The 288,358-nt window shown below is 36.0% G+C and overlaps 10 protein-coding genes and 4 long non-coding RNA genes across 29 annotated transcripts in view; 5 read left to right on the top strand and 9 right to left on the bottom strand.

The window, feature by feature from the left end:
* The window catches only part of cadm4 (cell adhesion molecule 4), a 330,099-nt gene extending 328,524 nt beyond the window's left edge, over nucleotides 1–1,575 (top strand). For all 4 annotated transcript variants that reach the window (XM_087285659.1, NM_001007428.3, XM_087285660.1 and 1 more), the window contains 1 exon segment: nucleotides 60–1,575. In XM_087285659.1, coding sequence (XP_087141785.1) covers nucleotides 60–169 — 110 coding nt within the window. In that variant the 3' untranslated portion in view covers nucleotides 170–1,575.
* Nucleotides 1,576–6,191: 4,616 nt separating this feature from the next.
* On the bottom strand, nucleotides 6,192–16,203 carry LOC141378058 (uncharacterized). The gene is made up of 3 exons (XM_087287050.1): nucleotides 16,030–16,203; nucleotides 12,651–12,997; nucleotides 6,192–10,233 (listed from the first exon to the last, which is right to left on the bottom strand). Exons 2-3 carry the CDS (start codon nucleotides 12,992–12,994, stop codon nucleotides 9,369–9,371), a joined length of 1,209 nt encoding a protein of 402 aa, XP_087143176.1. The 5' UTR covers nucleotides 12,995–12,997; nucleotides 16,030–16,203; the 3' UTR covers nucleotides 6,192–9,368.
* Nucleotides 16,204–19,413: 3,210 nt separating this feature from the next.
* rps19 (ribosomal protein S19) lies at nucleotides 19,414–24,604 on the top strand. Its single transcript, NM_200750.1, is given in 6 exon segments — nucleotides 19,414–19,423; nucleotides 20,065–20,138; nucleotides 20,388–20,488; nucleotides 23,033–23,216; nucleotides 23,687–23,741; nucleotides 24,556–24,604. Coding segments are annotated over 5 exon segments (441 nt in total). The 5' UTR covers nucleotides 19,414–19,423; the 3' UTR covers nucleotides 24,583–24,604.
* Nucleotides 24,605–32,879: 8,275 nt separating this feature from the next.
* LOC141378067 (uncharacterized) lies at nucleotides 32,880–43,720 on the bottom strand. Its single transcript, XR_015511393.1, has 3 exons — nucleotides 43,551–43,720; nucleotides 34,311–34,386; nucleotides 32,880–34,195 (listed from the first exon to the last, which is right to left on the bottom strand). It is a non-coding gene; the product is annotated as an uncharacterized LOC141378067 (long non-coding RNA).
* A 35,262-nt stretch (nucleotides 43,721–78,982) lies between these two features.
* On the top strand, nucleotides 78,983–194,378 carry bcam (basal cell adhesion molecule (Lutheran blood group)). 9 transcript variants are annotated; one of them, XR_015510620.1, is made up of 18 exons: nucleotides 79,049–79,261; nucleotides 155,849–155,973; nucleotides 158,154–158,361; nucleotides 164,514–164,590; nucleotides 164,768–164,864; nucleotides 166,935–167,117; nucleotides 167,218–167,339; nucleotides 167,425–167,569; nucleotides 169,914–170,026; nucleotides 171,108–171,249; nucleotides 178,038–178,162; nucleotides 178,256–178,391; nucleotides 181,342–181,377; nucleotides 183,846–183,866; nucleotides 184,159–184,300; nucleotides 184,394–184,487; nucleotides 186,147–188,771; nucleotides 188,927–192,742. XR_015510620.1 is itself a non-coding variant. In NM_001365888.1 (17 exons), exons 1-17 carry the CDS (start codon nucleotides 79,198–79,200, stop codon nucleotides 186,150–186,152), a joined length of 1,836 nt encoding a protein of 611 aa, NP_001352817.1. In that variant the 5' UTR covers nucleotides 78,983–79,197; the 3' UTR covers nucleotides 186,153–194,378. The 9 variants fall into 9 exon arrangements, 3 of the variants coding, with proteins under 3 accessions (NP_001352817.1, NP_001352818.1, NP_001070095.1); XR_015510621.1 differs by having other exon boundaries at nucleotides 186,147–187,681; nucleotides 188,911–189,730; NM_001365888.1 differs by having other exon boundaries at nucleotides 78,983–79,261; nucleotides 186,147–194,378.
* LOC147833345 (uncharacterized) lies at nucleotides 115,780–119,295 on the top strand. The gene is made up of 3 exons (XR_015511394.1): nucleotides 115,780–116,895; nucleotides 117,588–118,003; nucleotides 118,288–119,295. It is a non-coding gene; the product is annotated as an uncharacterized LOC147833345 (long non-coding RNA).
* A 3,882-nt stretch (nucleotides 194,379–198,260) lies between the features above and the next one.
* On the bottom strand, nucleotides 198,261–212,267 carry LOC147840280 (uncharacterized). 2 transcript variants are annotated; one of them, XR_015511392.1, is made up of 4 exons: nucleotides 212,202–212,267; nucleotides 206,276–206,455; nucleotides 205,113–205,194; nucleotides 198,261–201,417 (listed from the first exon to the last, which is right to left on the bottom strand). It is a non-coding gene; the product is annotated as an uncharacterized LOC147840280 (long non-coding RNA). The 2 variants fall into 2 exon arrangements; XR_015511391.1 differs by lacking the exon at nucleotides 206,276–206,455.
* Nucleotides 212,268–223,589: 11,322 nt separating this feature from the next.
* apoc2 (apolipoprotein C2) lies at nucleotides 223,590–229,872 on the bottom strand. 2 transcript variants are annotated; one of them, NM_001326448.1, is given in 4 exon segments: nucleotides 223,590–224,124; nucleotides 226,273–226,429; nucleotides 229,448–229,508; nucleotides 229,828–229,872. In NM_001326448.1, coding segments are annotated over 3 exon segments (303 nt in total). In that variant the 5' UTR covers nucleotides 229,497–229,508; nucleotides 229,828–229,872; the 3' UTR covers nucleotides 223,590–224,027.
* Nucleotides 229,873–234,375: 4,503 nt separating this feature from the next.
* On the bottom strand, nucleotides 234,376–235,666 carry apoa2 (apolipoprotein A-II). The gene is made up of 4 exons (NM_001130586.1): nucleotides 235,601–235,666; nucleotides 235,343–235,379; nucleotides 234,804–235,032; nucleotides 234,376–234,707 (listed from the first exon to the last, which is right to left on the bottom strand). The coding sequence occupies exons 2-4, from the start codon at nucleotides 235,377–235,379 to the stop codon at nucleotides 234,548–234,550; spliced, it is 426 nt and encodes a 141-aa protein (NP_001124058.1). The 5' UTR covers nucleotides 235,601–235,666; the 3' UTR covers nucleotides 234,376–234,547.
* Nucleotides 235,667–237,587: 1,921 nt separating this feature from the next.
* apoc4 (apolipoprotein C4) lies at nucleotides 237,588–238,602 on the bottom strand. Its single transcript, NM_001135978.1, is given in 4 exon segments — nucleotides 237,588–237,856; nucleotides 238,203–238,284; nucleotides 238,369–238,411; nucleotides 238,503–238,602. Coding segments are annotated over 3 exon segments (309 nt in total). The 5' UTR covers nucleotides 238,503–238,602; the 3' UTR covers nucleotides 237,588–237,672.
* Nucleotides 238,603–240,926: 2,324 nt separating this feature from the next.
* apoc1 (apolipoprotein C1) lies at nucleotides 240,927–242,526 on the bottom strand. 2 transcript variants are annotated; one of them, NM_001291886.1, is given in 4 exon segments: nucleotides 240,927–241,241; nucleotides 241,389–241,530; nucleotides 241,642–241,712; nucleotides 242,271–242,526. In NM_001291886.1, coding segments are annotated over 3 exon segments (258 nt in total). In that variant the 5' UTR covers nucleotides 241,697–241,712; nucleotides 242,271–242,526; the 3' UTR covers nucleotides 240,927–241,180.
* LOC147840279 (uncharacterized) lies at nucleotides 242,413–247,893 on the top strand. The gene is made up of 2 exons (XR_015511390.1): nucleotides 242,413–242,480; nucleotides 247,489–247,893. It is a non-coding gene; the product is annotated as an uncharacterized LOC147840279 (long non-coding RNA).
* A 2,756-nt stretch (nucleotides 247,894–250,649) lies between these two features.
* apoeb (apolipoprotein Eb) lies at nucleotides 250,650–253,489 on the bottom strand. The gene is given in 5 exon segments (NM_131098.2): nucleotides 250,650–251,620; nucleotides 252,133–252,420; nucleotides 252,544–252,697; nucleotides 252,902–252,966; nucleotides 253,313–253,489. Coding segments are annotated over 4 exon segments (846 nt in total). The 5' UTR covers nucleotides 252,945–252,966; nucleotides 253,313–253,489; the 3' UTR covers nucleotides 250,650–251,259.
* A 12,923-nt stretch (nucleotides 253,490–266,412) lies between these two features.
* On the bottom strand, nucleotides 266,413–267,757 carry apoa4b.2 (apolipoprotein A4 b, tandem duplicate 2). Of its 2 annotated transcripts, none has more exons than XM_087286140.1 (4): nucleotides 267,710–267,757; nucleotides 267,570–267,645; nucleotides 267,311–267,461; nucleotides 266,413–267,227 (listed from the first exon to the last, which is right to left on the bottom strand). In XM_087286140.1, the coding sequence occupies exons 2-4, from the start codon at nucleotides 267,607–267,609 to the stop codon at nucleotides 266,651–266,653; spliced, it is 768 nt and encodes a 255-aa protein (XP_087142266.1). In that variant the 5' UTR covers nucleotides 267,610–267,645; nucleotides 267,710–267,757; the 3' UTR covers nucleotides 266,413–266,650.
* Between the last annotated feature and the right edge of the window lie 20,601 nt (nucleotides 267,758–288,358).

Raw genomic sequence — 288,358 nt, 5'->3', positions numbered from 1 at the left:
TTTTAAATTCTAAAGTATGAACCTAATTCTCATTCATTTGTGCATGTCCCTCTCTATAGGTTCTTATTTGACTCATGAGGCCAGTGGTTTGGACGAACATGGCGAGGTTCAGGAGGCCTTCCTCAACGGAAATGATGCCAGCCAGGGCAAGAAGGAGTACCTACTGTAGCGCTGCCGTGGTGGAATTCTTGAGAAACACTGGACCGCTGCAGACTGCACACCGCAACACACACTGTTCCCAAACAGACCTACACACCACTACTACAACAACCAGAGGGAATCACAATCGTGCCATATGAAGGAAGATGGAGTGGGAAGGAGAGGACGGAGATATTAATGGAGGAGCGAGAGAGATGAAAGGAGAGAACAATTATTCTGACTGAAAAACACCATCATGGTCACTCTCTTTTTTTAGTTGTGACAACTAAACTGTAATTGCAGGACCAAGAGAGAAAAGTGTCCATTTCTAAACAGTGCCTCTATGGCTTATGAGGTATTGAATGTCTCAAAGTGAGCAAATTGAAATCTTCTGCATTTTTATGCAGCACTGGGCCTCAGAGACTGAGCCGGTAGAGAATAAATCCACCAACAACAGCGCTGAGAGCTCAGAGCCGTCCTCATAAAGTATTTATCTGCGCTTTTCATCCAGCAACTCCATTATCTGCTCACGCTGGCCAAAACCTGTTGACTTGTGAAGAAAAGTTCCTCTCGTTTTTGATCCTCTCTCGGTGACTCTCTCCAGCGCTCCTTCCTCTCCCTCCTCTATCTCTCCACTATTGTTTGTTAATAATTAAGGGATTAGACATGTTCTCTTTTATGAGCCGAATGAATTGAAGCAGACCGCTTGCTTCAACGCTGTAAAAAAGGGGGCTTAATTATCGCAAAGTCATTGGAAACGTGGAACCGCGACTTGGGTGAGAAAAAAAGACAGTTTGTCGAGAACATGTCGGAAATTACATTTTTTTGTTTTGTTTTTTGATTGCTCCACACAGAAACACACAATGAAACATATCTCTAAAGTCATTATTTGTATGAAAAAGTCTACAAAGTAAGTTAAATGACTCTTTTAAGAAAAAAAAAAAAACTTTTGCGCGCATTACCGAGCGATGCTACCGTACTAACACAGAATATTAGCTTAGAGGTGCAAAACTGAACAAACTACTGTTACGTCATCTTTAAAAAAAAACTTGCAAAATTAAAAAAAAAAAAATATCTATTTTGTTTGTCTTTAAAAGATATCAGAGGTCTTAATTGTTTTGATTAATTATTATTTGGACTATTATGATCGTTGTTATTGTTATTATTATTCTTACTGTTATTATAATTGTAAATGTTATAAATTGTATACTTCCCATGCTTTAGTTCTACCAGTAGAAACAGCCGTGTATACCCACTTTTCTCTCTCCTCCACTTTTCTCTGATCCTCTTTGTGTCTTTCTCCCTCTTCGTCCGTCTCCTCTTTGTCTTTCACTTCCTGTTTATTTTATAGTCTTTGCGTCGCTGTTGATATAGCTAACTGTACATCTTTATAGGGGAAAGATACCAAGCACGACAAAATAAAAAATACTTAAAAGATTCCCGACTGATTTTCTGACTTCAAGAAGCCGACACAATCAACTCTCACCAGTGGCAATAAAGGAAAGCGGCGAAGAAAAAAAAAGGGAGGATATTTTAATTAGCAGAAGCAGCCAGTGGAGATGAAAGCCTTGTGACTGAGATGATGAATCATAAGACTCTTATGACAAAAGAGCAGAGACACAAAGAGAGAGAGAGAGAGCAGGTGCATTAAAATAGGACTCCTCCATTATTCCACTGTAATCAATATACGATTGTGTCAGAAGTCACTTGCTGAGCACTCTAGGAGGGGTGGCTTTGGATTTAAAAGCTGAGGGGAGGATGACTGATCGATGTGTTTGTCCTTTATTGATGGAGAAGCTCTGCAGAAGCCTGTCATAAACAGTAACTGTCACATGGCAATCAAAGCGCACCCTGCGTTACCTGCTGTTCTCCTCGCTTTGAGCTGCTCCTCAGATAAAGAAGGACATATGCTAGCAATTTCCTTCAAGTTTGAGAATGAATGCTTCACAAAGCATGATCAGATGCGATGAGTTGCTAATTCTGGGGCTTCTGAGAAGCGAGTTATGCTTCAGCAAGCTGACAAACTGCAAATGCAGAGTTTAAATGGAAAATGACAGCTGCAGTCTTTTTATGAACTTTATCAATCTCTTGTAATTTCCTTTATAGATCTTAAGCTGACAGATTAATGGTATAGCAAGCTGTTTCAATGTTTCATATAAACCACAGTTTAGAAACCAAATACTTATTATTAGATACCTGTTCTTGTTCATTAGAAACAATGGATAGTCTACACAAAAATGAAACTTCTGTTATCGTTTACTCACCTTTACTTGTTTTTGTTATTATTCTATTGAACAATAAAGAAAATATTTTGAAGAAAGCTGAAAACCTTACAACATTCTTTAAAATATCTTAATTGTTCAACAGAATGAAAAAAAAAAAACTTGAGGTTGGGTAAACAGAATGAAAACAGTTGCATTGAAAATGTGCACGCCAGGCACTAAAACCAGCATACAGCATGCTACAGCAGTGGTTCTCACATTGTCTTTATTTTACACTCTTTGATTGTCATAAAATGCTCTGCAAGTGACATAATTTTTATGGATGCAAAAAAACTGAATAAATATCCAATTCCAACATCCCAATCCAAAAAAACAATCTATGACAAAGTCGAATGACGAATGTTTCAGAGGACCCGTGTGTAAATGCCAATGACACAACATGAGGTCAAATTTATTTTTTACGTGCACAAATTTTTGATTCAGTTTGCAATGACCTTTTGTTATGTCTAGGTGTGATGTGTAAGGTAATAAATGATGGCGAGCAGGATCCAAATGCAGAATTGTGATTTAAAATAAAACAACAAAACAAGGAGAACAGGGAAACACTCAGAATCCATAGAAGTAAAGCTAAAAACACTAGACAACGAATGGCTTAAAGGAATATTGGTTGAAACAGTTAGGTTAAACAAGATGATGAGGGGTTGGAGACTAAATAACTAACGTAGTTGACAAGGGGAGATTCAAATGACTGGGCATGATGAATGAAAATATGGAACTGAACAAAACTAAACATACAAAAAAAAAAACAAGGACCTTTACAGCTTAGTACATCTAAGTACAAGCAGGATTGGATTTGAACCACAAATTAAGTGGTTTGCACACACCTGGCAATCCAGGTGGGCCTCGGTGTTGTTTGCGTCACTTGGTTGCTTGGGCTGGTGTGACTAAACCATTTTTTTCCACTGGTGTTAAAAGGCTGTCGAAGCGGAGGCTGCTACAACTGCTGCCATACAAATTAACCATGGACATTACCCAATGAAATATCACTTTAGATATGCTGAAAGTCATACAATTCGAGTTAAGACATTTGGACATCCTATTTTAGTTGCATGGAAAAAATAACATACATTTTTTAAGTTAAATTTGTGGAAATTAGTTCCAGGAGAGAAGCCAATCATTAGTTTATAGCTAAATATTTTGTAGTGTTTGCATGTGCTTTACTCCATAGAATTCATTCATTCATTTTCAAACACTTTTTCGGGGCCAGGTCGCAGAGGCAGCAGTCTCAGAAGAGAACCCTATTTTTCTCTGCCCAGACACTTTCTCCAGCTCATCTGGTGGGATCCCGAAGCATTCCTAGTCCAGCCAAGAGATGTAAGGCCTCAACCATGTCCTGGGTCTCCTCTGAGGCCTCCTCCCAGCGGGACATGGCTGGAACACCTCCCTAGGTAGGCATCCAGAAGGCATCGGAAACAGATGCATGAGCCACCTCAGCTGACTTCTCTCAGCGTGGAGGAGCAGCGGCTCTATTCCGAGCTCCTCCCGAGTGACAGAGCTCCTCTAAAAGGGTGCCCTGCCACCCTGCAAAAGAAACTCATTTCGGCTGCTTGTATCCAAGATCTTGTCCTTTCTGTCGTGACCCAAAGCTCATAACCATAGGTGAGAGTAGGAACGTAGATTGACCGGTAAATCGGGAGCTTTGCCTTTTGGCTCACCTCCTTCTTTACTACAAAGGACATTGACCAATGCTGCTGCCACTGCACCGATCCACCTGTTAATCTCACGTTTCATCCTTCCCTCGCTCAAAACCCCACGATACTTGAACTCCTCCACCTGGGGTAAGGACTTTCCTCTAACCTGGACATGGCAAACCAATTTTTTTTCTGGTGGAGCACCATGGCCTTGGACTTAGAGGTGCTGATTCTCATCCCAGCCGCATCACATGCGGCATATGATTCATTAAAATAAAATAACATTCACTTCAAGTTGATTTAAATAAATCACCTAAATAGTTTTGCATTTTGTGAGTTTTTTTCTAGTTATTAAAAGACATTTATTTAATTTTTGAGAATTTCGTTAAAGTAGTGTGAAAATCTCATCTCGTGAACCTAATCATGTGTCTCGTCTTGTGGAGTAAGCGTTCATCACACCCCTATAAATAATAAGCATTTGTGTCTAATAATAACTAGCATCAAATAAATGAGTAGGCTACAAGTATGTTCTATTTATGTTCTTGTTAGCTATTTATGAAAATATAAATAGGTACTAACTGCTAGAACATGGCTACTAGTGCTGTTTATAGACTAGATGTTAAAACAGCTTGCCATTGGCATATACCATATGCTAGTCAAGGAGTGCATCCAACTTTCCTATGGCTTTACCCAAGGACATTGCATTCACATTATGCTTTATGGTTTTGATGCTTCTGTACTCCTTGTAACGACCCCATTCAAGAGGATGTGGACTAGAGCAGGTGCGCTGAATTGACTGAAGCTGCTTTAGTGATGAAAGATTGTAATTTCGGCAGGAAGCTAAAGGCTCTCGAGCGAAGAACAATCGAATGAGCTCTCGGTTAGCAAAAGCTTTTACTTGTTTTTCCTTTTTGACAGGCCACGTTCACTCAATAATTCACCTCGGCATTGGAGGTTTGCGCTCGCTGTAATGAGAGAGAAAAGCATTTGCAAGAAAAAATAAGTGGAAGACAATGATCAAGTGCTAGACGAATCAAAGTTGGAGCTGTACAAAGACAAAATGAGTGACTTTAGATGGAGGATTTCATGCTTGAAACTTAGATGGATAATAGCTGGATTGGGGGAGTGAGACGGCAAGGAGGGAGAAAAGGAATATGCGGAGATCACAACACAAATATTCCGATACAAAAGGATTCATTTCTTACACCAGCACTGACACAAGTGAGCAAAAAGAATAATCCAATTAGACTGAAACAGAGCTTTTATTCGAGCCGCACATATGAAGTGCGCATTTAATCAAAACAGCTATGGAATCCTGTTTTCCCTGGGAGTTATTGAGTGCTTAATTATCTCGATACATTCAGACGGCCTCTCCCACTTGATATGCTATTATAGTTGGGATAATTAAACATGCAGATCAAACCGAAGGGTTCGCACGTTGATGGGACACATTTTGATGTACCATATTTAATTATGCATAAGTGTGCACACTTATTGATGTATTCATATAAAAGCCTTCTGAGACTGTTGGTTAAATCATTTCACCAGTAATCCTCTAGTATCGCTGGGATTAAACATGGCAGCGGTGGAATATTTATTGGGCCATTTTTGCAACATAACAGGAATTTACAAAGTGCTTTCTAATGACTCATTACATCTTCAGTCAGAAAAGGCTTTTCTGCACCAGTTTAGTTCATAGCTTATTTGTTGTCGGGAACATAAAAGTAAGGTCAGAATAATATTTCTTGCATATTGTAGCAGTTTTATATTTTCCTGCTCCCTGAAGTATTCATTATTTCCAAGACAACAAAGAATTCGGTCTTGTCTGGAAAGCCATTTTAATGCTATGATAATTCAGGAATTACGATTACTTGTCTCGTGGGAATTGGTAATTTCATAGACAGACTTGTTTCCCTCAGATTCAAATGCATCAGAATCCCTGCTGAGTTCAGATATTTTCATAATTGGACTCTAAAGTTAAAAAGAGGCTCTTTAGATGTGGGTGGTATTGCGGCCTTAATCATAAAAAACTGCAAGAATACAAATATATGTTTGATTTTAAAACCAAAGTCTTGATTGGCTTTGTCAAATTTGCAAGTCCACGAGCATAATGAGAGTTTTTTTTTTTTTTTTTATAAGTTGGGTAAAGTATAATATCCTGGTCATTTTTATTTAGTCTACTCCAAATTAATGTTTCATACAACCGTGCCAATTAGAGTAAACTAACTAAATCTATTAATTCAGACTGAAACAGATAGTGTGAATGTTTGTTAATATTAGGTAGTGATGGCAGCTTTTGGAGCACTGCTTTAAGCTTCGAAACCTTTGTTAAACATTTGTTTCCAATCAGTGGTCTTGGAACATGCATCAAAATGATAAATAAGGCTTTAATACATCATTACTGCTTTGAAATGTTTTGAAATTTCAATAGTTCTCCACTGGGGCGATTTGTGTAATACCATAGAATCCCAACATAGGCTCATTCTGAAAACCTCTTTGTACATTTCTGGAGACTGCCAAATAGACCTACATCCCAGGAGCTAGATTTATTTTTTTTTATTTTTTTTTATTTTTTTTGCAGTCGCTGTGTATTGTTTTTGAGATCTCAAATCCTATTCACGCCTGCTGTTCTCGTGTAATACCACCAGAGGCCGCTGTTGGCTGACTCACTGACAACTGACCCACCCTCCTTCTTCCCTAAACCCAACAAATTGTATTGATTGGGCCACCCACCCACTTCCCTAAACCCAACCAACAATTTTCAAAAGCAATCCAGAAAAAGGCCACATTCTTACCCTGTTAGTTAGGCCTACTTTTTTATTTTATATTTTGAATTCTATTTATGTCTTACCTGCTTTCTGGAACCGTTCTTCACTTGACTTGAACACCGTCATCGTGGTCAACTCCTCTCTGCATATTAAGTCCGTCGACGTACATGGTGAGCTAATGAGACAAACTGGTAACAGCAGGAAAGCCATCCATATGGACCTAAGTGTTCAGCTGGTAAGCGAAAAGTATTGGCGTCATACCGCACCATAGCTTTCGTTTTAAAATGAAATGGAGCCATAGCTCTGGCTACATAATTTGCGATCTCCAGAAACGTACATTATATAGGGCTAAGTTTTCAAAATGAGCCTATGTTGTGAAATCCACATGAATAAAGCTAGTTCACTTAGATCCCCCCAATGGCAAATCACTGAACAGGTTTTATAGTTTTAACCTGATTTTGGATCCTGTTTTAAAGAATTTGCAGAAGTTTTAATGTTTCATTTTTAAAATGAAAGGGAATAATAGTTATTAATAGTTTCTAGTTTGCCTGTTGGGCAGAACCAACATGGAACAATCAATAAATAAGCCATGGCTATATATAATGTGTGATAATGGGCTGCAGGTGTAATGCAATCAAAGTTCATAAACATCAGATGTGATGTGCATAGGATTATGGGAGGTGTAATCCGGTTGAGTGGCAGATATGAGGTGTAGAGTCTAATGTGTCTGGTGGGAACTCTAGCTGGTGACCAAGAAAAGTAGACTTGAAAATGACTTAACAGAAAATTGTATTTTGAATGTAACTTCTAAACTTTTCAGTTTTTTTCTTAGATCACTACATTTGAGGTTTTAATTCTAAGCAGGTATTTTGCATAAGTTGTGATTAATTTTCAACCTGACAGTTGTGAGAATCAACTTCTAACTTAAAAGGCAAGTTCGCATGAAGAAAATTAAAAGGTAAGGTTCATTTTAGACAGTGTTGAGTAGATTACTTATGAATAAAAGTATGTTATTGATAGTAAATGACATAATATTAACTGTAATTAGCATCCTGGTCTATTAATGAAAACCTCTGATCTGATCTGACTTAACGTACCCATCAGTTCAACTAATGGTTTCATTTATAAAACTGTGTGGATTAATCTACTACAGACTGATTTCACGCGGCCATCATTTTAAACTACGAAATCCAGGCTGCAGTGGAAAGAAGTATTGCTTGAGTCACACAGAAATGTTGTTTATCTGGCTGTACACCTGGCTTCTGAGTGACCTGAAAGTCCGATCTTAATGAATAGTGAAAATAAAAAGGAATATTGGATCTCATTTTAAGGGAAGTTAAGGGAAATGGCACTACACACGTTTTAGATGCCATTTAACAAACTTAAGTTAATGAACTGATTCTTTCATTATATTAGACTAGTCATGATACAAAATGTCGGTACTAAAATAATAAAAAAAACGTCCATTGTAAGGCACCGTTGATGGCGTTCTTAAACACTGCTGATTTGCCATTGTGTGCACATGCTCAACAGAAATGACTGTGATTGGCCGTGAAGTTCATCAGTTTACCACACTTCAATGATGTTTACCCAGACAAGCAATCCACTTGACAAATTGACTGATCTTCACAGCTTTAAAACGATTCCAGTGTCTGTGTATCTGTGTTTGCAATCTGTAAAGAATGGTGAATTGTTAACCTTCATGGCCAATCACAGTCATTTCTGTTGAGCACTGATGAATACTATGGCAAATCCGCTTTTTAAATGTTAGCGGGAATTGGACATTTTTAAAACTTCAGTACCAGTACAAGGACTGCATTGTTTTATCGCTAACCATATAGGCTGAAGCAGGGAAGTGTCCCCACGTTGTTTACCTGGTGCCATGAATTGAAGTCTATGAGGACACTTACACGTATTACTCCTAAAGAGATTGCGATTTTGTTTGACGCCTAGTGTGCTTTTAATTGTTTAAATTAAACTCAACTGAAGGATATTAAAGGGATGTTTACACCATATCTGCATTTTTAAATCATGGCAACAGCAGGTTATTGTAGTCAACAGCATCTTGTTGCAATATTTACAGTGCTGGTCCTAGACTTCCAGGTTTCTTCCCACTGCAGCCTCACTTTCGTTCTTTAAAATGGTGGCCGCATGAAATAAGCGTATACACACTATCTATGCTGGTTAAACAGCACACAGAGTGATGAATAACAAACAGTGCTTGGAATCATTAACCATGAAGAATTCATTGAAATTAAAAAAAAAAAGTGCCCACATAATTGACTACCTATAAAAGTAATGCAGGTCCATTACAATTTAAGGCAGTTGAATAAAAAATGATATTTCATGCAGACTCCAGGTTTGGTTTCACATAACAGAGTAAGTGTGAACAAAATCAATGTGCAGTAACTCTCTTCATTCATTGCCTGAAACGACATGAACGACCCTAATGCAAATGCAGCAGATAGCCATGAGCTAATATTGAATGAGTTTAACCTAACTGCTGAATATAATTAGATATGACCCATGCAATGACTCTACAGATAGCTTTAGCTGTAAGTGCCCTCTTCACATGACAACCCTGGAGATGCTTTGCCTTTGAGTGTCAGCCCACTGTGATGGAAATCTTCCACAGAACAGAAAGCGCTCCGCACAGATTTGACTCGAGAGGTGATAACCCTGGAGGTCAGGTTGGGTGCGGATAACAAGGCGCACTCGAAGCCTACCTGCTGAGAGGTGCTGGTGAAGAGGAGTGGGGGCACTATGCTATAGATCTGGAAGAGAACAGAGGCCGTCAGAGAGGTCCAGTCGGGTCTAGTGGCGCTCGGGGCGAAGAGTAACAAAGCGTGGGTGATGTGCTGGGGCAGGCAAAGCATTATCAGCAGAGAAATAGAGAGAGCCAAAGAGCGAGACCAAACAGAGCTTCGTTTCTGAGAAAATGTGGAGCACGCAGAAACCCGCTGTGGCATGAAGCACGTCAAGTCCAGATACACGGCCAGTAAAACCAACAAAGGAATAACAAACACAGTGACAGCATAAACATACACTAGGAAGACTGGACTGAGTGTGGTGTCAGTGGCACAGACGCCCCAGTGGCTGCCATGGATCTCGGCGTATGTGAAGTTTTCATTGTCCTCCACCAGGAACTTGGACAGAAAACCTCCATAAGGCAAGAACTCACCGATAACAGAGCGGTCCTGGGGGTAGGGGCGTTTGGGAGGGAGGGCGGGGGTGGTGTCATTTCCTTCAGGCCATTCATCCATCCCGAGTCCGGTTGTATCGTCGTCCACAGCAGCTCCCCAGGTATCAGAAGAGTTAGAAACAATGAACTGGCCGAAGGCGGTGATCACTGAAATGACCCAGCAGAGCAGCAACAAGCACAAAACCCGCCTGCGAGTCACTAAGCCTGCATATCTGAAAGAAACATAAGCGCCGTCCTGAATTTTAACTATTAAACATATTCGGCACCACTTAATACTCTGATTTTATAGTCAGCACAAAACCGAGTCTTATGTTATTTCACATATGCTGTATGCAAGAATTAAAATAGCTCAGAATTTGCTGAAAACTTTTCAAACATACAGTGTATCTGGAAAGTATTCATAGCACTTCACTTTTTCCGCATTTTTTGTTACAGCCTTATCCCAAAATGCATTAAATTCATTTTTTCCTCAAAATTCTACACGATACCCCATTATAACATTCCGAAAAAAAAAGATGTTTTGAAATTGTTGCAAATTTTATGTTAGTACTCTTTATTGCAATCTTTATCGCAGTGGACAGTGAATTTACTTAACTAATAACACAAAACATTTAAAAGTAGCAAACAATTTGCATACTTCCATAAATCGCTATACATGGCATGTGTAGCTCTTGGGTTAGGAAGTTCACAAATAATTTTATCCTACATTTTTTTAAAGGAAAACTAAGGTGTAGGTTATATAGGTGGTTGTAAAATGCAGAGCTTCTCGATAAAAAAGGGGAAATAAACACCTGCAAATTCTGAAAGAGATAAAACCTTAGCCAGGTAAGGAAAAGTAATGCAAATGTAACTCAAAAGTAATATAACGCATTATTTTCCATAACAAGTTACTAAGCAAAGCACTTAGTTACTTTTTTAGGGAGTAACACAATATTGTAATACTCAAAAGTAACCTTTACCAACACTGGTGACAATAACATTATATACTGAAGTGTTGTTATTTTTTTTATTTAACAATAATGTGTATATGTTGTCATAGGTAAATGGTTTCCCCTTTGTATTGTATAACTTGCATGTCCATATTCTATCATGTTGGGGGGGAGGGAGACAATGTTTAGGAACCAGTCTGGTAACATTAGTTGTGGTCACTTTTTTTAGCACGTTTTAATTTAAGAAAAAATAAATTAAAAAAATCAACAGGGTTTGTTAGCTAGTATCATTTATATTTTGTGTATTTAATATTTTATCAAATAGTTATGAAGCCACTTTAAGATGTAGAAGATACAAAATTATTAATAGTTATATCACAAAACATTTCGTTTTTTAAAGAATTATAAATAAAAACCCAACAATGTCACCCCAAGAAATCCTGTTAATTTATCCACCCTCAGACCATTAAAGATGTAGGTGAATTTTTCCTTCAGGAAAAACTGTAAAATCCTGCAACTGTTGTCTTTTGGTATCACTATAATTCAGTTCAGTGAGTGGCATTACTTTGAGATTTAAAAAAATCCTATTGAAATGAAATGATAACCACTGGCAGCTACTGACGATTCACTGAGAAGCTAAACGATCACTTTAGTGGTGGTGTGGAGAGATCCCCATCGTGAAGTGTGAAATGGTTTGGGTGTATGGCCATACACAATAAATGTGCTATATAAATACACATTACATCACGCTACATTACAACAAATTAAATGTTATTTACAACTTACATTATTACCTGTAATTAACAACCTGGGCAAATGACTCTGAGCACACTAAAGTAAGCACTACAAGAGTCTCATATAGTTCCAGCTAAACATATTCTTTTCTGTTCCACTGAAGAAAAATATGTCACCTACATCTTGGATGACCTGAGGGAACCAAAAATTACATTTTTGGGTGAACTATCCCTTTAATATTATTTATATTCTCCCCCAGTATGCAGTTTTGACTTGTCACTGAGTTGATGATGCATTTACCAATTCAAAATAGAAAATCATCCCACTCATAATAACAACTTTGTAGTGGCATCCGGGGGACGCAGTGGCGCAGTAGGTAGTGCTGTCGCCTTACAGCAAGCAGGTCGCTGAATCGCTGCTACGAGCCTCGGCTCAGTTGGCGTTTCTGTGTGGAGTTTGCATGTTCTCCCTGCGTTCGCGTGGGTTTCCTCCGGGTGCTCCGGTTTCCCCCACAGTCCAAAGACATGTGGTACAGGTGAATTGGGTAGGCTAAATTTTCCATAGTGTTTGAGTGTGTGTGCATGTTATCTATTTTTATCCGCTGCGTAAAAACATGCTGCATAAGTTGGCGGTTCATTCCGCTGTGGTGACCCTGGATTAATAAAGGGACTAAGCCGACAAGAAAATGAATGAATGTAGTGGCATTCATGTGTGTTCAACTCTTAAATACGAATACTTGAATGCACCAAAACTTCCTCTCCAAAACCTTCACCTCTGTTGCTCTTTTGTAAATCTCACTGGATAAAATACACCTGCTAAGCCAAGCACATAAATGTGAAGGACCTTTTGTGTAATGGAAAGGTTCTATGAATGTTAAAGATTCCTCGTGGAACCATCAATTCCAATTAACCTTTATTTTTAAGAGTGTAAGCCCTGGAAAGCAAAGTTGGGTTGTGTGCACTCACCTATTCCCCAGGCGGAGCTGCAGATGATTATTAAGGGTGAGTAGAAGCAGAATGCACACAGTGAACTGCCTGACCAGTATGGGGCAGGACACCATTGCAATGCAGGTGTACAGGCACTGGGAACTTCTCAGGTTCAACAGCACAAACACTGGAGTTTCTGCAATACTGCCCACTGACCCAACCAAGCCGAGGCAAAGCTTCAGGCATGCAGATGTGCTCCATCTTCTACTTCCTGCCACAGCTGCAAACGAACCAGCAGCCAAGCTCAACCTCACACTCACACCAACCACCAGCACAGCGATTACACACTGAAGTAGGGAATACAGCCACATAACATGCATCATTTCCTGTAAAAGAAAAAAGAAATAAAACACATGAATATTAGACATGGGGAGGTAAGCTAAATTGTTCGTAGTGTATTTGTGTGAATGAGTGTGTGTGTGTGTGTGTTTTCCAGTGGTGGGTTGTGGCTGGAGGGGCATCTGCTGCGTAAAACATATGCTGGATAAGTTGGCAGTTCATTACACTGTGGCAACCCCTGATTAATAAAGGGACTAAGCTGGAAAGAAAATGAATATTACACATTTTACACATGAGTACACTATAATGTATTGATCTCTTTGCAGAAATTGTATGTTCATTCAGTCATTTTGATGGTGCTTTTATTCACGTTATTTTGCATTATGGTGGTAAAAGCTATTTTCCGGTCTTTGTGAATGTAATATATTTGCTGCTATGGGTAAATTGCTAGTAATTACAATAACCAACGTCTTGCACTACAAACTAATTTGTTTATGGCGATACAAATTAAAGCTGAAAGAATAAGAAAATAGCAGTTTGAAACATCAAGCGGCCTAACAAGCTATTTGTACACCTAAAAATCTATGCAAGTGAATGAGACTGGAAGTCTTGACACGGGTTACAATGGCTGCACTCACTCTTATGTGAAACATAAGTTGGACACAGTTAAAATTGTGTGTAGAGAGTTAAAAATAACAGATTAATACTTCAATACACTAAAACCCATAACAAATGATGATTGTAGGCAGGGATGGGCAAAAATACATTGGAATTTATTTTAAAATAAAATACAAAATACCTCAGTTTTACGTGTACCAAAATACAGCAGCCCCAAAAGTATCAAAACAAAATACTGTGTTTTATATTTTAAAAATACAACACAATACTTTTACAAGTGAGCATGACATTTCTTTGCAAACCTTCATTCAACAGGCCTATTTGATCAGTCCCTTCACCATTAAACTAACTTTCTCATTCGTTTTTGCTTAAATTTTGTACAAATGTCATACAGAAAGTCTTGTCTTAAAGATGTTTCATCACGGTAAAAAACATGTAATGTAGTAATGAGTTTTCTGCACTGTATCTCTTCATTTTGTTTTCATCCATTACGTGGCCAGTGACACTGCAACAATCTCTTAACAGTCAAAAAGAAAGATATATGAAGAGGTTGTTTTATTTATTTTTGTTTTTGTTTAATAAATGTAGATTTATTTATGTATTATTATTTTTGCATTTGAAATCTTCAATAACTAATGCAAAAACATGATTTCTGAACATAACTTTTAAATTAATTATTCTGAAAAAAATGTCCAGTTTTAATAATTTCCATAAATACTTTTTTTGTGTGTGTGTACTCTTCAATGCATATAATATCTCTAAAAAATAGTTATCTGTTTTGCAAATAAATTTTTCATATACTGTACATCCTGCTGCTGTTGAGTAACAGAATTCTGAAGGTTTTGACCAGTCTGTATACACTAGAGTATTATCAAATATTTGTGTCTCATATACTGTATTGTGCCACTTTGACATCTCTTGATTAACTGTACACTGCATCTGCAGATCATCTCTGTCATTGGAAACAGACAATGAAGTATTGTAGCAATCACCACCGTAGGGGTTAATTGTATGTTGTTTGTTTTATTTTCTTGGCATCACATTAGCAATCCATTCAAAACTATTATTATTTGTGTAGCACACTTATTCTCCCAATATTTTTTAGCTCTTCTTTAACTGAAAGAGTCCCAGTTTACGCCCTTAGTGAAGACCAGTACACAATCATTAGGTGTTTTATATTTCCCAAAGTTTCAGCACTGAGAATGATTATGTGCTGAAGGCTCTACATCCTATTCTTAAAGACTGATATTTTATTCCATTTAATTTCGTAAACAAAGATGCTGAATTGTACACTGTGCCATTACTGGTCTTAGCATTGTGCAGTATATTAATTTTAATGATTGTTGTCTTTTGTTATCATTTGTCTGTTATTTTCTTTATCTGTGTATCTGCATAATTTCCATCCATACTTCAATAATTGACCGTACCTTCTTAATCAGTTTTCTATTCTGATCTCAAAGCAAATAACTGAGAACATCAATCGGACGCATTTTTATGAAGTCATCATAGACTTAAAGTATTTTACAGTATTTTAAAAATGCTAAAATACAGAAGTATTTTGATAGAAAATATAAACTTGTTTACATAAACCCCATCAAATACAAATCACAAAATACTTTTTTTGTAATTTAAATATTTGAAATACATGTATCATACTGCCAATCCCGTGTGGGCCTATTCATAGAATTATTTGCGGTTTTCTTGCTACAAATTGTTTTACAAATAATTAACCCGCGTTTTACACAGGGACATTTGATACAAAAAAGTAACAAGATTATGGCATTTGTGTTGGTTTACACTTAGTTGAAAAGGTTAGCGGAGATTGCTGTGACAGTGAATCCACACACAGTGTGTAATCACAGTCTAAACAGAGTGGGGAATGGCTGAAAAGTCACGCACACCGTTACAGACGATATGACAACCACATCACGTACTTGCCTTCCTGCTCTGACAGACAGGTTATTTCATTCTGTGCCCAGACAATGGAAAACATATTTGCGTTAAAAATAGCTGTTAAAATATCCCCCGAAACGCTTCAATATGCCACCTGTCTCTTTATCATAATGAATATGACCTTTCAAAAGCCACTGACAGTAATCAGTCGGAAATGCCCGTGAGTGCTTATAGTAATGAACAATGATTGCGCAATCCCGTAATTCTGCTCGAGCTGGGCCGCCGGGTCTGCAGTTCTTTTATTGTTTTCCTCACTCAAACAAATTGATTAGCCGAAGTAATTAATGGTGTAAAAGTTAGAAGTCGTCTCATTGTGTCACTCCTATTGTAATGCGTCTGCACTTCACTCTCCGCACAATTAATTTTTCCGGATAATCAACTAGCGATACAACAAACGCTCGTGCATTCACGGCCCTCTAGTGAGGAAAAGAACAGGATATGTGTTAATTAAAACACCAACATGTTTACAACTGAGTAAAATTGAGAGAAAGAGGTTTGTTGAAATTACCGTAATTAGACGCAAAGAGACCCGTCAGCTCTGTTTTCCCGCCACCAAATTCCCCTCACGGCTCCGTGAGTCTCAAATGTGCCGGTGGAGAGAGCAAACACATAATAAAACTATTTTAACCACAACTCTTCTTTTCAATACAGTGTATGGAGGCTTATCAGTCTATTGAAGTGTGAGCAAAACCATTCCATTTGGCCAGTACAAAGGGCAGCGTGGCTACCATAAATAAACATCAATTTCATTCAGGAACACATGAAGACTTCACACACACACACACACACACACACACACACACACTTTCAGATATGCACAGTCTGAGGGAGACACACACCATCACCGATTTGCACACACCAGGACCCTATCTCTAAAGTAAACAGATATGACAGGAATGATTTTGAGGAAAGAAGAATGAAGGGAAGATGAAGCGCTTATCTGTTTGGGAGTTAGGTGTCGATGCACATGAACTAATTCAGTTCTCAGCAGGGTATGAAATGATAGATTTCTACCATGGTTCAATAAAGCTGCTTCAATTGTCTTCTTTAAAGGAACAAAATGTCAATTGAACTTCACATGAGAGTTTTAAATGGATGGTTCATGCAAAAAATTTAATTCACTGTTAATACATAACTCCAGGCCATTGGAGATGTAGGCTATTTTTCAAAAAAGAAACGTTTCTACATGATTCTTGAAATGCAAGTCAACAGCACACTAGTTCCTTACAAAAGAGGGAAAAAGCATATACAATACAAAATTAAAAAACATACTGATAATAGTCTAAATGGTAGTCTTTTAAAATAAAATAATTGTGGGTAGGCGAGAAAGGGTTCGCAGTAGGTAGTGCTGTCGCCTCACAGAAAAAAGGTCGCTGGGTTGCTGGTTCAAATCTCAGCTCAGTTGGCGTTTCTGTGTGGAGTTTGCATGTTCTCCCTGCCTTCGCGTGGGTTTCCTCCGGGTGCTCCGGTTTCCCCCACAGTCCAAAGACATGTGGTACAGGTGAATTGGGTAGACTAAATTGTCCGTAGTATATGAGTGTGTGTGTGAATGTGTGTGTGGATGTTTGCCAGAGATGGGTTGCGGCTGGAAGGGCATCCGCTGTGTAAAAACTTGCTGGATAAGTTGGCGATTCATTCCGCTGGGGCGACCCCGGATTAAAAAAGGGACTAAGCTGACAAGAAAATGAATTAATGAATGAATAATTGTGGTTAAAAACTCAAATGTGAGCTGACATCAGGGGTGTTGCTAGACATAAAGCTCTACTGGGACACAGCACCCCATTCAAAAAACATAAATAAATAATTAATTAATTAATTACTTAAAAAAAAAAATATATATATATATATATATTTTTTTTTTTAATTATCTATGATTTTCTTATTTTAAACTGTCTTGCCATTTTAATTTTTTTTAGTCTGCTTCAGTTAGGTTCTGATTATTTTTTATTTTAGTTAGTTTTAATTTGTTTTGCTTTTTTGCATTAAAATATTTCTAATATTTCTAATAGTAAGTATTCAATTAATTCTAATGATTATACAATTTTTATGTGACTAAATTAATAAACAAAATGCAAATAAATAAATACCAAAGTAAATATATACATTGCTTTTATCAGCGTTGGTTTGGTTGCACATAAAGAATTTTCTGGCATTACCACTCTTAATACACCTGCATATAAAATTTTAAAGCATTTACTGGGCCACTGTCAATTTTTACTCGGGCACATGCCCCAGTTAATGGGGTCTAGCGACGCCCCTGGCTGACATTGTAAGATTTTTTACATAAAGGCCTTGCAGCATTGAGGAAAAACATTTTGATTAAACAACAATGCATCCTCATTGTCAATTGTCATTCATTCATTCTTTTTTTTTCGGCTTAGTCCCTTCTTTAATCTGGGGTCGCCACAGTGGAATGAACCGCCAACTTATCCAGCATATATTTTACGCAGCGGATGCCCTTCCAGCTGCAACCCATAACAGGGAAACATCCATAGGCACTCATTCACACACATACAGTACACTATGAACAATTTTAGCATACCCAAGTCACCTATATACCATATATCTTTGGCCTTGTGGGGTAAACCGGAGCACCCGAAGGAGACCCACGCCAACATAGGGAGCACATGCAAACTCCACACAGAAACACCAACTGACACAGCCGAAGATCAAACCAGCGACCTTCTTGCTGTTAGGCGACAGCGCTACTCACTGCGTCACCTCATCTCAATTGTAAATCAATAAATAAAATTTAAAAAAGAGCAGCAGCTCAAATGCTATATTACAGTGCCCAGGCATGTCATTATGTCAATGGTTGCTCACATTGTGACAATTTGTTGCTGGGGATTAAATGTTTCTAAAAATGCTCAGACTGACTAACTTTTGCTTTTTAAATAATGTGTGATGGTCTTTGATTTAAAGTTTAGTGTTGTGATGGGCTATATACAGAGAGAGAGAGAGAGAGAGAAAAAAAAAACATTTCACAGGCAGAATTGGTGTTAATAAAATTTTTTGACATTTCTTTAATAGTTCATTATTTACCAAAAAATATAATTGAACAGACAAAAAGTAATGTTATCAGTTGTTATTAATAATCAAGATTACTCCCCAAATAATTTCTCTTTTCTCATTCTTTTTTCTTTGCCTACACAGATTTACAGACATTAGAAAACAATAATAAATAGACAATGATTTTCCTATAAACACAAATCAAGATGGAAGCATTGGCTAATTTTTTTTTATGTCAACATGGTTTAATATTATAGTCAAAAATACAATTTGAAAGCTTAGCCTATGTTCTATCTATCTTTTTTGGCAAGGTTTATATGGACAAAGTTAAGCTCGTCGGACTGTATGCCTAAGGATGTTTAGCAAAAAGGCCTCACATTTTAAATAGGCTACCACTGAAGTATTAACGTTACCATAATGTCTGTAATTTTATTTCTTGCAATTCAATTAATTACTTTTATTGCCTGTTGTAGAGTAAGTTGATTAACTAAGATTAACTAAGACAAAAACAAGTTTAAAATGCTATTATTTTATTTATATGTATGGATTGAGCACATACAGAATTTTAATAATAAGCATCATTAAATTTAGATGTAATGTAATGTATTAATATTTATTTATTTATTTATTTATTTATTATTATTATTATTATTAATATTATAATTATTATTATTATTATTATTATTATTATTATTATTATTATTATTATTGTTGTTATTATTTTAAACATTCTTGTTAGACATCCACAGTTTGTTTATTTTGCACGTGAAGGAAGTTGTATAGCAGAGTAAACCTCCAGTGTTCAAGTCTCGCGATAAGAACCGTGACTCGCCCCTGTTAACACGCTTAGGAAACCCTGCGCGTGCCTCTTCCTTTTGCTGTCCACAAGCAAGGTAAATCATACTCCGCGTCTTTCTAGACTATTCAGCGACTTTTAAACAGTATTTCATAGTATTTCGTGCATAAATTCATCTTAGTATATAGTGGCACTCATGTGAACTCCCGACTATTCATAAAATGACACGCAAAATGACAGTTTATTTGAAAAACGAGATCGCATGCTAAGAATCCCCGGTCTTCCAATGGCTGCGCCCATGGAGGTGCACTGAGGCCTGCTCCGCTTTACATCTTTTGCTTTGTTAAGATGTAACGATAGGCCCTGAGTTAATAAAAGTTACTAGTATTCGTTACGTGGTTTAAGAAAACAACCATATAAGTTGTTTTTTTGTTAGTCCTTAGCGTTACGATGTGTGCTCAATACATAAGGCAGACATAAGCGTGGTTGTTAGCTTTTAGCACACACGTTGTCTCAGAACATTCAACTAACGTTACACGTATCAACAACCACAAATGCGTATTATATTGTAAATAAAGTATTGCTGATAACAGCAAGGTTTGTTCTGCCCCTAACCACATTGTGCATGAACACTGATTAAAAAGTAACACATCGATGTTAGCTTTCTATACGTATTATGCGATTTGTTTTCTTTACTGTTAAATATTAATATAGGTTTTGATGTTAATTCGTTTTCAGATGCCAGGTGGTGTAACAGTGAAAGACGTCAACCAGCAGGAGTTTGTCCGGGCGCTGGCAGCCTTCCTCAAAAAGTCAGTACATTTTATATTTATGTTCAGTGATGATTGAACGTGCTGTAATTCAGTAGTTAACATTTGAACCGAGTTAAAACTTTTCATCAAATTTGTCCTAAAACCATTAAACAAGTCCTGGTCTTGGGACAATTTTGAAACGTTTTTTTGGTCCACTTCTAAAGTTGACTGCTGTGTAATCATGCTTGAGACTTTGTGATAAAAGCATGTGTGTGTTTTAGCTAATTATGAACCCTTGTCTTTTGAAAGGTCGGGGAAGCTGAAGGTGCCAGATTGGGTTGACATTGTCAAACTTGCTAAGCATAAGGAGTTGGCTCCCTGTGATGAGAACTGGTTCTACATCAGAGCTGGTGAGTTTTTCATGTTTTATCATAGCTTATGGACATGCATAGAATCAGTGTAACTTTCGTCCATTCCATATCCCATATATATAGATAGATAGATGTGTGTAATATGTGTATGTATGTGTGTATATATATATATATATATATATATATATATATATATATATATATATATATATATATATATATATATATATATGTGTGTGTGTGTGTGTGTGTGTGTATGTATGTATGTATGTATGTGTGTGTGTGTGTGTGTGTGTGTGTGTGTGTGTGTGTGTGTGTGTGTATGTGTATATATATATATATATATATATATATATATATATATATATATATATATATATATATATATATATAACACATACACACCACCTACATGTGTATAATGAATTTAAGTGTTATCCGTTTTTCTGTTCTAAAATAAAAACTGAGCCAAGATTTTTTTTTTTTGAAAAAGGCTGATAAATAGCCTCAATTTTCAATATTTTGGCTTGAAAATGGTTACAGAATAGACAAAAGATACCCTGATTGCATGGAAGGCTGGCTTTTGTGTGTTGCTCTTAGTGCACAAAGTTCATGCAACATTTGCACGTTAAAATACACATGCTGGCTGTGTATTCATTAATTTGAGCTGTTTTTAAGCCTCCTGCTAGGTATATTGCATTGATTCATTAGTAAATGTCATGTCATTATTTGTCAGAAGCAAGGAAGATGCATTGTGAATGGCTTTTGTTAACTTGTACAAGGTCTACTCTGTGGCATATCACATGTTCGTTTTTTTTATTTTTTTTAATAAAATATTAAATTACCTTATTGTAAATACTTACTTGGCGTTTACAGTAGTCAAGATTAAAAGTGTTTTAAATGAACTATATGATTGTAGTGATGCTTTTAAATGTTACTAGTACTCATATAGCAGAAAGTATTTCTCAAGTGTATATACTTAAATTTAAACAGTGATTTACATGGTTCAGAACTAGGGCTGGGCGATAAACTTGGTATCAATATTTATTGACTGAACACCATTGTCAATATCGATTTAAAAAAAAAAAAATTTAAATGTAGCTTTATGAAGGCTGTGGTTTTATAAAAATGTATCTGTTAAACGTGGCCCTTGGAAGCAATCCTATTCCAATGGAGGCGTGTAACTTGCAGGATGCACCTATGGGAGTGACGTGCATTTTCAGCAGCACCTAGTTGAAAACGTCTAAACTTTTCCAAATGCTACAAGTGCATCGTGATTCATGTCAAGTAGAACTATCCAATCTGCTTCACACTTTGTATGGAATATACACATTTCAGTAATAACGACCAACTAATTACCCGAGACAAACGGTGCATTCAAACACTACAATTGTTTGTCCATTTATCATCCTCTGAAAAAATGGTTTATGGTCACCTAGTTACGAGAGACTCGGGGAGCGCGAGTGCAAAATCTATTGTAAATGGTCAAGGAATCCACACGCCCGAGATTGTCACTTAAGGTCAGAATAACAATGCATGCAAAATTAAGTGCTGAATAGCAGCAGCGAAAAGATTATAAATACAAAAGGATATCTCCGTAGTGGCTTTTTGGTTTCTTTTCTTGTGCATCCCAGCCAACCCATCTGAGTTTTTTTTTTTAAGCATAAGCAGTAATATAGTCATTCAACTTCACATTTTGTAATGTTGCGATATGTATTTGAATAATGGTTGGTCAGTCGCTCAGATTTGGTTATAATTTGTGTTGTTCACAGTTTGAGGTTTACTATATCATTATTATTAACTCCTTAAAGGTTGCCTTGATTGTTTATTATTTGCACTTTACATTTGCACACACTTTGTAACATTTTATTTATGTAGTTTATCTAAGTCTCTTTAACACTTTTATTTTTTAAAAAAAAGATCTTATATATTTGTTTAAATTTTTGTTTTTGACTATTAAATCCATTTGCTGTAGTAATGTTGGTAAATAAAAAAAAAAGTGGTTAATCCTAATATTTCTAAATGGATTTTTAAAAACATTCAATAATAATCTATATTGAATGATATGAAAAATTGTGAATTTATTTATTTTTTTTTTGCAATGTCACTCTGCCCTATTTAGAACAGTTGTGTAAAATGATAAATGCGAAGTACTGAAGTTTATGTAACAGCCCTAAGAAGAGGTCAGGTAAATTATAGAATGCAATTTTCTGTTTGGCAGAATTATTATTTTTATTTATTTATTTTTTTTTAACAATTTTTGCCTGTTTACATTTGACACTTTATAAAGTTTTAGAGTTTTTATAAAATTGTAGTTTTGTTAAATTAGTTTCTAGGTGCATGTTTTTGAAGGCAGCTGTTAGTTTAACTACAAAGTTACAAGAGTTGATTAATGTGTCATCAGTTTCTGGTTTATGGTGAGTTTTAGTAGTTAGGAACTGATATTACAAGTTAATTATTTTTTAATAGACTAGCATTGGTCCTTTTAAAGATTCGTTTTTTTTTTGGCATATTGGTTGTCCTCCACTACTCACTGAAGAAGTCTTTTCTCTCTCTCTCTCTCTCTCTCTCTCTCTCTTGCAGCCTCCACAGTGCGTCACCTGTACCTGCGTGGAGGTGTTGGCGTGGGCTCTATGACCAAGATCTATGGCGGGCGTAAGAGGAACGGTGTGTGCCCCTCTCACTTCAGCGTGGGCTCCAAAAATGTTGCCCGTAAAGTACTCCAAGCCCTTGAGGGCCTCAAGATGGTGGAGAAAGACCCCAATGGGTGAGTAGGCTGAATTTGTGTAATGTGTAGATGTAGTGGAAATTTCTTTTATCTACAAAATAAATTTAAACTCTGAGATCTGAAATTAAATAAGACCAGGCAGATTGTTTTATCATAGTTTAATTTTGTAGATTGAGCCATTCATACACAAGCATATTTGTGAGCGGAAAGAGCAGTGCATTGCTCTCAATAGCTTGCAAAATTATTAGTTGAGAGAACTGATTCACTCAACCGACTTTAGGAGTTTCACCACTCGCACCACAATCGTATCACAGAGAAATCGTATACTTGCATGAACTTTCACACTATTGATCATTCATTTTGTAATTAATACTCTATTGATCTATGAATATTGGGAAAAACAGATCCATTTGTAGTAAATTTCCATTACACAATCTTCTACACTACTGTGCTCTATTGATTCCTCAAGACTTTAGACCTTATGACTAATTTCTGATCTACTTCATCAGCGGGCGTAGACTGACCCCCCAGGGGACCAGAGACCTGGACAGAATTGCTGGGCAGGTGGGTGCCGTTGCATTACTGTATTTGAGAACTTGAGCTCTTACAACGTTGATTTTCTAAAGTCATATTTAAGAAGCTATTGATTTTGTTGGTTAGGGTTCTTAACTTAAACAGATACTGTATGAGCGATTGTGGGATCTCATAATTTACAAAATAGTGTTTCCTTTAGTTTTATAATTAAATTTTAATAAAATTCAAATGAGGCTGTATAATGCAGCTTTGAAGAGCAGATGCAGGTACTAAGTGTGAGGAATCGACTGACTTAAAAGGCCTTGCGGTTCAGTTTTGACTGCAGTAGCTTTGATTTAGTGTGTGGACACAGTACAGTCTTTAAAAAGGAAATGCATGCACATCATCTCCAAAGCCTTCGCTTGCATTTCACCCCCTCTGTTGGTCCTCTGCTTTCCCTGTGAGCTACCGCTGTGCGCCAATCCGATGCTGGAGGAAGTAAACAAGCCGATTGAATTTCATGCTCGCTGGGCTGCCGTATGGCGGCGTTTTATTCTGCCTGATCCTCCTTAATGAGCTGAATTCAGATGAGTTAACGTGATTTTCTTGTGTTGTGCTTGCCTTGGCTGTGTGTTCTGCACTCTTGACTCTTTCCAGAACACTGTTGATATGCTTGGCTTGGTGGCATCAGCAAAAACAATGTCAGGGTTGCTCCTAATCTCCTGGCTAAGATCACGTCCAGAACCTTAAAACCTTCTAAAACGTTTGCCCACTGTTAATTAAATTTTCTGCAATGGGATGCAGGGATAACTAGACTGATTTTGTGTCTTTTCTAATATTGAACTCTCTTTATTATCTGTTACAGGTTGCTGCTGCAAGCAAGAAAGTGTAAAATAAACTTTTGTTGGAAACCAGTTTCTGTGTCTTAGTCTTCTGTCTTTGATTTTTTTTCCCCCTCAGCATTAAAAATAAAATGCTGTAACCTTCCACTTTTTTTAAAATTGTGTAATCCATCCATCCCATGATTTTTCAATTCTGGGTCGCTTTGTGCATTCCTGGATGCTTCTGGCAATTAGCTTGCATCATCTTTCAAAACAGATGAAGTAAGGCTGGATTTGTATCATTTCTTGGCAATGATGCCGATTGATTTACTCATTAAGACAAGTGTCTTTATTTCCCTTCTGCTAGTTTTGGCAGAGGAATTTGGAGCAGTTAATGGATAAATGCATGGGAGTCAAACAGCTGTTTATTGAACTTGCTGCATAGTAACAGTGCCATCATGTGGGCATTCATGATATGACCAGTTTATGACCGCCGAAAGGCAGTAAGTGTGAATTTAGAAGTTTAAACCTAAAACGTTAAAGTTGACTGAGGATGCGTTTGCACCTTGCACATCAAGAAAATCGCAGTCTAAAGGCCAGATCACTTTTTTTTATTTTTACCACTGAAACGCAAACTGGCCTTAATTTTTGCCCAGCGCCAACAAAAATCTGATTTTATATATTTTTTTTTGCTGTGAAGTATTAATTTAAGTCACAAAGAAAATTCTGCAAATCAGGTGATAAAGAATATTGAGAATATTTGTCTAAATAAAAATTGCCAATAAACTTTTTAGTTTGTCATGAGAAAAGTAACTATCACACACGGAACTTTTATTTGTTGTAAAAAACATATATATATATATATATATATATATATATATATATATATATATATATATATATATATATATATATATAACCACGCTGGTTTGAGATTTAAAGTTCTTGTGGCGTCATCAGATTCGCTTCTGATGCTCGTTGCAGCTGAAGTCTCGCTACACGGAAAGAAAAGTGTGAAAACTTTTGACATTGTCAGATTCTATTCGGTTGGAAAGTCTGACCAAAACGGATTTCGGACATGTCATGTCAAAACAACGGTCAAAGATCAGATTTTAGCCTACGATTTATTGGTTCTTTGGAATTTGTCACATTTTTTCTCAGAGAACTTAACATACTTGAGCATGAAGGTACAGTGAAATATTGTGGCTGTTTTTTTCTTTGTGCAGTATCACTTTCAATGACTGATGAGTCACTCATTTACACCATGAAATTGTTTTCCCTTGCTTATCGGTTCTTTCATTCAAATACATTATTTCAAGTTTCTCATCCAGTAATAATTACTGTACTTTATACCCTATGTAAGTCGTTGATCACTAAGTTATAATGTCGATATAAAAAAGCTGCTTCAAACAAGGGCCAAAATAGTTACTTTCCATGATTTTATATACATACAGGTAAGATTTGTGTGCCTTGCGACATATAAATAAATGAACGTGGTGATATGGCAAGAAAAAGCACGACCCAAAACACAGAAAACACCATTAAAATGTGTCTTATGGGTAAAGGTATAACATTTGAATGGCGTTTGCTGTCGTTTCTGTGATTTGACTTATAGTTTGTTTGAATGTTTTTCCTGTATTCACCGTGGTGAAAGACGACTGCACGCAAAAGCCCTGGAGTTACAGGCGCTGTTGAACAGTGCCCGCTGGATGGGACTTTTTTATCCAGCCATCACTGTAAGCTGATGAAAACCGATTCAGCGCGGTTTTGATTATGACTCCAAGAATCTTCAAAACAGACAGGGAAACGTTATTTTTTTCTATTCGAAACTGCCCTACCATTGATTTCTTTTCATTGCATCCCTGCTGTTAAAAAAGTATTCCTGGTCTTCACTCTTTTACAATTAAACATTACAAGCGGTAGACTTTTGATCATAAACAAGTAGCCTACATAAGGTTTTTCGTGGAAGCATAAATGCCAATAAGAATCTTTATCCCTAATAAGCCTATCTTACTGACGTCACATTGTAAAAATAGCATACTGTTTTAACGCTAACAACGTGATGGGAAAACATTTGTCAAGTAAACTCCATTTTGAACTGGCTGTTAATGTGCACCAGAGGGCAGCAAAGTTTAAGATATATCACCAAAATTAAGTTGTAGCCTTAAAGTTAACTTATGCCTTTTGGGCCACATTTAGCTATTCTAAAAAATTTCCAGATTTCCACAAGTTACTGTAATTTCTTTTCACAGTAAATTACATTAGTATTGTTTTACCGTATTTAACTGTAAAAAGTTCACAGTAATATGTTGTATTCATAATTTTTTGGTTATATGTTAACATGTTTACAGCTAATTACAGTAAAAAGGGCTTTATCTTTTGAACGTTAGTTATAGAAATTCAAACTTTTTTTATTTCATTCCCACAAACCACAGATTTGAATTTTTAAGAACTATATTCTCGCATGAAAAACTGTTAAAACTGCATTTCATGACATATCAAAAGCAATATTTAAATTAAAATATTATGCAGGTTTTCTCATCCGCCAATACCATTTGCTGCAGCTTGGTGCAAAATGAATCCTGGGAGAAAAAATATTAATTCTCAAAACACTCCAAACTAACCTTTTTTTCTTATTATTAAAGTCAGATATATGTAATATTTTAAATGGCAAAGAAAAAAAATACTTACTATATTGTAATCACTTTTGCACTGCTTAAGTTCAGCACTCGTGTGACATCGATTCAGATATTTTATCAGACGTGTTCATAAGCTCATGCTCATCAACATGCAGTTAGTGTACAACTAGTTATGTTATGTTATGTTGAGTCTTATTCTACTCTTATATTCATCTTTTTTTTTGCAGCCACAGCGATTGTTGTTGAAAACCTGATGCTACCAAGCACCCCTTGCTTGATTATTCAAGGAAATGTTGATGCCTTCATCGTTTTGATTAGATTTTTAAATGTCCAGTTGATCACAGATTTGTTGTGAGCACTTTTATGTACAAACTCTTTTTTTTTTTTTTTCTTTTTCCAGAAGTTCTTCCAGTACTCAGACAAAAAAAAAATTTAAGCTAGTCTTTGTTTTTATTAACAATTTCACTGGGCATGTGTGTTTGTTTGCTTGGTTTTCAATAGGCGGTCTATGAAATGACAACTTTATTTGTACAAACAAATTAAATTATTCACAAACATCTCTAATTTAGTCTTTCATTCCCCAGCAATACAACATCAAACAGTCTTATTCCTTGGAGCAGTGGTTCCCAACCTTTTTCTTTGGGGCCCCCCCCATGAACATATACAAACATTGGAGCCCCCCCCACCATATAAATACACACGCACGCACACATATATGTACTGTATATATATATATATATATATATATATATATATATATATATATATATATATATATATATATATATATATATACTGTATGTGTTTGTTTGTGTAATATTAATATATAATATGTATAGAAAATATAAATTAATCACTTTTAACTTGTCTTGGCCTTCAATAAAACTAATCTTTGTCTAATCTTTTTCTTCGCCTCTGAAGAACCACTGCATTTACGTTTCTCTGCCATTTTTGTTTTGATTTTGCCTTTACGACGCGTTGGACAAGCACATTGCGTGAGCAAAATTTAAATAATTATTTAAAGTTATTTATTTAAATTATTTTTACTATTATGTTGGAATTTTAAGCATGTTTTGATTTTGATTTTTTTTAGTACTTGAAAATACATATATAATAGTAGGGCTGCTTGATTTTGGGAAAATCATAATAACGATTATTTTGGTCATAATTTTAATCATGATTATTCAAAACGATTATCAGTTAAAGTCAAAATTATTAGCGCTCCTGAGAATTTTTTTTTTTAGAAATATTTCCCAAAATTATGTTTAACAGAGCAAGGAATTTTAACAGTATTTCCTATAATATTTTTCTTCTAGGCTTATTTGTTTTATTTTAGCTAGAATAATAACAGGTTTAAATATTTTGAAACCAATTTAACTTCAATATTATTAGCCCCCTTATGCAATATATATTTTTGATTGTCTGCAGAATACACTACTGTTATACAATGACTTGCCTTATTACCCTAATTAAGCCTTTGATCTGCACTTTAATCTTAATGTTTGTATTTTGAAAAATATCTAGTAAAACATTATTTACTGTCATCATAGCAGAGATAAAAGAAATAAGTAATTAGAAACGAGATATCAAAACTAATATGTTCAGAAATAAGTAAAAAAAAATCTTCTTTCCATTAAACAGAAATTGGGCTGGAAAATGGTTGCTAATATTCAGGAGGGCTAATAATTCTGACTTCAAGTGTTTACATACAGTTATTTCCACCTTGCAAAGGAAAGAGAAATAAATACAATAGAATAAAAATATTAAACAAACTGTGATTTAAGCATCTTCACTGTAAGAAAAACACTTTAGCTACAGCAGTCCTTCAGTCAAGACTAGTGAGGGATTTTGTCATTGTTTGATTAATGATAAAAACAGGCGGCAGCAGAAATATTTCTCGCTGTCTCTTTAATGCAGGGGTCTCAAACTCGCGGCCCGCGGGCCATTTGCGGCCCTCAGTGCAATATTTTGTGGCCCGCGCCGACCGAATCAGAATCACTGACAGAATCAGCGGAGCGGGGAGAGAGAGCGCTCCCTGCTCCGCTGATTCTATCCGTACACAGCGGTCACTGGCATTCCCCGCCCGCTGTGTTGTCGCGCGCGTTCTCATCAGCTGTGTTGTCGCGCGCGTACTCAAGAGCGGTGTTATCGCGCGCCTACTGAAGGGCGGGACCGAGGGTGTGTTGCGTCCCGGGGGCACTTTTGATCATTTTGGAAGGGCACTTTCTATGCAAGACTAAAAAGGGCATGTGCTCTGCACAGGTTGAGCCCTATGTGTGCACGTGCCTGCCCTGCATCTTATATATATCATAGGTAGATACAGACTGGTACAGACTGATGTGACTGGAGTGGGGTAGGGGTGTTTTATTTATACATATATACACCTTTTTTAGGTGAGGGAATGGAAGTTTTGAGTGAGTTCCCCCACTTTTTTCCCAGGACTTCAATAAGTCAAAGTACAGGTCTAGATTTAATGATGATCATCTTCAAGCCATACTGAGGGTCTCAACTGCTTCCGCTCTAAAGCCAAATGTGGTTCAGATTTGTGAGAAGAGGCGCTGTCAAGTCTCTGGCAGCAAGAAATAGGCAAAAGATGCCATGTTCAGAAGAACTGTTCATAATCTTCACTCAATGTTCTATTATTATAATGTTCAGGACACTTCATGTTCAGAAGAAATAATTAAAACTGTTAATAATGACATTTGAGGACTTTTTTTTTTTTGTGAAATCCCTTATGCGGCCCAGCCTCACCCAGACTTTGCCTCCTGCGGCCCCCAGGTAAATTGAGTTTGAGACCCCTGCTTTAATGGTTTCTCTTTCACGTCTTTTGATCCTCAACTCGTTTGTTTATTACACAAATGAGGGTTAATATAAATAATCAATAAACACCGCGTTTTGACACCTATTTGACCATTAAAGCGTTCACGTTAAGATGACTTTAGATGTCTGCGCTCCGCTGCTCGTCTCAGTGTGCGAATGAGACCGAATGCTGACCGGCCGAATGCTTCTGATTGCGGGTGCTTGCTGCACACACAAATAAGCACGCGGTCTTTCGCGCTTTTAGAAGCAACAAACGTGAACAACTGGAAAGGGGGCGGTTTATGATGCAATAAACTTTATCTCAATTAATGCTTTTTTAATAATCGTTTGAAATCGAAACCGGATTTTCGATTAATTGTACAGCCCTATAAAATAGTGGAGCATTTTTATGCCTTTTTCTACCTCAACACTTATCCTCTCCCGCGCCCCCCTTGTGAACTCTGGCGCCCCCCTTAGGGGGGCGCGGACCCCAGGTTGGGAACCACTGCCTTGGAGGGTCAAGCAGTCATGGGACCTTACCTGGATTTCACAACTGGCTTCGGATCTGGTCTGAAATTGAAGTATGCAGAAAATGCCTTTTGCACTTTGGAATTTAAGGTAATGCCTGTCTACATTTAATATTGTACCTGAGGGCATGTTTTAGTGGATTAAACATGTAATGAGTAGAGGAATTACCAGCCTACGTCACACAGGTTCCCAGTTGCAAAAAAAAAAAAAAGACTTTCAAAAGCAAATATGTCGTAGAATGCCAAAATAGAAAACTTAACTTTTACCGTACACCACAATGCTTTTTATGCCAACCGCATGTCTTAGCAACATATTTGAGTAGAGGCGTGGCGCGCACGATGTACCTGAAGAGCGATGGGGGTGAGTTGCGCGTAACGTACCTGAAGAACTAGGAGAGATGCGGTTGAGATGGGTGTGCAACGTATTTAAGGACCGGGCGGGAGACGCGCAATTTCCAGGAGATTATCATTCATTTGCGGGCATCCAAGAGTCTCTATGCATTTGCGGGACACTCCCGCAACTTTCAGGAAACTTGGGATGTCTGGTTGATGATTACCCAGGCCTTGTATAGCTCTGTCATGGTTTTAAGCACTACAAAGTTTTGAATCTGGTAATCATGGAACATTGTTTCTTGCACATGACCACACAGAACAAAATTGTAAGCACCCAAAGACTTGTAAGCCTTTAACTTCTCTCTTGTAAAATGACTTGGAGTTTCAGTGAGATTGTATATTTTGAGCTGGATGCTTTGCCATTTTATCTTATCCGATATCCATTGGGAAGGTGCTATTGCAAATGGACCTTTCAGACGAATGCCGTTCACTTTAATGGTAATTTTTGCTGAATAACTGTGCTTATCACTGGATGACAAGCTGTAATAATACACTGAAAGCATTATGTAAATAATATATATAATATGTAATCAATATAACTTATTTCCAATACTACAACAAACTCTGTACTGCATTGATTGTCATTCTCTAACTGTAAATACTATATCACTCCCGTTTTTTTCTGCAACCTTGCTGCACGTGCATCCTAAATGTTTACAAACCGGTAATTTTTCTATAGGAGCACAAGTCATGACTCCCCTTGTCCCGTTGTGATGAAAGGGTGTGTTGCAGACTCAGTTTGTGTCTCTCTGCTGGAGACCAGAGAGGAAGCTGTCTTTAAAAAGATGGAGCTCTTATGCTGGATTGATACCAAATGTGAAGTTACATTTTCAGGTGGGTGGATTAAATACAAGTCATTGCAAATGCATAAATTGTGGGGAATTTTTAGCAGCAGCACAAATTAAGTGAAACGCAAAACGAGGAAAAATCTTTGTAATATTTGCAAAAACTTAATTGAAGTGAAAACAGCAAATTCACAAGTTTTGTATTCACTTCAAGTTTTTTGCATATATTCTTCCAAATATTCAACTCATGAAAAATTTGCTTGATGCAAGAAACATCCTGCTAGTATTCAAGAGCAAGTGCCGTGGTGCATGTGTTCACTTTGCAATAAGTGTAAACCCAGCATTAGATTACTCTGCAAATGGAAGATGTAAATCATATCAACTGTTTTGAAATGCTCTGCCTGGGTTTATTAAAACCACTATTTGTTGTTGGACAGTTCTTCATTGTGTATTTGTGATGGAAATGTCTTTCAGACGTTTTTGTTCAAATGGTTGCAGTTTGACTGAGCTAGAGTTTTGTCATCATGTTCAAACTGAGCTAACAGTAATTTTGCTCTGTAGTGCCGCAGTAGTGTCCCACTGAAGCTGGTGATTTGGAACAGACAACGCCATTTGTTGAATGAAACCAGCAGTTTATCTGCCCTTTTGCTTCTATGCTTGATGTTTGATACAGTGTTTTCAAGGTTAGGAAAGTGCTTGGATTTTGGACAAAGTGATTGAACCTGCTTGAATTTGAAATTGTAGGGCTCGAAATTGCAACCGTTTTGGTTGCATATGTGACAATTTATTTATAAAAGCTCAAAATAAATTTGGGAGCATTTGTGTGAGTGGATAAAATTGTGGCTGTGTTAGCAGTTTCCAATGCAAAATGTGCACAGCATGTGCGTATTCAGGAGACATTCACGCAGAATGCCTATTTGCACAAAAAATCGCTAACGCAATGCTCATTAATAGTTTAAAGCAGTTGACATGTCAACTTGCTGCAGTAATCAAAGCCTGCAATGCCTGCCCCGCTTTAAAGTTCTGGCCCACTGCTCTTGGACGCGAATGGATTGGTCAATATCAGCTGTCAATAACTTAGTCAATGCTTTCCTTCAAATGACAGGGAGCTACAGCTGTGAAAATGTTAAGGTCTGGGTACGAGAGAATAAAAACAACACTGACAGATTTTGTTTTAGAAACCACCTAAAGTTACAAATAATGGCACATTTTTTTTTTTTTTTTTACCATTTTTGGGTGAGCTATCCCAAAATATTAATGTTCCAAAGTATTCAACAATTTAAATTAAAATGTCATATTGTGTTTTTTTTTAAATAGCACAATGGATTTAAATGTAAAAAAAGTACATACAGCATATATAAACGGAATTTATTGTGGTTGTTAGGTGCTGGAAAAGCATAAAAAAGCACATTGAAAATGCTTGAAAAGTGCGGAATTTGAAGTTGGAAAAGGTGTAAGAACCCTGAGAAATAAAAAGACGGCCTCTGTAAATGTGCTGTTAAATGTGTAGATGAGTGTTAGAGAGTGGATTAGAGAACAAAATCATCCCTGCGTCCCAGTCCAGCTTCAGCCGGATCACCTTCAGTCTCTGTTGAACATTTAAAGTTGTGCGGTGACTGAAAGCTGACTGTGTTGTGTACTGATCAGACAAAACCGCACACGGCACACTCTGCCATGGAGGAAATCATCTTCTTTTCTCTGGTTAGTTGCTTCGACAGACCCGTATGTGTTGTTTTGGTACAGCCCTCAGAGCCAGCACACAGTGGAAATAGTCAAACCTCTCTGGGTTTTCTGGATAGGGTTGACCTACTGTACTGGACTTTAAGTTGGTCAGATCATCAGTTATGGTCAGCAGAAGAGGAGCAGTGTTTGGATCCAGTGATTTGAACAATCTCGACTTTAAACTTCAGGCTTCCCATGAGTTCTGCCACATTTATCAGCACTCCAGTGTGCATCTGTGGATCCTGCAGTGTTATCTGGACTCTTTCTCTAGACAACATGAAGTTTTGCAGAAAGGGCTTGTTGGCAGTAGATAAATCATTAGTGTTGGCGTTGATGTTGTTTGAAAGAGCTTCTATATCTTTGTCTATTTGTTCAATCTGGAGTGTCATTTTGTGACTCTTCCTGCATCAGTGCAGATATTCTGCTCGTATCTTCCTTCTGCAGAAACTGATGAAGCTGTTCAAAGTCCTCCTGCAAGAGTCTCCTGCTCTGCTGACTCTGCCTTGATGTGTTGGGCTGCATCATCAAATGATTGTTTGATCTCTTAAAAAGTTCTTAGTTTTTCTTGCAACTGTTTCAGTTGGATCTTCAGCTCCTCCTTGAGAAGCAGTACGGTTTCTTCAGCTGTGATTGAGGTGTTTTTCTGAGTCTCTGCACACCAAACACAGCAGATGCTGGTCATCCAGACAGAAGAGTTTGAGCTTCTTTTCATGCAGATCACACAGCTCCTCTGAAGCTGAACTCTTGCTCTTAATGACGGATTGACAGATGTTGTGGAGCGCCAGAATAACCGTGGCCAAAGCAGTTCTGTAAAGATGTCTAAGCACACGGGACACAACAGGTTCTCCTCAGAGACTCCACAACTCATGTTCTGTCAAACCTTCTCTCTGACGGTCAGAATATGTGTATTTCCTTGTTTTGCTTGTTTACTTACTCAGTTCATTATGCGATTTGATCACGTGCTCTTCACACATTTGAGGATAATGATGACCTCAGATCTGGAATTTCACCTGTCATTACACAAGAAAACTCATTTAAATTCAAAGCAAAAACCAGGAAAAACTCCAGGTGGCACTCTTGTGCAGATTTCACTCTCAGATGCAAATCTTGTTTTTCTCTCAATCATCTCTTGCATTCCCTTGCGAACACGGGGAGAGCGAAAGAGAGAGAGAGAGCACTCTGAATTATTAGCCCCCCTTTGATTTTTTTTCTATTTTTTAAAATATTTCCCAAATGATGAATACAAGCAGTTTTTAATTTTTTAAACACCATTTTAAGGATGAAATTATAAGCCCCTTTGAGCTAATTTGTTTATCAATAGTTTACAGAACAAACCATTGTTATACAATAACTTGCCTAATTACCCTAACCTGCCTAGTTAACCTATTAAAGCCTTTAAATGTCACTTTAAGCTGTATAGAAGTGTCTTGAAAAATATGTAGTCAAATAGTATTTATTTTCATCATGGCAAAGATAAAATAAATCAGTTATTAGAAATAAGTTTTTAAAACTATTATGTTCAGAAATGTGTTGAAAAAAATCATCTCTTCATTAAACAGAAATTGGGGAGAAAAATAAACAGGGGGGCTAATAATTCAGGGGGCTTATAATTCTGACTTCAACTGTATATGTGTACGTTATGTATGATGTCAGAAGATGTTTTAATATGTTCTTATAGTATTTATCAGTTCAATGGAGAGAGGCTTCACCTTTTGAAATTTTTTTGAAATGTTTACACAGATGTCATTAAACTGTTAAATAGATTTGTAAAAAGTGTGTTCGTTTGTTTTTATTTTGATTTAAGTGTCTTCTCAGATCATCCAAAAATGAAGATTCCGTCATCATTTACGCATTCTCAGGTTGTTTCAATCCTTTTTTTGTTTTGTTTTGTTTTGTTATGTTTTGATGGTGTTTAAAAAAAAAAAAAAACATATTTGCAAAATTGGAAAAATCTTATGGTGAGTAAATCATGACAGATTTTTCATTTTTAGGTGACCTAAATTTGCTTTCAAATTTTACAGCACCAATTTTAAATTGCAGTAATCCGGGCTATAATTGTAACTTTACAGTTAAATCAAATATTTTAACTGCAGCCAACTGCTAAATCACAGAAATCATATTGTAACTTCACAGTAAAATATAGGTAATTCTACAAGATAATACTGTGAAATACATAAAAAAACAAACAAAATAAAACGTCAACATGTAAATTAAAATGTGCTTTTAAAAGTTCATTAAAATGGTAGGCTACTGTTCTTAAAAAAAAAAAAAAAAAAAAAAACTCCTGTACTTAAATGTAAAGTGTTAACCTATGGTAACCTATTCATCAAAACCTGGACATGTTGCTTGGACCTCATAAATATAGGGTATATGTCATCATATTCATATATGAACCATTTTTGATAAATTTTGAAATATATGTTGCATGTACATATGACATATTGGATTCCTCTGCATACCACTTGAAGGAAGCCCACATACAACTAGTGGTACACTTACCACAGTTTGAGAACCACTGAGTTAGAGCAAAATCAATAAAAAATAACTTGCTCTTATCATTTATTGAATTATTATTATTATTTATTAGGGACATGCAAGACTACAGGCTAAAGTGAAATACAAAATATCATCATCTAAGTTACCGGTGCCACGGCTAATTTGTGTTTGAGTGCTGATTTGTGTTGTTTACTGTAGTGTGTTTGCTTGACACAGTGTGTACTCAGATGTGCCGAGGAAAACAAAGCGCTGTAGGCTAACAATGCTGTTCCGTGCCAGCTTATCTGCGACCGTGAGTACACAGAATCTCCTTTTTACAGGATCACTCATCAGCACATACAGCGTTTCTGAGTTTACCCTTCATCTCTCAAGAGATATTCATTTGTAATATTTTCCTATCCACCTCTCTCCCTTGATCTCGCCAGCTGTTCTGGAGCACCTGAAGCTTCCCTCTCTTTCTCTCTACCCTGTAATTTGGAAGCAACAGAGAAAGATAAACATGTCTTTGAGTGATAGTGGAGAATGTCAGGAATGCTTACAGAGAAGGTGTTGCTGTTTGTTCACTTGCTACTGTCTGTACATGGCCAGTCTGACCTCCAACGACGCCGTCGGTGACTACGAAGGCCGTTTTAATATTTAATCTTAAAGAATAACATATTAGTAGCGATCTGTTTTCCTGCTACTATATTTCAGGATCTTCTCTGTTATGAGCACTTTTTCACAGGCTAGTGCTAGTGTTTAAGTAGAGGCTTACTTAACTTTTAGTTTATAAAACGCTGCAAGTAAATATCTAACCTAATTAATCAGATACCTACTAATAGTTGGCTATACCTCACACCTCATCATCTATTTGTTGGTACTATCAAAAGTTTGCTAATGACTTTTATGAGGACCTGTCATTGAAACATCAAACATTTTTATATTCTATAAGTTATTTATTGGGTAATATTTTTTGGACACTGAAATTCATTTACTTTATTAAGCTACTAGTAGCCTATTTATTTATAATACTAGCCTACACTGTAAAAAATAAATAAAATAATCCAGGGTTCAACATATTTTATCTAGGTTGTCCTAACACAAATCCATTAAGTTAACGTAACTAATTTAAATTGCACCTATTTCACCCCTTTTTCAGGATGTAATATAAACATTTGGTGTCTCCAGAATGTGTCTTAAAAGTTTTAGTTCAATATACCTATCAAATCATTTATGATAGCCTACAGAATCTGCCCATTTTGGTGTCTGAATACATAACTGTTTTTGTAGCCTGTGTCTTTAAATGCAAATGAGCTGCTTCTCCCCGCCCACCATTCCCAGTTATGTGTCTGCTTCTCATCATGCGTTACGTCAGATAAACAGCTGTCAGTGACAGAGACAGAAATGGATGAAGCTGAAATACAGCTCATTATTCAGAAGTACCAAGTCATTTATTTGATGTATTTGTGGTGGAGTTTATACAAGCCTTTCTGAAATAATGAGTCTCAGACAAATGTCGTTTGCAGCACTGACACATATTAGCATTTACTGACACCATGCAGCTTTGGTGATTATAGTGGTTAAGAATTACATAGCATTTCCCTGTCTTTATTACGAACATGCTCTGTTTTAAAAATGTTTTAAACTTATAAAACATAGACAAATCACAGAGAGTTGTAACAATTATTTTAATTCTAGTTTATAAAAAAAAAAACAAAGTTCTGTGGACGTGTGTATACATGTTATTATAGAAATATGGTGCCTGTCAATTAATTTGGTGGATGGGGAAAACCGCACTCCTACATCATGTTGCGCTGGGCCTCAAAATCACTGGGATTTGGGTCTTAAATTAATGTCAAGAAATTTTTGTTGTGTTTATATCACTCCAAAATGGCAGTGGAAACACTATAACGGCACACAGATCCGTCCAAACAGCTTAAAGTTGCTTTTCATCATAGGTGCCCTTTAAGTAAATTGAAAAAAACTATTAAGTTTCCCAAAAAATCTTTGGAATTGTGTCATTTCCGCTCATTTTAAACAAGTAATTTGGAACAAGCAGCAAAAAAATAAAAATAAAAAATAAATAATAATAATAAATAAATAAATAAATTGAGTATTAAATAATTATTCATATCATAGCTTATTTATTTTACTACATATTGATTAGACATTAGAACAAGCAGTAATTGGTAGAATTTAATTCATAATATTACTTGTAACATTGTGGGAAAAGTACTAATATATTCTTAATAGACAAGTTCCAAAATAATTCACTGTATTTAAATACAGTTGTCTTATTTTTAGGTTGAATTGAATTAATCCCATGAGTAATTTTAACTTAAATGACACAGCTTGTATAACTTGTCTTGTATAAATTGCCTTTAAAATAATACATGGTGTCATGATATATTGATCATATACTGTAGGTACATATTTGGTATATAGGTACTGTTGAAAGAGTAAGTATAATATCTAATAAATCGTTATTTTGTTAATACATTACACACTAGTATCTACCATATAAGTTCTCTAATAATAATAATAAAAATACTAGTTAATGTTAATGTAATAGTTAATGAAATTACTACTAGGCTTTTTATTAACTGAAATATTAATAGAATGGAAATAGGTACTATTAATAATATTTTGTAAGGTTAAATGTTAACACTGCTTGCCATACTCAGAGCTTCTGCAGCCTTCACGTTACGTTTATTCAGTTTTCCAGGGCATTGTTTTCATAATGAAGCCGGTGGGTGTAAATAGAGGAAATTAAAAATGGTAATTACTGCAATTAGAATTACGCTGTTAAATAATTAGATTATTGTGGTCTCAGGTAATATGTCATGCCAGTTTAATAGTGGCAAAATGTAAACATAAACAGTTTTATTGCTTAAATGCTAACTGTGTATAAGCTGACACAGACACTCTGCTGCTGTTTGTAATTTTTCCAGGGCAGATGTGTTGATTTCTGGACCACACGCAGCTACCTCAAAAATAACTGTATTATCAGTGAAGTCTCAAAGCCACTCAACACCCTTCTTCTGCATTTTTTCCACCCCTTGAGGATAGAGAGGTCTGTGAGAGTGGGTCGGGATGACGGGTAAATACAAGGACAGAATGCATAACAAGATTAAGATATAATCAAATGTTCCTGTTAAACACAACTTTTGTTTAGTTGTGTGTTTGAGCCTCTGCATTTCACACGCTGTTAAAGTATGGGTAAAGATTTTTATTTTCTTTCTTTCTTGGCCATGGCTAATCTAATCTTACAGCCAGTTAGCTGAACTGAATGTCTTATTGTAAAGAGAAAAGCAAACGGTTTGAGTTGAAACATTCACAAAACTCTCTGTTGAATAATTAGAGTGGCTACTTTCCTCTGGGTTCTGTAGCCTATCATGAAGCTATAGCTGAACAAACTCAGGCTTAAAGGACTGGTTTCAAGTTGTCAAAACCAAACCAGTACAACTGGATGTTGTTTATACCTTGATGAGCCGATTATACCTTGTTCATTAGCTTCATTAAGTCAGGCTTACTTAGTTCAGGCAATTGTGAGTTCATTAACTATGGTGTGTACATGAAATGGGACATTGGTAATAAACAGTAATTCACATTGTGATACATTATAAATTCATAATTCGCTCCTTGCAAGTAATTACACAGTAATAATTTAACAACATAAACTAAAATAAAGTGAGCTGTTTCAGTGCAAGTTAAACAAGTTAAACCTTATACTATCTCTCTATCTTTTTTTTTTTTTAGAAAAACTGAAAACCTAATAAAATTTAACTTATCACCTTTTCATATATATAAGTTATAAGTTATTGTATAATGATAATGATAATGGTTTGTTCTGTGAAAGGGGCTAGTTTCCATAGTTTTGTCCTTAAAATGGTGTTCAAAAAATAAAAAACTGCTTTTATTCAAGTCGAAATGAAACAAATAAGACTTTTTCCAAAAAAAAAATTATCAGACATACTGTTAAAATTTCTTTGCTCTGTTCAAAATAATTTGTAAAAATATAAAAAATGAAAAAATTCAAAGAGGAGCTAATTCTGACTTCAACTGTGTGTGTGTATGCGTGCGTGCGTGCATGCGTGCGTGCATGAGTTTATATTTGTGGATTTGGACATTTCATTAGGCAGTTTTGATATATGTGCCAAAGCATATAAATAAATTCCACTGGCTATAATTGTCAGCATTGTAGGAATGTAGTACACCTCACAGTATTATGACATTTGCATGAACCACAGCTCATACTGAAAGTACACTATAAAAGAAATTGTAAATTAACAGTTTTTCATATTTTATGATTCATGTCTTGAACTCTGATATATGCCTATCTAAATCTTTCATCCAATTTCACTTGATGTTGAAAAGTTTGGGAAAAAAAATATTTTCTTGACATTTTTATTTGTTTAAAGTGATAAATTGACTGGGTTGTTGTAAATTAGGGTACAAAGTAGAACTGTTGGTTCTTTTCTGTTAATATATGCACTTATTTCTATGACCAGTATATTATTCATTCATTAATTCATTTTCTTGTCGGCTTAGTCCCTTTATTAAACTGGGGTGGCCAGAGCGGAATGAACCGCAAACTTATCCAACACGTTTTTATGCAGCGGATGCCCTTCTAGCCGCAACCCATCACTGTGAAAAAGTATATTATTTCTTATGCAATACTATATTGTTTCAAACTACAAAATGGTCAATAAAAGACACACTGTTAAATGCGGAGTTTAATTTTCACCATAAAAGTTAAAACGGCAGAGATCAAGGTCCCATAACACAATTCATAACCATAAATAAACAGAAAACAACAGAAATAAACAATACAAAGTAGGGAAACTGTTAAATTATATTTTTAACACTCAAAAACAATAATGAAACTGACTCCAATGGGCTCTTTTCGCCATATTGAGTGGCTGTTCTAAGATGCTGTGTAGTTCTTATAGCGCTCTTAGCATGGCACTTTTTTTTATATTCTTTTTTTTTTCATTTAACTCAAGAAGTAGGTTTATGTGAATTATCTCACACAGTCTTTCTATGCCTCTTAGACTGGCATTGGCAGCTTCTGCGTGGCGTCTTTGTTAATCTACCCATCATTCTCTGTTTGTGATGGGGCAGGTGGTGTAGTAAGTCGTGGTGCTTTTGTGCATTAATCTTCTGTGTGTGTGCGTAAATGTGTCTGGTGTGTGTGTGTGTGGCACAGCCTCAGGGCAGACAGGCCTGTGTTGTCTTTACTCAACAGTCGCATGGCACGGCCTGCTCCCTTGGACATAACACCTGTTTTGAGGGCAAAAGGCGAGCAGTGAACAGATGCAGGTTAGAAACACTGTGTTTGAGTGTGTCTGTTTGGCACTTGATCTGGCTTCAACCGTTTGCCAGACATAGTCAAACACCTGTCAATTGATGGACGAGAACAGAGGCAAGTTTAAAGGAAGAGAAACTATTAGGATGATACAGAGCAGGGCTGGTAATTAAAATAGGAATTTGGTATTATTTGTCCAAAAACTATAGTGATTAACCCATATATATATATGGTCAAAATTATTAGCCCCCCTGTTTATTTCTTTCCCCAATTTCTGTTTAATGGAGATATTTTTCAACACATTTCTAAACATAATAATTTGAATAACTCATTTCTAATAACCGATTTCTTTTATCTTTGCCATGATGACATATACTATTTTACTAGCTGTTTTTCAAGACACTTCGATACAGCTTAAATTACATTTAAAGGCCTAATTAGGTTAATTAGGTTAACTAGGCAGGTTAGGGTAATTTGGTAAGTTATTATATAATGATGGTTTGTTCTGTAAACTATTGAAAAAAATGGCTTTAAGGGGGTTATAATTTTGACTTAAAAATGGTTATAAAAAAATTAAAACTGCTTTCATTTCCAGAAGAAAAAAATATCAGACATACTGTGAAAATTTCCTTGATATGTTAAACATCATTTAGAAAAAAAATAAATAAATGAAAGGGGGGTTAATAAATATGACTTCAACTGTATATATAAATAAATAAAAGTTATAACTAGTTATTACCCATATAATGAATTAGTTATTACCCATATGTTTATTTCAGGAATTTTCTCAGAGTAAGAGCAATTCTGGTTATACTTATATTGAAAACTTATTTAGAAATAATTATATATTTAGCATAAATATTGCCTTTCAGAGATCATATGGTTTGTCTTCCACACAAGTAATTCTTTCATATTTTACCATTAAAAATAGCTCACAGTACCACACAAATACTATGTTGTAACTCTCTGAAACTGCCCCTGTTAGATTTTGATCTAAATTGTGTCATGTTGGGTCTGTATGTGTAAACAGCCCCTTTTTGAAAATACTGGGAAATTCGTTCCAGCATTTTTCCGGAAAGAGAAGTTGTAACATTAGCAGTAATTTGCTGGAATGCTGCACTGTGTGAATGCAGGAACATTGCTGGAATGAGCATGTTCACATCCACACTGTTTATGAAAACAAAAGCATTTGGATTCTTTTCCAGACACTTAGCTGCTATAGTGTTTGCTTGATAAAGTTTCTAGGTTCCTTCTTAATACCAACTGTGGAAAAAAATATTGATAAAATACTTATGATAAACCGCCGTTGGTTTATGTGCAGGTGAGCGCCAACACACTCACACATTATGTACATCTCGACATGTGAAAGTGGTTCTCCATATGTTTTCGTCGAAGTTGTTCACAATACTTATCCACCCACAGAATTTGTAATGTCAAATGTGTAAACAGTGCATTTACTCACGAAATGGTAAGGTTTATAATCTAATTAATACAATGATTTTGAGTCACAGTTCTAAAGTTCAATTTCAAACTGTTTATTTTATAAGATCTGAGGTGTACTATCTGCTGCTGCTTTAAGTATATTGCAATAAATGTAATGAAAAATGCCATTCAAACTTACATTATTAGCATTTAACACAGAAAACAGTACATGAGATGTACCTAAGGTGATCATTGTCAGTTTTCTGTTGTTCACCTGTCAGATATAGAAGCCATTTCTAAAATATCTATTCAAGGTGTCAAGGTGTTGGTCAGAACAAAAACTCCTTTAAATATGGAAAATGTTCCTTCTATAGTGCTTTTATTTAGAACAAGACTTAAATCTTAAATCTCTAAGTCTTTAGCCTCAATCGCCAGACTCGCTCCTTAATCTGGCAACCTGCGCTTGCATTAGTTTTGATTCTGGAATGTAATACCTAGTTCAGCCACTGGGTGTCAAACTTACATACTGCACCTTTAATGTAATAAGGTCAATCAAACATAAATAACATAGCAAACTGTTTGCTAACAATAGTCTATTATAGTAACCGCTGCAAAATATACCCCAAAACACTGATAATGGTGCTCGATGATTTGACAGAAAAAGCCTTTCTGTCAGAAAAGTCTCATGACAGGTGAGAAGGTGAGCCTGACTTGAATAAGAATCGATGTGTAACAAATATATAGCAAGGTGTCTGACAACACCCAGTCAGTGTTCCTGCAAAATGCTGTTATCAGAAGCATCCACATCCTGAGGGTTAATCTCTTCCCGCCCACAAAATACCCAACAGTCACACACACACACACACAAGCTTGTTTGGGGTCTGTCTTTGCTCTTAAACAAGTCCTCCCGATCTAATCACATAAACTGATAACCATACAGTTCTCCTATTTCCGTCGTATTTCTCTCACCTGCGCCATCGCTTCACCTCTCTTTCAACTCAAACCTCTGTTCGCCATAAGCTCTCAGCTGCTCTGATCCCCCTGGAGTATGTGTGGTCTTATCTTAACAGCGTCTGACCCAGAGTCCCGCTCTCGTTTACTCCTATCAGCCCATTCCTCTCCCATTCACTTGTGTAGACAATGCCCATCCACCATCCCACTCCTCCATGCAGGAATATGAATTTTGCAACATCCCGCTATTAAATATTTACTCGAACAGTGTCCGGAGGAATGTGAACATAAGCCATGCACATACCTGCAGTTATTTATTAAGTCTCATATGACAGTCCAGATCCCTCCAGTTGGAACAGACACGCATGAGTTAGGATTATTAGAGCGGGTTAACTCTCTAGAAAGACATCTATGGATTATTTATGACTGCTGTAATGGTCAGCACTGATGGCGTGATAGTTGCTCTCCAGCTTTAGCAATGTGTTGAATGGAGTAATACATTTTTTTGACTTGGAGCTAAGGTCTTCAACTTTCCTCTCCCCTCACATCACTTCAGAGGTCAGACATGCTGTTTGTAAAGTAGGAGAGCTTGGTAACTTGGAGGAGAACTGTGGTGAGGGATTGCATATGAAGTATGTGCTGGATAAAGTGTATTTGACTGCAAGATTTTCACATTCTCTCAATGACTCTTAACTCTCCCCCAAGTTTAAGAGAGCTACTTTGTTACAGCGGTTGACCAATGCTGTTTTGTGTTGGCAGGTTGGTTTGATTAAAACAAACCTTACATTACAGAACCATAACAAGTATAGAATGCTGAATCATTGTCAAGGTCATGTTCCACATTAGAGTTCAGTACTGGGGATGGATGTACTTTCTTGCAGCAGATCTTTATGTATAGAGCTAGATTAGTCTCAACAATAATTAATGCAAAAACCTGATGTTCACATGCAATCAGAGTTCATTTCAAATGAAAATCAAGCATTGTATGCATGCTCTGAAAGAATTGATTTCTGCATAATTGTGGCAAACAATTTATATGGGATGAATTTAATCAAATAAAATTTAGTAATGTTGAACTTAATTTGTTTATTTAATGTCAGCCCAAATATTTTTTTACAACCACTTGACTTAAAACCATTTAGTAAATCCAAGGAATCATTTTTGAATATTATTTTTTTTCAGTGTGTCTGAAAAAAGCCAGCATGTTGCACTAGGGGTGTTACGCCCCATTCACACGAGGCATCAGTGTCAATGCTTTCCATTTACTTTGAATGAGTGACATTAGGCGTTGCTGAACTGCATTGTGCATCTTTCAGCGCTGCTTCAGCGGCATTGCTTGCTGCAGAAGTTGGGATTTTCTCAACTTTTCAAGTGCCAATAAAAGTGTCTGCCAATCAGATCGCTGTATGCAGATACACCAGCTCAGACAGCTGATTGCTAACTAATTTTATTGGCTGACACTGCTATGACAATTGCGTCAACCCCAACTTCATCCATGCCCTCTTTCAAGTGTTGATGCTGAAGCCCGGTGTGAATCGGGTGTAAAGGATCACTAATCACAACCCACAGTTCAGAACACACGTGACCTGCGGATTAATAACTTTTTTGAATTTGTAGGTTAATTCAACATTTATAACCACTGCAGATAGATTGACTCCCGCGTCATTCAAATCACATGTATGAAAGCATTTTGGTTTCCCTGTAAAATATAATAACAACAAAAAGGGGACTTACCTAAATCCTTTCTTAGGCTATTAATTAAACAGTTTGTTTAGCCTGCATTAATGCATTCAGTATAAATCTGTACAATTAAACATTAAAAGATTGTGATTATTGTAAATGCAATGTGAATGATAATAATTTTTCAGTTAATTACAAACAGTCAAATAACACAGAAGTACTGGGTGAACAGTTTATAGTTTAGAAATAAACACTGATGTTTATGGTAAAGATTAAAATCACTGTTTAATGAAACGTGACGCTGCTGAATTTTGTAGCAATTACATTGTGTTACCAATCGCTGGCGACAAACAACCATCAAAAATGTCACTGAATAGGTTTTCAAAAATGATACACCTATAATGAAACAAAAAGTTTTATGTGTAAATTGTAGAATCATTAATTAAGAATAAATATAATATTTTGTACAAGATGTTAGATTTCTATATTCAGCATTTTCAGCAACAGTAGCAAAGATCATTTTTCATATTGAATATTTTTCTTTTTTCGGCTGGTCCTTTCTTGATTTAAATTTTTATTAAAATTACAGATTCTAAGTTCTGTTTGATAAAACCAATGTTTTGTATAACTGAAAAGCATGACATTGTCCCCCCTTTTTTTTCCTTATTCAAAAATGTAACAAAAAACGTAGTGTGATCCGAACCGTGAGATTTGTGATCCATTACACCACTATTTTGCACTATGCGTGAGTTGCACTGCATGCACTTACCCCCTATTTACGCACATGCAGCCTACTCAACATGCAAAAGACATGATATGTGAACATGTTCTGTTCTCTGTTTCCCATGCTGGATTTTTGCACATAAGGCGTGTAAAGTGGAGCACCTTGAATACAATGCTTTTAGTGGGTTATGATTGATTGAACAGAAAGCTCACATCTGATTGGCTAAAGGGTACAAATGACCTGGTAAAAATAGATACATTTATGCACTTTGAAGTCTGATGTTTGAGAAAATATAAGGGCTCACAAATGTTATGAATTCTTTCGGAAAAATGTAATTGTTAAAATGATGTGATATAGCAAAAAATATTAAAAACAACTTTTAATAATTAACATAGTTGTACACTTATCTTATTATAAGGCTATTTATTCATTCATCATCTTCGGCTTAGTCCCTTTTTTCATCGGGGGTCACCACAGGGAAATGAACCGCAAACTTATCCAGCATATGTTTTACACAGCAGATGCTCTTCCATGCTGCAACCCAGGACTGGGAAACATTAATACACACTCATTCACACACATACACTATGGCCAATTTAGTTTATTCAATTCATCTAAAGCACATGTCTTTGGACTGTGGGGGAAACTGGACCACCCAGAGGAAACCCACGCGAACACGGGGAGAACATGCAAACACCACACAGAAATGCCAACTGACCCAGCTGATCAAACCAGCAATCTTCTTACTGTGATAGGATCATGCTACTCACTGCTACACCGTGCTGCCCATGATGCTATTTATTTGATATGAAATTATGAATATTAATGAATAATTATTTATCTCCATGACTTCAAGCAATTTGGACTTGTTGGATATTAAATCAATAGGGTTGCCACACCAAAGGAAAACAAAAGTGAACAATTTTATCGTAGTTCCACAAAAGTTAAATGTCAAAAATTGTCAGGTGGATGTCATGGGCTTCATAGAGCATACCTTTCAACCCTCCAGTTTTTTTTTTTACCCATCACTGAAAAAAAACAATCATACACACATTTATTCACACGTATACATTACGAACAATTTAGTTTACCCGATTCACTTATACCAAATGTCTTTGGACTGTGGGGGAAACCGGAGCACCCGGAGTGAAAAGTATAGTGAAAAAATAACACTGAGGCAGATAATTAAGCAATTGAGCATTAATGATGAACACTAGCTGTTAACTAGCTGTGTTAGCAGAAGCAGTGAGGAGAAACACAACTATGGACAGTCCCCATATTAGATGAAATCAAGTCATTAGATGATAAAAAGTGACTTATTGCTTGCTGCAGTGATAAAATAGTTCAAAAAGTTGAATTTTATTCTCTGTGTGAATTGTCCTTAATTAAGGTATTGGATAAGTAGATGATGTCAATACATTTTTGTTTTAATTTTGACCACTTTGTTTATACCTTTTTGGGAGTGACTAATATTGATATTTTGATGTAATATTGTAAAAAAAAAGGCTATCTTTTGATTTGAATGCAAAATGAGACAACTGAAATGATAATTCTGTTTCACTTCTGCCCTGAATGCTTCAAAATAAACTGAACATCATATGCAATGTTCTAATTAGCGAGTAAAGTAATGCATTACTTTAAGTAATAATATTTGCATTACTTTTTAAAAATATGAGTAATGGATCCATGAAAAGTAACTAAGTAACACAGTTACTTTTTTGGGAAGTAGCTCAATATTGTAATGCATTACTTTCAAAAGTAACTTTCCCCGTTAGAATAAGTACCAGCCTGATCTCACGAGGAAACGTAAGTATTTTACGTTTTGTAAGTTTAGTGGCTAAAAAGTGAGCTAGAGAGTTCAGTTCTACGAAAATGTACAAATTTAAAGGAGGCATGGCACCCAACCCCACCCCTAACTCCAACCGTCATTGGGTGATGAGCAGATCGTACTAATTTGTACGAATTAGATCATACGAATTAACCACTAAATCAAAAAATTATGAATTGGCATGAGATTGAGGTGTAAGTACTAGTAAGAAAATTGTGCATTTCACATATTTTCATGTACAAATTAAAGAATTTTATCTTTTCAGATAGCTAAGATTAAATGACTTCAGGTTAGCGTGCTTAAACAACACTTTCTGTAATGTTTGAGAAATAGGTCAGCAGGCAGAGAGTAGATGTGTTTTTTGTGTGGCTGTTGAAAAGGATTGGACCACTTAGGAATTTACACTACGAAATCTATCTAGTTGTATATGTTTTCCTCGACCTCTGGAAGGGCTTGGAAGTGGACATTCTCTAAAATGTTTGACCTTGTTTACGTTATTATTGACAATCTACATCTGAGAGACTTTGCAGTTATAGTGGCATCCACAAAAACTGGTGTCCGCAAGCGATTTGTTTTTATAAAGTTCCCTCTCATCTATTTTCTTCTACTATTTTCTTTTATTTCTGATTGTCTGCAGGTTTCATGTTCATGTATTTGAGTTGTATCTGCAGTGTGAGAAGAGAGAGCGACCACGTCCGAGATCTCTTATTGTGTATATTCTCAAAGCTTGCCTGTCAGGTAATGCAGAGCCACAGTGGGACATTGAGACTGCTGTCTGGATAAAGAACACAGACTGTCCCCTTCTTTTGAAAGAGAAAGCTCAGGAGAGAGCTCACATGGAATGCTAATGCTACAGTCAAAGTCAGGACAGTGAAATTTCGGGACGGCGCTCCAGAAAGGAGACATTGTGTCATTTGCTCTGAGATCCATTAGCGGGAAGTCATACGTGCCTTTCTGTAAGGAGGGTCTGTAAAACATGAAATGAAAGTAAGGTGTCTACTGTCGTTCTGTGAACATAGCTTAAAAAAAGTTCATACTGTATTTTTGAGTAATGTACATGATCAAGCACTTCCTTTAGACAACTTTAAATGTGATTCTCTTAATATTTGGATTTTTTTTTTGACCACTCAGATTCCAGATTTTTAAACAGTTGTATCTCCGCTATATACTCCATCCCACCAAATAGGCAAAAATACATTGTATAAATCAAAATAATTAATTTTATGCCAGAATTATTACAATATTAAGTAAAAGGATGTTTTATGAACATAATTTAGTACATTTCATACTGTAAACATATATAAACCTGATTTTTGAGTAGTGTGCATAATCAAGTACTTCCTTTGGACAACTTTAAATGTGATTCTCTCAATATTTGTTTTTTTTGACTGCTCAGATTCCAGATTTCCAAATAGTTGTATGTCAGCCATATATTATATAGCAGCAAACATCCATAAATGTAAAGCTTATTTTTTCAGCTTTCAGGTGATGTAAGAATCCTACATTTTAAATTGACACTTATAACTGGCTTTGTCACATTTGATGAAAAAGTGAGTGTAAAGTTGCTGCCACAAAAAAGTGAAGCGCTTAATTAGGAAACGGGACGGAAATGAATGTATGAGGGTTAAAAACATTTAATTTCTGGGCTCTCCAGAGCAAACTGTGGGAAGAGATTAAAACTTTGCTTCTCACTTTGTCCCGATCATAAAGTCATCTGCATACTCTGAAGCAGATGAAAGGCCTGAACCTGCTTTAGGGCTGCGCAAATGTAACAGACAGACATTTAGTGTTACATTATGCGTTTGCCGGAGGCTCTTCTCCTCTACAGTAATGGGGAGTCGTGCTTCCCTGTCTTTTGATATATGAATGACCCTCTTTTTCATTTTTCATCACAACCGCGGTGCTTCTGCTACAGCTGTGCCTCATGTCTAGCCGTGTTTTAAATCTGTAGCACAGCACACACACACAGCATTTCATGAATAACAATGCAATGGTACTATTCGTCGCCCTTTGGGAGTAATGGTTGGGTGGGTACAAAGACTCTGCCCATTAAAGCGGCCTGCAACCTGCAAGCATAACTGCCACTCAGCTCTCACAAACTGATTTTTTTAACATACGATTGCATGTTTTATTCTGTTTGTTGACCCGTTGTGTCGTTTCCAGGTTTGACTTTGTTTGGGCGTTAGGTATATGCGTGACCTGAAAAATCTGTCCCAATCAGATATGATTATCAAGTTCAAACAGTTTAATCTATTTATTAGGCATGTCACTTAATTAAATATGTTAAGTAAATGTTAATTAGACCAGTTAATCGTGTGCATGAATAATTTATTTTGAGAAAAGCCCTTAAGTGAAGATCATTTTAGGTTTTGCAGTGGTTTACAGTTTGTTGCAGTAATTTCTTTTTTTTTTATTCTTTTTAAAAAATTTTATTTATACCTAAACTGATATGTGTATTAGGGCTGCACAATATTGGAAAAATTGGACATTGCAATATTTTGTTTTGCTGTAATTATATATTGTGATATGAATAAAGTTTCACATAGATAACTTAGCTCTATTTGGAAATTATTAGTTTATTTAGGCTGATTGGAATTATTCTGGAAGATTATGGGGGTTATTCTAGTTGGAAGATAGAAGTGAAATGTTTTCATGTCACAGTATTCACATACAGAAATTAAATAATCATATGTAAAATAGCAGTGAATACTTCAAAACTCCCCTGCCTGAATGCTTAAATAGCTCTATTTGGAAAGAATTAATTTATTTAGGCTGATTGGGATTATTTTGGAAGATTATGGGGTTATTCTGGATTATTATTGGGAAGGTAGAAGTGAAATGTTTCACATCACAGTATGTTGGTACAGAAATAAATAATCAAATGTAAGATAATACTGTATTGTATAAACATACATAATCATTAGAGTTACAAATAGTACAATTTTATGTGCCTGAATACTTTAAACTCTCCTGTCTGAATGCTTGCACAGTCACAGGCCTTAAAAACACACAAATGATCAACTCTTGCTCCTTTATGGTTAAATTCATCAGTGACCCCAAAGATTTTCTGTTTTCTGAATTATGGCTCCTGGTAAATTATAGTCCCAACATTTAAATCCTACACTGCACTTTCTGCGATGTGACTATTGCAGATGTGCACATTGCGATATCGATGCAGGAACAATATATTTTGCAGCCCTAACGTGTATAAATAAAGGAATTGTTTTTTTACAATCATAAATGTTTTTTTATTATTATTTTGTTAAAACAGGTCGGTACTAAAAGTTTGAGTTGTTCATAATTTATGTATTTATATATTCTTCTTTTATGTATTTTCCAGTGGACTTGTACATTAATATTTCAATATTTTGTAAAGAATTTTGAAATATTTATAATTGCTTTATGATTTTTAAAAAATAATAATTGTTAAATTATTATCCGTAGTGTGTGAGCATGTGCATGTGTGAATGTAAGAGTTTATGGGTTTATGTTTTCCAGTACTGGGTTACAGCTGGAAGGGCATCCGCTGCTTAAAACATGGTGGTTCATTCCTCTGTGGCGACTCCTGATAAATAGGGGACTAAGCTGAAGGAAAATGAATAAATTAACTTTTTGTTTTGTTTTTAGTTTAATGTTTTTTAAGTATATATTTCTTTATTATTTATATTCATATTATTCATATATTTTATATAATTTTACTGAACACATCAACAACAATCTTGTTTATTTTTTTTTTTAATTCCATTGATATATTGAAATTCATTTATAAACTTATCTTGTCCATTAGTTTATAACATTTATTTCACTATTGATATACTATGGTCAAGAATCTTGGTGTGATTCTGGAGTCAGATCTGAGTTTCAGCAGTCATGTCAAAGCTTAAGTAAATCATCAAATCACGTTATCTCAAAAACATTGCAAGAATTAAATGCTTTGTTTCCAGTGAAGACTTAGAGAAACTTGTTCATGCTTTTATCAGCAGCAGGGTGGATTACTGTAATACACTCCTCACTGGCCTTCCCAAAAAGACAGTCAGACAGTTGCAGCTCACACAGAATGCTGCATCCAGGATTCTCACCAGAACCAGAAAATCAGAGCACAACCCACCTGTCCTCAGGTCTTTACACTGACTCCCAGTAACATTCAGAATAGATTTTAAAGCATTATTACTTGTCTATAAATCACTAAATGGCATAGGACCTCAATAGTACATTACAGACATGCTCACTGAATACAAACCGATTTTACTGATAACAGATCACCTAGATCTTTAGAATCATATAAACTAGAAATTACAAGGGTTCAAACTTTTACTGAATGAGCACTGGGCTACGTCCCACAGATCACATTAAATATTTCTTTTCTTTTTCATTTTTTATAACCTGTTTTAACACATTTTAATCTGTTTTAATTATTTTTTTATACCTTTTTTATATTTTTCCCTGTTTATGTAAAGCACATTAAATTGCCACTGTTAATGAACTGTGCTATATAAATAAACTTGACTTGCCAGTGTTGAACTCTACTCAGTTAATTTTTGTTTTTATTCTTTCTGTTTTCAATTTAATGAGGTGGTTTTAGCATATTTTAATGACCACATGAATTGCTTATTTCATTCAATGTAATCACAATTGTTGTCGATTTATTCTGACAGGCACTGAGCGATATGCTTTCCTAAGGCCACAAAATAATAATTGCATTTGTTCCTTGCCTCCATTAACTTTCAAGACCTTTCAATTACTTTCAATCAACCATCACGAACATTCTTTTACCGCCATTCAATCTTCAATGCTCACCCTGTGCTCTGAACAGCTTAAGTACACACACAGTGCCCTTGTTATGGCCCTTTTAAGTGTGTTGCTCTCTGCATTGTACCAGCCTAAGTAGTCCAGTTCTAACCTGAATTAAATGCCCTTTCTTTGCTCCACCTTCTTTTATCTGTCCTTTCTCCCCAATTTCTCCAACCAAGAGGCAGAACGTGTGCTGGAAGAGTGTAATCTGCTCTTTTGCTCTCCTTTATTTCCATTTCAATCCCTTGTTCACAGCTGGAACTCAACCGCTTTGCATGCTGATGAAGAATGGGTCAGACTGATGTGGGGGGAAAAAAGCGCAAACAGACTGGAGGAAGGAACGAGGGATTATTGGGAGGAGTAAAAGTGAGGAAAGGCTGAAAGAACTGAGGAAGGAAAGAAAGAAAGAGCGTATTTGTTTGTATGCTTTTAAAAGGCACTCAGAAAATCTATTATTTCCACTTATAAACAGATCGATTGTTCTCGCATTTTCCACTTTCTGTTGTATTGGTGCCAGTGTTCAGGAGCGCTCATCCTGTGGACTGCAGTGTGAAGTCATCTCTGTTGGGAAAAGTGAGAGATGCTGAGTCAGATTCTTCATAACCCTCAAGAGTCAAGCAGCATTATTCTAGCAGGAAGCGGTGAAGAGTTCACAATGACAGGATAACTTTTTCCATTGTTGATCATGTCAAAGAGATTCTGAAGCTGAGGATGTTAGACAGGGAGTCTGACTGTTTGGTGCTTGAAGTGTGTGTGGGTCATACAGCATGTGCTTTGCATAGCGTTGAATTAATGCATCAAAAGCTTTCGAGACACCCTCAAAATATGCAGTAGAGCCACATTGTTTAGATTTTTAACACTGGTCATATTTCACCATGGCCTTTTTTTCAATAGAACATAATTGATTTTCTAAAATCCCCAGAAGTTTTTCAGTAATTTGTTTATTTGTTTTGAGTTTTTGTCATTAAGCTTTGAAAAACATGTGTTATACAATACCAAGCATTTTCTATAGTATTTTTTAAAAATCCAGCGAAAGGTTAGTATTTCTTTAGAACAAACTAAATAATAATAATAATAAATAATAATAATAATAATAATAATAATAATAATAATAATAATAATAATAATAATAATAATAATAATGAACAGTTTTTTTGCTTACCCAACTGACATTTTTGTCTTGTTTTATGAAAAAAAAAAAAAAAAAACGCTTAATTTTGACTCTAGTTTATTTAAAACCTTGATACACTAAGTTGGAGACATTAGACCACCACTGAACAGCTTAGATTTGGAGTGTGTTAATAGTCAGTGATTGATAACTTCAGGCCAACTGAGAGTGTGAAATTGGCATCTGTTCAGACTATTGATAAGAGAGAAAAAAATGTATTTGCTTTTTAATTTAGAGAGTGAATTAGAGTAAAACAATAATAGATAAAGGCAAGTTTATTTATATAGCACATTTTATACACAGTGGCAATTCAAAGTGCTCTACATAAACAGGAATAAGAGACAAGTATAAGACAATAAAAGCAAACAATAAAAACGATTAAGATTAAAATGTGTTGAAAACAGGTTATATAAAAATTAAGAAGAAGAAAAAAGACATAACAGTGCGATCTGTTGAATGTCTTTTTAGTTTTGTGCCTAATGTTGGAGCACATCTGATTATTTCTGGAAGCTGATTCCAACAGTAGGGTGTGTAGAAGCTAAAGGCCAATTCACCCTGCTTTGACTGAACTCTTGGAATTTCTAGTTTATATGATCCTAAAGATCTGAGTGATCTTTTTGGTTTGTATTCAGTGAGCATATCTGTATTATATTGAGGTCCTAGGCCATTTAGTGATGTATAGACAAGTAATAATACTTGAAAATCTATCCTGAATGTAACTGGGAGCCAGTATAAAGATCTGAGGACAGGTGTGATGTGCTCTGATTTCCTGGTACTGGTCAGAATCCTGGCCGCAGCATTATGGATGAGCTGCAACAAAAGAAAGTGAAAAAAGTTATTAAAGATGTCAAGACGAGACGGACAAGAGACTTACTAACAGATGAAATTACTAATCTATGTTAAACAAAGTTATTAGGTACATCTGTCTAATTTGCTTGTTAACGCAATGTGCCAACCGCATGGCACATGTCAAGATAATCTGCTGCAGTTCAAACCAATCATCAGAATGGGGAGGAAATGTGATTTAAGTGACTTTGAATGTGGCATGGTTGTTGGTTCCAGACGGGCTGGTCTGAGTATTTCAGAAACTGCTGATCTACTGGGATTTTCATGCACAACCATCTCAAGGGTTTACAGAAAATGATATAAAAAAGGACATATCCAGTGAGCGGCAGTTCTGTGGACGCAAATGCCTTGTTGATGCCAGGGGTCAGAGGAGATGGCTAGATTAGTTCGAGGCAACAGTAACTCAAATAACCACTTGATACAACTGAGTTATCCAGAAGAGCATCTCTAAACGCACAACACCTCCATTCTTAAGGCGGAGGGGCTACAGGAGCAGAAGACTTATGTAAGATAAAAAAAGTAACTGAGGCTACAATTCGCACAGGCTCACCAAAGTTGAACAATAGAAGATTGGAAAAACGTTGCTTGGTCTGGTGAGTCTCAATTCCTGCTGCGACATTCGGATGGTAGGGTCAGAATTTGGTGTCAACAACATGAAAGCATAGATCCTGCCTTGCATCAATGCTTCAGGCTCATTGTGGTGGTGATATTTTCTTGGCACACTTTGGGCCCATTAGTACAAATTGAGCATTGTGTTTATACCACAGCCTACCTGAGTATTGCTGCTGACCATGTCCATCTCTTTAGGATCACAGTGTACCCATCTTCTGATGGTTACTTCCAGCAGGATCACGTGCCATGTCATAAAGCATGAATCATGTTTGACTGGTATCTTGAACATGACAATGAGTTCACTGTACTCAAATGGCCTCCACAGTCACCAGATCTCAATCCAATAGAACACCTTTGGGATGTGGAATGGGAGATGCACATCTTGGATGTGCTGCCGACAAATCTGCAGCAACTGTGTAAAGCTATCATGTTGATATGGACCAAAATCTCTGAGAAATATGTCACATACTTTTGTTGAATCTATGCCATGGAATATGAAGGCAGTTCTGAAGGCAAAAGGGGTACAACCCGGTACTAGAAAGGAGAATCTTGGCCAGTGAGTGTTAAAGTGGCCAGTGAGTGGTCTATAATATAGATTTACTTTCTTTCACACTGGTGAGGTCTGCTGTGTACTCTTTGTTTTTTGTTTAAATTTTTTTTTTAAGTCCTGACATAAGCTCATTTTCATTGCCGTTGGTCCTTGTCTATTGTCAGTTTGATGAAGTTTTATTATGTAAATTGGCCAGTTACTTTTGAGGTTACTCTGTAGTCATCCTTTTAAAAATATTAAATGTTTTTGACATGAAAATCTACTTTCTAAATGCAAGTTGTTTAACTGAAATCAGAAGTGATTAAAAACTGTAATGCAGTCAACACCTGTCTGGAAATACTTGAGCTGCGTGTTTCCTGAAAACAACTGCTTGACCAATCATAGTGTAGCATTTAACAGCACTGCTGTGCAAACAACGATTAGCAATTGAATGTGCAACTCCTTTTTTTTTTTTCTCATGACAACATTTGTGACTGCTTCAAATCGATGGGGTAATAAAGTTACGTACAAGACGTGTGTGGCCTTACTGGAGTGTACGTGGAATAATTGACTGGTGAATTATTGATCATTAATGCACACCAAGCTGTGACTTTACTTCAAAATGAGTCGCTGCATTATCACCATGTGCATTAACTTTTAATAATTCATCATCCAGTGTCATCCTTCAATGCTTACTTGACTGTAAATCCAAATCAAGCTTGTGAAATGTGTGTGTGAGAGAGAGTGAGCGAGAGAGAGAAAGCCTTAGTGAGCCTAAGCTCTTTTAGGGGGGCTGACAGAGACCCGCTTGCTTGATCAAAGGGACAGAAGCAGCTCAAGCCAGCCAAGCCTGATGAACACACTCATAATCACGCACACGCACACACATACACGCAGACACTCCCATGGGGCGCTGCGCCTCACCATATGCTGAGTATTGATTATGATTCCTATTGATTTATGCTCCCATGCCTAAGCACTAAATGAAGTCTCAACCCTTTTCAAGAAATTACTGCAGTGAGTGTACGTTACGTTGTCCTTGGCTCGTGAAAACTGCACACTTTTCTTTTAACCTGAATAATGTCATGCCTTTTTGCAGATCTCTGCACTATTTCCACTGGCAGATGTGAGTGAATCAGCTGGTAAGTTGATTAAAGCAGCACGTGGGCATTCCGCTGCTCTGCCACTCTTGTCCTTATGAACGGGCATGCTGAGAGCTTGGCAGCCAAGATCACAGCACTAAATCAAGGCGCTAAGGGTAGCTTACTCGCACCGACTGCTGTAGGCTGGGATTTCCAGCATACTCTCTTCAGTCTCAGGCTTAAACTGAAATATTTGCGCCAGGGCTCCCCATCATTGTGCTTCAGCATGTGTCATAGGTTCTTTTCCCTGAATGCACCATCAGTGGTGGCTAATAAGATAATGACCGTCATCATGAGTAATCGGTGAGGGCAAAATGGAATGATAGAGAAAGGGCTGGCAGAGGATTTGGAAATGAACAAAAGGATAGCCAGTCACACACTGAGTCTAATACAGACTACAACAACTCTATTTGTTTTTTTTATTTTATAAATTGTATTGTGGAAAAGAAAGTTAAAGACACATGAACATGAGCAAGCAGATATTGTGATATTCAGTGCTTGCTTTATAACAAACGTTCACCCTTTTTCTATGTAGATTGGCAATTAAGGACAATTAGCTGAGTTCAATTAGCACAGCTAGATGTCTATTGTCAGATATAGGCTGCATTCCAGTCCTATTTGTTTATGTCCACCACTCGAGAACCCCACTTTGTCAAGATATACGTCATTGATTGTGTTGCACAAATGGCCATAGAGGTGGGGCAAAATATTGACATGGCGATATATTATTGATACTCTAGCATCAAGTATCTGTTTATTTAAAGAGCCCATATTATGTATTAAAAGGGTTATATTTTAGTTTTGGGAGTCTCCAACAACAGTCTAATATGCATGCAAGTTCAAAAAACATGTTCATTGTCTTATTATATGCATTTATTTTTACCTAGTTATCGCAACGACTCCCAAATGATTTGCTCAGCAATTCATTTGTTCCAAAAGCCCTCATTAGCCCTATGCTAATATGTGCTGATAGGTCCGATGACCCAGTCTGTTGTGATTGGTCGACTGCGTTCAACACGAGTTAGAGAGAATCGCCCACCATGGCTTATCAACAATTTTGAAGTAGTCAGAATTCAGAGTATATGTGTGAGCCCAATGCAGGAGTGCATTAAAGCAATGCAGTTTGACACCAGCATATTACTCTATTCTTAACCATAAGTTAAAACAGTGACATACATTCAGGATTATTCCACACAGTGGCAAAAGCTATTTTAAAACTTGACCACCGTTTGCGTGTAGGAACAGCTGATGGTGGCCAAAGCAACAACAAACAGCAAAGGATCTTGAGCTCACAAACGCATTTAAACCCGTAAACAATGCGGCACGCCTCGTGTTCTTAACATGATTTTAGGTGCGATATAAGAATCTAAAAAGGTAACCATATACAGTACAAGCCACGTGGAGCAATTACAAGTACCAAAACACAATTAAATACATAATTTGAAAAAAAAAACTAGAGAAAACAAGGAGGCAACCATTTAAATCACACTTACTTAAACTTGTGAAATGGAGGAAGAAACTGATCCATGAACTGTGAACTGTAAAGTTCCCGTCAAGCTCTGACAAAGTCCCATCACATCAGTAGTCTTTTCTGATCCTTCCCTACACAAATGGCCGATGAGTCACCCGTTGTAAGTGTATAGATTACAGAAGCACTCGTCAGAAATTTTCAACTGTGTTTGTGGGTGGACTTGAGCTCTGTATCAACGTCACGCCGACATGGCTAAAAATTTGTTACTACAACGATTAATTTGTACCACTATGAGTCGACTCTTTTATAGATGAATCAATAGTTTTAAACAAAGTGCACTTTCAGATTTAAGCCTTAACTGGATATTTCCCTTCACTTAGAGCTGTGTTGGTCATTCCATGGAAGGTCATTTTCAAAAAACCATAATAGTGGCTCTTCAAATGTGCAAAAGATATAAATTAATTAATCAGTCTTGCTTTTCACTACTTTGGCTGCAGTACACGCAGGACTAGCCCCAATCCCAATTCTACCTTTCAGCCCTTCCCCTTACCCCTACCCTTCGTTTTGCATGTTCACATAACGGGGTAGGGCTGTGCAAATCTTCTTTAGCTTGAAGGCGTAGGGTGAAAGCCGAAGAGATAGAGCTAGATAGAGATTTTTCAGGACTACACTCGAAATCAAGGGTTACAAAAATTTCCCAGAATACACGATTTGTTTTTATTTTTACATTCATAACGGTGTTTGTGTTTTACTGTAAAAAAAAATCCACTAAAATAAAAAACCTTTAAATTTAGCTATATACAGTATAATCTATCATTTTAATCTGACACTCGATGACACACAAATCCTCTCTCAGAAGTTTAAAACTTTTTACAGTGTCTGGTATGACATTAATGCTGTTTTTGTGTGTTTACATAGTTGAATATGGCCACAGTGTAAGTGCACAGTATAGTTACGATCGTATTGCCACATTATATCATTATGATAACATGATATATGCCCTCAGTGAGTTCCTGAAGATAAATACCAAAAAATAACTCAACTGGAATAACCTAGGCCCAATTCCAATTCTAACAGCAGTTGAGGTCGTTGATCTCATATGAAGTAAGAGATTGAGATTGTTCAGGTGTTGTAGTGCTGTCCCATTTCTTAGGGGTAAATTTTGAACCCCTTATCATTCACACTCCGTATCAAGAGCCAAGGGGTAGGGGTACAAAAATAAAATTGGGATTGCGCCCAAGGGTTTTAAGTTTACAGAAAACTAGAAAGGAATAAATTGCTAATATGGCAGGTTTTTTTTTTTTTTTTTTGCTAAATGTAATTTGTACAAAATTATTTATTTATTTACAAATATTGGGATACATTGTGGATGGTTTTCTTGTAATTTTTTGAAGAATTGCTGATATGTGATATATTCATTCTTTCATTCATTAATTTTCTTGTCTGCTTAGTTCCTTTATTAATCCGGGGTTACCACAGTGGAATGAACTTATCCAGCAAGTTTTTACGCAGCGGATGCCCTTCCAGCCGCAACCCATCTCTGGGAAACATCCACACACACATTCACACACACTCTCATACACTACGAACAATTTAGCCTACCCAATTCACCTGTACCGCATGTCTTTGGACTGTGGGGGAAACCGGAGCACCCTGAGGAAACCCACGCGAAGGCAGGGAGAACATGCAAACTCCACACAGAAACGCCAACTGAGCCGAGGTTCGAACCAGAGACCCAGCAACCTTCTTGCTGTGAGGTGACAACACTACCTACTGTGCCACTTCCTCGCCTATGTGATATATTTTTATGTGGCAAAATATTGTGATAATATCATATTGTGAATTAACCTGAGATTCCCACCCCTACTACAAGCAGAACATTAAATGTATTTAAATTAAACATTTAAGTCTTCGGAAACTATTATGCACTATGTAGTTGTTGTTGTTGATGTCACAATCTCTCAAATCTTGTTGGATTAATATGAAATCAGGTGTAAATGCAAGCAGAGACTTTTTAATGTGTACACTTAACCCTAGCCCCCACACTAGTTCTCTTAGGAATATAGCAGCTGGAGTCTACATATAAAGCAGACTTGCTCCCTATGCTCAGAATCAAGGGGTCAAAGTTCTGTCCATGTATATTTGATAAAGTAGAACACACTTGAGGTCCATTAGGAAAGTTTGCAAGTGCATGTATATATAGAGTGAAACACAGAACTCAGAGTTTAGTCATATAAAACATATAAAACATGTAAACCATCTCAATGCCCAAGAATTTTATTTTAGACAAAGAATGATTATTAGGCTGAAAATGACACTAAACTGGAAATGTAACATTCAATCTTCTAATGACACTTATATGATCAATTCTCACATTGTTTTACCACTATATCCTTTAACCATGAAGAGAGACAGTAAGCTCTTAAAAGTTATCACTGTGTGTTGGTGTATGAGGAAAATGTAAATGAGCATAACATATTTAGCATCAGATGTACAAATTTAACATGGGCATCCTGGGCATCGACAAGACTAGTCAGAATCAGAAACGAAATAATGCGGTTAGGTAAAGGAATAGTAGAAGTGTGTACCCTTTTCAGAAGGAAACTAGGCTAACGAGAGCGATGGGCAAGGATTAACACGCTAGTTTGGTCAATAAAGAACAGGAGTTTGTGTGTGTGTGTTGGTTTGGGGGTCTTCTCAAAGGAGGAGGCCACTCAGGGGAGGTGACATCAGCGGGGTTTGGCACCGAAACAGGCCTCACTGAACACAGATGGGGCCCCCAATGTGCACCAGCTAACATGCACAGACAGGAGCACAGTCTAATGGATGCACAGGTGGACAAACATTGCCATGATCTGACTCTAGAGACAGGAAATCTGAGCTCAGTCATAAAAATGCACTCGTTTCAGCTGCATCCTGCACTGCTTTAAGGAGTAACTCCCAATTTTCAAACCACTTTGTATTGTTACAGTGTTGGCAGTTTATGTAGATCAACAATATCTTTCCTTTCACGTGGTTTTATGAGAATTTTGTGATACTGAATAAAACACTGGATGGAAAGATCAAGATGAACAGAAAATCTTACAATGCTCTTATTAGAACAACACTGTTAAAAATGTCAGGTTTCACACAATTTTTTCACGATGTCCCAAAACACATCAATTAAGTTAACTTAATAGTTTTTACAAATTTAAGTGGATTGAACATAAAACAATTAAGTTTTCCCCCCAAAAAACCTTCAAAATGTTGTTGTTTCAACTCACTTTAAAGAAGTAGTTGAACAGGCGTCAAAAGTCATTTTTTGAGTGAATTGATAGGGTTTAGTGTTGTACAAAAGAAACTGTACTAAATTAATTTTTCAATGTACAAAAAAAAAAAAAAAAAAAAAAACTTGAACAGATGATATTATTGGATAGCCAAGATAGGAAGTGATTTTGTTCATGGTTATGCTTTATTTGCAAGTGTTTTTTTTTTTTTTTTTTTTCAATATTCTATTCTTTTGGCATAGGATAAATTTGCAACATTGTATTGAAGCATATCTTATATTCACTCTATCTACATGGCCTTGTTGGTCAGAAAAAAATCCACAGGATGACAACATGCACTATTCAGGAGAATTTGACAACTCTGCTTTCTGAAAACTACAGTTTTACTTTTACATCCTTCTGCCTACACACAGTTTTGGTAGTGTTTGTTGACAGGGTTGCGTTCAATGGACGAACAAGAAGTAGTTGATGTTGCTAAGGGTCTAAAATGTCAGTGTTCTTGTAAGAGCAGAATTATGAATGTATTTTACCTTGTCTGTTAAACAATTTTATGATAAAACATTTCTTACTTTGTAACCTTTATGTGACTAGTACATTCGGCAGATTTCCTTTCATGTTTTCTGTATTCATAGTCAGATTGAAGTGGAAACTGCAGTACAAACATTTTTATGCTCATATTGTACTGTATACTGTGCTGGAAAGTGGAAAAAAAATCTTCTTTTCCACTAAATGTTATAAGTTTGAATTGTTGACCTACTGAATTGAGTCAATACCATTGTCACTAAAGCAACAAGGTCCTAGTAATCCATATTGATACAGAGCAGGGGTGTCAATCTCCAGTGCTGGAGGGCCACAGTCCTGCATAATTTAGATTCAACTTTAAAGGTGCCATAGAATGGAAAACAGTGTAAACCTTTTAGAGGCATGGTTGAATATATCTATCATATGTCTATCAACAGTGTATCTGTTCAGTACATGGAAATGACATACTTCAAACAACATTTGTTCCTCCTCCTTATATAAATCTAATTTAAACAAAAGACTGCAGAAAGAATATGCAAATCAAAGCATGTCATGGTTTTTAAAATGCACACCCCAGCAGCAATTAACTGACCACAACATTTCTTGTGACACAATACAAAATATTTCCAAATGTTCTGGTTAAATCAGCTTATTATATTATCTATGTATTTGGGACTCTTACCTTTAAAATGGGACAGTGTCTTATGAACTTATGGAGCATCTCATCACAGCTTGTCAGAACACTAAATGCAGAAAAGATCGATTACCCATCTTTTCATAAATATAAATATAAAGTCTGTTCAACTGTGTCTTTTGTAAGTTTAACATGAATATTGTGAAACTTGCTGTGTTCGACTGTAATGAGGCAACAGACACATGTAATGACTTGTGTTTATTACACGTTTTATGTATCGTCTTATCATTCAGCACTTATTGTTTTTTTTTTTATTATTTGGAGTGAAAGCATGGCAGTAACCTTCATAAAATCAAGCTTTGCTCATAATTCATTTGAGATAATAAAGTACAACGATGTGTTTATGCTGAGGTTAATATTAGTTCCTGCTCTTGTTTTTATATATGTTAAACCCATAAAATACATCTCTAAATAAACCAGTTCCTAAAAATTCCACACACTAAAAAGCCTATATATTTCATCCACTAGACAAAATTCAGCAGCAAACTATGGTTTACAGTGACTTTCTCCAACACTTTAGTTGAAACAATTGTCATTTGGCATAGCGTCTACTCAATTTGTTCAAATATTTTTTTTGACAACTGATATGTTTGTTTTACGCTTGTATTTCAGAGTACCTCAAGCTGTATGGGCATCAGTGACTGACATGAGCTGCTGGAGCACCAGAGCAGAGCTCAATAAAATTAACATAAATATTCAAAAACATAAGGTAAAAACATACCATTTCTTTCTTAGGACAATTTTAAGGATTGTAAATAGACTTGTATAAACGATTCTGGAAAGTTTTTGTGCTTACGTCAGCCACATACTGTACATTCAATGAAGATGTCTGAGAATAATTTAAAACATTTCTTCTCACACATCTGATGAAACTAATTAAGTGCTTCAGGCTTGTTTGAAACACACAGGTAACTGTGTTGGATCAGGGTTATTAACTCCACAAATGCCAAAGCAAATTATTAAGATAGAGTATGATTTACATGTATCTATGCATTCCTTCTTCAGCTTAAACTCCTCTTCAGATTTATATCTTAATAAAACATGGCTGACACGTCTCTACAATATTGCATGGAGCTCAGGGCCAGTTCCTTTGGACTGGGCAACAGGGGTGGTTGGTTTTCAGTTTTAAGAAGGGGGACTGGAGGGTGTGTTCCTGCTGTAGGGGATCACACGCTTCAGCCTCCCTGGAAAAGTCTATGCCAGGGTACTGGAGATGAGGATCCAGCTGATGGTTGAATCTAGGATCCAGGAGGAACATTGTAGTTTTTGTCCAGGCTGTGGTAAACTGGACCAGCTCTATACCCTCACCAGGGTCCTCGAGGGTTCATGGGAGTATGCTCAACCAGTCCACATGTGTTTTGTGGACTTGGAGAAGGCATTTGACCATGTCCCTCATGGCATTCTGTGGAAGGTGCTCTAGGAGTATGGGGTCAGAGGCACTCTGTTTCTGTTGTGGGCCCGTATGAACAAAGCAGGAGTTTGGTTTGCATTGCCAGCAATTAATCAGACTTGTTTCCAGTGCATGTTAGACTCCAGCAGGGCTGCCCTTTGTCACCAATTCTGTTCAGAATTTTTATGGCCAAAATTTCTGTGCAGCTGTGAGTTGGAGGGGCTCCAGTTCAGGGACCACAGGATTTCATCTCTGTTTTTCGCAGATGATGTTGTTCTATTCGCTTTATTGAACATGGACCCTTCAGCATGCGCTGGGGCAGTTTGTTGTTGAGTGCAGCTTGAATGAGAATAAGAACCTCCAAGTCCGAGGTCTTGGCGCTTCATTGGAAAAAGATGGTTTGCCATCTCCAGGTTGGAGGAAAGCCCTTATCCCAGGTGGAGGAGTTTGAGTTTTTGGGTTTTGTTCACGAGTGAGGGAAGCATGAATTATGAGATTGACAGGTGGATCGGTGCAGCTGCATCATGAATGCAGTCAATGTACCGGTCTGTTGTGGGGAAAGAAGGAGCTGAGGCGAAAAACAAAGCTCTCGATTTACCAGTCAATCTACGTTCCTACTCTTACCTATGGTCATGAGCTTTGGGTCATGACGGAAAGGACAAGATAAAAGGGGCCGAAATGAGTTTCCTTCGCAGGGTGGCAGGGCGCACCCTTATAGAAAAGGTGAGGAGCTTTGTCATCCAGGAGGAGCTTAGAATAGAGCCGCTGCTCCTCCACATTGAGAGAAGTCAGCTGAGGTGGCTGTGGCATCTATTACAGATGCCTCTTGGACTCCTACCTAAGGAGGTGTTCCAGACATGTCTAACTGAGAGGAGGCGTTGGGGAAGACCTAGGACATGCTGTAGGGACTATTTCTCTCGGCTGGCCTGAGAACACCTCGGGATCTCCCCGTAGGAGATAGAGGAAGTGTCTTTGGAGAGGGAAGTCTGGGATTCTCACCTGAAACATGGCCCCGGAAAAGAGGACAAAAAAAAAATGAATGAATGAACGTTAATTGAATGTGTTCAGATGAAAATTATGTACACTTTTCACAAATTTTGGTCTTTTTGAATATGAAAATGTTTACTGCTGAAAATGTTTTAATCCATTTTCAAAATCCTATCCTAAGCACATTTTTAAAGTCTTAACAGCTACTTTGTTGCCAAAAACCCTTTAAAATACATTGTGAGACAACAACAACAGCAGTATTTATCTAGCTTTACTAAGCTTAGTCTTTGCCATGAAATTGCATCGATGAAAAGACCTCTCAGGCAAACAGACTGAAGAACCAGAAAAAAAGCATTGTGTAAAGTGCAATAGTGCCTACTTTTTAAGCAGTGCTTGTTCTCAAAGTTTTTTCTCAATCATTTCAGGCCCTTGATAAAATTGTATAAGCTGTGAACCAAACTAACAAGATATGTTGTAATTACATCATCACACACTTTATTTTGAATCAAAGAAGCAAATGAAAAATCAGTGCAAGTTATTGTCCTCTGTTTTTTGTCCTACTTGTGTAGCACCAATGCCTTTTGCTGCTGTTGTTGTTTTGGCTTTCTAGCCAGCTAAGTTTTACTAAAAACTCTACTGATCTACAAAATCTACTGATTTTGCCAGTAGTGAAGTAGCTCTTTATTCTTTGTGTGCAGTTGTGTGAAGTTGAGCTAAACTGTAGGTGTAAATATGTTTTGATGTGCCCACAGATCAGACAGCAGTTTTTGTATTGGGTTTATGCAGTGTTTTGTGGATGGCACAGATACACTGACAAACTCTGTCTACCTCATTAACATGCTTCACATATAAACAGTCATGCTTTAGTTCATCCATAATTACCACTTCATAATTCATTCCATGGAACTTTTATTATTTCGTTTTAAAGGGAGTCAAGGAATTTTTCACAGAATTCGCCGTAAGCTCCAACACCCCCATCGCTCTACTCCAGCTCTCACACACACACTTCTCGCGACTCTGTGCTGAAATGGACCTCAGGCGTGTTGCAGGCGTATGTGTGTGGAAACAAAGTGCTAAATATGGATAAAGGTTTCAAATCTCCAGGCATATTGTTTCAGCATATGAATATTACACCATTTTTCTGTAGTTTCATTGAGTTAATCATATAGTTTAGTTTTTAAGTTTGATATATTCGATACAAGTTTTAAACAAGAGGGTAAGTTTATTGCTCTGTTTCAAGTATGATTGTAGTTGATGTTTGATAAGTTTCTTGCGCAGAACAAATGTTCCAAGTATTTTTTTTGATGATGGCAAGTTTTTGGTGTCATCACTGCACTTAAAATTTACTCAGTTTTGTCCACTCTGGCAACCAACCATCTTCCTTTCAACCTCCTTCTCTTCAACTGACCATCCTCCTTCCTTCCTTCCTTCCTTCCTTCCTTCCTTCCTTCCTTCCTTTCGTCCTTCCTTACTTCCTTCCTTCCTTCCATCCTTCCTTCCTTCTTTTCAACTGATTAAACTTCTTTCTTTCGTTTTTCCTTTAAAGCAACCAACCTCCTTCCTTCTTCCTTTCTTCCAAACCAACCACCATTCTTCTTTCTTTGGTTCTTTCCTTTTTCTTCCTTTTTGCTTCTTTCTTTCTTTTTTTCTTATTTTCTTTCTTTCTTTCTTTCTTTCTTTCTTTCTTTCTTTCTTTCTTTCTTTCTTTCTTTCTTTCTTTCTTTCAAACGACTGACCTCCTTCCTTCCTTGCTTTCTTCCTTTTCCTTCTATTCTTCCTTGTTTCCTTCATTGCTTCATTCCTGTCCTACTTTCTTCCTTACTTTCAAGCGCTTTCCTTACTTCTTTCGTGCTTACCCACCCAATAGGCTTGGATGTGTGTATGTGAGCTCAAAAATAATAAAGTTATGCCTTTGTTTGTTGTGAATATGTGTCTTCTAATGATAAAATGTACACATTATGCATTAAAAAATAATGAGAAAAAAAAAACTAAAGATATTGGATAAGCAACTGCTCTGGCAAAATGTACTGTAAACATAATTTGGCAGGTTCATTATTTTGTAATATCTACATTTATGTTCAAGTTTGATCAAAAAGTAATAGCCCCTTAAGGTATAGGAGTCATTTTGAAATATGATCAAAAGATGCAAAAAAAAAAAAAAAACTCAAGTGACGTAATATCTTTGTGTAAGTGAGTATCGGCTAAAGGCTTTTATTAGGTGCATTGTTTCACAGGCAGTGAATCTGAAACCCACAGTTTCTCTGAGTGAGTCATCTGAAGTTAAGTTTACAGTAAACGTAGTTGTCACTGAACACAGAGCCATATAAGTCTTGTTCTGTGCACTGACTGCATTTTATGAGGCAGATCTTGAGTTTCCAGTGTGAAGTCTTAATCTGCAGTGTTATAGAGAGTCTCATCAGCTTCCACATCTTCCTCTGTTGCCCTTTGACCTCTGGCTTAAGCTGAGGTCAGTTTGCACACATGCGGCGCTGATCTGTGTGGTCTATAGTTTATGATAATCAGATCTCTGCGGAGAGAAAGATGTTCAGTCAGACTGTGGGCTGAAGGAATGATAGGCTCTATTGTTCTTCTGAAAGCCCCCATAAGGATGAACCCTGCAGCCGAAATGTCAGCACGTCCGCCCACGTGCCATGTCGAAATGACTGGCAAAAATATGCAAACTTTTTGGGTTGTATCCCGACACTGTGCCGCCATGATGACAGAATGTTATGACTAGATCTAGAGACTGCATACAGGGATTTGGGTTGTGGGTTTTGTGTGTTAATGGTCTTTCCTGGAGAGCAAAATAAAAGGATCTGTCCTGGACTAAACCATCAGCTGTAGCTTTCTCTGGTATCTCCTGAATCAGTGTGGAGGGTAAATACAGTAGAGGAAGTTTAACATTTAATGGTTGCTATTTGACCAACCGTTTTATCAGAGTAAGACAAGCTGGCAAAGACATTGCTGTAACTCTGATACAAGTTTTATTTCTGAGAAAAAAATAGAAAGTACTGCAGTGTTTGGGTGTTCTGTGTTTGTATAAGATAATTAGTCTACTGAATAGTGTATGTTCCATACAAACTGAAGCTGATCAGTCAATTCTTGTCACATAACTTGTGGTGCTCCTGCAGGATTCATTTAACTGGGTGCACCTGGTTAGAAAAACGTGAACCCGTCACGCCACTTGGCACCACGCCTCCACTGGAAACAACCAACTTGTGCACACTCTAATCAAGATGCGATATGCAAACGGCCCCTAAAAGGCCGCCGTCATTTGGGATCCCCATCAGTTGGTCTTCCTGTACAGCCATGCTGGATTCATCTGATTTGTTGACAAATGGGTTGCAGATCCATTCCTTGGCAGATTATGGGTCCTTCATTGAGCCTTTTCCCCTTAGCAAATAATCTTTCCCTTGATGTCTGGCTCTTACTCATTTTGCTATCTTGTAGGTTAAATTTCGATGCTCAATTTAGTCAATTTTTAAAATAAAAGATTTTTCAAATTAAAAGATCTTTCAGACTCAGATAATGATTAAAACATAAATAATTAATCATTTCTTGTGCGGCCCGGTGCTTGAGGACTACTGGTTACGATCCAAACATAGTATAACTAATAAACATGACAATGTATGTTTCTGTAGTTTTGTTATATTACCTTCAGCAGTGTTATTGGTCATTTTGAAAAAACAATCTATATGACTGCGTGGTTTAATTTTTTTTCCTAAAAGTCTGTTTATACAAAAATAGATTACTATAGGCTGCACAGTGGCTTAGTAGTTAGCACTGTCGCCTCACAGCAAGAAGGTTTCTGGTTTGAGTCCCAGCTGGGCCAGTTGGCATTTCTGTTCGGAGTTTTCATGTTCTCCCTGCGTTGGTGTGGGTTTCCTCCAGGTGCTTCGGTTTCTCCCAGAGTCTAAAGACATGTCCTGTAAGTAAATTGGATGAACTAAAGTGTTGATCGTATTGTATGAGTGTATGTGTAAATCAGTCTGTGTGTATTTCCAAGTACTGGGTTGCGGCTGGCAGGGATCCACTGTGTAAAAATGTACTGGAATAGTTGACGATTCATTCCGCTGAAGGAAAGTGAATGTATGATAACTATATTGTTAAAAAAGCTACAAGTAACTCCTTTGAAACCCTTTTTAAGTGTGTTATATACCGCAAAGCAATATGTTGAACCAACATAATTCTTACATTTGCAGGCAGCCCATAAATATTGTATCTCAAAGAGAACTGGCTACAACCACAGCTGCCGCCATCTTTTTATCTGCTTTAAAATCAATGTAATTATTGTATTTAAAACAACCTCAGAAGTCTTCAGCAGGCACATTCCTGCTGTTGCTGTGAACATCCTGTTGGGAGTCTTGTTTACTGTATTGAACTTCACTGTGTTCATACAGGTGCTTAAATAACTTTGAATTCAATCAATATATAATGATCACATCTTCATTTGATTTGTGGACATGTACCAAGGCAAAGCAAGTTTATTCATATAGCACATTTCATACAGAATGGTAATTCAAAGTGCTTTACATAAACAAGAATAAAAGTAACAAGAATGATATTTAAAATAATAATGATAATAAGGATTAAAATAATTACAAATTATTAAAACATATTAAAATGTGTTAAAACAAGTTATAAAAGAATGAAAAAGAAAGTAAAGACATTATATCATAATGCTCATTCAGTAAACAGATGTGATTTTAGTCTAGATTCAAATGTGCCTAATATTGGAGCACATCTGATTCCATTCTTTGGAAGCTGATTCTAACAGCGGGGGGCGTAGTAGCTGAAGGCCAGATCACCCTGCTTTGACTGTACTTTTGGAATATCTAATTTACTTGATCCCAATGATCTAAGTGATCTGTTGGGTTTGTATTAAGTGAGCATGTCTGTAATGTATTGAGTACCTAGGCTATTTGATGATTAATAGACAAGTAATAATACTTTAAAATCTATTCTGAATGTAACTGGGAGTCAGTGTAAAGACCTGAGGACAGATGTTATGTGTTCTGATTTTCTGGTTCTGGTGAAAATCCTGGCTGTAGCCATCTGGATGAGCTGCAACTGTCTCACCATCTTTTTGGGAAGGCCAGTGAGGAGTCCATTAAAGTAATCCACGCTGCTGCTGATAAAAGCATAAACAAGTTTCTCTAAGTCTTCACTGGAAACAAATGTTTTTGAGATTGCAATGTTTTTGAGATTTATGCTGATTTACTTACTGCTTTGACATGACTACTGAACCTCAACAAGGCTTCTGCAGGTTTCACCAAGTTAAATTTAACATAATTTTGAACAACATTTTAGACTTATACAGGGCTTAACAAATTTTTCTAGCTTTCGATTATCCCAGTTGGAAAAGATTTTCACACTTGCCCCATCAAAAATATTATTTGTAATTTAACACATTTAATAATACAACAACAATAATTATCATTTAATAATAAAAATATAGGTCAGATCAGTATCCTCAGCAGTAAATACATGGAGAACATTTTAACAAATGTTATTGTAAGGAAAATAATTAAACCATTATGGTAAATGGAGTTAAAAATTCCATTTTATGCAATAAAAGTTATATTGAGATGAATTGTTGGTAATTGTATGGGTGTTGGCCAGATTGGATAGTAATGCATTAACAAAGGACAGTTAAAACCCTGTTAAAAAGATTCAAGACCTATTGCGCAATATTTCAGTAGATTTAAGTTGTTAAATTTAGTAGTTGAGATTTAGGCCCCGTTTACACTAGTGCGTTTTAGTTTTAAAACGGCGTTTTAGAATGAAAACGATCCGCGTCCACACTCGCGTTTTACCCAGCGTTTCTGAACTGCTCTCCGTCCACACCAAAACGCTGAAAACGCACATCACGTGACCACACAGACACTCTCTGGCAAGCGCTCCAGCATTTCTACCCAGATGAGAGCTCTGCTTGTCGGACTGCTCATCAAGCATCTCCCGCTGGATCTAATCTCACTATATTTGCTAAACGTGATATTTCATTCATGTTGTTGTCTTTATCTAACGACATATGCCAATTCCCTGACTTTGGTCATTGGAATCTATTAAGTTACTTGTTCACGGGTAACATGTTTTGGTTAAGCGCAAAGATAAGTTAATGATTAATCCAGGTACATTGACTGATCGCTTGCCTTTATTTCCTAGAATGTATAAACTTATTGTATGTTATACTTTTATAATTATCGATTATTAAAACTGATATTCAGCAATAGAGAGGGTGTGTTTCGTATTTTCACTGAAATTGAAAGGAGGCAGTTGTTATCGGCTCCGTTTTGTTATAAATATCCACACAGTGAAGATGACGCTCATATATGCAGCACGACGCCTCAACATTTCTGCTGTCTGTTTAGTTGTTAATATTAAAAAGAAAATAGGCAGTTCCTTAAATCATGTTTACATTTTATTGTTGAGAAAGTGAAACAACGTAGCCAAGGTGATGTGAATGAAGTTATAAAGTACACTGTTCCCTTTGAAGATTTACCCGTGTCCTCGGTATGTTTTCCATATCAAACTGAGAAGGGGGAGACTGCAGCCTTGATCAAACTTGCAAAGTCTGAACTTACAAGGAGAGGATGCGAGACTGAACTGTGTGTGGGCTACTTAATATTGAGGAAAAGCCCCAATCAGATAGGCGAACGTTTGCAGCCCCGCCTCCGTTTTCAGATGTCTCCGTCTTTCCCCATCCACACTGAGACGGAGCAGCAGCGTTTTAGAATGAAAACGGCCTCTCCAGCGCTTTCAAAAAGCTCCGTTTTTGGCGCTCGAGAACTCCGGCGTAGTGTGGACGGATGGCGTAACCGTAGCAAAACTTATGCGTTTTCAAACTAAAACGCACTAGTGTAAACGGGGCCTTAGGCCGTACTCACACTAGGTACAGTTGCCTCGAACCGGGCCAAAGCACGCTTGTCCCCCCTCCCGTCTCCCCCGACGGCCCGCACTCACACCATATCGGGCCTCGGCACGCTTACGTCATCGCTGCTGCTCTGTTCAGTGAGAAGCGCTCTCTATGGCAAGCCTTTTTAGCATTTAAATCTTTGTTCTGACTCCATAAATATATTTAGAGATATCTCTAATTATATTTTGACTTGTCATAATTATAATTCCACTACTCAGAATGACAATTAGAGATATCTGCAATTACAATTGTACTAGTATGAAATCAGATTGGAGATATCTGCAAATATATTATGACTAGTCATATTCCTCCATTGACTTCCATTGAAAAATATTTGCAGATATCTCTAAATGAGTTTTGATTAGTCAAAATTGTAATTAGAGATATCTTCAAATGAATTTTGACTAGTAACAATTGTAATTAGAGATATCTCTAACTGAGTTCTTACTAGTCATAATACATTTGGAGATATCTTTAATTCGTCATTCGTCAAATATATTTGAAAATATCTCTAATTAATTTACTAATAGTCGAATTACAGTTGTAGATATCTTGAATTGGATTTTTGACTAGTCAAAATTCATTTGGAGATATCTCTAATTACAATTGTGACTAGTCAAAACTCATTTAGAGATATCTGCAAATATTTTTCAATGGAAGTCAATGGAGGAATGACTAGTCAGTCATAATATATTTGCAGATATCTCCAATCTGACTAGCCGAATCATAATTATGACTAGTCAAAATATAATTAGAGATATCTCTAAATATATTTATGGATAGTCAGAACAAGGTTTAAATGCTAAAACGGCTTGCCATACGCTCTCACCCAGTAGCACAGTGGAGATTTCTCTAGTTATATCCTTTCAGTCATTTGATATGCAGTGACATGCAGTCAAATATTTCGCCAAACAGTCCTTAGGGATGCGGTGACACGCAGTCAGATATTTTACTGGACAGATCCGCATCTTTTTGCGCTCATAAACAATCATAAAGCTCTCGTGCTGCAGGAATGAGGAGGTCTGCTGAATGCGCGCAGCTGTCATGCGGTGAGGAGTTCTCGTCTTTAATAAACTACGGTAGTTTGCGATCACTGAACAATAAGAATGATTAATAAATCCATATGAAACAACCTCTTAAAAGTCACGTCTCGCTTTCAGTTTCGGGCTTTGGCGTGTTTTGCACTCACACACAAGCGTACTGCGCCCAAGTGAACCGCGCTCAGGCACACCTCTTCCAACCGGGCCAGGGCCGGCCAAGTGAACCATGCTTGAGCCCGATTCAGCGCACTCACACTTCTCAAACGATCCGGGAAACGGGCCTGGGCACGGTACGGATGGCATAGTGTGAGTAGGCCCTTAAGACATTTTAAGACATTTATGACCACGCGGGCACCCTGCTCAAGCTAAAAAAAAGTCATTTTTGCAAAATGAATGAATATGACATGAATAATCACGATCAAGACCGGAACATGTATATTTCTTTCTAACTTGAAAATTTTTTTTTCTGTGACCATTTTTTAAGCACTGGTACATTTTAATCCAAAGTATGATTGTCTAAAGATTGTCTATAAAAAGACATGCTAGAAAGGGATTTTTTCATCCTAGCATGTCCTCTGTATTCAACAGCTCTACCAAAAAAAAAAATAAAATTGCAGGACTACATTTTATGATGAAATTGATTTGGAGGCTTGACAAAAGCTTGTCTAAAAAGAGGTAGGCAAATACAAAATGGAAAGAGAGTGCGCGAGAGCAGTTTATGTAACAACCTATAATTGTGAAAATAATGAAAAAAGCGCATCAAATTCAATAGAGCTCTCCTGTCCACGCTCCCTTTGGTGTGTCTATGCTCATTCTCTGCTGATTTACTTTAGTGTGCAGACCTCTTTCCTCTCCCTTAAGCCCCAATTTATCATTCTGTTTCTCTCTTCTGCGCTCCTCTGTTCTGTATCCCTGTTGTTCCCTGAGGCCTCGGGCTAGTCACACCCTGACATAAGAATCAAAGAGGTCCTCCAACCTCTTCTCTCCCTTTTCATCATTTTATCATTACATCCCTTCAACATCCCCGACATCTCAGTGTACTTCTGATGGCAGTGTTCCAGAAGAAAATTATGCTTTTGGGGAAAATCACACACACTGTAGATCGCTACAACATTTTGGGTCAAATAAGACTCTGATGTTTTCAAAGAGCAAAGTCTGGACCGGGTAAAGGTCACAGAGTGGGTTTCAGTTATAAGTATGTTCTGTCCTGCCTGAGAGAGGATGTGTTGCAGCTCTGTTCCATACTAAAGATTTTACATGCGCACTGCATCTGAAAAAGTGTTCATAACGCTTAAGTTTTTCCACATTTTTTTGTTACAGCCTTATTCTAAAATACATTTAATGACTCAAAATTCAACACGCAATACTCTATAATGATTTTTTGAAATTGTTGCAAATTTATTAAAAATAAAAAACCCTGAAAAATCACATGTACATAACTATTGATGGCATTTGCTCAATACTTTGTTGATTCTCCTTTGGCAGCAATTACAGCCACAAGTCTTTTTGAATATGATGCCACTAGCTTGGCACATTTGTCTTTGGGAATTTTTGCCCATTCCTCTTTGCAGTACCTCTCAAGCTCTATCAGCTTGGATGGGAAGCAACGGTGTACAGCCGTTTTCAGATCTCTCCAGAAATGTTCAATAAGATTTAGGTCTGGGCTCTGTCTGAGCAACTCAAGGATATTTACCAATTTGTTGTGAAGTCCCTCCATGGATATTTTGGCGGTGTGCTTTAGGTCATTGTCCTGCTGGAAGATGAACCACGGCCCCAGTCTGAGGTCAAGAGTACTCTGAAGCAGTATTTCCTTTTGGATGTCTCTGTACATTGCTGCATTAATCTGTTCCTCTTCCCCTTCTCCTAGTCTTCCAGTTCCTGCTGCTGAAAAACATTCCCACCGCATGATGCTACCACCACCATGCTTCACTGTTGGTATTAGCCTGGTGATGAGCAGTGCCTGGTTTTCTCCAAACATAACGCCTGGCATTCACTCTTAAGAGTTCAATTTTAGTCATATCAGATCAGAGAATTTAGTTTCATATGGTCTGAGAGTCCTTCGGATGCCTTTTTAGTTGGCAAATTCCAGGTGGGAAGTGGCTTCAGCCTGGCCACTCTACCATACAGACCTGATTGGTGGATTGCACAGATGGTTGTCCTTCTGTAAGGTTCTCCTCTCTTCACAGAAGCACTCTGGAGCTCAAACAGAGTAACCATCGGGTTATTGATCACCTTCCTAACTAAGGCCCTTCAATTCTGTCTTGGAGGTCTACAGACAATTCCCTTGTCTTTATGCTTGGTTTGTGCTTTGACATGCACTGTCAACCATGGGACCTTATATAGACAGGTGTAAGCCTTTTTAAATCATGTCCAATCAACTGAATTTACTCCAATCAAGGTGAACTCCAATTAAGCTGCTGAAACATCTCAAGAATAATCAGTGGAAACAGAATGTTCCTGAGATCAATTTAGAGCTTCACAGCATAGGCTGTGAATACTTATGTACATGGGATTTTCAGGTTTTTTATTTTTAATAAATTTGCAACAATTAAAAAATTGTCTTTATAGGGTATTGTGTGGAGAAGTTTGAGGAAATAAATGAATTTAATTCATTTTGGAATAAGGCTGTAGCATAAAAAATATGGAAAAAGTGAAGCGCTATGAATACTTTCGGGATGGACTGTACATATGCATAAAAAAGAGTGAGAGAACGACAATAAATAAGGGCGAGACAACTGCATAATTTAGGAATTTGATGAACATCATCTGAAAAGAAGTTATCAAAAACAACTACTATAAATGTAAATGTTTAAAAACATCACAAATGCATATAGTACATTAATATGGACTGTAAAAGAGAGACTAAAATGTATTAGGATGGTTAGAGTAGAGGAAGTGAGTATTTGCTTGGTTTCAACATCCACCACATGACACTGATATTATCAGTGTTGAGCTTCATAAAAAGCTTAATTTTTAATTTGTGATAGATGTTTGACATAAAATAAGGGAGAGTTGATTACAGAACTGTCTTTTCTGGGTGAACTGTCCCTTTAACAGTCATGCTGTTCATATCTCTGCCTCATCTTTGACGTTGTTGTTGTTGGCATTTTTTGGGATGAATTTTCCCTAAGCAAGCCCTTATCAGATGCTGTTTCTGGAAAACAGACTTTAACTGATAATATTTGACCCATTTTTCCAAGAGGATCCTAAGATTATTTCCTAAAATCCCCGCATTGCGCTGGGTTTTAGGCATTAGGGTAAATATTCATAGCCGGTGTCTTTGAACTTTGAAGTGCAAAGAGCCACTTCAGGCGTTATGAGATGAGCAGTTTAATACGTTGCTACGCTGTCATGACCCAAGAATAGCACAAAGTAACAGTAATGACACAGCTGAATATATCAGTATCCTCTCCCTCCAACACAAAAAGCTTCACCCTCCTGTCTTCTCTCTCTTCTTCTTTCATCACTTTGCCCTACTCCATATCCCAAGCTTCTCTCCTCTTATCAGGTTCGATAGCTCACTCACTCTTGTTCTCTTTCTGCACACCACTCCCGCACTGAGAAAAGTGATGCAGCTGTTTTCTTCCAGCTATCCCTGGAATGCCTGTTTGAATCGTGTGAACTGAGAGGCTATTATTACCAAAGGGACAAACAAACGCACAATCTCTAGGATGTTGGAAGAAATTGAATTACTAGCGCATCCTACAAACTCTGTTTTTTAAACTTTTACAATATTTATGAATAATGAACTCTCATTGGCACACTTCTACTGTCATGCCCGTAGAAAAAAGCACGCTGCTGTAAAGGTTTTTAACTCTCTACAACTCTACTCACCCATCCTTCCAGCTATTTTGAAATGTTGTTGGAATCCCTAGGTCATCGTTATCACCACAGAATGGCAAAGCAACATATAAATAATATCTCAAGATCTGTGTCTTGTGTTATGTTGCGTTTGGGCTTGTTTCACTTAAAAAAAAAATGTGCCAACACATTTTGGTAAACTAAAAATGTTGGTTGTTTTAACCAACACTGACTCAAACATGGATAACCCCAACATTAGAATGACTTTTTTATATTATTATTAACTTTAAATGACACGTCTAACCCATTGGTTGTATTTGATCCAACATTGGGTTAAAGCAATTCAGATTTTTTAATTCAATTCATTTCAGAGTGTATTTCATTCAATCATTCATTTTCCTTCAGCTTAGTAACTTTATTCATCAGCGGAATGAACCGCCAACTTATCCAGCATTTGTTTTACACAGCGGATGCCCTTCCAGCTGCAACCCAATACTTGGAAACATCCATACACTAATTCAAACACATACACTATGGCCAATTTAGTTTATTCAATTCACCTATAGTGCATGTCTTTGGAATGTGAGGGAAACTGAAGCCAATTCAGAATGTACACAGTAAAACATGGACTAAACCAATTGGGCTACAATTTAGATACAAAACTTAACCCAAGCATCGATTTTTTACACACATTTGGGTTAAAACATCTCTACATTTTAGATTGTTGAACCAAGAACACCTACTATGTGTTTTACTATGGTTAACTAAAGTATTATGGGGCTACAAATCAAAACATGGCCAACAACCTTTTACCAACAACTTAATTTGTTTGGTCTCTAACTAAAACTAATTTTGGATGTAGGATATTTAATAACCTATACGACACAAGTCCATCTATTACACAAAAAGTCATTTTTCATTTGAACATCTAAAAGCTCTATCATATATATTTTCATTGACTATTTTAGGAAAAACCAACAATGATTTTTTTTTTTTTTTACCTGGTCAAATTTAATTCCTTTATATTCTTAAAAATGAATATACTTATACTGAAAAATGTTGGGTTGTTTTAACCAATGCTGGGTCAAACATGGACAACCCCAACATCAAGATGAGTTTTTTTTTTTAAATAAATTTTAATTTAGTCTTTTAACCCAATCCCAACATTGTGTTAAAATAATTCATTCATTCATTTTCCTTCAGCTTGGTCCCTTTATTCATTAGGGGACGCCACAGAGGAATGAACAGCCAACTTTTCCAGCATAGGTTTTACACAGTGGATGCCCTTCCATCTGCAACCCAGCACTGGGGCACCTCCATACTCACTCATTCCAACACATATACTACAGGAAATTTTTTTTCAATTCACGTATAGCGCATGTCTTTCGACTGTGGGGGAACCCGGAGCCAATTCAGTGTTTACAGTAAAATATGGACCAATCCAATGATTGGGCTAAAATTTGAATACAAAATTTAACCCAAGCATTGATTTGTTCTATATTTTACACACATTTGGGTTAAAACATCCCCACATTTTAAAATGTTGAATCAAGAACACCTGTTACCGTATGTGTTCTGCTATGGTTTACTAAAGTATTTTGAGGCTACAAATCAAAACATGGCCCAATTACCTGCAACCGTTTTCTATTTACAGCACTTATATTGTTTGGTCTCTAACTGAAACAAATTTTGGATGTATTCCGGTATTTGATAGTATACGACTCAAGTCCATCTATTACACTAAAACAGAACTTTCTACATGACCATAAAAGCTCAATCATATATTTTTCATCTACTATTTTAGGCAAAATCAACGAGTTTTTTTTACCTGGTCATATTTGAATCCATTTAATTATGCGTTATAAACTGTCGGGAAGGCACTGAGGTCCACTCACGAAACTTATACCAAAACATTAGATACATTTAGTGCTTTCGAATCCTTGTTCAAACATCCCTTCAATAATCGTGATACCGTGTAAAATTCGGCGGTTGGCAGTTCACTTCAGCAGCACTTTACTCGTTTGGGAAGGGAGAGGAGAGCAGAGTAAGGGGAGGGGCGCACACGGTCACCTTTTGTGCAAATATATCAGCCAAGAGACTGCCATCCGCATCAGATTTCGTACGCCAAGAAGGACGGGATCAACTGCACTGCTGTGTGTGTGAGTGTAAGAGCAGAGGGTGAAGGAGCTGTACGGAGACGAGACTGAAGAAATATAACGACACAACGCGACACAAAGCCGCCAAGTTACGACGCAACTATGAAGAGAGCGATATCGGGACCGTTCTGGATTTGCTGCACCTTGCTTGCTGTAGTGCTGCAAGGTAAGAACTAATAATAGTAATGCTTCAAAATTGCCATTTTAAAAATTAATAAATGTAAGCATAAGTTGTTGTTCTGTAGCTTCACTGCGTAATTTATGGGAATAAACGTAGCCAGATGTTTTGAACGCGGAGTGAATGAAGAAAATGTTACTTTTCTGCTGTTTTTTTGAGCAACCTGTTACTGCGAAGCTCGTTTGGAGGATAACAGAGCGCAAGTTGAGTCGAAATGAGGCGTTGGACATATTAAAACATGTTCTTCTGTGGCTGTTGGCGTCTTTGAGGGTCTGTGGCTCATGTATTAGTAAAGGAATGGTTCAGGGGTCAAGAACTCGAACTGGTCTTGGTTTTTGAGGAGGGGGGGACGCTCCTGCTCCGCCGCACTTCAGAGAGCGGCAGTATCACAGAGCCGCTCCGCGCGCGCACTGTCGCCGGAGACGCGCCTGCTTTCATCTGAGTTCAAGTGTGCGGCTGCTGCCAGACTTACATTTATATCACGTCAGAATGATTCTTAGGTACAGTTTATTTGTGATCTCTTATTTACTGCTATTCAAAAAAAAAAAAAAAAAAAAACTGTTGAATGTTGAAATGTGAGCTAATTACGAAAAGCAATTTTCTTGAAAGTTATTTAAATGAATACAAACAGACTAATAAAAATAGCATGAGCAGATGTAAAACTATTATATAGAAACGGGCACCGTGATCTTGTATTATGTACAATACAAATAGCCTGGTAACGTGGCTATTTGCAAAAAGTAATTTTTCATAGTGATAAATACATTGTAAAATTAAGGTCTTCATCAACTTCTATAATGAACTCAGTTTTTTCATATTAGACTAAATGTTTTTTTTTTTTTTTTTCAAGCCAGTGTGTTTTAATCATGAGGGTTTCTGTTAATATTCTGTCAGGATCTGAACCCGGTCTCTTATAAAGCAGCGGGCTGTAGCTATCTGCACCCTGCGGTTCAGCTGGTAGCTTAGTTTTGTTCTGCTTTGAAGTGTTTGCCTTCCTATGACCAATAGTTTTTCAGCACAGGGGGATCATGGCCCCTCCTCTAGCTCCACCCATCTTCTGTCTGACCGTCTTTAACACTTCTCTCTCACGTATGTGTTGATGTATTAGCACTTTTAAATGGAGCTCAAATGCAAAGTACTGCACTGTTGACCTGTGGATAAGTTTCATTTAGACACCAATTTCCATACATGACTGATAATTTGAGTTTTGCATGGCGTGACTTCCACTTTAATATGGCTCTATGAGTGCAAACGCTCATTTTTTTTTAAAAGAAGCTTATTCAGGGAAAAAAAAAAAAACATCCTCCAGGCACACATTCTTCTCCATCCCAGAGGTGCTTGCGTTTTATCTCACTATCTGCTCTTAAGGCTCTCTTACTCCCCTCCCCTTCTGTATTTCTGGCTCTTCCAGTGTTCTCACCTTCTTTCAATACTGCGGCTATCTGCAGTCTTTTTTTGCCTACCTATCTTATCCCTCTGCGCCCTGTTTTTGTCTGTTGTTTGAGGCTCTTCTCATGTCCAGAGTCTGAAAATACGTTTGGTGCAACAGACAGATGAAGTGTTTCTTGTGATGAACTCACTCGAGGCTCCAGGGTGCTGCGTTGAAGTTTGATACACTGATCAGTGAAGCCTCTGTTGCCGCTGAAAGCAGGTCCTCCGAGATTTTCTCTTCTGTAGCTGTTTTTCCTCTCTCTTTAACTAGAACGTCATTAAGAATTTACTTACTTTCACATGTCCTTTAATTGGATTGATCATAGGATCCACAGTTACTCTCTGCTGACCTTATTTACACCAGATTATAAGGTGCATTTTGATTGATCTGATCACAGGAAGATGAGAGAGACAGATTCCTGTTTACATCCAATGTTTAAGTCTGTGTCTTTTGTCCAGGTTTTACTACATTCTGAGGGCAGGTTGTTTGGGCTATAGACATTTTAGCCATTGAATAAAAAATTAGCAACTTTTTTTTTTCTCAGAAATGCAGGACACAACATGTGAAAAATGACGACATAAAATTATGAGGCAGAGAAAAAAAAAAGTTCCATTTCAGCAGGCACCTTGATGTAAAATGTCATCAAAAACATGTATAAATTCTTAATTGACTACCGTGATTTCAAAATTAAATTAATTTGACGTTGGAAATATTAACATATGCATAAAACGTATGCTGGATAAGTTGGTGGTTCATTCCTCTGTGGCAGTGAAAATGAATGAATGAACATTAAATTGAAATTGACAACATTATCTAAAAAAGATCAAAAATTGATTACAGGACTGTCTAGATAGCTATGTGTTTTTTGACGCCAATGTCGGATGTCAGTTTGATGTAGTTTCAAAAAGGGTATCAATATATGGATGTACAATTTCAATGTTTTGACATCACATCAATTAGCACAAGGTATCCATGGGGTCTTAAAAAGTATTAAAAGTTGATAAAATAATTTAGAAAAATTTGAGGCTCTTAAAAAGTATTAAATGCTATTTAGGTTTTAAGTTCTGTATAATTTTGTAGTTGTACACTTAAATATATATATATATATATATATATATATATATATATATATATATATATATATATATATATATATATATATATATATATATATATATTTGCTTGTTTAAACTACTTATTTAAAATAAGCTGAATCAACACAATTCTTGAGATTTGATTGAGACAACTTATTTTTTTATGTTCAATTCACATAAATTTGTTAAAAGTGGTAATTAAATTAACCTAATTAATTTGTGTTGGGACAACATGTATGAATTGTGTGAAATCTTGTATTTTTTACCGTGTATGATAAAGTTTACCTTTATTTTATCTGTGAAAATTGGAATGTGAGTTTTTGAAGTTGATAAAATCCTGTTAGATTTGAAGTCACCCTGTTTCGTTTACTGCAGTAACCAAGACAACATCGTTATATATTCACGCTGTTGTACAGGCGCAACCTGCTGGAAGAGAGTGAATTAGCAGTTTTATTAAGTTGATATGTATGTTTTAGTTTAGCTGCAAGCAGTGTTGGGGGTAATGTATTGCAAGTAACGCGAGTTGCGTAATATTATTACTTTTCTAAGTAACAAAGAAATGTAACACATTACTTTTACAAAGAAGTAATAACATCTTAGTTACTTTTTAATAAATGTAGTCTGAGTTACTTTTTAGTTTAATTAATTCGCTTAATAAAAATAAATAGCTGAATTGAAATTAACGTAGTCACGTTGAATCCCACACTCAATGAGAGAATGCAAGAACAGACAGAAACATTGCAGAGTCTTACATTTCTGTGATGGAAGTATTCTCATTATTCTGAATGGATAAAAGAAAGGGAAAAGGGAATCATAGCCTCAATGGTATGTGATTTCACTTCACTACTAAGACAAAAAGTACAAAATAGCAAACACATTGCTTTATTCTTTCATTAATCTGTATAAATGGCATGTATAGCTCTGGGGTCAGGAAGTTCTCAAAAGATAAGATTATCCTACATTACATTGATGTGTGTGTGTGTGTGTGTGTGTGTTTTAAGGTAAATGAAGGTGTAGGCTATACAGTGCATTGTTAATTGCAGAGTTCCTTTATTTAACAAAAATAAAAGAAAAAATATCCTGCAACTTATCAAACGAATAAATCAAGCCTCAGCCAACTCAGAAAAAGTAACGCAAGAGTAACTCAGTCAATGATTCATTCATTCATTCATTCATTCATTCATTCATTCATTCATTCATTTATTCATATTCTTTTCAACTTAGTCCCTTTATTAATTTGGGGTCGCCACAGCGGAATGAATCGCCAACTTATCACGTTTTACGCAGCGAATGCCCTTCTGGCCGCAACCTATCTCTGGGAAACATCCTCACACTTATACACTACAGACAAATATAGCCTACCTAATTCACTGTACCGCATGTCTTTGGACTGTGGGGGAAACCGGAGCACCTGGAGGAAACCTACGCGAATGCAGGGAGAACATGCAAACTCAGTAAACTCAGTAACTCATGTAACTCAGTCAATTCAGTCAAATGCATTTTGAAAATGGTTGAAGCTGGATGAGCTCAAAACATTTGAATTTCACAATTTGCACCTGCATTAAGTGTTACCAGGTCATGGAAAACACGTCCTAATGGCAGGTCTTGACAGGTCTGTCCATCAGCTTGTAGTTTCTGTCAATCACACCACATGATCTGTGTGACTTCTTAAGCTCAGCGGATTGAAAAATCACAGCACTTCCATAAGCTCTGCAGCATGTCAACAGGAAAAACTCTTTTAACAACTTTATCCTCTTTCCGGGCATAAATTTCAATTGATCTGTAGCGTTTAACTGCCAATTGACAGCTGCTGGAACTCTGCCCGTTCATTTCAATTTGTTGCCTAGCTCTCCCAGAGGTACGCCATGCCTCTGCTAGCGCTTTCATATAATTTGCCTTATAATGGAAGTCTCAGTGATTAGCATTTAAAATGGTTCCCGTCCAGCCTCATATTGGAGCCACATGACCTTGTTACTGTAACCACCAGCACTGACACCAAAGCAATACCCACCCTGATGACATTTAAACAATATTATTTGCGCTTTCAAAACCTGGTTGGCCATCCTTAGGTGGTGTCGGTGCAGCACCTCAGCGACTGTGAGCGTTTGATCAAGGCGGGATGTCAGAAGGTGCCGTAAAGAATTGTTCAGACAGCTTGTCAACTGAGTTTAAGGAGCCTTGCTGAAACAACGCACTTCACTTCTTTGTCTATTTCCCCCCGCTCATTTCCTTGCTTAAATTTTCTTCTCAGCAAAACCTCCCCAACCGCAGCGGCATCAAACGTGAGCACGCGCACACACACATCACCCCCTGCAGCCGGCAGTAATTATTATGGCATTAGGAGGCTTCAAATTAAAACCCGCTCTTTGTGCTGGGCCAGCAGATAAAAGCCAATCTTGTGTCTGAGGTGGCTTCTGCAAGCTCAAAGCTCCCTAGATATCCATCACTCACGCACCCACCTGCGCATAAATCTAGTCACCCACACCTGAGCGCTCAGAGTAAGCCCACATGTTGTGTAACTGTACAAAGCCAAGGTGCTAATTTGTCCGGTGAATGATGATAGTCTGGAAAGAGTTGGTAAAGTGTGAGGTTTGGGTTTGTTGCTGTGGGCCCCAGTCTCTCATATCAGCTTTGTGATTCATGCCCGTGAGGAGGGAGGGGGGGGAGTCGCTGCCTGGAATGAGAGGCATTCGGCAGGGGACAGGTTACATCTCGCCCCCTCGGTCTACAACCCCCAAGATTCTCTCTCTTTCTATCCTAACTGTGATTCTCTCTCTCTTACACCAATTCTGCACAGATGGACAAGCTGTCTGCCAGTGAACACAAGTCATGCTTCCACAACCCTCTGGTTTTAGTCCAAGATCGCAATATGCCACTTTGCTGTTAGATCATAAATCTTTTTTTTTTTTTTTTGCATGTCAGTCATAATTTAGTGGTTTAACAGGCTCTTGACCCTTTAGCGTAAGCCAGTTAATCAGACATAAATTTATAAAAAAAAAATACAGCATTTATAGATTGATTTAATTGACTTAATTAAAAGATTGACCTAATTAAGAATTAATATGCGTAAAAAACTTAAGAGTTGTTTTTATATTCAAATTAATTGTTATATTTTAGATTTTTTAAAACATGTAACAGTTCATAGTTATATGCTTTTATGTCATACTAATAAAAGATCAGAACATTTTTGACCAAATTTTACCTGTAAACAGTCTTAGCAAACCTGGATTAAAAAAAGTGTCTTAAATACAGTACAATGCTACCTGACTCCAATTTGTAATTTTTTTATTCATTGGCTAATTTGTTTAAATTTGTATGACTATATTTGTAAGTTTTAGAACAATTTGCTCATCTTCCAATGATGGTTGGGTTTAGGTTTTTGTTTTTTACGACTGAACTTGTATAAACGTATGAATACGTATGAAATTGTATAAATTACCCACTAAACTGTCAAAATGTAAAATAGTTACGCTTTCTCAAGAAATCAGGCTGCTCAAATCTCGGCTTTCATCAGAAAGAAAGAAAGAGAAAGAAAGAAAGAAAGAAACCCGCCATATTGTGTGTAGGATGCATGAAATCTTCACTACAGTTGTTTCTTTATTGCTACTCACAACTTCTTTCTTGTGGCCTCATGGGACAGTAACGTGTCCACTGTATCTGCACTTCAAAATGTCAGCGAAGTAATAGGTCATCTGGGCCTTTTTTGTCTACTCTTTTATGAGTATTAATTGTGAAATCAGACATACTATTATTTTTACATAATGCTTTTTTAAATACAGGGTATGAATAAACGTCTGGTTAACGTCTGGTAAATGATTCCTTAAACACCTTGAGTAATAATCAAGAGCATTTGGGCTTGTTTTAATTGTTTTGAGACCCATCATGAAAGCTTGTTTTGGACTGGCGCTGGCTCTTTGGCAGCCGCTCTGAGGAAATCTCACTGCTTGCTGGCACAAAGCATCAGCAACCACATGCTCTCCCAGAAACAGAGATACTATAAACATCCCATCTTTTCATCTTAATATCATCTAAGCCAGCATTTCCTGATCTTTTTTTGTCTCATGTATTCTCATAGCCCCATTTGTAAAACAAAATAAGTCCTTTCATCTACATCAAAACATAAATGTGTTACATGCAAGTTGACTACCATTTACAGTAGCAATATTTTTAATGCTATTACAATAATTCAACTTTAAATGAAAAGTATAGCTTCCTCTGTTGTCTGTAGGTATATGGTACAACTTTAGATCAAGGAATACATATTGACTTTTAGCTAGTTGCTAGCTTATTAGTATGCATAATACAGCCATACAGGTTGTTTTTTAAGCATATATTATTGCCTTATTAAAGATGACTGCGTTCCCAGTCCCTTAAACCCATTCTATCTACACTTATCTTAATGTATAAACAGTAATTAAGACTTTATTGAGCAAAAACATTTTATTGATAAAATTTTTTTCCCCAATTTAAAATGTGTCCAGACTTGCTTGTGATTGAAAAGTTTTACCAGTTATGTTGTTGATAATAGAGAAACTATAGCATTTAAAGGGTTCTATTGTAAGTTCTCTGTGGTTATTAATTGAAAAGTGGCATATTTAACTGATAAAATTGGGTCAGTAAGTTTTAAATTATAGAGAACACTATTCTACAAATTAAAATTCCATTATCATTTATTTAACAAATCCATTTTTTAATCACTTACGTACGGTATGGTTCGGCACAGCTTGGCTTACTTCAGTTCGGGTTTGCTTAGCTGTTTTTCCATTGCAGTTTAGTACTGCTTAAAGTGGGTGGAATTATTGTTATAATTGCTCTGCCTCTACTGTTATGGCATCATCATAAATGTGACATAAACAAATGCATGACACCAACTAACTGGTTAAGTTGTGAGAACCAACAATATAGATGTAGCTTCTGCTTACAATTTACTGTAAATATAATGGATATGTTGTCTCATGTCTCAAATCATACTGGTATAATGATTCTTTTGGACCAATTGGCTGTGTGTATAAATCATGTTTTGGTAGCGGTACGGCCAGGTGGTACCAAAGCCCCTTTAAGGGAAGTCATTTCCCTCTATGGCCATCTTTGAAACGCCTCTCAGGCAGTATGCTTAGGCATTCTGTCTGAATGGGGAAACATCAAATTCTTCAAAACTGTTTGTCAAGCTTATGATTACGTAAATAGTTGGAATCACCAATAAAATTAAACAACAATCATTTCATAAGTTTTGTTTCTAGATGTCCGAATCAAACAAATTTGCTTATTTTGAGGTTGCCCAAGCTAACGCGCATGCGCGCTTAAAAAAAAACGAGATCACGAACACCAACCTCATTTAAGGCCGCGTTACACCTCATCATCCACTAAATAATGATCATCTGATCGCACTGGTCTTCTAAAGTAACCCAAAGCTTGGTCTTTATAGTAAATCTACTCCAGAAATGACAGTGACTCTTTATTTACAAGTTTGTGGGTGTAGTTGCTGCTATTATGTGATGTGTATTTGAAAGGACGCACTGTACCTCGTACCTGTACCTCGTGTTTATTTCATACTGATTACAAAACTATAAAACCTTTGTTTTCAAGTGCACTTGGTTAATTTAATGGCACAGATTTCAAGTTTTATGTGGATATATTTCTTATGTCTGTGAAGCAAATATTTGCTGAGATTCAAGCGTCTAGTCCGAGCGAGCTTCTTCTTGGAGAAACGTCAGTCTATAGCGATCACTGATTCGCTGTTCTAGTAGGCAAAGCTTCATTCGCTATATCAACCGTTACACTTTTACCCATTCAAAACTATATGAGTGACACCTAAAATAAAAAGGTGGTAAAGCACCTAAGTTGTTCTAAGTCTGCATTACTTTATTGATTGATTGATTGAATGATTGCATTAATAGTCAGTTGTTTTGAGCCCCACTGACTTGAATTAAATGTCAAAATATATGTCCAAAGCACATTTATAAGCAACAGTGTTGCATCAAAGTGTTTTACAAGAAAACACAATAACAAAAGAAACACACATCATATGAGAAAAGGAAAGAGAAAGACATGTATCAAATGTAAATTGATATAAATCAAAAGCCAGTGAGATAAGATTCGAGAGCAGTTTTCAAAATGTCCAGTAAAGGAGACATTTTTGAAAAATAACAACTAGTCCAAAAGGCAAAACTAGTTCATTTAATTCATACAAGTTTAGACTGACATGAGAATGAGTAAATCATGACAAGCTATCTGTGGGAGATCTTTGTCTTTTAAGCAACATTTAAGTTAGGCTAATATTTTCAGAAAGACAAATTACTGTTTTGGTTGAACTGAAAATGAACCCTCGAAGTCCATATTTACTGCCTTGAGCCACAGGTGCCTCAGATGCTGCTCCAGATGTCAGACACAGGAACAAAAGCTGTGGATTAGCTCTGTCTGGGTTGCTTCTGTGTTTGCAAGTCTCTCTCTTTGTTTTCAGTAATGGCGGTGCTGTTTAAAATCAGTGGGCAACCATTGATGTTTTCAGTGATTTACGGTTGGTTTTTGTGCGTGTTTGAGCATAGATAATGGTCTCTCGAACAAACACAGAGGTTAACCAGGAAGATAGACTGTGTGTCTCAGTAGATCCTGTGCTGGCAGTCAAGAATTTATTTATACAGACCCACTGAGCAAATTCACAGAATTTGTAACCAGCACATTGCCTACAGAGTTATTCCTTCAAAAAAACAAAAGCAGCAGTTCTCTCCTCAAAACCTCCAACCAATCCTCCCGTCTTATATGAAAACTGTGTCCTGACCAGTCCTTCAGCATTCAAACACTCTGCCAACACTACAAAGCAACCGGGCATGGCAGAAACAGTGATAGAGGAAGCCTGGTAGCCCGATGCCCTTTGATTTCTCCAAGGCTGCAGCTTCAAGGCTGTTATTAGCAGCATACAGGAAACAGAGTATGTGGAAGATACAGTGCATGATGGCTATTTTCTGTAAAGGATGTTGAAGTGGTCTGATACTGGAGTGGGGAGCACAAGGATACGAGGCACAGTGAAAAGCTGCATCTGTATAGTACTTTGAAGAATAGGCTCTTTGGGGAGACAGGGTTAAGAGCGGCTGATCCATTTAGCTGTGGAGATCGACAGGGTGATTGGCCAACGCAAATCCTGAGGCCTCTCTCAGGCATTCCTAATGGATTCAGGCCTGATGGGTTTCCTTTTGAGGGAAATATCGCTTTTTAGTTAGCAGGAACTTAGGTCGTGCTATACACCATCGTCCATCTTGTAGAACATTGCCGCATTTCCCTTAGCTCTATTATAGCTGTATCGATCTGGAGATGGACATTAGTTGTTCTGAATTGATTTGTTTATCCTAGCAGCGTTTGGGGATTCAGCTTACAAGAAATGCTTCATCTTGACGCAGTTCTGCAGCTTGTTTTCTGTCATAGGTGATCGCTTTTGTGGCTTGATTATATATATAGGCCACTTGGAAATTCTCTGTTTTTCTGGTTATGTTTTTGAGTGGAAAGGGAACACTTTAGTTTAGTAACCTATTCTCACTGTTAAAGAGATAGTACATCCAAAATGGAACATTCACCAAAAATCCCAATTCTGTCATCATTTAACTCACCCTTGACTTGTTCCAGAAAGTAACCTGGAAACCTGTAACCATTGACTTCCATGTTGTTTGTTTTTTTCTATTGTGGAAATCAATGGTTACAGATTTTCTGCATTCTACAAAATATCTACTTTAGTGTTTAATTTTAATTTTTTGGTTAAATCTCTTTAACGAGTGTCTTAGTTTTACAGCAATCCGTGTTTTAGGTGAATTATGGTAGGGGAAGCCTTTACACATGTCCTGAGTGAAGAAGGCCTGCATGTCAGATTCTTCAGAGAGTGAAAACTGAGAGAAAGTTTGATTGTGGATCAATTGCATAAAGAGTTGTGCAATCTTCCTTTGGCTTAATCCCTACCGTTTTAGATCAGTTTTAGATCTTGTCTTGACAGGAGATAAAAATAAAGAAGCTTTATTTTTATGATTTGTGTCAAAGTCATTTTGTCAGATTACACACCTAACATAGTAGGCTACCCAATAAACCTAATTACTACTTTAATAACTATTAATAAGAATCAAATTAGTAGCTTAAGACAAAAGTCATAAATAGTTAATTGTTTAATAATGTCATCATTAATAGGTTAAATTATAGTAAAATAATGAAAGCTGCCAAATTTTCAGACAAGTTTAGACAACACAATAAATTTTGCACTGATCAATATAAGCTAAGTTGAGTTAAAATTTACAAAATGTCTTTAAGTGTTAAGTGTTTGCAGACTTTGACACAAGGACATAACCACAAATACACAATGTCTTTCTCAAACTATTCTTCTGTGATGCCCTCAATCCTTTTCCTCATCTGCTCATTAGACCTCCATTGCACCTGGTCTAAACTTTTGCAACTCTACCTGGCGTGACTGAAAACACAGTCGTGTTGAAACAGTCCCTGTTTAAGAGCTCTTCAAACATCCCTTTCCTCACATAGACTGTGGCCATTGTCTTCATACTATCATCTGGCAAACATTCCCTGGAGAAAAGACTACTGACGCAAGGGAGAGAAAAGCCTTTATAGCCCTCAGCTTACGGCTGTTTGGTTAGCGGAGCTCACCCCCCGGGCCCAGCTATTCACTGGCCCGCGCTCCCGAGACCCTTCAAGATGAGCTCTCGCTGGAGATTACACTCACACATAAACACTATTTGTAATCCTGACCTCTTGTTTGCACTTGCACCACCTGAAAAGTATACACACTAAGAGTTCAGCTGAGAGAAATGTTTGGGGGGAAAAAGGTTCTCATTTGATTTTCAATTCCTTGTTAGATTTGTGTGCAATCTAGTTTCATGTTCACAGACTTTTTCAATGTGGTCATGTCATTGGCCCATGAACATTTCCTGCTTGTTGTCAAACTATTTAATAACTGTAACAATAGGCAATTCAATAATAACTTATTGTTAAAACAGCTATCATAACATTATTTATCAATATGTGGCTCTTTTTGGATTCTCAGAAGCTATAGAAATTAAAAAGGAAAAACCGGAAATACGTTAGGACCGTTGTTATTGTTTATATCCCTCAAAATGGTCTATTGTGACATATTTGAAAAACAAAACAAGAGAAGTGTAAAATGTATAGGTGTACAAATTAAGTACTATGGTATAACAGAGTGATCCAATTTCTAGAATAGCATGGGCTATTAAAGAGATATATTATGAACATTAAAAGTAAGGTCATTTTTACTTTCTACTTGTCAAAGTGTTTTGTTTCTCTATCATGTTTTCTGTAATTCTATATTTCTCTACCATGTTTTTGCACATTTTTATTGTCTATATTTTATGGCATTTTGTTCCATACAGCATTAGTCAGCATCAATCAGCATTACTCAATCAGTTTTGTATGCCTAAAATGAATGGAAGTGTATGAGATAATGGCCATGCTGCTTTAATATGAAAAATAAAGTGGGTAGGCCATGGGAATTCAGATGTTTAGTCAGTGAAAGTTAATAAGGAAGGAATTTTACATTTGGATTTACATTTGTGCCGTTTAAAGTAACTCTGGTACAAGTTTTGTGATGTAATGATTAGATATTGTGAAGGGAACTGTGAGGAAGTCAGGAGTCTTTTTTGATAATCTACCCTTGGCAATTATAGTCAAGAATATATTCAGTTTTACTTTTGGTTTTGTCTTCTAATTAATTAACATTGTTTTTGGTTAAAATAATAGTTATTTGGTTGTGTTCTTTTTTTAAACTTTAAAATATTTTCGTATTTTTGTGGTTTCTTAAGAATATGTGAATGTGCACTATAAAAAAATTCCTGTCACAAAGGTACCGCCAGTCATTTTGTTACCGTTTATTTCATTTCATCAAGACAAAACAAAAACAATAACCAACCTTAGACTGTGATAATATAGAAAAAAACAAAAAATTGCATGACAATGTAGAGAATGTGTTTATTTCAGCTTATTACTGCTTCCAATATTATGTACTGGTGTAGGATTTTGTAGTGCTGTGAAAATGTAAGAAGCATGTTTTCCCAAAGTCTTTCCAATCACTGTTTAAATATCCTTCAGGTGAATCATAGTTTAGTGGGTGAAACTATATGTCCAGGTTTCGTCTGAGTGTGTATTTCCGGCCGTGATTTATCATTGGCAATCTGCTTTACAATCCATTTGCACAGCGTGTGCCTTTAACATGAAGGACACTTTTTTTCCTTGAGACAGTTTGGCCGTTTTTTTAATCTGGTTAATGGTTAGCCAACCATTGTTAACCTCTTCAACAAAAATGGTCACTGTTTGACAAGCCACATTGTTGTTTTAACAGCGCTTGACCCATGAAGAACAACAAACTCCTCTGATGAATCTAAGATGTTTTCACAGGGATAGATTAAATGTATGCACTTGTGATTATGAATTTGTCTGAAGTGTTTCAGTAAAGGCATAGTTCACCTGAAACTGAAAATCTGGTATTTACTTATCATCTACTTGTTGATTTGAGTTTCTTTCTTCCGTTGAACACAAAATAATATATTTAAAAAAATGCTGGAAACCTGTGACCATTGACTTCAATAGTAGGAAAAACAAATACAGTAGAAGACCATGGCTACAAATTTCCAGCTTTCTTCAAAATATGTTCTTTTATATTCAACAGAAAAAAACAAGCTCATGAAGGTTTGAAACCACTTGATTTTTATTTATTTTTGAAGGTGAGTTTTTTTTTTAAAGACTGCAGTCAAAAACAGTTTTTACAAGGACCCAGGGGCATTGCTAGACATAAAACTCTACTGGAGCAAAGCTGCCCTTTAAAAAAATAAAAATATATATTATTTTTTATTTAACTAATTTCTTACATTTTATTATGAAACAAAAAGATTATATATAATTGTAAATGAATAACTGGATTATTGTTATTATTCAATTATTATTCTAAATAAATAACAGAAATTAATCCTAAATGTAACTGGAAAACAATCTAAAGACACAACTGGAGTCATGCTAAAATAATATAAGAAATCTTTTGTATGAACATTAATTGTATTAGAATGAAATTCTATAGACAATTCTATTATATCATATTACAATTCTGTTCGATATATTATTTTATATTTATTAAGATTATTATATTATAAGATTACAGAATTGTCTGTTGAGCGTGATCTTAGACCAGACTCATGGCCGAAAATTACATTTATTAAGTCTTACCTCTCTGACTCATCAGCCCTCTTTTTTGCTTCATATAAAAAATCTATCAGGAGCCATGCTTATTCTAAGTAAGATTACCATCATATTATTTAAACTTTGTTTTGTCGACTTGCAAAACTCACTGTGTGCCAACACCTCCGTTTAAGGAAGACTGCAATTATCACATATTTAAAGGACTTTAAATATGAGTATCCTAAAAAAGTATCCTGCCTTGAGCCAAAAATGTCCACTTCAGCAGCACTTACACACAACAACCTTTACAGTTTTATTCATAGTTCAAACGTGTGTTCTGAATGATTTTTTAACTGAGGTATGTTCATAAATAGTATGCCTGATTATGTTGTTTTATTCTACAATTTCCTGGCAGTATGCAGTATTTTCTGAATTATAAAACGAGATTTCCAACTCCAAACCCCCCTCTGTAAAAATGTGTAATAAAGAAATAAATACTTAAATTAATAAATCAATCACATAAAAATAAAACAAATATCCTGACTTTTCATTTAGTGTCCAGATTTTTGTGATTTGATTAAATATCAATATCAATCTCATTTAAATATTTAACAAATTTTGTTTACCATTTTCACCTGCGCTCACTTGCCTTGAAAAGATAATAGTTGATGAAGAAGAGCAAAGTGGTTTCATTTGCATGGCAAGAGGGATATATATTGCGTTTGTGTGTGTGAGTCTGTGTGTGTCTTTATGTATGTGTGTGTGTGTGTGTGTGTGTGTGTGTGTGTGTGTGTGTGTGTGTGTGTGAGACTCAGACAGACATTTAGAAGTTTTGATTGTCTGAGATTGGGGCTTCCCCGTTCACACGCTCAGACTGGGAGTCAGATCACATTTCATTCCGGAGACACATGTTCAGGTGATTACCTGCGGGACAAGAGCGTCTCTTACTTTACTCAACCCCCACAACCTGTAAAATACCCTTTGCTGTCCTTAAACCCTGAGACTTTAAACCAGTGTCAACATGACTTTGAATATGACCAGCACTGGAATGCCTAGAAGCTGATGACTTATCTGACCAACTTCTTGCTCCTATGAAAAAAATGACCCGCTTAATATTTTGTGTGTAATAATCTAGTGACAGTATCAAAACATGATCATTCACTTACAGAAAAACCACATCAAGTCACATTTGAAATCACACATGTAACAAATATTATGTGATCTGATGTGATTTCACATTTGATTTTAATACTAGATTGCTTGTTTGATGATCTTGTTTTATTTGCAATAAAAGCATATGTTTAAAGAAATATGATTTGGAAATGTTAATGGTTTTATTAATATTGTTAAATTGCATAAGAACAAAATCCTGGATAGAAAGTTTTTTTTTTGAGGTGGAAAACTTTTATTACATTAATGGTTACTTTCATGCAATCTTTCTGAATATAAGTATTAGGCTCTACATTTCAAGTATTCATACCAATAATGTTTATGCTTAAAGCAAGGAAAAATCTTCGCTAATAGAAAATCCCAAATAAACATAATTCAGCAATGTCTTATGCAACCAACCCTTATGCAATCTAAAGCAATTTTCCTTCTTTATTTTTATTTATCCATTTTTAAAGATGCTTATATATGTTTTTTTCACTGGAAGCGTGACAGAGCTCACTTTTTGGGGGTCGCTCTTTCTCTCCCTCCTCTATCGAAAGCCTTCATCCTAGTAGATTAGCGAGTGCTCTGCTTTAGTTTGCAGTTAATGAGTGTCCCTGGCTGATAGCTAATCAGAAAGGTGGTCTGATGTACCCCGAGGACCTCAGTGCCAACTCTAATTCTAGTGCCTCCCTGATTGACACTCAGCTTGATAATCATATTCAGGCCTGCGGGGCTCCAGCATTGGTTCCCCCCCTGCATAATCTCAACCAATCAGTGAATTCCCTGTACAGTATAGTATGACTGACAGACAGCAAGGCTACGTTTTCTATTGAGTTTCAAGTTTCGAACCTTGTCATCTGTTAAAGGTTCCATCCATTTGACTTGAAATCGTATTAATGTCCTGTAATCAGTTTTGGATGTAATTTTCCTTTCTCGGAGAGCACCAATGAAGTTTGTAAGATTTACATTATGCTTCAGCTCTTTTGGGAAGGATATTTTACCAGCGCTAAGATCTCCGAAGACCGTAATGTACTCGATTATCGAGTTTGGAGACCTAAAATGTAGCACAAATGAAAATCTTGTTATGTATTATCAAAGGAAATGGGCTTTGTGCGATCGAATTAGGCTTTCTTGAGGGGCAGTAATTCTTTGTTTGCCGCCAATTGCTCGCAGAGTCCAGAATCTTTTAAAAGACAATTAAATAGACAGCGGTGGCATTTGGCTTACGATGGATTAGTTCAGTTCGTTAAAACACAGAAGCTCATGAAATGGTTCTGCGCTAAGACACACGGTGCTTTAACTTCTTAAGACGGACTTAATTAGACTGTTATTTAGGGAAGTAGTTGACCCGCATGGCAAGATACAGTGTTTCGCTGGTGTCCAGTATGGGGTGTGGACACCCGCTGACAGTGGCGGCTGTCACTCTATACCTCGGATGAACATTTTTGGGACGGCAGCGGTCAGTCTAACCCCTCCGTTTGCTGCCAAGTAACCATGACGACGGGCACGTGGAATTCCCTAGCCAATTAACGGTGGGAGTGGGAGTAGGAGAGGCCGTGTGGGCGCGTATTGACTGCTGCGGTGGGGAGGGCTGACGGGGCGAGAACAGAGGACACATGTTCATTAAAATCATCCATCCAGCATCAGATGGGAGATCTGGAGATTTATGCCCTCCTCCCTCCCTCCCATTCTCTTTGAAACGCCCGTGTTGTTGGTTTGTGAGTGTGATACTGTATCTCATTGGGCTGAAGGCAACTTTCTCACACTGCTCTGCCCTTTTCTTTGTCCTTCATTCATTCACACTGGCTTTGTTAATGTCTGGCTTTTTTCTTTTTGGGGAAGCCCCCTTCCTTCCCTCTCTTTTCTCATCTCTTTACTTGTTTAGTCACTTTAATCACTATATTCTACAAACAGGGACATAAATAAAACGGGAGTGAGAATGTATGTACAGATGTATGTACAGTGAAAATCAGAATTAGATGACAAATGACCATTTACCTAATTTAGTAGTAAAGAAGTAAAGACATCCCGGAAAATTTTTAAGCATTTTTCATGAGTCGCAAGATGGTGAGCTGAAATCCTCCAATGGCAGGATGTCCAGATGAAGGCTAGAGGAAGAGCGTTTCAGCCATAGCAAGAGAAGCTGGTTGTCTATAATGTAACTAACTCATTCAAGTCACCCCAAAAGGTTGGAGTCTAAACCTATCTCTGGAAGTTAAACCACTTAAAGTTTGCATAGGCCAGTCAGATTAAGATTTCTTTTTTAATTAATACTTTTATTTAGCAGGGAGACATGAAATTGATCAAAAGTGGCAGAAATTACATTTCTAATGTTAAACATGATTACAAATAAATCTGTTGAAATATTAAAGAAGCATAATATCATGGTCTCTGTTTTTATACTTTTCTGATTTAAACAACATAACTGAACATTAACATTTTAATTTAATTTAATTTAATTTAATTTAATTTAATTTAATTTAATTTAATTTAATTTTTTATTATTTTATCTTATTTTATCTGTAAGTCATGGTGCATTGAATTCCATTTTTATCTTCTCACTTTCTGTGTAGCTTGTCTGCATGTAGCCACACGTGCGCGCACACACACACACACACTTGTACCTGTGCAGCAGTTAAAGGACAAGGCTACATTGTTAAGACATTCCTGGGGCTGCTGGAATGCAGGTATTAATGCAGAGTGATTAGACACAGCGAGAGAACGAGTGCAGAAAGAAGGAGGAGGAGGAGTGATAGGAAAAAAGAAAGAGGCTGGATTGGGGCAAAGCGAGGAAAAGAGAATGATGGAGTGGGACAGGTTGAGGTACAGTAAGGGAACATATTGTTGAAGGAGATATTGTTTTGAACATAAGGCAGGATTCAGAGTCAGTCAAGGTCAAAGGTCCGATTGATTTTTCGAGTTTAATTGTATGGTTTACTTAAAATCTGTATGTGCTGTGTATGTGTTACTCTGTATGTGTTACTCACCCTCAGACCATCCAAAATGTAGGTGGCAGTTTTTTCCCTCCTAGAGAAACATTAAAGAACATTTCTAGCTTAAAACAAGGTCCCTGATGATTCATATAATCCTGATTAAAGGGAAACAAGTACTTTATGAAACTAAACTAGTGTAGACAAACAAAAAACACCCGTGAATCCTTTTGACGATCTTGTAAGGTGAAATATTGGTCAGTAAAATAACTTGAACATTATTTACTACATTATCACCTTTAATCTACAGCCTTGGTTAACATCTTCATGTAATATAATGACACTTAAAGTGCTGGTGAATGACTGGCTTGTTACGAATTGAAATTGGATAATGAATCAGACCACAGTTTAAGCTCTAAATCTTCTTTAAAGCTATACTGATGAAACAAAAGTCTGCTACACGACATCTTAGATGGCCAAAAATAAACATTCCGTCATCCCTCATGGCTGAAAATCCATATTTTCCATATTAAATTGTGAATTTTTTTTACTGCAAGAAAAGTTATATGCTATGAATATGTGGAAGATAAAATTCACCATATTTTTTTATTGTCATCTGGCCTCCAACATCAGTTGACTGTCACAATTTACACCTGTGGCCTCATGGGGTAATAGGGTCTAATTGATGCACACTTCAAAAGTGCACACAAATTAGTAGGTCATCTGGGTTATTTTCACCTGCTGTTTCATGCCTTGTCTAAGTACTGTTTTTGACATGGTTGAATATGGTTACTCTTGTTATTCCAGATGTGAACAACTGGCTTTGTAAGGCAAGACAGTCATCTGTGCTTTTTGACAACGCAATCACAGTATAATGAATGAGAACTGCCGTTTTCAAGCTTCAAAAAGAACACAAAAGCAGTAAATAGACCCTTGTCACATTTGCAGTTTTGTCGGCAGTGGAAGTCAAAGTTTGGTAAACATAGAGAGCTTGATTCATTCGCAGAGAGATTTTTATTTGCATTCCAATTTGCTCAAATAACAAAGAATTCTACAATAGTCTTTTCACGACTTAAAAAAGAATTAATAAATTGTGAGACTGATAATGGCCACCGGAAGAGGGAATAATGACAAATTTACAGTACTGCCAAATGCTGTAAACACCTTGCATAATAACATAATACAAAGTATAGTTTTAAAAACGTGTCTTTTTTTAACTAACGTAAATTCGAGGTTGACGGCAATTGAAATGTGTCTATAGATTAGAAGTATTCCCATGTGTCTTTAGCATTTTTATTTCACAAATCTGTACAAATCAATAGCTTTGTGTGAAAAAGCACTATAATCTGGATTATCATACTTAAAATACTGTCATCTACTATATTATCATCTGTGTGTATGGGAATAACTGTGTATAATTTATTTAAAGAGCTCCTTTTATGCATTAAAAAGGTCATACTTTGATTTTGGGGATCTCCAACAACAGGCTGATATGCATGCAAGGTCAAAAACACTTTCATTGTCTAATAATATGTATTTATTTTTACATAATTATCCCAACGACTCCCATATGATTTGTTCAGCGATTCATTTGTTCCCAAACTCCTACTTTGCATGAGGCTAATCTGCGCTATATGGTCCGATGACCCAGTCTGTTGTGATTGGTCGACAACATTCATCGCGAGATGGAGAGATACACCCAGCATGGTTAAGAAGTATTCAGAGCGCAGAGTATATGTGTGAGCCCAATGCAGGAATGCATTTAAAGCAATGCAGTTAAACACCAGCATATTCCTCTTTTCTTAATGACAACCCCAAGTAAAAATAAAGACACACATTCAGTATTTATCCACACAGTGGCAAAAGATAAACTATTTGGAAAATTGATTGTGTCACGCGTGTGAGAAACAGCTGATAGTGGTCATAGCAACAACCAGCAGGAGATTGTGAGCGTCACATTTACAAAGTGGTTTTGGACACAATATTTAAAATGGCCAATACAGATTTAACCTGAGAGATAACCTGGCCTGACCTATAACAAATATGTGATTATAAACCGTCGGAGCAATTACAAGTTACAACACAATATTAAATACTTATTATGCAAGCTACAGAAAAGAGGCAACCATGTTAATCATACTTCATGTTATGTAGGAAGGAGAAACACTTACATGATCTGGAGAAAGAAGAAACTGGTCCGTACAATCTGTGTAACAGTTACTGACAAAATCCCATATTTTTGTAGTCTTTGCTGATCTATCTTCTATTAACGAATACCCGGCAAATCCCAAGCTGCATGGTAGGCTATTGTATCAATCATCAGAAAAAACAACAGTAACAAACACAGCACACGGTTGGCTATACTGAGGTTTTGATGTAAAAACGAAGTGGTAGTACTCTTCACTGATGATTACGTGCTCAATTCCATGATCCCTCGCACTACGCTAGTGTCTGAAGGGAAAGGAGTGTTCGCGTGTCATTGTTTCGTGTCGAAGTTAGTACAAGTAGGCAAAAATGCGGATGAACGATGAATCATTTAAATCACTCTGAGTCGAATCTTTCATTAAACAATCAATATTTTTAAACAAGATGCATCTTCAGATTTAACTCTCAGCTGGATATTTTCATTCACTTAGAGCGGTGTTATACACTGCATGGAAGCTCATTTTCAGAAACCCATAATAAGGGCTCTTTAAGTAAAATCAATTGATCTGCTTTAATGCGCTATTGATTTGTTCATGCAACTGACTGGTCGAGTTTAAATTATAGACTCAGTTGAGTCTAGAACTGGTTACATACTAAAAACCCGCTTTGGTCTATTTCACAGACAATGCTATGACTATGATATGATATCCCTATTCATTCATTCATTTTCTTTTCGGCTTAGTCTCTTTATTAATCTGGGGATGCCACAGCGGAATGAACCGCCAACTGATCCAGCATATGTTTTACTCTGCGGATGTCCTTCCAGCTGCAACCCATCTCTGGGAAACATCCATACACAGTCATTCACACTCATACACTACGGACAATTTAGCCTACCCAATTCACTTGTACCGCATGTCTTTGGACTGTAAGGGAAACCGGAGCACCCGGAGAAAACCCATGTGAACGTAGGGAGAACATGCAAACTTCACACAGAAATGCCAACTGACCCAGCCGAGGCTAGAACCAGCTAGCTTCTTGCTGTGAGGTGACAGCACTACCTACTGCACCACTGTGTCGACCTGCTATCTCTATAGTATGACTAGAAATTGTACACAATACTTAAAATTGTAACATTTGTATGGTACTTTCTTGTTTTTGATTTCTACATTCTCTAGTAGTCACCTTACAGTGTAGATAAATGGAGATATTGCTTCTTTTATGTTCCTTAGAGAAAAAAGGTCACAGGTTTGGAATGATACGTGGGTGAGTAAATGATGACAGAGTGAACTATCCCTTGGTTGATGTGTTGTTGACTATGCGTATCAGGAATGTGTTTATTACTGACAGAACTGATACTACAGTATATGCGTGTTTGTGTGTGTGTTGACATTGAAGTTTGACAAGTGTGTGGGGGTGCAATACTATCAAACAGGAGCTCGTGGATATGGCTTTTTCATTCCAGAAAGAAATTTGGATTGAACCGCATTTAAAAATAGGAAGTGGAATGTCTGGGAGGTCCCAGCATAATGATAGCAGTACCAGCTGGTGATCGGATCCGCCATGGATCTGTGTGTGAGAAAAGAGGACGAAAGCAGATGGGGGGAGGCGAGGGTTGCCTGTTGGTGCTTCCATGGCGAGGGCCACATTGCCAACCAATGTCAGTGGTGCCATCGCTGCTATATGGCCAGGTGGCATCAACCAGCAACATGTTCTGGCATTAACTACTGTAAACCCCTTCCAACACACAAGGTGGTGTAATCATTGTCAAAGTCAACCTCCTCAACCCCATGATCTGCTCCTTCTCATCTCTCCATCTGCTTCCTGTATGTGCTGGGCAAATGGGTTGAGGTGGGTGTCCCATATCTAACACTTTCTTTCTAAGATGACACTTAGTTTGGGATTTCAACAATATACAATATTCAAAATATGTACAGTTTTACTGGTTTATTTGAAGTTAAGGTATGGAGTTTCTGTGCAATTTACAAATGGAATTGTATTTGCCTTTTCATGTCTGTCTTTGGTTGAAAAATCAATATATATTCACCAATATATATATATATTTGTCCAAATCTCACATCACTATTTAATTTAATTTAATTTAATTTAATTTAATTTAATTTAATTTAATTTAATTTAATTTAATTTAATTTTTATTTTTATTTTTATTTTTATTTTATTATTTGATTTATTTCATTAGCTTTATTTTTAATTTAATACAATTTATTTATTTATTTAATATTTTTCATTTTATTTTATTTTTATTTATTTATTTGACTTATTTATTTTATTTTATTATTTCCTGTATTTTCTTGATTTTTCCTTATTTTTTTTCATTAGTTTTTAATTTAATTTAATTTATTTAACTTTTATTTAATAAATTTTTTTATTTAATAAAATTTAATTTTTTTCCCTATTTTATTATTTTTTATATACATTTTAAAATTTATTTTAACTGTTATTTTATTTTATTTTTAAGACCCAGTGCATCGAATTCCATTTTTAGCTTTTCACTTTTAGTGTAGCTTGTGTGCATGTAGCCACATGTGCACACACATGCAGACATACTTTTGTACTTGTGCACCAGTTAAATTGTTAACTGCAGCAATTGTTCACTTAGGGTTAACCAAAAAAATGCACAAAAACATTCTCATCAATCTTAAGTTGGTGCACAACCGAAGAAAAAAAAAATACTAAAAGCAAATATAACAGTGGTGACCCCAAAGCTCAAAAAATGTAGAATTTGTTTACTAAAAGGCTATCACATCGAAATAAAGCAAAACAGCACATGCTTTTTTGTCACTTTTTTGTCACAGGATTAACTGAAGAATCAGTTTGACGTTTTTTTATTCAACTATTGTTTAGTGGGTTGGCGGTTAGTAAGCAAGTTGGAGTGTTAAAGTGCTACTCTTGCTGATTAAACAAAAATCCCTCTTTAAGTAATTTTAATTGTAATTTTGCTTCAAATGCACAAATATCTGCATATATAAAAACCCAATAACAAAATGAAATATGTTGAGGTTTTATGGTGAGTTTTTTTGCTTGTGTCAGATTATACATGGCTTCTCAATAGCTCTACAGTAGTAACACTAGTAAATAATGAGAGATTGTGTGCTCCTCTTACTCTCTCTTGATCTTTCCATCCCTCTCGCTCTGGGAATGATAGTTGAAATGTTGTGTTGAGCTCTGGATGGAGTGACAGAGAGGGAGAGAGACAGCTGGACACTCCTGGCTCCACAGATCAGCTTACACAAACTCACTGGCATGTCTGGCTGTGGTCTCTCTGTCTTTCTATCCCTACGTCTCTTTCGTTCCACTTCTCTTACTTGCTCGGACCATTGCTCTGTTTCAGTCAAACAAATTCCCTACACACACACACACACACACACACACACACACACACACACACACACACACACACACACACACACACACACACACACACACACACACACACACACACACACACACAGACAACCTCACACACAGAGTGCTATGTGTTACGGTAGACTTGGCATCTTGTGTTGGTTTGTCCGGCACGGAGCTCAAGCCTGACATCAAACACGCAACTAAACAATGAAGTCATGAACACAGGATGAAACTGCTCTGGGGCAGTAACCATGAGCCCCTCACAAAACACACACACACACACACACACACACAAACACATTCAAATGGAAACACATTTTAAAGGCATGACTCCTCAAGCCCCTGCCGTGTCATTCATTGATAAAGAATGGAGCACATTGCACATGGAAAAATCTAAAGGGTGTAGATTGAGTGACAGACACACAGAAACTACCCCGACACCCTGCCCCCTTCTCTCCATCTGCACCCCCTCTTTAAGGTGACAGATGGCTGTTGTCTACACTCTTATGTTTTAGTCTCTCCGTTCTCTCTTCTTCATACCTGCCTGGACATGGACCCTGATTTTCACCCTTCTTCAACCTTGTAAAACCCCCACCTTCAGCAAACATGCTAAAATCCACACTTAGCCTGAGAGTTAGGACACAGCCTGGGGCCATGCAATCTTCTCCAGGTGTGCTCCCTCCCGTAAAAGCTATAGATGGCAGCTTTGTTTTGCAACATGAAACATGATAGCTGGATTATAGATGGTCACTATAGATGGAAGGTGATTCAAACTAGCTATTTGCTGGTTCATCGCCTAGTAAGTTCTAGTTGTCCAGCTTAAATTGATATGATTCGTTTCTGATTTAAAATGGTCTACTAGATTGCATTTGAAGAATTCAGATGCAAAAACCTCTAAAGGCTTTCTGAAATATTCTCCTAAAATGAGGATTTTTCTCAGTCTCCTATGATTATGTTCATTTATTTCACTTGAAAGGCAATGAAAAGAACTATGAATCCTAATTTTAAAAGAAAATATCAAATGACTTTTAGAGGGTTTTTTTTTTTTTGCATTTAAAGTCTTCATTTGTTATTTGTTGTTAAAGTTAATGAACTGAAAATTAATTTGGTTATCATTAAATTTCTAAAGAGTTTTGTTGCAAAACGAGATAAATTCTTTTTGAAAAATGTTGGTTATTTTACATTATTATTTAAGACATCAACAGTCAAGTTCATTTACAATTTTTGTACAATAAACTATTACTTGAGCTCAGTGAAGTCCAGGACCACAATATTTTCAAATCCAGGATAATTTTTATTTACTTTTATGTCCATAAATTCAAACTGCAAGTCAAAAAATTAAGCCAGAATGCAACATATTTATCTTAACATTGTCAAACATCTTAAATTGGTAAAAAAAAAAAAAAAAAAAATTAATATATAGAATAATATATACAAAGATTGATTTATAATAAGATTCTCAATTAGATTTGGCCAGAATGTACACAACATAACATAACATAACTTTTTATTATTATTATTATTTTAGCAAAACGCGAATTATTTCACTGGAATAATAATAATAATAATAATAATAATAATAATAATAATAATAATAAAAAATAATAATAGTAATAACAGCTTATTTATTGGTTGTTGTAAAAAAGCAAAATCGTTTATTTTCCTTCATAACAACCTGTGCCCTTTATGTTCCCTTATAATAAATCACCAACAACAAGAATTATCATGAGGTTTTAGGCTATAAATAATCGGTTCAACCGCATAAATAAATCTTAAGATAGGCTACTCAGCTACATGTAAGACATTATTTAAAAAATAAACTTACAAAGGTCACCTTACAGACAGGTATTTTGTGATGGGGAGGAACGCAGGAAAAAAGGCGCTCCCTGGCCTTCCTCTTAATTGACATCAACGGAGACTCGTTCCCTGCTGCATTTGCGTATTGTTGACAAACGAAGAATTATTTTATTTTGGTCCACTTTTGTAGGGTTTTTATACATTTTTGTGAAGTTGAAGGCTTCATCCTCTATCGCTAAGTCAATGAGAAAACTCGGAGCACTTCAACAGCGGCGACTCTCTTCCCAGTGGATGTTGAGCTCGCACAGCATCCTGAACGTTCTATAACTGTTATAACACACTTTGTAAAGAAACTGGTTTGGCGGACATCGCGTTTTGTGAAAAAATACATTTTGTAGTAAGCCTAGGTACCGACAACTCCTTTGCTTTTAAACAAACCCTTGAGCGGTTTATTTGTGGTGAGAACATGATCCAAACTAAAATAGACCCAATCACAAAAAGTACTGCGCCTTTTTGGACTAATCCAGCTGCCGTAGTCAGATGCGCTGTCCCATCTTATGGGGTGTGGAGGAAAAATATTTGTTGACAGCGCTTTACCTACAATTATAAACAGAGAGAAAGAGGGGGAAAAACATTACCTGATGGATAATTGGTAATACTTCCGGAAGATGACCATGTCGCAGTTTGGCTAAATTAATTCAAGCCTCCTCCTGAAGTGACTTGCGATGCACCTCTGCCTTTTGCAATGCAATAAAACATTGTTTTCCAGCCACAGCCGCGATTCTTCTGGAAATGTATAGTTTGTCCAAAGTGATGTATACAATCAATATAGTATACTATTTCCAGCGCAGTTGTCCCTCCATAGTAAAAAGCGACATTTTGTGTCTGCCAGTGTGTTTACTTGCAAGAGTTCCATTGGCAGTTTCCTGCCTGTTAATTCTGACCAATCGAAAAACCATTTTAAGAGTTCCCACTTAGATATTCTTGGCATTAATAGCAGGTTTGGCATGCTGTTAAAGTTATAAATATATGCAAATATACATACATCAATAAATTAGGTGCAGCCTGTGCAATGTATTCATTGTTCAAGTGTGCTTTTTGGTGTTAACTAGCAGACAAAAGGTAATGAAGATGATGAAGTGATAAAAGCACACCTCATTGATTGTCTCCTCATCCTGTTAAGATGACTCAGAAGTACATTCCAAAAAATAGCTTTTCTGACCCCTAAACGCTTCATCCCTTCGAAGTGATGGGATTAGGACATAGAGATGAGTTGTTCTGAATGGAATGCAGTGAATGTGTCATCTTTCACAGTAAAATCAAATTTATTTTCCAAGATACAGCATAAACATCTCAATATTACAGCTTTTGAAAATATGGTATCTTTAAAGTGTCTAGTTAGCAAATGCTAGTTTGGATAGAGAGCAAAATTATCTGCTGAAGTCTATTGTGGATATACACTAACCGGTCATTTTATTAGGTACATCTTAATGGTACCGGGTTAGACCACCTTTTGCCTTCAGAACTGCTTTAATCCTTCAAGGCATAGATTCAACAAGGTATTGGAAATATTCTTCAGAGACTTTGGTCCATATTGACATGATTGCATCACGCAGTTGCTGCAGATTTGTCAGCTGCAAATTCATGATGCAAATCTCCCGTTTCATCACATTCAAAATGTGCTCTATTGGATTGAGATCTGGTGACTGTGGAGGTCATTTGAGTACAGTGAACTCACTGTCATGTTCAAGAAACCAGTCTGAGATAATTTGTGCTTTATGACATGACGTGTCATCCTGCTGGAAGTAACCATCCGAAGATGACATGATGTTCAATTGGTACAAATGGGCCCAAAGTGTGTCAAGAAAATATTCCCCACACCAATTCACCACCACTGCCAGCCTGATCCATTGATACAAGGCAGAATAGATCCATGCTTGCATGTTGTTGACACCAAATTCTGATCCTACTATCCGAATGTCGCAGCAAAAATTGAGACCAGGCAACATTTTTCCAATCTTCTATTATCTGATTTTGGTGAGCCTGTGCGAATTGTAGCTTCAGTGTCCTGTTCTTAGCTAACAGGAGTGGAAACCAGTGAGGTCTTCTGCTGCTGAGGAGATTGATAGACAATGGTCTACAGCCAATCAGGATGCAGAACACAATGCGCTAATCAGGATGCAGACCACAATGCACTAATCAGGACACAGAACACAATGCGCTGTAAAAAACCCCCGAAACAAAGCATGTCAAATTGCACAAAAAAATTGACGAAAGTGAGAGGCCGCGAAAGGTGAACCGCGTTATAGTGAGGAACCACTGTATACATATAGTGTAATTACAATTGAAGAGATGGATAAGCCTCCAACTGCCATCTGATTTTTACTCTAGAGCTTTTTCTCAAACTCTAGTGTGTAGGTTTAATAATTTCATGTTTATGGTAATGAAAGTTTTTTTTTTATTGCTTTTAAAGTAAAATAACTAAACATAAACACTCATTTAAGAAGAAACTTTTGATACGGCTTTTGCAACCGAACTCTTCAATTGAAGATGCACTGTCAACTTGCTCAAGTTTTTAACAGACTTTGACTGTTCCGGTACTGTGGGTGGCTTACATAAAGGGGCCCATATAGAGCTTAGTGTGTTTACAAATAGTTTTTGTTCAGGCATTACAAACATTCACCCCCTGGGGTCCTAAGCGGATAGTTCATGACACAGTACCCCTTTAGAGATTTAGTGACAGATTTAATAGAGCAAAGAAACACTAGTTTCCATGACTGACACTTTCCTCTCATTCTGCCATGTACTACAGTCACCTCGGCAGTCTGTGTGTGTGCTTGTGTGTGTGTGTATATGTGTTTGATTTTTAGTGGATAAACTGACATGCCTTTTCATGTCAAATGTGTGCGTATTTGCCTACCTAAGAAAGACAAAGATTACATCACACTTCATTAAATGTTTGCTTTTATCATGTTTTTCCAAATGCTTCTCATATTTGAGCTCAGCGGTACACTTTGTGAGTTTTTGAAACGTTATCTTATTTGCACTTATGGAAGGTTTTCCATCCTTCGTAATTTCTCTGGATATTAATTCCAGCAGGAAGGACTTGTGCTTACTGATAATGTGATTCATTTGCATGCACTCTCTGCATTATAGTGGGAATTATTCAAAACAGATTACATGGCATAAGAATTAGTTTCTGAGCCGCTGCATGTGAAAATGGTGCAACTCTTTAGCTACTTCATCCATCTGATTTTTTTGTTTGTGTTTCTGAACTACAAAAGAAACAATGGGAGAACGGGGAGGCAACAGAAGCTTCTGTTCTTATCGCTCTCTTTCACTCAAGGTTCCGGTTCACCGCCCTCCTCTATACGACTCTCTCGGACTATCCCTCCTCTTATCTCCACATGCCCAAGGTTCTGTCCATCCTGCAAGAGTTGAAGCACAGCTGCCTGTCTTGAATTTCATCCATTTTTTTAATTGCTTTGCTGCTCAATGGATTTGTTTTACAATCAGATCTTTTTCTCAGTGTTTTACCGTAAATTAGCAGTTTTCTATTTTTTGTGAATCATGTTTTCAGTTTTTATTTTATTTTTCCTGTTTATTTATGCATTTGAATTGCATTATGGGACCTTAATCCTTCTTCCAACAACCTTTAACCTGGATAAGTCATGAAAAGTGGCCTTTATTAACATTTTTAATAGTTTAAAGGGATCTATTGTCTGGGTTGGTTTTGTAAATGATGGTTGCAATAAACAGCCAGTACATTTTTTGTTACCTTACAGATTTATTTGTCTATATATTATTTAGTAATTATGTTATTATAATTATGAATTATATAATTTAACTATATAAAATGCCAATAAAAGTCACTTTGTTAAACTGTAGAGCTGATTTTTTAATACTTAGTTTTTATTGTTTTTTTAGAAACATAATGGGAACAAAACAAACATACAAACCAATAATAATGCATACATACATACATATACATACATAGATATACACGTATATATACAAACACATCCATTCTGCACATGTATATCTGTATACAGTACATGCATACATAAAAATATTCAATTAACCTTGAAAAAAAATAGAATAAGTATAAAATTAAATCTAACAAAATATTGCCAAATATATTCTCACAGTGATGCATAACCTCTAGAATTATGTAATTATTAAATTTTGAATAATTATAATGTCGTTGTGGAGAAAGCCTGCCATTTACTCCATTTCTTTTCAAAGATCTCAAATTGTAATGTAAGTGCATGTGTCATTTTTTTCTATTTCCTCAATTTATGCTATTATTTTAAACCATTCCTCTTGAGTTGGTGGGTCTTCTTTATACGATTTCCGGGTTATAGTGTAGAGTTTTCACCATCAAAAGTCAACAGAGCGGTGGTCCCATCAAGGTCCCATCATACAATTCACATCTGTAAATAAATGTAAAACATTCCCAGTACTGGGTTGTGGCTGGAAGGGCATCCACTGCATAAAACATATGCTGAATAAGTTGCTGGTTCATTCCACTGTGGCGACCTCTGATAAATAAGGGACTAAGCCGAAGGGAAATGATTGAAGTAAATGGAAAACACTTGTGTCTTCTGAAATACGAAACTATTAATTAACATATTTTTTTACAGTGTTGAGGTCATAGTTTTAACAGGGCTGCATTACACAATGACTTTCCTGTGAGTTTTGCATTGGAGGTTGGAAAGCTGATGTTTTTCTATGGCATCTTTGGTAGATGCCTGCTTAACTCTGTAAAACTCTGTAAAAATTGCAGGGTTCCATACAATCCATTCATGTTGTCCCAATACAAATTGATTAAGTTAACTTAACACTTTAAACAAATTTATGTGGATTGAACATAACAAATTAAGTTGTCCCAATGAAATGTCAAGAATTGTGTTGTTTCAGCTCATTTTAAATAATTAGTTTGAAAGATTTTTCTTTTTGTGAGTGCATTTAAAAAAGATTCCAGCATATTTTTTTTTAAACTTTCATATGGTTTTTACACATCTTCTAAAAAAGTATATCCTGGGATTTGCAAAACAGCAGCATGAACAATCAACAGAAATGGAGCCAAAGGAAATATTACTCCACTAAGAGATTTATGACTGCAAAGATTGGGAGAGTTGATGGGCTTGATTTAATCAATGTGTGTTTTCATTCACATGTTAGAGCCAAAATAGAAGTAGTTAGACAAAGTTAGATTTTTGCACACTTACCTACACTCACACATTGATTAAACAATGAACTGCAGAAGTTGGAACTTAAAATACATTCACATCTGGTTAGTTCTTTTATTTCCTGCATAGTTTTCGCCTTTAGCTCAGTTTACTCATGTGTGCAACATGGCAATTGTGCTTTTATCTGCATTAAAACACCAAAAAAAGGTCTTAAAGTGCATGCTGACTAAGGTGTATTCAGCCTGCTTGAAAAAATAAAACAGTGTGAAATCAATATGACTCAAAAAAATCAACCAACACGAATTTATCAAACTATGGATAGTGATGTACACTATGAGAAAAGCAGCACTGCTTGTTTTTCTGATGCCTTTTTAGAATGAATTATCAGATATGAAATGCCAAATTGAAATTAGAAGAACATTCTTCAGAATGTCTGCCAAACACCTATTGAAGGCTTGATACTTGCTCAACAGCTAAGAAAGCCACAATAAGCACACAGAGCTATTGTTCTGGGCAATGAAATGAGAGTTTACTTGCACAAGACAATTTTTTTTTTTCCATCTAGAAAGAAAATGAAAGAAACACAACATTTTGAATAAAGTAAACAGGTGTGGAAATTGCTTAAATTCCTTTTCTAGTTGCTTTTTGTTTGAAAAAAATGCTGACATGAAATAGGTAATATCTGCTAACACTTGATGGCAAAATAAATTCTGCTAAAAGGGAATTTAGAGTTATGTCAACTTATTCTATTAACACTAATTCTGCAAACACTCTGACTGTAAAAAAAAATAAATAAATAAATATATTCTATAACTTAGCAGTTTTCCTTATTTTGTTATTCATGTTTTTCATTTATTAATACTTTTGAATTATGGGACCTTGATCTTTCCTCCAACAACTTTTGATGTTATATGTATATCGTCTGCAAAATATGATGCAACATATTGCTTTTGATGCAATAAATTGTCTGGGTTAGTTTTACAGTACAAAACCTGGCAATAAACTTTCAGGTTTTTTTTTTTTTTTGGTATTTAAAAAACTTAATTCTCTGTTTTTTTTTTCTAATATATTATATTAAAGCACCAAACTGTCAATAAAAGTCACTTTGTTACACTGCACAGTTGAATGTTTAAAAACAAAAATCAGCAGAGCAGAGAAAAAGGGCCCATAATTTAATTCATAACCATAATAAACGGAAATAAATACAGCAAATCACAAAATAAATAATTTTACAGATATTTTTTTATAGTGCACTAATGCCCCACAGATAGCCAGTTGACCAATAGTTGCAAACTTTTTTTAGTCAACAGTGTGTTTTAAAGGAAACATCCATTAGTGGGATTTAAGCTTTGATCTCTAGATTCAGTTTTACTTCCTTCCTCTCCCTGTCTGGATTTCTGAATGATAATTTGTCACCTGCCACCCTAATGATAAACATCAGTTTTTTTTTTTTTGTGATCATGCGATGCTGGTTCTTCCCCGTGTCTTTGTTCGCTCTTCACTCTTTGTTCTAATTATCAGATCCCCATCAGACCATGCTTGTCTCCTCTCCTTCGTCCTCTGTGTTCTTAAGTCTGTTTTGTAGGCGTGCATATACAGTATATCATTATTCGATCAGTGTGAAAAGCAGCATTGTATCTGTTTGTATGTTTGTGTTTTCATTGAGGCAGTGATAAATTAGTACTCCAGCTGACCTTGATCGTCTGATGGCTGATTATTGTTCTGTCCTTGTATCTTATTGTCTTTGGAATGCAGACAAGCAAGCACATTTCATTATTGCATTTTGCTCTTGACTGTCACTGCTCCTTTTATTTTGATGTTCCAACTTTGCATGTGACAACCATTTTGTACATATACAAAACAATAGTTCACCCTGAATGAAGTGAAAGTTGTCACCATTCACTGTTAAAAATACAAACCAAGAATAATAATAGTTACTTTTTAGATAAATCAATTGAACTTTTTTGGTCATCTCAAATATCATCGATCAAACTTAAAAAAAAAAAAAAGGTTAAGCTTTGTTAACTTGTATAGAGATGATGACGACCCTATGAGGACAGCACAAATGTCTTAAGCAAACACATATTGTTCTTTATTATTTTGATCTGATCCCTTCATTGAAAATGTGTTATACATACACTACCTGACAAAAGTCTTGTTGACTATCCAAGTTTTAGGAACAACAAATAATATCTTGACTTCTAGTTGATCATTTGTTATTAGAAGTGGCTTATATAAAAGGCAAAGGCCTCTAGATTATGCTTATTTTACCAAAATAAAATATAATCATGCCTTGATTATTAATTATTTAATTAGGACAGTAAGGTCTGACTTTGCTTAGACAAATGTTCTGTCCTGGAGCACCTTGTTCTCGAGTCCTGAAGCACCTTGACCTTCTTTGCTTTCTGGTACTTTGATGTGCCCTCTCCTGTGGTTTGTAATGGGCAGCACAAATGTCTTGACACCTCAGGCTGTTGATGTTGCCATCCACTACTCTCGCACACCCCATACTGAACATAACCCCAAACCATGATTTTTCCTGCTCCAAACTTGACTGATTTATATCTGAATCTTGGGTCCATGCGGGTTCTAATAGGTCTTCTGCAGTGTTTGTGAGTTTCGTATGAAGTTCAACAAATGATTTATCGAAATAATACCTTCTGACACTTTTCTAAATGATCAACTAGAAGTCAAATTATTATTTGTTGCTCCTACAACTGGGATCAATGATAAGTCTTTTGTCAGGTAGAGTAGATATTACTTTTTTTTAAGTGCACTATACTGTATATTGTATAACTGCAGCTGAATTAGGCCTAACTCTTTCTGATATTGATTGTAATTTAATGATGTGGCATTTGATAAAGCTGCTTTGGAAAGATGCATATTGTGAAATAAGCGATTTGCATATAAGCTTAAATTGGAATTTGATTACAAACTAGTTGAAACTTAGTTGACTCATTAAAATAAGTTTAAGTGACAAGAACAGTTGCTGTCATGACTTTTTATTATATTATTTGTTTTTCTTTTTCTTTTCCTTTGAACACAAAGGAATATTGTTGCAAACTGCTGTGTGTTACTCATATTTTCCTACTGTAAATGTCAATAGCTACTGGTTTTCAATCTTCTTTTGTCTTCAACAGACAAAATAAAATCCCAAAGGTTTTGCGAGACGAAACCATGAGTCAACTTTGATTTCGGGTGACCTATCCCTTTAAAATCCTTCAGGGTCCTTTGTGATTCATGTTGTTTTTAAAGTACAGATCATAAATCCTGGCATTTACCATGTTTTCTGAAGGTAGTGGAGTGTCTGAGTCAGATCTGATGAAGGGTCAGATGAAGATGTGTTTACTGACAACAGCATTACTGAAAGGCGACGTGAGCACCTTCACACTGAGAAACCCTTTTTGTACAATCATAAAAAGAGAGGAAGATGTAATAATACATACATCCGATCCTCATATCCTATCCACAGCCTTAAGGAACACTTGTCTCCACATCCGACGTTGAGTGATGGATTTTAAGCAGCTATGAGAGTGTGTGTGTGTGTGTGATTATCTCAGTTTGCGATTGTGTCATGGATTTCATGTGTGGTCCACAGCAGGATGTGTTTCTCAATCTCCCTTATTTATATATGCGAGTTTGTGTGTGTGTCTGTATACTGACGCCCCATTTTCATCTCAACTTTTGTGTTTACAGATTTTTCTGGCTCTGTTCATTAATTATAGCGCTGTGTCCCTGACACTCTCCACCTCCCCCTCGTGCTATCTCTCATCTCTGTAGTTTCTGGCTCCTGCAGGTTAAGACGTGTTGTGTCTGTGATGCAGATAAGGGTGATTCTTCAGTTCGCACTGTAGATTTGGATCTGTACTGACGCTCATCCAGGCTCTGCTTCGCTCTGTTGTTAAACTTTTACGGTGCTTTTACTCTGTGACTCGGTGGTCGCTCTCTCTCTATATCTTTCTTTTTTCAATTTTCAAAAACTCAATCATTTTGTCTTTTTTTAGAAGTACTGTTTGTTTTTATGTTGTCGTGTTTTCTCTGTTGGAAAGTCATGGAATGTTAAAGGGATGGTTCACCCAAACATGAAAATTACTTCATCCATACTACATAATCCTTCATGTTGTTTTAAACCTTTGAGTTTCGCCTGTTGAACACAAAAATATATATTTTGAAGAATGATGGTTGATGGTACCCATTGACGTCCATAGTAGAAAATTACTACGAAGGTCAATGAGTACCAGCAACCATCATTTTTATTCCAAAATGTCTTCTTTTGTGAAGAAAGAAGAAAGAAACTCTAATAAGACTGGAATAAGTTAAGGGAGAATAAATGATTACAGTTTTTTTTTTTTTTTTCGAGTTAACTGTCTCTTTAAGTAAAGTTTTGTTTTATTTAAAATCTTCAATTCATAATGAAGCATTGTAAAATTTAAGAGGCTGAAATAACATCTTTTTTATAGAATTAATAATATTTACAGGTTGTAATATAATATTTTAACTAAACCAGAAGCTTGCCTAGGCTCAACTCAGTTGTTAAACTTTTAAAATCTATTTTATATCCTCTAGAAGAATAGTCTCAAACTCCTGAAGGGTTGCAGCTCTGCATAGTTTAGGAAAATTGTGCAGAGCTGCGGCCCTCCAGGAATCGAGTTTGAGACCTATTACTGTAAAATGTATGTCTTGTACTGCTGTTTTTGGAGGTATTTTGAAAGTAATTTTGTAGAATAGGTTTAAACCCTGTTCTTGAGACTATTGCAGTTGTACTGATCAAATATTGAATGTAAATATAAAATAAATAAGCATACAAGTGGAGGGCTATGACAGTTTTCTCACCATTTATTCAAGCGGTTCCAAACGGATGAATGTCCTTTTTCTCTTGAACACAAAACAAGATATTCTGAAGAATGTTGGGGAAAAAAGCAGCTATAGACATCCATAGTAGAAACACAAAATACTATGGAGATTATTAGCTGTTTTTTTGTTGTTGTTTTTTTACATTTTTAAACTTATCTTCTTTGTGTTCAACAGAAAAAAGAAACACATGGGTTTAGAATAAGTGGAGTAAATCATGGTCAAATTTTGATTTCTGAATAAAGTATCACTTTAAGATTGGTTACTAAGTGATGTGGAGTCACAGCATTCATGGGTATCTGGTCAACAGTTTCTTAGTATTCATTAACTGTTTCAAAGTTAAGAGTTCATTGCTCTCAGATTCTATAGATCACTCATTAATTTGTCCCATGATAATACACATTGTGATTCCCATGTTACTAAACTGAATTCGTTTTATGAGACAATTTTTCTTTTATTGCACATATTATTAAATGTTTATCATTGCTTAGCCCCCATTGCATTTGTATAAGATTATGATTTACACTTGTAAAAATATCTATTTTTATATTTATTTGAAAAAGAACATCTTGTCACTATAGTTTTACTACTTTATGTATATGATTTAAATATTTAATGTATTATTATATAAACATACAGTATATGTGAGATATATATATATATATATATATATATATATATATATATATATATATATATATATATATATATATATATATATATATATATATATATATAAACGGAAATAGCCACAATTAAAAACATGGGTAACCCTTTCATTTGATAGTCCATTAGTGTTTGAAGGTCTGTTGAAATTTTTCATTCTGAATAATTAAATTTGTTATCACTTTATTTTGATGGTGTCTTTAATGCATTTTGTTGAATTTAAGTTACATTGCATCTTCATGCCAGCTAATTCTCATTAGATTATAAGTAGACTGTTAGGTTGGAGTTGGGGTTAGGGTTAGTGTAAGTGGACGTACTTGTAAAGTTTCTTAAAGTCAGTTAAATGTTAAAGGAGCAGTATCAACAGATATTAAGCAAAAAGTCTACTAATACTCAATTGAAAAGTAATTGGCATGTAGTTGCAATGCAACTTTTAGTCAACAAAATGTGCAATAGGGACCAATAAAATAAAGTGTTCCCTTTATGTAACCTGTTAATAGTGCTCAACATAAACGAGTAAACGAGTTTCTTTCGTTTTGGCTTTGTTATTGACTAAACTAATGTATATGCACAAATATATTATTATAAAGCATCTTATAGAAATTATTCATTTAAAAGAGATCTGTGAAGGGTGTACTCATTAATGTCATTTACATAAAGAAAGACCATAATCTTATGCTATTTTTAATGAAGTTTTTTTTTTAATCTGATCTTTGATTTATAACCTCCAGCAGTGTCAGAATGAAACTAATGCAAGCCAATCAATAAGGGCAGGCCTGTTCATGACCTGACCCCAACCGCCCTATAAAGAGACACACCCTCCCCCATCCATCTCCATCCCGTTAGTGACCGTCCCGCAAAGACAATTACCCCCTGCATGTAACCTCGTTGACATTCCATTGTTGTCCTCTCCGCCCTTCAGATATAAGGCATTTCCCAGCGGATAAAAGCAGGAAGCGTTTATTTCTTTCTGATGTCTTAGGAGTTTATAGATAGAGCCGACCTCTTTTGAGCAGGGATGGAAAGGGCAAGTGGAAGTGTTGGTTAAATGTGTGTGTGTTAACAGACCGATACACGCCAGGTGTCTCATAATTAGACAGATTAGTGTTGAATGTCCCACACAGGGGAAATGCTTTGGTGGGCAACTCAAAAGTCTTCATTCAGCTCTCTGTTTATCTGTGTCTCAATGCTACCATCCTATCTGTTAACATCACTTTGCAAGCAATTCAATCATCTATTCATTTGTGATCCTGGACAAAACCAGTCATAAAGGTACATTTTTTTAAAATTTGTATTTATACATCATCTAAAAACTGATAAAATATACAGTTGAAGATTTTTAGCCCCCCTTTGAATTATTTTTTTTCTTTTTTAAATATTTCCCAAATAATGTTTAACAGAGGAAGGAAATTTTTACAGTAGGTCTGATAATATTTTTTTTTTTCTTTTGGAGAAAGTCTTGTTTGTTTTATTTTGGCTACAATGAAAGCAGTTTTATTATTTTTTAAAAAACATTTTAAGGTCAAAATTATTACCCCCTTTATATTTTTTTAATAGTCTACAGAACAAACCATCATTATACAATAACTTGCCTAAATATCCTAAACTGTTAACCTAATTAACCTAGTTAAGCCTTTACATGTCACTTCATAAACTGTATAGAAGTGTCTTAAAAATATGTAGTCAAATATAATTTACTGTCATCATGGCAAAGATATAATAAATCAGTTATTAGAGATTAGTTAATAAAACTATTATGTTTAGAAATGTGTTGAAAAAAAATTCTCTCTCTGTTAAAAAGAAATTGGGGAGAAAAAAACAGGTGGGCTAATAATTCAGGGGGGTAATAATTCTGATTTAATCTGTATCGATTTTAATTAATGTATGGTAATATATGGTTAAGGTGTGGGAGTATAGAACAATGTTTAGTTGAGAAGCAATTATTTGAAAATCTGGAATCTGAGAGTTTAAAAAATTTAAATACTAAAAAAAATCCTTTATATTTGTGCAAATTAGGTTGCATAAACACTGCGAATAAATAATAAAAGATTGGGTTTTGATATATCTATAGTATATAACTATATCTATTGAAATTTACAAAATACCTTATGGAATATATGTAACTTGATCTTTTATACCCATGGAGCTAAAACCTTTCACACATTTAACATTTAATGGGGTAAAGTTTGTAATAGGTACCATTTTGTTATGTTTTAAAAGAAGTTTATTTGATCTAATGTAAAATTTAAAATGTAAAATTGTGAAATAGCATTACAATTTTCATAAACTCTTTTTATATTGATCTTGATTTAAAGTTTAACGTATTTCTGTCATTAAAAGCTGAATTTTCAGCATCGTTATTCCAGTCAGGTCACATGATCCCTCAGGAATCTTTATGTGGTGATTAATATATATATTTATTAATTATTATATTTATTAATATATATATTTTTTTTGTTTATTTATTTATTTATTTTTTTATATATATATATTAGTTTCGTCAGTGAACATAAGGGTGAAGACTATTCATTGGCTATTGCTTTGGCTAAACAAACAGAAACTTGAGAGATGTGCTAGTAATGTGGCTTAATACTAAAAATACTAAAAATGACTCTGATCTGGTCATCTAATAAATGAACAATGATTTATTGTTGACATAAAAGATGACAATAAAATGTAGTTAAAGAGATATAAACCGGGGGTTTCCGAACTCAGTCCTGGAGGGCCAGTGTCCAGCAGAATTTAGCTCCAACCCTAATCAAACACACCTGACCTAGCTAATCAAGAGATGCGTCCCAAATCGTATACCTATGTACTATTCTATGCCATTTTATAGTTTAAATAGTGTGTTCACACTGAAAACTCTAAAAACAATAAGAGCACTTTAAATACCCGGATGATGCATTTATTCAATCGGTAAAATGAAATGTGTAATGACGGACACTTTACGCACTCAACGACCGCAACTTTGCTCACATTGTGGAAGGGACAAAGCTTTCTGGTGCTCAAGTTGGATTACTATATTTATTTTGGATTGTGAAAGCAGAATTCTCCTACGAGAGATATTATAGCACCTCCCTGTGGTAAATGCGGTTCTACTCATGGCAGGTATTATTTGGTACTTTGGTCATTTATTTCCCTAATATGGCCAATGGCCACCATCAAACATCATCAGGGAAAAATTTAGAATTTCTGCTTAGTAAAAAAACATTAGTGTTCCATTTGGGATGACATTACATCCATATACTATGCTGTTGAGTGTGTGGTGCATAAGTGCATAGTGTGCTATTTGGGACGCAGATAAGGTCTTACTAGATTTACTAGAAACTTCCTGGCAGGTGCATTGAAGCAAGTTGGAGCTAAACTCAGCAAGTCAACGGCCCTCCAGAACCAAGTTTGGACACCCCTGATATAAACTAACACAAATTTTTGGTTAAGCTGCTGCATTGTTCATTCATTAAACCAATAGATCAGAGCATGGATTGAGTCATGTTACTGATGCAGCAGACCTGTCAAGATTCAATGTCAAGCCATTTTTGTTGACAGAATTAACTCTGCTTTTTATTAGAAAATATTCTAATTTCTTATCTCAAACATTTGGTCAACAGTGCATGTATGTAGTGTGTGATGCAGTACTGACGCAGGAGGAAGTATGTACAGCAATGTACAGGAACAGTGTACAGTAACGTGATTGCATGCTTTTATGTGACATGTGAGTATGTTATCTCATTTATCTGCATTACTGAAGAGATGAAGTAAGATGTTAAATGAAAGGCTTTTCCGGCACTCAACATGTACGCAAACATCAAGCAGTTTTAGTGTTGTCATTCATCAGAACACATCAGGAGTGAATCAACAATTTCTCTTGCTCACTAAAAGCATTTTGCAATCAGTTCGCATCAATTATTCTGCAGGTTCTCCATTTCCTTTTTCTTGTTTGTTCCTGGTATTTGAAGTCCTTGTATTACACGAGCATTAAAAAGTTCAGTATTCATAATTAATGTCACCATATGCAAGTAGAACATTTCACACATGGTATCATTAACTGAGAGATGCTTTTGTCCGCAAATTAGAGAGAATTAACTAATAATGAGTATTGTACTGGTTGTACTGTGGTTCAGTGGTTAGCACTGTCACCTCACAGCAAAAAGGTTGCTGTTTGAGTCCTGGCTGGACCAGGCCTTTCTGTATATACATTGAGTCATTTATTCATTCATTCATTTTCTTTTCAGCTTAGTCCCTATATTAATCTGGGGTTGCCACAGTGGAATGAACCGCCAACTCATCCAGCACACGTTCTACGCAGGGGATGTCCTTCCAGCTGCAACCCATTTCTGGGAAACATCCATACACACTCATTCACACTCATAAACTACAAACAATTTAGCTTGCCCAATTCACCTGTACTGCATGTCTTTGGACTGTGGGGGAAACCGGAGAAGCCAGAGGAAATCTACACGAATGTAGGGAGAACATGCAAACTTCACACAGAAACGCCAACTGACCCAGCCGAGGCTCGAACCAGCGCGCTTCTTGCTGTGAGGCAACAGCGCTACCCACTGCATCACTGCATCGCCCATTTAGCAGAAGCTTTTTTCCAAAGTGATTCACAATTGGGGAGGCACTGAGTAGTACAGCATTGCTAGAGTAAGCGGGGGGATTCATTTTCTGTAGAGAGAGAGTTTCTACAGGTGGTTTGTCAAGCCCATTCACCAGTGTAAGGCACACTTTATGAATGCACATTGCATTTTTAGAGATATGGAGTGGTTGTAAGAAAGTGTCTTATGCAAATGTACAAAACTAGTGCAAGTGTTGGTTAAAGTGTCAGCAAGATGAACGATTGTTTTTTCTACAAGTGGTTTGTCTAATCCACTCACCAGTGTGAGGCACACACAGAATTGCATAATGTTTTGAGATCATCATGTGGTGGGGTGGGGGAGAGAAGAGGGGATCCTGGCTTTGTATATACTGTAGGGGTTCAGGTGATTGCAGAAGCAATGGATTTGTACTTGTTTGAATGATAGTGAATTAGCAGTCCGTGTGTTTGCACATTTTCCCCATGTTCATGATGGTTTCCTCTGGATGTTCCTGTTTCACCCACAGTCCAAAATTGATTAAACCTAATCTGTAGTGTGTGAATGAAAGAGTGTGTGGGTGTTTCCCAACACTGAGGATTGTACTCTTTATACTGGATTGAAGGATGAAGGATGTTCACTGTGTAAAACAATTGCCGGAGTAATTGGTGGTTCATTCCACTGTGGCAGCACCTGGTAAAGCAGGAAATAAGTCAATGGAGAGTGATGGAGATAATAATTGACTGCCATTGTATGAATGATATGTAATCATGTAGTCCATACAAAGTAGTTGCCATATCATTATAATCTTTTTTTAAAATGTGATCTAGTTACAAATTCTTAATTTTCATATTTAGATCACCAAATCTTGACCACATGACATGTAAACACATAACTACCCAGCACTGTATAATACATACACAGACAACCATTTTAGTGGTCTCACTCGTCAGTCTTTTTCTTCTCCCATAATCATTTTTAAAACTCATGTCGGTTTGCATAGCTATTTCGTAAGTTGTCTTTTAATATAGACCTACAGTACATCATTATGATACAACTGTCAGACAGTCATCATTGCTGTCCAGATACCCTCCAGACAAACCCTTGTTTCCACTAAAGACCATTCACATGCTCTGCCGCTAATATTTAGCATAATTAAGTTCGCAACAAAGTGGATTTCCTACCGCCACCAATGAAGGTCTGCTAGTGCCTGTCTGTGTGTGTGTGTCTGTGTGTTTTAGCGTCCTCTATGCTAGGTGACCCTCTGTTTTAATCAATCAAAGTGGCTCACGAGACCTTGACAGCTTGGCACAGCAAGGATGGAAAGAAAGACAGAAGGTACAGTAAAATATGAGGAACGATGAGAATCTGTGGGGTAATTGCACAGGAGAGAAGGGGAATCATTAAAGGCAGAGTGCGCTACGCTACGCTAACGGGGATAAGATGGATTAGCCGACCATGAGCTACATCGATCCCTCTGTCAGACTCTGTGACTTTGTTTACCCGCTCTCTGCCCTGAGTTACAGACACAAACCCCGAGCGTCTGGAGGACTGTGACTCGTTACCCTCCACTTACTCATGGCCGTTCAAGCATTATGAAGCTAATCCGTCCTAATAGGGAGAGGAGAGAGAGTGAAACGGAGGTAAAGGAGAGCCAGTGAAATGGAGGGATGAAATGGAAGAGTGGTTTCATACTAGAGGCTTAGCGCTGTGTTTTTGCTTCGAGACACTGATAACCTGTACAGACAGTCCCGGCTGATGATGGCATGTCATGTTTTGTCCCGTCAGTCTAAGCCCAGCCATAATCATACATAAATCCTCTCCAAACAGTGCAATATACTGATAAAAATGGCTTGAGAAAGAGCAACGACAAGGACAGTTGGAATTTCTTTTTCATACCGCGGTGATACCATAGTGTTCTTTAAATGGCTTGGTAAGTGTTACTAGTGGTAACTGGTAACTTATGTAGTTTTTATTAATAGTGAGAATAATTTTATAGAACTTTGTATAATTTTTGTTTTACAATTTTTTTTAATTTTCTGTCCCATTCTGAATTGTTATAGTATTAGTGTTGCTTTGTCGTTTTAGTTGTTTAAAAATAAAATTATATATATATTATGTGTGCACACAACAGTTCGATCTGGTTCTTGAATCTGATTGGCTGATAGCCGTGTAATATTCTGCAAATAACAGCACTAGTACAGCCCCTTCACCCTTGTGCATTACTCCAACCACATACAGCAACAAGCAGAGGACAGTACCGTTTGACAAATAGTCCTGCTCTTGGACAACATAATGTACTTTTTAGGCTTTTTAGTTGAGAATGTAGATGCTTAGATTGCAACTATGTAGTTTCACGAGTTCACACTTGCATTCGTTTAAGTATAAAGCGTATTTGGCGTGCTGTCCGGGGGGAGGGCTCTGAGCTCGAGGAGACACCCCAACTCGAGTTATTCCCCTTATAAGGAAACAAAGAGGAGTTGGGATTCGAGCGAAGTATCTAGCCCGGCCCCGGAGCGCTCCCCCCATGAATGCAATGCAAGAGGTGAGGTGACGGGGTGGTGGAGGGATGCTGAAGTCGTGAGATGCTGCAGGTAAGACAGCTTTGGTATATATAGGCGTTGCTCAGAAACTGATTTGATGATGGGATAATTGTCAATGACGTATTCGATACTGAAACTTCTGCGCATGCTCCTCCCGAAATTTGTTTACAAACATCACTTCACGAGTTCACACTTGCATTCGTTTAAGTATAAACAGTATTTGGCGTGCTGTCCGGGGGGAGGGCTCTGAGCTCGAGGAGACACCCCAACTCGAGTTATTCCCCTTATAAGGAAACAAAGAGGAGTTGGGATTCGAGCGAAGTATCTAGCCCGGCCCCAGAGCGCTCCCCAAAAAACGCTATTTGTTACAGGACAGCAGCCAGACAATGTGCAAGCCCCCCAAAATTTGCTGATCTTAAAAATTTGGAGGGGTGCTGTTGAGTTATAGGGTAAGTGATTTGGGGAGGAAGCAGTTGCTGTGTTGATAGTGGTGCATGATGAATGTCTCTAGCAAGAGTGTCTGCTCCCACAGGAGACGGGCGTCTTCCGTGGGAGTGGTCACTGCATTAGCAATGTTGTGTGTTAAAGTATGCATCCCCGTAATAACTGTCACTGTGCTGACAGTGGTGTATGATGAGGTATGAGTCTCTCATAGGAGTGGTCACTGTGCTTGCAGTGGTGCATAAGGTGTACGTCTCCCGTAGGAGCAGTCACTGCGCTTGCAGTGGTGCATAATTATAAAGTGTACGTCTCCCGTAGGAGCGGTCACTGCACTTGCAGTGGTGCATAATTATAAGGTGTACGTCTCCCGTAGGAGCAGTCACTGCACTTGCAGTGGTGCATAGTTATGAGGTGTACGTCTCCCGTAGGAGCGGTCACTGCGCTTGCAGTGGTGCATAATTATAAGGTGTACGTCTCCCGTAGGAGCAGACACTGCACTTGCAGTGGTGTATAGTTATGAGGTGTACATCTCCCGTAGGAGCGGTCACTGCGCTTGCAGTGGTGCATAATTATAAGGTGTACGTCTCCCGTAGGAGCAGACACTGCACTTGCAGTGGTGTATAGTTATGAGGTGTACGTCTCCCGTAGGAGCGGTCACTGCGCTTGCAGTGGTGCATAATTATAAGGTGTACGTCTCCCGTAGGAGCGGTCACTGTACTAACAGTGGTGCATAATAGTAAGGTGTGTGTCTCCTGTATGAGGTATGAGTGGTTACTGCCCTAGAGGCAGTGTGTAATAAGGTGTATGTCTCCCGTAGGAGCAGTCACTGCGCTTGCAGTGGTGCATAATTATAAGGTGTACGTCTCCCGTAGGAGCAGACACTGCACTTGCAGTGGTGTATAGTTATGAGGTGTACGTCTCCCGTAGGAGCGGTCACTGCGCTTGCAGTGGTGCATAATTATAAGGTGTACGTCTCCCGTAGGAGCGGTCACTGTACTAACAGTGGTGCATAATAGTAAGGTGTGTGTCTCCTGTATGAGGTATGAGTGGTTACTGCCCTAGAGGCAGTGTGTAATAAGGTGTATGTCTCCCGTAGGAGCAGTCACTGCGCTTGCAGTGGTGCATAATTATAAGATGTGCGTCTCCCGTAGGAGCAGTCACTGCATTTGCAGTGGTGCATAATTATGAGGTGTACGTCTCCCGTAGGAGCGGTCACTGTACTAACAGTGGTGCATGATAATAAGGTGTGTGTCTCCTGTATGGGGTATGAGTGGTCACTGCCCTAGAGGCAGTGTGTAATAAGGTGTACATCTCCCGTAGGAGCAGTCACTGCGCTTGCAGTGGTGCATAATTATAAGGTGTACGTCTCCCGTAGGAGCAGTCACTGCACTTGCAGTGGTGCATAGTTATGAGGTGTACGTCTCCCGTAGGAGCGGTCACTGCGCTTGCAGTGGTGCATAATTATAAGGTGTACGTCTCCCGTAGGAGCGGTTACTGTACTAACAGTGGTGCATAATAGTAAGGTGTGTGTCTCCTGAATGAGGTATGAGTGGTCACTGCCCTAGAGGCAGTTTGTAATAAGGTGTACGTCTCCCGTAGGAGCAGTCACTGCGCTTGCAGTGGTGCATAATTATAAGATGTGCGTCTCCCGTAAGAGCGGTCACTGCACTTGCAGTGGTGCATAATTATGAGGTGTACGTCTCCCGTAGGAGCGGTCACTGTACTAACAGTGGTGCATGATAATAAGGTGTGTGTCTCCTGTATGGGGTATGAGTGGTCGCTGCCCTAGCGGCAGTGTGTAATAAGGTGTACATCTCCCATAGGAGCAGTCACTGCGCTTGCAGTGGTGCATAATTATAAGGTGTGCGTCTCCCGTAGGAGCAGTCACTGCACTTGCACGTCTCCCATAGGAGCAGTCACTGCACTTGCGGTGATGCATAATTATAAGGTGTACGTCTCCCATAGGAGCGGTCACTGCATTAGCGGTGGTGCATAATAAGATATGCGTCTCCCGTAGGAGTGGTCACTGCACTAGCAGTAGTGTGTAATCAAGTGTGTGTCTCCCGTAGGAGCGGTCACTGCACTTGCAGTGGTGCATAATAAAGTGTACGTCTCCAGTAGGAGCGGTTACTACACTTGTAGTGGTGCATAATAATAAGGTGGGCTTCCCCGGTGGGAGCGGTCGCTGGACTAGCAGTGATGCTTGATGAGGTGTACGTCTCTAGTGGGAGCTGTCACTGCACTTGCGGTGGCACATGATAAATAAGGTGTGCGTCTCCAGTGAGAGCGGTCACTGCGTTAGCAGTGGTGCATAATAATGATGTGTACGTCTACCATAGGAGCAGTCACTGCGCTTGCAGTGGAGCATAATAAGGCGTGTGTCTAGAGTGGAAGCAGCCACTGTGCTTGCAGTAGTACGTAATAGGGTGTGCATCCCCAATGAGAGCGGTCGCTGTGCAGCAGCAACCTTATAATAGAACTCCTTAAAGGGGTTAATGACCAGGGTTAGGAAAGGTTTAGAGGTTGAAATGGTAAAAAAGGGGGCAACTATAGCGCATTTCCACTGACTTTTAGGTTTAATTTCTGTGGAAAACTTAATTGATAGGATTAAAGGAACTTAAGGTAGTGCAAGGAGCATTGAGCAGTACCTGAAGTTTTGAATGGAGTTCCATGGTTTATACTGAGTGCAATTGCGACTTGAAATCGCAGTGAAAATAGATGGGGTAAGCTAGTAATGGGATTCTGGATGATTTCTGAGCTGAAGTTGCTTATCAGCTTGGTGTTATTATTACTCCAGAATTACTTATCAAATTTATTTAATTAAGCAATTTATTTTATAGACGCGTGTTGTCTATGTAAACGTTAATAACGTACTTAAGTTTATACATGTTAAGTACCTAGACGATGAATCTAAGGAATATAGTCTATACGTGGCCCAGGATCACAGGTGGGAGGAAAAGAGAAGAGGGGCTGCCGGCGTTAGTGACGTCAGCGGAGGCAGCCTCATGCTGGCACTTACGTCGGGGCCTGACAGAAAATCAGGGACTAGAGCCGTTTGCGGAGGCATGCTCACGCTACTGATGAACCTAGAATCACAGGTGGGAGGAAAAGAGAAGAGGGGCTGCCGGCGTAAGTGACGTCAGCGGAGGCAGCCTCACGCTGGCACTTACGTCGGGGTCTGACAGAAAATTAGGGACTAGAGCCATTTGCGGAGGCATGCTCACGCTACTGATGACCCTAGAATCACAGGTGGGAGGGAAAGAGAAGAGGGATTACCGGCGTAAGTGACGTCAGCGGAGGCAGCCTCACGCTGGCACTTACGTCGGGGCCCGACAGAAGGTTGGGGATTAGAGCTGTTTGCGGAGGCGTGCTCACGCTACTGATGACCCTAGAATCACAGGTGGAAGGAAAAGAGAAGAGGGGCTGCCGGCGTAAGTGACGTCAGCGGAGGCGGCCTCACGCTGGCACTTACGTCGGGGTCTGACAGAAATTTAGGGACTAGAGCCATTCGCGGAGGCGTGCTCACGCTACTGATGACACTAGAATCACAGGTGGGAGGGAAAGAGAAGAGGGACTGCCGGCGTAAGTGACGTCAGCGGAGGCAGCCTCACGCTGGCACTTACGTTGGGGCCCGACAGAAAGTTGGGGATTAGAGCCGTTTGCGGAGGAGTGCTCACGCTACTGATGACCCTAGAATCACAGGTGGAAGGAAAAGAGAAGAGGGGCTGCCAGCGTAAGTGACGTCAGCGGAGGCGGCCTCGCGCTGGCACTTACGTCGGGGCCTGACAGAAAGTTGGGGACTAGGGCCGTTTGCGGAGGCATGCTCGCGCTACTGATGACCCTAGGATCACGGGTGGAAGGAAAGAGAAGAGAGGAGAGCTACCAGCGCTAGTGACATCAGCGGAGGCGGCCTCACGCTGGAACTTGCGTCGGGGCCTGAAGAAAGTTGGGGGCTAGAGCCGATTGCGGAGGCGTGCTCGCGCTACTGATGGCCCTAGGATCACAGGTGGAAGGAAAAGAGAAGAGAGAAGGGGCTGCCGGCGTTGGTGACATCAGCGGAGGCAGCCTCACGCTGGAACTTGCATCAGGGCCTGAACAAACCTGCTTAATCTGCAAGCGGCATGAAGGAAGACTCCGCTTGTTAAGTGGTGACCTATTGGTGACGCAAGTAATACTGTTTCCGGGTCCAAGCCGCCACTCATTTGAGTTGAGAAATTTCTTCGTTTATGATCACTTTAAATTCTCATCACACAATAAAGTTAATTTTATACAATAAAGTTAATTTTATACAAAATCAGTGTACACAAGCATTGCTTGCTGCATAACAATTACCAAAAAACAATAAGCAATTTATAAAAATTAATCACTTTCTGCCCGTCAGATATAAGGTGTGGACGTATGTATAGGGTATATGCTGAACTACTGCTTTTCCCATGCTGATACACTTCCAGTGACCTGTTATTGTGAACTTTTTCCGTTTTGTACAGTTCCTTATACAGCATCGATGTTGTAATATCATTAAAATACATTCAGTTAAATTAACTTTAGCATTTATTTGGTTGCTCAAGCGTAAAATTAGACAGAAGCTGTTTACTCGCACGCGGTCGTCAGAATCGGCAGGCTAACGCATAAGCTCCATTAAACATACTGGGGTCAAATAAATGCTCATATTATAAAGATATGGCGATATCACTCAGCTAGTGGAGATCGCTCATTTTTAAAGAAAACAGACCTTAAACGCACTGGCTTTGCATTGGCATTCAATTCGCCCGAAGTGCTTAGCCCAGGTTACTGGGAAATTAAAGAGTCCTATTAGCATGCTTTGGCATATACCCCGTAGTGATGATGATTTCGAAAGTAATAAATTGCTTTGTAAACATTATAATTAACATTTCATGAGTCTCCCCATGCAGTAAGTTAAGAAATTATTTGTTTATGATCAATTTTAAACATATTACACGATAAGTTACTTTTATACAGATTCATGTTGTACACAACCATTTTTGGGCTTGCTGCATAACAAATACCAAACATTTTTAACAATTTATAAAATTAATCACTTGCATCATGTATGAGGCATAGACATATATATTGTGATCATGATTTTCGAAAGTAATAAATCGCTTTGTAAACGTTATAATTACCATTTCATGGGTCTCCCCATGTAGTTAAATAGAGCGCTTGGACCCGGAAGCCGCTTCGCGTGACGTCACACTCACGAGCGGACTGGCTTGTTTTTCCTAAATTTGGGGCGCCGAGAGCAGTGATTGCGGGCGCTACTAAGTGGAAATGTTCCGTGCGTGGGGGGTGGATGAGCCCGTAGCGGAGACGTGCTCACGCTGTCATGGCGAATTGGCCGATGGTGGCGCTTCGCCTGTAGAGCGGTGGCCTGGCACTCGCTTGATCTGGGCCGGTGGTTTCCAACTGGGGAGCGGCTCAGGTTTGTTGCCGGTGTCTGAAAGAGCGGCGGCGTGGCGGGCCTAAGTTAAGACCGCGGACTCTGGTGATATGCTCTGCCGAGTGTTGATGCGCTGGACGTCGGCTTGGAGTTTGCAAGAGGAGCCGTGTCATCCTTATGGAAATTTGCTGTTTGGACGAGGCTACCGCGATTGGATGTGCCAATGCTGAAGTCGTGAGATGCTGCAGGTAAGACAGCTTTGGTATATATAGGCGTTGCTCAGAAACTGATTTGATGATGGGATAATTGTCAATGACGTATTCGATACTGAAACTTCTGCGCATGCTCCTCCCGAAATTTGTTTACAAACATCACTTATTCATAAGGATAGTGCCTGTTTTTAAATAGTTATCATTTTGGAGCCATCGGCCGCCATCAGCCTGTCTGAGCAAACCAAAGAACGTGACAGTTGACAGAGGCCGCATATTAAGTGCTTAGGGGAGAAAAACAGTATTTTCTAAGCGTAAATTTCAAGCTAGAGCTGAACAAATCATTTTAAATCAGTTAAGTGACAATCTGAGTGGATCTCTCTCTTTTGTATTTTGTAGTGCTGTATTTATATCACAGAAACTGATAGTGCTTGCTTTGCTTTGGCTTTTTCTGGGTTAATTATTGTAAATTCCTGATTGCAACAGAGAAATACTGGGAAATCTCTTTAGACTGGTGGCATTTCATGTTGTTCAGCCTTATAATCTTAAAATGTGACCAAAAGTTACTTGTTTGGTCATCACTTCTTTAGACCATATGCAGGAGGATCATTCAAATGCTAGCTCTTAAGTGACATTGGTGAATTATTAACGGTTTCTGCTGTTCTGATGTATAGCTGCAGATGTGAATGAATGGCAGAAGAAAGTAGTTTGATTTTCTTTTTTATACAAACGATTATGCCGTCGAACTGTTGTATAAACACAATATCTGGCAGGGGGCAGTAAGGCACTCGCCCTGCGACCTCGAACCAATGCACACCTCTCACCAGTGCCGATTTACAGCCACATCACACTGCTACTCGTGTGATTTTGCTCATATATATAAAATATTTTATTGTTTAATTTTTTTGATTACCGAGTAACTATTGTATTTTTTGTTGATACATTTGAAATTCTCTCTTTTGATTATAATATTTTAGTCAGTTTCTGATCTTTTTAGAGTGGAAATGTTTTTATTTTAGTTTTAGTTTAAGATACTTTTAAAATGATAAATGTTAATTATCAAACCAATAACCTGCAATTTATCTAATTTTATTTACACTAAGCTATGCTAAATGCACGAATGTATCATTATTTGTTCAGCATTGTCTTTTAGACCATAAATCATGCATCAAAACAGTATGCGTTGATGCTCTTTGTATACATATTACAATATGAATCAGAAGATTGGCATCAAATATTGAGCATTTCAGATCTAATTCTAATATTATGACTCCTACATGGCCTCCAAAATATTCTGCATTCCCACAGAAGTTCCTTAGTGTTCCCATCAGATACTCTCAACGCACCACAGTATGGCCACAGTACTTTTTTGCAAAGGGGAAAAAAAAAATCCTCAGATCTCCAACAGAAGAGTGAGTGAAATGTTGGAGAGGAAAGATGAAAGCTTTGTGTGTGTGTGTGTGTGTGTGTGTGTGTGTGTGTGTGTGTGTGTGTGTGTGTGTCTCCTCTTCTGTGTGTATGTGTGAATCTGACCTTTAGCCCTCAGTCTGCTGTTAGCACTGTCAACACTGTAAACAAACTCACTTTATACCGGAGACAGGGAAAAAATAAGAGAGAAGCAGAAGCAGCAGGAAGAAAAGAAATCTGGAGGGAGAGACGTGAGGTGGAGAAAAAGTGGAGAGAGAGAGATTGAAGCGGAGAGGAGGCAGGCAGGTGCAGGACTGACTCTAATAGCATTGTGCTGGAAACAGCGGGACGCAAGCTAACCCTGACCTGTGCCTCTCCTCCCCTCGCTCTGTCCTTCACCCTATCATCACGCTTTATCAGCATCTGTCCTCCCTTCTTCAACTCCCGCTCCCACTGTAAAAGCTCATCAATTCAGGTTACTCCAAATATTTGTGAAAACTCCCTGCCTCAAATATTTCATGTTCATACAGATTCATTTTTTATTTTTATTTTTTAGGTTTAAGTTAGTAAAACTTTATTTTATTTTGTACTACAGGGAATCCATTTGTGATGATTGGACTGGCCAGGCTGATCTCACAAGGAAAATTTAAAATTATAAATGTTAGTTATTAAATCAATAATCTGCAATTTATCTAATTTCATTTACACTATGCTATGCTAAATGCATGAATTTATAATTAATTGTTCATCATTGTCCTTTAGACCTGAAATCAGGCATCAAAACATAATTTGCTTTGATGCTATTTTGTATACATATTACAATATGTATCAGAGGATTGTCATGAAATATTGAGAATTTCAGATCCAATTCTAATATTATGACTCCGACATGGCCTCCAAAATATTCTGCATTCCCACAGAAGTCCCTTAGTGTTCCCATCTGATACTCTCACTGTACCACATTATAGGCACAGTAATTTTTTGCAAAGGAAATAAAAAAAATGGAATATTGCCGAAAAGTGGCTAAATTGTACAAATGTCATATGATTTAATTTTTAAGGAGACATGCCCTTAAACCACAGCCCTTTATCCTACCCCTCTGGAGAATGGGCAAATCATACTAAAATACATGTATAAGTCATAAAATACAAATTAGCTGCTAAATATTGTATATTAAAAAAATATGAATTGCAAAGGTATTTCTTATTAACATTCAGCCTACTCATCAAAATAATGATCAGTTTATTGAAATCGCTTGACCCAGGTTACTGACAAATTAAAAGTCCTACCACATACTTCCTCATATACCATATTAAAATATTGAAAAGTAGGGCTGGATGATGTTGTTACCACAGATCAAATTGACAACCATAATAGATCAATTTATTGTTATCCCTGTAAATGCCTCACCAAGAAAAAAAATATATGGATTGCATATCTTAACTCTTAATGTCGCTAGTTAACACACTCAATGCTTTTTTTTTTACACATTCCATAATTTCTAAAATATCAACCTTTACCAAATGGTTAATATGTCAAGTTATGGTAAAAGTACCATAATTAATACAGATACTATGAAAATCAGAAAAAAATGTTGTGTACAACCAATTTGTTTTAAAAAAATGATCAAAATAAAACCTTTTTGAATACTAAATAATATTTATTAAAAAAAAAAAATCAGATTCTCATTTAACATGTCTTTTTTTTTTTTTTTTTTTTTACAATAAAACCAATCAGTTGTAGTAGTCTGTGGTGAAATAATCATACTCAATCAAAAGTTCCATTACTTGCCCAAAAATGTAGAAATATCTTGGTAATATTGTCCAAAATATGAGTAAAAAGTAGCTCTTTTAAAAGTACTCATGAGTAGTGAGTAGTAAGTATTACACTGTGAAATGCTAATGCATTTACATGCAATTGCTGCAGGGATGTACACTGTAACATTCTGTTGTGCATTTAGTGATCTTCCTATATTCGTTCATTCTTTCGAACCTTCCTTCCTTACATTGTTTGTTTGTTTTGTCCTTTTTTCATTCATTGATCCTTCTTTTGTTTCCCCCTTCATTCATTCGCTCATTCATTTGTTCATATTTTTGTTCCTTTATTAGGTCCTTTGTTCGTTCATTCGTTTGTTCTTTCATTCCTTCTTTGAATCCTTTCCTCATTTATTTTGTCCTTTTTTTCGTTCATTACCTTCATCCTTCGTTCTTTTGTTCATTCTTTTTTTTCATTTCTTGTTTGGTCCTTAGATGTAATGAAGCTCTTCCTTCCATTCTTCATTCGTTCCATTTACTGATTGTTTAAGGCTGTTTGGTGATTTCAGTCTTCGTACAGTCGACATCCTTCATTTTCTCATCAGTGACATGCGGTCTATAAAAAGTCTCTGCATGTAAAGATTTTCTTGGATATGCTTCCAAAAGGTTTGCTGCATTTATAAAGTGCCCATATCTTAAGGTTGTTCAGTATGATGCGATTTACCTTCTAGGTGTGATTTGATTGGACAAGAATCACAGGACTGATTTTTCTACTTTAGACAATCACCATATACAAGAAAGTAGTGATTGCAGGTTGAAGGAAAATAGAGGAGTAAAAGTACCGATACAGGACTAAAAAATGTACTTCAGGGAAAGTAAAAATACACATTTTCAAAACAACTTAGCAAATTACAATTCCCGAGAAAAACCAGTAGACTAGAAAAACTACAGTTATTAAAGTATTTGTAATTTGTTACTTTACACCACTGGTAGTAGTGCAACAGTATTGTGTTTGTTTGATTTTTTGTAAACCAACAATACTGTGTAGTGTAAACCATTATTTTAAACAGTCAAAATATGGTCCACCATTTGGTAGAGCAGGCAGTTAAAAGGGTATCATTAAAATATCATTTTGAGTTCACATAACTTATTTTTATTAAGTCCAATGATCTTTTTAAAAATTTTGAGTGAAATTCCTATTTTACTGTTTAGAGTTACAGTGTACGTCTCTCTCTCTCTTAGGCTGTGCTTTACTCCGTCAAAGCTGAGATTTGCACGGCTCAGTGCGTCTCACTATCTTTCCTCCACACACAGGCTGCGGTCAGTGTGGCGGCGGGGTGTCCCGTAAGTGGACCTCATGAGACCGGCCGGGTGTTTGCTTCCCCCTGTTTTCACGGGACCAGTTCGACAAGACTCCTCTTATTGTATTTCACCATGGAGACGTGCAGTGTTATGATAACAGTCTGCTTTAATCCTGCAGGATTAACAGCATATCATTTGATTAAATTTTCGCTCATGGGTGAAACTGGTAATATACGCATTGCAGATGTAATTATGCATAGTCATTCCACGTTTATCGCAGAGCCCACAACAGATGCACATTTTCTTATATCCTACCCTCATTTCCTTCCTTTTTCCAACCTGGAAATGGGAAAGGAATAGTACAGCAGCTTAACTATGTGCGGGGTTGACAGGAAGGCAGACCCGGGGATGTACAGTCAAACATCAGCCGCCTCAGGGACTGGAGTCACTTGCCCTCCTCCCTCTGCTCCTCCACACTCACTCCTCTGCCAAACTGAAGCTCATTAGACCAACAGGGATTCTTGACTAAATAGAATGGGGCTCCTGCCAGACTGGGTGAAATATGAGAGAAAAAGGGCACAAGTGTGCTGAAGAAAAGAAAATATTTAATTAAACTTATTATCACACTTCAGCTTTTTTGTTGTTGCTCTCTTAATAAAATAAAATAAAATAAAAATACAATAAAATAAAAAGAAATTAAATTAAATTCTATATACATGTATATTACATTAAAAACTTTTAAACGTATCATCACACTTCAGCTTTTTTGTGGCTGTCAATAAAACTAAATAGAATAGAATAAATTTTCATTTGTTTTTTTTAATTAAATTAAATATTTTTATATACAAGCAAATTAATAAATTACATTAAAGAAATATTAAAGAAATTTAATAAAATACAATAAAATAAAATTGAACTTTTCATCACACTTCAGCTTTTTGTATCTGTTTTAACAATAAAATAAAATAACTTAAATTAAATTTTAAAAAATTATAAAATTTTATATACAAGTAAATTAATAAATTACATTACAGTAAAAACCTTTGAACTAGTCATCACACTTTAGCTTTCCTTGTAGCAGTCTTAACAATAAAATAAAATAAAACAAAATAAAATAGAACAGAATAGAATAATTAATTTTAAGAATTTAATTAAATAAAACTTAACTTAATTAATAAAATAAAATTTTATATACAAGTAAATTAATAAATTACATTAAATAAATATTAAATAAATACAATAAAATAACATTAGACTTATCATCACAAGCTGTCTTAACAATAAAATAAAATAAAATAAAATATAATTTCATATACAAGTAAATTAATAAAAAGACATTAAGTATAAATTGAATATATCGTTGGGACATATTAAAAGTTCATCATTAAATTAGTAATAAAGCACTACAGATATAGCATGCAACAAGCTCAAAACCTGTTTCTGCTTCTCTATTCCTAGAAATGTCACCACTTCTCCAGTTAATATGTTTGACACTTTTACAGGTTTCCTCAGACGCTGAAATGCAGCGCGTGAACGTTTCTGTGCAGAGCTCATGAATATTTAATAAGACAGGCATTGTATCGTTTATGATTGGCTGTCTAACATTCTAGCGCCACATTGTTTCACACTGTACAGTTTTGGCACAGCAGTTCAGGAGGACTTCATATCCCGGGGTTTAAAAAATGGTGCCAGTCTTTCTTTCAGAAAGGCAGAATTGAAACCCCACTCATTGTTTGGCCTTTGCAAAGTGTGTTGTGAAGGTTAAGCAAAAGGTCAAACAGTCATTTAAATATTGCTCATTTTACAGAAAAACATCAGGACTTTAGGAGTCATATAGTTTTGTTACAAACTTAAATAATTAAAAAAAATCGTTTGCTGTTTGTTATTTAAAAAATAGTTAAAACTGCCCATCTTAAGTTATTGTGGGGGAAAACTGATTTGTTTTATGTTCAATCCACTTAAATTAGTAAAAAACTAATAAATTAACTATTCCTTCATGATGTCCCTGTACAAATTTATTGTGTGGAACCCAACATTTTTGCAGTGCAAAGAAATGGTTTCTTTTGCCAGAAGTTTAATAAATCTATTTATTTGTAAAACCCGGTTATTTCCTCAGTTTACAGTAAAGCTGCAGTGATGTTTATTTGGAGTGTTGTGTGTGTATATATGGAGATTGAGTGCCAGCCTTCCCGCTGGTCCCCTCTGTACCCCCTCCAAAAGTCAACCGCACTTATTGTCCAGCTAATAAAGCACCTGAGTGTGAGAAATGTGGGGCTTAAGGAGGGAAGGAGGGTGAAAGAAAGAACAGACAAAAGGAAAAGTGTTAACTGAAGTCAGGAGACTAGCATTAACATGGACATGAGCAGCAGAGGCCTGGAGGAGGGGAACCTGTGTTTGTGTGTGGCCTGCATGAAAGCAGACCTTGATAAGTTCATAGTGACCTGTAAGAAATCAGGCAGAGAGGAATGAGCAGAAATGAAATGGCATTAATATACCAAATGTTTATTGTGAATGATGTAATTGAGTTAGTGTATGATGTAACTGTGGCAACTATTCAAAATTTTATTGTCAGTGAGTTAAATTTTTTATGTATTAGTACTAATTGGTCAAATATTTCATTATAGTCTGAATCATTCTTTTTTTTTCTTTTCTTTTTTTGGTGAGCATAGGAGACTACAGAGGCGCCAAGACACTGCATGACTTTTCATATACAACTAAATAATAATTGTTGTTTTAATTGTTTAATTATAATTGTTGTGCAAGCTGGCATTAATGAGCGAGCGCATGTTATTTACTTTCCAAATACATTAAGTAAAATGTGAAAGTCCAATAAGTTCATTGAAGCTTATTTGAATGCAATTTAAATGACTTCTTCATTCAATTATGAATGTAACATGTACATAAACTGTGTAGGATATATATATATATATATATATATATATATATATATATATATATATATATATATATATATATATATATATATATATATATATATATATATACAGTTGAAGACAAAATTATTACCTCCCCTGAATTATTAGCCCCTCTGTCTTTTTTCCCCTAAATTTTGTTTGACATAGAGCAGATTTTTTTTTTTTTTTAATTTATTTAATCTTTGCTATGATGACAGTAAATAATATTCACTAGATATTTTTCAAGAAACTTAAAGTGACATTTAAAGGCTTAGATTATTCAGGTTAACTAGGCAGGTTAGGGTAATTAGGCAAGTTATTGTATAACGATGGTTTGTTATGTACACGATCGAAAAAAAAAATAGCTTAAAGGGGCTGATAATTTTGACCTTAAAATTAAAAACCGCTTTTATTCTAGCCGAAATAAAAGAAATAAGACCTTATCCAGAAGAAAAAACATTATAAGACATACTGTGAAAATGTCCTTGTTCTGTTAAACTTCATTTGGGAAATATTTTAAAAAGAAAAAAAAAATCAAAGGGGCACTGACTTCAATTATATTGACACAGTGGACACAGTGGAACTTGGCATATGTAATCTACTGCCAGCTAGCATTTCAGAAATTGTATCGCAGAGCAACACATACAGCACGCAGAAGTATAAATGCATGGCTACGGTCAAGGCAGTCGCAGTGGGTCATGCTGATATAAATCAACCTTTAGGTTAATTTTAGGGTCAACAATTTACTGCATTTTTTGTATTGGCAATAAAGCAAACCACTGTTGTCCAATGACTTGCCTAATTAACCTCTGTAAAAAAAAAATCTGTAATTTTACGGTTTATAAAAAAAAAAAAAGTAAATAATGGCTGTTAAATTTAAAGAAATTTACTGTAAAATAACAGAGGTTGAATTACATAAATTTACCAGAAATTCAAATTTAAAGAAATGTCTTTAATTTAATGTCCGTTATTCTACGCTAAATTTCTGTAATTTAACAGCCATAATTTACGGGGGGCTTTCGGTACCCCAGTTGCTGGAAATAATACTGTAGTTCAGTAAAATTATATCATAATTATATCATATCAAAATATTCATTCATTTTCCTTTGGTTTAGTCCCTTTATTCATCAGGGGTCACCACAGCAGATTGAACCGCCAACTTATCCAGCATACCTTTAAGACAGCAGCTGCCCATCCAGCTACAACTCAGTACTGGGAAACATCCATAACACTCATATCCACACATCCACTTATTCCATTCACCTTATAACACTTGTCTTTGGACTGTGGTGGAAACCGGAGCACCTGGAGGAAACCCACGACAACACGAGGAGAACATGTTAAATTCCACACAAAAATGCCAACTGGCACAGTTGGGACTCGAACCAGCAACTTTCTTGCTGTGAGGCGACAGTGCTAACCACTATGCCATCGTGTTGCCCCATATCAAGATTATTTCCCCAAAAATCAGCTTTGGCTTTTAATTTCATACAAATTGTAAATTCATAAAAATTTATATCCAGTGAGGTAGACACAATATTGCCACCATTTACTTGTGGTTTTAGGCATATTTACCCCATTGTTTCTATTCGTGTTATAAAGAGATATCAGTAGAAACAGTCAAAAACTGATAAGATAACTTCTAATATTTTATACAGACAGATATTAGAAATCCCAGTAGACAAAGCAGTATTTGGAATGTTATGGGCTCATATTTATTTTCATTCCTCAGAAACATATTTCCTGCTGGAACAAAGCTTTGTTGATGTGGTCTCATTTGAGCCAGGATAACTCTCTTTCCTTCTGGTTATCTACACCCTAAACACGCGGCTCTGACTGCTCAGTATTTATAAATGCAACATGCTATCGTGCCTCAGAGAAAACCATGTGGCACAAAGGCAATGTCGGGACATCGAGAGAGAGAGAGAGAGAGAGAGAGAGAGAGAGAGACAGGAGTGAAGTGGCTCTGGATGGGGAGTGAGAGAAGGGGCAGTGCTTGCCGTCCTAACCCTTTTAGCGAGATTAACTCGAGCCGTAATGTCTCTCTCTCACATGGCCCTGCTATTTATCTTCTGACTCAGCTCTCTCTCTTCCTTTTTTCCTTATCCTTCTATCTCAATAATGAGTTTCGCCGGGTGCGCCAGAGCCTGCATTGTGGATGCGGCAGCTGTAGCATTAAAACACAGCAGCAGCTCTCGTACAGTAACTGTCAGCGCTAATACAAGCTCTTCATCCACTCCTACCTCACTGCTGTCAATCAACATGTTTGTTTTATTGCTCCTGCCTCCATTTTGCACGCTTTATTCCATCTTTTTCTCTCTCCGAGCTCTCCTGTTTAATTCACTTCATTTTAGATGTCCATTACTGGCTGTTCCACCATTAACTGCCATCCAGCCCGACTGATTGCGCTGCCAAACAATGCATATATCTGCCTCTGCTAAAATAAATGGGGGTTTGGGGGGGTGCAAACACACTTTCAATTGCAGCATTTATACTCCTTCCATTTAGATGTCTCTGTTTCTTTATATATTCCCCCTTATGCATCCATCCATTTTTTTTTTGCACTCTCCGCTCTCAAATTTAACTGCCCAACCCCCAACATTCCCCCATTTCCATCCCGAGATTTCATTTTCACATTCGGATCTGTTCTGGGAGCTGAAGTTTGAAATACGGGGCTGTAATTGCACCGCCTGGGGGCCGGTGAGGTGATCGGGAGAGCGAGAGTTGTCCCTCTGCATTAAATATTAACTCTTTTTTTCATCCCTGCCTCTTTGCTGACATGCCCTAATAAGAATCCCATCTCTTCATTTTTGTCAGTGTCATGTGAGTTTCATTGCAGTCCCTTAGAGGCGATTTCAAAATCGAGTTTCCCGAAACGGGTAATTTAAAACTTTAGAGACGGGCCCTCAGATTGCACTCTGTCGCTTCTTGTTGACCACAAAACAAACTATGATCAAATTTAGCGACATACGTCATCAATATTGATTTGTATCATTTCAGCAAACAGATACGCTTCTATATATAATTTTGCATGCACAAGCTCACGTATCCGAGGACTGGACTTTTTCTATGGTAGGAACTTGAAGTAAGTAAAAAAAGAATTAAACATTAACGGATGACGTATTTTGTGAGGATTTATTTGAATAATTAATTTAAGATTTGCGGCATAACCTTCTTAAACAAAATGCACCCGCCTAACTAACCAGACTATAAATTATACATGCGGAACAGCGTGTTGGATGGCTTTTAATATGTCTTGTACATAAATTCAGCATAGGATGATGAAGTGCATACTTAATAACTCTCATCTTTTATTAATTCAACATACAGGTTGTTGTAATGTGAGCTTTACATTGCTGCGTATTATGCTTGAAAGCATGTTTTCCTCCTTCTCTCGTGGTCATGTGTACTGGTTAGTGCTGGCCTCAGACTGAATGTGTTGGACTCGTGATGTCGTTGTCAGGACCACCGCAGTAGCGCAGTGGAATGTCGGCAACACAAAAGACTGAGCGTGAACTGACCTTGTAGCCCACTTCACACTGTTTGTCTTCAGAGATCAAGAGATGGAGATGATTTACCTATTTATAGGAAAACTACAGCATCCTGTGGTTACATGTCAAAATATAGCTTATCATCGAGAGAGAGAGAGAGAAACAGAGAGAGATGGACATAGTTATTTTGCTTCAGTCACACTTGCTTTAATTGTTCACATTCTGTCAGTTTTTCCAACAGTTTGTCTCTGTAATTTCTTAAATCAAACTGGGTGCTAAGAGACACATAACAAATGAAAACAATACATGTTTCAGCTCAACATATCAGCTAGATATCCACTGAATGGATTTATAGTCTAACGCAGTGGTCTCCAACCTTTGTTAAACTGAGAGCTACTTCTTGCGTATGGAATAATATGCAGGGGCTACCAGTTTGATACACACCTGTCAAATAACAAATATGCTCAATTTACTTTTAACTAAATGTTATTGTTAATAGTTAATGATATGCAAGTGAAGACACTGATCATGTTAATGACTTCTCACATTAGTTATCATCAATCATTTAACAAAGTAGAAAACAAAGAAATATCAAAAACACTTCATTTTTCCGAAAAAGTTTTCAAGTTTTTTTAGAACAGGCCTACGGGCAACTCATGTGATCTTTGAGGGCTACCTGGTGCCTGCAGCCACCATATTGGTAACCCCTGGTCTAAAATTTCTTTCTATATGTTTGTTTGTTTTTTATTTTTTCTTTCTTTCTTTCTTTCTTTCTTTCTTTCTTTCTTTCTTTCTTTCTTTCTTTCTTTCTTTCTTTCTTTCTTTCTTTCTTTCTTTCCCTTTTCTTATTTGTTTCTTTATATCCTTTATTCTTTGCTTATTTGTTTGTTTGTTTGTTTCTTTCTTTCCTTCTTTCTTTTCTTATTTGTTTCTTTATATCCTTTATTCTTTGCTTATTTGTTTGTTTGTTTGTTTCTTTCTTTCTTTCTTTCCTTCTTTCTTTTCTTATTTGTTTCTTTATATCCTTTATTCTTTGCTTATTTGTTTGTTTGTTTGTTTGTTTGTTTGTTTGTTTCTTTCTTTCTTTCTTTCTTTCTTTCTTTCTTTCCTTCTTTTCTTCTTTCTTTTCTTATTTGTTTCTTTATATCCTTTATTCTTTGCTTATTTGTTTCTTTCTTTCCTTATTTCTTTTTTGTTTGTTTGTTTGTTTCTTTCTTTCTTTCTTTCTTTCTTAGCAAATTTGTCAAATGATTGAAAATCTGCTCAGCAATGCTTTCTCAGCTATTGTTGACTGCTCCACCCTGCAAAATAAAACTTTTTATTATTATTTTATTTTATTTTATTTTTTTACCAAAAGTCTGTTAAAATCTTGACTTAAATAAATATTAATAGATTTCTTTGTAACAGGCTACATGGCTACTGAATAATGTAAACTTTTAAAAAGTCAAATGTGTCAAAAAACTGAGTCAGAAACTCCATTGTAGTTTTCCGCGAGCATTTTTTGTTTAAAAGACATCTAATAGATCTCCAAACATAGATATATTGGCATAAGCAAGGCTACATTTGCCAGTGAAAATCTAATAGATGTCTAGCAATAGTTCAAAAACAGAATAGTCATCAAATAAGCAGGAAAGAATGACTACACATCCAAAGTCTGCTTAATGTGCCTAAATGTATAGTTTTGTTTTAGCCAACACATCTATATTTGGATGTCTATTAGATGGCCTTTAAACACAAATTGCTTGGTGGGATGAAATATTCTGTATAATAAATAACTTTGTGCAATCCACACAGTTTCCAAAGGTGAAAGTCAAGTTTACAGTTCATAACCGGAGTTAACAAAAAGGTTATATTTGTGCTTTAAGTTTTACTTTCTTTGAGATTTTTTGTTTGAGTGTTTTAAAAAGAAGCTGCTTGGAAACCTTTTGCTGTTTAAAATCAGATCTTTTCTGCTTCTTTAGCTTTATGCACAGATTTTCTCATTGATTAGTGTACTAAAGCTCAATAACAAGTGTAATGTATGTACAGTACATGGCAGGATTTGTTATTTAGTGAAGCAATAATGCTGTGAAATACAACAAGGTAGGTGACCCTCTCTTTTGAAATTAGCACTAAACCACTGAACACTCCTTTAATCCAGAAATAGCTCACTTAACAGAAGTGAAATTGGATGCAAAAAATAACTTTAACTAAGCAAATAAAGAAATGAAAGAGTCAAAATGGGAAGAAAGAGTCTATGAGCTACAGAGGAGCATGTAAAGCTGTTGAATGATGTTAGGCATGACTGAATGGTTTACAGCCAATAGCATACCAAATTCATAACAGCATGACTGGAAATATATACTCCAGTGTCGTTTGCCACAGGTCTGCAGTCCCCAAATGAAAACAGAACGGCAAGGGAAAATGCATGACATGGAGGAATGTAGTGCTCGGCAGGAGCAGAAAGATAAATTCCCACACTCTTTTGATGTCCTGTTTTAACAGAAGACTCTGACCACACACATACAGAGTAAAATCTGTAAACCGCAGTCAGTTAAGCCTGAACGCTTAAGTGTAACAGTCAGTGCTCTGTATCAAGCGCAAAGTGTGTGTACTGTTTATATGTGTAGTGTGTGCCACACATTTCCTCATCAATGTATGCACTCAGCTTAATTTTTCTAACAATGCATATAACACACGGAATAAATGGTTTAAGCACTACTATTTTGTCCACAAGCTGTCAACAGTGAACTGGACCATTTTTTCACCATCACAAAAGAAGATGAAACAAGAACAACAAGCTACTGCAGAAGGCAAAAACAAGAGAGAAAAAAAAACTTTACAAATGTATTACCTGTCAAAACTGAAATCGAATCACAATTCCTTTTTTTCTTTTCTTTTCTTTTTTTTTTTACATTTCCGACTTCTATGGAAACTTGTCAAACAGGACAGGAGTGGTACTATTTTACGGAGTGTATTTGTAATAAGAAGTGGCTCTCAGTCAATTTGCAGATGCTTTTTACTTTTTTTTTTTTTTAATGGTGCTGAAATGGGACTGTCCTGAGGAAAACTGAATGTCTGAACACCCTATCATTGGTGAATCTGGTGAACCCTACACTATTAGAAATAAAGGTATGAGAGCTGCCAGTGGGGTGGTATGTTTGCATAAAGGACACATTTGTACTTAAAGGGCCCATATTGGTACCTCATAAATTTGTATTAGTACCTTAAAATTTCAACAGGTACACTTTTGTACTTCCTAGGTACTAATGTGTATCCTTGAGGAATTAATAAGGACCCTTTAGTTACAAATGTGTACCTTTTGAAAATGTATCACCCCAGTGACAGCTCTTGCACCACTATTTCTGAGAGTGTAGTGTACTTTACTGTGTGTGATGCTATCAAATGCAAAACTTCATGAAAGCTGTGTGTGTATGCTATTTTGCATATACAGTACTTTGAGTTTTATGGTAGTGAATGTCTAGTGTAACCAAGTCAGAAATGTTTCAGATGGCACTTTTTGGTTGATGGCAGTCATGCATTTCACACAAACAGGAAATACGAATTAAGAAAAGTGTAATGATTCTTAGACTTCTTAGAAAGTTTGCGAATGAGGATGAGGAATGTCTGCATTTGATGCTTGTGACAGGCTCAAAGTTGACAATAATTGGGATGAGATGAGAAAAGAGAAAAGGCAAACAGCTGACTAGAGTGACTCAAGTTCACATGATTTAATATCATTTTGTTTTGTAAAAGGTGACTCTGGGAATCTGGCTTTATTGTTTTTCTAAATGTTGCTAAGTTGTATTCAACCTTTTGATGAACTAGACAAAGTTTTGATACATTTTCTGTTGTGTCATTTTATTTTTTGCCAATTTTCAGCTTTTGTCTGTTTCCCAACCGCAGTTTCACTTCTTATTTCCCTCTGTTCTGCTCTTGTGTGTGCCTATCTGTCTGTCTGCCTGTCTGTTTGTCTGTCTTTTCGTATGTCTTTTTCTGTTCACCCCTGAACTGTTTGCAGTGTGTGTGCGGGTGTGTGTGTGAGAGAGAGAGAGAGAAAGAGAGAGAGAGAGAGAGAGAGAGAGAGAGCAGCTGCTATTGGTGCTCTTGCACCTGTTCTTGTCTCATCACAGCAGTGATGACTGATGTCAGGCCTTACATGGACCCATCATGCCCCTCTCCACCTTCTACATCTATTAAACACACACACACGCACACACACACACAAACACAGCAGGCTTTCTATATCTACAGTTTTTGCTCATTTTGTATTTAGCATTTTATTTGAAGATGTCAGGAAGTTTAAAATGTGTCACCCACTTCCTGCTATAAAGTCGCTATTGTCTTGTTTTTTTAAGCTTAGATTTTTACGCTTAAAATTATTTTATCTATTTGTATATTTATAAATGTTTTGTTTTTAGTGTACACTTTTTTGAAGAAAAAAAATGTGTATTTTACCACTACTGTACTGTACTGCATGCTTTTCTTGAAATGTTGCTCTACATAAACACAATATACTCAATAAACTCTATAAAATAATACATTTATTGATTCATATGCATTATATTTATATGTGTGTACTTTTATAGTACATAATTGTAGTATTATATTAATACTATTAATATATTATTTTATTCTTATTATAATACATTTATTATATTTACTTAAATGTATACATTTCATGTAAAATGAGTTAAAATGCCAGTGATTGTAATGTGAAGCAGATGCTGACAAGGAAGTGAGGATCCAAATGCAGGGTTTATTATACAGAGATGGTCAGGCAAGCAACGGCCAACACAGGGGCAAACAGTTGTATGTAGGAAAATTTAGAGTCATCGTCAAATAAACAGGCAATAGTTAGTACAGGCAGCCAGCAGGCAACATAAACAAACAAACAAGGTGAGGTTTAAAAACATGGCAAGGAAAGTGCGCTGTAATGTTCACAAAACCTTTCAACAGGATTCAACAACTTCTGTGTGTTTGTGTGCTGCATAAATAGTTCAGTAATCAGTCCATGAGCAGCTTCAGCTGTTGGAGTGTAATCAATGGAGACTTGGAACGGGTGTGTGTGTGTGTTGCATGACTGGAACTTGTAGTCCATATACCACCAGATTGGATCGCTGGTGATCGTGACAGTGATTTATGCTATGTATTAGTGTCATATTTGTAAAAACCATTTAGCTTTGACTTATTTTTAATGTGGTGTAATAATTTTGTCATTTTCATATTTCAACCTATTTCAGCTATTGTTTTTTTATTGTTTTTGTTGGGAAAGCTCAATCAAAAATTCAGTGCTCACCCTTTACTTATTTCATATTTTCATTTGTTTCTTTTTTGAAAAGTAAGTATTTTGAAAAATCTTGAAAAGTGGTTACCATTGACTTCAATAGTATTTTTTATTATTATTATGGAAGTCAATGGTTACACGTTTTCAGCTTTCTTCAAAATATCTCCCTTTTTTGTTCAGAAGAAAGAAACTCATAAAGGTTTATAACCTTTAAATGAGTAAACGATTTTCAAATTTTCCTTTTTGGCAAACTATACTCTTTAAACAAAGATGCTCATTTAATATTTCAGCTTTATTTTTAATTAACAAACAAATAAATGTAGTTTTAAAAAAACTGCACAAAGGTGGTCTACATGACTTCTGCTCTGTATCTTAAATATTGTAGAAACATACAAAAACTTTGTGTGAGGAAAGGACTGAAGTTTGAGTCCTGACGTGTGCTGTCAGCATCAGCAGTAGTGAATGTCATCCAGCTGTAACACTGCTGACATTGAGGCTGCCCTGAAACTCTCACTTCCCACTCACTGCTGTTCCCCATGGCAGTCCTGCCTGATACCCTGTTTCCATAGCAATAACATTCAGAACAACATCAACACTGAAAATTACAGCCCTCCGTAAAAATCAGCAAGGTTAACACTTTTTCTGTTTGTGTACATGCATGTGGGTGGATGTTTTTGTCATGAATATTCATGCATTATATGCGTCTGCATGTATTTCTGTTTATTTCATTTCAATATAAGCATCTGTGCACTTGGGTTAGTTTCCAGAAGCCATACTTAAGGCTTATTTAAAAAGGAAAAAAAAAAGAAACTGAAATTCTAGATGCGTATAGAAGTATAGATTTTATAAGCAATTATTAATGCAGTTTTAAGTTAGATCAGAGCTTGCTTGAGGATTTTAAAGTTTAAAGATCCATACTTGTTCACTGCCTATGTTTTTTCTTGGAGTGATAAAAATGTGCTGCTTTCATCAGCACGGGTGTCTGTTGTTTTTGCTGTATTTAGTAGTTTGTTGTTGATCTTTTTCCATTTTATTTTACTTTTTCTGAATGTGAAACTGCTCAGTTCAGTGTTAATTGTGGACAAATTATACAGTGCAAAAACTATTCAAGCCCTAAAGTTGTGCTTTATGTTTGTGCATGTTCTCTTTATTTTGCTTCTGCTGCATTGTTATCTTCTGCTTTAAATACATGAGCTTTTTAATGTAGATTGAACTCTTTTTTTGTAACATTCATCAGCTTAAATTATAAATAATTATGAAAATTATGTCAATGATATTATTATTAGAGTTTTAGATAAGTTCAAACTAGATAAATAGGTTTGCATTTCAAACAATAAAAAGTAAAGCTTTTTTTATTATTGAAACTTATAATTGCCTTTTCTCATTAGATTATAAGTAGACTGTTAGGTTGGAGTTGGGGTTGGGGTTAGTGTATGTTGACATGTACCTGCAAAGTTTCTTATACAGTAGTCAGTTAAATGTCTGTTAATCAGCAGTATCAACAGATATTAAGCAGACAGTCTTCTAAAACTTAAATGGACCATTAAAATAAAGTTTTACCAGAAAAGAAAATCACAGCCCTGGGGTTTGATTTCAGCCTGTGTTTGGTGTCTTTTGCATTCACTGGTTGTGCATTTGACAGATACATAGGTCGTTTTTATACAGAACATTTGAATTGAATGCAGCTGCTGAGCTGTGCTGACCCACTGTCACATGCGGTTAGAAAGACATGTTCATCCATTCAGTTTCTTCTGGATATTCGCCAGAAGGTTATTTTGAGGACTATACAGCTTTTCAGAAGATATTGAATAACGTATAAGGTCATGTTTTATTTTGAAAGTAAAAGTGAACTGCATGTGGCCTATGGCTGATATAGAAAAACTGCAGCAGACTGAAAAGGGATCCTCATCGTATATTCATTTTCAATCACAGTTTGAGGGCAACTATGATGTTTGTATTTTATTGTGACTTTTTTATTATCATTAAGATCAGCCACAGAGCTTATTTAACTTTGATTTTGCTTTGAACAAACATACACACATTTCAAAAACATTCCCATGAGACACCTATTCTCTCTTATAGTTCATAGTTATAGTTGTGAAGCATCTGCACACACCGTTAAAGTAGTTTTCTGATAATTCACAGGTCTGTTTTTCACTAGCTCACAACATAGCCTAACTTTAATAGTGATAGTTCACCTAAAACATGAATTTGTGAACATTTATTCACCCTTCACTGCTTTCTTCTGATTAAAGGTGCAGTAGCTGATTGTCTTCAGAATCACTTTTTTGTTTTGCTAGTTAAATGTCTCTTCACATTCCAATAGTAATTGTAGTAAAGTAAATTATCTAAATGCATTTAAATGTATTTTATATTCTGGGTAAGGCATAGGAATAAAAAATATTCGTCAAATAAAAATATTTCAGCCTGAAAATAGATCGATGACCCAAACTGTCTGTCAACAAATGCAGATTTGTATATCTCCGCATCCTGTTCACGCAGATAGATATGTCATTTGCGCATTCACATGTAGCGTTACCTGCTGCTGACAGAAAGAGTGACAGGCAAACTCAGAATCAGCCTGACCTTTCTGAAAGACCAACGTGGATCTATGCAAAAAAAAGGTTGTTTTTGAAAGGGCTTCTGTCAAAAATGCTGCTTTAAAACTTTTAAATCCTAAATCAATATCGGAATGGCTTTTGAGAGATGACACCATAGTTGTGGTATTTCTTTTTTTGACAGGTCTGAATGTTTTAAAAAAAGTCATGCAAGGCTTGTGTAGGTTGTGTTCTTTTATGAATGGGCTATGCACAGTTTGATTGATGTGACTTTTCAATTGCATAAGGCATTTTTATAGCATCGATGGTGTCATTGAATTAAAATATAGTCAGTTAAATTGAGCTAAGTATTCATTTAATTTTTCAAAAGAATGTGCAAATATAAAACCAACTTTACCCCAATGCAAGCTTTAGGGAAACTGGCAGTAATAAGTATATTTTCTGTACTATATTTTCTGAAATATTGCACAATATGGCAAGTTTTGCTTGCCACACAACTGAAATGTTGATGTACAAAATGTTCATTTTTGGTTGAACGATCGCTTTAAAGAGTGGAATGCTTTGTTTTTGATTCATCATCCATTGTGAGATGTTAAGGGAGTATGATTTGCAAGGTTGTAAGCAACACCCAACTATGCATCAACCAGTGTGAGAACATGCACCACGGCTCCTGTTGTTTGAGTCTTCAGAGAATGGACAGACAGCTTACATGTCATGTAGACTCTGTACCTGCGAGCTGCTGTTAATGGAGAATTGAGTTTACATTGGAAGCTTTCGCCCATGAGGGAGGGATCACCTTTCTATCTGTCAGACCATGTTTGTGTATACATGTGCCTGAGTGTGTGTGCGTACATAAGTGCACAGTTTGTCCGCACAGTGGAAAGATACTGTATACACACCATTCATCTGCATAATACATCAATCTCTCTGTGGGTGCTTGCGCTGGCAGTTGACGCCAGCCAGAAAATGAATGAAAAGAGGTAGAAAACACAGGGGAGGGCCCACTTTTAGATGAAAGAAAGGACATGAAGAGTTCATATGCAAAAACCTCTTAGTGCCTTCTGAAAATTCCATCGAAAATAAACATTTTTCTCACCCTCCATTTGTTTATGCTAAGATATTTCACTTTAAAAACCAGGTAAAGGATTTATTCTTTACCATTAAGGTCATATTACTGAAAATACACACAGGAGTCTGATAAAAATGCTGATTTTAGAGGAAAATCTCAGATAGAATTTAGAGGTTTTTGCATCTGATCCAATGTTACTTGGACTATTAACAGAGAGTGCTAACGGTCTACATCAAAATTTTTTGATGCATTTATTACTGTTTACACAAATTAATGGTGTTTTTAATATATATTTTTGCTGTGTTGGCATAATGCCATTCTTCTTACAGTGTCCTTTTTGGATTTGTGTATATACCTCAAGCGGCAACCTCCCACTCTCCCTTGTGAAGCCAATACGGAAGTAACTGAAACTGCAATTCATCGACTCGCCTTTGTTCATTGGTTGCTATGCTAAATTAGCCAAATTTACAGCTCTTGAAAACATGTTTACAGCCTGGTATAAAAGATGGTTTTGGTGCATATAGCTAATATTACCCTTCATGACAACTGTTAGGAGGGTGAAGTTTTTATAAATCATCCGTTTAGTTTTTATTAAGTTTTAAGGTTTATTAAGTCTGCACAATTAAGGGCGTGACCATTTGAGTGACAGATAGGTCTCGCTGCTTGCTGTCTTGTCACGTCAGCTGATTTCGGCTGATTAGCCGCTGAATTCGGCTTATGCATCATATTTTTGTTTTGTTTTATGTGGCTTTACACAGTCAATTGCCTTTTGGAATTATTGTTTACGCTTTAAAACCCAAAAAGTTAAGGTAACTAAAACCATTTGAGGAAACTGATTGCAACAAACTATTTAAGTTCAAAAACTAATTTAAATGAGTACTGTGAACGTAATCAGTTTGAGTATAAGAAGCAATTTGAGCACAGTAAAAGCCAATAAATGAAAAGAACTCAAACCAATTGAGCACTGTAAAACTCAATAAGTTAAGGCAACTGTGTTTGGGAAAACCGTTTGCAGCAAATCATTTGAGTTAAAAAATGAATCTATATGAGCACTGTGAACTTACTCCATTTAAGTTGAAATGACGGGCTATTTAATTAACTCTACCTTTAACACTGAGTTCAAAACTCTTTTCAATAGAGTAGAATTAACTCAGCAAATCAGCACATTTGGAGTTAACTACACTCATTTAATTTGATAAAGTTGACTGTCGGGTTTTACAGCGTACAATTATCAGATAATATGGCACTTAATTGTACTCTTAAACAATTTAAGTTGCCTCTATTTCCCAGGTGAGTGAAATGATATACTTTTATACCATATTTTTAAATGTATTTGTTATATTTAAGATAATTTATAATTTTCCTTAGACCTGTAATGCACTCCAGAATCTGACAGATTGATTAGCTGTAGGCTATGAAACGTCATCTGAAACGTTGTCATACACTTTTTTTGCCTGGATTTCATCAATAGCCTTGCTTTTACTAACACAGACATATTCAAAGTATTTGGAAGTATTTTGCGTTTTCCTCCTGTAGAAAAACATTATAAGAACAATGCTTAGTTGCTCAAAGTATTACAACAGTGTTTTTAAAAGACTAAATGCTTTATTGATACAGTATACAATGAAGCACATCCGGTCAAAACACAAACGAGCCAGATTAGTTTGAGTTTTGTTTCCTTCCCTAGTGTCTAGATATGAAAAGTCTTTAATATGCTTATTTATAGTTGCTGTGTTAATTAACTGTATATCAGTCAATTATATTCAATGGCAAAAAAGTATTTTTATGACAAAAAATGGCAAAAACAACTTTAATAATGTAGTGATTGCCAGTGGTGTTGTCTCCAGTGGTGACCAGTGTGGCCAGTGGTGTTGTTTTTTTTTTTGTTTTTTTTTGTTTTTTTTTGCAATCACCAACAGGGCTTTCTCTATTGGAGATTACTGCTGAACTAACTACAACGCCCAGAACTTACTGTGCACATCAACTCCTACAGCTGCTGACAACAATCTGGACACGCACACACAGACACAGCTGCTGCTCATCTACACTGATTATTACAAGGACTATAAATACACCTCACCTTCATTCACACATTGCTGAGTCTTATTTTGGTACGAAGTGGTTTCCTGGTTTGTTTTCCTGTGTGTTGAGCATTGCCTTGTTCCTCGTTTTGATTCATTGCCACCTTGTCTGACCTCACGCCTGCACACTGATCATGTCTTTTGGATTTCCCTTGTACTACTGTTTAGCTCCTGTTTCTGACCTCTGCCTTTATAACCTTGATTTATAAACTGAATTTGATTGCGCAAGTCTTTTCTCAGCATCTGCTTTGTTACTAATACTTTATATATAAAATGAATAATAAATTGATGTGAGTAAAGGGGAAATATAAAGAACAGACCCTGAAAGCTGAAATAGAGAGGCAGCTGACTCAGTTCACAGCTGCATCTGTTCTCCTACTGTGCGTGTGTGTGAAGGATACTGTTCAGCTAACGCTTTAGGATAGAACTTTAGGGAGAAGTGTGATGGCAGCCTTTGACTGCAGCAGCTCTCCAGCTCTCTGAAGTCGGCTGGCCCAGTTCTGTCTTGCCAGCAATTGCCAATACTGTAATGATCCATCCATCTGAAAACTGCCTTGAGTTTTCAGAATGCAGTGTGCAGACTTGATGCGCTTCATAAATACTGTATGTGTGTGTGTGTGTGTGTGTGTGTGTGTGTGTTAGTTGGTAGGGTCTCCTCTCAGTGTGAGTGTCTGTCGATGTGTCTGCTGCTCACAGTCTGAACGTCTCCTGTCCATCTGTTTCTCTCTTTCTTTCTCTAAATCCGATTATCTTTACCACTTGCTATCATTCGCACCCACCCGCACGTGGCCTTGACCGCACCCCATCCAGCCCCTGCTGAGGTGGAGATTGAACGGAGGAGGCACTAATTGCCCTTTAATTGCCCCTCTGTCTGTGCAGCTGCTCCCGTATAGGCAGAAAAGAAGAGTGGACATATAGTATTGATTAGACAGGAGCAGTGAGAGTAAAAGAGAGAAGTGGAACTGAAGTGAGCTTTAAACAGACATATCGATTGGATCTTTAACCAAAACTAATACTTTTTTCCATCATTTACTGGTTTTGAAAAGAGTATTTATCATTTTACTTAGTTTGACATGTATTTTTTATTATATAGATGTAACATTTTTTTTTAAATGTAACAAAAAAATAATTTTTAAAGAATTTTTAAAAAAGTTTTTTTAACTAAATCTGTCAGTGCTGTTTTCATTCTCTCGTATCCAGCCCTATACATTTTCGCGGATGTAGCTCCCTGTCATTGGAACTGAGTGATTGACAGCTGATAGTAACCAATCTATTAGAGCTTTGTGCTAGCGCAGTGGGCCAATAAGAAGAGCTTGAAGGCGGGACAAGCATTGCAGGCTTTGTTTACTGCAGCAAGTTGACATGTCAACTGTTTTAACCATTCCTGAGCACTGCGTTTGGTGTTTTTAGGTGCAAAGATGCATTCTGAGTAAATGCCTCCTAAATCCGCGCATGTGGTGAACATTTTGCTGTGGAAACTGGTCGCATGACAACAATTTTATGCACTCTCACAAATGCCCTCAAATATATTTTGAGGTTGTATAGAAAACATTTCAGGTGCATATGCGACCAAAACAATCACAATTTCGAGCCCTGTCATTTGTTATATAATTCATTCAAGTTGTGATTCACATGTAGCTAATGATTTATAATAAAGCTTGTTTGGCATGCTGTCCTGGGAAAGAGCCCTAAGCTTATGATATCCTCAAGTCCTGGGCTCCCTCCTGTTAGCAGGGCGAGAGGGGAGTTTGAGCTCAGGTACATTTAGATGAACTCCTCCTACTTATTTCTGGCTAATAACAGATAAAGGGATGGCTAAGGAGATTTATGGCTTGCTAAGAACTTGACTATGGTGTCAATTTGGTATGTTCAATTTACTTAGGTTGCATGTTTTTTGGACTGTTTGAGGAAATCGGAGACCCCAGGAAAAACCCACGCAAACACGGGGTGAACGAGCAAACTCCGCACAGAAATGTCAACTGATTTAGTAGGGAATTTAACCAGAGACTTTCTTGATGTGAGGCAACAGTGCTAATTACTGGGTTGCTGTGTCGTCGATCTAGAAAGGAGGAAGAGTGGGATTCTTCAAGATAAAAATACTGAGATTAAAAAACTCTGGTTATTTATAGTGAGTTAGTAATCATCTGATTGGTGAATCAGTCCTGAGCTGATGCAGGAGCAGTCGTAAACAATCATAAGCACATGCTCCTTTCGAAGTTAGTTTATAAATAGCATCACTTATTTGATTTAATAACATAAATAAGAAAATAACAATTGTAACCATTATATTATATGGAGATGAGAAGATGGTCAAATCAAGGGAAACAGTTTATGACTGCAATATAGACACTACAAAAGAAAAAAAAGTGCTCTGTCAATGAATCTCAACACATACTGACCTTTGACCCCTTTGACCCCACTATTACATACTGAGCTCTTTGAAGCGTTCAATGTCAATCACTAAAGGAATTTCACATACACATGGACACACATACACACATTGACATATGCAACCAAACAAAAAAATTAACAATGGATGGTAGTGATCACATGAAAGTAATGGCATTTTATGAAATATCAAACTTTATATAAATATACAGTATACAACTATTACACAAATTCTGTTTATCACAAGATTTTTTTGAGCTGTAATGTTTCTACTTGTAAATGTCGATACAAAACTAATGCAAAATTATGCTGTTTTGGTTAGGTAAGGGCTATGCAACTGAAACTGTAAACTTCTAAAGCAAAAATTAAGAAGATAGATAGAATTATTTATTTTGCAGCCAATGCACATATCCTTAAAGAAACCCTTTTTTTATTGTGAAAAAAAATAGGTTTCTATTGCTTTTTTGCTAAATATTCCTTTTTCAAGTTGTCATTAAAAACACCACATATAAACTTGTTTGCCACATATGGGCATTTTGCAAAAGTGATGTGTTTTAATTAGGCGTATTTTCAATTTGCTCAGTTTAAAGGGTAATGGAAATGTGCCCATAGTATCTGACTGGTGTGCGCTGGCTCCTGTGTTGCACTCATTCAGTTTTAAAGCGAAAGCACAGCCTCTGCTTGTTTCACTCAGCTTGTGAAGTTGTTCTCTTCACTGAACAGGAGCTGTTTGTTTGGGTTCTGTGCTCCGGGTGGGAGTCATGAGAATGTTAGCGGGTGTGTGTTTATGTGTGTTGTCTATCAGCCAAAGGGATCTAGGAAAGAAGGAGGATCCTAGGGGAGATTATTGTCTGTCCCGATGCCACATTTCTCATGTGATCTTTCTAAACAAGGCTACACCATACTCATATTACATGCATACATGCATACAACAAAGAAGACTGTTAATATGGGTTTCATGTTTAGTTATACACCAAAAAGTGCCTTGTGCAAAGTGGGAGTGAAGTGAAGAACATAAATTACTTACAGTATGAGCAGCACTATTTTGGTATTCAATATTTATGCTTTTTTATAATTTCCACCAATTATTTAATATGTTCACTATATGAAATGGAAAATCTAGAAAATTTATATTTAATCATTTAAATTATATGTGTCAGTAACTCAATATATGCTGCTCAAAATTTGGGGGTCAAAAGGAGTTTTAAAAGAACAGCAACTGTGTGGACCCACCCGCAAGAGGAGGTGAAGGAAAGTTCCCAGCAGGCAGACATCATAAGACGGTAGTATTAGGTTAGAAGTCAGGTGACCAAAACTCAATGTCCAGCCAGTGTCTAAGGACAACGTTATTTTGACGTCCGATAACGACGTCACATTATGTTGATATTTGGTTGATTTTAGGTTGTGTTGGAAAGTGACCAAAATCCAACATCTGATAGATGTGATAGTGGAAATGTCCACACAACGTCAAGGTGTAACATGATTGGACATTGATATTTGGTTGATTTTAAGTTGATTTAAGGCTGGACATTGGACATTGACGTCGGCCTGACGTCAACCTGATTTTCATTTCCAAGCAAAATCCAACATCCCCATGACCTTGGGGTACAACTTCAATATGACTTCCTGTCGATGTCCTGTTCCTGCAGGGTTGAATCAAAATCTGACTCCCTGGACAAATCTGACTCCCTTTCGCGTGCACACACATCATGCAGTGCTTGCAGTTAAACTCACAGCAGTTTATCATGGCACTTTCATTGATTGTTTTTTTTCTACAACTCACAGCAAGAACAAACATAGTTGGCTGATTGACAAGCAGTGCCCACTCATGTTCAAAACTATTTCAAATGCAAAATAGGACGAATTTATACTCCATTTTGAAAGTAAAACATACTGTATAGGTTGTGTAATCTACATAACATTAAGTGCAGTGTGTGGTTGAGAGGGGGCAGAGTTTCGATGTGATCCGGTGTGTTTTTGTGACTGCTGGTGTGGGTTGCTGTATGGTTAAAATGATGACAGTTGAAGTAACTAGGCTAAGTTTCAATTTAAATCATTTTAAATTAAATTAAATATTAATCTAATATTTCAGCCGTTTTTTTTTTTTTGTTTTTTTTTTGTGTGTGTGTGTGTGTGTGCATTTGGCGAGGTTTGGACAGCTTTTGTGTTGGAAAAAAGTCGGCTACAGTTGCAATCAGAATTATTAGCTCCCCTGTTTTTTTTTTTTTCCCAATTTCTGTTTAACGGGTAGAAGATTTTTTTTTTACACATTTCTAAACATAATAGTTTTAATAACTTATTTTTAATAACTGATTTATTTTATCTTTGTCATGATGACAGTAAATAATATTTGACTCGATATTTTTCAAGACACTTCTAAACAGCTTTAAGTGACATTTAAAGGCTTAACTAGATTAATTAGGTTAACTTGGCAATTTAGGGTAATTAGGCAAGTTATTGTGTAACAATGGTTTGTTCTGTAGACTATCGAAAAAAATATAGCTTAAAGGGGCTAATAATTTTGACCTTAAAATTGTTCTTTAATAAATTAAAAACTGCTTTTATTCTAGCCGAAATAAAACAAATGAAACTTTTCCAGAAAAAACAAATATTATCAGACATACTGTAAAAATGTCCTTACTCTGTTAAACATCATTTAGGAAATATTTAAAAATGAAAAATAAAATCTGATTGCTGTATATCTGGCAACACTGCTCTTCAAACAGTTTCCACATGAATGTTAAGCAGCATGGTAATGTTTTGAACATTGATAATAAAAATGTTTATTGAGTGGGATTTTATGTTAGAATATCCAGTGAATATGTTTTAACACAATGAATAGCATTTGCATTTTTATTATAAAAAAAAAAGAAAAAAATGTTATTAATGTAAATGAAATAAAACATCTGCACCATTTTTTGCTTAACACTTTTAAAATCTTTCATGGCCTCTCCATATTTCTTGATTTTAATTTGCCTTCAAATTTATTAGATTAATAGATTGTGAGTATTAAAAAAAATCATCACCCAATCCTACCGTGAACTCTAATACCAAATTTGATGAGAGCAAAGGGTTATCGACCGCCCTTTTTTCCTGGCTCTCTCTTGCACCTGGTTCTGTGCAGCTGGGCTTCATGTTTGGAGGCAGCGGGAACACAATGGCTGTTTCAGACTCACAGCATGTGGATCATTTCTGACTGTGTGTGACTCTGATGCTGCTGTGGTGAAAAGACGTCTGCCAAATTATTATGAGTGTTGCTCACTCCCCCCATCCATCCCTGGGTCTTTCCCTCCAAACAAGTACAGTTTTCAAATAAAATAGTTAATGTTGTTACAGTACTATATGTGTAATTCGTGTCTCTGTTCCTGTCTCTTTACAGTATGTTTGGCTTCAGTCACAGTCAAGGTGAATCCAGAAATGCACGTTCTTAAAGGAGATACAGTCATGCTGCCCTGTACGTACACCACCTCTGCAGAGGCTGCGGTTGCGGTCCAGTGGTTTATTGTGAGTATGCAAAAATTACATTATATGATGTACCATTACACATAAATGTTCAGCAACTGTTTTTTTTTTTTTTTTTTTCCAGAACAAAAGTTCATTGAACACAGCAATAACAATCTAAATATTTTAATCAGGCAAGGTTAGAGGGGCAAGGTTTTGGCTTTTGGAGAGTTTTTAGTCTCAGTGTAAGCCAACAAAACAATGCTGATTCAGTAACTATAACTAGTGGGAGGGAGCAAACTATTGTTAGACTGAATAATAGAATAATAAAAGTAAGCTTTAATTACATTTGACACTGGCCATATCTTGCAGCTACTGGGGTAAAGGTCCTAGTTACAGTAAACTTCAAACAAAAACAGAATAATGAACTGAAATGACAACATTTGAAAAAAATACATAGAGCCAAAACATTGTTTGATTTGACAGTTTGAAACAGCTCACCAACTTTTTTGGGCCACTTTCTGCCTTCTTTGACGTGTTTGATTTGTATATCATGAATACACTAGAGGGTTGAATAGTCTATAATGATGGCAGACTTAAAGTCTAGTATTATTTCATTTTACTTACAAAAAGAAAAGAAAGCACAACCAAAACAAACATTAGCAATAACTTACACAACAAGACAGTTACCGATTTGACCAAAAGTCCCAATCAAAAGCAAAAAACACAGCAAAAAACAAACAAAATTAATAAATAAGCATCAACAAGCAAAACAAAATACCCCCCAATTGTATTATTTGACAAAATAACAAAAACAAAGAGGGGAAATCAAGAGTGTCTGTTGGAAGTAGTTTTGGTAGTACCAGGATTTCTGCTCTCACATCAGACTTGGCCTCCGGAGGATTGGATGTTTTGACATAAAGATTTTAAACTTGAACGTAGTTAACTGATGTATCCACACCTGTATGATTGCTCACCGAGAGAATTTTTAATTTTTTTGAAGAGGGGGTCACACGCTGAATGAGAAGCCCCACTGTGTCACACCACATCTTTTCTATGAAAGTGTGCGCAATGCACAATGCCAGCACCATTGATGTGGCACACAATCTGGTAGTGCAAAAGGCTGGAAAAAGACTGTTTGCCAGATGTTTATGATTTTTTTTTTCTCTTTTAGCCACTATTGTTGTGTTTAGTGGTTACACGCAAACAACCCGATATGACCCGATATGAAATAGGTTAATGACCTACAGAGTAACACCAGTCTTTTTTTGTTAAAAGATGTGCTATAAGGGTGTAAACAAAAACTTTAGCTTTACTTTCATCAAGATAGAACCAATGCATTAATCAGTGCTGTAATAGGGTATATGCAAAAAGACATTTAATTTTTAGGAACCATGTTAAAGCACTTCCAGTGAACTGTATGCTCTTACAAGATCAACGCGTTTAAGGCCTGTTTTCTTTAAAAATCAATGAGCTTCACTGCCTGATAGATATACGATATAAAGTGGGTCTCGGAATGTACAAGAAGCACTGCATTAAATTTCATTTTTCTTAGCCATGTCTTTAAAATATGAACATTTATTTCACTCTAGTATTTTCAATGGAGTTTCTGCGCTAGCCTGCTGATCCTGACAGTGCATATGTGTAAATGGCTTTTTTTATTTCGTTTTTACACTTAATCAACTAAATAAATGCTTACGTCTCTTTAACTGATTCTATTTTAATTATGAAATAGGAAAAAGTCACATTAACTGTTCACCGGAAGTTTATCGGTAGGGGAAAAAACACTAGCTGTGCATATACCCTATAGGATTGCACAACAAGAAATATGTACTATGATAATAGTGGCATTGCTGACAAATGAATGGATATGCTTGTAACTCGCTATTTTATCTTAGTCATAAATAATACCCTACATACAACAACAAGCTATTCAAGTAATTTGTTTCTCACAGTGAAGAGGTTTTTAATAGTTTTTTTTTTTTTTTTTGCTTCCACATTTGTGATGTCAAAACACATTGTGAAAACACAATTTTACAATTTTATCCATGCAATATGGCTTTATTTCAACATGGCTGTGGTTACCTTTATTGATTTAGAGCTATATGACATGACAGCTTATATGAAATTACTCATGTATTACATTTTCAGTTTACTAATTTGATTGATTTGACATATTTTATTTTATATATGGTTTAAGAAAAAAACACAACTTGTTTAATATGTGTATGCTCCATTCATAGGAATTTGCTGATGGAGGCAGAAAGCAAGTCGCCTACAAGTCCTCCGTAGGCTCTGATGCTGGAACATTTACAGATCGCTATACCATAGAAAAGGACATGTCCCTTAATATCTCCCAAGTCACAGTGGACGATCACAAAAAATTTATCTGCCAAGTGACCGCGGGGCCTGTGGGCACTGCCGAGTCTGCCACCGAGGTCAAGGTTTTCTGTAAGTCTGGCTCAAAATGGGTGCATATTATGTTTCTTCAGTTCATGTTTATCTTATTATGTTTCATTTGAGCATGTGCGTTAGGCTTGGGCGGTGTCCAAATTTTGAGACCGTCAAACCGCCTCCATATTTTACCCCGGTATCCGGTATTACCGGCTAAATAAAAAAAATTATGACGTAAGGCTCAGACAGCGTCACCAAACTGTTGGCTTGAGCCTAAACCATTCAGAAACTGAATACCTTCTATGCGACCTTAGGCAGAGAGAGAGAGAGAGAGAGAGAGAGAGAGAGAGAGAGAGAGAGAGAGAGACTTTCTCTGTCTTACACAAACACACACACATCTCTCCCGCGATTTATTCAGAAATTTACTCCCACACCGTAAGAAATCTGGCCGGCTTCCGCGGGAATGCAGAGAGCTGTAATCGGGCCATAAAAATTATACCCGATAGGTCCCGAGTCCGACACGTACATTTTGATTGACAGCTTTATAAAGCCCGAGCCCTTACAGCTCTAATGCATTTTTTCAAGAATGAGTCATTTATATGTTTTAACAGCATTTATTCGTAACAAACGAAGACTATATCCCACTTGAAAGTTGGAACAAAGAAATAAAATAAGTCCTCTGTAACATCGTAACATCTCAGCTCTCTATAGGTCTACATGCACTTAGCCTTTAAATTGGCCAACACACCAATGAAAAGAAATCTTGCTTAACAAATCAAATAAACTCTAAATGATGACGGGTATTTTGGCAGTAACTAAATTGAAGCTGAATATTAAAAGAATAATGCCACCATTAGTCTGTATACTCTGTCTACATTATGATTATATGGTTTAATTAATATTTATTTATAATTTAAAACCCTTTACTCACCAAGATTAGGCTACGTGTGTTTGTGGAGGAACATTATTAAATCCACTGGCTTTAGCGCAGTCTTGCGCTCATGTGCGTCCAGCAGCACTGAACACCGTTTCATTGCTACTGCTACAGGTCGAGATGCAGAGTTCTGATCTGGCTGATTTTGCAAGTTTTAGGTAGGATTGTTTATTCATCTTATACCAGTCAGGAACATCCATTTAATTTTCCATGACCGTAGTTTCAGGGTAGCGAGTGGCCTCGTCATTTTACATGTCAGCTTGCGGTTTAGGGCTCTACCGTAATACGCAGTGTATGAGTGACCGCTAAATACCTGCGGCTGGAATAACCGCTCTTTCTGACTGGCTTGACCGCCGTCAAAATTCTCTTTTTTTACTACTTCGTCATAATTTGCTTCACCTTTGCAGGGATGGATTTTAATGCAGGGATTTGGATTTTTTCGGGTCTCGCCGGGTTCGGGCAAAGATCTTCAGCTCTAATGCAGACCTCTCGTTCATATTAACCACGTCTCCCTTCTGTTCAGTGTAAACTGCCAAACTGCAGGACACTTTGAAGCGCGACTCGTCACGTCACGTCTCCCTGTCCCTCTCTCCCTCTCCCTCTCACCCTCTCCCCCTCCCTCTTCCTCTATCTCTCTCCTCCACACTGTCCCGTGATGACAACCACACACACGTTTTTTAGGCATTAAATAAAGGATATTTAACACTTTATGACGGTATAACGGTATTGAAACTGACACCGTTGCTATTTTTAGATCCCGCGGTATACCATAATACCGTAATATCGCCCAAGCCTAATGTGCGTCCACTCTACTAACAATTTCCATGAACTAAATGGGACATATGGCCAGCCATTTTTACCCCTATTCATTAGTCTTGAGTGTTGTTTGTGAGTTGGCCCAGGGGCAATTATGAGCGTACAGATTGCATTTGACACTATTGATTAATAGAGTGATTGCACTTGTCATGTTTGATGGATGTCATTTTAAGGGTTATGAGAGACAGAGAGTTCTATGTGCTTTAAGCACTGCGCTGCTGACCACTAAGTTCCTTGTGAAAAAAAAAACATAATTTAAAAAAATAATTTGATTCTAATGTATTTACATAGGCGACGCAGTAGTGTAGTAGCTAGTGCTTTTGCCTCACAGCAAAAAGGTCGCTGGTTCAAGCCTCACTGTTTGGCAGTTTGCATGTTCTCCCCGCATTCACATGGGTTTCCTCTGGGTGCTCTGGTTTACCCCACAGTTGAAAGACATGTGGTACAGGTGAATTGGGTAAGCTAAATTGTCCGTAGTAAATGAGTGTGAATGAGTGTATATGGATGTTTCCCAGAGATGGGTTGCAGCTGGAAGGGCATCCGTTGCATAAAACATATGCAGGATAAGTTGGCAGTTCATTCCGCTATGGCGACCCCAGATTAATAAAGGGACTAAGCCGAAAAGAAAATGATTGAATGAATGAATGTATATATATTTTATAAATAATACATAATATTATAATATATTTAAATATAATATATATTAAAAGAATCATTCTGTCCTCAAACTTTTGAACAGTACTGTACATTTATGCAGTAAATATATTTACTTTAATAGATACTGGTAAAAAAAAAATTAAGATTATTGAATTAAATTAAAATGCACGCTTTCATTCAGTGAGATAGGAAAATATTACTATACTTTATTTTGAGGTACGTCATTTATAGTTGTGTGAAGAAGTGGTGTAGTCTGTGGAATAGCATAGATATTTTCAGTGAAGCAGTATTAACCATGCTTAATTGTAAATACAAATGGATATTGACCAGGTGTGCATTTGCCAAACAACAACATAACTCGTGACTGACCTATCAACGATGCATTATTTAATAAAAGAACGATGTAGTGTAGAGTGTTTCCCAAAACCGTAGTTGCTTTGTCGCTGATCTATCATTTGAACCGTGTTAGATATAACGTAAAACATACATTTTTAAATTATCCACAGAGTTCATTTACGTAATTTTAAGGAAATGAGTTCGCTCACTTTTTTTAGTCAACAAATTGCTTTTAAAGGTTAATGTTAATAAATTTACTAGCATGCACAAATAATGAACAACTAATTTATTACAGTATTCATGATAGGTTACCTTAGTTTATGAAATTACTGGTGTTTATTTGTAGTGCACTCACAGTGAGCATTTATTGTAGTTACAAATATAAATATGGATTATATTAATGCATTAGTACATGTTGGCATTAATATTTAGGTAATAGATGCTGTACACATTTTGTTTAATCTTTGTTCATGTTAGTAAATATATTAACTAACAATATTAAACAACATGTTAAACCCTAATGAAGATTTATTAAGCTTTTCTGAATTCTGAATATTTGGGTTGTTCATTCTATTATTTATTTTTTATTGTGTGTTTGTGCATGTGTCACTAATTGGCCTGCATTAGATGGTTTTGAACTTTCATCCCCCTGCTCAGTGATCCATTATTTCTTTGGAGAGCCTCCCCCAGCTGTGTGTGTATGATGGGGTCACTTCTGGGGACACTTTATGAAAAACCAGACAACTGTTTGTGTGTAGGAGGGTGTAGGCTGCTGCGTGGGATAGTGTGTGTGTGTGTGTGTGTGTGTGTGTGTGTACACCAGAAACAACAGCAGAACAGCCTCTTTGTTCATATTCCATCCCAGACTGCGTGGAGCGAGAGAGCCAGTAATGGCTGTAATAATTGTGAATGAGAGCAGTGGGACTAGGAAACAATAGCATCTCCTCCCTGGAGACGAGCGCTGCTGCCTGCTTCATGGCTAATGGCTGCACCAGAGGGACACGTCCTTGTTTAGAGAGAGAAAAAGACATCCATCTCTATGCAAACTTGTACATGTTCTTTGATACTTGTTCTTTAAAAAAGTATTTTGAAAAAGATTAAGACACAAGAGAGTAGATTTGACGATATAAGATCATAAAGGAAGGGGACAAACATGAAGAAAGGCAGAGAAACTATAAATGCTTTGGGAAAAATGGCTTGACTGTTAATGTTATTGAAAATGATTGAGTTTATTTTTGTACCAGATGACAGCTGGAGCAGTGTTATAGTGACCTTGCACATTTGCACTTTAATGAGCAGTTAAAGCATGAGTTGGTAAAGGAGATTGAAGTATTTTTTGTTGTTTTGTTTGCTATTTATATATATATATATATATATATATATATATATATATATATATATATATATATATATATATATATATATTTTTTTTTTTTTTTTTTAATTTTTTTTTTTTAAATAGTTAAAAAAAGATACATTAATTATTTAACATTAGTAACAACATTATGACTTTCACACAGTGATACGAGTAAATATCCGGAAAAATTACCACAACGACTTAACCGGTAAATAAAAAAAAGCTCTTTTCACACAGGCAGGGACGTTCTGGAATTTTTCCGGAATATACCATTCATACATAAATACCAAAAACTGGTATATTCTGACAGATTTAACCAGAAATGGCCTCTAAACGGCTGTGCTTGTATTTGTAAACATTTGAATACCTCACAAACTCAGAGGACAGATAAGTATTGTGAACAACTTCATTGAAAACATATGAACACTTTCGCGTGTCGAGATGTACATGTGTGTGTGCGCTGGGGCTCTCCGGCTGCTTCACGTGCACACGCGGAAAAGTATTCAAAGGCTTTTATCTTCATAAACAGCATGGTTGTGAATGCGTCTGAATCTTCTGTAACTGTAACAGTAAGTGTGAACGCGCTTTTATTCGGCTATTTTCCTTCTGCGTTTATACAACGCAGCATTCCAGTAAATTACCGGTAATGTTACAACTTCTCTTTTCGGAAAAATGCCAGAACGAATTTATCGGTATTTTCAAAAAAGGGCCTGTTCAAACATACAGACTTTACATGCAGAATTACCCATTTTCCGGAAAGGTCTGTATGTGTGAAGGGGGGTAATGTGTACATAAAAACAAAGACAACAAGAATGAAGAAAACATCAGTACAATACAAGCATCAGCATCAGCATAATTTTCTCCACGTACAATTAAATTTGGCTTTGGAAGTAATTTATTAAAAGGACGCCACATGGCAGTGAACTTGGACCTAGAAGTATTTAAATTAAGTATTTTCTTTTTCAAACTAAGGAAATGCAACACAATATTGTCCCACTGTCTAAAAGAAGAGGGAAATGATTATTTCCAATTGATTAAAATCAAGTGTTTTGCCAAAAGCAACGCAAAGGCAATGCAGTCCAATTCATTTTTTGACAAATTGTTATTTTCATATACAATACCAAAGACAGCAATTAAAGGATTTGCTCAAACATTTTTCCAAAATATACTGGAGTAAGATAAAAACAAATGACCAAAATTCAGATAATCTGAAACATTTATTTATTTATTTATTTATTTATTTATTTATTTATTTATTGTATTAATTTTGTATATATTTTGTTATTATTATTATTATTATTATTATTATTATTATTATTATTATTATTATTATTATTATTATTATTATTATTGTGTATTATAGCATATTGTATATTGTAGCAAATCCCAGATGAGCACCCAAATATGTTATAAAACACAGTTTTTCCATTGTATCCATATGCAATATATCTCTACAACTGTTTAGCGATTTCAATATAATAATAGCTATTACTTGTAACACCTTCATAACTTTAATTTTGTAATTAAAAATAATGTGGTAATTAGTTGTAGTAAAATGCATGTATGGATACTTGATTCAGTATTTTTGCAAAAAATAAAAATCTCGGTAATTGCTAGTCAATTTCACTAATAATTTATAATAAAGGACAAGGCAAGAATCACTGAATTAAATATGACATTTTGAAGCATTAGTATTTTCATTTAAATGACTGAATATCATTCTTTTCAGCACAAACATGTCTTTCATGCAAATTAGGTTCATTATGTTTTGCCATATTCACACAATTCAACACCGTTAGCCTGGCACATTTATTGTTCAGAAAGCAGAAACCGATTTTATTTAAAACAGATGTTAAAGAGTATATTTCTATTGATTGTGGCAGCAGTTATTCATAAAATAATGATTAAGTGATGAAGAAGAATATTATAACTGGGCATCCTGGGTATAAAGAAGCCGTTTTCAGCTGTCATGATTATTTCAGTGAATTCCCCCTCAGTGTGTTGGTATTTATATGGCCAACTGCACTGTGTGTATGCTTGTAATTAGTTTAGGAAACCAAATCTCAGACTACATATAAGTTATTAATGATTTTTTTTTCTATCTTGCAGCTGCTCCAGAGAAGCCAATGGTAGTGCCCAATCCTCAGAAAATCTTTGTCGATTCCAGCATTTCATCCTCCGCTGAGGTCAGTTTCATATTTATGTTTCTATCTAGCTTTTTTAAATGTCGTAAAAAATGTTTATATATATATATATATATATATATATATATATATATATATATATATATATATATATATATATATATATATATATATATATATAAAATGCTGTTTTGTTTTGTTTTGTTTTTTTGTTTTTAGGTGGGCAAGTGCATCAGCAGGAATGGTCATCCTGAGCCTCGTATTATCTGGTTTAAAGACGACAACCCTCTGCCTGAAGAAAAGAAAAAAACAGAAAGTAAGTTCAGAATCTGAAATGTGTCAGAATAAAGGGGCTTGCACACCAAATGCACCGTGCTGTGCTGTGATGCGCATTTGACAGTTCAATTCTTTACAGTTCAATTCAAAACTTTATTTCTATAATGCTTTTACAATGTAGATTGTGTCAAAGCAGCTTAACAAAGAAGTTGTAGTACATTGAAAGTGTGTCAGTCCAGTCTTCAAAGTAAAAGTTACATTTTGTTCAGTTCGGTGAGGTTTAAATTACACTGTTGAAAGTCCAAACGCTGAAGAACAAATCCATTGATGCGCAGCTCCACAAGTCCCAAACCAAGCAAGCCAGTGGTGACAGCGGTGAGGAACAAAACTTCACCAACTGATGAAATTAAAGTAAAGAATAATAAACTGGCAAGAAACATGGCTCAGTTGGGCTCAACCATTTTTTCTCTGGCCAAACTTCCTGTGCAGAGCTGCAGTCTAGGCACTGGAGGCTGGAGAATGCTTCATGCTTTACGTATGTCACCTGCATGTGTACAGGCTGGCCCATAGGATCAATACTGAAACTCGTCTGTCACTGGGGTCTCATGCTCTTCACTCCCCCATGACTGAGCTCAGGATACTCAGGATACGGCCTGGTCTATGATTATGGAGGAGCTCTCTCAAATACTTGGGAGCTAAGCCATTCAGGACTTTGTAGGTAGTAAATAAAATAAAAAAGTTATACCATATTATATTTAATAGGGAGCCAATAAAATGATAAAAGAACTGGAGTACTATGATCATATTTCTTTGTTCCAGAAAGCGCTCTAGCAGCTGCATTCTGAACCAGCTAAAGTTTGTTAATTAGGCCAACAGGGCAGCCACCTAATGCATTACAATAGTCTAACCGAGAGGTCATGGAGGCATAATTAAGCTTTTTCATATCAGACAGTAGCTATGTTTCCATCCAAAAATGCAAATTAACTTTATGAAAAAAACTGGATGTGAAGATGTGCGAATAAAGCAACGTTTCCATCCAATGAGTCATCTTGGCATTTCCATCCGTTTTTTTATGCGCAACTCTAAAATGCACATAAAAATAGGTGGATAGAAACGTAGCAAGTGATAGCATATCTACTACTACTACTACTACTACTACTATTACTACTACTACTTCTACTACTACTACTACTACTACTACTACTGCTACAACTAATACTACTACTATTACTACAACTAATACTACTACTATTACTACAACTAATACTACTACTGCTACTATTACCACTACTACTACTACTAGTAATGATAATAATAACAATAAAAACAGTAATAACAGTAATAATAATAACAATAATAATAATAAAATAATAATGATAATAATAATAATAATAATATAATTTCATACTGAACAATAAACTAACACATTCGAATGATTAAGAATTCACCCAAAATACTAAAAATTATTGAGACATATTTAATATCTTTCAGCATGTGAAGAGTTAATTTGCAAAAACTATTTTTTAATTTTTTTCATAAATTACATTTTTTTAACATTTAAAAGATTACTAAAACGAAAAAAAAAAAAAAACTAAATTACTATTCAATAAAAAAAAACATGATACCTGAAATATGACTGAAAACAGTGGTGTTATCTGTTGATGCAAATAAACTCTTCATATATTTATTTATGGCAATTCAGTGCTGCAGTATGTAGTACTGCCACCTCACAGCAAGAAGGTCGCTGGTTTGAGCTTTAGCTGGGTCAGTTGGTGTTTCTGTGTGAAGTTTGCATGTTCCTTGCGTTCATGTGGGTTTCCACCAGTTGCTCCGGTTTCCCCCACAGTGCAAAGACATGCGGTATAGTTGAATTGGGGAGGCTAAAATGTCTGTAGTTTATGAGTGTGGGGTGGGTTAAGGATGGAATAAGGATGGGTTGCAGCTGGAAGGACATCTGCTGCCTAAAACATATGCTAAAAAAGTTGGCAGTTCATTCCGCTGTGGTGACCCCAGGTTAATTAATAAAGAAACCAATTACATTCCGCTATACTCCACCTAGACTTTTAGATTTCTTACAGTAAAATTAATCTTGTTTCTTTCTCTTTGCCAGAAACATACATGATACATTTTTTGGTGAAGGAAGCCTCAGGCCTGTACACTTTGACCAGCATGCTGTACATGCACCTGACGAAAGCTGATGCTAAATCAGTCTACCACTGCATAGTGGAGTACACCATGCCAGACAACCAGATCAAACAGGAGAGCTCCGATAACTTCAACATCTCATTGCAATGTGAGTTTTACACACAAACACACACACACACACACAATGAAATCTCCACCATTACTGCATATGTACTGTACTGCATATAAACTATTACTCCTCCAATCAGATTCAACAGAAAACGTCTTCTTCAAAGTGAAGAACGAGGGGCCAATCAAAGAGGGCGATGATGTGGTGATGCAGTGTGAGACTGATGGAAACCCTCAGCCACAGTTTGATTTTTTTAAAGGGGTAAGAGACCATACATGCCAAATCACAACCAACTGATCTAGTAATGGTCATTACTCTTACTCATGTTTTCTCGCTCACTCATAAGGAAAAATTGCTGGAAGGATTGGGAGGCACTTTGAAAAAAAAGAGCATCACTCGGGAGGATTCTGGAACTTATAAGTGTGAAGCTATGGATTATGAAGCTGACAGCAAAGTCCAACTTCATAAAACTCTAAACATAAACGTGCACTGTGAGTATGTAAACAAGACATAATAACTAAAATAAAGTATGTGAATAGTTTATTGATTCACAAAGTTTTCCAATACTGGGTTGCGGCTGGAAGGGCATCCGTTGCGTAAAAAGATATGTTGGTATAGTGGGCAGTTCATTCCGCTGTGGCGACCTCTGAAATAGAGACTAAGACAAAGGAAATTTGAAAGAATAAATGATTTCACTATGATCACACTAACATTTACATCTTTTAGAAGAGATAAATACATATTTTGAGAAAATGCTCATGAATTGGAGAAATTACTGTTATTATTATTGCATGGGCTGTACATATATGCTTTGGAAAACAACTGTGGGGATAAATTAAAGAGGATAAATTAAGAGTTCCTATAAAAAAATTCAAGTTCACTGGATTTACAGCATTTATTATTAGTGGTTTTTATTTGAGATGTTAATAATTGCTTAATTCTGTAAAAGTCTGATACCATTCTTTCTAAATTCTAATTGAAATATGGTCATTTAGAGAATTTATTTATTTCAGAGCATTTTATTAAAAAATGCCAGTTTTTTTTTAACTCAGGGCTATTTCACCAAATGAAGATCTAACTAAACTGTTGCATTTCAATGTTCAACTGGTCTTTTAATTTATTCTTTGTAATTATATTTCTTATTTATACTTTCAATCTTTAGTTATTTTAACTTTTGGGAATTCATTTAATTTGTTTTTGTGGTTTTTAATATTAAATTTATTGTATTTCACTTAGCTGCAAATGCTACATTTATATTTTTAGAATGGAAAATACCTGAAATGCAAAAAAAAAAAAAAAAAAAAAAATATATATATATATATATATATATATATATATATATATATATATATATATATATATATATATATATATATATATATATATATATAATGCTATTATAACTTGTCAAAATATGTTTTTTGTTTGCATTTTTATTGTTTAGCTATTTTGCTATTTCAAGAAGAATTTTCTAAACAAGCAAAACATATTGCCTTGTTTTGAGAAATATTATGCCAATATTAAGTCAGTTTTTCCTTAAAACAAGCAAAATAATCTGCCAATGAGGTAAGCAAAATAATCTTATGTCAAAAGAAAAAACAAGATTATTTTGCTTACCCCATTGGCAAATTATTTTGCTTGTTTTAAGAAAAAACTGACTTAATATTGGCATATTATTTCTCAAAACAAGGCAATATGTTTTGCTTGTCTAAAAAATGCTTCTTGATATAAGAAATTTTAGATATTTAGACTAGAAACAAGACAAAAAATCTAAGCAAGAAAAGCATTTTTTGCAGTGAAAGTATTAGCCATTTAAAGGCTAATAAAATAAATATGACACAGCTATATAACATACTGTACATGGGCATGACACATGCTACATTTAGAGAAAGAAAAAAATTGCCAAAAGTAATAATATTATTCAGAAGATCATAATTCACACATTAAATATTTGCTTTGTATAGTTTTTGTTTTACATTATTCAGGTGATACAAAACACAGATGTTTCGGCACTATGCCTTCCTCAGTGTGTGCCTTCCTGGTCCCACAGTCAATCACATTATGTCATTAGTTAGACAGCCACTCGATAATTAAATATAATCTCATTTTCATTTCAATAAACCACAATCAACTACAAAGGAAATATTTACCTTCGCCTTCAAAACATTATAACACTTGAAAATAGCATATCAATTATTATCACACACTTATTCATGTCTACATCAATGCAAGGAAATTCCGAAAGTTCAGAATAGTAAGAAATACATTTTCATTACATTATTTGTTCAAAATCTATGATTCACAATGTTATAAAAACAAACCGTTAAAGAAACACAGAAATGTCCAATTCCTCATTGATTCCTCTTGTGAATCATGACCTTCTGAATAATATTATTGACTAGATTAACACACCAAAAAAGTTTTTAAAAAATTGTGAGCATGCAGGGCAAACTTCATTACTCAGGCAAAAATAATAAGAAATAAATTTCCAAAACCTATTAATGTGGTTTAGTATTTCTCTGTAATGTAGAACAGTGCTGGAAATAACAGTGTTTCCCTGCCTTAATTACAACTCTAAAAATCTCCAAACAATTTAAATAATGTCATGTGTTTATTAGTCAATAAACTAGTCAACAAAGAAAATCTTTATCTTGACTGTATTAGCTTAGGTATCCAAACACCATGATTTTGTTATAAATGGGACGTATCCATCCTAGGCTCGATACATCAGAAAAGAGTTTTCTGAGAAAATGTCAAACAGCAAAAATTTCACTTAATCAAGATGTTGATTAAAAGATGTGTTTATCTCTATGCATTCTTTTGTTGTGCTATCAGATATCGACATAACAGTGGAACCAGAAGGGCCCTTGGTTGTTTCTAAAGGAGATCATGTGGAGCTTCAGTGTAAGGCCAAGGCTTCTGAAGCTCACACCCTGCAGTGGACAAAGGCAAGTGAAGATAATCTCTTCATTTTTTCCTGCACTCGTTTTTGTTATAATATTATGTTGTTGTTGTTTGTTATTACTCAAATACAATTAAGGTGCTAGTTCATCCAAAAAATCAAAAGTCTGCCATCATTGCAAAACCAGTTTGAGCTTCTTTTTTTCTGAGAGAAGATATTTTGAAGAATGTTGGAAAACCTCATTATTTTCCCCTTATTATAAAGTCAAATCAAATCATTTGTATTTAACACTTTCTACAATGTAAACTAAGTAAAAATAGCATCTACAAAAAAAGAGACAATAATTAATATTACGTATGATGTCAATAATTAAAAATGGAAATGGCAACGAGTGCAGCATGTGATGTCATCATTCACATACAGAAATGTCAAATACGTACTGTATAGCAACAAAATTAAGATAACTTTTTTAATCATATTTTCATATGTAATTGACACTTTTTGCTACTGCTTAAACAACAATGCTTTCTTTTTCCAAATATTTATTTTTTTCATGCACCTCTTGCCTGGGTGAGAGCCCAAGAATTAAATTCATTACCATTCACCATATCTTTATTGCCATTTCAAATCCATTTTAGTTCCTAACGAGACAGAATTTTAGCAGAGAGACAAAAATCTCCAATTTCAGTAAAAATAGCTTGAATTTTATGTAGAACATGAAACAAAAAGTCTTATTGGTTTGGAATAACACAAGCAAATCTGAATTTTCTTTTTCAAAATATTACTTTAAAGTCACGGTTCACCCAAAAATGAAAATTTACTCACTATTTACTCATTCTCAAGTCATTATAAACCTTTATGAGGTTCTTTGTTCCATTGAACACTAAATTAGATATTTTAAAGGAAGGTAAAAACCTGTTACAGGTTTTTAGCTTTCTTCATAATATCTTTATTTGTGTTAAACAGAATTAAAAAAACTCAAACCAGTGAAAACAAGTGAAAAGGGAGGAAATTATGGCAGATTTTTCAGTTTTGAGTAAAAAAATATTTTTATTTGGCTGTATATTTTTTGGTTATACTAAATCTTAGTTGACTCAGTGTCTACGTTGTCTTTCTGTAAACCACAGGACTCGAAGGAGCTGTCAAACACTGGTGTATTTGCTAAGGAGTCTGTGACTCTGGCTGACGGTGGTGTGTACGTGTGTGTCGGAGCTGTACCTTCAGTGCCAGGTCTTCAAAAACAAGTCAACATCACTGTTAACGTCAAAGGTATTGAGTGCATTACCAGACAAATACAGCTTTATTGTGGTTTATCAGTGCAAAGTTTCAATAAATGCTGTCATCAGTGTCATAGCAGCTTGTGTTCAAGTGATAGAGCTAAACTATGGGCTGTCAACAAACAGTCAGTGCTTGTTGTACCAGCTGGTTTTCATTGTGTGGATATTATTGTATGTTTAGATACAGGTAGGAGTTCAATGTCAGAGGAAAATACTTCCTCAATCAAGCGTGCCAATTCTAAAAATACAATTTATGCCACACAGATTGTAAGAATATTAAAAAAATGATCAGGCTGCGCCAACAGACCAGTTGAACTCAATGAGAAAACCCCTATAAAAATCTCCAAACCAAAAATGTATATGACACAAAATTAGTCAAAGATGGTCAAACACCAGTCAAAAGTTTTATTTAAAAAACAATAAAATTGTCAAAATATTAATACATTTTAAGATGTAATTTATTCCTGTTATACGAAAGAAGGCTGTATAGAAAAATAAATATACCCTGCAGTCAAAGGACATCTATGTCATATTGACATTGTACCCCAACATCTTGGGGACATTTGATTTTTGATTTTACCCCCAGCCATGTCACCCTGCAGCCCAAGACCGGTTACTCACTGAAGCTAAGCAGGGCTGAGCCTGGTTAGTACCTGGATGGGAGACCACTAGGGAACACTAGGTTGCTGTTGGAAGTGGTGTTAGTGAGGCCAGCAGGGGGCGCTCAACCTGCAGTCTATGTGAGTCCTAATGCCCCAGTAAAAGTGAAGGGGACACTACACTGTCTGTGGGCGCCGTCTTTCGGATGACATTAAACCGAGGTCCTGACTCTCTGTGGTCATTAAAAATCCCATGGCACTTCTCGTGAAAGAGCAGGGGTTTAACCCCGGTGTCCTGGCCAAAGTCCCCCTATCGGCCCATACGATCATGGCCTCCCAATCATCCCCATCCACCGAATTGGCTCTTTCACTGTCTCTCCACTCCACCAATAGCTGGTGTGTGGTGAGCGCACTGGCGCTGTTGTCCTGTGGCTGCCGTCGCATCATCCAAGTGGATGCTGCACACTGGTGGTGGTGTGGAGACACCCCACATGATTGTGAAGCGCTTTGGGTGTATGGCCATACACAATAAATGCGCTATATAAATACATTACATTGTTTGGAAATGAAAATTGGGTTTACATCAGTACCCAACGTCAGGTCGACATCAATGTCCAACGTCCATCGTAAAATTAACCAAATATTAGCATCTAATCATGTTACACCTTGACGTTGTGTGGACGATAGCACTATGACATCTATCAGACATTGGGATTTGGTCACTTTCCATTCCAACCTGAAATCAACCAAATATTAATGTAATTTGGTTTGGTTATTGGACCTCAAAAATCCTTATAGATATTAAATTTTGGTCACCTGACGTCATGACCTAAATCTAACCTAATGTTAACGTCTTATGATGTTGTGTGCCTGCTGCATAATTTTACGTCAATATATGGAATTGATTCAATTTCAAGGATTCATATTTAGCTGTTAATTTACATATATGTGACCGTGGACCACAAAACTATCAGGGTTAACTTTTGGAAAATGAGATTTAAAGAGCCCATATTATGGGTTTTTGAAAATTCCCCTCCATGTAGTGTGTAACACAGCTCTAAGTGAAGTGAAGTATCCAGCTAAGGCTTAAATCTGTAAGAATACAGTGTTTAAAACTGTTGATTCATCTATAAAAGAGTCGAATCATAGTGCTTCAAACGAGTCGCCTTGATACCGACTCATTAGGTGTTTCGCCATGACGTACGAACGAAACAAAGTTTTTCACGTGCACGCGCAAACCCGGGAGATTTCAAACCTGAGGCCCCGCCCTCTGACGCAGTAACCCAGACACACACACACACACACCCACAAACACACGCACACCCACAAACACACGCACACAAACATGCCGGTCGATTGAAGTCACACTGCAGATGGATATATTGAGTCTCTACCCAAAGATGAAACATCAGCATTATAACCAAGCAGTTGGAAACTTCTGGAAGCTACATGCTACAAAGAATACTTCATCTGAGTTTGTTAAAGGAAGGATCAGTAAAGAGTAACTGATGGACGTCAGGATGGGTTTCTTCCTACATTTCTCAAGTGTAAGTACGTGCGGTTAAAGTTGTTTCCTCGTTTACTCTAGCTTGCAAATGTATTTAGTTGTGATTTGTTACTTGTAACCGCGTGTACTGTATCAGGTTAACTGGATATATTATCTTATCGCGTGCAAAGTCACGTTAAAAACGCGACGCGTGCTGTTTGTTTATGGAGCTCCGTGCTAGAGTTCTGCTCCCGCGATTTATTCGGAAATGTATTCCCGCGCCGCAGAAATCTGGCGCGGGGAGAGAGAGAGAGAGAGAGAGAGAGAGAGAGAGAGAGAGAGAGAGCGAGAGAGAGAGCGAACGAACGAACGAGCTTTGTGTACTTTGTGCTGTGTGTATGTGTTTATACAGACATCTTGGCTGTCTGGACTGTATACTGGGTGATATTTGGTTGTGTTCTCCGCTCTAGCGGGACCGGGCGCGGCGGGCAGAAAACGGAGCGGGTTCTCAGGCTAAAACCTGGCGGGTGCGGGCTGAAGCGGGAGCGTTGTCATCCGGAGGTGTGTGTGTGTTTTTGTGTGTGTGTGGTATGGCGAGTACACGACTGTCTCCTTCGTTAGGTTATCCGTGGCACTATCCACTCGCCATAGTGTGGCAGCTAAAGTCAACGCCTACACTATCGAGCGTGTATGAACTGTGATTACTTTTTAAATTGCTGATTAGCTATTGGCCATTTCCCTCTCTGACTGAAGGCAGTCGACCAATCGCGACAGACTGTCATCGGCCCAATCAGCGCAGATTAGCTCCGCGCTAAGGAGGGGTTTGGGAACAAATGAATCACTGGACGATTCATACAGGAGTCGCTGGGATAATTAGATAAAAATAAATGCAGATTATAAGACCATGAAAGTGTTTTTTGACCTTGCATGCATATTAGACTGTTGTTGGAGACCCTTACAACCAAGATATGACCTTATTTCATGTATAATATGGGCTCTTTAAATATCATCTAAAAGCTGAAAAACTAGAAATTTTCATATTACTAATCCAAAATTACTCTTAGATAGGTTTGTTGAATGATATTTGCTAAATGTTTTCAATGAAGAAGATCTCTACTTAAGAGACTAATTATTTTTGGCATAAAATGAAAATCAATCATTTTAACCCATACAGTTTATTTTTGGCTATTCCCAAAACTTACCCCTGCAATATAAGACTTGTTTGTGATCCAGGTTCACTTATGTTTTTACTTTAAAGGGTACCTATGGTGTTTGGACAGAAACATGTTTGAGTATAGTGTATAGGAGGTCAAATTGGAGGTCAAATCGGGGTGATATAAACAGTCCTTTTTTTAAAATTTAATATTGTGTCCGTCCTGGGTATGTGTGTGTGTGTCTGTGTGTGTTTGTGTGTGTGCGCGTGAACTTTGTAATGACATTGTATGTGACTCATCGTTGTAACTTAACACTGCAAATGCATCAAATACTCATTGGTTAAGATTTTACTGTAGTATTTCTCACAAACACCACATGTGATCTGCTTCCTTTATGTGTGTTTGATTCATAATACATCTGTAAAAAGGGGTAACCTAGGTGCCCTTTAAATGATTAAATGTAAAGAAAATATACTAGCATATATATTACATTTGAGTTTGGATCAATTTTCAACAACCATTATTCCAGCCTTCAGATCCTTCAATTTCCAAAATCCATGATCAATTGTATGTATCCAAGATGAATCAAATGAATATTAACAAAGGTTTTGAACATAATGTGTATGTTCATAAAAATGCTTATCTCCTCATAAACTAGCTAAATGAGTTTCCTTGCAGTAAACAAACTCACCAACTAAATAGCATCATTAACATTCTCATTTACAGTTTAATATGATAAATAACTATTTGCTTATGCTGTACAAATGTAATTTGAACACCTTAAACTCAAGGTCTAAACAAACTAATTTCCATACTGTAATTAAACCACTCTTGTGTTTCTTTAACTTGGAAATACATTAATTCTGCTAAGAATTACTGAAAGAGATCAAATGAGACAGTTGAAGAAGAGAGTATCTCACTTTTTAAATCCTCATTGGCTTTGGCTTCACATCAAATGTTTTGATTAATCTGAAAGCAGTTTGATTTCATTCAAGGCAATTTCCTTAAACTCCTGAGATATTTCCAAGGCCACTAACAATGTGAGCAGTCACTGTTAAACTAATTCCTGTATTAATACTTGAATCCAGGCTGCTAAAGAGTGTTATCCTGCAGCTTGTTGCACTGTAACACTCAATGACATCTCATTGACATATCTTATGTGTGCAATCAAGAAAACTGTCATTTTAGTTGATTTCCTGGTTTTGCTCTATATGTCTACATTTACAGTATTCATGAGTGTAGTTCACACCTTTTCCTGGTTTCCTAAAGTTCCCCCTGGTTCTGAGCACATGGATTATGATACATTTTTATACTGAATATTGCAGTGATTATAAATGATGTATCCAAATTAATAAAAATATTGTACTATTCTCAGCTGATGCATTTTCTGAAGGAAACCAATGTATTTACATGATTCGAATTTGCATTGTAGCGAAAAATGGACCTGGAAACTGGAAATGCTGCAAAATTAGAATGAACTTCTATTTCCTTTCTTTGTCCTATAAATATGAATGAAAGTCAAAAGAGTCAAAGGAACTAAAAGTTTAGTCTGACCACACTTTAAAGTCAGCATGTAATTGAAGTTTTTTTTTCTCATATTGTGAAATATTTTTAAGTGAAAAAGCTTTTGGTAAAGATCTGATGTAGGACGGGATTTGATTTCATCCTTCAGTTTGGATCTTAAGAAATGCCATTACTAACTACACAGACAATTGTGGAATATTTATAGAGCCCCACTTTCCTCGAAGTGGAAAGGGAGGTTAATAGTTTAATAACAATTATGATTAGTGCACCTTTTATGATTTTTTTTTAAAGGTGCACTGATAAATCACCTGTATACTTAAAGGCACAGTATTTTGGGAGCAACAAAAGCAGTGGAGCTTTTATTATGCCACAGTGGGCCGCTTCTTGTTTTTTAGTCATGGAAGAAGCAGTGCTTTTTTTATCATTCTAAATACACTGTACAGTCTAATTAAACATATTAAAACGTCCTTGTTGTTTCCTTGTTTTCCAGAAAACCCAACCAGATTTTGAAGATTTGTGATATGATTAGCATGCCCACACAATACATGGCCCATGTCACTTGTCACTAGTTAAAATGACCTACAGTTGAATTCAGAATTATTACCCCCCCTAAATTGTTAGCTACCCCCCACCCCCCGGTTATTGTTTTCCCCAATTTCTGTTCAACGGAGAGAATATTTTTTAACACATTTCTAAACATAATAGTTTTCATAAACCATTTTTAAGCACTCATTTATTTTATCTTTGCATGATGACAGTAAATAATATTTTACTAGATAATTTTAAGACACTTTTATACAGCCTAAAGTGACTCAACTTGATTAATTATGTTAATTAGGCAGGTTAGGGTAATTAGGCAAGTGGTTGTTTGGTTTGTTTGTTGTTTTTTATTTTGGCTAGAATAAAAGCAGTTTACATTTAAAATAATAATAATAATACTAAGTCCACTGTTATACAATGACTTGACTAATTATTATAACTTAATCTAATGAACCTAGTTAAGCCTTTAAATTGCACTTTAAGCTGATTACAAATATCTTGAAAATATCTAGAACTGTCATGATGGCAAAGATAAAACAAATGAATTATTAGAAAATAAGTTATGAAAACTATTATGTCTAGTAATGTGTTACAAAATTAGTCTTTCCCTTAAACATAAATTGGGTAAAAAATAGAGGATGACTAATCATTTTAATTTCAACTACTGTATATATAAGTCAGCAAAATACTGTATATAATACTATTCTAGTATTTTTGGGAAAATTTAATGAAAAGAATCTTACATATTTTGCATTTAAGTACTATGTAATTTTATGACAATTTAAGAGTTCACATTTAGCTGATGATTGGTTATAAAGCTTGTTTGGCATACTGTCCCAGGAGAGAGCCCTGAGCTCATAAGATCCTCGAGCTTGAGGCTCTCTCCAGTTTGCAAGGCGAGAGGGGAGTTTAAGCTCAGATATAGATCTCCCCTGCTGTAGTAGCTAATGAACAGATAGGGATTGCTCTTAAGACATTGCTACTTACTAGGAGCATAGTGCCGATTTGGATTAGTCAGTTAACTTAAGTTGCATGTTTTTGGATGGTGGGAGGAAACCGGGTTGCCCCGAGGGAAACCCACGTGAGCACGGGGTGAACATGTAAACTCCGCACAGAAACGTTGGCTAGCTTGGTAAGGACTAGAACCAGTGACGTTCTTTCTGTGAGGCAACAGTGCTAACCACTGGATCACCCTGTCACCTATAGGAAAGGTGGAGGAGTAGTAGTGGAAGGGGGATTCTTCAAACAAAGATGGCTGTTAGACAGAACTTAGGGTATTTTTAGTGGCTTAGGAATCATCTGATTGGTAAATCATAAATTTGGATGATGCATGACCAGCTGCAAGCAATCATAAGCACATGACCTTCTCGAAATAAGGTTATAAATAAACTTCACTAAATGTGAATTTTGATTTCATGTAAACCAAATAAACTCAAAGATCAACCACTGATAATAAACCTGCACTTTTGCTTTGAAGGTCAGCCTGAGATTGATGCTCCAGTCAAGGGTTTGGTTGATAAGGAGGGAGGGATGGTCACTCTCAACTGCTCTGCTCTTGGTCATCCTGCTCCACAATTCATCTGGACACCTTCTGGCAAAGAGGTGCGTGTATGTGTGTGATGCGTGTGTTTCAAACAAATTAGGAAAACTGTTTTCACTGTATATTTGTAATGTGATTGATCTGCGTGTGTGTAGTCGGTGACAGTAAAAGGGAACAGGGTGATCAGCACAGTCACTCTTGAGGCCACAGCTGCAGTTCTGAAGGACGGTGTGATTTGTGAAGCGTACAACACTCATGGAAGAGACAGCAAGAACTTCGAGGTGAAACTAGGTTAGTGCAAACAGGCTGAAGCTGTGTTTGGATTGGACTACTGTACTCAGGAAATTACTGTTCCAAATAACAGTGCTGAGGAAATATTGGACAGAACACAGTCATGTTGAGCTCACTTGCATTGTTTTCTAGTTTTGGTTTAGTTGCACAAAAAGTATGAGAATATATATATATATATATATATATATATATATATATATATATATATATATATATATATATATATATATATTTATATATTTATATATTTATATATATATATATATATATATATATATATATATATATATATATATATATATATATATATATAGTATGCACAGTTGAAGTCAAAATGACTAGTCATATGAAAATTGTATTAAAATTTTCCAAAGTTCTGTACCCAACACATGTTTACCTGTTATTGGATACAAGTATTGGTTGCGAGGAAATAAATTGACTAGCACTGGGGGTTTATGAGTTAGTGAAGTAAAACATGTGCCCGAATAATTAGTGTATCATTTTGCTGTGGTGTCCTCTGATAAAACAGGGACTAAACTGAAGAAAGTGAGCGGGTGAGTGAAATTCTCTGGTAAGATGATGTAACGCTAGAACAGCGGGACATCCGTGACTTCTTTTCTCACTTTTTTCACAGCTTTTATTCTCGTGCACTGATCCGTATGCTAAATTGTACAGTTAATTAAAGTGGTCTGTGGTATGGCCCCAACCCCAGTTCAACATGCTGAAGTGGATGAACAGCCAACTGCATGAGCCCGACTAGACTCTTACCAACGGCCCAACTTTGACAGATGGCCGACAGCCATTCTGGTGTTACAGCCTTTAGAAGAGTATAAACAGACTATAATAATTGTCCATTCAGTTTTATGTGAATTCATAATATGCTGAAAATGCAAAGCATAAAAATTCTGTCTCAGTGGTTTGTTGATTTTAGGAAATGTAATTATTTTAGGAATAAATTATTTTAGGTTTGTTGATTTTAGGAAATCTAATTATTCATAATGATTGAATGATATATCATGTGCATTATTAATTGTTTATCATTATACATTCCAATATGTTTGATCAATATTTGATCAATTTTGTGCTTGCCACATATCAAAGAGCTTAGCTTACGCTTGTGATTTTTGCATCCATCCAAGTGCTTGGCTGAACTTGTACAGCTCTTAAATCATAAATCAGAAAAAAACATATTGGGCCCCAAGAAGAAGAAGGTCATATGATTACTACTTAAAAAAACAAGTTCTCCAAACATGCATCTAAGACAATAGTCTCAAACTCGATTCCTGCAGGGCTAGGAATAGACTACTGGAGAATATTAAAAAAGTTGTCAGTTTGATGTTGGAGCAAAAATCTGCAGAGCTGTGGTCTTCGAGGAATTGAGTTTGAGACCATTGTCGTAGATGCATTCATGGAGAACTTGGTGTGCTTTTTAGCTGTAGTCATCACATAACCTTCATCATCTTGGCACCCAATATGTATCTTAAGAATAATTTACAAGGTGTAATATTTTCAGAAAAGCCAAAGAATTGCTTATAACAAACTGGTACTTCCCATTTTTGGCAGAGCTTATATGTCTATATTTTCTTATGTGGTTAGGGCATTAGTAAGATTGTCTACCTTTCTCAGAAATATAGCATCTTGTGCCAGTAGTGTTCTAATGGATATCTACATATACTGTATATCAGCAACTTTATTTAGTCTATTTGCAAGGTCACAGTGTGCTATACTTTAACACAAGCTTCTTAACAAAGAGACTTCGGACACCATAATGTATAAAAGGAAACATTGATGTTTCCTGCCCCAGTTCACAGTCTGCAAACTGTTGGATTCACACCTCTGTTCTTAACTTCTGCATTTGAGGTTAATTCTCTTTAGTACTTTAACTCTAGTTTAATTAGTTTAAAACTAGTTCAATCTGACTCTTTGATAAGTATAATTACTTTCGACTTTAATGTAGTTAATTATACTCTCTAATGGTTCTATGGGTTTACATTAGTATCCTAATTTGCTCTTTCGTCTTATTGATTGGAATGCTGTTGACCAAATTGATTGTATTTGTGATACCACTGCTTGTTTTGAAATATTAATGTTACAGTTTTAAATTATTGTCCTCCTTATTGATTATTATAATAGTCAACATTTGCATTTTATTCCAACCCAATCCATCCAACAAGCATTCAATCTTATACGTATCTTAATCTTTAAAAATAAATAAATAAATAAATAACAACACATCATGTTACTTTCCTTAAAGGAACTAAATAACACATTTATTTACTTTATAAGTTACTTAAGATTGCAATATATTACTTTTAAAAGTAACTTTACCCAACATTGATCACATGAATCAAATTATTTCAAAATTGAGAAATTTGCCAAAAAAAGTTTATAGTTTCAGTCACTTAATAACAATTTGTTGTTTAACATCTCTATCATAAAAGAGTTGTCAATTATTGTATTTGTGTACTCTTTCACAGAAGTGCTGCACTGAAATTTATACTTGGGTTTCTGTGAGAAATAAAGCTTACTGTATTTTTAACTGATGAAAAGAACATTTGCAGTTTTTAATTTACTCCAACCAAATAAAATGTAAGCAAGTCCTACGCAGACAATCTACTATTGTTCACAATACAATGTTTATGAATCTTAGCTTTGAGGCAATAAAAATAAAACTGTGGCTTATTGGTTGCAGCATCTTCAGGTCTTCTTAACATAATAAACCACAAAATAAATCCGCCTTGGAATGCTAATCAATGTTCAGAAGATTATTGACATTATTACCTAAATTATTATTGGGTAGGCTCTGTGTAGAACCACTTTTGATACTTCTGCATACAAAAAGCTTATTTTGTAGCACACCATTCCAAGTAAACTTTATGCATCAACAAACAAAGATTTACCCTCAAAACATAACCATTCTCTTAACATTTTTTTCTCTCTCTCTGTGCAGATCAAGCAAAACCCACACCTGCCAATTCTGACAGAGGTAGACACTTGTCCCAGCTCTCTCTGCTCCTTCTCTCCTTCTCAGGACTCTTTCTTGTACACACTCTGTGATCTTGCTCTCCAGCCCTTTACACTGTATATTATGTACTGTTACCAATCACTGTGTATATTGTATATTGTATTACGTATGTGCTCTTTGTATGATTGTCCGTCCTCTATTTTGTTGATGCTGCACCTTTAACTTTTCCTTCACTGGGGTCAATAAAGGATTCTGTTCTATTTTACTATCCTCTCTTTCCTTCCTCTTTGTGTCTGTCTCTTAATACCGTTGTCTTTTCCGTCCATCCTTGAGTGCGTTGACAAGTGTGTCACTTCTCTGGTCACTCTAGTGTGTGTGTGTTTGTGTGTGTGTGTGTTTGTGTGTGCAGGTTTATGTGATTTACAAGGACACAGAATTGTATAATGACATGGGTATGACCTAGTCGTACTCTATTATGGTGATTTACGAGGACACGCTTTGTCTTCTTGTAATGCAAATTGCTTAAAAATCTTAACAGGGCCTTTTGACCTTCAGATTTTGCTACTGGTTTCATATAAGGGTTTGGTTTATGGGTAGGAGTAAAGTAAGGCCATGTAAAAAGCGTTTTTTGCATAGTAAAAATGCTGTGTTTCCACAATTCCTTCATGTTGTCCCAACCCAAATCGATTAAGTAATTGATTTAACAAATTTGAGTGGATAAAAATAAATAAGTGGTCCCAAAAAAATCTCAAGAATAGTTTCAATTCATTTAAAATAAGTAGTTTGAACGAGCTGCAAAAATATTTTTTGGAATACACAGTATACAGCAAATTCAGAAGAATTAAAGAAGTTATATCTAATACCTCTTTAGACCTTTTTTAAGACTCTTTCCAAAGTCTTTTCCAAAGACCTCATCGCCACAAGTTTAAAACTAACTTAAGGTGCTTTCACACCTTTGGAGTGATTATTTTGTTCCAAAAAAGAGATGAAAATTGTTGCAATGTTGCACTTTGTTCTTGGTCTGGTTTGCTTTCACATGACAAAGTTTTTAAATGGACCAAAATAGCTAAAACATGTCAGGTGCGAATAAACTCACCTCACATTGGTCAGAGTTTCATGATTTATTTTTAAGAGACCTCCTGGGTTGTCATGTGTCCTTATTTTATTTTACATTATAAAGAAAAATAACAGATAATCCAAGACCAAGGTCAATTTTAACGGATAAACAGCTATCATTAATAGTTAACATGCTTTCAGTTTTGTATTTGACATGAGATGCACATTCACTGGTAGGAATGACATTCCGCCCTACTCATAATTCTGTCTTCATATAGCCATATATGCCTATTACACTGTGATAAAACCAGGTTTGGATCGTATTGCTTTCTCACTACAATCAATCCGCTCCAGAGTTTGTATCGTCGAGTCGAGACCGCCTCATTTGGTGCAGAGTTCCACACAATTTATTCCTGATGTCCCAACACAATTAAGTAAACTTCAAAAAATTAAGTGGATTGAACATAAAACAATTAAGTTGTCTCAAATTGTGTTATTTCAATTACCTTTAAATAAGTAGTTTGAACAAGCTACAAACATATACTGAAAAAAAGAATTTTGCTGCTTGTTCAAACTAAATATTTAAAAAGAGTTGAAACAACACAATTCTTAAGATTTTTTGAGACAACTTAAATATTTTAATCAGTTAGATAAATAAAAAAAGACAAATTTGCAATCATTTTAAGTGGTGAAACATACCACATGCTGTACATTACTTGATTCTTTAGTTTACCCCAGACAAAGAACAAAAAATAATACCACTGAAAAAAATTATCCAGAGATGACTCGTTGAATTTACTAAATTTTTTTACGTAAGGTGGTTGTAAACTATTTTTTTGTGTTGAATTTAAACAAACAAATTAAGTTAAACTTTATTAAACTTAATTTGTTTGTTTATATTCAACACAAATTAATTGTTTGCAACAGTTCTGCAGGCAACACTTTTTTCAGTAATGCAGTAATTGTGCATAGAGTTAACAACAAATCGAGTGGGATTGCATAAGTAAACTAGAATCCAACTATTTGCCCAGACAATGATTCAATGATTCATTCTCCCTAAAAAATCAAAAAAAAAAAAAAAGTATACGATAAAAAAAATATTATAAAAAATGTAATAACTTGGAATACCTTTAGGATTTTTAAATAAATTTGAAGGGCCTTCATTTTCTCTAAGTTGAATGATTAAATAATTTATGACTCAGCTATCATCTTTTCACACTTTTTAGCATGTTACAGACACTCTGGTGTAAAATTCATTATGCATATAAAAAGTCCTCGTAAACCATATATATACAAGTTTGTTTGTGTGTATGCGTGCAAGTGTGTGTGTTCGTCTTCATCTTGGTGGTGTGCCTTGTTGCGTGTTAATGATTATTTTCATGTGTGCTGTTCAATGGGACTCAACTTTCTCTTTCCTATAATGCTGCTTGAAGGAAATCCTGACTTTAAAACAGGTCTGTATAACCCCTGCTGCTTCTCTGTCTTTGCATGATGTGTAAAACACTGTCTGTTGCTTTCAGATCTTTTTTTTTTAAATCCTGACATTATCTATCACTGATTCCTTTATGGGTCTCCCGTTAGCACTCAGCAAAAGAACAATTCCTTATTGTTCTTGTTTACTTCCTCCCCACCCTTTTCAACACACCCGTTCCCCTTCCGTGTGCCACTTTCTCTTCCTGTCCGGCCAAAACTCTTCTGCACGCTCACCATTAACCAGTACCCTCTCTTGTTGTTGGTTCTCCTCAGTGGAAGGAAAGCAGGGCGGTTCGAGTTCTGTGGTGATCGCTGTGGTGGTGTGTGTCCTGCTGCTGCTCATCCTGGTGGCTTCGCTCTTCTTCCTTAATAAGAAGGGCAAACTAGGCTGCGGGAAGAAGGACCAGAAGGAAGTGTGAGTGGCACATACTGGGATCATTGACTTAGCAGGACATAAAGCTGTATAGTTGTTTGTAACTCTTCTTTGTGTGTCATTTCTTTGTTCCAGGGCTTCTGGAGGAGTGAAAGATAATATTGTGGTGGAGATTAAGCCCAGTGAGAAAAGCAAGGAAGAGGCTGGTCTGCTAAAGCCTGCAGAACAGGTGAGCGATCAAAGAAAAATATATATATATATTAGGGATGTAACGGTATCAGAATTTCACGGTACGGTAATACCTCGGTATGAATGGCACGGTACGGTATTTATTGAATCATTTACAGGAAAAACAAAACTAATGAAAATACCCCAAAAAAGTGCCAAAAGTGTTTATTTACCTTAGCACTGAACATATCAATGACAAACAAATTAGCCATCTATCTGTAAGCTTTGAAACAGGAACTTCAATTTTTCAATTTTAATAACAAAAAATCATTAAACCATGTAAAAAAATAAAGTTTCAATTTAGTATTGTTGAAAACTCATCACATTCAACATTTAATCACTCACTCACTCACTTGGATAGAGATGGGTTTTAAGGAAAATGATATAACTATAATCTGGTAAAAGCTGGTATCTCTGGGCATTTACAATGTCCCCTGCAACAGAAAAACCCCTCTCATTTGGGACTGAGGTTTCTGGGACAGATATGACTTGGCCCAGGTTGACAGCAGTGGGTAACGTTGTGCATTGTCTTTCCCCAACTTGAGAGGACAAGCCATGAGTGAGATAGAGGTCTCTTTGCGGTACAAGTCAATGTCTGCATCAATCTGAACAGTGTGCTGTATTCTGCAGTCCCCATGACTGTTATTAGTCGTATTCCCCAACTTGCAGGCAAGTGCACACATAGGGCTCAACCTGTGCAGTGCACATGCCCTTTTTAGTCTTGGATAGAAAGTGCCCTTTCAAAATGATCAAAAGGGCCCTTGCGATGCGACACACCCTCCGTCCTGCCCGACGCAACAACAACGCTATTCAGTACGCGTCAACAACAACACCCCCAACCGAAATGCTTCCACACATCCGATTTAAAACCCGCTTTAGGTTTGATCATTTCCAGCTCTTTTTCATTCCCGCTACAAGCAGCACACTCCATTTCCGCATTACTGGATCTGTAGCGACAACAGACCGCAAAGGATGATGGCCCCGCCTGGGCTAATGGGAATTGTAGTTTCCGCTACCTTCCGGAAGCTTCATTCGCCTGAGCAAATTTTCTCAGAAGACCTATAGTTTCACCGAGTCATGCGACTACGGTAATATTGAAAAAAATTGCTATTGCGGTATGACGGTATTTACAATACCGTTACATCCCTATATATATATATATATATATATATATATATATATATATATATATATATATATATATATATACACTCATACACAAACACACACACACACACACACACACACACACACACACACACACATATACACTGTTAAAGTCTTATATCTTTTATTTTGGCAAGAATAAAAGCGATTTATAATTTTTAAAAAACCATTAAAGGTCAAAATTAGCCACTTTAAGCTATATTTTTTCAATATTCTTCAGAACAAACCATTGTTATACAATAATATGCCTAATTACCCTAACCTGTCTAGTTAACCTAGTTAAGCCTCTAAATGTCACTTTTAATTAAATAGAAGTGTCTTGAAAAACATCTAGTCAAATATTATTTACTGTCATCATGGCAAAGATAAAATAAATCAGTTATTAGAAATGAGTTATTAAAACTATTATGTTTAGAAATGTGTTAAAAAAATCTTCTCATCTGTATATCTGATTTTAAGCATGTATTAACTAGTAAGCTTTCCTCTTTCACAGTGTTAAAACAAAGAAGAGAAACAAAGGAGAGAGACAAACAAAAACAAAATCTCCAGAGATGTGGAGGAGGACATGTTGGAATTAAGAGTGTTCTGATGGAGGACGAGAGAGAAGATGGAGGCAAGAGAAGATAAATTCAGTTTAGCTGTACAGTTTTTCTTTTTTTTTTTTTGTAGGAGGGGCTGTGATTTTTTAACTGTGGGTGGGTTTTAGTTTAGAGGGGGGAGGGGCAATACATGTAAATCTGGCATTATTTTGATAAGGGTATCTACTGTGTCCTAACTGTGTAATCAAACCAGTCTTTGTCCAGTCTGAACAACTGTATGAAGCTCATCTTGAGCGAAACTTAAAGCAGTTTTACCCATAACACATCAAAAAAGAGACTGTGGACACTGGATGTTGCGTTCCCTCATACTGCACTGCACCCTGGTTATGTCTGGTAGTACATGTTGTTCAATAGTAAAGAACAGACTCTTTTGTGCATCCACACTGCACTCACGGTGCACGTTTGATTGTAAACTGAATTCATGTCATTATGCAAAGAAATAAGCCCAACAGACTATTGTACTCTTTGCTCATAAACTGCATGACCATTTGTGGATGTACCATACACACACCGTCCCTTCTGTGCTGGTAAAATGATCACGCTTTATCATTCAGACCAGCTTTTGTACAGTCAAAAATTCACACTGCAAAAAAAATATTTTCTTTTTATCTTGTTTCTAGACCAAAATTCTAAAAATTATTTTCTAGACAAGAAATATTGTTTTGTTTTCAGAAATAATGTGTCAGAATTAAGTCATTTCCTTAAAATAATCTAAAATAATAAATGCAGTAAAATAGCAAGTAAAATAAATTTACTTCAAAGCTCAAACAATAATATTTCGCTTATCCCATTGGTGCATTATTTTGCTTGTTTTAAGAAAAAAAAACTTAATTAATTTTGACATATTATTTGTAAAAACAAGACATTTTTAACTTGTGTATTTGTTAAATGCTTCTTGTTATAAGTATTTTTCTACATTTGGGAAAAAAACAAGACAAAAAAGTACACAAGAAATCTTTCTTTTTTTTTTTTTTTTTTTGCAGTGGATGTTTTTCCTTCGGATATGTTAGATCCTGGCCTAAACACCACACCACAAAATCCCACACTTTTATATTTCGAGCTAAAACCAAAAGCCAGTGGTGCCACTAACAAACAAACAAACAAACAAACAAAATGCCTGAGAATCACTTAGAAACCTTGTAGCTCAGGTCTGAGAGTAGTGGAATTGAACTAACTGGATCATCTAATTTCCTTTGAACTGCACTGAACTCTGTTTGACAGCCCAAACACGTTCACAGACCTCAGGCTTACTGTGTAATTATGAAGCATGGGTTAGCAATGGGACAGGTCAGGCCTAACTTCTTTAAAATGGCTCCTGACAGTATTACGTATGATTGGGTTATATATTGTCAACTCCACCTCTCTTTTCAATTATTCAAGTGCTAAAATGAAATGGGGAAATATCTATGTAATGAGCACAAATTATAATGCACATGCTGTCCCTATATATCTTTCTGCCTTTTTTTAACAAAAGTTATTCATATCAAGTAGGTTGTCATTATTTATATTTAGAAAACAAATCTAATTGAACACATTTAGACTTTTCTTAAAAATTAGATCTGTTCAATCTGTGCTTAGATGTTTGTGTGAAACCTCTTAGACATTATGCATAAAGGCAAAGTTCACCCAAAAATGAAAATTCTGTCAAACAGTTTTTCTATTTTGTATTTTGTTTAAGCTAAATGAAGATATTTTAAACAATGTTGAAAATCTGTAACCACTGACGTCCATAGTATTTGTTTTTCAAGTCAATGAGCACTTTCTTTAGTATATATTCAAGTATAGTGTTCAACAGAAGAAAAACTGCAGGCAGAGGACGTCATATTACATCGGGACATTGGATTTTGTTTGGAAATAAAATTGGGTTGACATCAGTACCCCAACATCAGGCCGACATCAGTGTCCAAAGTCAGACCTAAAATCTACCAAATATCCACATCTAATCATGTTACACCTTGACGTTGTGTAGACGTTACCACTATGACATTTATCTGACGTTGGATTTTGGTCACTTTCCAACACAACCTGAAATCAACTAAATATTAACATAATGTGACGTTTTTATTGGACATCAAAATAAAGTTGTCCTTAGACGCTGGTTAGACACTGAATTTTGGTCATCTGACGTCACAACCTAAATATAACCTAATATTAATGTCTTATGATGTTGTGTGCCTGCTGGGAAAACAACAACAAAAAAAACCTCAATCTGGTTTGGAACAAGTCAAGTAAAGTCGAGTAAATGACAGAATTCTCATTTTTGGGGGGTGAACTATCCCTTTAAAATGGACAGTTCAATCAAAACTGATTTGTCACCATTTATGCAAATCAAACAAGTTGACTTTGTCTTCAGTGGAGCACATAAAAAGGCTTGAAAAAGTATTGCCATATTTTGTTTTAGAGTCAATCATTTTATGGCTTGGAGTGACAATGATACTGTGAACTGTCCTTTTAAATTCTTAGAGAAGAAGATAAACATGAACATTTGTTACAATTTAAGGCAGAAGTGTCCAACCTCGGTCCCGGAGAGCGGGTGTCCTGCATATTTAAATTCCAACCCCAATTAAACACACCTGAATTAGCTAATCAAGCTCGTTTTACATATGCTAGAAGCTTCCAGACTGGTGTGTTGAAGGAAGTTGGAGCTAAACTATGCAGGACACCTGCTCTCCAGGACCGAGTTTAGACGCTCCTGATTTAAGGGATTGGGCCAGAATTAGTTTTCACTGTTAGTAATCTGCTTTTTGTTATTTATCAATATTGTTATTCGTCACCATTATCATTTGCTTATTGTTTTCTTTAAACCAAAAAATATGATTTAAGAAAAACATATGGTGTAAATTCATTTCTTCAAGCTTGTATATGATGTTCTGTTTTTTTCGCATATATATGTATCTTGTTTCTAAGTCAGTAAAAGCACACTGTTGTTCAGGTGGCACAGCTGGAACATTCTGGAATCACTGTATTGTTGGAAACCCTGTCATTTTTTCCCAGGCCCTGTTCTTAAACAAAGCCGTGGACCTTGTTATTTGCTTCAAATAACAGATTCCCAAATCTGCTGTTCTTTCAGTTGGGTTTTCTGCGTGTCAGTGCACACCCAGGGACAAATTTACAGACATTTCCACAGTTTCAGAATACTATCACAGACTGTGATTCTCTTTAACAACAAAACAATGATTCCAGACTCTCTAGACAGAAGGTAAAAGGGTTAGTTCACTCAAAAAAATTAAATTAAATAATCATTTAGTCAAGTGTTTCTCAAATGGCATATGTCCTTCTTCCTTTTTGGGCCAAAATGAGATAATTGTAAAATAAATGTCCTGTCGTACTCATCCAAATGATAACAGCAACCACCATTAAACTTTAAAAAGTATGCTATGGTATCACTGGATGTTCTGTGTAAATGAGAAGTAAATTCCAAGTATTCAGGAGCTATATGATAGCATTTAATGAATAAAAAGTAAATTGTCATTTTTAACTGAAATCTAATGTGAATGTTTGTCATACTCAATGATATGAGATTATATTAGGGCATCATTTTGACAAATCATGCAAAAAAACAAACAAAAAAAATGCAAAATGCAAAGCCTACACTGTAAAAAAGTGTTTAGTTGACTTTACTTTTTAAAAAAGAGTAAACATGTTTTTTTAAATCGATTAATTTAAAAAGTGTGTAAACCATTTGCCTTAAAATTTAAGTCCCCAAGAAATCAAAACTAACCATATAATTTTGTTAGCTCACGTTGCTAGTTTTGTGGTGAACAAATTAATCTGTGCATGCCATTAAGAAAAAAAAGGTTTGCCCTTCTGATCTTTAATTGTAATCTGAAAATGCACTTCCTGTTTGATTTCAGTTAAATTGTCAGATTACGGACATCTTATCAGTTGGGTGTGGCTAACATTTAACTACTGTCAGTTTTGATAACAATCATAAATGGTGTGAAGGAGTTGTCTGTTAGGTTGTAACTACTCTCCACAAACCCTTCTGAATGAAACGCCTACTTTACTACATCCATTCAGCCTATAGTAGAAAAAAATAAGCCACACCCACTGTTTTGTCATTTAATTTTCCATTTTTCTAGGGACTGTGTCAAAATACGAAACAAATTACAGCCGTAGCTTCTGGTTCATGGGGACTTAACTATGTGCCTAATTTTACAATTCAATTAAGTCAACCTTACCGTATGTTCACACCGAAAGCGGCGAGACCGTCCAAGGTCGCTCTGGTCGCCCTGGTGACAACGCTGTCTGCCTTCAGCTCTGGCGGCGAGAGCGTCAAAACTCGCTACATTGATCTCGTATTTAAAGGAGCGGTTGTTGCATATCAGTTACATTCCTGCATAAAACATGTTTTTAGCATGAAAATGTTGCACACTTCTTATCAAATTCATATAACAATGGAAGATCAAGTTGCGTGTGGTGTGACTTTGCTCTATTTGTCCAACATGTGTCCATATGTCTGAAATTTCCTGAAGCAGCTATACTGTTTTGTACTGTCACGTTGCATGAGATTCTCACTTTTTTAAAGATAAATATATATATATATATATAACATTAATGCAAATCAGTTTTCTCGCCAGTAAATTATTTAATGCATGTTCGTGTAAGAAAACATTGTAAATAATTGGAAATCAGGCAACCGCAAATCTTTAACCCTTGGGAACAACTGTGGTCGGAACCAAAGTTCACAGGTCTGTGTTCTCTGAACTCCGAACCGCGTCATAGCTCATTACCATAAAGTTGACTTGATTTCAACTGCTCCTCGCCGCTTATCGCTGCTGGCTGTCATTGAAAATGAATGACTTCTGGCTACTTTGACGCTCTCACCGCTTTCGGTGTGAACGTACGATAACACTTCGAAGTTACAAAGAGTTCACTCACTTGTTTAGGTAAGTTTAACTTGTAGCTTTTAAGACAGGTTTATTCACTTTTTTAAGTGAAGAAATTCCACCAAAAAACTATAGCTGTCTCATTTTAGAGGCTGCACCTTTTGAAGGGTGCATTCGAAGAGCGCTGCGTGATCATCATGGTGCTACAAAGGCAGTCTCATTTAAAAAAATAATAAAAATTGAAGGCTCTTTCAAATGTTGCCTTTAAATGTGTCTTTCATTTCCCAAGTAATGAAGGACACAATCTTCATCTAAAAAACATCCCAAAATTCATTGCACACTAAAAACGACACAACATTTTAAAAAGAAAACTCTGGAATAAATGTATGATTTAGGTTTTATTTTACTTGGTTATCTAAACACATTAAAAAACAAAAACAAAAAGAGTATGAAATGCCTTACTAAATAGTTAATTTATAGACAGTTTATGTGTACATGTATGGATCAAAGAAAATCCAGCTTCTGTAAACCTTGCTGTGCTTTCCGATCACTTAAAATAAGTTTTAAAATCACTTTGAAAATAAGTCATTATAAATTATTATCGCTTATCAATGGCAGCTCTTACCGTTGCTAGGTGATGAGATCTGTCCTTTGTAGGCTAGATTGTCTTTTTTCAAAATGCTCAGTTGGGCTTGTGTGGACTTCGAAGGACTCGCCTTTGAAGTCTGCATCCTTTAGAGATTGCAACCTCTGAAATGACACAGCTAATGTGTGCTGCTTTTTGTTTCTTTGTCTTTGTTTAAATATCTATATTGGAACTCCAGTTGACCTATTAAAGAGATAACATTTTCTTCTGGCAAACAAGAACTAAGAAACTAGAACTTTGTGAATTGTTACTTTGAAGATAAATGGTGGTCAGGATTTTTAATGCTATCTTAAATAGAAATAATGTTATATGCCATTCAAACAAAACGTCAGGTGAATGCCTTAATCTTTTGGGTGAATTATCCCTTTAAATACCATTGGGTGAGAGAATGAAGGGGACTGAGAAGAAATGAGGTGTGTAGAGAATAAAAGAAAGCTGTGCTTGGATATAAATTTATTATTATTATTTACCTACTGAGTCTTTTTGTGTAGTTGAGAGTGTTTTAATGAATCACTAGGTATTAATTGTCCACTAGACACATGGAACATGAGCTAAAACATCTCAGACACTGGAAACATGTGTGATGGCCAGTTGTGTGAAGGCCTCTGTCTCAGACTCAGATGTTTTTCCTAATGCATTTTTTCATATTTGCTGATTTCATTTTGCAAAATGTAGTCATATGTCAATGTGTAATTTTAGAGTTACATGGAATATTTACATACCAAGATAACTGAATGCCATTTTTTTTAGAAAATTGTGAAACAAAAAGGTTTTCCTTAAGAAAAATTTTGTGTCTTAACTACTGAATGATGATTCTGACAATTTCACTGGTTTTGCAAGAAAGAAATGCGCTGTTTTGAATAAGATATCATACTTTATGGATGTCTGCAACTGTTTATGCCCTTTAGGTATACTGTATATTTTGTGGTACGCACTTGTGAACTTTGTAGCTTGTCTTTTTCTGACTGGAACTGTGTAGAGTTTATACTGCCAAAAAAACAACAACAACAACAAATCCAAACTGTGTCATGTTTGTGTTTAAATTGTACACTTTCTGTAACCCTATAGGTATATTCATACTTTAAATGGCTAAATCAATTAGAATCAACACGGTTGCTCACTTTAACATTCGAGTTTCCCTTTGGGGTTTCAGTGTTTGTTCTCTACTTCTAATGACAGTTCAAATTTAACAGGCTGTAATCTTTTGGAAACGTCAGGGTAAGTGTATCATGCATGATCTTGTTAATCATTAAATGATGATGCGATTTTCCTATAGGGGACTTCTACATGTAAAGACAGTATTACCTTGGATAAGAGACACAAGCTTCCGTCATTTACAATTATTGCATTATGTAATCTGATAGTCGTGGGGTTTGGTTATTTCATCTTTGTGAGAATGAACCATCATATTTTGTGATGTGAGAATAGACACAATACAACAAAACTAAAGTGCTGTTAATCAACAATGCTGCAGATCACCTCACCAATATATATAATGCAACCCAGAATTTCTTTTTCAGTCTGTGGGTTCAATGTGATTCATTTTGTAGAACAAAACTATAGGAAAGTCTAAAATTTCTGAAATGTCTGCCACAGAGATTAGATTACTCTTAAATCAAAACCGTACAGAGACTTTCGTGTGAAAAGTGGTTTGTAGACAGACAGCACATGCACGTCATCTTTTTTAACACAATTTGTGGGGGTTGGTTCTCACACATACAGTGCTCAGCATACATGTATATACAGTTGAAGTCAGAATTATTAGCCTCCATTTGAGTTTATTTATTTATTTTTTATATATATTTTCCAAATGCTGTTTAACAGAGCAAAGGAGCGAAGACAAGAGGTTGGTTCCAAATGCAATTTTTAATGAAAAAGATTATTCGTGCAGGCAAAAACAAGGTCAAAAAACAAGAATTCGGGTATCATAAGGGGCATCAAAAATGCAAAAACAAAGCAGTGATCAAAGTTCAAAAAGTAACCAAACAATCATCAAAACAAAACAAAACTATGAACAGAATATGTAGACGACACTCTCTGAAACCATACAGGTATCGACAAACAAAGACTCGAACAAAGCCTTGACTGGTGTGTGAAATGTGTATAAATAGTCCAGACAATTCATGATGATGGTATTCAGTTGTGTGTGAATAAGGGTGAATGGTATCTGGTGTGGGCAATAGCATGCTGGAATATGTAGTTCCTGAATGACTGACTGAGTGTAGTATGCAAACGATCTTCCAGGAACAGATTGCTGGTTATGTGAAACAAACCATCATTATACAATAACTTAATTATCCTAACCTGCCTAGTTAACCTAATTAACCTCGTTCAGACTTTAAATGTCAATTTAAGCTGAATACTAGTGTCTTAAAAAATATCTAGGAAAATATTATGTAATGTCATCATGGCAAATATAAAATAAATCAGTTATTAGAGATGAGTTATTAGAACTATAATGTTTAGAAATGTGTTGAAAAAAAATATTCTCTTCATTTAACAGAAATTGGAGAAAAAAATATTAAACAGGGGGGCTAATACTTGAGGGGGGATAATATTTATGACTTTAACTATAAGTACACCCTTCACAAATCTATCTTTTATATTCATATTTTTATATCTTGAGCTTATCTAACTAAATAGCTTATGATAACAGTCCAAAAAAAAAAAAAAAAAAGAGTACACGCAAATTTATATGATATAGAAAAATATTAAATACAAATTTAAATAAAGATGAAAACTCGAGAAGCAAAAAAATAAATAAATAAATAAAACATTTGTTTGAAATTTTGTAGGTTGTAATTTATTTTCGCAATATTTTGCTTGAATTTAATCGTATTATATTTCAATTTCTAAAGATGTTTGGTGACTAAATTAAAATTTTAATAAATATATCTGTTTGATAAATCTGTTTTGTTATATGCACCAAAATACATTGTCTATATTCACTGAGAAATGGAGAAAAATATTCTTTTTCAAAATGGGGTGTACTCAGTTATGCTGAGCATTGTAAATGTACTCGGAAAATGTTTATTTGCTTAGTTGGTAAGCAGCAAAGCCTAAGCAAATATTTAGTGGGCCCAAAATATTTACTGTCTGATCGGCTGATCTGTTTACTATGTTGCTAAAGGTTTTTCATATAATCAGTATTATAATTCATGTGTCTGTAATCAATATTGCCTAATGTAAGTTTATATGTCAGACTTTTTCATAAGAATTGTGTGTTTTTATCTTGCAGTTTTGAGAAGAGTCAGAATTAAGACAATATAGAGAAACATGTCACAGTTGAGGGAAGAAAAATGACAGCACAAACTCTAAATCAGTCTAAATCAGAAGAAACTTAATTTTGAGAAAAATCATGAGATGATTTCGACTATTTGCAAAGAAAGGTGCATAATTGGTCATTTTTGCTGCTAGGGGCACACAGCAAACAAATGCATAGTTTGATTACATTGTAACTGACTGTGGAATCAAGGGATTTGTCTTCTTCGTTCTTCGTTACATCTTCAGAAATCATGACATCATCATGACAGAGTGTGGCTGAAAGACACTGAAATGAAATGAGACTGAAATAACTGCTGATGTGAGATGAGCAAGATGCAGCAAAAAGCAATGTAGCTTTTATTATGCCATAGTTTATAGCTTCCAGTTTTTCTGGTTGTGATCACGTGGAGAAGCAGCAATGTTTTATCAGACTAAATTCATTTTAGGACTTGTTATAATGCTTCTCTGTGCAGTCTAATAAAATGCACAACATTTCAAAAGCATATTTTGTGTCTCTCTGTTTCTTTTCAATCTGGAAATCTAGGCTGTATGAGATTATTAGCATGGCCACACAGCATACGGTCTGTGTCACTAGATGAAATGGAGTATACTGTATGCACAAAAAGTGTTGTTCAGCCATTGATAAATATCCAATGAAAGGTTTATGTGACTATTTTTAAGGTTTAATTTCACATCATCAATGTTGTAATGTAATTCAAATATAATCAGTTAAATAGACTTATTAATTAATTTAGTTGTTCAAGTGTAAAATGAGATTAAAAAAAACAATTGAATGCAAGCGCGGGGAGCAGCAGGCAAGCACAGAAACTCTATTGAAAATACTGTAGTAAAATAAATTCCCATATTTTAAACACATGACACAGAAAATAGAATTTAATTCAGTGCTTCTTGTCTGCTCTTGTACTTACTTTATATAAGATCTCTGTCTGGCAGTAAAAGTCGCTGATCTTTACAGAAGTCAGATCTTAAACATGGTGATTTTGTAATGGCATGACAGTTCACCTCAAGCACTTGAGTTGGCTTACTGAAAAATAAAAGTTTGTGTACATATACCCTATTGTTTATTTCTCTGAATCATACTTCTAAACATTTGGGATAATGTAAGTATATTAATTCAACAAAGTACACACCACTGTCCAAGAGATTTGTGGACTATTTTATTTTAAAAAATTGACATGTCGTGCCTTTAAAAGTTTGCATTTCAAATAATAGTTTATTTCCCTTTTCCCCTATCCTGTATAGTCAAAACATTGTGCTACTCAAAAAAAAAAAAAAAAAAAAAAAACAGCCCGGCCAAGCATCTCTCTGTTGCTCAACAGGCAACCAACCAGTAGTCTTTTGCAAAATCTGTACTCTCGTAAAATGTATTATCATGTGGATTACAATGAAGCGACTCGATTTCAAAAGAAAATTCAGTGAACGACTGTAAATTCACATTCCTGTTGACTGAGCTGTCAGAACGGAAGTGGGCTGTAGAATAATAATTGACCCTTTTTGCGTACTTTGCCAAGATTATACAGTATGCCATGTTGGAGTATGAGTAGTGCATTCTCAGTGAAAAGTACAGGTGTGCATTACAAGTACCTTCATGAATTGTGAACTCTGGTCACTTCCTACTCAAGAAAACCATAAGCCATAAACACATACCTCAGGTCTTTAGCACATTAGGACATCATTCATTGTTCATCTAAGGCTAAATTCTACAGTAATTTATAGTTAATGCTTGAATGTGTTGAATATATATATATATATATATATATATATATATATATATATATATATATATATATATATAATAGTATTTACTTAGTGCATACTTATTGAATATACTGTAATAAATACTGTAGTGTAGTGTAGTCTATTTTTGACTATTGTTAGACACCTATTGGATTTCCATACCAAATTTAGCTTTGTTTTATCTGACACGTCTATGTTTGGATGTCGATTAGATATAAGTTTGTTTATAAGATAATTAAATGTTTAATGCAGTGCTTTTATTTTACATAACTTAAGCATCTATAACTTGTTTTCATTTTGAGCATTATAAACTCTAGCTGATGGATAACAAAGCCCAAAGTGTCTTCTTTACAAGATACATAAACTGTGAATGTAGACCAAACTATTCAGCCACTGTTTGTTTGGGAAGGTCCTTTCTGAGAAAGTGTTTCGGTGAGGGAGAGAAGGACACCGATATAGCCTCAGAAAACATTTAGCAGAAACCTCATTGTGCATGCTATCTTCATTGAATTTGAAATAAAAACTCATGGAACACCTTCAGCCTTCAGGCCATATTTTTTCTAGGTCATTACATTAATGTTTTCCTGTGTTTGTATATGAAAAAACAATAATAATTTATAATGTTTATCTTTTATATTTTTGAGCATGAATCTTCCCAGATGGACCATAGTAAAGCTCAAAGTGTCTTCTTTCCAATAATACCTAATTGTTTGTAGCTCACCTGGGGTCTAGAACTGTTACTTTTTAAAGTTATGTAGATGTAAATGCCCAAAAGTAAGTGCTGGCTAACAGGTTAAACAAAATTGTTTGTGGACTCATACTCCCACTTTTATTTTTTGTTTAAATTTTGACTTTTATAACATGATAAAATAATGTCTGTTTTTAACCGCCATCAAGAGAATTGGATGACATACTGTAGGACTGGGTCACTAAAGACTCGTGTATGCAATAATGCTTGACGAAACATTTATTTAAAGTCCATGTGAAATAAAAAAGGCACAAAATTAATTCTGATTCTTCTATAGTTGAACAATTAATCTGTGCAAATTAATTCACTGACAAAAAAGGTTTGTTTTGGTTATCTCCGTTCAAAGTCTGACCATTTGCTTCTGCGTTTGGAGTGGTGGTCTTTCGCTGTTGATGTCAGTTTGACAACTTCAGCCACAGAATTCTTAACTGTAAATTTGCTCCTCTTAACTGTAAGTTTGCTATGGGGAATAATACAAGAGAATGACATTTCAGTTGGGCGTACATCAAGATACGATATAAGTCTCTGCAACTTCCTGTTCACACAGACTTTAAGTCTAATAAAATACACAACATATCAAAGCATATTTGGTGTTTCTCTGTTTCTTTTCAATCTAGAAATCTAGGCTGTATGAGATTATTAGCATGGTCACAGAGCGTATGGTCTGTGTCACTAGATAAAATGGGCTATATGCACCTCAAGTGTTTTTCAGCCACTGATAAAGCGCAAGTTTGCTTTGAGGGAATGAAGTGAGGGAATGGTGTTTTTTTTTTTTTTTTTTAATTGAATACAAGAATAATAACATCACTGCATTGAAGAAAAAATACAATAACAAAAAATAAGAAAGACAGAGAGAAAAAAATACACAGCCTCAAACATTAATAAAGAAGATTGTCATAAGCTTTAAGAAACTTATTATTCTTCTTATTATTACTAAGCTTAAGAGATTCAATATTATATGAAATTTCAACAAGGAAAGTATTAAAAACAGGTATTGTTTTTAGAAACTTATTTTTGTGTATAAAAAATTTACAGTGTAACACAAAAAAATTTACAATAAGATCGAGAGCATGATCATTATCCGAGAAATACAGAAATATATCTTTTATAGACAAATTTAAGTCATGTTTAAAAATGGATGATAAATAAAAAGTAATGTCATTCCAAAGATTTTTAATGTGAGTGCAACTATAGAATAAGTGAAATAAAGTCTCTTCATGTGTATTGCAGAAAGTACACAAATTAGATATATCAAAATAATTAGCAATTTGGGAATTTGTAGGATAAACATTATGCAAGATCTTAAAATGTATCTCTCTTATTTTGTTGGATATGCTGATTTTTTCAGGTAATAACCATGCTCTCTTCCATTGAATGCAGTCAGAGAAGTTGGTCCAAAAAAATTTACATCTTGGGGTGGTATATACAGAGTAATGTAACAAACGTCTGACATGTCTGTTTCCACATTTTTTATCAAAAAAAGACACTCCATCCAAAAAAAGTTTAGGCCTAATTGTTTCCCTCTCATTAAAGTAAAGAAAAGTTTTAAATAAATGCACATAACTTTGTGACAAACTCTTTATAACACAGTTGAAGGATTTAGCTGGCAAAGAGAAGTTATACAATGTCATAAATTCTTCATATTCCAAAATATTGCCATCATTTTTAAATAAGTCCAAAACAAAAACTATTCCTCTTTCAAACCACTTATTAATAAAAAGAGATTTCCCACGAGTTAAGACATTAGAGTTGTTCCAAAGAATTTCTTTGTGTGGGGAAAAATTGTGCACGTAACACAATTTCCAAGCAAGTAAAGCTTGTTTACAATAATACCAAATTGAATTATTACTACGGAGACATCTTTGTAGCCAATTTATTTTAAATGAGCTAATTAAATCTTTGAAATTTAAAACCTCTAATCCACCCTCTGAGCGCCTATTAGATAAGACTGATTTTCTAATTTTATGGGTTTTATTCTTCCATATGAAGTTCAATAACACTTTATTTACATTATCAGCAATTTTGTCACTGATAAAAAGAGACATCGCAGGATAAACACAACGAGACAGCCCTTCAGCTTTGGATATAAGTACCCTGCCATAAATGGATAAGTCATGTTGAAGCCATGAATTAAAGATAATTCTAGTTTTTGAAATTTTAGGTGAAAAATTCAGATTTTGACGAGATAATATGTCTTTAGTAAGGAAAATCCCCAGGTACTTCACACAATCTTTAACAGGTATGTTGTGTATAAGAGATTGCTGTGTATCATAGAGACAAAAAATTTCAAGGAATGGTGTTTCAGTAGGGCGTACATTAACATAAAATACTAGAATAAAAGTCTCTGCATCTTCCTGTTTACACAGACTTTAAAGGGGACCTATTATACAAAAAGCACTTCTATAAGGGATTTTAACAAAGTTGTGTGTCAACAATGTTTGATTATAGGCAGCCTTTAACCTCACAAACTCTGCGTGACATCATCGACTTACCCTTTAAGATTTAAAGGGATATATTGCACCAGACCCCCTTAAGTGGTTTAATTTGTAAGTGTAGAAGCTATATTTTATGCACATATGCATCACTTCAGTTTTATTCTACTGTACAAAAGTTATTTACACTTAAATACACAATATTTTGGATACCTGAGCTAGGTATTGAACATTGGTTCATTTTTATATGTTTTATATGGATCATATATGAGACATGTACAAGTTATAGCTCAAATTAAAGCTCTTGCCGGTGCTCATATGGTTCTAGCGTTATTTTTACTGAATTCTATTCACTTGTCAAACAGTTGTCGAATGAATCACCGTGTTTCCATGGAGCAGAAGTGAAAACAATACATTTATAATCAATAAGCAGCCCCATATAGCTCAGAACGCTGTCATCTCTTACCTTATGCTGTGCTTTTCAAAACTGTATTTGAGGTGATGTGCATAAGTAATCCTTTAATATGTCTGACGTGGTCCAAACACAGTGAATTATGTTTGATTAAGCAAAAGAATATATGAAAACAATGATTGCTGTGGCTTGTAAAGCACATCACATCAGTTGGAATACAATAACTTTTACATAGATTATGGTAGAGACATTTTCTTTTTTCATATGATTACAGACAGGAATCACCAAAATTAATTACAGCACCCTAGACCACACAAAACCTAAAAGGTACACTTTCAAATTTGAGTTTATAAAAAAAATTTAAAATGTGCCTCTTTTTTTAAGTGTTTATTTTAACACAGAAAACATATACAATTACTTTAAACACTTTCAATGGTGTTTTATGAAAATTCAAATGAGTTTCTTTAATATAATACCAAATTTTTGCATTTACACCTTTTAAATTTGGGTAGGCAAAATCCAGGCGGAAATCCCAAAATAGCACTTGGGTTTAAGAAGTCGATGGTCAAAAAAAGTTTTTATAAGTACACCACAAAAAAAAAAAAAAAAACAGAAAAACTGATTGACTCTTTTTGTACATGTTATTAAAGCGGGAAAGTCCTGCGTTGAGCAAATTTTCACACATGACATTTTCAGTTTTTTACAGAGATGACGTTAGTCCTGATTTAAATATACCACCAAAGCATAGGTGTTTTCAACACTGTATTTTCAAAAGAGCGCTAAGAGCATCTCATTTAAATTTAAAGCATCACCAAAATGGCATTTGCATCTGAATTTGAATCAAAGACTAAAAGGGGCAGATTTAAAGAGCTATAAAAATGTATTTGTCGGGTATGTTGAGCAGAAACTGAACATGTAAGGGGTATAATTGGTCCCCTTTAAGGGTTAAAGTACAGTGAGCTGCCTACCTTAACCTCGAGACAGCTGACACAGCCAATATACCATAAAACCTTCTTCTACAGCAGGCCATTCTTGCCTCAACCTGCCAGGTTTCTGTCGACGCACTGAAATTCCTCCTGTGTTGATTTGCATACAAGGGAATCGTTTTTTTAAAGTCTGTACTAGACAGATACACCCTCAGGTGTGATTAATATTATTTGTGTGCTCTTTCCACTTTAATTAGAGGAATGAGACAGATGTATACATAAGAAGCATTTGCGGATCCATCTTAAATCATCGATTCTGACAGTTCAATTCCTAAGAGGAGCTCATCCACCTGTCAGAACATCAGCACAGGAGCAAATGCATGCTAATAGAGTTTGATACTGAGATGAAAATAAGGATGGAAGATGGAAATTGAAATCGTAACTGTTTGGATATAAGAAAATACGTTTAATAAGAAGGGAAATGACATTTTTCAATAAGCTTTTGAAAACATTGTTAGATCAGTAGATATTCTTGTGGAGAAAATTAGGAAGGATGCTTGGGGGATGGCGTGAATATTTAGACAGAGGAAAAGAGTGAGTCAGCTGTATTAGGCGCTTTCAAGCATGTTGTTATGGATTTCATTTAGTGAATTGAGGCAATGATGTCTGGATCCATTGCATTGATTTAGTGATGATTCTAGTTCATCAAAGCAAGTGGCTCTCCATTTTCTGCCAATATGGATCCACTCTGTATTTCTTATTATGTGAATGAGTAATTAGGAGAAAGATGCTTTCCTCATTTTTTTTTCTGTCGTTTATTCTTGTGCCAGTTTTTGCATTCTTCTATTAATACATCAGCAGCTACATACAGCTATTATTTTGCATGTTTCTTTTCTTTTCATTTCTTTTCTTTTCTTTTCTTTTCTTTTCAGATAAACACCAGTCATCAATTAAAAAAATTCTGAAAGAAATTCCTAAATGTAATAATAACAACAATATTAATAATAATTTATACTTCCTGAACAGCAAATAAGCTTGTTGGAATAATATGCGAAAGATCTTTTGACTAGAGTACTGATATTATAAATTCAGCTTTGAAATTACAAAAATATAATAATAATAATAACAATAATCATAATCATAATAAATAATCATAATAAATAATAGGAATGAGAAATAAAACTTAAAAGTATATTCAAATATAACATTTTATTTAAAATAGCAAAAATATTTAATAATTTTGCTGTACTTTGGTCTGATGAGCAGAAGTGCCTTAAAAATCTTTAAAAAATTTAATTTTTTTACTGTTCTAAACCTTAAACACACACACACACACACACACACACACACACACACACACACACACACACACATATATATATAAAAACAAGGGGGCGAATAATTCAGGTGGGCTAATAATTCTATATAGTTTAAGTCAGAATTATTAGCCCACCTGAATTATTCGCCCCCTTGTTTATTTTTTCCCTAATTTCTGTTTAATGGAGAGCAGTTTTTTCAACATATTTCTAATCATAATAGTTTTAATAACTCATTTTAATAACTGATTTCTTTAATCTTTTATCCTTGATGACAGTAAATAAGGGTTATTAGGCAACTTATTTAACGACGGTTTATTCTGTAGACTATTGGAAATATTGTAGCTTAAAGGGGCTAATAATTTTGTCCTTAAAATGGTGCTTAAATTTTTTTTTTACTTTTTAAACATTTTATTCTTTATTAAATTTATTATATAATTCTTTGTTTAATTTATTATATAATAAATAATAAAGAATTATAAAATTCTTTATTATTTATTAAGACTTTCTCTAGAAGAAAAAATATTTTCAAACATATTGTGAAAATTTTATTGCTCTGTTAAACATCATTTGGAAAATATTTAAAAAGGAAAAAGAAATTCAAAAGGGGCTAATAATTCTGACTTCTGACTAATAATTCTGACTATATATATATATATGTGTTTTGCAGCTGGAAGGGCATCTGCTACGTAAAAACGTACTGGATAAGTTGGCGGTTCATTCTGCTATGGCGACCCCGGAGTAATAAAGGGACTAAGCCGACAAGAAAATTAAAGAAAAAATGGATATATATATATATATATATATATATATATATATATATATATATATATATATATATATATATATATATATATATATATATAAAAGGGTAAAAATGACTTAATGTAACCTTGTGAATTACAGCCTTTAGTTTGGGGAAAACTTATCAATAATTTAATCATACCTTGATATTTGCATCTTTAAGTTTGTTGCCTAAAACAACTGAATATTAACCAGAGCATGACTTTGTAAAAATTATTGTTTATGCAAATTTGATTCTGTCATACCAATATAATATTACTATATACCAATATAATTACTGTAAATAAACTGGCAATTCTCAATTTTTTTCTGAAATGGTCATAATTAAAACATATTGCCTAAAAAAGATCTAAATTGTGAAATACAACTACTTTCTCTTTTTTCTGCTTTTGCTTTAATAGTAGATGGATAAGCAGCAGCAAAGCATTTCATATGATAAAATGTGTAGCAATTTCTGTCACCTGAGGGCAGGTGTGTGAGCTGCCTTGACTTGATGCTCGGTATGACAGAAACAAATTTGCATAAACAACAGCAGTTTTTACGAGGTCATGCTCTGGTTAACATTCAATCATTTTAGGCAACAAACTTAAAGATGCAAATAACGGTATGAGTGAAGTGTGTAGTGAAGGACTGGCCATCCAGAGACAAAGATATATACACATATATACATAAACAGCGCATCCAAAAAGTATTCATAGCGCTTCACTTTTTTCACATTTTATGTTACACCCTTATTCCAGATTAAATTAATTAATTGCCACTGTGCTCATTAGAACTTTCAGAGCAGCATATTTTTTTCTGTAACCTTCCCTAGCCTTGTGCCTAAAGACAATCCTGTCTCAGAGGTCTACAGACAATTCCTTTGTCTTCAAGCTTGGTTTGTGCTTTGACATGCACTGTCATTCTGGGACCTTTTATAGACAGGTGTATGCCTTTTCAAATCATGTCCAGTCAACTGAATTTATCACAGAACTTCAATTAAGCTGCTGAAACATCTCAAGAATGATCAGTGGAAACAGAATGTTCCTTAGATCAATTTAGAGCTTCAAGGCAAAGGCTGTGAATACTTATGTACATGTGATTTTTCATTTTTTTTTTTTTTCATAAATTTGCAACAATTAAAAAAAAAAACTTTTTTTCACATTGTCATTATAGGCTATTATGTGTAGAATTTTAAGGCAATAAATAAATTGAATCCATTTTGGAATAAGGCTGTAACATAAAAAAAAATGTGGAAAAAGTGAAGCGCTATGAATACTTACCAAATGCACTGTATCTATGGTTGTTTCATAGCCAGTTTCATAGGGATTCCTCAAATATAACTACTAATTGCACATCTGTGCATGTTCACACATATTTTATTGCATGTACAGTCAATTTGCTTTTTAATGACGCAGTGAACAAGACCTCCTCAGTTTGTCATTATCCTCGTCCCTCCATCACAACCCCTACTGTGCTTGGGTTCAGAGCAGAATGTTATCAAACCAGCCTTGCAGATTAGCAAAATTATCTCGCTTTGCTACTTCAAGTGAGACATTGTTTTTAATTAGCTGCTTTTGTGATGAGTTTATTCTGTTTAAATTAGATTCTGTGACTGATGAGGAGAGATTGCAGAGACAGCTACACCAGCAGGACAAGTATGGCTGTTTTATGGTTGTCAGTATTTGGGAGGGAATCTCTCATGCATTAAAGGAAAGATAGCAGGAAGACCTTGACATTACTCACATAGCTGAGCCTTGTCTGTTTATCAGCTCTACTCGAGTCCTCGTGATGCCCTGTCTGCCTCTCAAGCTGTATGTATTTCTTCCTGAAAGACAAGTAAAAGGAGATTTGCTTTAGGATATCTCTTTCATTGAAGATACTTTTGAGCACATATTTTTTCGACAACGGGAGTGTGAATAAAGGCTTTTAGTGATTTTCGTGATCCCCTTGTTTACTTTGCAGACCCTGGTAGTGCCAGGTTAGCTTCTGTTTTCTCTTTACTGATTAATTATGTTTATAGAAACACATATTTGAGGGGTCAAATCGAGGTTAAAAAAAAAAAAAAACTGAATCAGTCTATCTGGCCGATCCCAATTTCAGTTTATCTCGTAAATCTGCAAGTTCACACTCCATGGGTCATTCAAGATAATTTTTCTATTACAGATCAGCAACAAACTTGTTAGGTTGTCATGGCAACCAGATTAAGGTGACCAGATTTCCGTCATGGAAACCAGAAATTTTTCCTCCTGTTTGAAGAGTAAAAACTCAATTGAAATCTCTTTTGAGAAACAATTGTTAAGTGCCTGTTAACAGTTTTTGCTTTCCATTTTGTAAGCGAGGATATTTATATTCTTTTATATATTTTTTATTTTATATATAGATATATTCTTTTCGGGACATCTTAAAGCAGTAATTCAATTTCATTTCTTTTGTTTTGTTAAATGTAATTAAGCTCACCATTAACAAGCATTAGTAGCAAACATAATCATAAAATATAAATGAAGGAATGTTGATTTTGAACTCTGTGACATTCAATAGATTCTCCTCTGTCAAAACAGTTCACTGGCACCAGTCTTATATCTTCATAGAGGGAAGGCATGAAGAAAGTGATGACAGCAAACCCAGTTACAGCTGCATTACCATCACATTTTGATGTTCACTAAAGCGGCAAATAAATATCCAGACCTTACATTTGATACGCTGAAAAAAAAAGCATTATTGTGCTGTTTGTAAGTCCATTTATCAGCATAGTTTATATCAGAATTCACTGCAATAAATACATTCATTAATTTATTTATTGCTATTTATTTTTAATTTTTTGCTGCTTTTCCGGGGCTGGGTTGCTGGGTTGCTGGGGCAGCAATCCTAGGAGAAAACCCCTGACTTCCCTCTCCCCAGACAATTACCCAAGCTCCTCCGGGGGGATCCCAAGGGGTTCCTAGGCCAGCCGAGAGACATAGTCCCTCCAGCTAGTCCTGAGTCTTCCCCAAGGCCTCCTCCTGGTGGGACATGCCTGGAACACCTCGCTAGGTAGGCATCCAGGAGGCATCCGAAACGCATCCTCACGGGTGTCAGTGCTCTTCACCCTATCCATAAAAGTGCATCATGTCACCCTTCGAAGGAAACTCCTTTCGGCCGTTTGTATCCAAGATACAGCGCAGAAGGCTGTTATAATCCATCCAAATGTTTATACAGCTATCCTAATAGAGAAGACTCCAGATCCAGATCTGTTTTTACATTACTGTGGCGGTTGGGGTAGGGGTAGTCGTTAATAAAATAAAATTTAGATGAATAAAAAATTAAATATAAATAAAATACAATCAATGGGAAACCTAATAAATAATAATCGTTAGCTTTCGCCCGAAGCCGTATGTGACCTATAGCTAATTAACCATGTAGATGGATGATGAAAACCTTATGAGCTTACTACACTCTCAGAAATAAAGGTACAGGAGCTCTCACTGGGGCAGTACCTTTTTAAAAGATACATATTTGTACTCAAATAGTCCACAGTGGTACCTAAAAGGTGCATATTAGTACCCAAATGTACCTAAAAAGTACATTTAAGGTACTATTATGTTCCTTTCAGATAAAAATATGTACCTTTTGAAAAGGTACTGCCCCAGTGACAGCTCCCATACCTTTATTTCTGAGAGTGTAGTAGGCACAGAAGACCCCTACTGCCCCTTTTTAGCTAATAACCACTGATAATGCCCATTCATTTGAGTGATAACATTTGAATCGGCTGGAACAACATATAAATAGCAATTAGTCAACATTCCTTTTTGCCGCAATGGGTTTACAACAAAGATTGAGAAGACTGTGGAGAAACCTGTGGTTAAGTGGTTTACTTTAGAGCCTAGAAACAATGTCTCAGGTCAACTAATCATAGGTATTAACGTCAATCTTGTTGTTTAGATATGGAATTAGCATGTGTCTCAAATGTGTTTCAAGGGACCACATAAGCATGTATTAGATGAAATGAAGTTCGATGTATGGCTGGTTGAAGAATGTTGTTACACCATGTCTTTGTATATTCACAATTAGCCATTTACATTTAATTCGCCAACATTGGGATGATGTTTTAAAATTTTTTTTTAGATATTGTTACATTAAAAAGTCTTAGTCTAAAAGTGACAAATAAAAACTGTTCATTGTCATACACTGTGTTCAGCCTCAGGGTGCAGTTTGTAATGCCATGAAAAGTGATTTTAAGTTCTGGGTTCTTGTAAGTGCCATTATAAACTGCTGCTGACAGGTATTGTCAGTTTCTCTTTACATTTTTATGTGCTGTATGTGTGCGCAAGTGCGTGTAAAGAACTGGTAGAGTATTTCTAATCACTCCTGCATTTTTCCTGAACACTTGTTTTGTTATATTAAATCTAGAAAGTATTTGGGGTATTTTATGTTGCTGTAGAAAGCATGCAACAGATTTGTATGTCCTCGGGCTACGAGTTCCCTTCAAGATTCTTTTGTAAGTATACCAGAGAAACACACACATGTGTTTTGCATAGGAAACTTTGAACACACTGGATGTGTGTGTACACGTCTGTCTCTTTGACTAGTCATGCCTTTTAGCCAAGTCTGACACACACACAGGCAAGATGCAGCTTGTTCTCCGCAGTTCTCTGTGATTTTGTCTGATCAGATGTAGCTTTTAAAATGGAATGCACAAAAAAAATCTATTTACTGTTCCTTGCTCTCGTTGGTATAAATTGGCCTAAATAAATTGAAAAATGAAATAGATTGTACAACAAACAATTTATTTTTGTTGACTGTCTGCTATTTTCGGTATGCGTAAAAAAATCAGGAGATAGTTACTATCACAGTGGTCGATTTGAGATGTGAGGCTGCTGTTTTTTTTATTAAAGGTCCTCTTCAACATTTAAAGTAAAAATGTTTGATCTCTCTGGGTCCTCCACTGGTAGTCAGCCAATTGAATGTAAAAGCAGTATTACTGAGTATTAAAATTCTACTCAGCTGAGAAGTGTTCCTCCATTTTCCATTAGGCATTAGATTGCTTGTGTATTTTTGTGATAGTGGGGATCTAGAACTGTTCTGTTACTAATATTTTTTACAAGAGGTTCTTTAATTGTTTTTAGCAAAGAAGGGAAGCGTATTTCGGTTTGAACAGTCTGAGGGTAAGGTGATGACAGCATTTCCATTAATTATATAAGCTTATTGTTTTCTTGTTGAATGTAGATTGTAAAGCGTCCTTAACCCCTAAACGGTCACCTTCCTGCTTTACATCACTTTTTTTGTCTTTAGATCACAAGTTTACATCATTTTTTAAAAACAAATCCTAATCTAATCATGACAAACTATACTGTTAGAAAGGTCTAATACTTTTAAACACATGTCTACTACTGTTTTGTTTTGTTAGGAAGAGTTTAAGAGAGAGAGAGACTAAAACACATTTATTGTCACCTTACAACCTATGGGACCATTTACAGCAGGGATGCCCAAACTTTTTGTGATGAAGGGCCAAATACCAAATTTGATTGAGAGCAGTGGGCTGAAGGTAAATATATTAAACTGTATAAAAAAGTTGCCCTGGATAATGTCCTCAGTTATTTTAAAATTAATAGAAATGACATGACATGACATGACTTTAATCAGATTGAGCATTGGATTTTATATATTTCTTTACACTTCATAATTATCCTATTATAATGAACACAAAATAATTCCATATTTAACACAATGGAGTTTAATACCGAATACACTATAAGCTGCACCTGCCTTTCCCTTGTTTTGCTCACTGAGGATTTCTGAGTTGTGGTGTGTCCGATGAGCAAACTGGATGTTCATAAAAAAAAATAATAATAATTTACAACATGTAATTGAAACATTTAATCCAAGTTTTTTTGTAGCTTAAAATAAAACAAACAAATGAAAGGTTATGTTAAATTAGAAATGGCAATGTGTATTAAAGGTATTAATCCCAACTTTCTTAAAATTCTCCCTCTCTTCTCTGATGGAATGGTGGGCCAAATCAAAGGTTACCATGTGCCAACTTTGGCTCACGGGCCCTAATTTGGAGATCTCTGATTTAAGGTTACATTTTTAAATCATAATACTGTAGTCTAAACATAAAGCAAACATCAAAATCTATTTAAGCCTACATTTTTTAGTTTCCAAATCAGGTGATAGATTTTTGATAGATATTTCCAAGCAACATTCCTTCATTAAATTCCCTAAAAGTATTTATCTGGGGTCGCCACAGCAGAATGAACTGCCAACTTATCCAGCATATGTTTTATGCAGCTGATGCCCTTCCAGCTGCAACCCATCTCTGGAAAACATCCACACACACACACACACACACACACACACACACACACACACACACACACACACACACACACACACACACACACACACACACATACACTATGGACAATTTAGCTTCCTCAATTCACCTGTATCACATGTTTTTGGACTTGAAGGGGTAACCGAAGCACCCAGAGTAAACCCACGCAAACACAGGGAGAACATGCAAACTCCACATAGAAATGGCAACTGACCTAGCTGGGGGCACTTTGCTACAGCATTTTGACTCATAAAGTATTACGTTTTAGATGTTTTTAGAGGCTAACTTCTAACTTACCATATTACTGTAGAATTTTATGTCTACTTTAAACATTGTCAAATGTTAAAAATATGGTTCTTATTGCTCAAAATATGGGGGCAGCCTTGTATGGTCACGAATGGAAACAGGATGTTATCTGGTGGTCATGTTTGATTCTGCAGCTAAACAAAATTTTACTGAAAGCTAATTTTTAGAATACCAACTTCAAATTTGGAATATAATTTAATCCAATATTTAGCTTTGTTTTTAGGTTAAAGCAATTTATGCAATATTATTGCATAATTATATTATTTTAATTGCAATATTATATTATTTTCATAAACATCAAGGTACATAACTTTTGTTTTATTTAACTTTTGGAATGTTTTTCACTTCAGCTACATTCTGACATCTGTCTTCTTTAAAATGAGACCAAACTTATAATTATATATTTCTGTCTATGTTTAAAAAATGGGTTGAAATTCCCTGCATAAATAAAACTCAATTCTGTTGTCCTCATAAATTGATTAGGCTAAAAGAGTAATAAACCAGAATACTACAGCTTCCCAAAAAAACAGAAGCTGCGATATATAGGCGAGGCAGTGGCGCAGTAGGTAGTGCTGTCGCCTCACAGCAAGAAGGTTGCTGGGTCGCTCATTCCAACCTCAGCTCAGTTGGCGTTTCTGTGTGGAGTTTGCATGTTCTCCCTGCCTTCGCGTGGGTTTCCTCCAGGTGCTCCGGTTTCCCCCACAGTCCAAAGACATGCGGTACAGGTGAATTGGGTAGGCTAAATTGTCTGTAGTTTATGAGTGTGTGTGTGGATGTTTCCCAGACATTTATTTATTTATTTATTTATTTATTTATTTATTTATTTGTTTGTTTGTTTGTTTGTTTGTTTGTTTGTTTTATTTTATTTTATTTTATTTTATTTTATTTTATTTTAGTGATGCAGTTCCTACCTAGAGAAACTGAATTTTAAATAGGCAAATTTAATTTTTTTTTTTTTTTTTTTATTGCTGGCTGAATGGATGTATTAATTTAAATGGATGAATTTCTTAATGACATGCAATAATAAATTGTTCACTGCAAAAATAGCATTATGAGGTAACAAAATCATATGTTTAGTTTTGATTTCTAGGGGACTTTAATAGAGTATATGCGGAAGTATGCAGAAGAACTTTTAATTTATCAGTAACCAACGCTTCCCGTGAACGCTATGCCATTTCAAAATTGGCGCGTTTAGGGTCTGTTCTCTTTAAAAATCAGAGAACTCAAGTGGCTGAGTGATACACGATATAAAGTGGGTCTCAGATTGTGAAGCACTGCATTAAATTACATGTCTTTAAAATATGAACATTTATTTTACCCCATGTAGGCCTATTCAATTGAGCTTCTGTGCTGGCCTGCTAATCCTAACGGGCGCATGCATGTAAACTTATTTTTATCTTATTTTACGCTTGAGCAACTAAATGAACACTGGTCTATTTAACTGATTGTATTTTAATTACATTACAACATCGATGCTATAAAAGGAACTGTAAAATATGAAAAAAAGTCACATTAACTGGTTACAGGAAGTATGTCAGTATAGAAAGAAACATTAGCTCTGCATCTACCCTATTATAAATAAAATTATAAACAAATGCGCATTTAGCTTTATTTAATTTTATTCATTATTTAATTTATTCATTTTAATTAATATATTTTAGCTTTATTCATTTTAATATTTTAAACCCTTTTTTCTGTTTGTTCCCACAAAAGATTTTTATTTTTTTATTAATATGTTTAATATATTTATGTTTGTATGTTTGTTTATATTTAATATTTAATATGTTTTGTTTTAGCTTATTTCAATCATCAACAGTAAAAAAAGCACAATAAAATATAAACACAACACTGTGTTTGGTCAATTTGTACACGAATATTTCAGAGATTCTTTTAGAGCTGTGTGATTGTTTTTGTAAATAACGTCGAAGTGTAAATAAGAAAAGCCGGAGTGGATAAACTGGATTTGCCTACTGTTTGCATAACGGTTTAAGTTTTCCACTCTGTTTCACTCATCCATGCTGTTCCAGATCGGATTTTAACCTGTGCATCACTCGGCAACATATTTTCTTTAACAGTGAACAAGAAACTTATAAACTATAGCTGCGTCCCAAATCGCATACTTATGCACTATTTTACGCCATTTTGTAGTATAAATAGTGTAAGTAGTGTGTTCACATTGAAAACTCTCAAAATAATAAGTGCACTTTAATTACCCGGATGATGCACTCATTCAGCCGCTAAAATGAAGTGTGGTATGATGGACACTTCACGCACTCAACGACCGCAGGTTTGCTTACGTAGCGGAAGGGGCGGAGCGATCGGACGCACATGTTGAATAACTTTATTTATTTTGGATAGTGAAAGCAAAATTCTCCTACGAGAGTGATTATAGCGCCTCCGCATGGTAAATGCGGCAATACTCACGGCAGGTATTACTTGATAATTCAGTCGTTTATTTCACTGATTTGGCAACAGTCAAACGTCATCAGGGAAACGGGTTGAATTTCCGCTTAGTAAAAAAACATTAGTGTGCCATTTGGGACAACACTACATACATATACTATCCTGTTGAGTGTGTAAGTGCATAAGTACATAGTGCATGAGTGCATAGTGTATAGTGTGCCATTTGGGACGCAGCTTATGTAAACGTTACCAGTTTTGTCTGAGAAGTAAGTCCTCAAAATCGATTACTGTACAGTTATACAACTGTTGTATGAAAGCAATATCAACTTCGCCATTGTTTGACGTCTCAGAAACAAACAGCCATACTGCTGCGTTATTAACTTATCACTAGCATAATATCATGTTAGCAAACCTTGAGGTTGAATGAATGCTGTTATTATGAAACGCAGGTGTCCTTTTATCTCAACACACTTAAGATCAATATGGCAGCTGATGAAGACTCTATATCACTCAGTAAGTATTAAAAGCCCTTCAATGAAACCATTAGAATGGAGAATCAACACTCACTTAGCAGCCTCTGGAAACAATAGAGGAGGGAGTGTGGCATGAAGAGCAATGTACACAGACAGCTTACAAAGTGATAAACAATGGTGAGCACACAGTCTGCTATGCAAAGGTGGGCTATTGAATCCAGCACAATTTATACCGTTGTCAATGTTTAACTTTACTGCAGTAAGTCTAAAGTGAAGCATATGCGTAATTGGACAGACACAGAATTCAAATACAGCAGTACTGTAAGCTTTTTTAGAGGAAATGAGAGAAGGAGAGCAGATGGGGACTGAAGGTAAAGTGAGATGAAAAAGCACTTAGTGAGTGACAGCAGAGAGTTTTATAGAGAGTATTTACGCACTTCTTTAGTTTGAGAAGGCAAAGTGAAATGAAAAAGATAATTTTTACTGCGAAAGCATTTACTGTACATGAAAATCACTTTCTGTCTGCCAGGAATCTGCTGTTAAATGGCACTCGCTTTAGTGTTAAAGATCAGATAGTAGAGGAGTTACAGTGAGAGAGGAATGGAAAAGAAGAAAACAGAGTATGTGTGAGGTCTGTTGAACGATGTCCATCTCTAGCAGGGGAATGTGCACTCTGGAGCAATGCAAAGTCTGTTTTCCATCTCTGTTTTGGTTTAAAATTAAGATAAGCAGATGGAAATTTTGCTTAATATAGTTAGACATTGTTCATTAATTTTAGTGTTAAAAACTAAGTGCACATGTCTGTGTAAATTATTTTAAATCACTAATTGTTTTCCATGTGCAGGTGGATTATTATGGAAGGTTGTTTTTGCATTGAGTTTGAAAAAAAGACACATTTTCTGTCAGTTTTTCTGAATCTTGCATTTCATAATCATAGATATTTTTTTTTTGAGAATTGTGATTTGATCACACATTTTCAAGCTCCAAACTCACACTTTTCCCTCTTTTTTTCTCAACTTTCAGTTCTGTTCATGGTCAGCACTTACTGTACACTGTGCTCTGAGTACAAAAAAGTTACATGAAAAAGTCAGAATAAACTCTGATTCTGACATTGTTTGTGTATAACTTGCAATTTTAAAATAAAAAAGTCAGTATTGTGAGATACAAAATAAGAATTGCGAGTGGGGTAAAGTCAGAATTCTCAATGTGTATATTCATATAAAAAGCCTAGAGATAAAAATAGAGTTAATAGTACTTTATGAACATCACAGGTCCTTGGAGGAAATGTAGTGATGGACACTTGGATTGGATGGATTACATTTTGGTTTTGTTGATTGATTTAATGGGTGTCACGGTGGCGCAGTGGGTATAAGCACAATCGCCTCACAGCAAGAAGGTCGCTGGTTCGGTCCCCAGCTGGGTCAGTTGGCATTTCTGTGTGGAGTTTGCATGTTTGTGTGAGTGTTCCAGTTTCCCCCACAGTTCAAAGACATGCGCTTAGGTGAATTGAATAAGCTAAATTGGCCATAGTGTACGTGTGTATATGTTAGAGTGTATAGTTGTTTCCCAGTGTTGAGTTGCAGCTGGAAGGGCATATGCTTGATAAGTTGATGGTTCATTCCGCTGCGGTGACCCCTGATTAATAAAGGGACTAAGCCGAAAATGAACGAATAATTTATTTAAACCTAGTGTACTACACTAAATCTAAATGTTATGTTTATTTTCTATTAATGTTATGGTCAAATCTTTTTGCCGTTACTTTTGAAATGAAGCTCTTGCTTTACAAATAAGTAAAAGATAAAATAAAACATTACTTACTATTAATATTTAATAATTATGTAAATGAGGCAATAATTATTTGGAGTTTTTTTTGATGAAACAGATGTGCCTATTGAAAGACAGATGAGGAGAAAAGATTGAGAAGGACTGAGATGGGTGATGGGTGGAGAAAAAAAAAAAGAGATAGATGACAGTGGAGGAAAGACAGATGGTGCAGTGACTCCAGTTTTGGTAGAAGTATTAATGGACACAGCTGTCACTTTGTGTGTGTGTGTGTGTGTGTGTGTGCGTGCGTGCGTGTGTTTGTGTGTGTTTGTGTGAGGGAAACATGCATGAATGTTAGCGACACTCCTAAGATGAGAACTTGAAACACATTCTCTCTTTCTTCATTTTTTAACAAATACATTAAGTGTTGCTTAGATGAAGAAATCATGAGGTCTGGGTTTGGCCTGTGGTAGATTTGGGTTTGGACCATTCAGAATAACTATACATTTATATATATATTATTTATTTTACACAGATGTTTGTCATCATCAGCTGATGCTAAAACTATGCATGAGTTGAGGGTAAATATATGTTGTAATTGTCATATGTTGTACTTGGCTGAATTGTTAGCATTTCATTCTCCTCTAGCAAGTGTAATTGTTTCTTTTGTAAGCAGCAGTGTGACCCCCCAACCAAACAAATGAATAAATGAATTCAGTAATAGGCACACAACAATGTTCAGGGTTTCTCTGGGTTGTAAAAATGTCTTGAAAAAAAGTGATTTTGCACTACCGCAATTAAAAGCTTTGCTGTGATTTTCTTTCAATGTAATAAAGAATTTGGAAAATAATAAGCAAATAAAATGGAATTTGTGAAATAATAAAAATTAATCTCATAAACCCCTTATATTAAATGTTGCATTTAATTTATTTTTAGGAATCCAAAAAAAACGCGCGCACACACACACACAGACAGACAGTGCGCTTAGCTTTGCACTGTTTAAAACTATTTGCCTTAGTAATGTTGGTAAAAAAAATAAAATGGTTAAATAAATAAAAAATTATATTCCTTAATGAATTTTTTAAAGATCATGTTCCATAAAGATGTTTTGCAAATGTTGTACTGTAAATTTATCAAAACTGAATTTATGATAAGTAATATGCATTTAGATCAGATTTACAAATAGTTGCATCTTAGACAATATTATGTCCATAAATCATATGAAAGCTTGTTTATTCTTTCAGGTTGTGTTTAAATATCATTTAAGAAAAGATCGACCCTCATGACTGGTTTTGTGGTCCAAGGTGACATTTGAAAACATGTTAATTGATAACCATGGATATATATATAATGCTTCAAATGGGATTAAATCTATCTCTGAAAAACAGTCATTTACTGCCTGCTGTACTAAAGAGTCATTCTAAACCAGAGTGCTCAAACCTGGCCACTTTGAAAGGCTCTTCAGATTTAAGGATTTCAAAGTGTCTCCTCTATGGACACCTTTCTCGGCTATAATTGTGCATGTTTATTTGTGATGAGATTACTCAACATGACACAGATGTGCTTTCCAAGAAAGTTTTTTTTTTTTTTTGAAGCTCTCATTCTTAAACCATATAAATTGATTGGGCTAAGGGATGAATCCTTTAGAATGGAACAGATAGTCACATGTATCTGCTGCCATCTAGTGAGTATAACGAATACAGCAATAATTTGTTCTAGCATGCTTAGATCATGTAATTAACACTGACCTAAATTTTGATTGAAACTCGAGATTATTTATTACAGTTCAAAATGCTGAGGCCTAAGACAGCTAAGACAGTGTGTGTGTGTGTGTGTGTGTGTGTGTGTGTGTGCGTGTGCGTGTGTGTGTGTGTGTGTGTGTATGTGTGTGTGTGTGTGCGTGCTTGCGTGTGTGGGTGCTCTCATGTGTACGTGCCTCATGCAGCATTAATGGCTTTTATCAAAGTGAATTAGGCATGAAGAATAGAAAAGCTGAGGTATCCCAGCGGACCACACATCAGTGGGAAAACGTAGAAATGTAAAACACCCGCTCAACACCTGAGAGCAGAAAATTAGCCTGGAGACACTCCACCAGATAAAGAAGCCATTAAAGAAAGGACACATTAGCATAATGTTATTGTTTGATTTTCTGGTTATGTCTTCTTTTCAGGTGCTGTCTGCAAGGAGAACATTTTTATTTACACAATCACATTAAGACGCAGTGCATTCTCAGAGAAAGAGAGATTGATGAAGACAGGGCGAGGGGAGGAAGAGGGGTTTAAGAAAAGATCTGTAAGTTTGAAACATTCTTGAAAGTTTCATCGTAACTTGTTTTGGAATTGGAAAAAGAAAAAAGGAGTGTTACTAAATGTAAATATAAGACACATTTACTGTTAGTCTAGGCAGTTACTTTATTCTGTTTATGTTTATGTTGGCTTGTGTGTCAACTTAGTCCAGACATCAACATGTACACAGATCTATTTTTTTTTTTTCATAGGACTACATACTCAGACACACCATACACGCACAAAAACAGCTTACTTACAGCTGACATCAAGTTCATAACATGGTATTGTTTGTTCTCAGTGCACACAATTACAGTGGCCCCAAGTACAGATAGATGGATGGATGGATGAGTGGATGAAAGGATGGATGGGTGGACAGACAGATATATATAGATAGATTATTCGATGGACGAGTAGATACAAAGACAGATAGTTAAATAAATGGATGGATAAGTAGATTAAAAAAAAAGTTGTATATTATTAAATATTATTACAACAATTATTATATATTACATTTAATGAAACCTGAAAGTCTTTTTTCAGTGTATTTTAATGCTTAGTTATCCAATAAGAATGTATGTTATTGCATTGTAAAGCAATTTACATTTTTTTATAAAGTATGCATGCACACAAACACATAAATGTTAGTCACTTAAAAATCTAAATAGTTTTATGAAATATTTCAGTATTTCAATGTACATTATTGATTTGTTTTTGTAAATATATGGTCCTGCTTAATCTTCAGTCAAAAATACCTTCACTTCACCTCTGCAATGGCATCTCTTCTTCACTCTAATGGTATGTTTACTGCCACAAGGGTGGGACAATCTGTCATTCACATGAGATCACAATAGCAACCCGCAGTGGCGGAGTCAGTTTCTGATGAACAATACCTAAAAGTTTTCTTTTTTCAAGGTGTTTCACTCTGCTACACATCACAATAAATAAATAAAAAGCAACTATTGAAAATTTAAGTGACAATATGATAAACCTCTTAGAATAGGTTTATTAACATCCAAAGTTAGCAAAAAATGTTTATAACACACATTTCACCATCACCTCTTTCATAAAATGTGTAGAAATCTACCTTTCTTAAGTCTTCCTTTCCAAGAGTTTACTGTGCCCTGATGGGTCAGATGGTACACTACAGCCTTACAATCTGCAGGCAAAGTATGGCCAGCCCAGACAGCTTGTTTAATCTGAATTTGAGGCTATTATGAGTACATCATCACTTAAAATAGGTTATGCTAACTCATTTCACTCATTCACCCTGTCTGTCCAATCCCTAGATGGTATGTTGAGGACTCTGGAGGGCCAGAATGTATATGAGCTGATGTGTGGTTCTCACATTGAGTCTTTTGGGCAAAATGCCCCTCACCTACAGAGATAGCTTCGTGGAGTACTGCTTTAGTCATGACATCCATCAATCTGGTACTGACAGAACTTATACACTCCCCAACCTAGCAGCCTGGTAACAGACAAAAGTAAAAGTTTGTAAAGTATACAAAGAGATCCATAATACCGCATGACTCAATTAAAGGCACTTCAAGAGTTCACACTTAGATACTGTTTGACAACTTGTTAGCAAGTTAGCAGGTTTGGCATGCTGTCCCGGGAGAGAACCCTGAGCTCGGAGATAGTTGAGCCCAGGGCTCCCGCCAGGTCCATAAAGCATGTGAGGGGAGTATGAGGTCAGGTGTTCTCGAGAGCTCCCCTCGGCAAAAGAGGAAAGGAGGAGAAGGGGTGGATGGGGGGTTTCTTCGGAAAACGAAGATAGGGGTGTAGATCTTAGCTAGGTTATTTATAGTGAGTTTGGATCGTTCCGATTGGCTAGCTAATGAGCGTAGATGAGTGGCTGGCTGCAGTCAATCATATCACGTGCTCCTCTCGAAATTAGTTTATGAAACTTCATATCTGGAGCAGTTCAATTAAAAACAAGTAATGTGTATGATTCAGCATAGCTTAAACTTACCTGATATAAAATGAGAACTGCAGAATCGAGCATTTTTAATTAGGTCCTCACTCCATTCAGCTGTTTTGATGGCTATTAGCCAAAGACGTCTGTGGTTGGCATTAAAAGCAGTGTGGTGTATGGTTAAAATAAAGTTTGTCTATTCGATTTTAGCTTCCTACCGCACAACACAACATGTTTGCTATTGCAACTGATCTTTTTTTGCAACCAGTATGGGAAGTTGAACCCATGTGACGTCATGTGTGATGTAGGTTGGTAATTCCCCTATAACCTTATGTGAAAAATGAGAAATGCAAAAATGAGAATCTGTGTCTCATTTTGCAGTCTGCTACTGTCAGCCGGAGGTCGCATTTCGGTCACGCATGCTTTTAGAGCCTTCCGGAATGAATGAAATGCACGGTTTTTCACCAAGGCAATCTGGGCTGTTTTGGTATGTTGAATTATAGTATTTTTATGCTTTTGAAAATTCTAAAACTTACATACAGAACCTTTAATAATGCAACTTGTACATTATAAGATGAACACAAAATGCAATTGATGAGCAGTGGCTTTTGGAGACGTGAGACCATTTTTTTGGGAGAACAGCTGCTCAAGACATTTCTGGGAGGTGCTGAAGCTGAACCACTTTGATGATAAACTTTGGGTAAGGCTTATTTGAATAACTAAAACAACATTTAAAATATTTTATAATATGGTTGGTCTGCGGCTTTGTCCACTCTCATTTTGCCTATTTTGTTATCTCATCATGCGGTGAAACAAAATCACATAACTTTTTTTATGTGCATGCTGGAATTTATGTTTCCATTGTTGTTTGTACATATTTTTTTATGTCAAATATGTTTATGTTAACTGTTGTTTTTTGTGCGTTTTCAAAGTTTATGCAAATCTTGGCATTTCCAATATTTCAAATGTGCATAAAAATATGTGGATGGAAACATGGCTATACTGACAAGAGGTACACAATATTGACAAGAAGTAGAGAGTTTTAAATGGTTTAAAGGTTAGTATTATGGAGTACTGACATTGTGTAATTTGTACATGTCAGATTTATTAAAAGCACTTAATGGAAGTAGAGAACAATATAAAGTAGTGATTTTCTTTGTATATGTTGTTTTTATATAAGCAGGCAGGTGGGCAAACAGAAAGCTTGTTGGTTTGAAACCCTGTTCCTAGAGTTTTTCGTCTGAATTCAGCTGCTGCCCTGGAGCAAAGTACACTGCCTGCTGCGTGTCATGGCCGACCCTGCAATGTCTGCCGCTAGCTGTGTTTGATTATAAATATTTAATCCTAACACAAGTGTGTGTGTGTGTGTGTGTGTGTGTGTGTGTGTGTGTGTGTGTGTGTGTGTGTGTGTGTGTGTGTGTGTGTGTGTGTGTGTGTGTGTGTGTGTGTGTGTGTGTATAGAGAGCATGACTACAAGGTTGCATTGTTTTGTGTATGGCAAAACCTAAAGAAAGAGCACTGTCACGAATTACTCACCCTCATGTTTTCTTCAGGCTGTTGTTGTTCCCCAATTAACATTCTGCACATAATTGCTGAAATCTCTATGAGTTCATATCCAGATTTGTAACTGAAGTGTAGGTATATAAAACAGTATAGTGTAAATAAATGATGGCAAAAAAGATTTGAACACAGATAATAATATGATTTATTTTGAGAAAACCGCAATAAAACTGACTTTGAATAGTCCCACATGTACAGGTCTATATTTAATTCTCTATTTATTCCCATCAATAGTTCTGAAACCTTTTCTTTCAAAAAATAATATTACAATGTTTTTCTCTCAAGAAACAAATGCAATTTATTAAATTGTTTATGGAAATAAATTCATTCATGAAATAAATTCATTGACATTTCTGGAACATGTGGGGTCTTAAATCCAAAAATCTAAATTTTAGGCCCTAAAAAGCGAAATATTGAAATATTGTGTTGTAGGTCTTAAATCTTTCTAACAAAGATTTTATTGTCCTTTGTTCATGTATTGCTATGCAATCTGAAAAACCCATACAATCACCAACAATCCATCTCAATAAAACTTAAAACTTTTATTTAAAAGGGTAATTTTTAACTATTTATCATAGTGGTTTAATTATTTTCCTTAAAATAACATTTGTTTAAAAGTGCTCTGTGTATTTACTGCTGAGGACATCGACCTGGACAGATTGTGGACATAGATTTAGTTCATTATAGTTTCTAAAACTTTTAAACATTTGTTCAGTATTTTGTATTTTAAAGAATATTTATGTTGGTTAAAAAATGTATGGACACAAGTAGAGCTTGCTTGTTTTAACACACTATTTAAAATATTTTGCTAAGAAACATCAAAAATATTTTAATTTTGTATTATTAATGAATTAAATTATAATGTTTTTTGATATTGCAAGCAATAATCTTTTCCAACTAAATTGCTTTGTCTTTATGAGTCTAAATTTTCATTTTTTCATTCATTCATTAATTTTCTTTTTGGCTAAGTTTCTTTATTAATCCGGGGTCACCACAGTGGAATGAACGGCCAACTTATCCTGCATATGTTTTACACAGCAGATGCCCTTCCAGCTGCAACCCATTTCTGGGAAACATCCATACATACTCATTCACACTTATACACTATTGGCAATTTAGATTACCCAATTCACCTGTACCGCATGTCTTTGGACTGTGGGGGAAACCGGAGCACCCTGAGGAAACCCACATGAGCGCAGGGAGAACTACACACAGAAATGCCAACTGATCCAGCCAAGGCTCGAACCAGCAACCTTCTTGCTGGGAGGCAATAGCACTACCTACTGCGCCACTCGTCACCCTAAAATTTTATTTATAGTGGTCTTAAAAATGTCTTTAAAAGTCTTAAATTTAACTTAATGAAACCTGCAGAAACCCTGTATATAAGGAGTTTTAAAAGGTCTATTCTAGACTCTGAATGTATGGGATATTAATGTTAAAGATAATGTGTTACATTAGTTTTGTCCAAGTAATGAAAATCAGACAATTGTTGTTTGCCATTTTAAAATGTACACACTTTCCATTTATACATTTTTTATCAGGTTGTTTTGCGTGTTTTGCCTGTTGTTATGGTTCAGAATTTTTTTACTGCTTTTTTTTCCCCTGCTTGGCAAGAAACAATTAAATGCATTCACCAGGCTGTACCTGTTAATATACAGGTAATTAAGCTCAACAAGTCCCTCTTATTTTGGGCACAATTTCATAAATTTTGCAGCCTAAAATGATTTTGAGGGTTTCTCAAAATGTTTTGCAAAATGTACGAAATTTCTTGTTGTTTTGCAATTAGAAATATACACAGGATTACATATCTTTGTGATTCAGGATTAGAATAACATAATGCAATCAAAAAGCATGATAAGTGAAGTTTATTTATAAACTAATTTTGAGAGGATCATGTGCTTATTACTGAACACAGTGATGCATTAGCTAATTCATGACTTATCAATCAGACGATTCCTAAGCCACTATAAATACCCTAAGTTCCATATCACAGCCATCTTCGTTTTGAAGAATCCCCCCTTCCACCCCTACTTCTCCTCCAGATGGGTCTCCCATGGTTAGCACTGTTGCCTCACAGCAAGATAGTAACTGGTTCTAGTTCTTACCAAGCCAGCCGACATTTCTGTGCGGAGTTTACATGTTCTCCCCGTACTCATGTGGATTTCCCCAGGCCCCCCAGTTTCCTCCCATCAACCAAAAACGTGCAACTTTAGTTAATTGACTTATCCAAATTGGCATCATAGATGTACTCCTAGTAAGTAGCTATGTCTTAAGAGCAATCCCTATCTATTCATTAGCTATATACAGCAGGGTAGTTTAAAGATCTACCAGAGCTCAAACTCCCCTCTCTCCCTGGGATCGAGGATCTTTTAAGCTCAGAGCTCTCTTTCGGGACAGCAGGCCAAACACTCTTTATAATCAATCATCAAAGTGTGAACTCTTGAAATGGAGAGAAAAAAAAATACAATACAGAAAACTTAGTTCATGATTTTTTTACAGTGTTGCCAAAATTTGCATGAAATCTGTTTTATTTAGCTTTATTGTTGGTGAAGTCAGGAAATTTGACATTTGGCTTAGAGTGGGAAGCTTGTAAATGTTTTTTTTTTTTTTTTTTTTTGGTTTGTAAGAGTGTGGACCCAGTTTGTTGTCTTATACTGGCTATCTTATATGAAAGGATACTGAACATTCTATTATTGAACCATAAATAAATATGTTGCACATCGCTTTATTGTTTATATTTTGAGTTAATGTTTTTACAGTTAATATTATGGTGCATTATAATTATTGTACTGATTAATATAATTGTATTATCTCCTTCAAATACCATGACTAATATTTCATGTCATTTTTTACATTTTAGATTTATTAATGAACATTGGCCCATAATGCTAAATGGTCATTTCATTCAAGAAGCTCGTTGTATTGAAATTGCCTAATTACATTTGGTCATTGCAAATCAAATTTAACTTATTAGTCTTGTCCTCAGAGAATTGTTTTCAATCATAAACCCTAATGTAAACAGTTGTTAATAGCCAGCTAAATTGCTCTGAAAAGGCAATTATTTGCATATGACATGGAAATTAATTCAGTGACAAGTAATTAATCAAGACAGCATTTAAACACATTGTCTAGCAATCAACTTCCAAATGATTGGTATTTGGAGTGATTATATTATCTGTAAATGCATACAAACAAAGAAAGTTTTCTACAAATGTGGAGTTTTATTGCAGTGCCGTAAAGCTCATGGACACAGAACCACTTAAAGCTGATATAATACAAGGATTTATTTAATCTATAAAGCAAACTTCAATGAAACAGTCAAGGATTCTGCTTTAACCTGGGTGCAGGTTATCAGCCAGCAGCACGGGCATCTGATCTTCATCCAATAACAGCTTGTGTTTGAGCATTAGACATGGCTTAACCTAGAATTTTTACATACTTATTTACTGATGTGTGTCAAGGTGCTTTTGCAGAATAGGCAAAGGTAACAGGCCAGTTGAAGACAAGAGTTCGCCACTCATGTGTTTATCCCAGACCGCGCTGTCTTCTTGCGGGATGTGTATATTTGTGCATCCAGTGTGGGGGTAGACTTGGGACCGGAAAGAGATGGAGTTGTGTTCAGGTGTTGTTTTATATGACTTAATGGCTATCTTGAGAGTACAAAATGTGGTACAGCTGGTCTTGAAAGATGCCGGCGTAGGTGCCCACAGCACGGACTGTATCGCTATAGATTGTTCTTGAGGGAGGAAAGGCATAAAGTCAGAGGAGTCATGTTTAAGAACATCAAAATGTCATTACTGGCCATGTGTTGTAATGGGAAACAACGAAAGTCAATGTTTTTTTGTTTTTTTTTTGATTCATTAGCAATATATATTTATTTAACATCAGTTACCTGTAACTATTGACTTCCACAGAAAAAAAAAAACTAATAGTATGGAAGTCAGTGGTTACAGGATTACAACTTTCTTTGAAATATCTTCTTTTGCGTTCAACAGAAGAGAAACAGACAAACCGGTTTGAAACAAGTAAAGGTTGAGACAATAGTCAAGTAAAATTTTGCAAATGCACAAATTGCAAAAAATTAAGATGCGAGTTAAAAAAATATTTGGTATACATTTAACGGGTACACAAAAACGTAAAATTAAGGAAGTTTAATCAGCAGAACAAGTGAGTATACAGAGGGTATACATAATCATTGATCATCAGAAGTCGTAATATCCAAACAGCTCATGGAAAAAAGTAGGCATGCAGAGTAGATGTGCATACTACACCACTGGTTCCAACTAAACATTAATGGCAGCCTCCCCCATGTATAACGGTAGAAAAAAGATGAGTTTAGTTTACATTGAGGAGCTCGCGATTATATTGAAGAATGAGAATTTCTTTATGGCTGAGTTTTTCTCCGTGCTCTTTTCTCTTTCATATGTAGGATATTTAAGAAAAAATCAAGTATGCTTTGATAACTTTGTGTATTCACGGTTTGCGATGTGGGTGTGTGCGTCGTCTGTTATTAGTGTCTGACTGTAATTTAATGTAGTATAAAAATTTAATCTGTATTTCATTTTCATAGAACAGTTATATGTAGATGCATTATTTGCAGTATTTTAAAGCAGTTTAACAATGTAAATGTTTTTTTATATATATATTATATCATCCAATACGACTACGCATGACTTGGCTTATGACCTACAACTACGATTTGTGTTAAAAACATGTGTTGCAACTGGAGTAAATTTATTTACAAACTAGCTAGTAGTTACTAAGCCCCTATTGAAGACTTTACACTCCATCTGGTGCAACCCCTACCCAGAAGTGTTGCTGAAAGAAATATTTGACACTCACATTTTTCATTTTTTTCTTTTTCTTTTATTTTTGAGATTACATATAAATACAATTTTTAGAATAAGCTGAATATTTCCACCTGGTGACAGTAAAATAAGACCTGTATAGTAAGTTTCTTTTTAAGAGTTGATTTCAAATTCAAATTTAGAAAAACCCTGCCATTAGGTTAAAACAAAACAACAATGGTTGATTTTGATTCATCCATATCGAAACTACCCAGCAGTTTCAGTCATTGCCTGCTTTTATTTTTGTTATTTTTTGTCAAGTGTTTTGATATTTTCCCTCTCTATTGTTAATAATAATGATAATTCCTTTTAGCTCTTTTCTTGACACTCAAAGCTCTTTACACAATGGCAGAAATCTCCTCATCCTTTACCAGTGTGCGGCATCCACCTGCTGATTGGTGGTGAGAAGACAGAGTGATGAAGCCAATTATAAAATGGGGATGGTTAGAAGACCATGATGGACAGAACCCAGGACACGCCAGAGTTAAACCCCTGCTTTTTTGTTTGAAGGACATCCTGGGATTTTTAATGACCACAGAGAGTCAGTACCTCGGTTTAAAGTCTCATTCAAAAGTTAGCACTCACTGAGCAGCATAGAGTCCCCATCAATGTACTGGGGTGTTAGGACCCACACAGACTGCAGGTTAAGCACCCCCTTCGGGCCTCACTAACACCAATTCAGGCATTATGTGGTCTACCATCCAGGTCTGACCAGGCACAGTTCTGCTTAGCTTCAGTGGGCAACCATGTAAGAGTTGCAGAGAGCTAGCTGCCAGCTAATGTTGACTGCTTTGTGGCTGAATTACTGATATCTTTCTTGGTGTTTCAGATAATCCAGTTCTTGTGTCAGCCATTTAATGCTGCTTTTATCTGCTTTGTTGCTTTGTCTGCTTTGTTGCTTTGTTCTGCTTTTTGTAAATGTTATATATTTTGTACATATTTTATCCTATTACATATGCATTTCCTAATTATTTTTTTTATTTGAAAAAAACAAGTGACAATTTTGTTTTACCACCAACATATACAATTAGACTTACTTGGCTTTCTCTTCCAGCTTGTAGCCCTTGATGGTCTCTACATATCCACTGGCAGTGTCCACACTCTGGTCATAGTAGGATTTCAGGGTGTCGACCACAACAGCGATGGTACCCTTCTCATCCTCAGCCTGCCTGGGAACACGAAAGCTCTCCGCTCCTGCACACCCGAAAAAATGTATCAGAGATGAGTCCTTCTTCATTCTAAATCACATGTGCTGCATTACAAATTGCATACTCTTAAGTTGGGACTATTTTTAATAAGCTTAAACTATGCAACCACTAAAAGTATATATAAATGGATGTACTGCAGCTGATGTGTAGAGATGGAGGTACTTTTTGCTTCCTTTTTGAATTCAAACCACTTTTTTTCTTTTGTCACATATTGTCTTTTACCTACTGTTGAAATAGTAGGAAAGTAGATGTGATTTCAGATCCAGCCATAGTCACTTCACATTATTGCCCAATTAGCAAATAGTGCAGACTTAATTAGGTAACACATTATTTTGATGGTCCATTTGAGTATTATTAGACTGTCTGGTTAATATCTGCTGATACTGCTCCTTCAACAGACATTTAACTGACTTTAAGACATTTTGCAAGTACATGTCAACCTATACTAACCCCATCCTAACAGTCTACTTATAATCTAATGAGAAATAGTTGGCATGTAGATGCAATGTAGCTTAAATTTAACAAACGGACCATCAAAATAAAGTGTGACCCATAACTGTAATCATAGCAACATTTTAAAAATATATATATTTATCACCATAAACAAAAAAAAAGCACTCCAAAAAAATCCACAGTTGAACACAGCACTTCAAAGTATACTCTAATTTTTCATAGCTAGGTACAAATAGAGGCACTTAACAAGCACACACTAGATAGGTTCTTTTTCATCCAATCCGCTGACACCGTACTGGCTCTACCCAACAAGTGAAATAAGTGATTGCATAAGACCTCATGGCCACCAGGGGGCTCACGCTGTGACTTCAGACAGCATTAAAAGTAATAATAATCATCAAAGTTGCTTATAACGAGTAACAAAAATTTTTAATTTTCCTTTTGTTTGCTAGAGGTATTTTTTTTAGATATAAATTCATGAGTAATTGAGATGTTCATCAGAGATGTTCATGTTTTTAGAATCCATATCATCTTAGTTTATGTCATGTTATGTTGCAGTTTGCTGTATAAAATCTCATTTTCTGAAGTGATCGGAACAAAAGCAGGAGACGGGTGAATGTCTCTCTAATAGAAACTTGTGCTTGAGTCTGTAGTTAAAGCAACATTGTGCCAGTGCAAATTTGTATGTCAAGAAAGGATTTCAGATTAATGTATTCAAATACAAAAGCGTTTTTTACACTTATGGTTGATATAATATTTTAATCTAGACTAAATTTTGGTAGGTGAAATTGTAGATAGTGGGGTCACTTTTAAAATTTGCCTTGTATCTTGAGAATGGTGGGTCAGACCCTACCCTTGCATATACACTTGTCAACATAAACTTCTGTACTTTTGGGTTCTTCTGTCATATGTTGTTGTTGCTGCACACATGGTACAAAATTATAATGGTTGCATTACACTCACTGTATGCAGACTCTCTGAATTGTATGTTGGTCTTAAAGGTGCCATATATAATTTTTTGGTTCTCCCAAAACACCGGTGTCCAAACTCAGTCCTGGAGGGCCAGTGTCCTGCATAATTTAGCTCCAACTTCCTTCAAAACACCTGCCTGAAAGTTTCTAGTATACATAGAAAGAGCTTTATTAGCTGTATCAGGTTTGTTTAATTGGGGTCTGAACTAAAATTTGCTGGACACCGGCCCTCCAGAACTGAGTTTGGACACCCCTGTCCTAAAGCATAACAATACCATAATATGTTTGCAGATATTTAAGAAACATGCTAAATAAACACACTTGTTTATCTGAAAAACTATGCAAAAGCCGGAACGCTGTATTTGTTTTGGTTCTTTTAACTCGCCAAATGCCAGTTTAGCCAATTATATTTCAGCACCCTGTGTTGCCTCGGTGGAAAACAGCATATTTCATTCATTCCGTCAGGAAGGCTCTCAAAGCATGCGTCTGTGACCAAAATGTTACCTCTAGTAGACAGTAGCAGACTCCAAAATGAGATGCAGATTTAGCGTTGGTTGGTAACATGAGGTTATTAGTTAGCAAATAATGTGAACAGTACGGGCGTAAACATTAGGTGAGCAGGTTACATTGTGTCCTAACAACAATCTACGTGGCAAGGTTTGCAGTGATAAGCAATTTGGCTGTTTGCACCAGACGAAACATGACAGAAATTTTAATACAGCCATTCAGAAGCACAGAATATGCACTCACGCACAAAATGGTAAGGTTTATAATCTAATGAATAAAACTCTCTTTAACAATAAATGTAGATGCTAAATCGCTTATAGGCTAGCTTATGTGTAGTTTTTGAGTCAAAGATCTAAAGTTAAATTACTCGAGTTAACAATTGTTTATTTTATTTTCAAGATCTGAGGTGAACTGTCTGCTGCTGATTTTAGTATGGCAATAAATGTCATGTAAAATGCCATTCAAACTCACGTTGTTAGCAGTGTTAACCAGTGTTAACCACACTAATATATATAAGTATATATATATATATAGATTGAAGAATGCTGAAACTATTAAGCACTGGTTTATATGCAAGTCAGTGGTTTCTGGTTTCCAAGATTCTTCAAAATATATTATTTTGTGTCCAATGGTAGAAAGAAACAGGTTTGAACCAAGTATAGTACATGGTGAGAAAATTAGGATATTATTTTAGTTTAGTTTATTTTACATTTTAATTTCTTTAAAATGGTTGTTGTACCTGCTTTTAATAAACGGGCTGGTCAAACACCAATGAATGAATGATTGAATGAAAAATGAATGAATGAATGAATGAATGAATGAATGAATGAATGAATGAAACTGTGGCTGGTTAACCAGCTAACATCTAGCTAAATGAGCAAAATCAGAATTCCTTGCAACGAAAAAGAGCAAAATACTTAATTTCACACTTCATGAGGAGCTACATTCAGTTTCATTATTGCTTCTTAGCGTATTACCTTTGAAACAAGGCAAAATAATACATTTAATAATTGAATAAGTGATAATTTAATTATGAAGTTAGTTTGTTCATGTTTATGTGAGTGTGTACATACCCAGTGCAAGGAAAGCAACAAAAACCGTGATAGCCAGTATCTTGTTCATAATGGCAGGAAGCTGTAAAGGATTTAATAAAGCTCTGGTCATATAATGATGCAAATAAAATATGGCAGCACTTTACTGACTATGATGCTCATTTTTGTAAATAAGTTATTAGAATTATTAAAACAATAATGTAAATAAGCCATGTTGTTCTCTGCAAATGCATAGCCTATTTCTTTGTATCTTTGTGATATATTTGTACGTTCCTGTATCATGCATTTTAAAAAAATCCAGGAATGCCAAACAGTCAATAATTAATGTGTCCTATTATATGAAAATATTTTGTCATGCCATTTAATGGGAAAATTGAGTGGGAAAATATGGCTGTACTCACAGTTTCTCCTCTGTGGAAAGTGTGTCAGACGAATTAGCGGCAAAACTATTTGCTCTATCTCTCTTATATATGGGTGCAGATTTATTGACCTGATAATCCAAGTGCTAAAGTGCAACCCCCTCAGATAAATGTTATGTGTAGGTGCTTTTTCCTGGGGCTTGTTGTAAGATAAGAAAACTAAAATGAGATTACCTGTTTAAAAGGGAATGCTCTTTACCTAAATACACAAATTGACTGATCACATTAATCAAACCTGCTGGCCTTGATCAGCTCTTATAAATAAGGAAAGCTCATATCCGACCCATTTAAAATGATAAAACACTACTGTAGCCCATCCACCGGCAGACAGCGAAATGGTCACAGGCTTTTTTTTTTCTTGCGTAACTGAACTTCAACACATTTCCAAAGAAAGTCCTAAGTCTGTTTCACTTTAGACACGTCAGCCAGGCTACTTCAGGTTATTGGTGTAAAATTTGTGTTTGTACTTGTATATCTAAATCTTTATTTGTGTCTGTACAGAGTGGGATGTTTTTGGCTTTGTAAAATCAATATGACGACCAGCATGAATTGGGTTGTATGATATCAGATGTTTTGATGTTTGTGAACAACCCTGTTTTCCAGCTTTCCATTTCAAGATGGAAGGACCAGATAAAAAGTTGGTTGGTTGGTCCTACCAGACAGAAGGTAGTCAAGCTTCTTTTTCATTCTTTTTTGTAACACTGTGGCTGGTTAAGGGTTGTAAGTCACTGATCACATTTGATTGCCTAACAAGATTGCATAAGAAACTGAATCAACGGCCCCTTGGTATTACTTTGTACTCAAGTGTTTATTCAAACAACATCTATTCAATGGAGTCATGTTAAGGAGGAGCATATTCAAATTTACGTGCACTTGTGATATCATGTCACTCCATATTTGAATAAGTCTCTTTTTGCATTAATTAATACTTAATCTATAATTCCCTCTATGTTTTCAACTACGAAAATTGGAACAAATATCTCTCCAAAAATCAAGGCAAATTGTACTTTTTCCAAGTCAGTGTCCCTGTAACTTCATAAACAAACTAGTTGTTGAATTTCATAAATGTTACATGTTACAATTTTTAGAGCAGTTGTCACTTCAATAAATTTACATTAGTAAAAATCCCATAAATCAACACTCCACCGAAATGAATCACTCCACCAAAAACTAAAACAGCTTGAGTCTACTCTAGAATTCCTGCACTGTATTTTTTTAAGCTGAATCAAATTGACCTTAAGAGTCAATTTAACTTATATTATTTAAACTGACTTAAAAGAGCTTGCGTAATTTATAAAATTAAGTTAGATGATTAACTTAGTTTAATAAGTTATAATGACCTAAAAACTTATGCTGTTAGGACTAATTGATCCTATAATTTTTTGCAGTGTGCTTGTGGCTGAAAAAGGCAGCTATTATTAACTGGTTAAAGGACCTGTCCCTTAAAAGCAGATAATTTCAGAAAAGAGTTTAGGATCTTTCAGCATACATGTGTTATTTTGGGCGAAAATAAAAAATAAACAACAGAAATCATTATAGATAAGACGTTTAAGGGCACAAATACAGTGTTATTCTTATTAGTGACAACCACATTTATCTATGGAAATTAATTGTGTGTAAAGAACACACAACTTTTTTTTTTTTTTTTTGCAGTCACAGTAACATTAAGGCTTCTAATGCCTTTGATATCCACTATTTTTAGTTTAATATTGCATAACCCTTTATTTTCTGCAATTTGAACTAAACCACAGAAAACAGAGAAGGCTCTTGAAGACATCTAGAGCATCTTACGGCTTGTTGTTTATGCTTAGTTCATAAATTGATCAAGTTTATGTAGTAATTTGAGAAGCACAGAAATGTGAAATGGTCTTTAACAAACATTAATCATTACAACACTTGGCATTTTAATTGGTCAGACTGTTGAATGACAGGTTTTTAGGACTTCAGACTCATCATGATGAGTTTTAATCAAATCATCTTGGAAGGGTTGCCATGTCCTCTTACTATATATATCATTTAAATAAAATTTAAATAAGATAAATTAAATAACATAAATATATGTAGCTGCTCATTTTTATCTAAATTCTGAAAAATGAATGTTATAACTGTGTGCTATAAAGTGATTTTAATTTTTATTTTTTTTATTCCATTACACAAAAAAACAAAGAATTTTAAATTTCTGGTAAATCTGAGTTCTTATAATTTATCGCATTTGTGGGAGATTAACTCTCTGTGGAACAAGATTCAAGTTTTAAATGCAGTTGTTAAATCTTTAGAGTGCGTGTTTATGAACCTGAGCAGGTGGCTGCTATTGAGAAACCACCAAAACTATAACCATTGCAGATAAAACCCTCCTGTTGCACACTTGGGGACATTATTTCATTAAAAAAGAACAAATGAAAAAAATAAATAAATAAAAATTAGTAAGAACACTTAAACAGATTTAATTTATTGCCAAATGAGGTAACGATACATAAAATACACAACTTAAAAGATTAGACTTTTAAAAACATAAAATGCATTTATTAAAATACAATATTAGAAATGGTCTTGTATTATATAAGCAGGGACAAAGTGCAAGCACAGATACATCATTCTGTTTTTTTAGCTATGAGCAAGATCGTGATTATTGTTGTTCTGCTGTCTCCATCAAGTTGTTTTCGGGCGAAGTCGTGTCCCATCAATAATAGCTCATCTCTATATATACAGGGCTTGACATTAACTTTTTTGATCACCAGCCACTGTGGCTAGTAGATTTCCAACGTTACTAGCCACTCGCCATTTTCACTAGCCACACTTTTCCTGTTGGGAAAATATATTTTATATGCATAAATTTGACTTTGACATGGTCAAATGACTTGATTTAGATGTTGTGTTATGTCCACATGCCTTCTCATTCATTTAACGTCTTGTGTGTATTGTGTATGAGCTTGCTCAGTGTGCATGAGCAAATGGGTTGGGTCTCAATTCAATCAGTTTTTATTTCATGACTTTTTAGGGTTCAAAATTAAGGATTTAACAAATATATCTCTGAACACAAATAAGTATTTATTAGCCACAATTTTTTGCGTGTGTGTGTGTGTATATATATATATATATATATATATATATATATATATATATATATATATATATATATATATATATATATATATATATATATATTCTAACCGAAATAAAACAAATAAGACTTTCTCCAGAAGAAAAAATATTATCAGACATACTGTGAAAATGTCCTTGCTCTGTTAAACATCATTTGGGAAATAATTGGGGGCTAATAATTCTGACTTTATCTGTATATACAGTAACATTTGAAGTGGTTTTGAACCCCCCATCAAAGTTGTCCCATATAAACTTTATTGAAAAACATCTATTTTTCTAGTTTTGGAATAATTAATATAATTTGCCTTCATGTTTTTTCTAATCACATTGAGTTTGACTTGGGCTGAAACGTTTCTATGTGTTCTGCATTTCACTTGTTTTGCACAGGAAAATGACTGATTCAGATTCAAGACACAACCAAACAAATTATCAATAACGAATCGTGTAATCCCTGTTTACTTCATTTGCTATGTGCTTTTTGTGCAATTTTTTAAAAAGAAAAACCACATTTAATGATTTTTTACTAAACAGTTGAATACTTTAACATGCAGTGTTTTTCTTTTCCCAGCATAACATGTTACTTCAGTTTTAAATGGTTTAATTAAGTTTGTTTGGCCTTTAAAAAGGGGTTTGTATTTGCGCTGGAAATCCTTGATTATGCTTGAATTTTAATCTAGTGTTGTCAAGGTATGAAAAGTGCTTAGATTTTGAATAAAGTGCTTGCAAATGTAATTGGGTTGCTTTCATAATAATTATCTTACCAAATAGGTAATACTAGTTAAAAAAAATCATAGATATTTATAAGTGAACAATGCAAAAAAATAGAATAAATATGAATTTAAAATGGAAGATGACATTTCAGATGTGAGTGATTGGCATTTAGGAGAGTAAATTACAGCAATTTAATGTTGGGCTTGGGGAAAACTTGCCATGACAAATGTTCCTCTATACTACAGAATTAACAAATAACATATGCTATGTAAATACGTAATTTGCCACACTTGTAAAGTGCTGGAAAAGATTGAAAATGCATCTAAAAATACTTTTTTTATTTGACTGGAAAAGAACCCTGTTGAAAGCTAATATTGTGCGAAAGTACTCTCCAGGCTACATGTTTGGCCACTACTTTACATTAAAGATTACAAATTAAGTTCATGTCAGGCTAGAGAGAAACTTTGGAGCTCAGCATTGTAAGAGTTTAATGCGCTTGAGAATGCTGACCTTTCTGTGTTAAACCTCTAAATGATGCTGTTTTTTAAGGACCCATGTTTTACTGTACTTTTTCATTGATACACGTTTGAGCCTATGCATTTGTCATAATCACACTCAAAAGCAGGCTTTGCAATATCAAGAGGCTTTTTTATTTTGTATGAGTCTTGCTTTTTCTTCATGAGGAACACAAAATCACATAATTCAAACTCTATTAATGCTGGACGGGATGTTATTTTCCTGCTCTGAACAGGACAGTATCAAAGACACAGATACAGTATATACATGCAAAAACTAACTGTACTGACATAACGAATGGACACACAGCTGTCAGATTGGTATCCATAATTAAAGTAATGAAAATACATGGTTGAGGGAGTCAACAAGACTCTTAATTTCCCTGGGGCAGTACGGTGTCCAGCACGGGCTTGACGTTGTTGATGGCACTGTCCAGGTACGCACCAACATAGGGTCTGAAGTAATGGCCGTAAACACCGAGAGCATTCAGGCGAGCTTTGTCCACAACTGGTTCGAGTTCAGAGGCCAAACCACTGGAAGAAGTTCACAAAATAAGCAAGTTTACACTCACACGAACAAAAAACTTGAATGATTTTTTAATGGAATATTCACTGTACGGTATCCCTTACCCAGCGATTTTGATGAAGCTCTCCACTCTTGGGCTTTTCTTCAGTTCCTCAACAACATCCTTCAGACTGCCTGCTGTTGGTGAGCCCTCTAGTGCTGGCTCAACTGCAGTTTTGATCTTTTCCCAAGCATTGACAAGCCTCTTGATGAAAACTGTCCTCAGTCCGTCATATTTATCCACTAACTCCTTGTCAGGAACGGGCCATTCCTGTGCCCAGACACACACTGACACTGCAAGAGAAGAAGAAATTCTTAAGAATGGGATTAAACAGCCTGTTTTGTCCATATTTAAGGAAGACTTCCTAGCATCTAAAGTCTTGTTTTTTTTGTGGAGACATGAGAAACAGACTGCAGGAATAAAGTATTTGTGTGGTTAGTAAACTCTTAGTAGTAAAACACAACTAAATGGTGACATGTACAGCTGATTTGATCACTTTAGATCAATTTAATCCACTTAAAACTGAACATTTTTTTTCCTGAGTAGCTAATAAAGATGAACAGTAGTGCACCAGTTAACAAGAAGACCAGAACTATTTTTTACCTTGGAGTGCAAGAATGAGAGCGAATGTCAGCTTCATCTAGGAGAGAAGATAGACATTCAGAACATATGTAAATATCACCAGTTTTTGACATTATTTAAAACATGCACAAACCAAATATTCAAATGTACACGTTTTGTATTGCAGAAGTTCTAACGTATGCAGTTTTTGCATTTTCAATAAAAAAAGAAATGCATTTTTCTAAAGGAAGGGTTACCGTACATTGTTAGTAAGTGTACAAAAAGTGAGACTTGCTTTACCTTGTGCTAGTGAGATTCCTGTAGAGAGAAATAAAGGACTGAGTCAACTGCACCAGCTGAGTCTGCAGTTATATTGTGTGCCGGCCATCCCTATATCTGCCTGACCGCTTGACCAAACAAACGTCATCACACACACACACTCAATAATTCACAATCAGTCACACACACAGACACCCACGCGAATGGACCTACAAGGCAAACATGGATTGTCCACTCAAAGTCCACAGTTCCCAAATGTGTGCATTATTAAGGCATGCAAGGATTCTTATGAAATCACAAATAGAATATATGAATGTGCTCTTAAACATAAAAGATGCATTAATCATACAGTTGTGCAGGCACTTTTATGCAGAACTACTTTTGCATTGAAGACAAGGACTCCAAATGTCATGATTCATGCCTATAATATTAAATTATTCATATTTTTAATGGTACACTGTTATAAAAAAATCAGTTATATTAATTTTTTCAGGCAGGGGTTGTGCTGGGAAAAAAACTTAAATTAACAGGTGTTAAATTACAAAAATTACCATAAAACAGAAGACGTTTTATTACAGAAATGTACAGTAATTCAATTTGGCAGAAAATTTCTATAATTTAATGTCCCTTATTTTACAGTATTTTACGGCTGCTATTTTACAGGTTTTTGCTGGAAAAAAGTAAAATAATAGATTTTTTTACATAATATATGTATGAGGTCCAATTTTACTATTAAGTTGTGCAAAAGCCATATATTTGACTTTTTTTGTTTTGTTTTTGCTGTGGTACTGGAGTCAAAATAATACATTAATAAAAATATTATCCAGAAACTATTTACTATTTAAATCTTTTATTGTTTTATTGACCTTTTTACCTATTAATCATGATTTTAGATATATAAACTTTAAAATGAACATTTCATTGTTTATTTAATATACTTTTTTTACGTAGCACTTTTTTACAGACACTTTAATATCTGAATTGTTTTTCTTATTTTTTATTTATTCATTTATTTGTTTATTTTTAAAAATAAATGTTAACTGAAAGCAGTAAAATGTATATCAAAGTTTTTATTTTATTACACAAATACAGTTGCAATCAGAATTATTAAACCCCTTGAATTATAAGCCCTCCTATTTATTTTTTTCTCTAATTTCTGTTTAAAGAAGATTTTTTCAGCACATTTCTAAACATTATAGTTTTAATAACTCATTTCAAATCACTGATTTATTTTATCTTTGCCATGATGACAGTAAATAATATTTTACTAAATATTTTTCAGTACACTTTCATACAGCCTAAAGTGACATTTAAAGGCTTAACTAGGTTAATTAGGTTAACTAGGCAGGTTAGGGTAATTAGGTAAGTTATTGTATAACGGTGATTTGTTCTGTCGACTATCGAAAAAATATAGATTAAAGGGGCTATTTATTTTGACCTTAAATAAAAAAAACTGCTTTTATTCTAGCCAAAATAAAGCAAATAAGACTTTCTCCAGAAAAACAAATATTATCAGACATATTGTTTCCCCATGTTATTTTTATGTTTACTCTTTTTTTGTGAATTAAAATGTATTCAAACCTTTGTAATGAAATTCCTAAAGGACACAGCAAAATCACCAAAACTTTCCAAAAGTTTGCTGATTGCACTCAGTCGTTTCATTTTTCTTGCAAACGTTCCAGAATCAATATTCCTGACTTTAATGTACATAAGCTAATGAGGGTTAAGCAAAGGCTGTCCAAAGGTTGTAAAAAAGCTTTCCACATGCCTGATTGACAGAAGCAGACCCAGTGAACTTTCCTCTTTGGATGTAAACGTGTCTAATCTGCAAACTGTGGACTTTTTCTATTTCTCTTACTTCATTTAGGATTTATAATTTTCATTTTGTTAATTTCCAAGATGTTTATTAGTTAAAAGGAAACATGAATTTTTTTTTAAGGAAATTTATTCGTATTATAACACATATTTATTCATACATTGTGTACTTTACATTGTGCACTGTGTTTAGTGGAATACGTACATTGAAGGAATGATTTAATTTGATCATTTCAAAATATCGGTATACAGAATTAATTTCTCAATATCTGTTCTGTTTATTCATCTGAATCTGATCCAAGAGTAGGCAATCTGTTTTTCAGTCTTTGCCACAGGGAGCTTGTACTGTCTTTGGCCCAATCCATGTAAGAGTCGGTAACGGGTTTTAGATGATCCTCATAGTACATGCCAGCATAACCAGCCACTGTCTTGCCAACATCTAGAACTTTAGCCTTTGTGCCTCTGTAACACAAAAACAAACACTGGCGGAAAACAAAATATAGAACACCACGTTCAAATACTAAACGGATGTATGTATTTATTGGTTTACACTTTTACACATTTAATATTCTTGTTTAGACATTCTGTCGACTGTTCATATCACTGCAACTACATTTCAGTTTACTCTAGTAAAGCATTGATTTATTTTCCTGTGAGGATTAGTAGGATAGTCTGACAGTCAAAATAAAGCTTTAGCGGGTAGTAGTTAGCAGACAATTTAATGCTAGTTGATGTTGTTACAAAATGAGCCAATGAATTACATTTGGTCCGAATGGATTACATTTAACAGCAATGTTTTGGGTTGTACCTGTACAACTGCTTTGCTCTTTCAAGAAGACCTGCATTGTCTGGAGCTGTAGTTGGCAACGGGTTGGACAAGGTCAAGCAAGCTAAGAGGCATAGATTTACATAAAAAAATCTTCAGTCTTTCATAACAAAAGCAGCGATTAATGTGTATATGCATAAAGCCAGACCTTGCAATGTCACGAACAGAACAAGGAGCACCAATCTGGACATCTAGTAGAACAATTGATTTCATTAATCAGTTTGCGATCATGGATTTAGAATCGATTACATATTAACTTTAACATGTAAAGTAAATGTGTACCTTTAGAAGTGCAGGTGTAGGAGTAAATCTGAAGAGGAACGTCAGCCAGACCTTTGTCGAGCTTACTGTTGTTTTTCAGAGGTTTTTGGGATCCGGTTCAGTGTTTGCGTGAGTGTGGGGATTTTGTGTAGCAATGCTGGATTTGAGTGCGTTCCCATTCTAAATAAACAGATCACTGACCATTTCTGAGTAAAGACACTGTCTTCTGTTTTATTAGATGAAGCGCAACAGCAATCATTTACTGGATATTTTGTGGACTAATTAATAAATGTTTTTCAAAAGTTACAATGAGATATTATAGCAGTAGTTTTTTTGCCGTATTGTTTGTGGGATGGGCAGCATGGTGGCGCAGTGGGTAACTTTGTCGCCTCACAGCAAGGAAGTTGCTGGTTCAAGCCCTGCCTGGGTCAGTTAGCATTTCTCTGTGGAGTTTGCATGTTCTCTCTGTGTTCACGTTGGTTTCCTCCGAGTGCTCTGGTTTCCCCCACAAATTCAAAGACATGAGCTATAGGTAAATTGTCAATACACAATAGTGTATGTGCATAAATTAGAGTGTTTTCCAGTGATGAGATGCAACTGGTAGGGCATCTGCTCTTTGTTGGCAGTTCATTCCGCTGTGGTGACCCCTGACTAATATAGGGACTAAGCCGAAAAAAATGAATGAATGAAAGTTTCTGGGGTGTTGACTTAAAGATGTGGTCAGTAAACAACTTTACTTCTCTATAAACTTTTCCTGATTTTTTTTTTCTTTTAACTGGAATTAGCAGCTTTAATAAATAAGCTCACACACACACACACACACACACACACACACACACACACACACATACAGAACCCTATTGCGTTTGTTTTCATTGTCTACTAATTTTCTTCAGTCAGACTTCAGTGAAAGGCACACATCTTACGTGTTTTGTTTTAGTTCATAACTAATAAATCATGGGAGCAAGTATCAGTCTTAATAGTTCTTATAAAGCCTTCATTGGGGTTCCTATAGGTTGTTCATCCCCCATCCCCAACCCCCACAAATTTATGATAAAATTTGATTACCTGATTAAAATGCAGGCTAATACAACATGTGTATGCTTAGTGAACCAATCAACATCTATAAACATAAATGCAGTAGAGGACAAAATTATTAGCCTTCCTGTGTTTTTTTTTTTTTTTTTTTTTTTTTGTGATGTTTAACAGAGTAAGATAATTTTTCACATTATTTACTTTAATATTTTTTTTCTGGAGAGTATTTCTTTGAGTTTGGCTAGAATACATTTTTAATGTAAAATCTGGTAAGAACAACATTAGCGCCCTTAAAAATGTATACTTTCTGATGGGCTACAGAGCAATCCACTGATAACCAATGACTCACCTAATTAACCTTACTTGCCTAGTTAACCTAATTAGTTGAGCATTTTAATTGTCCTTTTAACTTAATAATAGTATCTTGCAAAATAACTAGCAAATTATTGTGTACACTCTCAAAACTAAGGTAAGCTGTCACTGGGGTGGTACCTTTTCAAAGGGTACCAATTTGTACCTAAAAGGTCAATAATAATTGTCAGAAGTGCATATTAGTACCTAAAAAGTACAAAAGTGCTCCTCCTAAAATTTTAAGGTACTAATCTATACTTTTAAGGTACCGATATGTACATTTAAGTACAAATGTGTATCTTTTGAAAAGGTACCACCCCAGTGACAGCTCGCGTACCTTTATTTCCAAGAGTATCATGGCGAAGACAAAAATTAGTTATTAAAAAGTATTGTTTAAAAATGTTTTGGAAAATAATCTTTTTTTATAAAAATGCCTTTAACTGTATGCACACACACACACACACACACACACACACGCACAATAACACAAATAAGATATTTCAACCTTGATCCATTGAAGCACTGAACAGAAAAACAAGTTTACATTTGTTTCATTCAGGCCAGAAAAATCCAATAGTGGGAATTCAAGGAAAAGGGGTCATGCAGTTACTCAGTCCACCTGACTTCTGAACTTGATATTAATGATGGGAATTTGCTGATCATTAACCAAAAATAAATAGTGACTTTAGCCCAGTGTGGTCTGATGGTAGAAGTCTTTTGACCTGTGATATTAAATTTGCATGGTAGATTATATAATATTTATTGACCCATTCTTTATTGATTGGTGTCTTTTTGTGGCTGATATGGCTTCTTGTATAAAAGTGTGTGTGCGCATGTGTGCACGCGCGCGCGCGTGTGTGTGTGTGTGTGTGTCTGTGTGTGTATTGCTTTTGTCTGTTATAGCTTATGCACCGAACTTATGTATAAGTTATTTAACATATTCTATTTCTACATTGCAGAATAATGTGAGAAAAAAAAAGAATTCAGATCATTCAGTGCTCGTTTGTTTGATGATGAATGTGAGAGTTATAGACCTTGGGAATCAAGCAACAACAAATGGGTTATTTTTCCACTGTTTATTCTTTTGAAAAAGAAAATCTGCATGTATTTTTTATCTCATTTTTTTTTATTTTACAGCATCCCACAAAATTAACTATTTTACACATTACACAAATGACAAGCAGATCATCACAGTGTGACTTTGTATTGGTCTGTAACAAATTTGCCAGTCGGCTCAACAGTTTTGAGGTGATATCACAAAACACAAGGTAATTGGGGGTGCAAGGTAAATGGGGCTTGATTTTTTATGTTTTTTAATTGAAGGTTTCAGTCATCTTTTGCTTCAGCTTCTCATATTGATCGTTAAACCAGTTCCTGCCACAACAAAAACATCATGTTAGAAAAGTTCATTAAAAATGTGTAGCAGCTTCTTTCAATACATCTTAATGATAATTGTTTAAAAATAAATATAATGTCAGGTGAAAATATACTATTATTATAGTATTATTGTGATCCTCTTACCTGGTTTTGGTACCAAGCTCGCTCTGTTCAATGTTCTGGAAGGCGGTTTTGGTCTTATCTGCCAGGTCCTCTGCAATCTCCTTCATCTGGGTCCCAAATTTTGTGAAATGCTGCTCCAGTGTGGGCTCCTCCTGGGCCTCTGCTTAAATTTATGATAAACATAGTAAGTGCATGAATCTCTCAATTGTTGAGTTGTTTTATGGTTCTTTAGAATGCTCAACAACAATATGGTGCACAAATATAGATGTTTTACCTGTGTGTACAGCAAGTACAAGCATCAGCACGGCTGCAGCCAAGTACAATTTCATCTCGTCGTTTTTTTCCCTGTAACAGAGAAAAGGAATCACTGTTAGAGAGCTAGAAATCTCAGGCATCATAATTTTGACCGATTCGGTGTTAAATTATTTCCTAAGATATTATTTAAACAATTTATGGTTTACGCTAATGTTAATCTTAAAAAAAAATAAAATAAAAAATAAAAAAAACTTCTGGTTGAACAAGAAGATTTTTTTGTCATTAATCATTTTTGTCATTAATCAAAACAAAGACGTTATTTGCTTTTGAAAACTAAACAATAAACATAAGATTAAAATTTATTACAAAGGTTCTAATGAAGTGTTAAATATATATTTCGCGCTTTTAAAAATATGTTTGCGCATTGTTTGTAAACGTTTAATAGTGTTTTATTTATCTTCCTCTAACATTTACAAAAATATGCTAAATTTTCCAATCATAGCAAGGGATGGCGGCTAGATGTCGCCAATAAACTGCGTGTTTGCGCACTGAACCTAATAAAGAAAGGTTATTCTGTCGTTTCAGGTTAAAGCTCTCTAGATTCGCTCTGCTTGAAAAAATGACCACAACAAAAATAAGTTTGCGTACCTCTTCGCAGTCCTCGAAAGAATTGGGCTGAGTTTGTGATGTCCCACAGATGGCTTGTCCCTTTATAGGGACACAGAGATGACGTTGTGTAATAACACCACCTCTGACCTATCAAGACCTCCTGCAATCACTCGCTTTCCTCGCGTTCATCTCTCGTTCTCCTTACAGCTTTGCGATGTGGCAAATGACTATAGTAAACATCCTTTAGAGGTAAGTAAACTCCGTTTGCCACAACAGCTGTTTTCACGGAGATTTTCTTTGATTATTCGTTATGAGCTACTTTATTTTACTTCAGTGCCAGTGACCTTTGAAACAACATCAGTCAAAAATAAAACAATGTTATAAAATAGTGGGTACTTTCTTTATCTGGTACCCTTGCCTTGCATATATGGTACAAAGTCCATTTATTATCATGGATTTTACAGTTTGTTACGTGCTTTTTTCTACATCTACAGTACATGACTCTGAAGGACAAAACAATTGTGTAATATCTCCTCTAGTAAATATACTACAGCATCAGTGTTATGGCATAAAAATACATCATACTTCACTGATACAGTTAATTCTGGTATGTATGCTCAAAACTATTTTTCCTGCTTGTTTAAACTAATCATGACTCTAAAATGAGCTGAATCAACACAATTCCTGAGTTTTTTTGGGACAACTTAATTGTTTTATGTTCAAGCTACTTTCATTTGTAAATTTAATTAAGTTTACTTAATCAGTTTGTGTTGGGATAACAAGAAGGAATTGTGTGGACCTCAGCATGTTTACAGTGTAAAACAGAATTTCTGAGAAGAAATTATTTTTGTTTTCATTTACATTTCATTACTATCTATAAAGAGTTCAATAATGATCATTCATACTGATTGTTTGACCAGTGACTGAAGAAACTGACCCGTAGCAGAGATTGCACATGGCAGCATTTTATACAAATAGAACCATCCCATGGTATCCCCCTGACCATTCACTTTAGGGTAACACTTTATTTTGATGGTCCATTTGAGTATTAATAGACTGCTTAATATCTGTTGATACTGCTCCTTCAACAGACATTTAACTGAATTTAAGAACGTTTAACTGAGTATAAGAACCTTTGCAAGTACATGTCAACAAACCCTAACCCCAACCTAACAGTCTACTTATAATCTAATGATAATTAGTTGGCATATAGATGCAATGTAACTTAAATTCAACAAACGACCTATCAAAATAAAGTGTGACCCGCTTTAGTGGTCACTTTTTAGGAATCTGCTCCTTTATTAATATACAAAATGATCACTGTCTGTATGCTGGTTTCTTTTTTGATATGGTGAATGAGGGATGTCTGAACACACGAGCAAAGAGATTGATAGCCTACTTCCTGAATCTCAGCCTTAGTTTTTCAAAAACATAATTCAACTTTAAAATTATTATTACTGTTGTTATTATTTGTGACTGCGCAATTGTAGGGGTGTATAACTTTGTAGTTGTTTAATGTCATGAGACACTGATTTACTCCACAGTTCTTTAACCTTCCAGCCACATCACAACATGAGATAAAGAGTCTGGATTGGGACTAAAGTAAATTGAAGTTGTTTATCTCTTAGTAGTTTCATAACCTTTATTCCTGCTGTCTACAAACATAGATCCATGCAGGATTCTGCTAACTGCATTGAAACCACCTTTGGATTCTAGGTCAGGAGAATCATTAGATGTTATCTTATATTGGCCTATGGTGTCATTTGATTTATTTTAATTAAAGCACTGCATCGTCAAGGCTGTACACTATTTTTTGCCATATTCTGTGCTTAAATGTTCAAACACATTAGACATTTATGTAAAGTCCCAGCCATGAAGCTATGAAGGTTTGTGAATTTGAAAGTGGTCATATTGTTTTTGTTTCTACCTAGCAATATTGCCTGCGGTAGATTAAACAGTTAAAATACAAAATTATTTTAGATGAAATTAAAACATTCTATTTGCTGTTATTTTAACATTTTGTTCATCAGAGAATCATGAAAATGTAAAAATATTGACAGAATAATGTGATAATCAGAGCAACGTATGGACTTTTTGAAAATAAACGTTTTTGAGGGTCAAATCAACGTTTGATATGAAGACTAAACAATAAATGACAAAGTAATTTATTTAATAAAAAAGCATCTTATAGTAGCATATAATAATTGATCGCACTTTATGTAATTTGCATTTTTACACTTTAAAATAAGGTCAAGAGTTAACATCTTGTCAGCATTGATCTTATGTATTTCCCAATCCAGTGTGGGCACAAAACACACACACAAAATCAGCAGTTCTTGTTGGTCAATGACCTGTTTATTTTTTTTATCACTCAGGTCAGGGAGATTTTTTTTCCTGTTTAATAGATTTTTCTTTATTTTGCAAAATACTTTCTTGTACTATAGTGCATCTATTAAAAGACTTGATCGTGATCGGAAAAGCTGACAGCTTGAAAAGTGTTGAAAGCGTCTAGACTGGAATAAGGGGAAGCGAGGCTCCGTGAGGACATGATGTTTATAGAGGATCACACCAAGAGGCATTGATCTGCAGTTACCTCTGCTCACATCTGACCACTTGCAGTCTGTGGAGGACGGGCCTTCCAGTGTTCCCTTTGTCACTTATCTGCAGGCTTTGCAGAACACTTTAAGACCAAAGCCATTCAAACAGCTCGTCTCACACACACACATAATTAGTCACCTGTTGTTCTTTTAGTTTTATGTACTTTGTTAAGTCAACGGCCCTTGGTTTTTCATTTTATGAGTCTAGACAGTGACCTGCTGTGCCATCTCAAGCTTTTTGTTTAACCTTTGTGAGCAAAGCTCTTCCCTAAAAGGGTTTGGAAGAAAAGGCATTAGTAGTTTACAGAATAAAACCAAAATTACCCAAAAATTACACATAACTTTTTATTTTTACCTTAAACTTTTTTCCATAGCTATAAATACAGTATGTGTGTCTGAATGTACAGTATGCCTTTTTGTGACATATCAGGACAAAAATGTGTATGTACGTGTTTTTGTGTCACATTAGGATGCAAATGTGTATAATGACTTGTATAATGACGTGTATAATGATTTTATTTCTGAAAGTAAAACAGCACACAGCTTCATGTAAGGTGTAGGGCAATGAAAATACAGTTTGTACAGTATAGAAACAATGAAAACCTTAAATTCACAAAAACAAACCTGTGTGTAGGTGTGTGTTTGTGTGTTTTAACAGTAGTATTTATTCATTTGTTGCCACAGCGGAATTAACTGCCAACTTAGCCAGCATATATTTTACTCAGCATTACTGGGAAACATCCATACACACTCATTCCTACACATACACGACGGACAATTTAGCTTGCCCAATTCACCTGTACCACATGATTTTGGACTGAGGGCGAAACCGGAGCACCAAGAGGAAACCTACGCCAACATAGGGCGAACATGCAAACTATACACAGAAATGCCAACTGACCCAGCCGGGGCTCAAACTAGCAACCTTCTTGCTGCGAGCCGACTGTGCTACCCACTGTGCCACCGTGCTGCCCCAACAGAAGCATTTATCAAGTAATAAATGTTATTATTATTTTCGTCCTCGTCCTTTATTTACTAAATTGCAATCTCTTGGGCCCTATAAAATATAGTGTGGACAGTTGAGGGCAAGGAGTCCAAACAACTGAAAAACAATGTAGTGAAAAAAGGGACTTTTTGAAATGGGAGTGTAGCAAAAATTACTAATAAGACTATTAATTCTTAAAATTTGCACAATTTCAGTGTGGGTTTGCTTGTTATTGAGACAAAGTTACTCCTTCATCTCCTCGATGAAATACATGCAGAGCACCGGAGTGTTCTGTTCTGTTTTAAAGCTTTTACACATTAGTACATGCCTGACCCTACATTTCAGATCAGATTGTTACTGAAAAGGAATACTGTGGTATTTTGGGATGAGTTAGATTGTTTCATGTTTTAAGATAAGCTTATGCTCATAAATGTTAAACTATATTATAGATAAACTAATGTATATGCACAAATAAGCATCCTATAGAAAATATCAATTTAAATGAGAGATTTGTGGAGGTGCACTCATAAATGCTGAGCACTGTATTCATGCTTTTTATATAAAACTAATAACAATAAATGCTTATATTTAGTACTTTCTTGTCATCAAAGAATCATAAACGGTCAAATCTATCAAAATTGCCACAATATATGAAATGGGGAAATGTTTTTAACACTGATAATTGTAAGACCGGAGAAAAGATGGTAAAAATGATTTTGTACCAATAACAATATATCATAATTGAACAGCAAATTTTAGGCTCTAAAAAATATGCAACTCATGTCACATTGAGGACAAAAGCAAAGATTTTGCAAACCTTGCTTTAAATTACAGAAATACATAGAATTATATATATATATATATATATATATATATATATATATATATATATATATATATATATATATATATATATATATATATATATATATAAATAAAACGTAGTTTGAAATTAATTTTTATTTAAATTTGTACAAATACTGGATTGATACCTGATTTTATCTGATACCTGATCTTATTGTTTGTGTTTGCGTGTGTATTTACAGATTTAAGTGTATGCGTTTCTTACCATGTGAAAATTTTGGATATTTTTTAAAATGAAAAACTTTAAACTAACAATTTTTTTTAAATGTTAAAAAAATTTAAATAAATAAATAAATAAATAAATAAATAAATTAATTAATTTATTTATTTAGTACAGTGGAGGGAAAAATGTGAGTAGAACGCTGATCTGTGTTGAATAAAGGTATTTTTTCTCTATGGTAAAGGGGGAGTAACAAGAATTATGTAAGATCTTTTCAGGAGTAATGTTCAGTAACCCTTGGTTTTGTAATTTCTTTCTTTCTTTCTTTCTGTCAGCATATGCATTTTATTAGTTAAACTGGCTTTGGAAAACAAATTGAAGCTGAATGAAAAAATAAACAAATACTGGAAAATGTGAGACAAAAGACTGAGAAACAAAGAGTGGCAACCGCTGCATAGATAACGATATTTGATAAAGTCATTGTTTGCTTTGACTATCTAATTGTGTGTGTGTGTGTGTGTGTGCGTGTGTGTGCGTGCGTGCGTGCGTGTGTGTGTGTGTGTGTGTGTGTGTGTGTGTGTGTGTGTGTGTGTGTGTGTGTGTGTGTGTGTGTGTGTGTGTGTGTGTGTGTGTTGTCAATTGCTTATCCAGATGAGTCTGAATACAAGAGAGTGGAGATAAAAAAGGAACAACAAAGATGGTAAACATAACCGGGGGCACAGCATGTTCCTTTACACAGTACAGCAATCCCGGAGGCAAAGGAATTTGGGAACAGATCTCAACATGTCTTCCTTGAGATTCAAAGCAGCAGACAAGAGACAGACAGGGTTGTGTTTGAAGAACAGACTCTTTGATCACAAGGAATCAAAGGCGAGAAACATGGACCTTATGGGGAAAAGTTTTGTGTATTCAAGAGTTTGAAGAGAGGGTTTAGCAAAATACAAAGAAAAGGTGGATCCTTCTCGAAACAGTGACAGGAGAGTCTTTTAATACTGTCAATGTGGGCCGTTTCAAATGGTGTGAAAATAAAACGTGCATTTATGCTGTTTTGGCTTATGGAAAGATTATTTTTATTGTAATTCAACTTAACTGAAGAATTTCACACAATGGCAAAGTCAGATTATTGCAGAAATAATTGTTTTCAGGTACATTTCCAGGACAAACTTTAAACAGATTTTTTTTTCTTTGCATTTTTTGTAAAGCTTAATGTATGGGTCATGCAGAATGTCAAAATGGTCTCTGTCCATGCAGATCTGTAAAAAATGAACAGAAACAGTTCTGTTCATGCAGATCTTAGAAGTCAGAAACTCTACACAGCTGCATACAAATGGTTGTTCAGAAGGTCTATGTCAATTTTGGTTTAGAGAATCACTAAATATGCCTATGGACTGAACATGTCTCCATTCATTCATTTATTCATTCATTTCTTTTACTTTTTGGCTTAGTGATTTTTTTATTCAGGGGTCGCCACAGCGAACAAACCGCCAACTTATCCAGCATATGTTTTATGCAGCGGATGCCCTTCCATCTGCAACCCAACACTGAGAAACACCCGAACACTCTCATTCACACACACGGACAATTCAGTTCACTTGTACTGCATGTCTGGACTGTGGGAGAAACCAGAGCACCTGGAGGAAACCCATGCAAACATGGAAAGAACATGCAAACTCCACACAGAAATGTCAACTGACCCAGCCGAGGCTCGAACCAGCGACCTTGCTGTGAGGTAATTATGCTACCCACTGTGCCACTGTGATGGCCCTGTGTATTGATAAATTATTATTTCTATTTAATAATTATTTTGAGAGGCCGGTTTTATTTTCTATGCTGACATACACAGACTTGTGTTTACAGCAGGTCACCACCTTGAGCGACAGGTAGCTACAAAGTCGCTGCTAGTGTTAATGAAACATTAGACACTGGTGACCTAAATCTAACCTAATATAAATGTCTTATGACATTGTGTGTCTGCTGGGAGTATTTGCTAGCATGGTCATTAGTAAGCATTCCTGACTATATTGTAAGTAACTTAGCAAGTTTATCAACATTCTACTAACCCCAAATTACTTTTAATTCAAAAGGGTCACTTGTATTCTACCAATACTAATGACTAGCCAGTTGACGACTTGTTGACATGCATTGGCAAAGTTACCTAAAGTCTACAGGATGTCTAAAAAGGGCCATCAAAACCTTTATTTCCACACAATTGAAGATTTTCTGCTAGATAATATTGGGAATTGTTTAGAAATTGAACATTAGCAGACCTTTGTTTGAACTCCTGAGATGAGAAATGATTTAAATCTGGTGTTTCTGGAGAAGGAGAGGTGTGTCCAGTAGATGTGTCTTGCCTACACAAGTCTTGTTGATACTGCAGTAAAAGGCAGAGAGATGCGTGACAATGAGATGGAGTCAGGAAAGGGAGGAAGTGGGTGGACAGAATGTAAAGTTTCATGAATGTGAGCAAAACAAGCGCATCTGTCAGGCCTAAACCTTTACCAAAAACTAGAAAAGTGAGAACGTGCTAAAAGCTGTTTTACATGCAAATTTGTTGTTTTTCACTCATATTACAGTCTTAAATTACTAGTTGTGAGAGAGTTCATTCTTCAGCCCTAAGCACAACCTCACACAACTTTTGTATTTATTTTTTTAATTTTTTTATGATGTAATCAAATTTGAGGCTGTTTTAAACATATATCATAAATTAAACTTGAAACAACTCTTATGTATTTTAGAGTACTTGGATTTTTGTACACAACTATAACTACTGAAATGTCTGGGTTTGCAAAAATCTTTGCAAAATATTTCACTATCAAGAACCACGCCACAACTGGTGCTTGTAAAACTTTATTAAAAGTTGTTTGAGTAAAATAGGTAATAGTTCTGAAGTCTGAGAAGATAAGTATGGGATGATTATTGAACTGGTTGATCAGGTAGTCTTGTCCAGGAAGACTTCGTCCACTTCCCTCCCCACCACCCACAAACTGTGACACAAGGGAAGCTGATTGGTTTAGGCGTGGCCCCACTACTGAACTCTTGTTAATTCATTAACTCCATTTAAAAATGTACTCATTAAAAATATGATAGGTTGTTTTAACAAGTGGACAAACTCAAAAATTGGTTTAATAATTCCATTTAAAAAAAATCAAATTATTGGGTGTGTCCATAGTTTGTCAAATTTGGGCTTAAACAACCAAAAATTTTATTAGTCGTGCTAATATGTTCATGTTTTGCTTATTATTTTTCAGAAACCATGATATATATATATATATATATATATATATATATATATATATATATATATATATATATATATATATATATATATATATATATATATATATATATATATAGTCAAATCAGAATTACTAGCCCACCTTTATTTATTTATTTATTTATTTTTTGAATATTTCCCAAATGATGTTTAACAGAACAAGTAAATATTCACAGTATGTCTGATAATATTTTATCTTCTGAAGAAAGTCTTATTTATTTTATTTCGGCTAGAATAAAAGCAGTTTTTTAATTTTTAAAAAAACATTTTAAGGTCAAGCCTAGTTAAGCTTAAGTTTAAAAAAAGTCTTGAAAAATATCTAGTAGAATATTATTTACTGTCATCATGGCTAAAATAAAATAAATCAGTTATTAGAAATGGGTTATCAAAAATATTATGTTTAGAAATGTGCTGAAAAAATGTTAAACAGAAATTAGGGAAAAATAAACGGGGGCATTATTAATTCAGGGGGGCTAATAATTCCGACTTCAACTATATATATATAGATGGAAAGATTTCTTGGAGAATAGAAACAACACTGTTTTAATTTTGTCTTTATTTTTCAATTATCGACAGTATACTTGTATATGTGTAGGGGATTGTAAACATTAGTGTGACGTTAACATTAAAGTACTTTGCAATACTCTTAACAAGAATCAAATGAGAAATGTATTGTGTAGTAGAACGCACATTTATTGCAAATAAATTCAAAAACATCAGTGCACAAACATGTAAAGTAAACAAGCATTTATATGTGGACTGTTGACTAACAAAGCTCATCTTTCATGTGTTCTGATTCATTTCAGCAGCTGAAGGCAACTTTTGATTACTATTTATTTTGAATGACGCCACGTTTGGCCCCACTAACTAGAAAAATTAGCCTCCAAGACAGGCAAGTTGATTGATCTTAAATTCGCTCTACTGTACGCTAACAGAAATATATCCTCAGACATGGGTTAATACTGAGAAAGTAAACGTGGTGAGTACATGGCATTTCTTTTGTCCAGTAAAGGACAGTGCTAGTCCAATTGAGTCCAGTTGTTAACCACTTTATCAACCTCTCACAGAATGAAAAAAGCACATTTCAGTAACACAAAGCCTCCCTTCTTCTTTCTGTTTGGTGTTAACACTAGGTAAGTGTGGAGCTCTTAAGCCTGAGTGGGAAGAGCTGCTGTGGCCTCCTTGATCTTGTCCATGACTTCCTGCAGCTGCTCGCGGATCTTCTGGGAGTAGGGGGCGAGGAGGCTGGTCAGCTCATCCACACGGCCCTCCAGAGAGGTGCGTAGGTTCTCGGCTGTCTCCTCCAGCTTCTCCTTCAGAGCTCCAGCCTGGACCTCCAACTGCTCGCTCACCTCCTGCGCCTGGGCCTTCATCAGCTCGCTAATGGCGCCCAGTTTCTGGGTGGCGCCATCCTGGGCCTGGCTCATGTATGGCTGGAAACGGTCCTTCACTGCATCAGCATTTTGGGAAGCGCGGGACTGCATCTCACTCATGTAGGTTGCTACGGTGCTGCAAGAAATGAATGAGAAAATAACTTCTTGTTAGTAAAACGCAATGAGTCCAGTTTTAGTACTCTAAAGGAACACACCATTTTAAAAATGTGTTTTTACAACTACCCTAGAGTTAAACAGTTGTGTTCAACTTATTTTTGAGTCACTTTTAGCTTATCTTAGCATAGATTATTGAAGCGGGTTAAACTATTAGCATTGCGCTCAAAGATTTTTCTATTTAAAGCTTGACGCTTATCTTTTTCTAGATATATTGGCCTAGAAAATAGCAACATTTATTTTTCTGTAGGTCTTAATACATGATGTAACTACAGAAGAGGCAAGCTTTAAAAAGGAAATTTATCAAAACATTTTTTTTTTTTTAGACTAATGGTCTAATCCGATTCATTAATTTATGCTAAGCTAAAAGTGTCTCTGGCCAGACCTGGACTAAATGGATTAAAAAATTACTTAAATAGTAAAAAAAAAAAAAGGGTTTTCTCGTAAACCACCTGAAGGAGCATCCCAACTTACTTGCGGATCTCCTCTGTGTCCTTGTTCAGGCGTTTCTTCAGTTTGCGTGTGTAGGTGCCGACACGGTTCTTCACGTCATCTGCATTCTGCTCCATCATGGTCTTCAGCTCTTGCAGGTACTGAGTGCTGCGTTCCTTAGCGTCGGTCATGTCAGTTTGGAGTTTTCCAGCCAGGAGCTGAAGATCTTTACTGAGCTGACCAGCAGCATCAGAGGCGTATGGGGTCATCTGGGTTTGGAGATTTTCACTGTATGAGCTCAGTTCAGCCATGGTGTCAGTAATTAGTGTGCTGCAAAATATTAATAATAAAAATACAGGTCAGGAATAATGTCACAGTACCAGTTTGTAGACTGATGATGTGCAGAAATGAGTATTCTGGATAGATGTTTATAAAAATGGTGGCTAAACTTACTCAAGCTCTCTGCTGAGCTGGGAGCCCTTGATGTTTTGCACCATGCCGTCAGTTTGTGTGTTGAGTTCAGACACATACTGCCAGAAACGGTCCACCATCTCCTCCCATCTGGGCTGAGGGGCATCAGCCTGGAACAGGCTACGAGCCTGGCAGCCTACAAGAGGTGAGAAGAGACTGTGAACTTTATACCAAACTAAGTTAATCACAATTAGCAAGTCAGGCAATTTACAGTGACTATAGCACTTAATTAAGCAGATGACCTGATAAATATGCAGAATAAATATTTATTTGTGTTTTGAGAGCACAAATATCTTTACAAAATAAACTATGAGAGATTGGAATATTTTTATTTTCTTACCAGTTAAAACTGCCAGAGCAAAGAATACCACAAGAGACCTCATGTTGATGGACAGACAAGAACACCTGAAGAAAATTAGAAACAATACAAAATCAATACATCTTGAACTACTGGCACATCAAATATAACAGCAAAGTCTAAACTTTGAAAACTTGAACTTTTAACCTAATATTTGTATACAAAGATAAACCCTACACGATTTTAAACGTAACAGTTATACAAATCATCTTCAAAACATCATCTGAGATACGACGACACCGATCCATAACGCGTTAAAACATTGCATAAATATTAAGCTAACTGTAAGTGTAGTACGCAATATTTTTTACAGTTAAGCTAGTTTTCTTCTCCATAAACCCTTCTGTAATAAGAGGATGATGAGTCCACGAGTAAAGAGCGAGTGTTACTCACCTGAGAAGCGTGATTTTTCTCCGTGTGGAGCAGTTTGGATGGCAGGTCTTTTATACTGTCCCGGGACGCACCCGCTGTATTCACAATCGCAGCCACGTGATTCGTCTTTTGTTCGGGGCTCGCGCATCATCCCACGCGTCACTGACTGCAGCAACTGTGCGAAGTCCGCATCTTTTCGCACAAGCTCGAGATGCATTGCGCAATTTATATATCATTTCATGTTGACAATCTTAGAAGCACGTCAACTTTCATAATGTGTTCAGGAATGGTAGTTCTGACTCATGAATTAGAGTGATACACCTCTTGGCCTGTATAGCTTTTTGGTAAATACACCAGAGAAAAGGTTGTAAACATCAGGAAGTAAAGATTTATGTAGGCTATATTTCACCGTTTTTTTAAGTCACAAAATTCTTTACAATAACAGAAAACAGGTAAAAGAGCACATATCAATAAATGAAAACATGATACAAGTTTAAAAAATCCAAGTACATAAATAGTAATAATGTTAATTAAAAGCTTGACCAAAAAGATGAGTCAAATGCTTTTTCAAAAATTCAACTATTCCCAGAGTGCACAGACTGCGTTTAATATTATATTGGAATATTTAAAAACACATTTTAAAACAAAAGAGCCCAACAAGAAACATTGTAATATGTAATAAAACAACTGCTTTGAATTTTTGTATATTTTAGAAAAGAAATGTATTGTTGTTATTTAAAGCAAAATTTCCAGCATCCAGACTCCAGAGTGTCAGAAATCATTCAAATATGCATGCAATGCTAATTTAACAATAAAAACACTTATAACAAATATCATAACTGTGATTTATTGTCAGTGTTAAAACTGTTCTGCTGCTTCATGTTTTTGTGGAAACCTTGGTAGCCTATCTTATTTACCTTTTAATAATAAACACTACTTTCACAAATTGATTTTAAAAAATGACATTTCATTTTAAATAATTGTTCTTTTTATTTTACTCATCAAAAAATATTTAAATTAAAAAAAATGTTTTGTGTCCACAGCAAATATGAAGCCAAAAAAAGGTTTCATAATAATATAAACCATCATTAATGATCAAACACTAATAAGAATTGCTAATACATCAAAATGTATACTATTTTTTTTTAAAGATAATGTGATGCTGAAAACTGAAGTAACTATGCTAAAATTAGCTTTGAATCACAAGGATAAATTGCAGTTTAAAATGCATTTACAGAAAAAAAAATGCATTCATATGTTATATGTAATTATTATTATTATTATTTTTTACAAAATAGCTGTTTCTTTACTGTAAGACCCATCAGTTAAGAAAACATAAACTATTTAAGGAAACAGGATGCATTTAGATTGTAAACTAATTAATACTGTATAAATAGGTCAAACTTACTTTTCATAAACTATTCATTAATAGCCTAAATGGAAAGCTTAATGGAAACTTCACTTTTCTGTTACTCATTCTTAATTTAGTGAGCTTATGAGTTCACATAACTTTTTCTAATAAGTAGGCCTATACTCAACTTTTAGTAATATATTTGAATAAAACATTCCTCTTTAATTTAGTAAATTTAACTATTTTGTTTTGCAGCGTATTATATTCACGATCAAATAAATCTAGCCTTGATGAGTAGAATTTTTTATAAAAAAATTAACATATACAACACAAACTATTTATGCTTACTTTTATTTAATGCTTCTTGCTTAGCATTTATTTAATTCAAATATAGCTCATCAAACAACTTACAGCATAGGATTATGTTAAACATTTAGAGGCAATAATTGTTGCTTGGATAAAAACCAAATCTGTTCTTTTCAAACAAACAATTGAAAAGATTTTTTGTTGATTAAATCGCTTGTGATTAAAGGCACAGTGGAGGCTGAATGTGACACAAACGTTCATGCAGACACCAACAGTTGAATGGCCTATCAACATGAATGACCCTATTAGCATTTTTATAGACCCGTTGGCCATACATTTGCTCACTTTACATATTCAGATTAGCATTCACATAAACAATGATGCTTGTAACAACAGAATAGTCTTTATAACCTATAGTTAAAAGCTAAACTGTTTTTAGTAACTTGATGTTTTGCTTTAGTAAAGGTGAGTTATGATGTAACATAAGGTAAAGTCATGTTAAACAATTGCTGATTGCAGCTGTTTGATCAAAGTGCCCCTCCACGTGTTTATCTTTTGAAGATAAGACATGCTTTTTTATTCCTTACACTGATTATATTTCCTCCAGCAGTTCTATTTTGAAAATGCAAACACATCCCAACAAGATTATGTTCTTTTGTCAAATAAATCCTTTATTTTTCTGGCTAGAAAGCTTTGAGTAATTATATGTTTTTTTCCGTGACAGCATAAGAAAATCCTTATCACCCACAATTTGATTCCACCTATTCAGTGATCTTTAGCCTCTTGTCCCAACTTGTCGCTTTCTCGTGGCTCAGCTCTGACTGATTCACCCCTGCAGCTGCTGAAAACAAACATGTGGCCCAGTATGATCACCACACTCTCTGCTTTATTATTATTATTATTATTATTATATATACTCTGTTTTATGTTTCTAGAGTGTAGACCCTTCAGCGATAGATACAATTGCAGTTTATTTTATTTATATTTTTGCTAAAACTATTTATTTAGATTTTATTAATATTAAATACAAATTTCTGAAACATTTCTTTTTTTATGTTGAAACTTGGAAGGGCATCTGACGAATAAAACATATTCCAGAGTAATTCCTGGATCAATGCACTGTGGCGACCCCTGATAATGAAGCCGAAGGAAATTGAGTGAATAAGTGATTTTTATTTATTTATTCATTTGTTTGTTTGTTTGTTTATTTTGTTTAAAAAAATTAATTTATCCAAAAAAAGATCAACTTTTAAATTTGATTACATTTTATTATTATTGTTGTTGTTTCGATTAAACTCAGATTTACAAAATTACTGCGTTTAATGGTAAACTTTGAAAACTTTTACAAAATTGTAGAACAGATTTCACATTTTATTTTAGATTGTTAAATAAAATTTTATTGTTATTGTTTTGATTAAAGCTTTTTGTTATTTTGTTTTTCTCAAACAGGGAATTTATTTATTGAATTTAATTCAATTTAAATATTTATTTAATTTAATTAGTTTTTTTTTTATTACTAGACTCTAATTTACAAAAATAGCCCTTTTGGCACATTTTGAAACAACTGTTGATTCCTCCACAAATTGGGAAACAAATGCAATTTATTGCACATCACGACTCACAATGTCATTTATTCTAGATTTCAGTAAATTGTTCAAAGGTGACCACTGGCATTAATGTAATTTCTGGTTGTCATCAAAATGCTGATGCATTGCAAAAAAAGATGATTTGTCTTAAAATGAAAAGTATAAGGGAAAACTTGGTTATCACAAACTGTAATGCCTGACGACAATGCTGTGGCGCAGTAGGTAGTGCTGTCGCATCACAGCAAGAAGGTTGCTAGTTTGAGCCTCGCCTGGGTCAGTTGGCGTTTCTGTCTGAAGTTTGCATGTTCTCCCTGCGTTCGAATGGGTTTTCTCCGGGTGCTCCGTTTTCCCTCACAGTCCAAAGACATCCGGTATAGGTGAATTGGGTAAGCTAAATTGTCCGTAATGTATGAATGTGTGTGGAGGTTGGAATAAATGAATGAATGTAACGGATGTAATGCCTGACAACTCTGTTATAGGCCCTAAAAGATTTATGTTATGGCCACTTCAGAAGAAGCCCTTCCCATGCTCTTGTATTCCACTATAATGGATTAGTGAAATGAAAGCGTTGTGAACAGAGCTCCCTCTGTAATTCTTTCCTCTGTTTTTGGTAACAGTGCTTTCATAAGGGGAAGATCAGTGCCAAATGTTGGACAAAACATTTTTTATGGATTTACAATGAGGAGGCGGTGAACCCTTTTTTTCATGCTGCATTTTGTGAATTATTAGACACGTGGGTTCATAATTTCTTTATTTTGCTGCTTTTAATAATAATAAAATTGTATTAAACATGGTTAAAAACAAGAAATATTCTGCTCTCCAAAACAAACAGCAGAAATAAATTCAGCGTGATGATTTAATTAGATGCTCATGAAAGGACCTGGTTGTTTATGGCCCATGTGGTTTTTGGATAAATGTGTGAAAGGTGACCAGTAAGTAATGAACGCATGTAACCTCGGCCAGCTCATCATTTAGCAGAATAGAACTGCAGGTCCAGTATGTGCGTGTGTGAGAGGGTCTAATCACTGCTCCCCCGCGAGACTGAAGCTATTCTTCACTGCATATACTGGTCATAGGTTTGGAATCAGAACGTTTTAAAAAGAAGATTGTGCTGCTCAAAGCAAAAATACAACATGAGAAATTACTATTTTAATACTATATTATTTTACTAGATTAGATTAGATTAAACTTTATTGTCATTACACATGTACAAGTACAAGGCAGCGAAATGCAGGTTAGGTCTAACCAGTAAAGCAATAGCAGCAAGTGTAGGATATAGGTATAAGTGCAGTCATAGAAAAACTATGGTGATATTTACAAATGGATGAACATTATATACAGTTTGTATTAGCTATGTAAAGAGATTTACATGCGTATAGGTTGCTATTAATAATCAGAAGTGTGCAGACAAATATGAACATAATTACAAATGTAAATGTATAGTGGGTATGTACAATTCAAAATGAATGAATCAGTGCAATTACAGTCAAATTACTGTGCTACCATGGTCAAATTTGGCAAATGCACAGTATTCATTTACTATCATTTTCTTTTCTGCTCAGTTCCTTTATTAATCCGGGGCCAACTTATCCAGTACGTTTTTACGCAGCGGATGCCCTTTCAGCTGCAACCCATCTCTGGGAAACATCCATGCACACTCATTCACACACACACTCATACACTACGGACAATTTAGCCTACCCAATTCACCTGTACCGCATGTCTTTGGACTGTTGGGGAAACTGGAGGGAAGCCACACAAACGCAAGGAGAACATTCACACAGAAATGCCAACTGACCCAGCCGAGGCTCAAACCTGTGACCCAGGGATCTTTTTGAAGTTTATGCAGCATAGGTTTTACACAGCGAATGCCCTTCCAGCTGCGACCCAGCACTGGGAAACACCCATACCCTCTCACACACAAATACATTATGGCTAATTTAGTTTATTTAATTCACCAATATGTGTTTTCACTGTGGCGGAAACCAGAGCACCCAGAGGAAACCCACGCGAACATGGGCAGAAAATGCCAGGACTCGAACCAGTAACCTTCTTGCTGGGAGGCAATAGTGCAACACTGAAAAGTCTTACTGTTCCACAGTAACTCAAGCAGATATGCTCAGACCAACACAAACACAGCACAAGTGCTCTACAGTGAGGGCAGATGAACTCTAGTAACTCTGCCTGTTTCTTTTTCTTTTTTCTTGCTTTCAGTGGTGATTCAGTCCTCAGTTGTGTCAGATTGTCTACATTAGGCATTGTTTTCCACAATCAGGCATTCAGGTCAAAGGGCTCTCAGCTGCTTTGTGTTGGAGAAATCAGTCATCTGCATTTTCATCTGTGTCTTGACGGTGCAGAAAGTCATCTTGTGTTGCGAAAGTACAAATTACCAGGCCCAAGTTCGGAAAGCTCAGCAGAAATGGAGCCAGCAACATTTGTAAAATTCCACAAATACTTCACACCCTTTTAAAGGACATAATAATACATGTGCTACATTTGTAAGGTTTACATTTTGTTGTCAGTGACTATTACAACATTGATCAATTTCTTTTTAATTGTGCTCAACAGAAAAAAAAGAAACATTTTCAGATCTTTCCAGAGATGCTCAATCAAGTTGAATTAAGTGGCTGGACCATTTAATGATATTCACTTAAGCCACTTTTTAACTACACGGTATTGTATAGTTCAGGCTGATAGAATGGTGTTCTTGAGCAGATTTTACATTAATAAAGCAGCTTAGGTGTCTCATGTCACAAATCCAATGACTCTCATAGTGATGATTATCTCAGACCAGTAGGTGATCAGCTGTGTGTATCAGAAAAAAAAAAAAACTATAGATTACTGAAGATGTGTCGCTCGTATAGTTTTGAATGGGAAAAAGTGTAACAGTCAATATGGCGGATCTAGCAAAGGAAGCCTTCCCTTCTAGTAAAGGAGCCAATCATTAATCAGTATAGACCGACAATTCATCACTTTGGAATTAAAAGGTTCTGTCTGCGTTCTGTATGATTTTGCGATATTGAGATTCAAAGTTTTTGCATTCCATATAGCAAAATGTATGTGTGTAACATTAGTTTTTTTTAAGTCTTAAAATGTAAATAACTTATAAAAAAAAACATCCTATAATGTAAATAGGTTGTCATTTAATAAGAATGTAAATACTCAATTTTGACAAAAAATGTCAGTTAGAAACTTATAACTCTAAGGTAACGAATTCTCCATGGGATGGGAACAATCCAGACGAGTGTTCTTTTACAATTTCTGCAGTTTTATTGTTATGAACCCTCTGGGGTCAGTAAACATGCTGCAATCTCAGCTAATACTTGTATGGTACTTAAGAAATATATCTACATAATGCATGAAATCTGTCCTGTTGGACCTTCTGAATTCCTGTGTCTTCCATTCAAACACAAATCCTATTACAGCAACCACTTGAACACACACAAACTTGTAAAGAAAGTAACCACTGTCATTTTGAGAGAAGATGTGCCATTAAGACCAAGAAATTGCTTAAGAAGACCAGTGAGATCGACTGAGATATTATTCAAAGAACGAGGTCACAATTTTTATTAACGATCTATTAAGACTTCTAGCTCAATAAACTTTTAATTATCTACTTTTCTATAGTTAGTAAGGAAGTAATTTGGGGTTTAGACATTAGGTATGAAAAATAAGGACACTTTTTATAGTGTTAATAAAGAGTTAATATCTTAATAATAAGCAGTGAATAAGCCAGTAGCAAAATAATGAACTTAAACTAAAGTGTTACCAAATATGACTTTGTTCAATGTACTACAGATTTTTATAGTATTGCATGGCTTAATTGACAGGATGACATTTGATCATGTCCTCCAGAATGGCCTAAAAAGGTTGCTGTCTTGATCTTGTTCCCTCTGCGTGTCTTTTGCCCTCAGCAGATGTACTTATTTAGCCTATACAGCAAGCTAAACATACTTGGCTTCAGTGAGCACTCATGAGACAATACAGCATTCTTCAAAGCTTTACTGATGTACCACTTGTAATATTTATTCCTTATTTATCTTGTAAAACTGCAACAGAAGCAATACTGACATGAACATACCTCCAGAATACCACTATTCCTCCTTATGCATGTCAACAATCAAATCAAAGTGATAACATCAACTAATAGTAAACATAATATGCTGTTATACTACATACTAGCATGTAGCACGTTATAAGCCAGCACATGGAAAGACAGGTAGCTCCAACTATTTCACTAACAAATCTACTGCACAGTAACACAAATGGTCATAATATTGCTAAGCAAACTCTAATATATACAAAGGCAAATTAATTCACATTAAACTTACAAATCATGCCTTGTCAAGGGCAGAATAGCTACTGTGCGCAGAGACAAAGCACATAGGTCTTTCCACTGCAAGTGCTTGTACAAAAGGGCTACTCTGTTTTCCTATTCACTGTTGCTTGCTACTTTTCTGCAATGTGACCACAAAATGGTGATGTTCATCAAAAGAACAATAATAAAGTTACTGCCTTTTAATCCAATGACTTCTTTTACAGAATAAATTACTTTTTATTACCATACCCTTAATGCAGAAAACTGCATTAATGGGCAGAACAGTGTGCACATGTGCATTAACTTGAGCAACCCTCAAACATTTAGAAACTTAATTTAAGAGATAATTGTTTTTAAATTGTATCGCTTATTCTACATTTGAAATTGAATCCTAAGCTTGGCCAACAGTTTTGTAGAATTTGATGTTTTCTAATTCAAAGAGTATACCTTAGAGGCATTTCAAAGATAGTGTCAAAGTCATTAAGTTTAGCCACTCTACCATACAGACCTGATGAGTTCTGATGGAGTGCTCCTAAAATGTTCTCTCCCCTCTCCACAGAGTACCGCTGGAGATGTTTCAGAGTGACCATCAGGTTCCAAGGCCCTCTTCCTGAGTCACTCAGTTTGGGTAGCAGGCTTACTCTACACGAGAAGAGTCTAGGTGGTTCCAAACTTCTTCCATTTATTAAAACAGGAGGCTAATGGGCTTAATGCTACACACATTTGCTTTACCCTAGATCTGGACTTCATTACAGTCTTGCCTCAGAAGTTTACAAACAATTGCTTGGACTTTATGGCTTGGTTTTTGCTCTCTCAGAGACATGCATTATGGGAATTTACATATACAAGTGTGTGACTTTCCAAATCACATCCAGTTAACTAAATTTAACCACAGAACTCCAGTAAGGATTTAAACACACCTCAAGAATGATCAGTAAAAGCTACTGTAGATATTATTGAAACATTTTGAATAATCTTTGACAACTGCTTGTAATATATTGAGCAACCCATCACTGCACATCACACAAATTAACATCATCTTTAAGCTAAGCACATCAACTACTGATCTAAACTCAATACTTCAGACTTATATGACCTTAAGAAACAAGCTTGTGTTCTGCAATGGCACATTATGGTGCTGCCCCAAAGAGGCATACAAAATCTTAACCTGAGCTTTGCATTGACTTTTCCCAGCGGTGGAATAACTTGTCTAATTCAGTTTGTGCAACATTTTTAGGAAACTGATAAATATTTTTTCAGCAGCAATTGTTATTTCTAACAACTTCTATTAAAACATTTTACAATTTATTAAAAATCTGTGTGAGAAAAAGCCCAGCCACTGTGTGAGATTAATTACACATTGTTCACAAATGTAGAAGTAAAGCATCAGTAAGTCAAACATAAGTTGTTTTAATTTGGTGTATCAGATTAACTTCAGATTTGTTCGTTCGATTTCTTGTCCGCTTAGTTACTTTATTAATCTGGGGTCGCCACAGGGGAGTGAACTGCCAACTTATGCAGCAAGTTTTTACACAGTGGATGCCATTCCAGCCGCAACCCATCTCTGGGAAACATCCACACACACATTCACACACACACACACACACACTTATACACTATGGACAATTTAGCCTACCCAATTCACCTGTACCGCATGTCTTTGGACTGTGGGTTAAACCGGAGCACCTGGAGGAAACCCACGCGAACACAGGGAGAACATGCAAACTCCACACAGAAACACCAACAGAGCCGAGGCTTGACCCAGCGACCTTTTTGCTGTGAGGCGACAGCACAACCTATTGCGCCACTGCTTTGCCCCTAACTTCAGATTACATTTATGAATTTGGTAGACACTTTAATAAAGCTGAAAGTACATTTTAGCGGTTTTAGCATTGTAATGATGCCTTACAAATATCGTGTTGCCAATTCTCCTATGCTGTTCATCTGGACTTAAAAAAACATTTATTAAGCTAGTTTAGACAACTGTTTTTAGTTTTTTTTTTGCTGAACACTCAGCCATACAAGCTGTTGGTGCAACTATAAACCAGTCTGGGCTAGCTACAGCTGTTTTTCTGGGAAGGCAGTGTCTTGATAATGATGATGTGCTTGAATGAACTCTTGGAAATGGCAGGATTAGCTTATGAGGTGGAGGATCAAGGTTGTTTTTGTTCGGATGGGAGTGTGTGGGAGACTCCTGAAAATGGTAGGTACATTCAAACATGCAAGGACAGCTCCTGACATGTTGCCGCTGGCATGTATCTGGGATTCTGTATGTTGATAATGCTGGGGGCATTTATGAATGTTTTGGCAGTGTACATGTGTCATCTTGCATCCATTTAAACAGGAACTGGCAATCAGTCAAGGTTGAGTGCAGTTTCTGTAAACATTATGCAGCATTTTCTTAGTGGCTTGAAATGCTAGTGAGTGTCCACTAGGTGGTATGTGTGGTGCAAAAATGTACTGTAGTAAAAGAACTGTAGTGTAATGGATTTGGGTGAGCATCAAGTGAAAATCCAGACTAAAAGATTTCCACATCATTCGGACATACAAAATAAACAAGGCTTAAATGAATCTTTGACTTTCAGGTGCATCTCAGTTGTTAATCTGGCAGATGGGGGTAATTTCCTTAAATATATTAGAAAATCTACTTAACTGGCAGCCGAACCTTCCAGTTCAAAGAAGTGATAATAAACTGTTTAAAAGTAAAAAATCTCAGAGAGCAGGTTCTCTAGAACCTGAAGGGAGAAACTGGCCATTCCAAATCTGATCTGTAGCATATTTCATCTTTACTATGTCACTCACCAATCAAACTCTCCAAAAAGACTGGTCATTTATGAAAGGTAAATGCAAAAGAGGTCAAAATCTCAGTAGTCAATCAGTTCAACACTGCATTTGGAATTGCTCATCAGTTCAGTTGACAGGATAAGGATCTGTCTCAGCATATATACCGTTAACACTTTCTGTAAATTACACAGAATTTAACTTTAAATTGAACTGTATTTTACTGTAGAACAGTTGTACAGTGTAGTACTGTATTTTAAAGTTGCATTGTGGGAAATATCCCATTGGCACCATTAAAATACAGTATTTTTTAATGTGCTGTAAATGTAAATACAGTATTTATACTATAATTAGATTTACAGTAGGTCACTGGCGAATGGCTGCCAGTAAGTTACTGTAAATTCTGCAGGACATTTTTTTTACAGTGTAGTGTCTCAACATTTAAAAGGATCTAGATTGAAAGCCCGGTCAATAACAACCAAACCTCTCATCAACAAAAAAACCCCCAAAATGTTAGGACAGTTAGACTAAAGCCTGCTTAATTAATTTATTTATTTTGTGTCGAGTGATTACTGTAACCCATTGCACATACTTTGCTGGTAACAGATGCAGCTGTGAGAATTTTAAACTTGTCTGTTCTGCTCTGGCAATAACAACTTTGAAACAGTAGTAGGCAGTGGGGTTTCTATTTTACACAGTGTAGAGCTTCTTAACCAGTGTTTTGAACTTATGCTGGATATGTATGTGATGCTACTGTAGAAGGAAGTAAGGAAGAAAGAAGAGGGAACCAACAAACAACTTTAATCATAAAAATAAGCAAAACAGAAATATCCATCCCGAGGTCCCCCATGGGACTAGACACACGATAAACACTCCAGTCACTACCCAGGTAACAAAGAATTCTGGCCCAGATTTGACATAAATCTGGCACAGCAGGTATTCATCCAGCACTGGCACACAGCATGTGGGCCAAACATGGCCCTGGTTTGGCAGAGATGACACCGTCTTTAAGGCGGTAAACAAAACTTGAGCCAAATGTAAAATGTAGTATCTGGCCTAGATGGTAAAAATTGATATGTGGGCCATGTAAGTTTGGCCTATCTTGAACCACATTTAAAATACATTTTTATTATTTTCAAAAAAAAAAAAAATTCTACCAATCAGGTCACATTGAGAAAAAGCACGTCCATAGCACATCTAAAGTGCAGTGATTCATGTGTTTACCAATTTCATTGTAATCGTGACACACCAACATATTTGGCCCAGTACAGGCTCAGTTATAGGTTATTAACTTGGCTGAGACTTAGGCCCAGATATGGTCCACCCTTTTCTGAATGCTACACTTGGTCCAGTCATGTACCCTAATTCACTGCGGCATGTGGGCAAAATTAATGTGATTGTGTTGGCCAGAGCTGGGCCAGAGATTGGACTGTCTCTCCACTCCACCAATAGCTGGTGTGTGGTGAGCGCACTGGCGCCGTTGTCCTGTGGCTGCCGTCGTATCATCCAAGTGGATGCTGCACACTGGTGGTGGTGTGGAGAGACCCCCCTCATGATTGTAAAGCGCTTTGGGTGTATGGCCATACACGATAAATGCGCTTTATAAATACACATTATATTACAAAATACACATTACAGAGATATTTTGCTGTGTGGGTAGCTTTACTTCTGTCCCATGGCTCTCGGCTCCACCCAAACATCAATAGAACCAAGCTGACCAATCACTGATCTTGCACTCTAGCATCCCCACTAGTGTGTATTACTGTTGTTCGAGAAGTGCAGGTCAGGAGCAGGGTCTGTGACAGTGCAAAGGCTGCACTGGAACTACAATGTTTAGAAGGATAAATTGGCCTCTTAACTTTTGCTGAGGACCATGTTGTGTGAACAGAGAACAGGTCCAAATGTCACTTAAAAAGTAAAGCAAGTGTATAATATTTGGGTGCCATGGGAAACATTTTTTTTTTATCTCAAACTTAGCTCTGCCTGATAGACTGAACCCATAGTGGGAAAAAATCAGTGAAAATTGAAAAAGTGTAATGGTTTGAAAGGTTTTCTTTCAGCATTAGCAGCAGCAGGAATTTGGAATATTATACATCTACATGGCAATAGTGAATAGTTTATCTTTTTAGGGATGTGACTAGTGATGTTATGTGAAAGACTAGAGATGTCATGTGAGAAATTAATGATGTCTTAATCATAAGACTGCCTTTATTTTAGAGTACCAAAGTCTAGAGGGGCAGTATGAATTGTAGAATCCACAGATGCAGAACCACTGTGGGTCAGTCATCCTTTTTAGTGAAAGGTTCACGTCTATAGAATGCCATGCCTGTTAATTTAAAGTTACAGGCATTTATCAGAAATCACAGTTTTTTTTTTTTCTGTAAAGCTGAAAGAATTGTTAAAATATTTACAGCAATGTGAACATTAAATATATTATATCAGGTTGGGCAGGTTTACATTTCTCTTTAGTGTGCACATTGACTTACTTTTATGTTTGTGGCTCTGTATATACTGTGCGTGTTTGTTTTTATTTGTACTGCTTTTATTTGTTGATTTTTTATGTAAAACCAGAGGGCTGCAAATTAGCTTCATGATAAATGCCCTATGTACGCGGTATCGGTTGTCTTTGTATAACAATGTCAAGTGTATTGTCCTAGTTAAATATACAAACAGATAAATAAAGCTAAAATGGAACTGTAAACCTCTTTATTTACTTTGCAATTGTAAGATTTGACTCATCCCTCTAACCAGCAAAAAAAAAAAAAACAATTGACACTCATTTCCTTTGACAAAATATTTATTTCTAATATTTTTAAATTCAAAGTAATGCTTCAGAAATCATTTTGCTGGATTGTTGTGTTTGTCATAGCTGTGAATAAATACTTCCATCAGGACATTGTCAGCTGGAGATAGTAATAGTAATATTCTATGTACCACATAGAAACCTACTTTCTTGATGAACTTTATCTAAGATCTAATTACAATAGCAGCAGTTTTCAAAAGTTTGTTGGTAGCATTTAATTTCTCTTGGTGTAAGATTCGTACAGAGAAGCGAGCTGGTCCTTCAGGTTCTGTGCATAGGGGTCCAGCTTCTCTTTAAGGTCTTCAGCGTAGGGTGTAAGACTCTGCTGGACCATCTGGGCTCTCTCTCTAATCTGGACCTGCAGATCCTCGGTCAGGGGAGTCACGGTCTTCTGGAACTCCTGCAGATGCTGGTCCACTTTCTCCTTGAGTTCAGCAGTGTAGGGCTCCAGCTGAACCTGCAGCTCCTTCACGCTCTGCTCCAGGTTTCCTCTCAGCTCCTCGCTCTTCTGGAGCAGAGTGGCCTTCAGGGTTTCAGAATCCAGGGAGTCAGCATATGGAGCCATGGCCGCCCTGAGCTCCTCCACTCTCTGCTGGATCTGGCTCTTCATGTTGTCAGCATAGGGCTCGAGTTTCTCTCTCACGTTGATCAGGTCCTGGCCCAGACGCTCCCTCAGCACTTCAGTCTCCTTGGTGATTTTGTTCATCAGCTCTTCAGTCAGAGGATCCACCTGTTTCTTGAGGACAACGGCGTATTCACTGGCCATATCAGCACTCTGGGTCAGTCTTTCACTGTGAGGTGGAGAAGAACATTTGAGTTTCATTCAGAAATACTCTAAATAATGATGTCCAGCAGGTAAATGTTCTTGACTTACTTGACTTCCTGACCCAGTTGAGACTCTCTGATCATCTTGACGGTTTCCTCTGCGGTTTGTGTTGCTTTAGAAACATAGCTCCAGAATGCATCTGTCAGCTGCTCCAGCTGAGGTTTGGGCTCATCAGCATAGAAAAGATTGGCCTGGCAGCCTGTTAATGGAACACTTTCCATTAATCAAATGGCATTGTTAATTCAGAAACATGTTTTAACTGAAACCTTTTTTAAAGGAATGATTTTTTTTTTAAATATCAGTATACCTGTAAATACAGCAAGTGCAAAGACCACAAGAACCTTCATGATGTTGACTGAAGTCGCTAGTCTGTAAATAAAAGACTTTTATTCATTTTAAATAAACGTCAATTTATCTGATTTTCTGAATAATAGTCTGTCCTCTTACCTGTGCTGCTTAGCTTTAATTGACGCTGTCCTGTTGAGGAACAAGTGTGAAGGTGAGTAGTTCCAATCTATATTTATATAGCACGGGGAGGTGACTGCTGTAGTGGAAACCCAAAGTCCAGTAGGTAGTGCCGTGCTGTCACTAATCCACATCATAACGCCCTGAACTGCAGCTATTATCACCAAAGATTCCTGAATTCAATACAGATCTCTTTACTACAGTAAACTGCACTAGTAAATGCTAAATAGATTTTTTTTAGATGAACAATGACAATTCAATAGAATCTACAAGTAGAAGAGTTAATAGAGATATAACCTTTCAGGCTTTTGGGTTTTAAAAAGCCTAAAAGACATCCAAGCATAGTATCGTAGCTAAAACAAGACTGTAAAAATACCCTGTCAGTAAAGATTTAATATATATTCAACAATTAGTTTTTCCAGTATATTCAGTGTTTAGTCATTCATTCTTTTTTATTTTATTTGATGACTACTTTATTTTTGGACTGTTCAAAGATTTCTGTTTTTCACTCACAACTCAAATTTAGCCTTGTCTTAACCACAGTGTCTGACTATGACGTTAGACGTCTTTTTAAAAACAAATTTGCTTGATTGGAGGAAATTATGTGTCTTTTTTTTTTTTTTTTGAGTGTTTCTAAAGATAGTATGACTATCTAATTGTGTGTGTGTGTGTGTGTGTGTATGTGTGTGTGTGTGTGTGTGTGTGTGTATGTGTGTGTGTGTGTGTGTGTGTGTGTGTGTGTGTGTGTGTGTGTGTGTGTGTGTGTGTGTGTTAAATAGTTACAAGCTATCCAAGTATAGACAATTTCATTTAAAGTTAAAAAAATGTCATGGAAGCATCCATTTACGTAACAACAATCAGAGGTACTCATAATCCATAAAACCAGACAGAAGCTGATTTTGAACCTTTAAACTAATAACAGTAACAAATGATACCAGACTTTGTTCGCCTCCTGATAAGATTTGCCACATCACACAAAGAGATGTGTTTCTGATTCTGGATAAATCTATGAACTTTAAGATGGTTAATATATATTCTGTTGTTATGCTTAAATGATTGCAGTAGGTCAGCTTCTTTTAAATATCCTGTCCAGGGTTAATAATAACAATTGAACCCAATTGATTCTTAGGAGGAGGAATGATCACAGTAAGAGATCATTAATGTAACACTGTCCAGGTTACGTATGCCTGTTAAACACATAGAGATAAGGGCATTTGTTTGATCCAGAATCACTGCTTCTGAAGAATGTCTTACCTTCATAACTTACAGAGTACATTGGAGGCAAAAGGCAGCACGTAGTGATAATCGTTGAGTTTCATAATTTTTAAATAATTTTCTCTTGGTCTGGTTGGAGCAGTTTTTTCTTATTCATTTATTCATTTTCTTTTTGGCTTAGTCCCTTTATAAATCTGGGGTCGACACAGCGGAATGGACCACCAACTTAACCAGCATATGTATTACTCAGCGGAAGCCCTTCTGGGAAACCTCCATGCACACTTATTCACACTCACACACTATGGACAATTTATTTTATTCAATTCAGCTGTACCACATGTCTTTGGACTGTGGGGGAAACCCACACGGTAAGAACATGCAAACTCCACACAAATGCCAACTGACCCAGCCGAGGCTCGAACCAGAGCTGTGCTGTGAGGCAAACATGCTACCCACTGCGCCACCGACCTTACAGCCTTTTTTTTTCCTAGCTTAGCACTAAGCATTGAATCGGATTAGACCATTAGCCAAAATTTACTATATTAATGCTTGACTCTTCTGTAGCAGGCTTTGGTGCGGTACCATGGCTTCAGCCAGCTCAATGATATTATGCATCGCTGTTACCTTGTGACCTAATTTTGCGTACTTCTTTTTATTGCACCTGGTGCAACCATGTAATGGCAACAATTTCCTTGATTATTATGCCAGAATGAGAGTATAGTTCCAAACCATATTGACCTAAAATTAGCAACTTTTAATTTTCTGTTGGCTTTAGTACACAATGTAACTGCAGAACATTCATTCATTTTCTTTTCAGCTTAGTCCCTTCTTTAATCTGGGGTCGACACAGCGGAATGTTGGCGACTTATCCAGCATATGTTTTATGCAGCGGATGTCCTTCCAGCTGCAACCCATCTCTGGGAAACATCCATATACACATTCATTCACTCTAATACACTACAGACAATTTAGCCTACCCAATTCACCTATAGCGCATGCCTTCGGACTGTGGGGGAAACCTGAGCACCTGGAGTAAACCCACGCGAACATGAAAAGAACATGCAAACTCCACACATGCCAACTGACCCAGCCGAAGTGTGAACCAGCGACCATCTTGCTGTGAGGCACAGCACTAACTACTGCGCCACCACGTTGCCAACTGCAGAACAGTGATCCTTAATAATAGTACAATTATTGAATAATTTTTTTTTTTTTTCCATTTTGGAGTGGGACGCTAATGGTTCAATCTGATACAATGATTATTAAAATAAGTTAAAAATGCTCCAATTAGACCCAGAGATCAGCTGAATTGATTAAAAAACTTGTGAAATCTTGAGTATTCCTTCAAGTTAGATTTTTTTCTCAAGTTGTAATGAATCATTTCTTCTTGGGCTAAATGAAAGTACAATCTAGAATCTAGAAATTGTGTTTGTTGAGTAAAGGTGGAAGCACACGGTACAATATACAGTATAGTAGTTCTTTAAAATTGTTTCTTATCAGACTGTTAGACCCAGCTACTGTGTAAGCCCTGTCACACTTTGGGATCACAGTTCTTATTATTGTCAGACTGTACATTCAACTCCTTTAAACCAGACATACTGTAGAGACGAAGTCTAAAGTTCAACATCATAAACCCTCTGAATGCCCTGCAAAACATGGAATATGCCTAGTCAAATGAGCCAATTGAATAAACTCCAGCATGCAAACTTTTGAACAGTGATTTCCCTTTTAAAACGTAATCTGAACTGTCTGTTTCATATTTTGTCTGGTCTTCTGTTAATCTCAGAACATGGTAGATCAGGATCTAGATTTAAAGTATTAAATAAAAGTACAAACTAAACTCTAAAACAGAACAGAATACTGATTATAATAAATTGTATATGAAGAGTTCAGATGCAAAAAAAAAAAACTGACACAATGCTATCTGAAATGTTATTCTAAAATAGCATTTTTATTAGACTCTTGTGTGTAACCAGCTTGCAAAATTCATGTGGCTCAAATCCGGCCCACACCACTTACATCCGGCCCACATAGCACCTGGAAGGACGACACTTTGCGATCAGCTCCTGTTTGCTATGGCCACAATTAAGACATAGCAGTAGTACATATCAGCCAGTATTCAACCAAATGAACTAGAACTGACCCTATTTAGGGCCACAGTTTGCTTTTATTCTCGCCCAGATCTGGCCTACACCGTACACTTGCTGGGTGTGGCAAAGTACAAAAATCCCAGCATGCATTGCAGTATGAATACATTCTGTAGCTTATTGATGCAACAGTTTTCATTATTTGCTTTTGATTCTCAGTGGTGTACAGTAACTAATTACAAATACTCAACTTACTGTAATTGAGTAGTTTTTCTCAGAAATTGTAATTTACTAAGTAGTCTTAAAAATTTATACTTTTCCTTGAGTACATTTTTAGTACATCTGTACTTTTACTCTCACTACTTTCCTATAACCTGCAGTCACTACTTTATTTTTTCTTGTTTATGGGATTTAGAAAAATCAGTCCTGTAATTCCAGTCCAGTCAAATCACACATAGAAGGTAAATTGCATTATAATGAACTACTTTAAGACATGTGCACTTTACATTGCAGCAAACTGTTTGGAAGAATTAAGTGTCCAAGAAGGTGTTCAAAATCATTTCACGCATTGACCCAGAGACTATTTAGATCAGGGATGCCCAAACCCAGGCTGTTTCTCAATTTCAAGAACACAAAGAATGGACTTGGGTTCTTGTGGAGATCAGTCTTGCCAGGTGTCCTTGGAATAACGAGACCACGAGGACAGAGAACGTGTCCTTTGAGAAATTAGATGCTGCCTTCTTCCTGATGGTCACGTGACCTTCACACGTTTTAAATGGTAAATTATTTAAACATTACAGCATTCATACCACGATTTATTGTTTTCCCCCTTTTTAAAATATATACTTTGCATAAAAACATTATCAATATACTCTGCACAATATAAATAAAACAGATTTTAATACGAAATTCAGCAAACAAACACCTTAATGTGTTTATTCCTTTGTCCATGGAAATGTTTACTTTTACTGTTTCATTTAGGGAAACTCCTGAGGTAAATAAGTTAAACCTCTGAACTTTAATAATAAATCTAGATAAAATGCTGGCTTCCCACCTCCAGTCGCAATGACTTCTGGGACTTCCAGAGCGAGCTCGGTGCTCAAGTCTGCTTCGGTGTGTCCTTGATATAAAGATGATGATGTTACACAAGGACACAAGACCACTGAAGAATGGATATTGGGAAACAGCCACAGTCCTGGAGGGCCGATGTCCTGCAGATTTTAGCTCCAACTTGCCTCAACACACCTGCACGGATATTTCTAGAAAGCCTAGCATGAGATTGATTAGCTAGCCCAGGTGCATCTAATTGGGATTGGAACTAAACTTTGCATGACACTGGCCCTCCAGGACCGAGTATGGGCCAACCTAAAACCAACCAAATATCAACGTCTAATGATGTTACAGCTTGACATTGTATCAACGTTACCACTATGACATCTATCAGATGTGAATTTTGGTTGCCATAAGTGATGAATAAATGTCAGTATTTGATGTCAATATGGCATTGGTTTAAGATGTTGGCTTGACATTGGATTTCGTTCACTTTCTAACAACCTAAAATCAACCAAATATCAACGTCATTTGATGTCATTATTGGACATCAAAATAATGTCCTTAGACGCTGACATTGAATTTTGGTCACTTGACATCACCACCTAAATCTAACCTAATATTAACGTCTAGTGACATTGTGTGCCTGCTGGGCAGTAACTAAATGCACTACAGAATGTTACGTTTACACACACACATCCACAAGTTACATGTAAATGCATCAACTTTTAACAGCATAATACTCACTACTCATGAGTACTTTTAAAAGGGCTACTTTATACTTCTACTTTGAGTAATATTTACAATAGTTACTTTTACTCTACTCACACTACATTTTTAGGCAAGTAATGGTACTTTTACTTAAGTATGCTTTTTCAATACTCTTTCCATCACTGTTGATTCTGCAGTTTATGTAGACGTTGTTGATTTTATCAGTTTTAGTATCCTGTTTGTGATGTTTATGGGTTTTGTTCATTTTGTTGATTGTCTCCATTGTTGTGGTTCATACTCTGATTACTGATGTCTCCGTGAGCACAAGATGAACCATATAGGTTTTTTTAGCTTATAAACCTTCATAATTCTGTGACATGGGCAAACATGTTATTAAATTACTTTTAATAATGGATTAAACATTGGTTAACAGTAGTGAATTATATATTTTCATCACAGGTTGTGCCTCACTTAATTTTATTTGTTTATTTATTTATTTGTTTAATTCTTTACTTGTTTATTTATTTTTATTATTATTATTTACTTGTCAGAGTTTTTAAAAGTTACAGCAGACCAAAGACAATTTATATTAAGAGGTTCACGGCTATGAGCCCAACTAAAATAAACACTTTTCTCCATGATGGTGACTTTAGTCTATGTTTCTTTATTTTATAACCCATTATCTTTAGATGTGTTTTACTGTTTCTTGAGCACTCAATAGTGTAGACACTTGGATTTTGCTGTGGGGTTTAAATGATTAAATGTTTGAGCTGTAAAAACACAGTAAAATGTATTTTAAACAGTAATATACTGTGAATGTAAACTACAGGAGTGGACTGTTAAAACACATTATGTGGCTGACAACCCAGCTGCTAGTTTTTTTCTGTAAATTTACAACAAAAAGTTTCACAATGTATAATTACCACCCATATCTGCCATGTCAAAGAGCTATGGTTTGACCTCTATAATTATCAACCCTTTAATGACCCCGTACTGTTCCGAATATTCACCAAAAGTAGTCCGCATATGTTTCAGGATAACTGGGCCACATTTGCCTTATCTTCTTTGGGTCGTTTTAGGCTCACAGCCACAAAAGCCAGAGCCCACTTCAAATATTCGCTAAAAGTGGGCCATATTTGATTTAGGATAACTGCACCACATTTGCCATATCTTCTCTTGGCCACTATAGACTTAAATTCACATTATCCATAGCTTACTGTGCCAAAGTACACCAAAAGTGGCCCACATATGTTTTAAAATAACTGGGCCACATTTTTCATGCCTTCTCTGGGTCACTATAGGCTCCCGGCTGCATTAGCCAGAGTTTACTGTGCCAAATATTTGCCAAAAGTGGCCCACATATGTTTTAAAATAACTGGGCCACATTATGTTCACAGCCACATTAGCTAGAGCTTATTGTGCCAAATATTTGCCAAAAGTGGCCCATATTTGTCTTAAGATAACTGGGCCACATTTGCACTTACACATGTAGCCACTTTAGGTTTAGACCCAGATTACCCTTAAATGACTAGGCCACATTTTTGCCAACTGTTGTCCACATTTGTCCTCCATTATTTGGGCCAAATTTATCATTTTCCACATGGGCCACATTAGGCTCACATTCAGATTGCATTTTGCCATAAGTGCCAAATCTTTGCCTTAAATGGCCCATATATGAATTGGAATAGTTGCCCCCCCCCCCCCTTTGCCATTGGGCCACTTAATTTTGTCTAGGCCGAAGAAAGACCATTAGTGCCGCATAACTGCCTAGTGTGGCCCTTATTCGTATGCTATCTGGGTAGGTTAAGTAATTGTACTTTTATGACAAAGAATAAGTTCTTCTTATGATCTTCAAAGTTAAATAACCCAACATAAACAAGGGAAGCTGAGAATGACGCTCATTTTTGATGAAAGTTTTAGATGTTGCGGTTTTTGCGTTTTTGCGTGTGTATAAAATGTATGGTGTGTATATGTATAGAGTGTATCATGTGTGTATGTGTATATAGAGTGCCATGTGTGTATATGTATAGAATGTATCTTGTGTGCATATGTGTTTCATGTGTGAGTGATGTCCAGTAGCTCAGTGGTTGCTTGACTCTCCTCTCACAAGACCTGAGTTCTATCCCAGACCCTAAAAGGAGTGTATCATGTGTGTATGTGTATGGAGTATATCATGAGTGTATCATGTGTGTATATTTATGGAGTATATCATGAGTGTATCATGTGTGTATATGTATGGAGTATATCATGAGTGTATCATGTGTGTATATGTATAAAGTATATTGTAGCAGCCCTTGATTTCCTTTAAATGAAGCAGAGAGTCTCAGATTTACAATGAATTCCTACACATTTACAGTGCATCATCATGCGTTTGCACACAGTTCACAACAAATGAGCTATGCAAAGCAACCTACCTAACAATAATTCATTCAGTTGACAATTTCAAAACAAAATAGTTTTCAAAAATAGACCATTTAGACATTTACATAATAACTTTTCATAAATCAAACACAAACATAAGTTACACACCTCACTGCGCTCACCAAGGGGTGCTAGCTTTAAACACATAGCTTAGTGTTGGTAATCTGATGGTGATGGTAATCTGGCTTAACAGTTCACACGAATATAAACATGAGATATTGCAAAAAAACAAAACAAAAAAAAACATTATAATGCATATAATCGTGCTTAGAGAACTTGCATTCATTTACATTTGTCACAGGAATTTATCACCAAGCTTCTGAGATGAGAGCGTTTTGATGAGTGCGGCATAGTAGGGTTATACAGGTTCCGAGGTTTGCTTTAAAGCCATTAACCTGAATTAGGTGAGTGAGGATTAACGACCTATAGTGACCTCTTGTGGCCATTAACATATATTATGTGTGCATATGTAAAGAGTGTACGTGTAAAGAAAAATTGTTTCATGTGTGTATATGTATGGAGTATATCATGTGTGTATATGTAAACAGTGTATCATGTATGGAATTTATCGTGTGTATATGTATGAAGTGTATCTTGTGTGTCTGTATAGAGTGTATTATGTGTATATGTATAGAGTGCATATGTTGAGAGCAAATGTATAAAGTGTATCATGTGTGTATATGTATGGAATGTATCATGTGTATGGATTGTATCATGTGTGTACATGTATAGAGTGTTGTGTCATGTGTATAGGTATAGAGTGTATCTTGTGTAAATATGTATGATGTGTGTATGTATGGAGTGTATCATGTGTGTAGTTGTATATAATGTATCGTGTGTATATATAGAGAGTGTATCATGTATGCATATGCATGAAGTGTATCGTGTTTATATGTATAGAGTGTATCATGTAGGCATATGTATGGTGTGTATATGTATGGAGTGTATCATGTGTGTATATGTATAGAATGTATCATGTGTGTATATGTATAGAGTGTATCATGTGTGCATATATATATATATATATATATATATATATATATATATATATATATATATATATATATATATATATATATATATATATATGGAGTGTATCATGTGTGTTTATGTATGAAGTGTATCATGTATGGAATGCATCAGGAGTCCAAATGTATGGAGTGTATCATGTGTATGTATGTAAACAGTGTATATTTTTAGAGTGTATCATGTGTGTAGATGTATAGAGGGTTATGTGAGTATAGGTATAGTGTATCATGTGTGCATATGTATGGCCTGTTTTTATATGGAGTGTATCATGTGTGTATATGTATAGAGGGTTATGTGTGTATAGGTATAGAGTATCATGTGTGTATATGTATTGTGTGTATTTATATGGAGTATATTGTGTGTATATGTAAACAGTGTATCAAGTGTATAGGTATAGAGTGGATCATGTATGGAATGTATCATGTGTCTATGTATAAACTGTCATGTGTGCATATGTGTAGAATGTGTGTATATGTATGGAGTGTATCATTTGTGCATATGTATGGAAAGTATCATGTGTCTATATGTATAGAGTGTATCATGTGTGCATGTGTGGTGTATCGTGTGTGTATGTATGATAAATTAAACATACACAATCCATACATATACACACATAAAATCCTGCAGAGTCTGGGATAGAACCCTGGTCTCTGGTGTGAGAGGAAACTGACTTTACCACTGAACCACTCATACATATACACACTCCATACATAGGCACGCATGATACACTCTATACATAGACACACGTGATACATTTACACTCCATACATTTCATACATATACACACTTCATACGTATGGATAAATATGTACACACATGATAAACTTCATACAAGCTATACATACAAACTCTATATATTTGTACACATGATACGAACTATACATAGACACACATGATACATTTACACTCCATACATATGCACACATGATACACTATACATACACACACCATACATTTTATACATATACAAAGTTCATACATATGGATAAATAATACACACATGATACACTTACACTCCATAGATATAAATATTATACAAACACACACTATATACATATGCACACATGCTACACTCCATATATATACAAACAATACATGTCTGGGATAGAACTCGGGTCGCTGGTGTGAGAGGAGACAAACTTTACCACTGAGCCACTAGAAGTTGAACAACATGACCGATACACTTCACACATAATACACTTTATTCATATGCACACATGATACATTTACACTCCATACATACATACACATGATGCACTCTATACACAGAAACACTCCATAAATATACACATGCTAAACAAATACATTTGTACACATGATACACTCCATACATATTTACACATGATACAAACTATACATAGACACACTCTATACATGCTACACTCCATACATAAATGATACAAACACACAATCCATACATATGCACGCATGCTACACTCTATACATAGACACACATGATATACATACACTCTATGCATGGACAAACATGATATACTTATACTCCATACATTTACATATTATACAAACACACTCCATACATATGAACACATGCTACACTCTATACATAGACACACACCATACCTATACAAACGATACACATGATTAAAACTATACATAGACACACTTGATACATTTACACTTTATACATATGCATACACTCCATACATAGACACACTCCATACATTTACACACAAGACACACAGTCCTGTCAGAAGCTGGGAAAAAACCCAGGTCGCTGGTGTGAGAGGAGACTGACTTTACCACTGAAACTGGAAGTCAATAAAAACAAAGACACACTCCATACATATGCACTCTATACATAGACACACAATAAACTCTATATATTTGTACACATAATACGAACTACACATAGATACACATGATACACTTACACTCCAAAAATATGTACACATGATACACTCCATACATATGCACACTATACTCAAACACACATGATACATTTACACTCCATACTAGGGATGTAACCGTATTGTAAATACCGTCATACCGCAATAGCAATTTTTTTCAATATTACCGTAGTCACATGACTCTATAAAACTATAGGTCTTCTGAGAAAATTTGCTCAGGCGAATGAAGCGATACATATGCACATGAAGCGATACATATGCACATGGATAAATTATACTTACACAAACTCCATATATATACTCACATGAAACACTGTCAGATCACACAGAATCTCTGTCAGAGTCTGGGATAGAACCCGGGTCTCTGGTGTAAAAGGAAACTGACTTTACCACCGAGCCATTGGAAGTAGATGAACACAGCCGATACACTCTATGCATAGACACACATGATATACTTACACTCCATACATATACATTTTATACAAACACACACTCCATACATATGCACACATGCTACACTCTATACATAGACACACTCCATGCATATACAAACGATACACTCTATACATATCAAAGTCAAAGTCAGCTTTATTGTCAATTCAGCAACATGTACAAGACATATAGAGAATTAAAATTGCGTTACTCTCAGACCCAAGGTGCTTAACATTAATATAAAAAATATATATAAAAAAAAGTAGTTATGTAGTATATGTACACATGATAAAAACTGTACATAGACACAAATGAATCATTTACACTTAATACATATGCCTACACTCTATACATTTAAATGTAACATATGCACACAAGATACAATCTATACATAGACACATAGACTTGTCAGAGTCTGGGATAGAACCTAGGTGGCTGGTGTGAGAGGAGACTGACTTTACCACTGAGCCCATGGAAATTGATGAAAACAGATGATACACTCCACACATGATACACTCTATACATATGCACACATGATACATTTACATTCGATACATACATACACATGATGCACTCTATACACAGACATACATATACACATGCTAAACAAATACATTTGTACACATGATACACTCCATACATATTTACACATGATACAAACTAAACATAGACACACTTACACTCTATACATGCTACACTCCATACATATGCACATATGATACACTCTATACATATAGATAAATGATACAAACACACAATCCATACATATGTACAGTTGATACACTGCATACATATGCACGCTTGATACGCTCTATACATAGTCACACATGATATAAATACACTCTACGCATTGGAAAAACACGAGATATACTTATACTCCATACATTTACATATTATACAAACACACACTCCATACATATGCACACATGCTACACTCCATATGTTCCACATGATACACTCCTATCAGAATCTGGGATAGAACCCGGGTTTCTGGTGTGGAAGGACAATACACTCCACACCTACGCATGCATAACACGTCATACTCCATACATATGGAGACTATACATTTACACTCCATACATTTTATACATATGGATAAATGATACATACACAAATTCCATACATATACACATGACACACTCTATACATATACACACATGAAACACTCCTGTCAGAGTCTGGGATAGAGTCTCTGGTGTGAAAGGAGACCGACTTGACTACTGACCCAATGGAAGTTGATGAACGCAGACAATACACTCTATACACATACACTCCATACATACGCATGCATGACACTCCATACATATGTACACATGATACACTATATATATACACACACACACACACACACACACACACACACACACATGATACATTTACACTCCATACATACCATACATTTCATACATATACACACTCCATACATATGGATACATGATACATACTCACACTCCATACAGCATGTGGCAGGGACTTAATTACATCACGGACTTTAAAAGTGACAAATCCGCCACTGTAAACATTGCTGCATCTCTCCCGGACGAGCTTAACTCATTCTATGCCTGCTTTGAAGCCCAGGACAGCGCGCATACACTACGTGCCCCTGCGGCCGAAACCGCAACTGCCAGTACACTCTCTGTTTCTGTAGCGGACGTGAGGAGATCTTTCCGTCGTGTAAACATCCGGAAAGCCACGAGCCCAGTTGGCATCCCTGGACGTGTACTTTAAGCATGCGCACACCAGCTAGCAGGAGTTTTCACTGACATCTTTAACCTCTAGCTCTCTCTGTCTGTGGTTCTCACATGCTTTAAGACAGCTACTATTGTGCTCATGCCAAAATCAGCTAAAACCACATGCTTAAATGACTGGTGTCCGATTGCTTTGACACCAATCTTCAGCAAGTGCTTTGAGAAGCTGAATAAAACGCACATCTGCTCTGAACTGCCCGCTCACACTGACCCTCTGAAATTTGCATACAGGAATAACCACTCCACTGATGATGCAATTGCTTTTACCTTGCACACTCCTCTGTCTCACCTGGAAAACAAAAACACATATGTGAGAATGCTGTTTGTGGAATACAGCTCAGCATTCAACACCATAATGCCTGCTAAGCTGGTGGTGAAGCTCCAGGATCTGGGTCTTCACAGCTCTCTGTGCAACTGTATCCTGGACTTCCTGTCAGGCAGACGCCAGGAGGTCAGAATGAACAACATAACATCATCAACACTGATCCTCAACACTGGTGCTCCACAGGGCTGTGTTCTCAGCCCACTCCTGTACTCCCTGTACACACATGACTGTACAGCCAAACACAGCTCCAACGTCATCGTTAAATTTGCTGATGACACAACGGTGGTGGGCCTTATCACATATAATGATGAGACGGCCTACAAAGAGGAGGTGCACACTCTGACGCAGTGGTGTGAGGAAAACCACCTCTCACTCAACATCAGCAAAACCAAGGAGCTGGTGGTGGATTTCAGGAGAGAGAAGAGAGAACACGCACCCATCACCATCAACGGGACACCAGTGGAGAGAGTCAGCACTTTCAAGTTTCTTGGGGAGTCCACATCGCTGAGGATTTAACATGGATGGCTCACACAGACGCAGTGCTGAGGAAGACACAACAACGCCTCTTCTTCCTCAGGCGTCTGGTATGGAAATAGCACCAGCAGCAATCATAAAGGCTTACACAGGATTGTGCGAACTGCTGGACGGGAAGTAGGAGGTGAGCTTCCCTACCTCCAGGACACTCTATACATAGACACACTCCATACATTTACACACAAGACACACAGTCCTGTCAGAAGCTGGGAAAAAACCCAGGTCGCTGGTGTGAGAGGAGACTGACTTTACCACTGAAACTGGAAGTCAATAAAAACAAAGACACACTCCATACATATGCACTCTATACATAGACACACAATAAACTCTATATATTTGTACACATAATACGAACTACACATAGATACACATGATACACTTACACTCCAAAAATATGTACACATGATACACTCCATACATATGCACACTATACTCAAACACACATGATACATTTACACTCCATACTAGGGATGTAACCGTATTGTAAATACCGTCATACCGCAATAGCAATTTTTTTCAATATTACCGTAGTCACATGACTCTATAAAACTATAGGTCTTCTGAGAAAATTTGCTCAGGCGAATGAAGCGATACATATGCACATGAAGCGATACATATGCACATGGATAAATTATACTTACACAAACTCCATATATATACTCACATGAAACACTGTCAGATCACACAGAATCTCTGTCAGAGTCTGGGATAGAACCCGGGTCTCTGGTGTAAAAGGAAACTGACTTTACCACCGAGCCATTGGAAGTAGATGAACACAGCCGATACACTCTATGCATAGACACACATGATATACTTACACTCCATACATATACATTTTATACAAACACACACTCCATACATATGCACACATGCTACACTCTATACATAGACACACTCCATGCATATACAAACGATACACTCTATACATATCAAAGTCAAAGTCAGCTTTATTGTCAATTCAGCAACATGTACAAGACATATAGAGAATTAAAATTGCGTTACTCTCAGACCCAAGGTGCTTAACATTAATATAAAAAATATATATAAAAAAAAGTAGTTATGTAGTATATGTACACATGATAAAAACTGTACATAGACACAAATGAATCATTTACACTTAATACATATGCCTACACTCTATACATTTAAATGTAACATATGCACACAAGATACAATCTATACATAGACACATAGACTTGTCAGAGTCTGGGATAGAACCCAGGTGGCTGGTGTGAGAGGAGACTGACTTTACCACTGAGCCCATGGAAATTGATGAAAACAGATGATACACTCCACACATGATACACTCTATACATATGCACACATGATACATTTACATTCGATACATACATACACATGATGCACTCTATACACAGACATACATATACACATGCTAAACAAATACATTTGTACACATGATACACTCCATACATATTTACACATGATACAAACTAAACATAGACACACTTACACTCTATACATGCTACACTCCATACATATGCACATATGATACACTCTATACATATAGATAAATGATACAAACACACAATCCATACATATGTACAGTTGATACACTGCATACATATGCACGCTTGATACGCTCTATACATAGTCACACATGATATAAATACACTCTACGCATTGGAAAAACACGAGATATACTTATACTCCATACATTTACATATTATACAAACACACACTCCATACATATGCACACATGCTACACTCTATACATAGACACACTCCATACCTATAAAAATGATACACTCTATACATATGTACACATGATACAAACTATACATAGACACACTCCATACATATAAACACATGATACAAACTATACATAAACACACTTATGCTCCATGCATGCTACACTCCATACATATGCACATATGATACACACTATACTCCATACATTCTATACATATGTACTCACAACACATTTACACTCCATACATATGCAAACACGATACACAGACCTGTCAGAGTCTGGGATAGAACCCAGGTCACTGGTGTGAGAGGAGACTGACCTTACCACTGAGCCACTGGACTCACTCCCTACATACATAGATACACATGATGCACTCTATACATACAGAAATGATACATACACACATTTCATACATATGCATGCATGATACACTCTATACATAGACAAACATGATTTACATACACTCCACATGATAGAAACTATACATAGACACACATGATACACTCCATATGTTCCACATGATACACTCCTATCAGAATCTGGGATAGAACCCGGGTTTCTGGTGTGGAAGGACAATACACTCCACACTTACGCATGCATAACACGTCATACTCCATACATATGGAGACTATACATTTACACTCCATACATTTTATACATATGGATAAATGATACATACACAAATTCCATACATATACACATGACACACTCTATACATATACACACATGAAACACTCCTGTCACAGTCTGGGATAGAGTCTCTGGTGTGAAAGGAGACCGACTTGACCACTGACCCAATGGAAGTTGATGAACGCAGACAATACACTCTATACACATACACTCCATACATACGCATGCATGACACTCCATACATATGTACACATGATACACCATATATATATATATATATATATATATATATATATATATATATATATATATATATATATATATATATATATATATATATATATATATATATATATACTATATATACACACACACACACATGATACATTTACACTCCATACATACCATACATTTCATACATATACATACATATACACACTCCATACATATGGATCCATGATACATACTCACACTTCATACAACATGTGGCAGGGACTTAATTACATCACAGACTTTAAAAGTAACAAATCCGCCACTGTAAACATTGCTGCATCTCTCCTGGACGAGCTTAACTCATTCTATGCCCGCTTTGAAGCCCAGGACAGCACGCATACACTAAGCTCCCTTGCGGCCCAAACTGCAACTGCCAGTACACTCTCTGTTTCTGTAGCGGACGTGAGGAGATCACGAGCCCAGATGGCATCCCTGGACATGTACTTTAAGCATGCGCACACCAGCTAGCGAGAGTTTTCTCGGACATCTTTAACCTCTAGCTCTCTCTGTCTGTGGTTCCCACATGCTTTAAGACAGCTACTATTGTGCCCATACCAAAATCACCTAAAACCACATGCTTAAATGACTGGCGTCCAATTGCTTTGACACCAATCTTCAGCAAGTGCTTTGAGAAGCTCAATAAAACGCACATCTGCTCTGTACTGCCCGCTCACACTGACCCTCTGCAATTTGCATACAGGAATAACCACTCCACTGATGATGCAATTGCTTTTACCTTGCACACTCCTCTGTCTCACCTGGAAAACAAAAACACATATGTGAGAATGCTGTTTGTGGAATACAGCTTAGCATTCAACACCATAAAGCCTGCTAAGCTGGTGGTTAAGCTCCAGGATCTGGGTCTTCACAGCTCTCTGTGCAACTGTTTCCTGGACTTCTTGTCAGGCAGATGCCAGGAGGTCAGAATGAACAACATTACATCATCAACACTGATCCTAAACACTGATGCTCCACAGGGCTGTGTTCTCAGCCCACTCCTGTACTCCATGTACACACATGACTGTACAGCCAAACACAGCTCCAACGTCATCGTTAAATTTGCTGATGACACAACGGTGGTGGGCCTAATCACAAATAATGATGAAACAGCCTACAAAGAGGAGGTGCACACTCTGATGCAGTGGTGTGAGGAAAACCACCTCTCACTCAGCATCAGCAAAACCAAGGAGCTGGTGGTGGATTTCAAGAGAGAGAAGAGAGAACACACACCCATCACCATTAACGGGACACCAGTGGAGAGAGTCAGCACTTTCAAGTTTCCTGAAGTCCACATAGCTGAGGATTTAACATGGACGGCTCACACAGACGCAGTGCTGAGGAAGGCACAACAACGCCTCTACTTCCTCAGGCGTCTGGTATGCAAATAGCACGAGCAGCAATCACAAAGGCCTACATAGGATTGTGCGAACTGCTGTACGTGTAGTAGGAGGTGAGCTTCCCTCCCTCCAGGACATCTACACTAGGTGGTGCATGAGGAAAGCCATGATGAACACTTAACACACCCCACACAGACAGACTCTTCCATACCCTCATTGCACACCATCAATATGTAGCATGCACTGCACTTTAACCAATACTTGAAACAATACTGCCTACAACAACTATGTGGACAACTACTCATTGTACATATTGCTTTTTTTGTATTTTGCATCGTCGTTGTATTTGCACTACCTGTATTTTGTACTGTCTGTATTTTGCACTGTGGTTGTATTTACCTCTCATTGTATTTGCACTGTCTGTATTTTGCACTGTCGTTGTATTTGCACTGTGTATTTTGCATTGTCGTTGTATTTGCACTGTGTATTTTGCATTGTCGTTGTATTTGTCGTCTGTATTTTGTACTGTCTGGAGCCTGCACCTAAGCATTTCCCCTCATCATAGCATACGTGCTACTGATGATGTGACAATAAAAGGGATTTGATTTGATTTGCATGACACTTCATACATATGCACACGATACACTCTATATATATACACACAATACATTTACACTCCATGTATATATACACTAATGATACACTCTATACATACACACACATATATGCGCACGATACACTATATATATACACACACATATACATGATACATTTACACTCCATATATATATATATATATATATATATATATATATATATATATATATATATACATACACTGATGATACACTCTATACATATACACACACCATATATTTCATATATATACACACTCCATACATATGCACACATGATACACTCTATATATATATATATATATATATATATACACATGATACATTTACACTCCATATATATACACACTCCATGCATATGCACGCATGATAAACTCAATACATAGACACACTTGATACATTTACACTCCATACATTTCATACATATACACACTTCATACATATGGATAAATATGTATACACATGATACAAACTATACATAGACACACATGATAGATTTACACTTCATACATATGCATACACTCTATACATAGATACACTCCATACATATGCACACACACGATACATTTACACTCCATACATTTTATACATACACATATGCACACATGATACATTTACACACGATAAACTCTATACATCTATACATTTGTAAACGATACACTCCATACATATTTACCCATGATACAAACTACACATAGACACACATGAAACACTCCATTCATATGCACGCATGATACACTCAATACATAGACACGCTTGAAACATTTACACTCCATACATATACACATATGTATACACTTCATACAAACTATACATAGACATACATGTTACATTTTTCCTCCATACATATGCACACATGATACACTCTATACTTAGCACATAGACCTGTCAGGGTCTGGAATAGAACCCTGGTCTCTGGGATGAGAGTGGACTGACTTTATCACTGAGCCCCTGGAAGTTGATAAACACAAACGATACACTCCACACATGCACACATGATACAGTTACACTCCATAGATATAATGCACGCTATATATAGACACACGATAAGCTCTATACATTTTTACACATGATATACTCCATACATATTTACACATGATACAAACACACTCGATACAATTACACTCTATACATACACGTACTCCATATATATGCACACATGATACACTCTATACATAGACACATAGACCTGTAAGAGTCTGGGATAGAACCCCGGTCTCTGGTATGAGAGGAGACTGACTTTACCACTGTTTTCATACATATACATTTTATACAAACACACACTCCATACATATGCACACATGATACAAACTATACATAGACACACATGATACATTTACACTCCATACATATACACACATGACACACTATACATATACACACACCATACATTTTATACATATACCCATACATATACACACTTCAAACATATGGATAAATGATACATACACACACTCAATACATGTACACATGATACACTTACACTCTATACATATACACATGATGCACACTATACATAGAGCCACTGAAAGTTGATAAACACAGACGATGCTCTCTATACATAAACACTCCACACAAATGTACACATGATACACTCTATTCATATGCACACATGATACATGCCTGTACCTTTCAGAGTCTGGGTATAACCCGGGTTTCTGGTGTTGATAAACACAGACGATATACATAGACACACATTTTCACTCCATACATATACACACCATAGATAGACACACGTGATACATTTAAACTCCATACATATACACAAGATACACTCCTGTAAGAGGATAGAACCTGGGTTTCTGTATGAAAGGAGTCTGACTTTACCACTGACCCACTGGAAGCTGATGAACACAGGCGATACACTCCATACATTTACACTCCACACATAGACATACATGATACATTCTATACTTACACACACTTCATACATATGGACACATGATACATACACACACATGATACATTTACACGATACACTCCATATATGTGCACACATGATACATTCTATACATAGACACACATGATAAATTTACACTCCGTTTATATGCACACTATACATTTTATACATATACACACTCCATACATATGGATATATGATACATACACACACTCCATACATATGCACACATGATACACTCTATACATAGACAAACATGATACATTTACACTCCATACATATACACACATGACACTCTATACATATACACACAATACACTCCATAAATATGCGCACAATACATTTTCTACTTGTATACAGTCCATACATATGCACACATTATACATTCTTTACATATACACATACACTCCATACATATGCACACATGATACACTCTATACAAAGACACACATAATACATTCTATACATATACACTCCATACAATTGCACACATGATACTCTCTTTACATAGACACACATGATGTGTCTATGTAAAGAGTCTCTATGGAGTGTAAAAGAGTCTTTATAGAGTGTAAATTTATCACCTCCTGTCTGGGTCTGGGATAGAGCCCGAGTCTCTGACATGAGAGACGAGTCACGTAACCACTGAGTAGAAATCATAGTGTATCATGTGTGTATATGTACTGTATATGTATAAATTGTATGGTGTGTGTATATTAATAGAG

The sequence above is a fragment of the Danio rerio genome, chromosome 16 (assembly GCF_052040795.2).
Source record: "Danio rerio strain M-AB ecotype USA chromosome 16, GRCz13ab, whole genome shotgun sequence".
In the NCBI taxonomy this organism is placed as follows: domain Eukaryota; kingdom Metazoa; phylum Chordata; class Actinopteri; order Cypriniformes; family Danionidae; genus Danio; species Danio rerio.
The sequence above is the reverse complement of the archived record's forward strand: the minus strand, read 5'-3'. Positions and strand labels throughout refer to the sequence as shown.

Bases quoted from the DNA above. Each gene is read 5' to 3' on its own strand.
- bcam (NM_001365888.1), top strand. From the start codon at position 79,198: ATGAAGAGAGCGATATCGGGACCGTTCTGGATTTGCTGCACCTTGCTT. The intron at 178,392-181,341 runs GTTAGTGCAAAC...CTCTCTGTGCAG, and splicing joins GAACTTCGAGGTGAAACTAG to ATCAAGCAAAACCCACACCT. The intron at 184,301-184,393 runs GTGAGTGGCACA...TCTTTGTTCCAG, and splicing joins AAGAAGGACCAGAAGGAAGT to GGCTTCTGGAGGAGTGAAAG.
- LOC141378058 (XM_087287050.1), bottom strand. From the start codon at position 12,994: ATGATGCATGTTATGTGGCTGTATTCCCTACTTCAGTGTGTAATCGCT. The intron at 10,234-12,650 runs GTGAGTGCACAC...TGTTTCTTTCAG, and splicing joins CAGCTCCGCCTGGGGAATAG to ATATGCAGGCTTAGTGACTC.
- apoa2 (NM_001130586.1), bottom strand. From the start codon at position 235,379: ATGAAGCTGACATTCGCTCTCATTCTTGCACTCCAAG. The intron at 235,033-235,342 runs GTAAAAAATAGT...CTTCTCTTGCAG, and splicing joins TCTCATTCTTGCACTCCAAG to TGTCAGTGTGTGTCTGGGCA. The intron at 234,708-234,803 runs GTAAGGGATACC...AACTTCTTCCAG, and splicing joins AGCTTCATCAAAATCGCTGG to TGGTTTGGCCTCTGAACTCG.
- apoa4b.2 (XM_087286140.1), bottom strand. From the start codon at position 267,609: ATGAAGGTTCTTGTGGTCTTTGCACTTGCTGTATTTACAG. The intron at 267,462-267,569 runs GTATACTGATAT...TTCCATTAACAG, and splicing joins TGCACTTGCTGTATTTACAG to GCTGCCAGGCCAATCTTTTC. The intron at 267,228-267,310 runs GTAAGTCAAGAA...TCCACCTCACAG, and splicing joins CAACTGGGTCAGGAAGTCAA to TGAAAGACTGACCCAGAGTG.